The 288358-nt window shown below is 39.5% G+C and overlaps 3 protein-coding genes across 5 annotated transcripts; 2 read left to right on the top strand and 1 right to left on the bottom strand.

Annotated features, from left to right (window-relative positions):
* The first annotated feature begins 54364 nt into the window (after nt 1–54364).
* Nucleotides 54365–149593, top strand: MBOAT2 (membrane bound O-acyltransferase domain containing 2). Of its 2 annotated transcripts, XM_061990543.1 has the most exons (13): nt 54365–54574; nt 71573–71718; nt 75320–75397; nt 110521–110616; nt 113570–113625; nt 123683–123737; nt 124556–124739; nt 130929–131121; nt 133843–133946; nt 134290–134354; nt 139567–139699; nt 142233–142384; nt 142965–149593. In XM_061990543.1, exons 1-13 carry the CDS (start codon nt 54503–54505, stop codon nt 143185–143187), a joined length of 1557 nt encoding a protein of 518 aa, XP_061846527.1. In that variant the 5' UTR covers nt 54365–54502; the 3' UTR covers nt 143188–149593. The 2 variants fall into 2 exon arrangements, with proteins under 2 accessions (XP_061846527.1, XP_061846528.1); XM_061990544.1 differs by lacking the exon at nt 75320–75397.
* Nucleotides 149594–154669: 5076 nt separating this feature from the next.
* Nucleotides 154670–230184, top strand: KIDINS220 (kinase D interacting substrate 220). 2 transcript variants are annotated; one of them, XM_061989801.1, is made up of 29 exons: nt 154670–154824; nt 162620–162764; nt 171814–171912; nt 173294–173392; nt 174783–174881; nt 175841–175942; nt 176407–176505; nt 177392–177589; nt 179572–179670; nt 180719–180817; nt 181490–181588; nt 182931–183108; nt 183639–183803; nt 185144–185323; nt 185648–185813; nt 186780–186931; nt 189559–189848; nt 191225–191365; nt 191979–192222; nt 192382–192470; nt 193495–193639; nt 195091–195253; nt 207522–207700; nt 208997–209223; nt 213617–213727; nt 220883–221029; nt 223743–223841; nt 224798–225046; nt 227829–230184. In XM_061989801.1, exons 2-29 carry the CDS (start codon nt 162660–162662, stop codon nt 229095–229097), a joined length of 5292 nt encoding a protein of 1763 aa, XP_061845785.1. In that variant the 5' UTR covers nt 154670–154824; nt 162620–162659; the 3' UTR covers nt 229098–230184. The 2 variants fall into 2 exon arrangements, with proteins under 2 accessions (XP_061845785.1, XP_061845786.1); XM_061989802.1 differs by lacking the exon at nt 154670–154824 and adding an exon at nt 155020–155205.
* Nucleotides 230185–254784: 24600 nt separating this feature from the next.
* Nucleotides 254785–256797, bottom strand: ID2 (inhibitor of DNA binding 2). Its single transcript, XM_010199100.2, has 3 exons — nt 256368–256797; nt 256093–256157; nt 254785–255420 (listed from the first exon to the last, which is right to left on the bottom strand). Exons 1-2 carry the CDS (start codon nt 256713–256715, stop codon nt 256101–256103), a joined length of 405 nt encoding a protein of 134 aa, XP_010197402.2. The 5' UTR covers nt 256716–256797; the 3' UTR covers nt 254785–255420; nt 256093–256100.
* Between the last annotated feature and the right edge of the window lie 31561 nt (nt 256798–288358).

Here is a 288358-nt window from a genome sequence, read left to right as displayed (position 1 = left end):
CTTATGGATTCTGTGCAGGCAATCGTGTCTTCTGTGCTTTTTGTTGAAGTGAGAGCAGATGATGGAGAGCTACTGCCATTGGGCAAGTGACTGCTGCATTGCCTGACACATCCTGCATAATAGCAGCTTCCTCTGCCATGCCACGCTCAGCATTTGTGCCCGAAGTTCAGCAGTAGGTATGTTTCCCCAGAAGATCAAGATTCTTTCTAGGGCTGAAAAACATCTTCTGTTCAGGAACAGCAGACTGTAGGGTCACTAGATGAGATGGATGCAGCAGGACATATGATGCAACACACCAGATCTGGGATTTAAACCATTGCAGTTGATCACACACCTTCTGTCTTTCAGAATGGTAATTGTCTTTGGGTAGCTTAGCCCTTTGTTACATTTTAACAAAGTCTGTTACACTTTAACAGATTTGGATTGTACTTGCACTTTTCTTTCACCAAGCAGAACAGTTGCAATAATAATTTAGGGGACTATGAAGACAATGTTGGTCACTATATTGTCAAAGAAATAACGGCCTCTGGGATATAGGCTGTGTCTGGCCTGGTGTTAGGCTGAGGCTCCAGAATGCAAAGCAGGGCAAGTACCATTAAAAAAAACCTGTAAGCAAGACTTGCAGGAAGCAATTGTTTATTGCTTTCACTTTGGCATATGCATAATTTCACAGCACAGCAAGCAGCAGTCAGGGATTTTGCATAAAATTATCAGTCAGGGCATTCGGCACTATTTGCCCCTCCCAATTATCCCGGGTGAGTGAACAAGCTGTGGCAGGCACAGGTGGTGACCGTGGCTCCATTTGGGCTTCTCCCTCTCTGCCTTGTTCCATCTGCTCCTCTTTCCTCCTGCACATAACACACAGGAGACAGCAAAGGAGCAGAATCCCGTTAAGGTTAGCCTGGGATCTGACTCTCTTCCCTTTAAGGGCTGTTTCTCTGGCCTCCAGATGATTAAGCACATATTCTACATTCAATCCCGCCATATTTGGAGTTCATCTCACAGCTATGAGACATGTTGTTTCTCATGGAACAAAGTTTTGGTGAGAGAATCCCTGTATCTTCCTGGCTAGAATGAATTCTGCAGAGAAGTCTTAGTTGAGTCCCCTCTGTTTTTTTTACAATGCTATGGTACCTGAAGCTGATTGCATCTGGGCTGCTGTGGTCCTGCTGTCCCCCACAACCCCAGGTGCATGTTCCCATCCCTTGCATTGCACAAGCTCATATGAGCTGATGCAATGAGCTGGATGATGAGCTGGCTCTGGGAGCTGCTATGGCTGAGAAATAATCACTTTCTTGGTGGAACCAGTTGTCAGCCCCCAGAAATGTCTCAGTGTGTGATTGCATTACAAGCAGTCCTAACAAAAAGAAAAGGCTGGGAATGTAGTTGGGAAGCCCTGTGTATGGCAAGACTACAGCAGCCCAGATTTAGTGCCATTGATTCCTGTGCAATTGCACTGTTTCTGTCTGCATATACTCACCTCAGTGTGTGTGATGTACTTCAAATGGGTCCGTGCCTCTTCACCCAGCTCTCTCTCAATTGTCAAAACTTGGCCTAAGTGTACAGCTTTGCATCACTTCCTCTGAATTCCCTCTCATACCTTCTGAATATTCCTCCAGTATGTCAAAATCACTTTGAACTCTAATCCTGGCAGCCAATATCTTTTCAGTCCCCCACAATTTTGTGTTGTCTACAAATTTTATAGAAATGTTCTCTAGTCCATCATCCAGGTAGCAAGTGAAACTGAATGAAACTGAACCTGGGCCAGATTCCTATAGCCCTAAGCTTGATAGAAAAATGTCACTTGATCAGTCCCTCAATTTTTATAGTGGTCTATTAATAATTACTGGTAGCATATTAGTGTAAAATTAGATTTAGTACCCATGTTCCAGTAGTTTCAATTAAATATCTTCAAAAATTCCTCCCTCCCAACTGCAGTGGCTCTAGAAATGGGAAGAGTGACTGAATTAGAACAATAAAGCAAAAGACAGACACTGCTAATGCTATACTGGGCTGTGGTTAAAGACAGAGCTCATGGAAAAGCAAAGTACTCACACAAATACCATCATCATGTCATCAATTAATTATTATTCAGAATGTTTTCCACCAAACTCTTAATACTGACAAATGAAAACAAATACTGAAACCATCCCTGCTGACATACCTTTGCCCTTCTGAAGGGATATGCAGCTTTATTACAACTGCTGAAGACAGAAATGCAGAAAACTCTTACATTTGGTCTGTTTTGAGGGTGGCTTGATCATTTGCCACAGTGGCAAACAGTTATACAAGGATATAAGGCTGCCCAGAGGGGTTGTGGAGTCTCCTTCCTTGGAGGTCTTCAAGACCCGCCTGGACATGTTCCTATGCGACCTGATCTAGGTGAACCTGCTTCTGCAGGGGGGTTGGACTAGATGATCTCTAAAGATCCCTTCCAACCCCTACCATTCCATGATTCTATGATTCTATGACATCAGGAACTTTTAGCCACTTGAGGCCAAAAGAACAGCAGGACTTTAAAAGGAAGACAAACCCCAAGTCTCACAGGGATAATTGAAGCTTTCACAGGCACTGGATGTGGATACTAAAAGAATGTACATCACCCCTTCATGTCCTGAGCACCTGTGGAGCGTGCAACGTGCTGAAGTGCTTTTTGGCTCCTTGTTATCACGCACTGCTGTATTGTTACAGTCATAGCTTGTCTTTCTTGATCTCTGGTCGCAGTGCCCTTGAGCTCTTTCATTTCTCTTTTTGGAAAGCACAATTTGCTGGAGGACAGTGAGTCTCTCCTGAGGACCTGGGCATGACCTGTGGATCAGTCCCCTCTCCCTGCAGCCCTGTTTCCAGCTGTGGCATTGGGAGCTGGAACAGGCATCTTGTTGGCATGTCTTCGTAATCTGCTTTACAGGTCTGAAGAGCAGATAGAGTAATTCAGAAGTCCAAAGAGGTCCCTTGATCATTGGTGGGATGCTGATGTAGCAAAAGAATCTGGAATAGATATAAAATTCTCAGCGTCCTGTGGTTTTTCCTTTTTCTTAAAGTTAAAAGTATTCCACTTTCACTGTTTGAATGGGTTCTCATATACCAAGATGATGGGCACTTTCAGGACCAGTTTAATTGATCTCTGAAGGCAGCATATTTCTACATCTAAGGCCACCCGAATGTGTAGTATCTAATCCTTCCATAATGGTAGGAAATTTATATGATGATCTCACAACAGAATGACAATAAATAACGTACTTGTCACTGGACTACATTTTCTGTTAGCATTTGCAGAGTCTGAAAGTTGGCATCTTCCCCTACCCTTTCTTTTGTGCCTGTGCATTAAAAAGATCTGACTTTTTTCACAGAAAAGCAAAAGAAGCAAGGCCCCATTAGTGGTGACTGTTCTCCATAGTTTTGCAACCAGCAATGCTGTTTTTCCTTTTTTCATGGAAGTGGAACACGTTCATGGTGTCCCCATGGCATCAAAGCTCACACATTGTTTAAAACGATAGCTCTTTGCACACATCAGCAAGCAGTTGGTGATTCAAAGCCAGCTGCTCCCAAAGTAGGCCTTTATATCTGCATGCTATGTTGTAGCATCTTCAGCGTTGTTCTTTAAAATACTATTTTGTTCTTTTTTCTCACTGTTTTACAGTTTGCTAAAGTGAAGGAGATGACAAGTAATCCCTGCCTCATGGGTACTCTCTGTTTAGCCATTCCTCTCACTGGTAAACTCAAAGCAAAAGAAAAAGGTGCTTGGTAATGGAACTATAGAAATAATGTCAATTACTAATAGGTAAAGAAAGAAAAAAGGCCACTCAATGCTTCCTTCCACAATTTTCAGAGGAAAGCTTAATTGAAGGCTTAAGACAATAGAGTTGGCTTCAATACGCAAACCAGTTGCTGCCTCCATTTTTGCCTGAAGGCCAATGCTTGCAGTCGGGCAGCGGGAGGTTGTGCCTAGAGGCAGCTTTAGGGGTGCTTGGTGAGAAGGCATTATTTGAAGTGTGCACATGTATGCTGCTAACCTTGAAGACACAAAGACTCCTTTACACCTAAGCAGACAGTCATCTAACAGTATAAAACAATTAGCCTATTGCAATCACTTTAAGGTGAGTGAGGAAAGGTTTTCTGCCACTGGATAGTATTCATGTGGTGATACAAGTTCACTGCAGTGATGGTAGTCAGCTCAGAGATGTTGTTTTCTTTCTTCTTATACAAGAGATAAATTGTAGCAATCACCAGATTTTTTCCATTCTAATGGAATAATTTTGCTGGTTATGATAAAGAAGTCTCTGTAGTAAATTGGGTAGAATTAGGTCACAGCAACATGCAGTCAGTCTCTAAGTCTGCCAGATATTTGAGTTTTGACCTTTGCTGTCCACAGAACTGGAGTTAATTATGTCTAGGGAGTGCTTACTGGTTTTGGTCTTCACAGAAGTCTCTTAGCCAAATTGCTTACTAATGATAACGTAGTGTCTGTTGGTAGCTTCTTGTATTTTTTTTTTAAGACAGTATGGCATCTGCCACCATTGTAGCAGACCATGGTAATGACATTCAAAAGTGGATTACATTTAGGTGTTACATCTGGAAATCGTTTAGCACAATGATACTATGCCTCTATGGAATAGGGAACGTGAATTACTTTTGCCCTGCACTTTGCTAGGTAATACATATTGCTATAAATTCAAGGTAAATATGATACCTCTTTGATACTTGGTATTTTGTATTCACTTTCTGGGATACAAATTAGTACTTGGTTCAGGACAGTGATGAAAACACCTACAGGCAGAAAGACGTTAAGTCTGTATCTTCCCCTACTGCTGGCAGAAAATCTATGATGTGTGGTACTGCATGTCTAAGTGTGACTTAGCACTTGTGGAAACTGCTGGAGAACTTCCAGAAAGATGTTGATCCTGTCCTGCTACTTGTAAGTAGCAGGAGAAAAATAGCAGGAAGGGCAGGAAAGCCCCAGTCACCCACAGAAAACTGCAATCTTGAAATAGAGAAACTTCATCTTTCAGCACCGAAAAGGAACAGATCTTTCCGAAAAAGGTTGAGGGTCTCTCTCAAGGGTATATGTATTGGAAAAGCCTGGAGTTATTGTTCTCAGCAAGTAGCAAAAGGTCATGGTAACAGTAAGAGCTATGTGGGGGAACCTTCACAATGTGCCTTGATTAAAGAAAGATAAGTACATTTTTAATTTTAATTTGGCTGTCTGAAAAACAGATATTAAATGAGTAAGAAAAATGTATTCCTAAACTCAGTGAAATCCATTACAGCCTAGTAGATTTAGTGCCAAGATATCTGCCCACAGTCTAACAAGAGTGATGTTTTATGAAGTAGACAGCTTCTGACACTACTATGGCACCCGTCAGACAGCACTTGCTCCAATAAAGCAACACAGTATGTGAAAGAACCTGCCTGGACACATTCCCATGCAACCTGTTCTAGGTGAACCTGCTTCTGCAGGGGGCTTGGACTAGATGATCTCTAAAGGTGCCTTCCATTCTATGATTCTATGATTTAAGAATCTTCTAAGCTGCCACTTTCACAATTCTGGAGATATTGCTCCTTAAGGCAAAGCAAGTAGGAATATTAGTAAGCGCTATTGTAGGTTACCATCCTTCAGACTTTTTAAGACTGAAACCTAACATTTCAAGCTTTAAGAACTCATTTTAACTTTTTTTTTCAGCTATGAGGAACTACAGTACTCATTTCATTATAAAACTTTTGAAGCTACTCAGCAAATTTCCTCATAAAATCCAGCTAGTTAATTCTGGTACAATTAGATTTTTTCCCCTCTTCCTTAAGGATTTGCTATTCTTTATCAGTTCAGGTAAAAATCTAATTGACCTGAAGCATCACAATAATGCAATAGTGTATCCCAGATGAAACATTGAAGTGTAGAGAAGAACTATAAGGGAGAGAAGTAATTTCCACCATCATAGTTCCCTCCCCCAACCAATTCATATTCTATTTGTTTAAACATTGAAGGTATTCTTGCTTTTTAAAAGGCCACTTTTTTTTCCCCCCAAAGTTCAGGCCTTAAGAGGATAAATGTACGAATTATGTCAAGGTAGCAAATGTACTTCAGCTACAAGTTTCCAAGGAGATGTTATAAACAGTTGTCTGCAGAAATGTTGTTTTAACACCTCTTCCTCACAGACATCCTGGATACTCATGTCACATATTTATTGTCAGCAAATGTTTGCAACTACTTGCAAAAAGATTTGGGCATTTGCCCACAGCCTAAATTTAATGCATCTCAAGTTATAAATATCACAGGTTTGAGCCTTTTCAGTGTGTTAGAGACAGCAACTAGGTTTTCAGCGTTTATATATATTTATATATAGGATTCCCTACAGAGACTGAAGAGACTAATTTCTTTACCCAAACACAGGAATAACAGATGGTGCCAGTCAGGTAGACCTGCTAGAGTGTATGTGAACTGGTAATCAAGAGATAAGGAGATTTACTTTGGAAACACAATAGAGGACAACAGACAAAACACCCCTTTTCATAATTACTTGGTCAAGCAACTTCTTCTCCTGAGCATGGGACAGCAGTAGTGGAATCAATTCAGAGGTGTTTGGATACAGCTTGAAACATAATAAGGGAGGCTGAAGCAGGGACCAGACTGAAGGTCCTGCAGAAAGGGCTTGAATTCTGAATTGTTGAGCAGAAGGGACTCTCACAAGCTATGTAAACTTTGCTTTTCCGAAAGGCTGCTAATGGATGGGTAGTCAGAAGAGCAGACATAAGGCCTTTCTGTCTCTAAAATCTGAAAATATATTCCAGTGCTGGCTTGCAAAACCACTTTTCTGTGTTGCAGCAAGCTTCTATGTTTATGTAGTTTTATGTCCAAGTAGGATTTGTAGTCCACTAACAAGGTCTCTGTGGGAGCTTTGGCTCAGTGAGAAGCTGCCCATCAAGCCAGTCACCATTTTCCAGTACAGGAGGGTTACACTACAAAGTAGTGGCTCAGGCTCTTGTGCTGAGAAAGAATAATGCTGGAAAACAGGTTCAAAGGTGGAATAGTTGCCTGGAACTGAGGCAGCATCTTACAGTTCCTGACAGAAGAGGTTATGTGGAAAAAACATGTACTCCAAGGCATCAGTTCATAGAAAATAATAAAAGATTGCAATATGCAGATCATCCACATAGCTTTTCTCAATTAAATGTTTGTTGTATTTCTGTTCATAGAGCATTTTGAGCAAGAGAGGAAGGCAGCTTACCCTGATCTGGCAAAGCCCATTTCATATTGGTATGACACGTTCTTGATGCACAAAAAAGGATGTGATTTCTTGTCATGATAGCTCAAGCCATGGCATATGTATTTGTGCAGGTGTAGACAACAGCCATACAAAGTCCCTGATAAGAGCCCAGCATGGTGACTGCATGGTGATGGTGTTTGCAACAGGTTGCTTTGTTTCAATACTCTCCCTCTTAAATGGAGTAACGTCAGGTTAAAAAAAAGAAAAAGATACCAGTGAAAAGTTAAAAAAAAAAAAAAATCAAGCAAATATTGTTTTGTTCTGCATCCTTAAAAGGTTAATGCATTGAGGAAGGAAATGTTTCACTTCTATGTTACAATGACTTTTTATAACTTTTATATTTATAATTACAATTCAGATATTTTTGAATTTCTCATTTTAGAAAAAGCTGCTACTTTTTGTCCTGGTTTAGGGCAAAATATTTAAAAAGTCACACTGCTTTTGTTTTTGACCACCCCTAATTAATTATGACATTATCAACATCTACAGATGGGCAAAGCTTCTTTTTTTCAAGCAATTTTGTCAGCTCTCTGAGGAAACTGTGAAGTGTTGAGTGAGTGAGGAGGGTGTAAGAGGGATATATTTATAGAGCTCATTTCCCAGTCATCTTGAGCCTCTGACAGCAGAGCACAAGACAGCCTGGCCCTGAAATGCTTCCACAGGACAGCTGCTCTGTTGTCTGCCTGGAGCACTGTATTCTGACACTTGAGATCATGGGATATTGAAAACAAAACTTTCAGCTGGATATGGTTCCCAGTGACCCACATGACAGTGGTTCTCTTCACACAGCTATTAGCCTTGAGATTCCTGTCTCCTGCTCAGTTCCCTCTCCCCTGAGAGAAAGAGCAAAGGCACTAAGTGTCTATTTCATAGCCTGGGTAACTGCCAGGATATTGGGAAAAGAGAGTGCTTGAGGCAGAAAGTCAGGTAATAGCTAGCCTTTGTGGCAATCTTCACAGTTTTGCTGCAGGGATTCCAAGGAGACTTAGGTTGAGGTTAATTGAGACCGCTGGCTGTAGCTCAGCTTTACGCTAGGCTGGTTCCTCTTCTCCCTGGCTGCTGCAGGAAGAATATAGCTCTTTCCACGTTGCTGCTTTAAAGACCCCTGCAGCTCTTCCCAGAGGCCATAGTATCCTGTTTGTTATTGCAAGAAATTATATTCTAGAGTGCACAGGCACATGTATGGAAGTATAACTACTTTTCCAGCAAATGTGAGAAAGACAGCCCTTTCTGAGCAGGAACACATCTTCCATTCACAGCTGTTTCTTTTCCTCTTGGAGTTTACTCTGTTCCAGCTCACCCAGAAAATTTTCTCAAACTCCTGAGTCAGCAACACCCCCCCTTCAAACTGCTGAGGGAAGCAAACTTATTCATCTCATTCTGAAAATCACCTAATGTGTTGGTATTAAGCAGTGGCATGCGGGAAGTGGGAGCTGAGGACCTTTCAGGAAGCTGCACGTATACCTGGTCTCTGTTTCCATTGCTTTTTGAGAAGTCCAGCACTCATGGAGACACTATTAAAATTCTAGTTTCTTAGGGATAAAAAGGTAAATTTTTTTAGACCTTAGCTTTTGTTGTCATGATGATTTGTAGCTCAGTCTGTAGCATTAGTCACAATATTTGTAATTTATTTCTGTAACTGTTAAGAGTTCTGCTTTCAGGTCTGAAGTGCAGTTCTAAAACACCGCTGTAATGAATGGTTTTAGGGATAGGTAAGAACAGCAGAGATCACCCAGGCTACTGGAAAAACTTACTCCAGCCTGCAGTCAAGGAGTATAAATGAGCATGGCAACAATAACTTTAGTTATGATAAGTCCATTTCATCCTTTCTTTCTGAAAGTCAATTCAACTTTCTTTTGAGAGATGTGTATTAAAGATTTTAAAAACAATTCCACATCTCATTTCCTGTGTGGGACCTTAATCTTGTAAAAAATATTCATTGCACTCAAAGGTTATTTGTGTCTTGTTTTGATGCTACAGATTTAAAGAATGAGATAATTTCTGTGGGCTGCCCAGCTGTTTAAGAATGTGCATCTCTTTTTAAGAAGTGCAAGAGGAAAACACAGTGTCCTTGCCAGAAAAAAAAATCAGATAATAAGATTGCATTTTTTATAACTGGGGAAAAAAAGAGTCAGACATAATGTGTTGTGTGGATGAATCAGCACAGACCCAAAAAATGTTTAGTCTTGAAGTGGCTGCCATACTGCGTGTAGAATTACTTTAACCTCTTGCACTGTAGTTTTCCGTCTTTGCTGCATAATATTTCTAATATGCTACATATCTATGCTGTGCTAATTCTGATGGGTTTATTAGAAGGCTTAGGACCATTGTTTATCTTCTTAAGACCTAGTTCTACAAGTAACACAGGAGGAAATTTGGATATCATATTATTTAAAGGTTAGTTTCTAATCACTCTGGCTACAAAAAAAAATCATAACCATGGTGAAAATGAACCTGGAGTTTCTACAGTATTTCTCTGTTGCTCATGTCTTTATATTTTTTTAGCTGGTATCTAGTAGAAGAGCTTATATGTTTTAGATCCCTACACAATTTAAAACACCAGTGAAAGTTAAGTAGGAGTTGCAGCATGCAGCAAGAGCATTATTCCAAATTTTATACCAGGAGAAGGTGACAGAGAAATGCTATGTGGTTTGCTCAGTGGTTAATATATAGTCACTGTCTTGCTGTTGCTAGACATTTTGGATGGAATACAATATGGTCACTCCGTTTCTAGAGACATTGTCTTTTCTCCTCCTCTTTACCATTCCTTTTGATTAATTCTTATTTAAGCATTGTTTATGGATGTTGAATTTAAAGGACCATTATCAGAGTTTGTGATACAAGAATTATAGTAATTTAAACAATTTTTGGCATATTGATTGATTTATTATGATGTTTGCAGCACAGAGAGAGTGTTTAATTATAGCAGAAGGCACTTTTCCTTTACATGGAGTTGTTCAATTATGAATTCTGTGGTGGCTCTAGAAATGGGAAGAGTGACTGAATTAGAACAATAAAGCAAAAGACAGACACTGCTAATGCTATACTGGGCTGTGGTTAAAGACAGAGCTCATGGAAAAGCAAAGTACTCACACAAATACCATCATCATGTCATCAATTAATTATTATTCAGAATGTTTTCCACCAAACTCTTAATACTGACAAATGAAAACAAATACTGAAACCATCCCTGCTGATATACCTTTGCCCTTCTGAAGGGATATGCAGCTTTATTACAACTACTGAAGACAGAAATGCAGAAAACTCTTACATTTGGTCTGTTTTGAGGGTGGCTTGATCATTTGCCACAGTGGCAAACAGTTATACAAGGATATAAGGCTGCCCAGAGGGGTTGTGGAGTCTCCTTCCTTGGAGGTCTTCAAGACCTGCCTGGACATGTTCCTATGCAACCTGATCTAGGTGAACCTGCTTCTGCAGGGGGTTTGGACTAGATGATCTCTAAAGGTCCCTTCCAACCCCTACCGTTCCATGATTCTATGATTCTACGACATCAGGAACTTTTAGCCACTTGAGGCCAAAAGAACAGCAGGACTTTAAAAGGAAGACAAACCCCAAGTCTCACAGGGATAACTGAAGCTTTCACAGGCACTGGATGTGGATACTAAAAGAATATACATCACCCCTTCATGTCCTGAGCACCTGTGGAGCGTGCAACGTGCTGAAGTGCTTTTCGGCTCCTTGTTATCACGCACTGCTGTATTGTTACAGTCATAGCTTGTCTTTCTTGATCTCTGGTCGCAGTGCCCTTGAGCTCTTTCATTTCTCTTTTTGGCAAGCACAATTTGCTGGAGGACAGTGAGTCTCTCCTGAGGACCTGGGCATGACCTGTGGATCAGTCCCCTCTCCCTGCAGCCCTGTCTCCAGCTGTGGCATTGGGAGCTGGAACAGGCATCTTGTTGGCATGTCTTCGTAATCTGCTTTACAGGTCTGAAGAGCAAATAGAGTAATTCAGAAGTCAAAAGAGGTCCCTTGATCATTGGTGGGATGCTGATGTAGCAAAAGAATCTGGAATAGATATAAAATTCTCAGCGTCCTTTGATTGAAACTGTGGTTTTTCCTTTTTCTTAAAGTTAGCTAGCAAAAATTGCATTGGAAACAACACTAAATCTTCCAATTGAGGATAGCTAAGTATAGTCAGGTGGGATAATATTTTATGTCTGAAGACGAGCTTAATCACAGAGACAAAACTTAAAAGATTCTGCATCCACAAGAAAAAAAGCTTTACAAAAATCAGTCACAAATGGGAAATGGAAGACAGAAAGGCATAAGTTTCAATTTGATGATCTGCATAAGCTGAGGCAGCAGCTGCTGCTAAAATAGACATCCTTACTTGATCCCACCCCAAGGCTGCAGCTGGCTGTTCTCATGCCCTCCCTTGCACTGGTGCTTGCCTGACCGCACAGGACATGAGCTAAGGGATTTGAACTAGCAAAAACACATTGACTTGTATTTTTTTAACTGGCAGCGTGTTTTTTGTTAGTCTAGACTTTTTAAACTGGCCTGTGATAGCATCAGGGAGGCATCAGCACAAGGGCTAAGGCCAAGGGTGGGGAAAGGGGACTGCATTTTGGCAGCAGCTTGCTATTGACATGGCTTTGCTGTGTTTAAAACCATGCCCTTAATCTGACTTCTTTGGAAAGTGTTTTGCTTTATAGTTCCAACATCACTGACCACAAAAGAACACTTCTCTGACTTTATTGTTAAATAATCTGCAAGCAGTGGGAAGTGGTAAACATTGCTGTGCTTGTAGCTATTGCTTTCTCCTGTGTTAGTTTGCTTTATTTCTTCCTGAAGCAAACAACATGAAGAGTCTGTAGGTACAACAGCCTTTACAAATGTATTTTATCCCTTTTCTGTCTTACAGTTTGTGCTGGTTTTTGTATACAGTTTCAAAAGACACAGCTGTTAAGTTAGCTTTTAACAGGAGAATGTTAGATGGATAGTTTTCTGTTTAATTAGTACTTACAGCCATAAATTGTTCTCTGCAGTTTTTCAAGGAGAGAAGCAGTGTTTGTGTTTCCCTTCCTCCTTTAAAAAAACATTTTGGAAGAGCCCTAAAACCCCCTTATCCTCTTATAATCTAATATTTTTGTCTCTGGGATTGCCAATCTGTACACACCAAAGATGGAAAGAGAAAACGAAATCAAATATACTAAGCCCAACTTGTACTTCCCATGGCCAGCTGCACCCTGGAGCTGTGGTCATTTTAGTCTTGTAGTGATAATGAGTTTTATGGGTGCATTCATCCTCCTCACCTGCAAATCTTTCCTGAGATTCCTATCCTGTCCAATCCTCATCCACACCCATCTTGCTGTGAACTCTACAAAACTCCTTGCCAAATGAGAACAAATTGTACCAGCTGGTAAAAGTCACCTTACCTATATAAACAATTTTAACAATATTTGTGGTTTCTGGCTTAGCTATGGCCCTAGCTGAAAATCCCATCTCTACAAATGACAGAGTAAATTATTGTTTGACCTGGTATGTGTGTCATAGTGTAAAAGCAATGTGAGGCTGTCCTTAGGTCCTCTCATGAAAATGAGACTCCGCAGTTGTAAAATTCTTTTTTATGTAAATTGCCAGTTTAATGACTTTCATGGGTTCAGACACAAAGAATTTCTTGTCCATATCATCATTACTTTCAGAACGATTTCTGAGATTTCAAGTCCAGCACAAACCTTCCCATAACTGAATGAAAGCAAGGACATTTCCGAAGCAAGAAACAGCAACTGCTCAGAGAAAATGTATTTTTTAAGCTGATAGATTTTTGTTGTTGAAAGAAAAATAGTAATTCAGGCATATATCTATATATAGATAATACATACAGCTTCCAGCATTAAAAAAACCCCATTTCTGTATGGCTGGTATTTACTCTTGGCTGAACCTCACAGTGTGGTGAGCAGGTGCAGACCATGGATCTTATGCAGCAGCGCCTCTTAGTGATCGAAGGAAATTCTGCACTTAGTTAGTAGAGCAGAAATATTTTTGCTTGCCTTTCTTTTTGCTAGATTCCAGAGTCACTAACACAGCAGACAGACTTTTAAACTTTCAATAACTTACATCTGAGAGTTATTATTACTATTCAAGCTATAGTTCTTGTGACATTTATGGCTATGTATGGACTTGTACTGCAGTCTCCCCTTCAGATGGTGGGTTGACATTTATATTTTTTCTAGCTAAGATATAATTTTAACATCTGAGAAAATTTTATTATGTTATTTTTTAAAAATATCAGCTTAAATGTACTAAAGGTGCTTTTTGATTATGAGATATTCAATTTGCTAACTTAGAATTTCAAAAGAGATTGCAGTCTGAATTCTTCTTTAGTCAGGAATTTTATACCATCTAAGCTGGCTGAAATTCAATGGAAGCCTGTTATTCATACACAACTATTGATATCACAGTATAACTTCTCAAGCAACTTATGCAACCCACTGGGGTTCAATCTGATGACATCCTTGGAAGGTATGACAGAGTCCTGCTGCTCGGTGGGATACCTGATTGACATGTGTTTAAAAGGTTTGTGACAATTAAAACAAAAATGAGAGCAAGAACAATGGAAGGTGCTATGTGAAAGTCATTCAATCCAACAATAAAGGTTGATTCTATGTTCTTAATACAGATTACTCCAGTTAACAGAAGAAAAAGGGCATGTTTATTATTTGTAAACTCACAACTGTAAAAAATTTTTTAACATCCTGAACATTTTTGTTGGGAAAAAGTGGTACCTTAGGTATCTTTTTTCCTATGTCCAGAAATACTTCACTGTATGCCAAATATATTGGGGGGGTGGGGGAGAAGGCAATATTCAACAGGTCAAATGGCAGAGTGTGATAATGAAATCAGTATATAGTTCTGTATGCATGTGGCACTAATCCCTGACCATATCTAAAGGCCTAAATAGTTAATTCTGGCTTTCTTTTATGCTTTTCAAACAAGTGCATTAGAAGCTTCATAATGGGTAGCTTTAGAGTTTTCTGTGGTTCTTTCTCTTCTTTGTGAGACACATTTTCTATCCGTCTTTTTTCTTCCCACCCTAAAGTTGGTGCTGCTTCTCACATAAGCTGAGCCACGTCCTTCTCTGCAAAACTGAGGAGAAGCCCCTGCTGTTGCGGGGCACTGCTTGTCTGGCAGCCCCTGGGCCCACGTCCAGGGCATAGAAAGAGCTTCATTTTCTTCCTGCTTTTCCATTTGGAGTGTCTGTCCATGAACTTTTGGAGCTGCTGGCACATTGCCACCACATTTGGCAGAAGCGTTGGGGTTGTAAGGCAAATCAGAAAGCAAAGACATACAGTCTGGGATGATCCAGTGTGGTTCGCAGCAGCATTTTCTCTTTTTCAAGGCTCTTCCGCCGCAGGTCGATGTGAAACCAAGGCCAAGGGAGAGAGGCAGTTGCAGCTGAAGGCCTCCAGAGGGAGATCCTGCCCATCTAAACCCGAGTGCTGAGCTGCGGCCCCGTAATTCCACCCTGAATCCCTGAAAGTTTCATGAAACTAGACGGCCAGGGCGTGGAGAAGGAAGCTATAAATACCATGTCTGAAGGAGCAGCTGCAGCATGAGCTCACCTGTAATCAGTGGCTAGAGAGTCCCTCTTGGAAAACCCACCCTAATCCCTCCAGTTTGAGGAAGCACTCTAAGCTGAGTCCACAGACCTCATAACCCCAGTCATCTGGAGAACCCTTTGTTAAGTCCAGTAATCACTTTTTACATGAGAAAGCAATGTTGAATTATCAGGCTGGATACGTAGACCTTATTGAGTGTTAGCTTCACATAGCTCAAAGCCACATACAGAGACACAGCAGAACAGCTGTGGTCACTAAGGGCTGGTACAAACCAGAAGCAAATCTCTGGCAAAGCCAGAAATAGTGTGCTTTGAATTCAGGGAGTTAAATGCACCAGGGTGTGGTTAAACCTGTTTAAACTGAAATATGTTATCACACTGTTTTTGAGGTGCCATTCCCTTGAGGTGAGCACTGGTAAACAACTATTGTCTTTTCCAGATTGTTACTTGTGTTAATTGTACTGGACTGGCTTAGCAATGGTATAAATTGCAGCAGTTTGAAGATCACAAGTAGGAGGGGATGTTGAGGAGAGCAGGCTGCCCATGGCAGATGTGATAAAGCTCTGACTGGGCAGAACCATAGTTCTGTATAACGCTTGAGCATTTATGGCAAGCAGAAAACTTCAGAAAAGATGGTCACTCAAGAATGACAACAAACGTGATTCTTCTATATCATAGAGCAATACCAGAAGCAAAGAGCCTTAGTCTTCCTTAGAGATGAGTAAGAACTGATCAAATTTGCACTCAATAGTAGGTGTAGTAATCAAAGTGTTAATCTATCTGGTAGTTGTTGACTGTTGTCACTAGTAAGTTGTGTGTGTGTTGCTGTATTTGTGCTTTGGAGCTGAAACAGCTACTGGTTCTGACTGAGAGTCCCTTTCCCACCGTTACCATGAGGATTAGGTGGTGAGTGAACCAAGAAGTATTCCTGAATAGCCTTGCCCTGACTGTGTGGCAGCAGTCCTCAGCTGGTGCTCATTAAATGAGCACTCTTGAAAGTTTGTCAGCTAAAAATGTTGAAGAAAATGAACATGAGGAGAAGGTGCTAAACCCTGCTCTGTGTGCTCCAAAGGGCACCCTAATGCTCTGCTCCTGTCAAGGGCAAGGGTGATCTTAACCTGATGGATTTTCCTTAGAGCATTCTGGAGACACTTTACTTCTAAATGAAAATATCCAGGTCTTCAGCAAGTTTATATGCATGGCTTCATGCTCTCAGTTGCTATGCCCTGTCTCTCTCTTTCCTAAGTGTTGGTGAAACTCCATCTGAAATACAGTTTGCAGGAGGGGAGCATGCCAGGATTGCTAGGGGCTTGCAGCATATGGCCTGCAAAGAAGGGTTAAGGGAGCTGCACTGGTTTTACCTAATGAGAAGAGGCTGAGAAGAGACCTAGTGAACAGTGGGTAAAAGGGTATATTCAGGGAGAAAGAGAGAGAATTAGTATCACATGAAGTCCCAGGCATCTCCACAGAGTACATATACACAGCTATAAAGTACATGTGAAATAAATCCACCGTGGTCACTGACATGACACAGTAGGTACACAACTACAACAATACATCAGGCAAACTGTTAATATCATGCTCAACTGTAACACACTTCAACAGGAAGACCAGCACGTCCCAGAGATTACAGCATACACACAGACCAATTTTTGCCCAATTTCAAACCAACTTCTTGAGATTTCAGTAGAAAAATGTATGTCCAATATATGTATATAATCATGCAAGTACATCAAGAGCATACTGCTGAGTCATAAGGAGCTTGTGGCTTTGTATGTCTGTACTGATTCAATTAAAAATATTTTTCATTTTTCTAATACAACAACACATAAGGCAGCATATGGCACTTCAGAAAGAATAGAATTATCAATTATCAAATGAAAATAGTGTGGAAAACCTGCTACATTCACCCAAAAGCTAAAGCAGAATGCAAAGTCTGGTAAATAATGCTCAAATTCGGATTGGAAATAGAAAATGGCAAGTATTAATTATAACTTTAAAAAAAAAAAAAGCTCTGCTTTGTGGAAATATTTTTTTCAACAGTTTTATCATGAAAAATATTTGATATGGATTGCAGCTTCAGTCTTGTCCTAAACACAGCAAAACTCAAAGTGAGGCTATTCTGATCTTTGCAAAGGCTGAATGCATCAAATATGTTCTTCATGAGTTATTCTGATTTATCTCTGATCATCTGGTTTAAGGCAAAGTCAGGTTATATAAATTCCTTAACTAGTCTTCCATCTAAAATTCTTTGTTATCTTTATTTTTCCATAAACCACCATGTTTATGTCAGCCAGGTCACAGCTGGGTTTTACCTGTTAGCAGCTTCCTGTATCAGAGAATAGTTGTACTGCTTTGGCTTCTGGCTTTGATACTTCTTTCTTTTCTGAGCAGATGATCCCTTACTCATGCTGACAGTTAAAGCGGGTTTGAGTCATGCTCTTGAGAGAATCTTTCTTGAAGATTTGAATATTACTACAAGATCTGTCACAGTGTGAAACATGGTGTATCAAAATCACAGAATCTCAAGGGCTGCAAGGGACCTTGAAAGATCATCTAGTCCAACCCCCATGCAAGAGCAGGGCCACCTAGAGTAGGTCACATAGGAACTCATCCAAGTGGGTTTTGAATGTCTCCAGAGAAGGAGACTCCACAACTCTTCTGGGCAGTGTGTTCCAGTGCTCCATCACCCTCACAGTGAAGAAATTCTTCCTTGTATTTCTTTGGAACCTCTTATGTTCCAGCTTATACCCATTGCCCTTTGTCCTATCATTGGCCATCATTGGAAACAGCCTGGCTCCATCCTCCTGACGTCCATCCTTTACATATTTGTAACCATTAATGAGGTCACCCCTCAGTCTCCTCCAAGCTGAAGAGCCCCAGCTCCCTCAGCCTTTCATCATAAGGGAGATGCTCCACTCCCTTCATCATCTTAGTGGCCGTGCGCTGAACTGTCTTGAGCAGCTCCCTGTCCTTCTTGAACTGAGAGGCCCAGAACTGGACACAATATTCCAGATGCAGTCTCACAATGTTCCTGTCTAGAAATGACTTCCCAGAAAGCTGTGATCCTTATCCTGCATATACAAACACATATGAAGATACTGATACTTGAATAAACCCCAAAACCATTGTAAATATCTCAAACACAAAGCTATTTATATAAGCATATGCTTGTAAGTTGCTGACTACTACAGACATGTGTACTAAGATGATTATAATACAATTGAATATATAATTGAATACAATCTGGCTTTGGTTTAAGTAGTTGAATACAAATACATGAACAAGGTTATTTTATTCATGATCTCAGCACGTATGAGTTGGTTTAGAGTGGGGTACCTGGCCCAAGTGTTTTATAGCTTCAAAAGGGAAGTGAAGGACAGAAAACCAAGAGTGAAGTGCATCAGAGCACTGAAACTGATAGGAACAGAGGCAATATTTTTCTCTCTTCCTCGTGTACAAAAATAGCCTGAACTGAATGGGCAAATGCAGATGCTTGTCACCATCTTAGCCCAAGATAGGCAATACATTCAGTGATCAAGAAAAGAGTAAGATCAAGTAAAAGATCAAGTAAAAGTAAGTAAAAGATCTACTAATCTTACTTTTGTTGTGTTGGTAGACAGATAAAAATGATCTAAATGAATAAAAGTAATAAACTTCAAGACTTTAATATTATTTGATCTGCAATTTCTAGATCTGTTTTGGAAAAAAATTGTCAGACGCTACATCAGACTGGTAGAGACTGTGAACTGCAGTGTCTTGCTTGTGACAGAGGCCCATTTTGCCATGTGGTAATAAATCAAGCTGAGGGTTGACTGCTTTGGACAATTTTTCTCCTGGTAGCAAGTGGTATGTATGAAATACTTGAGCTTAATATTTCTAAGTAAAGTACCACATTTAAGTTCATAAGAACAATGAAATACTGTAAAGTGTTATTTAGTTTTGAAACTTTGGTAGTATGATTTTTTTAAAGTACTCGAGAAAAAAAATTAATTGCAATGTTGAATTTCACTTCCTTGGTCTAAATAAATGTACTTTTCTATGAAGTGATGAAAAAACCAGATATTTAAACCCACTCTGGTTTATGTCCATCAACTATTTCACCTTCTTCTGACCCAAGAACAGTCACTAAGCTCAGGGCACTTACCCTCAGTTACCTTGTGGCAAGAATGATACAGGCCAAGCATCACTGTTTGGTGAAATAGAAAAAGAAGAAGGTGAGGAAAGGGGAATCTCTGCATAGGAAAATAAAGTCCTGAGATTATACTGGTCTGAAAGTGCAAGTTTCAGTTACTGAAACTGCAGCCAATGGCCTGGAGCTCATCCTGACCAACTTCACGCAGGGAAAACACAACTCTTCTGAGAGTTAAAGCAGCGTTGCACTGCAGAGTCATAGAATAATAGAATCATAGAATGGTAGAGGTTGGAAGAGACCTTTAGAGATCATCTAGTCCAACCCCCCTGCAGAAGCAGGTTCACCTAGATCAGGTCACATAGGAACGTGTCCAGACGGGTCGTGAAGACCTCCAAGGAAGGAGACTCCACAACCCCTCTGGGCAGCCTGTGCCAGGGCTCCATCACTCTCACAGTGAAATAGTTTTTTCTTATATTTAAGTGGAACTTCTTGTGTCCAGCTTCATCCCATTACCCCTTGTCCTGTTGCTAGCTACTATAGAATAAAGGGATGTCCCAGCCTCCTGACACCCACCCTTTAGATATTTATACATGTTAATAAGATCTCCCCTCAGTCTCCTCCAGACTAAGCAGCCCCAGTTCCCACAGCCTTTCCTTCTATGAAAGATGTTCCATTCCCCTGATCATCTTGGTGGCAATCTGTTGTCTTGGCACAGTTTCTGTGTGATACAGCAGATCAATCAATCAAACAAGCAATCCACCCATCCTGAGTTAATAATAAAAAATCTCTAAGAACTGACCTATTGAATCAGGCCAGAAGTCTGCCTAGTTCATGAATCTTTCCTTGAAATTGGCTGATACAACATGTTTGGGAAGCAGTGGGTGAGGAAGGAAGGCATGTGATGACTCTGCCTTGGTTCACCACCCGTCCTTCAGTGATCTGCATCTAACTGACTTGCTGAGAAATGACATCTTTCTGTTTTGAAGCACTTGAGGCAGTTTTCTTTCATAAATGTAATTGCTTCCTGGACATGTATAGAATTTTACTATCTGTAACATCCTCTGGAATTGTTCCACAGCTTTGTGCTTTCAAGGCTTGCTTAATTTTGCTTATTTTTGTCTTAACCTTCCTAGCCTTATTTTCTTAATTGTAAACCTGTTTCAGAAAGTTATGGTGTGGAATTTAAGGAAGGTAAAGTGGATACTGAGGGATTTAACCAGCAAAGAAGTACTAGAAAGGGTGCTAACACCCATGACGCTGAAAAATATTGTGCAGTATTGAGAAAAGACATGAGGAGAGGAAACTGAGGAGAATCCTGCTTTGACTGTGATGGAATTTTTTTTCCAACAGTGTAATGCATTCTTATCTAAAATATCTAGTGAGAGATGGTGTCTAAAAATGAACTGGACAAAAATCCTTAGGAAAGAATGAGTAAGGGTACTTCTGCATTGGCATGAAATAGCTACTAGGTGCTTTCTTCATGTCTGCAGTGAGCTTTTTCACATTGTTCCTTATATGTGAACCAAACTGTGCTTGTGTCACTGCTCTTTGTGCTCTGGCGTCTGACCTAGTTTGGATTTTGCTCCATGAGTTTCTCATCAGGGTTATAATTAGATTTTATGATGGTTTCATCTAATCAACATTACACTTTGGAGGAGGAAGTTATAAATCCAGGTATTTCCTTGTCCATTTTATGTCCCGGTGTCTAATAAAGATACAACTCACTTGAGAAATAGTACAAGTACTCTGGGCAATAGGTGCAGAGTGTTAGCTCCATCTGCTCCAGGTACCTCTCGTCACAGGCAGATAATTGTCCTTCTTTGTGTCTCCTGGTTGTTCTAGGCCCTGGACAGACACACTATGAGGCTTTGCCTCTGGGTGGATTTACTGCTTGTTAAAACACCAACCAGCATTTCTGGAACTTGGGTGCCCAGACTGGAAATCTAAATAAGTTGGTAAAAATAAACCAGGCAGACAGACTCAGTGCATTAAGTCTAATCCTGATGATAGCATGGCGTGGCCTCATTTAGTACTGGGAACTGGCAGAGGTAGCAGATAAGGAGAGCGTGGTGACAGATGCCAGTTGGCACCAGATGAGGAAGCCTGGGTTTATAGCCCACGCTGCGAGTTCATAATGGCTACAAAAGAGGACACACAGACCAAATTGTATGCACTGGTGAAAAAGCTTCTTAAAAGTCAGTCTCAACAAATGAAAGCTGGGGCTTTGTGTGCTCCAGTGTAATGGCTGTGCTGAACAGAATACATGTACCACTGAGGAGGTCATTGTGGAAAACTTTTCTCAAGGTTCTTTTAAACTTTCTCTTCTTTAAAAAAAACCTCATAAAGTAGAGCTGAAAAAAATTAAACCCAAAAGAGAAAGGAACTTTTCTGAATGACTGTGGCTTATGAATGCAACTTTTCAGTCCTTCATTATAACAAAGAGCGGTGACTGGAGAGCAAACTGCCTTGAGATTCATCAGCCATAGACTTTTAAAAATTACTTAAGCTCTACATGCATCATTTTGTATTTACTCAGAGAAGGAGTGTGTTTACAAATAACTGCCTGGGAGAAATGAAATATCAACGTACATCTGTTTGGTTTGGGTTTTCTTCCTGGTTTATCAAAGTAAACAGAAAAAATGTCGAAGTTTTCATTACTTACTTTGAGAGGATGAGGTGCCCCATGGGGCACATTGCTTTGCTGCTGTTGCTGTGTGGCTGTGCCTTACCCTCTGCAGTGAGTTGTCTGGTGTAAAGGCCTAGCATGGAGTTTACTTGGAAAGAAATACTTGGAAGTAAGATGTGAGGCACAGTTAGCATGTGGAACTAACTGTGACAAGGTATTACTAAAAGAAATACATTAGTAGGATTTTTATAAATATAAAAGCACATATAAAAATGGTTTGGGGTGAGATGTTGAGCAAATCGTTTCATTGTCTTATGATGGTTCAAAATGAGGATAATTATACTTACCCTATTGAGTAAACTAATTAGAGATCTAAACATAGAAAGCACAGTATGCTCCTAATGTGATTATCCTCAGCTCAAGGAAGAGACCATAACAAAGAGATAACAGGAAGGGGAACAAAGGGAATGTCAGCTCTCACTCTGGTGCTGGAGGGGTGGAAATGCCTCCATGGCATTTAGCTGAGGATGGTGATGAGGAGTGCAGCTCTTCACAGCGCTCTTCATCAGCACGGATTCATATATTGGGAGTGGTTCAGGGGCCAGTGGACTAAGTAGAAATGGCATCTTCTTCATTTTGACTGCTTCCTAACTCCAGAATAAGTTGAACAACTTCATCTTTTGATCTGCTCTTCTTCAATGGGCAGCACATGCGAAGACACAGTTTATCACTAACATCGGATATCATATGGAAGGGGAATATTTGGTATATTTGATACCAGTGGTAAGTCCAAGGACAATACAGAGAGAAATCTGAAGATAATGTGCATGTTGGGTCTTTTATTTTCAATCGCCTTCAAAATACAGTGCAATATCGATACAGGGAGGGGTATGTGTTGTGTGAAGAAGTTGGTACCAAGCTACTGCCCACACTTGATGCTGATCAGATGTCCCATACGGACAATCAGTGCCCTTCAGATACCGGACTTCATAGTAGAGCTCAAACAGAAAAGCGGGGATCAAAAGAAAACCAACCGTTCTGCAAATGCAGGCTTAAACACTATACCCTCTGTAATACTCTTTGATTCATTTCTGCAGATTGAAACAGATTTAATCAAAATCTTTGGGTTTTCTCCATGTAGTGTGTAGCATACTAGTCTCAAAAACTCTAAAAAGGAGAGTAGCTTCACATCCTCCTGATTTGGCTCTGACTGGCCTAGTCTTTTAATTCCTTTTCAGACACATTACATTTAGGTGAGAAAGACTGATGGTAAGGTCTTGGAAGGCATTACAATGAAACCATGCTGGTAGCCCCTGTCAGTAGAGTGCTCATGATAAGTACCTGGCTCATGTGGATAAAATTATTTTTATTAACATGTCGGAATTTCATCTCTCCTCATAATTTCAGTGAAATAAGTGATTTGAGTGTTTCTGTTTTATATAACCACATCTATTTAGTCAGTATAAATTTAACTGCTTCATTTCGATTGTCACTTTGTTCTGGCAAACTTCTGGCAATAATATAGGTGTTGGCTCAGGTAAATTGGGCTCCATCCCACCAACTCCTAGCTGTTAATACTATTTCTTTGCACTATGTCTGCAGGTGTCTCCAGAAAAGAAGACAAACCTCTGTGAAAGGAGATTTTCTCCATCTCTGTTCCCTCCTCAAAAACAGGAGTGAACTTTGAGGTCAGTTCCCTAATGATTCATAGTCTTCGTCAGAATACATGGAGAAGGTCCTAACTTTAAACCATTTCTTGCATCATTTTTTAATTCCAGGGTAAAAATCACCATTCAATATGTTAAGAGAAACAAGTAACAGCATTCTGGGCAGAGTTTTCTGAGTGGTGATAAATATCCTCAGACTGCTAAATGCAAGACTGACCTATTTTCTTTACTGCTTTCTTAAAATTACATTAGTTTCATTTTTTTCAACAAGGTGGACAGGAGATTTGTTTTCAGAGGTTTCTTGGTAGCTGAAATGCCTTGCTTTTTATTTTATGTTTTATTAAAGGCATGCAGTAATCCCCCAACAATGCACGGCCTGTCATGTTTGATTGCCTAATCGAGTTACTGTGGTGAACTCATTAGGACTATAAGAGTTTAAATCTATTATGCGTAGCCAGCCCAACATTAGCAATAAAGTGTTAGTATCTTGTTTTGGAGTCTGGATGCTACCTTTCTGCTAGAAGGCAGAAATAGCAAACTGACCATATAATTGAAAATGTTGGCTTCTTTTTATAGAACAGAGTCACTCTCTTCTCTCAGTGAGTCCACATAGGAATGTCCCTGCTTAACTGTTTAACAGTGAATTGTTTAAACATAAACTAATAAATAGTAAAACTTGTCAGCAGTAAACTACATAATGTGGTGAATAACAGAAAGTTGGTGAATTACAAAGAGTAAACCCATATGATTGCCAAACAAAGCATGATCTGAACTGAATATGGAGATCTCCACAAATCCCAACATTTATTCAGAATCATTCCAAGTTTGCTTCTGGCAGAATGGATTTATTCAGGAGTGTAGCTAATTTTGAAATGAACAAAGAATGAACAAAAAAGGTTAATAGAAAAAAATCTTGGTAGGTGCATTGTTAATCAGATCATTAGTATTAGAACAAGAATGGTGTGTGTTAAGACTTTATAAAAGCTCAAGGAAATAAAACTTAAACATTGATACTAATAATTTAGTCCTAAATAATTGAGCTCTCTACCCACTGTAGCTGTAGCACAGAGAATTCTCTCAAACAAGCTGGAGCACTTCTTTGATAGTGAGATGAGCTTCAGGACCAGAAAGAGAATATTCAGCATTTGGATGACCTTTGCATGTATTTAATATCTTTATTAAAATTTAGACAAATAACAGTTTCCACGAAGCAGTGGCACAGGCTGCCCAGAGGGGTTGTGGAGTCTCCTTCCTTGGAGGTCTTCAAGACCCGCCTGGACATGTTCCTATGCAACCTTATCTAGGTGACCCTGCTTCTGCAGAGGGGTTGGACTAGATGATCTCTAAAGGTCCCTTCCAACTCTACCTTTCTATGATTCTATGAAACAGTTTGTATAGGTAGACACTCCCATTAATAGATCAGCTCTATCAAGTTAATTAGGTGATACATATAAAGTTCTGGACAGTGTTTTGCATTTCTCATTTTACTACCAAACTTACTGCACTTAATATAAGCACTCTCACTGCCACAGTGTTTATTTGATGAGATTAGATTCTCTTTGAATTAAGAGGATGTGGGTGCTGAATATAACAAAATATTTCCTGAGTGCTCTGAGAAAGCATAAAACAGACCTACAGCTTCCAGTATTGTTCAGTAATCTGCTGTCTTTGTGATGGCCGATATGCTACTTTTCTTGCTTCAGTTCATGAGTATAATCACTTGAAGGAAAAAAAATTAAGTTGCTGAATGACATATCCATCTAGTTTTTCAAGTATGAAATCAGCGACCTTGTTCTATGGGATGTGAAAGTTCCCAGTCAAGAGTTCTCTACTCCGTGACTCAGGCAGCTCAGCTAACCCAGAGAGTGGCGTTATTGTGGTGCTTCTGTGGTTATGAGTAGCAAATTGCAGACAAATTCTACTTTTCTGTGCGGATCTGGTCCTCACCAGCCGTTGAACTGGCTGAGAAATGATATGCACTGCAGTGCTGGTACATGGCTGGAGGGAACTGGTGGATCCTGGAGAGAGCTGGGAGCATGGGTTTGTTCGACAACATGAGCTTGTAGTGGGTTAATGGCTCATGACTTTGACACCTCTGCAACAGCACAAAGCTGATGGGATGGAAATTCAAAATGCAAATCCAACAAGTATAGGAAAACATCTGCGGATGCAAAGAAGCATCCCAGACTTTAATACTGACAGATAGTTTAAGAGAATGAAAGGTTGTACTTGTACATAAGTGAACAGCAGCCTTGAAAATGCTGACCTTGGAAGTGCCTGCAAAGCAGCAGTTATAGTGAATAATAGTTGAACATCCTCTTCTGCAGAGGTGCTGTGACTCAAAGTGTGCAGACACCAAATATATCAATAGATGCAGGAACAGGCATTGTATTTGCTAGGCCATGACTGGAATAATGGGCTAAATACTTCCTTACATCACACTACAAGCAGCTCATGTCATGTGTCTAAGCATGAAAAGCTCAGAATAGTTGCAAATATCTGCCCAAACTATCCATCTACCTCAGGTTGTCCCTCAATTAAAGACTAATATAACACCAGTCTATAACAATAATTGCTTTCTTCATCTACTTGACATGAAAAGAATGTGGGCATACAAGTGCTGAATATATGATTTGATAAGGTGTATTATGATTTTCCCTTCAAATACACAGTAAGTTTCCTTTGAACTCTCTGTGTTTATATTTTGTCATTGAACTGAAGTTCATTTTTACAAGACTGCTTTGCTCTTCAAGTGTATGATCCATGAATGAACTGCAACTTCCATTGATTATGATCTCAACCATGTAAACTGGTATCTGAAACGGTAGATACATGGCCACGTTAATAATTTATATCACATTATTTTGATTAAGGATAACTGAGTTGATTAATCCTTGCAGCACATGACAACAAAGTGCTTACAATACACGAAGGAGCTACTATAAAATATTAATTTTAGGCTCTGAGCCACAGAAATGCATAAAGGATGTTGACGAAGAATTGCAGGGGTGTAAAACGAATGGGGAATTTTACATCTTATTAGAGAACCTATCAAAAGATTTTTAATGCCAGATTTTATCTACAGTGGACAGGGATTTGTGCTTGCCACTCTCTTCCAGCAACTGCAATCAGTGGTGCAATGAGCCATGACTCCTGTGAAATCTGCCTCCTCCTCCCACCTCTGCCAGCCATCCTTCTCAGGTTAGCCTGCTGCATCCCCCTTTCGCTGGCTGTGCTGGCTGCCGCTATGCATCAGTTGGTGATTTCAAGGAGTGGCATTCATCCCAATGTCTTTCCAAGAATCTAACCTATTTTTCAAATCTCTGGCAGTAGTGGCTACAAGCTGATAGTCCACCAGCACTGCCCAAAGTGAATGTGAAGATTCAAGGACATGGAGCTGCTGGAAAAATGTTCAATGCAGGGCCACCAAGATGATTAGGGGAGTGGAACATCTCCCTTGCGGTGAAAGGCTGTGGGAGCTGGGGCTCTTTAGCTTGGAGAAGAGGAGACTGAGAGGTGACCTCATTAATGTTTACTAATATGTAAAGGGTGGGTGTCAGGAGGATGGAGCCAGGCTGTTCTCAGTGATGTCCAACGACAGGACAAGGGGCAATGGGTATAAACTAGAACGCAAGAGGTTCCAAAGAAATACAAGGAAGAATTTCTTCACTGTGAGGGTGATGGAGCACTGGGACAGGCTGCCCAGGTGGATTGTTGAGTCTCCTTCTCTGGGGACATTCAGAACCCACCTGTATGAGTTCCTGTGTGACCTACTCTAGGTGCCCCTGCTCTGGCAGGGGGATTGGACTAGATGACCTTTCAAAGTCCCTTCCAATCCTTAAGATTCTGTGATTCCTATTTGAAATTGTTAAGAAATGCACACAGAATTTGAAGCATCTGTTTAAGTTCTGTTATAAAGAAATCACTATCTTTTTTCTCATGGAATGTGCGAGTAAAACTACACCAAAGTATGAATGTAACCTATATAATTCCCCATTGTCAGTGGGCTTCACTGCATCACTGGGAGATAAATATAACTTTGACAATTAACTGGAAAAAGCTAACGTGAACAGATGAATGATCAGTATTAAATAGCATTTGCCTTCTGTATATATTGTTATATTGCTATCCCCTGGACATCTGTGATGATTGAAGCATAACTATGTTTTACAATTGTGCCAGAAGTAAAGAGTTTGTGTTAATACATACTTCTGAAAGAGTTTTCATACAACCAGAAAGACACAAACAAGAGTTTTCATTATTTAGGAGACTAAGATAGAAGGTTTATTTCTGTAGATGAATAGTTGCATTGAACTTGGAAAGATTATTTATCTGCACACAGATATCCTGCAAACACACAGGCAGCTTTAAGTATGCCCTCAGCTGCGGGCTGTGCGAGCTGAGTGCAGCGCTGTGCTGCTGATAGTGAAGTTCCAATATTAATCACATTTATGTAACATCTAAGTTGCCCAAGTACCTCCAAGCACTTTATGAACGTTAACTAACGAGAAGCCCGCCCATGCTCTTTCTGAAGTCAGTGGCAGCATTCCAGTTGTCCTCAAAGGGAGCAGGCACAGCCTCTGAGCCTCATAATAATGTAAAAGTAGGTTAGGGATCTCTGTGTTCACTGGAGAAGGGAGGGACAGCGGAGCTGAGGAACGGAACCCAAAAGGCTTTTCTCTAACTGTAGAGCTGCCTTTCCCTGGAAGAAAAAGTAATGTAATTTACTGGTGAGATCACAAAATGAGCTATAAAGAAGGAACTGCTCACAAAGGCTTAAACTATTGTTGCCTCAGACTGGGACCTTTTTCTTATTCTGAAAACAACAACCAGAGACAAAGCTGGGCTTCCCAGGATGTTCCTCTCCAGAGGCTGCAATGGCCTTACAAATAGCTGCTCCTTGGAAGGTTGTTTTTCTCTGAGGCTTTCTTTAGAAAGGCATATGAGGTTTCTAGGAGTCTATTTTGTATGCAAAGTTAATCCAAAGTTCTGCTTTGCTTTTAAGTTTTGACTCTAAGTTTTCTGTGTCCATGATTGATGTGTTTTCCAATCAATGCTCTTGACTTCTTGAGCCACGGTAAGCAGTCTTAGGAGGAACAGAAATCAATATATGTTTGCACTTTCACTCTGAAGTGCTTTCCTTGTAGCCAGCCTCAGCACTGATTCGCGTTTCAATCAAGTGCTCTTGCATCTCTTCTTCATTTGAATTCTCACAGGCAGCCAGCGGTGCCTCTTTTATATCACGTCCCTGCACACAGAGGTCCATGACTCTGTCAGAAGCTGTAGGCTTGATTGTCCCGTGTGCAAAGACAAATAGCGTTTAGTTAAGTATCATAATTTCAACAGTAACTGGAACAGTTGTTCAGAGGACATTATTGGAGACAATAAATGAAACGGGGGCTTTCACAGCCTATGTCAATGTTGTTCCAAAACAAACAAAGCCCCAACAATGTATCAAAAAAGGAAGAACCAGAAAATAGGCTGTAGTAATTTTCCTCTAGTCAGCTTATACTTTAGGAGACTGAATGTAGGCACTGAAAGTTCCTGTGATGCTAGTGATTCACATTGTTTGGTTCAGCAAGGAGAACTGCTGCAGCAGGTGGAACCAAGATAGATCGGATTCTCTGGATTTTAGAGAAGATATCCTCACAGAAACTTGCTCCTGCTCAGCAGGGCTGCAAAGGGAAGCAGTGTTCCTAAGGATTAAGCGTCATATTATGATTCATCTGCACAAGGAGGTTTAAATGGGCATTTTTTGTGGGCACAGACAGGACCACCTTCCTGCTTTGCCAGTCACTTCATCCCTTTTCTTTAAATGTATTCTAAATGGCCTCAGCTTTAGAGACATACAGGTGTTGTTTATCTCCACAGCATGATCCCACCTCAATTTATGGCCACGTTTTCTGCCTGCTTCCCAGTTTGTATTCTGCTCACCATCCATCTTTGTTGACTTTTCTCCTACACCAACGCGAGACTAGAACACCCTGGGAAATTAAACACAGTGTATATAAATCATGTTTATTGTTGCCTCGGATACAGGAAGATAACAAGAATCAATAAGGAAGGCACAATGACTCACAGTTTTATTAGTATTCTCAGTTTTTCATGAGCTGAGTCTTTAAAAGAAAACAGTTTAATTGGACTGCTGAGATCCTGAAAAATTCATCTATTCCTGACTATTTATCTTCTGAAACCTCAGTTTCTGATCTTACAATCATGAGGGAAGGAACACTTACAACCATGAGGGAAAGAACTTTGCTTCTCACACAGAACCTGAGACATTTCTAAAAGCTAGAGGGGTTTGTGAAGGCAGAGTCCATCTTAGTACCTGAAGCAGAAAGGTGGTGCTCAGGTCTCTGAGCAGCCTTGACTGGGGAGGAAGCTGACTGCCAAAACAACAGAACTGGAGGTTCAGATGACTGAAGCATTGTCCTTCCACCTACTACACTCACAAAGCATAAAAACCAGATTGTTAGCAGAACTGCAACTTCTCTCTGCTTAATTACACGATCAATGGACCAGGAGAACCTTGACTATTCCTCGTGATTGTTGGTGTTTTATCCCAGTGTTCAGTAACTTTATTTCTATGAAAGATTTGTTGTCTTATTTAAATTTGTTGCTACTATTTTTCTGGAAAATGTTATTAGAACACAGTTTAACCTATGCAGATCACAACATGGAATCTGTGTGATTATCCCTAATAAAATCTGATACACATGTTTCCTTGCTTACAGCATAGACTTTAACCATGCTTTACTTTTGGCAGCAAATGGAGGATTTGTTTCCTTGACTGCTTCATACATTTCATCTGCATCCTCTGAGTTGTTCAGATGGTCCCTGGCTTTTACCCTGCTCTCAGAAGTAATCTTTTGGACTCTCCAGTGTTATACAATGGCACATCGTGATGCAAAGGCCAAGGCCAATCTTTAGCCTTCTTGACATTGTTTCTCTTTCAGGTTTTCAAAAGACCACCCCATAGACATTCAACACTCCCCTAGGTTATGGCTAAGTACTTTTCTCATGAGCTGTCGCCACCTATGGAAGCAAAATATCCCCAAATAAGAGAATATTCCAGTAACATCCCCCATAGCCTAAGTTGTTGCTTCCACACAACTTGTTAGCAGTGATCTTTTGACATTGTTCCCGCCTGAGTATTGGGTCTGTCTTTCCACACAGCCAATCATGAGCAACATGCCTGGATTTTCCAGGCTGCTGACAGGAAAACTGTGCTGAAAACCTCTACCCTACTGCCATGGCAATGGGTTGACCGTGGCTGAACTTAAGTGCCAACAGAAGCAGTCATCAGTGGTGGGTGTGAGCACACAGGTCATGTTGTCAGGGTGCCTAGCCACTGGGTTGGTCTGTCACTGCCTTTCTCTACTTTTTTCTGGGAAGACAGCTTTTATTACCCAAGCTTCCTGGTTGTCTCTTTAGTGCCTCATTCCTTGCCTTCACCTGCTCAACACTGCAAGCTGACTAGCATTAAGGACTGATAATCCTTTATCTTGTTAAGATGCTCTAGGTATGCTCTCTCCAGAAGTGACTTCTTCATTACCTTCTCTATTCCTTGTAGAAGCTTCAGAGGTTAGTAGCCAGGGAACAAAATGAGGATTCTTAGTCCATAACTGACCTTGTCAAGAAAGGCTGATGACTTTAAAAGCTACTAAGTCAAACTCATTTTAAGAAGAATATGTACTGTCCTTTGTACAAAACCAGTAGTGATTTCCTAGCAACTGTGTGCCATGTAACTACTATTTTTCACTGAAATTTGTTATTTTCCAAATTTAGAGAACAATAATATGTTTGGAAATCATAATGGAAGTTCACGTTAGTTCTGCTGAAGAATCTAATTTTCATGACAACCAAGCTCATGAAGAATAGAAGGAGGTAAGATTCATACACAGGATAACTCAGTAGCTATAGTCTTTACTTACACCTGGAGGGTTCCTTATTCAGTCCACAGTTTGTTTTTTTATCTGACGTGAAGGGGAACTTATTACACTGATCAAGAAAAATACCTGCTAGATGCCTGTGGATATTCTGCTGATGTGGAGAAACAGTGCAACGGTAATTTACCAGCCGTGAGAGTCAGCTTTCTAGGTCAAACATCAGCACAGCTGCTCTCATTGGAACCCTTCTGGCAAATGTCAGAGCAGTGGCTAAACTGGCCAAAAATACATGTTTCTTTGGAAAGTCAGAATTTTCTCAGAACCTCACAGTGAAGCTTCAATTGCTATGATGGTACAACACTCTACTGACCATGGAAGAAAACGTGTTACCACTCTGAGGTTTTGCAGCTGAGGCTTTTGCCTGCCCGGCAGCATTCGCTGAAACAGAGCCCAGCTCTCTGGGTTGGAAGCTGGTGGTGACAAGTCTGCTGGCACCTAGGCAGCACTGCAGAGCAAGGATGAACAATGCTTTGCAAGGCAGCGAATGGACACTGCAGCTGGGGTGGCTCACAGTACTTATTCTGTACAATGCACACATCATTGGAAATGCAGAAGGCCCTAAAACAGACACAAAAACAGCCCACTGGCAGCTTCTATAAAGCCTGCTATCTGTGCTAAAACTGGTCCAAGCTATTCGGCAACTGAAGCTGCAACATCATTCAATGTCTGTCTCAACAGGGCTTCTCAGTAGGCATTTGATCACAAAAGATGATATCCCAGCAGTGTGTAAGGTTACAATTTATCTACAGAATGATTTTTTACTCAACATGAATGCTATGAACGGCCAACTTCATGCGTTCATTAAAACTATTATATTGGACACAGTCCACAAACATAACTTTGTTTTCTTGTAAGCTCAAGAAAAAAGGTTTTACAGCTTCATCCCCAATGCTTAAAAGATGAACTGGTCAGTTAGGAAAGAATATGTTGGAAAACAGTAGCCAGTGAAAGGATACAAACATAAGAATGTGGAGGCATTAACTTTTACCCTGTAGCAAAGAGCTTTGGAGATTTTGACCCATACTTTATGCAATAGATTAAAGTACACTGTAGTGATGGGCTGAAAACGAAGCAGCCAAATTGGACTTACCATTCTGGGAAGAAATGTTGCATAGGACAGTGTTTATCACTGCTATAACAAGCCTATACTAGATTATAAGCGATAACTATATTATAAACTAAACTATATTATTTGCTATACAAACCTCTTGTGCTTGAAACAACAGTTGACTTACATTTATTTATTTTCAGTGTTTTTCACATACAAATTCTTGGATATTTTGGCCATTTAATTCCAGCAACTTTTCTTATTTATCCACAACAAAGTTTAGTGACTGCACCTAAAAGCAATTTATTTCTAGATTCATTACTGAATTGCAGTGCATTTTATGCAGATCATAACTATATCAAGAGCCTAAGAAAGCGCCAACCAGCTGAATGGCAAAAACTGTCTGCCCCACAGCACAGACTCATGCTTAAATACTAGAGTAAAATCATTCTAGTATTGGAGTTATATTGGAAGAGGTTAATAGTGGAAGATGCTAAAAGCCATCTGAATTGCTTGAGACATGCATTGGAGTCTGTTAAGCTTAGGACTTACCTGCCTAGTGGGATGGAGGCAGGCACTGGCTGGTGATGGGTTGTGATTTATGTCAGGTAGCACTGGGAACTCCTGGCTTGTTTTTCAGTCACATTTTATATTTGATGTTTGGCTATATTTAGAAAGCAAAATCACTAAGCCAATCCAAAAGCAAGTGCAACGTTTTCCTCTTAAGAATAGCAAAGCTCAGCAGCTCTGTCTGCCTGATGGTGGCTTGAAAATGGCTTAAAATGGATTGAATGGCTGACATGACTCGAAATGTCCAGCATTTATTTAATGCCAGCAAAGGAAGTGTACAGCTTTGTTAATTTGATCTCTATTGCTTCTGCTGAGAATCCATGAACATTGCCAACGGAAAAGAAAAAAAATCCCATAATACAGGGCAAGAGAAGTGAACACTGAGTTCTGGGCTCTCAATCCAACCCGGCACGCTGAGCGGCCAATGCAAAATAAGCAGCAATGTATGAACCCAATAATTAAGGGAAACATCTTAAACACACAGCAAAATTGCAAATGCAATTCCCTGTGATAGAATTATTGCACTTTGAGCAAATTATATATACTGATGACACTGGCAGTCAGTGAAGAAAACTACACAGGGCTGACTGAAAAGTCTGGAAATGGCAGCAATGGCTGGTGCTCTGTAAGGGCAGCTCCCAGGGCAGGACCATTGGTGGGAGCGGGGCTTCTAAGTACAGCTCATGTTAAAGCAGCACTGGAAAGGAAGCGTGCTCTGCAAATGAGAGCACACAGTGGGTAGCAAGGTACTCAAGTCGATCTTTACTGACATTCAAACAAACTAACAAGTTTCTGAAAAAAACTATCCGATGGGAGTTATAAGGCAAAACAATGTGGCAGTGCTTATAAATCAATTTGATTAATTTTTAAGAGGAAGTATGTGAGGTGATTGTCAAATAAAGCTGGAGTCTGGCTATGCTGAGGCAATACTTACTGCTTCAGCATTCCTCATACGCTTTCCTCTTCAAATTTCCCATCTCAAAGCAGATGCAGTTCTAATTTGAACAGATGTTGAGCCCAACCTGCTCAATGTCACACGCAGTGTAACTCACCCCTTTCTGCAATTTGACAACCATAAAAACCGAAATAATGTGAGGAAATAAATACCAGTTCAAGCTTTCTGTGTTGTTTACTGTGTCTTGCCCAGGCAGAACCTTCTGGCTGTACAGTCCTTGCCCCTTGTCCTACAGAGCCACTCCCCAGTTTCTTTAACCTGGTTTTGGTTACATAGTGAGTCAATGGGCTTAGTAAATCAGCACAAACCTTTACACACTTTCATTACACACTCATGTTACCAGCTTTGTTTCAGGCTGAGTGCCCAAATTTGTGTTTACTTACATGACTACAAGAATGACTCCATCAATATTTGTAAAGTGCTCTGCACTCACTGGGTAAGAACTGTACACATGCAGTTAGTAGTAACTGCTATTGTTTATCTTGAAACAAAAATTAGCATTTAAGTATGAACATCAGGACAACAAAGAGAAAAAAATTATTCTGAAGACAAGGGTTTTATGGTAGTGTCAAAGGTACATTAGTAGAGTGTGTGTTAAATTAAGAAATCCCAAGCTTGAAATCCCTGGGAAACAAGGATGTAGTCACACAGTGAAAACATGTGGTGGATGGATGAAAATGCCACAGGTTCTTGATTCCCCTCTGCTTTGCATTTGCTAGTTGCCCTCTCAGCCATGCCTTGGGGAGTTACCTGGGCTGCTCCCCAAACAGCCCACTCAGGATAGAGCTATACAAACAAAGGAAATGTGTGTTCAGTTTTGTTATGTTTAAAATCTTGCTTATGGGTGAAAAAAGAAGCATTCCTTATGGGTATAGGTAACGGCAAGCATTTATTGTTAGTATAATGCAAATCTTCAGACTTTAATTCAGGATTCATCATTAGCCTAGATCCAATTCTTATGAAAAAACAAAGAATAATAATGCAGGAAGAATATTTATCTATGGAAAAAGTTACAGTAACAGTAATCTGCCTTCCACTTAGGGTAATATATGTATGCTTGCTAACACATATTGTCTTTCTCAGTTGCTCTGTAGGTCCAGCTAATGTCCAAACTTACTATAAATGGTCCCATTTATTTTCTTTGTTACTCCTAGAACCAGCTTTGTCCACCTTCAGTTCTGCAGATTCTTTTACTTGATGGCTATGGATGGCTACAGGGTCTCCAGTGGCAGCCTGCAAACCATCTCTTACTGCTCACTCCACCCATACACCTCTACACTGCTCCCTGTGACTCCACCACCACAGCAGCCCCAATTTGCTCCACAGGCATCGTGGTGACACAATTGTAAACATCTCTTTCCACTCTGAACAACTGATTGTTACTGTCATCTATGTAACACTGTTGGTCTACCACAGAAAGATGAAGTAAAACACATGCAATCCAGACTCCTGGTCAGTGCCAGAAATTGCTGCCACGGATAATCCAAGCAAAACAAAGCCTTGAGAAAAGATCAGGCAGAGCCTGCAGCCTTGCAGGCTTGGGGCAAAGCAGGTGGCCTGTGGCTGGCTGTGGTGAGGCCATGTCGTGGGGCTGTGCAGTCACAGAGCCACCTGAGAGCCCTCTGGCAGCTCTGCCATGGCCACGGAGGCCAGGCCACCACTGGCACATGTTGTACACCCTGCGTGCCAGCTGGGCTGCGGGGCAGCACCCGCGCCCCTTGCCCACACCGCCCCAGAAGCCGCCCACCCTGCTCCTATATTTGCTCTGTGGCGTAAGCGCTGCCTGACGCAGGGAGCTCAGATTTCACTCCTACACCTGCTGCAGCTGCTGGCCCCACTTCATCCCATTCATTTGCACCGTGGCTACAGTGGAACCACTAGCTGCTGGGATTTAAGCCAATCTATCCTCAACCAGTCCATTCTCCCCTGCTCAAGAGAGACAGACAATGTCTAGAGAGAGTCCAGTGGAGGGCTACCAAGATGATCAGGAGACTGGAACACCTCTCATAAGGAAACGCTGAGAGACCTGGGGTTGTTTCACCTAGAAAAAAGAAGACTGACGTGGACCTCATCAACACTTATAAGTACCTAAAGGGTAGATGTCAGAAGGAATGGGGTTACACTTTTTTCTGTAGTGTCCAGTGACAGGACAAGGGGTAATGGACACAAGCTGGAACACAAAAAGTTCCACTTAAACACAAGGAGAAGCTTCTTTCCTGTCAAGGTGAGGGAGCCCTGGGCACAGGCTGCCCAGGGAGGGTGTGGAGTCTCCTTCTCTGGAGGTTTTGCAAAACGGTCTGGATGTGTTCCTGTGTGACCTGATTGAGGTGAACCTGCTTTAACAGGGGGTTGGGCTGGATGATCTTTAGAGGTCCCTTCCATCCCTGGCCATTCCATGATTATATGATTCTATGAAAATTACAAAAGCTATAATACCGACATTTAAAAATGAATGTTAAGATTTTACTCACCTTTTTTACCCTTCCCTCACCACTCTCAAATCTCTTGCTCTTCTGCCTTTTGGACAAACTTTCCCATTCCACTCCTTTATTGAGGCAGTACTGGACGACTCTGCCTCTGGCATTCAGCCTCTCACTCTTGTGAGCTGCTCCAGCCTGCCAACCCGACATTCATGTTCCTGACATGCAGCCGATGGGCAGGAAGAGTGCAATCACATCCTGGTCAGATCCCAGCAGACATGCCATGGGCCTCATGACTTCAGTTGATATATTAAGCACATTGCAGCAATGCCATTTTGAGGGAGGGTGCACATAGCGATCCAAGGAGAGCATCAGACTGATGATGCTAACTTCCTGAATGAAAGGCAACAGGTCTGAACTGTGCCTGGACGTGCTCTGGTTTCAAGTCTCTGCCACATGGAGCCCAGTGAAGTGCTTATATTGCCTTCAGTATAGAAGTTTAAGCAATCCTACTTTTTTTTCACAAGTTATTTTCTCAGAGGAGAAAAAAAGAAGAGAGGAGAGTAGAAGGGCACACCGTGAAGTGTTTCCACAACACAGACCTGACCAGGTGTCCCAACACATGATCCAGAGCAACCTCCTTTACAAACGTTTCCCCCAAATGCTAGAAGAACCTAGTGAGGGACCTGGTGCACTCCAAAAAATTTTTCTGTGCTCTGAACAAGAGTCCCAGGCACAATTGTGTTACTGTTTGAAGAAAATTTCTGGATGAGAGGAGATTTCTGGATAGACAGCTATAGGGGGCTGTGCTGTTTGAATGGATCCTGTCCTTCTCACAGATTGACTGGGTTAGGTCTATGGAAGAAACCAAGTAAAGAGCTTAAGCCTGATGCTTCACAGATGACTGACAGCAGGAGCAGGTTTTCTATACATAAACTGAGCAATTGTATCACCTTGAATTGCTATGGTAGGTTTGGGTTTTTTAACATTACATAACAAAGCACAGCAATTGTCACACAAAGGTTACAATATTTTAAAATATGCAGTTATGTGTATAATTATTCAAATAGCAAAAAACCCTGGTTTTTTAGTAGTTGCAGCACTTGCAGACAAGTACGGTCAACTCACATGGAAAATACCTTTCAGAAGCAGCTGACAGCTTTTGCTGCATTCTGTTTTTTGCCTGCAGCCTCCAGTCAGGTGTGGTTCAGTGATCTGCGAAGGAAATAACCTAACCCAGTATTTTCCCCCTAAAAGAAACTGCTTTGGGTACTTCTTAGCCAATTTCTTCACAGTGAGACGTCTTTGATGGCTCTGCTGTTTCAGAACTCCTGAGAACAGCAGAGCAGCTTCTCAGTCCAACCTAAAGTCATCTAACAGCACCAATGCCACAGAACTGTGAAGCCAACCACCTCTTTAAACTTCTCTTTGGTTAATTTATACTAACAAGATCTGTTTTCACAGAGAGTTGTCTCTTAAGTGAAGACAGTTTGTGCTGTGTGGGAAATGCTGCAACCTGTACCTCACCAATAATAACAATCATCATCATCTGCATAAGCATAGTGCTTGTGAATTAGTCTAAGGAAATGTTTTAGCACAGTTAAGTTGTGGTTTAGCTTTCTAATAAAGAGGCTGCATTAGTGGGTGACATTTGTTAATATTTAAAGTCACCCAAGGTCTGTACAGCTGGTCTGGTTTAGGTGGAAGCCATCCCAGGCAGAGTGGCAGCCAGTGCTCTTTGGCAAGGGTTCCTTTGAGCATTCGCAGCTGTAGAGCTGTATGATGGAAGGTCCTGGTGATAAACTGCATACCACACACCTCTCCCTCTGCTGTGGCAGGTAAGCTGTCCTTGCAGGAATGTTGGTTAGCAGGTAGGATTCAAAAAGTAGTTACTTCAAATCCATGCTCTTTGAAGCCCAGAAATGAAGTAGTAATACACAATACTTGTTTATTATCATTATTATTGTGTTTTAATTTTAGAATATTTATCTTATGAGGAAAGGCTGTGAGACATGGGGCTGTTCCACCTGGAGAAGAGAATGCTGAGGGGGGACCTCATTAATGCATACAAGTATTTGAAAGGTGCATGTCAAGAGGATGAGGTAACACTTTTTTTCTGTAGTGTCCAGGGATAGGACCAGGGGTAATGGACGAAAGCTGGGACAAAAGAAGTTCCACTTAAACATAAATTACTTTCTTGTTCATGTGAGGGAGCCCTGGCACAGGCTGCCTGGGGAGGATGTGGAGGCTCCTTCTCTGGAGGTTTTCAAAACCCACCTGGATGCGTTGCTGTGGGACCTGATCTATGTGGACCTGTTTTTAGCAGGGGAGTTGGACCGGATGATCTTTAGATCACCTTCCATTGGAAGTCAGTGTCATGGGTTTGTGTGGAGACACTTTTTGCTTGGGAACAGAGAGGAGGGAGCTGTAGTGCTGGTCCCAGTAAGCAGTTCTCAAAACATCCCCCGGCTCTGAGGTTGACCCACCTCCGGCCTGGCTGGGGCAATTTGGCATGTCAGCCATCGCTATTTAAGGTGAGAAATCTGCAGTGGAAGAGCAAGTTTAGGGCTGGTACAACACAGAGATGACCATGTGGACCCCATAGTCAGAGAAGGAGAAAGGAAGCAGGAGTGGCAGACCAGAGACAGCCCTGCAGCCCATGGCAAGGGGAGGGAGGGCAATGGCAGGACTGAGCTATCAACAGCTCTGGATGAGTGGACCTCGACAGGCAAGAGACTGTGTGAGGAGGAGGCCATGGCGCAGGCTGTGCTGGAGTCCAGAGAGTAGCTGCAGCCCTCGGGATGAATGCACATCAGAGCAGCCTGTGCAGGGCTGCCTGACCTGTGAGGGACCCTATGCTGGAGTAGGGAGAACCAGCAAGGAGTCCATATGCCTTGATAGACAAACAGCAGGAGCTATTGGAAAAGGACTGACTGAAACCCCCGTTCCCTTCCCCTCTGAGCCTTTCATGGGGGGAGGCAGTAAAGACACTAGGATCAGGGCTCTACCTGTGAGGAGTGAAGGGGTGGGGAGAAGGTGGTCTGAAAAGGCTGGTTGTGCTCTTCATGATCACGCCACTCTGTGTTGTTTTCTGTTTGTTACGTTTCAGGGTTTTATGGGCTTGGTTGTTGCTGGATGAAATGAATTTCTGTTTTCTTCCCCAGGTTGAGTAGTCTTGTCTGTTTTGCCTGGCACCATAAGTGGCAACTGAGCCTTCTCTGTCCTTCGGGAGTCCCAAAGGCCCTCAGTACATATGACTGACCATGATCCTTTGTTCCTAGATGGTCCTTAACCATGGCAGTCTGTAAGCTTGTAGAAGTAATTAAAAAAAAGCCATAAATCAAAATCAGCTTCTCATAATATGGTCTGTTTCCACCTTGATAAGTTTTACCAGAAACCTCTGTGGACTGCGGAGCCCAAAGGTGAAGACACAAAATACAATTAAATCTGCAAACTGCAATCCTGTAATATATAAGTCAACTGGAAAGGCAGTTCCTGCTTGACAAACCTAATCTCCTTCTATGACAAGGTGACCTGCTTAGTGTATGAGGGAAAGGCTGTGGATATGGTATTCCTGGACTTTAGTAAAGCCTTCAACAGCCTCCCACAGCATCCTCCTGGAGAAACTGGCTACCTGTGGCTTGGATGGAACTACTGTGAGATGAATGGAAAACTAGCTGGATGGCCGGGCCCAGAGAGTGGTAGCAAATGGAGTTAACTTGAGTGGAGATAACTCCAGTTGGTGACTGATCATCAGTGGTGTTCCCTGGTGCTCAGTGTTGAGGCTTTTTTTGTTTAACATCTTTATCAATGATCTGGATGAGGGGGTCGAATGTACCCTCAGTAAGTTTGCAGGTGACACCAAACTCTGGGCTGGTGAGTAGATACGCTTGAAGGCAGAAAGGCTCTTCAGAGGGACCTGGACAGGCTAGAGTGATGGGCCAAGCCCAACTGTGTGAGGTTCAACAAGGCCAAGTGCTGGGTCCTGCACTTGGACCAAAACAACCCCAGGCAATACCACAGGCTTTTGACAGAGTAGCTGGAAAGCTGCCTGGAGGAGAAGGACTTGTGCCAAGAAGGCCAATGGCATCCTGGCTTGTATCAGAAATAGTGTGGCCAGCAAGACCAGAGAAGTGATTGTCTCCCTGTACTCGATGCTGGTGAGGCCACACCTTGAATACTGTGTCCAGGTCTTAGTTCCTTACTACAAGGACACTAAGGTGCTGGAACATGTCCAGAGACAGGCAATGAAGCTGGTGAAGGGTCTGGAGCACAAGTCTGATGAAGAGCAGATGAGGGAGCTGGGGATGTTTAGTCTGAAGAAGAGGAGGCTGAGGGGAGACGTCGTCACTCCCTACAACTACCTGAAAGGAGGTTGTAGCAAGATGGGGGCTGCTCACTTCTCCCAAGTAAGGAGTGATAAGACACGAGGAAATGGCCTCAAGTTGCACCAGGGAAGGTTTAGGTTGGAGATTAGGAAGAACTTTTTCACTGAGAGGGTTGTTAGACACTGGCACAGGCTGCTCATGGAAGCAGAGGATTCGCCATCCCTGGAGGTATTTAAAATCTGTGTAGATGAGGTGCTGAGGGATGTGGTTTAATGATGATTTAGAGTGAGGTGAGTGGTTGGACTTGATCGTAAAGGGTTTTTTCCAACCAAAATGATTCCACGATTCTAAGTAACTAATTCTTACATTGAAAATCTACATCTTGCCATTTGAAAAAGAGTACTGAAGGGACTGATTTTTCCCATTGTAGACCTTGTAAAAATCGAGGAGCATGAGCACACAGTCACCATAGTGTGAGGCCAGGAGAAAATGCACCTCTATATACAAAATAAGAGGCAAAAAAATTACAAAAGTTATTGCAGGCATTTAGGAATCACAAACACTGGCAGGGTTCTTGAAAGAGAAATCCTTTGGTGCAGGTAGGCCAGAAACACTTTGAGCATTCCGTCAGTGAGGAAAGTCCACCAACACTCACACAGGAACAAGAGTACATGCGCAGGCACATTTGTCAGGGCTCAGAAGAACTGTTGCTACAGGTGCAGGCACACATGATCTCTTACAAGCTTCCCTCTAAGTTCAGAGGCAGGCATCCCAAACTTCCCTGAGTCTTTGGTCTGTTGCTTCTTGGAGAATAACAAAGGCAAAGATGAGGCTTTTATGAGATGCTTGTGTGACCTCATGTAGTGGTCAGGCAATGTCTTTAGTCCATGCCAAATGAAGTTGTGTAAGGGAAAGCCCTGTCCTAGCATTTCAGGAGCTGAATTTTGAGTTGCTTACATACATTTAAAAAGTACATTTAGTTTTTCTTAGCAATCTGATGGAGCTTCCTAAATATTTTCTTTTACACTGTGTTAAACAGGCGAGAACAATGCAATTAAGCATCATAGACCTTGCAATCCCTTCAGCATAAGCACATCTGTGAAAAGGCTTTTTCATGTCAGCTATAAACACACACATATGCTTCTGTTCTATCCTGCTGTGAAACTGAATATATAAAATTTTGACATGTTTTTAGGATCCATGTGTGGTATTGTATATATGAGTTAAATAATGTGTTCATAGAATCACAGAATGGTAGGGTTGGAAGGGGCTTTTAGAGAACATCTAGTCCAACCCCCCTGCCAAAGCAGGTCCACTTAGATCAGGTCACGCAGAAACATGTCCAGGCGGGTTTTGAAAACCTCCAGAGAAGGAGCCTCCACACCCTCTCTGGGCAGCCTGTGCCAGGGCTCCCTCACCTGAAAAGGAAAATAGTTTTTCGTTACGTTTATGTGGAACTTTTTGTATTTCAGCTTTTGTCCATTACCTCTTGTCCAGTTGCTAGATAAAACAAACAAGTGATGCCCCAACCTCCTGACATCCACCATTTAGATATTTGTAAATATTAATAAGATCCCCCCTCAGTCTCCTCTTCTCCAGACTAAACAGCCCCAGTTCCCGCAGCCTTTCCTCATAAGGAAGATGCTCCAGTCCCTTGACCATCTTCATGGCCCTGCACTGGACTCTCTCCAGAAGTTCTCTGTCCCTCTTGAGCTGAGGAGCCCAGAACAGGACACAGGACTCCAGATGAGGCCTCACCAGGGCAGAAGAGAGGGGGAGCAGAACCTCCCTCGACCTGCTGGCCACACTCTTCTTGATGCATACCAGGATGCCATTGGCCGCCTTGGCCACGAGGGCACGTTGCTGGCTCATATTTAGCTTATTATCAACCAGGACTCCCAGGTCTCTCTCTGCAGAGCTGTTCTCCAGCAGGTCAATCCCCAGCCTGTACTGGTGCATGGGATTGTTCCTCCCCATCTGCAGGACTCTGCACTTGTCCTTGTTGAACCTCATGAGGTTCCTCTCTGCCCAACTCTGAAGCCGGTCGAGATCCCGCTGAATGGTAGCACAGCCTTCTGGGGAATCAGACAGTCCTCCCAGTTTGGTGTCATCAGCCAAATTGCTGAGGGTGCACTCTGTCCTCTCATCTAGTATTGCAAACATTAAATTGATTACTATTTCCTACCTTACATGATGCAGCTTTATCCTTGTTAAACTTACATACTCTGTCAAGCCCCATTGACCAAACTGATTTTCATGGCGTTTCTCTCTAAAATTTTAGAGCTGGAATAATGCCTTTTTGTTTGTTTATGTGGAACCATTATGCTGGAGACCCTACTAGCCCTCTTCCATAGCACAGTTTAAAGAAACAGGTTGTCAAGGAAGCAGATGGCTGAGAAATACAGGTCCAGCCTTTATCTTCTTTCCCAAACACACAAGCACCCATCTGTTTCTGAAGAGAAAAGGGAAAGCCTTTGCAGTTGATCTGGACAGACTAATTGGATATTGGTCAAAAAGAGACTACTGGAGCCTCTCATGGAAGAAAAGGGAAGTTGTTGAATCCCTGGTAAGGTTCACACAGCTGACGGTGTGGATCCTGGAGAAATGGCTGGATTGCTGAAGAACAGCTGTAGGATCTCACATCCAAGGGTGAACCTGAAACTTAAGTGGTGTGTCTCCAGGCACATGCACCACAAGGAGGTGGGAGAGGAAAAGGGAAAAGAACTTAATCCAGGGTAGGTATAACCATGGCTAGGAATAAACTGCAGGAAAAGGAGTGATTTACCCAAGTACCACATCTAGCATGAGCCCAGACAATTCCAGAAGCCAGCAAGTGTTCATGAGCTACTAAAGAAAGATTCAGCAGAAGTGTGCAGAGAAGCATCTTTATGCTATTTCTCTTTTATTTAGTGACATTGTGGCACATACACATAAAAGCCACAGCTTGAAGTTTCTTGGACTTGGCAAATTAATTGAATTCTTTAAACACACATTAAAAATACAAATCCCTGCAAGGTTGAATCATCAGGTTTCCCAGCAGGTTCCTCGAATTAGCAGATTTCAACAGAAACTGAAAAGGATTTTAAATGACTTCTTCATCCAAAGGTCTCTCTACAACTGGAAATTCCAATCTGGAAGAAGTCTTAGCACAGAGTGCCAAAAGGAACTGTCAAAGGCTGTTTTGCAAGCATTTGTGTTTATATGTATTTCTTTTTGATATGCACCAATTCTGTAGCCTTGAATAGAAATTCCTGTCCGGCAACATACCTCGAGGCTTTACCTGGACACTTATGCTCTTGTTGAGGGAAGAAAGGACCTCATTGGCCTGCTTAGTTCAGGCCTCATTCTGCTCAAAGACAGGTCAGCTACAGCGGGTTGCTCAGGACCTTGTCCAGTTGGGTTTCAAGGATTTCCAAGGCTGAAGACTCCACAAGCCCGCTGGGAAATCTGTTTCAGTGTTTGACCATCCTCACTGTAAAGAACTTATTCTTATATTTAAGTGGAATTTCCTGACTTTCCATTTCTGCCCACTGTTGCTGTCCTTTCTGTCGAGCAGTAAAAAGATGCTGTTTCTGTTGTCTTTTACTACCTCCCTTTTGGTATTTATACACATTGATACAATCTCCCTAGTCATCTTTCCTCATCAGCTCCAGCTCTGTTAGCTACTCCTTGTACGACATATGCTCCATTTTTTAATTATCGTTGTGACCCTTCACTGAACTTGCTCCACTATATGTATGTAGCTCTTGTGCTGAGAACTGAACGTGGCACTGAAGTTGCGGTCTCAGCAGTGCCTCACAGAGAGGAAGAATCACTTCTCTAGGCCTGCTGGCAATGCCCAGGATGATGTTCTTTTGTCTAAGTGGATATTGCTGGTTCATAGTCAACTTTCTGTCCAACAGGAGTGCTGGGTCCTTTTCTGCAAAGCTGCTTTCCAGGCTTCAGTGTGCACTAATGCAGCGGGTTAATCTTCACTGCTGCAGGATTTGGCATTTCCCTTTGTTGAACTTTATAAGGACCATAAAGTTGAACTTTATTGAACTTAAGGAGCAGTTGGCCCAGCCTGTCAAGGTCCATCTGGTACATCAACCACTCCTCTCAACTTTGTATTGTCTGCAAACTTGCTGAGTGTGCACTCTGTCCCTATTATCCAGGTCCTTAACAAAGACATTAAAAGTACTGGTCCTGGTATCAACCCAGAAGTGGGTCTGACTCAGAGCTGGGGAGAGTTTCGAGCAACTTCTTACAGGAGCCATCTTTACAGCCCCTTCCCCATTACCAGAAACAGTTCCACACAAAACCAGGAAAAATCCTCATGGTAACATACTAGTGACTGGCTTCTAGCTGGACTTTGTGTCCAGCCCAACCCTTTGAGCTCAACAGTTCAGCCAATTTTTAGTAAACCCCACTGTCCAATTATCTAGTTTGTAGCTCATTAGTTTGTGCATGTTTCAGGACACAACGTCAAAAGGCTTGCTAAAGTTAAGATAAACAACATACACCTCTCTCCCCTCATCTGCAAAGCTGGTTGTTTCACAACAGGCTACCAAATTGGTAACACATGATTGCTCCCAGCTATATCCATGTTGACAACTCCTAACTATATTTTCCACTGTCCGTTTCAAAACAGCTTGCATGAGGATTTACTCTATTACCCTTCCAGGGACTGAGGTGAGGCTGACAGCCTTGTAGTTCCTTTGATTCTCCTCCTCAACCTTTTGTCAGACAGATGAGACATTTGCTTCCTTAGAGTCCCATGGAACCTCTTCTGATTGCAATGAACTTCCAGATATAATTCATAGCAGCTCTGCATGCACTCATGAATCACAGAATTTCAAAGGCTGGAAGGGATCTTGAAAGATCATCTAGTCCAACCCCCCTGCCAGAGCAGGGCCATCTAGAGTAGGTCACATAGGAACTCATCCAGGTGGGTTTTGAATGTCTCCAGAGAAGGAGACTCCACAACCCATCTGGGCAGCCTGTTCCAGTGCTCTGTCACCCTCAGAGTGAAGAAATTCTTCCTTGTATTTCTTTGGAACTTATATTCCATCTTATACCCATTGCCCCTTGTCCTATCATTGGCCATCATGGAGAAGAGCCTGGCTCCATCCTCCTGACACCCACCCCTCATGTATTTGTAACTATTAATGAGAGCACCCCTCAGTCTTCTCCAAGCTCAAGAGCCCCAGCTCCCTCAGCCTTTCATCATAAGGGAGATGTTCCACTCCATCATCTTTATGGCCCTAAGGCCTTGTGTATGCCCTGCTTAAACGTTTCCTAACTCGATCCTCCTCTACGGAGGCTAAGTCTTCAGAGCTCCAGACTTTTTCATCAATCTCCACAGCCTGGAATCCCTGAAAGCAAATCTCACCAGTAAAAACCAAGGCAAATAATTTAGTTCTGAAGTATAAATCTTTCTATTCTATTTAGCTGTAATATTTCTTTTATCTGTATTAGAAGTAGGAAATTAATCCAGGCAGTGGCTGAGTGTTGCCTCTTACGCAACCTGCACCTGAAGGATATCTGTATAAAACTACTGTTCTTAGCGGCAAACCACATATGGATATAAAAAGATAAAAACCTGTTAGAAGTAGCTGGGAGCATTTTTCTGCAGAATCATATTGTGATATCAGCAACAAATCTGGTCTAGGGAAAGAAAGAATGACGACAGATCTCTCACAGAACTGGAACAGTATTTTAGCAATCGGAAAAAAGGCAGATTCTTCCTGTGAAAAGAATATGAGAAAAGCTTTTTCTTTTTCCAAACAAAAGCCATCGCTTTGACACTTAAGTACTGGAGATAGTGCAAGAATGAAAGCCATCATCCCCATGCCTTCGAGACCTGAATTTTGAAGTTTCTGGTCAAATTCCTGTTATTGTATTGCTAAGGAAGTGGCCTTGTTCGCTGAACTGAAGTGATACTGGAAGAGCTTCCTGTTTAAAACAGCAGGAGCGCAGTCCCAAGAACATCAATCACGCGGTTCATGATATTAACTCGATGGGAGCCTTGCAGGAACAGGGCTCCAGTCAGTTTCATGGGTCCCCTGCAATGTTATATACTGCGGCATCCACAGTTCGTGTTTCTTCATCATGACACAGTAACTCTCTAACAGAAACAGGTATAGACAGGAAGAGATGGAACAACTCTGCAGCGCCTGACATCCCCCCTGCCCCTCTCTCTCTGGCATCTTTCAAAAAGCTGAAAAAAAATCATACAAGTCAATTACATAATAACCTACACATAAATTTCTTCTACAGAGCAGATGACAACTACTTGGCTTAATAACTACAATTCCAAGGCTTAAAGATTTATGTCCCTTGTTATTATAGTACTTTTAAAAATAGCTTTACAATGGCTTTTGTTTTCTGGTAGTGATTTCCACAGAATAACTACATCTTTTTAAATCTGTTGTCTGTTCCACATTCTTTCATGGAATTTCATGTCCATGTGGTACTTTCAGAAAAAAAATATGAACAGTCAAGCTCTTAATTTTCTCTCAGTTTTGTAGTAATTGTACTTCACATTTAAACAAGGAAAAGGAGACGTTGACAGTGCTCCTGTGAAAACTTTAGCACTCACTGTTTCTCATTAAAAGTAGTTGTAATCATAATTTGTCAATAGCCATGTCAAAACTAGGAGCAAGACTAAACAGACCAAGCAGCAACAACATCCAGATTTGCTCTCTACAACAAAGGTATGTAGACAAAGCATTACGAAATGGACCCTTCTGACCTTCATAACAGAGTATGGCAAGTTGCTGTTACAAGCAGTTGCTGTTATGTGCAGATGCATATCCTCATCTTCACATGATGAAGATGCTACCGACTTCAAGCAGAGATGGCATACCGCCTGTTTATTTAGGCTGTTTATTCTCTTGTGGCCCTGAATACCCTCCCCACCCTCAATTAAAGTACAATTTAGAAACCTTTGAAAGTTACTATCATCACAAATATCAATTTCAAAAACATTAAGAGGACATAACAGACAAACTCTGCTCTTAGCTACAGTTAGGGGGTCAAAAGAATGAAGCACTGAATAAAACAGAGCAGGATAAATATATCTGAGGTGATAATCACTTAGGTGAACTGGCAATGAAAAAATTGGAATGTATGTGGATTGATTAGTACACTCAATTTATTAAAATGCTTCTTCAGTTCCCTAGATAGATAGGTTTTCTGAAAAAGAAATTTCTATCCTAAGGCCTTTCAGGTTCACCTAGTGCAATTTTAGAGTCTGCTGCTTGACTCATTGGTTTAGTAAGTTCATGGCTTTACTTAAGTAAATAACACCGCCTATATAAATGAAACATATATCTGAGCTTGTATATGTCTTGAAGTAACTTTGAGAAACATGAATATTGACATGTACCTTTAGATATTGTTCCCAGAACATTACTCAATCAAAGCTTTGAGTGTTGTGGGGATGATGACATTATTATTATTACCTCACAAATCTGTGACTGGGCAAAGCTCACTTGCTTGCACAGGCTCACTTAGCAGAGACGCAACCAACAAAGTTAAACCTCAGTTAACTATTTTAATGCTCAGCACCTGATCAGTGAGAGGCTCTGACTCCACTTTCTCTCTGGTCTCCAAATCTTCAAGTTGCATAGTTTCTTCTATCCTGCTGCTCTGGAAAGGAAACTTACAACAGACAGCAGCAGTTTCTTGGTTGTCATGCAAAGCAAGAGAAAAGCATTGGGCAAGCAGGTGGGTCCTGCAGAAACATTCAGGCATTGACCCAGTGACAAGTTCCGTGGCACTGGCCTGTTCCAGGCTGCAGCTGACAGCTCTGATGTCCATCCATCACCTGACACTCACCCTGACTCTGACACACCTCACCAGTTTTGGATGCTGAACAGTCAGTTGTGACCTACTGCCTGGCAAAGAGGAGGTACCTCAAGCTGTGCTGACTGACACTGATGGAGGCAAAAGTGGCAAGAGAGGATTTGTAACAACAGGAGCCTCAAAACTGTGCATTGATGGTGGGAACGATGAGGGGTGGGAATGGAGTATCATATGACCAATGCTATTCTTTCTAATGTTGACAGGTGCAATTTTTATAAAGAATTGAAAATGAATGGCAGATAATAAAGCTGTAAGATGCATTGACACTGGAGATGTCTTAATAACAAAAACTTACAAAAAGGTCCAAAAGTAGGAGGGTAATTTAAGCTTAAATGAACACACATGGACTAACCCAAGAAACCCTTCAAGGAAAAATTACTACTTCTTACTGGACAGAAATATGATCAGGATTCAACATGATAATTCAGAAGAGCAAGAAGAATCATCCTGAACGAAGTAGCAATGGCCATATGGACGAGCCAGTCCTGGGGAACAGAAAAAGAAGATTCTGTAGTCCTCCTCTCTCCCTTAATTGTAAATTTGAAGCAACTGAAAGAAAAACTTATTTGGTAAGCTTAATTTTAAACTGTTTTTTTGTTATTTACTTTGCACCCCCTCCTACACTCCAACCTTTGCTCCTAGAATAAACTCACTTCACTCCGGAAGCTTATCTTGGCATTAAAAGCAACCCTTAAGCAACTCTGGGATGAATAAGCCGTATTATTATTACAGAAACTATCCAAATAAAGAAGCGTCTTAGTCCTATCTTGTTGCAACTCACCTAGGGCAAGTGGGAAGAACCTTGGGAACTGAGCTCTTTAAGTGGCAAGGATCAGTTTGAGAACCTGTAACATCAGATATTGAGAAGGGTCAGGTCTCACCTTTCAGCCAAGGAGACACAATACAAAGACAGCTCTGAAACCTGAGAAACTTGTTAAAAGCAGTTATTTCCATGCCCTGCTGTTACAGGATCACAGGAAATGAAATTAAATGATGTATTCACTGTACTTTTATTCATATGCATTTAATATGAATGTGTCTTTTTTATAGTTAAATCAACACAAAAGCTAGACTTGTCAGTTCTTTACTACTGTTTTTATAGTAGTAGGTTCCTTGCAAGGTTATTGCCAGCCTCTCCCATCCATTGTATTTCTCATAGTGTGGTAGATACCTAAATAACCTCAACACTTCTTAAACTCATAACTTAGCTTTGAAGTTCATTGCTTTCAGTTCAGTTCTGAAAAAAAAAAAAAGGCACTTCTATTCCCTAAACTTTGCCATCATTGGAGTGACAATACCCCAATTGCATGTGGCACTAATTGTTACACTTTGAAATGCTGTACACTGTCAGTTTGTACTGTTTCTCCATAAATAATTTTAGAGTAGAATTTGCTTTGAAAAAGCAACTCACTCAGTTATCAGAGTAACTTATTGTTGAAGTCAGTTGGTTTTTCCTTGTCATGAAAGCAGGAAGTTCCTTTAGCAAGGAAATTACCACTTCCAAGATCTGTACCTGAGAGTTGATACTCACAGTTGATCGGTAAAGTGAGCTGTTACTCATCCTTCCTTAGAAGCTCTGCCTGATTTTGTTAACAGACTTTGTATTACAACTGAAAACTGAAATGGTCTGAGCTGACCACGAGTCTATGTGTCCAAGGGACAGTGATGCATTTCCCTATCATAGAATTTACAAAACTTAAGCACTCTGAAGAAAGTTGATTTAAATGAGTTTTACAATATAAACTGATTGCTGCCTTGAAAGCAGAGCAGCTTATTTGCTTTCAGAGCAACTCTAGGCCAAAAACAAAAGAACAAGTAAAAAATCTAAACCCAACGTTTTGCTAAGAGGGCTGAAGGGAGATCATAGCTGTCTTGTAGCTAGACTGCAGAAAGGCATTCGTGTTTTCCCCGATAAGGACAGGGCCAAACAAATGTTACTTGAGCTGGCAATCAACAGTATCATCATGAAGGATTCCTACTAACATTAACAGGAATCACACTGGGTGCTAAATTACTAATACAGTGGAACTGGCTAATTAAAGATTATATTTGTTCAGAAAATAGCTGATGCATGTGCAGCTTATTGTTCTGTACAGAATATTGTAAGGCATGGCAAAAGACTGCTTTAGGAGGAAGGGTGAGACAAAGATATAAACAAATGCCAAAATCTGAACAGTAGATTTTTTTTTTATGAACAGTAGTTGAGTTTGACTGGTATCGGCTTTTGCAGAAATATTCTCTTTGGAATTAAGTCTCAAGTATTTTAGGCTAAGCATAACCAGATAGGTAAGGCCAGAATAAGACTCCACTGGAAAAGTGATCACCTCTTTATGCCTAATACTGAAACCAATTTTTCTTTTCATCTATTCTGCTAAAAGGAGTTTCAAGAATTGTTCCCATTTTCCAACTATGAATCTGTTCCCAGATGACTTTATTGAATAAAAGGAGGAACAAGGACTGGACACAATGGTGCATCTAGTAACTTTGTCCCATCATCCCTTCCTGTCCTCTGCCACAGCTCTTCTTTCTTGGTTCTTTATTGCGTAATGTCATATGGGAAGACTGGTATTGTAAACATCTGAACATCTTACACTGTCATTCAAATAAACAAAGTTTACAGGAAACCTCTAGCATTTGTTACATTGCTTTGACAGATTAAGTATTCTCTGTAGGGCTGAGAGATGCCTTTGTGATTATTTTTATACCTAAGAACTATAAGCACTTATGGGACCATAAAAACTTAATTGCAGAACATCAGAAGTTCATGCTATGCCAAGCCACTCTCCAGGGATTATTTAAATCAACACATCTTCCTGCATTTTGACTGACAGCCTTTGGTGAAAAGAATTTCCTTGTGGAATTACCACTTCTTGCTCGCTTACAGGCAAATATTGAAAATAGTAGGAAAGTAAGCAATGTTTATTGAAAACTGTCTCACTTCGGTGAAATTTTATAGATTCATTATTCTAGGTACAGTAGCTTCTTTGTATCTTTCACCTGCCTTCTTTTCCACAGCATCGTTTAGCTTTCGGGACTAATTGTGCTGTCACCGTGTGCATGTGATGCAGAATGCTACCTGTCGCCAGGCAATGCCTCACCTTCCCCCACACAACACACTAGTCTCACATGGGCAGGAAGTTCTCTGGAAACATATGTAATGAAGTCTTCTTTCAAAAAAAAAAAGAAAAAAGGAAAAGCAGACCTAGTTTCACTGCAGTGCTGGTGAAAGCCCTTACCATACATTTTACAGCAGACATCAAAGACAATGTACTTCTCTGGCAGAAATTGCTGGTTTTCCTGATTCTTTCTTCTCATATTTCTATGCTTGACTGTTAATGGTGAACATAGATTTTAAGGTCTGTGGGGCAGGACTCCTTTTGTTCTTTCACAGAATCTTAAGGGTTGGAAGGGACCTTGAAAGATTATCCAGTCCAACTCCCTTGCCAGAGCAGAACCACTTTTATATAACTGATCTCTCCTGTCACTACAAAGGGACTATTCTTTTTTTACTATTTTAAAGAAATGTTTCTTCAACACATACCTTCCCAAATAAGAACAGATGAACATCTTTCCAAACCACCAAATTTCTCCAGTGGAAACTTGTGAAAGACATACTTATGTAACTTAATGCCATAGATGCAAACTACTTAAAATGGTACTGTGATTTACAGTACAGATAAATGTATCTTATGGGTATGAACTCCTAAGAGTCTAGGAGTCAGACTGAGAAGCATATTTTTGTATTTTCTAAGCATTGCAAGAACACACATATTGAAAAAAAAAAAGACTAAAAATGACCTGAAAATGAAGGTCTGTGTTTTAAAACCAACTGATATCTATGCTGTGATACTATGAGGTTGTTCTCATGCATTTTGTTAATTGAAAGTGAGGCGTTCATTCAGTAGGTTAATTATTTGCTGCAAATATTTCATGAAAGACTCCGTAACACCACCTCCATAGATGTACCAGAATCATTTCTTGTGACTAGACTATGATTCAGAATTAGCTCTCAGCCTTTTCTAAAGCAGCTCTTCCATGGCTTCATTTGAGAATGTTTAGGTTCCAAAGATGTGTGCATAGGTATATATCTCCTTATTAAAAAAATTAAATTAACCAGACAAAATTAACTTTGTCTTTATATACATATGCATAGAAGTAAGCAGATTGTACTGAGCCTAGTGGCATTGAAATCCTGTGGAGTAACTCACATGTATATGTAATTTGCAAGTTTAGATTCAAGGGACTGGTTCAGAATTAATCAGGAAAAGTTTTGAGTTTTCTTTTTTCCCCTTTCTGAAAGCAGTGCTCTCTACCACAAAAGCATCACACCATTGCTTCCGAAGCTGGAGATGCTGCCACAATTGTAATTGCCTGTCATGTAGCGAAGAAATCTAATTAAACACACTTATTTGTACCTATTAACCAGTCTCCTTAAATGCAGACAAAAGACTTTACCACAGAAGTAGAGTGTGGTCTGGAATTCAGTAAAAGAAACAACTACAGATGTTTTCAAGCAATTACACTTACCACCATTTTCCTGCTACTACCAATTAGCATTAACCCTGAACTTAAATGGCTATGTAAATCACTACATCTAGCCACTACTCCAGGCACTGTTAACATGATATTGGACAAGGCATTTAATCTTTCACCTACTTCTGTGTTGGGGGTAAATTACTTATCGAAGAAAGGTTTAACAAAGTGCAAGGAATGACTTAAGAGTTTTCTCTCACTAGACCCAGGATTCTTGAGCAGTTCTACAGAGCAGCATATTCCCTTGGAGCCTCCTTCACCACATCATTTAGAACAATTAAGGTTACAATTATTTCACAGGAAAAAAACTCTATAGAAAGCTCCAAGGTACAAGAGGCAGGCAGGGCACTAAACAAGGATGATTTCATAAGCAGCCTATGGCACAAGCTCATCTGGTAATGCTTGCTGCGCTTCCTAACACAATGCCTTCACTCAAGACTTCACTCTCTCTCTCACTGTGTAGTGTTGACTGAACAGGTGGAGAGCTGGACTGTGTACCAATTGATTGCTATTGACATCACCACATTGCTTCTTCCTTTCTTGAAGGGAACTGCACTGCTTGGGTGAACTGACTGACAAAGTAATGCTCGTACCACTTCAGGGTTCTGTATTTAAGAAAGAGACCATTAATAATGTGAAACAAAAATGTGTCTAATAGCTATGCTAGGCAGACTTCCTTAAGTCAGTCAGTGGCTGTAGGAATAGGGCTTTTTACCCACTTTTTGCAGCTTCCCCAGAGGGTGCCAGGCCACCCTCACACCTTGCGTGTATCCATCACTCATCCACCACTGTGTATGCAGCCTCGGTGAAGGAGAGATGGTTACCAGCACGCGGGGCTCTTGATCTCTTCATCACCTCAGCATACCCCTGTGCCCACACGGGTTTGCGCTACACCTCAGGCGCCGGCTGGGCCGACCGCTGCCGGGCACCGCCCGCAACTCGCTTCCTCGGGGAGCTCCGCTGGTAGTCTACCCCTGCTCCCGACCCCGCTATTTCCCCTCAGGTGCCCCCGCCCGCCCCTCGCTCCCTCAGCGAGGCCGCGGTCCCCTCGGCGCCAGGCAGATCTCTGCAAGCCGCGGAGAAGCGAGGCGCGGGCGAGACCCCGTTCCGCCCTGGGGAAGGGCGAGGCCGCGCGGGCCACTGCGCGGTACCTGCGCGCCGCGCGCATCTTCTGCCGCCCTCAGCGCGGAGCGGTCGCCGCAGGGCCGCCTCCTGCCCTCAGCCCCGTGGTAGCCCTCACCGACCCCCACCCGCCGAGGCACCATCTTCGCCTCCCCGCCCCCCGCGACGGGCCACGGCAACCGGAGGGGAGCCGCCTCGTCCCGCCCACCCCGCTGAGGGGCGGGGATTGGGCGAGCCCGCCTGTCACTCCGTGGCGGCGCCGAGCGCTGGTTGGCCGATGGCGCTGTCAGTCCGCGGCGGGGCCGCGCCGGCCCCTTGTTGTCACGGCGCCGTGCGGGGCTGGAGCTCTTCGCGCTGCCGCCGCCGCCGTTGTTGCCGCTGTCGCGGGAGCCCGGGAGGGGAGCGGTTCTTCGGCCTCATCGCCCGCTCTGCCGGCGCGGGAGGCGGTCCCCTCGCCATGGCCACCAGCACCACAGGCTCCACTCTGCTGCAGCCTCTCAGCAACGCCGTGCGGCTGCCCGTCGACCAGGTGAGGATGGGGAGGCGCCTGCAATGCCGCTGTCTCCCGGGGGCTCGCTGAGGAGGGAAGGGGAGGGGAGGGGCGGCGCCGCGCCGGCAGAGCGCCCCCGCTCAGCTGTCTCCTGTCCCGTCCCACCCCGCCCCATCCCCCCACGGCCCCTCCATCCTGCCCGGCGAGGAGGCGGCGGTTCCCCTCACGCAGCCTGGGCTGAGGCGGCGGGGGCGCGGACGCGGCCCGCGGGGGGGCGCCGGGGCGGGGAGCTGCGGTCGCGTTCCGCGTGCAGGTGCCCTCGCGCCGCCGCCTGGTCCAGCGCCCGGCCCGGCCCGGCCCGCCTCGCGCCGCCGGGGCGTCTGTCCGCTGGGCCGGGGTCGGGCCATGCTGCCGCCCCACCGCGCTCGCCAACTTGTTGGCATCGCGCTTGGGGCAGATGTGGCCTCCCAGCTGGGAACGGGGCCGGCGTCAGCGCGGCGATGCAAAGGTTGGGTGATGACTGCCGAGGCGAGGCGGCGTGCGATGCCCAGATGCGTCTGCCAGCGATTTGTAAATGCAGCGTTAAATAACGACGTGTGCTGCACACAGTGCTGTTGGGAATTCATCTGTACTTAGTAGGTAGAGTGCTTCTGTGTACCTTTGGTTTGGGTGCCATCGAAATTCCTGAAGACTGTCAGTCTTGGCGACTTCACGAGACGTGGGCAAAGTGAGACAGGGAAACTGAGGCTTGCGGTTGAACGACTGAAGTTGTACAAGAATGTTTATTTGTAGGGGAAATGATTTGAACCTCTGAAATCTACATAATATTTAGGTGTTTATGAGTATGTAAGTTACCTTGAGTAACTCCTGTAAATTTTGTAGTACAAGGAAATTTTACTTGAGGAATTCTTACAAAAAACCCTCAAATCTCTGTTAATGGATGAATGAAAGCCCATGAAGGAAAACTGTTTGTGGTTATGTAGAGAGGGGTTTTGCTTGCTTGATTTTACAAAACACAGCTCTTAAGTAAGAGAGCAGAAGTACAGAGGAGGGAGCATGTCTAGTGAAAGAGTTCTGGAAGTTGAACAAACTACAGACTCTTCTTTTTTTTCTTCCCATGCTTCCTGAGCCATTTGTTTGAATGGAACCTTGAGTTAAAGCTCCATGTGAAAAAGTATCTTCTAGAAAACTGACAAAAGTGGACAGGTTGAAATTGAGCTTGCTGTGATGGAATAGATAAGACACGCTACCGGCAATGATACGTGCAGCCAGGGTCAAAGGCAGCACATAGCTCAGTGCCTCGTACGTGAAGGCTGTATGCAGCTCTTGGCAGGTGCCATGTATTTATTTCCATTAAGCATGTAGCTTCTACAGAGTGCTCTTAAGACAAAATATGACCATCTTTTTATGGCATGATGCTGGCATCGTATAATTATCTATTCATAAAAGTAGGCATAAATGGAATTGCTTCATGACCTAATGCAGCTTCTACCAAGTTTAAGCTTATAGCATTTAAGTGGATATAGTATTTTGATGGTAATAAAGTTTCTTTTTGTCAAAGCCTGGAAGACTTCCCGGTATTGAACACTTCAACAATGTTTCAGCAGATGCTCCAGGAAAGATAAAGTGTTTTGATTAAACACTATTTGAGGTCTGAAGCTTTTTAGGGATAATCACAATGGAGGGTGACTAAACATGTGGTTTAAAAGATCTTTTATAAGCAGTTAAAATTCATACATACTTCGGATTTAGACATCAGTGGAGTGTATGTAGTGTAGGTCCAGTTGTATATGAAGAGTGCTGATTGTGCTTGGAGTATGAGTTGAAGAGCTACAAAATCATACCACACTGGGGAGAGTGCATCTATAACTAATTTAAAAAGTAGAAAGTTAGATTTTTGTAACCTCTCAGCCTGTCTTAAAAGTAAGCTTGTAATACAGGAAAGATGTGGAATGTGTTCAGCGTAATTAAAGGTGGTAGAGAATGAGGGTGGAGAAAAAGAAAGTGGCAATACGTTGTAGTGTGTGTCTGTGTGTACTCAGCATGAAAATATAGCAGTGCTTGGAAAAAAAAAACATAGTAAAAGAGTAACGGTTTTCTGATTAGTGAGTTATTTCTGCTACTTCATCCAAATCTGTACTGTGACTAGTCATATCAGTGAAACAGTTACTTGAAGTAGGCACTCCAGAACAATACCAGCTCTGAGACTGATGGATATTTTGTTTCTTCACTTCTATGTTTCAGTTTTGACCATGAGTAGGTGTTCACTTTTATACCCAAAAACATTGTGATTGCGAATTACTTTTAAACCATTACTGTCTGAAGTTTTAGTGAAGGTAAAGGCATGTAATTCTGGGAGGACAAACCCAGATAGGATGTGTTAATATGACTCTGCTGTGTGGATGTTCAAACAAATTATTGGAAGAGCCTTTCCTATTTGTCAGGGAATGGAAATAGAAATTTCAGTTAAAGGTGAGGCTCCTGTCACTTATGGTTGAACTAATTAATCAGTTCCTTATCTGTTCATAGACTGAATGGGAGAAATTGAGTACTTTTTAATTTAATTCTTGTTAGAACTAGAGGCACAGATTTGTTTGAGAACAATGTTGGTTATGTGCTTGCTGGAGATCAGTGTGAAAGGAGGATGACAGCTCCACCAGAGCCATTGGACACATTTGTAGGATGACCAGGCTCCTCTGCCCATCTTTGTTACAAGTGAAAGACTTGATTGCTTTAATAGATTGCTGTTCTTAGACCTTTCTTCTACTAGAGTACTAGTTAGCAATAAGAATGGAGAAGAGCTTGTTTTCCACCTCTCTGTATATCCTCCAACAAGATATTATGTGGTAACTTGTCTCTGTGTTAACCCCTTGTCTCTTACTCTGTCTTATACCAGGTTAACTTAAATGGCTATGTGGAAAGGTTAATGTGTTTCTGAGAGGCTGCTTGTTCCAGTTTTGCTATGGCTAGTTTCAGTCTGGGAGCACGCTTCATGTGAACAGGAACTTACTATTTTCTTTAAAGCTGTGGGAAGGCAAACTTGCACACCTTTCTTTTGTATCTGTTTATAGGACAGAAAAAAATTCACTCTGTGAGAAGAAAAGCCTTGTGAGAGCTGTATCTTTTCACTTTTTGGAGAACCTAAGTTTGTTCCTCAGCAAAGAAAGCATCCTGTTGAGAACTGCATCCCCCTGGGTCCTTAAAGTTAATGAACGAGTGAAAGAATGTTTATATGCTGCAGCATCCTTTTGTTAGGGAAGAGAAAGAATGAAAGTAGTTATGAAGGCAAGTATGGGGAGGATTATCATCAAAACTCAGCTTCTAGAGAGTCATGTATTGTGTAGTGCATTGAAATTGCAACTTGATAGTAACTGTGAAGTTAAGTCCCTCAGCTCATCTTCTGTTTTTCCTGTCTGTACTCATGTCATGTTCCATCTCTGCCACTTTATTCTTTCTCTGAGGTGAAACCTGACAGATACTGTGTTGGACCTTGGTCCATTTCTAGTTATGGCTCTGTCTTGTTGACTATCTGTTGACAAATGAGTTCCCTTGATGACATATCAGCTTCCCTGTTGTTATATTGGAGAGATTTGAATTTGCTGTGAGATGAGAACGATTCTAGGAGAGCAAATCTTTCTTCTTGGCTTTGGGTCTAAAAGGTAAGGTGAGTTAAAGGAATCATCTTTGCTTTCACTCTTTCCACCAGAGGGAGCAAAATTTTAATCTGAAAATTGGCGAAAATGATATGTGCTATTACTGCCTTTCACTTGCTGGACAGATATCTGTAGTAGAGGAACAGCTGAGCAGAGGAGATGGGAGGTAGACTACAATGATATGTCAGCGTCAACTTTTAGCTTGAGTTGTTGAAGAGGTTGATCTTGAAATCCTGAAATATTCTGAACAACTGGAGCAACTAAGCTAACTGCAGTGATTATCTTCTGGATAAGAAAAGAAAGGCTGTGGCTCCAACTATTAGAATGTGGGAAGTGAATAAAATGTTCATGCTTAAGATTATGCACTTCAGTTAAAATCCGGACTGTAAAGATGAGCAGTGTTTTTTTTTTTCAACCTGAGTAAAAAAAATCCTTGCTATTTCCATACTTTTCCATGCATTTGTTGCATCCTAATTTTAACTTTTATTTGAAAAAATTGCCTCATTTTTGTAGAATGAATGTAATTTTCTACGTGAGTGCCATCAACCTTCAGAGAATCTAACCCCACCTTTTTTTTTCAATAGCAATAGGCATAAAATTCTGAGTCTTCCTAAATGTGAAGTGTATAAACCATATGAACTTCCTTAATGTAGTGATTACAGGCCAGTTTGCTGCATCAACATTTTTGCATGATTTTCTGCGTGTGCTTCCTTGTTGCTTCCAATGTGTCCTGAATGTGCTCAGTTCCACATAAAAGCAAATATGTTTACGTATGTTGAGACTTTGTGTTTCACCTTGTTACCTTCAAAGAAAGTGGACAGGATTTTTTTTCTTGTGTATATGTATGAAATGTTTATTTCTTACATGTATGTGAGTGGCAAAATGTATCACACAATTTTTTGCTTTATTTTGGTACTTTGGAGATGAGCCACAGCTGGAGTTTAGGTAAAAGGCCAGGTTTGGAGGTGGTGTAGAGAATTGTTTTACTCAAAAGCAATATGTGCCTGATTTGCTTGTGGGAAACCTATAGATCCTGGTTTGATCTCTGGTGTTAGTGGTGGCTTAGCCTCTCTTCTCTTCTGCCAAGGCAACCTAATGTAGTCTCCTGAGGACTGAAATGTTTTAGTCTGATAAAAACCTTTTTGTATAAACATGGAATGGAAATAAAAAAAAATTGTCCTGTATAGCTGCCCAGAATTTAGATGGCCTAATATTTGTCTCCAGCATTATGAAACTAAAAAATGGATAAAAGAGTGAAGAATGTCCCAAGTTTTACCCTTTTTCACCACTGATTCTTAGATGCTCATGTGCAACAGTGAAATATGTAGCAGCATATGCCTGATTTTCCTGATGTAACCCAGGAAGCATAGGAGCAGTAGGAGTGAGTAAAAGTAGCATTCATGGGTGTGTAAAATCCAAACACTGAAGATAAAGGAGTGGCAGGATAAGAGAATTGGGCCCCTCCTTTGCCTTGTGCTTGCATTATCTGCTGCTGACAGTGACAAGAAGAATGAAGGATGGATAGTAAAGCATAATCTCCCACGATGAGAGATGGAGACAGCAGTGAATGAAGTTGGAAAATAGGTCCCATTCTCTATTCTGTATGTGCTGTTCTCAGTGGTTGGATGTTTTGAATTGTCTGGATTCGCTAGCAAAGTTTTTAGTGGTTTCCTAACTTCCTTTTGAACTGGTGGAGGGAATGTATCATCAGATTTTAGTCCTAGTGTTTAGTGTTGACTTAACTCTCCACATATTGTTGGTTGAAATTACTCTGCAATGAAAAATGTGTAGAGAAGGGTAAAACTGTTGGGATAAGAGAAAAGAAGTGGCAAGACAAAGTGACTATCTTGAAGGAAGGAGTGGAAGCTGTAATGAATAGAGTTTAAAAAGAAAAACAAGCAGACAGTGGCTGCAGTATTGGAAAAGATGAGCCATCTTTTAAGTGGTAGAGGTATTTCTTTCTTGCATTATATCTCTTTCACGTTCATGTTGTGTGGACATAAAGTGCAGAGCTACTTTTCATTTTTAGGGAGGCAGCAATGAGTTTTCGTTCTGATAGACTCTTGCATGCTTTCATAGTGGCTGTACTTTCTCCAGGTTTTTGTGAAGCAGTGGAAAAAGCTAAACAATATTGCAGCCCAAGGTTTCTACAGTAAACGTCAGCCTTTACTCAAGCAGCCTATAATCACCAGCTTTGTTTTGTCAAATTGTTTCTCCCATCCTTAGGCAATTAATTTAGGTGTTATAAGTGTGAACACTTACTGACCTATGTTCACCACAGTACAAGCCCTTTCGGAATTCAAGGTGCAGTTCAGAAATCGTTACAGATTTACTGCAGTCCTGGGATATTGAAAATAAATTCTGGAGTGCCCAAAGAACAAGCTAATGAAGAAAAAACAGTAACACATAAGGAAGATGACACAAGTAATGTATTTACCGAGTACAGGTTTACCACTGTGTTGCTGTTTGTTTTTTGAAGTGTTACTGCTGTAAATCTGTTGTACCACAGCTATGTAGGTCTTTTCCCAATGTGGGCTTTTTCTTGGGTACAGTGCTAGCTTAAAACCCAGTTCTGAGAGCTGATAAAACTGAAATGAATGAGTCATCTCTATTATTCTTTAGCCCTCATATTTGTTGACTTGAACTCCTGCTTACCTGTTCCTGTGTTGACCAAATGAAGCAGTGTGACACATCATTTGCAGCCTTGATTACAGCACGTCTTGTCTTCTTCACATTTATTATTTTGACTAACATGCACTTTTCTTAAGTAACACGTGCCCATTGTTTTTTTTTCTTCTTTTCTGAGCCTTTGAAAGAAGGAGTCTAGACTGTGGGGGTTTATTTTCTCCTGGAAGATGGGAAGAACAACATGTACCCAGGTGAAAACCCGTTTGCTTAATGTGGGCATCTTGACAGTATTGATTTCACAAAGAATGCTGATAGAGTTCTTTGGTTTGGATATTTCATTTTCCCTCTTTCTGTTGGAAAGTACTTTAAATTCAACATTAGTAATCACTATTAGTCTTTTAGTACTTGTTCAAGTGAACAAAGCTGTTTGGCAATTTGAGTTTGTCTGCAAATTTAGGTAAATGCTAGTTGTGCCTGCTTGTTTTAAGTAATATTTTTCAGCAGCTAAGGCATCTTTTGCAAAGGAAAACATCCATAGCTCTACCTTTAATTCTGGAATCATATATGCCAAGATGAAAAAGCTATTTTGGTTTGGCTGTAATGGTGTCTTTTGCTGTAGGTGGAACTTTGGTGTTTCCTTTTACTTCCAGTTAAAGTGGTCTGAGCTAAGAGGAAAATAGTACTCTTTTTCTGAAATGTGGTTGTGAACACACTCGTACAACCACAGTGGTATAACCTGTACTGGTGATGTCATCTGTATAGATCATTCTTAATCTCTCTGACTTGCTTTCTGACTGAGTAATGCTCTTGATTCTACTGCTTCCTGTCAATGAGCTGTTTACCTTGGAAAAGATTGTTAAAATCACCGAGCCCAACTGTTAACCCAGCACTGCCATGTGTACCTGTAAATCCTCTCCCTGAGCACCACATCTACAGGTCTTTAAAATATCTCCAGGAATGATGACTCAACCGCTTCCCTGGGCAGCCTTTTCCAAGGCTTGGCAACTCTTTTGGTGAAGAAATGGTTCTTAATATCCAATCTAAACCTCTCCTGGTGCAACTTGAGGCAGTTTCCTCACATTCTGTTTCTTACTTGGGAGGAAAGGCTGACCGCCACCTTGCCACAACCTCCCTTAAAGTAGCTGTGGAGAGGAATAAGGTCTCTCCCAAGCCTCTTTTTCTTTATTTATATATTAAAAAAAAAACAAACCAAAAACCAAAAAAACAAACAGGGAAGGTGAGAAGTGGACTGACAGTCCAGACTATAACGAATGGATTTTTAGTCTTCACAGTAGAGAAGCTAGGGAGTTAAGGCCACCATGAATCTGCAGGAATTTATTAGAACCCTGTGATGGTTATCAGATCTGTAGAAAGTCTTGCCTTAAAATATGTTAACAAATCGGTACCTGTAATGGGATTGAATATAAGAAGGTAGATAAAATAATTTAAAAGGGAATGTTACTAAAAGTTGTTACTAAAATATTGTAAAATAAAATATTTATTTTATTTAAATAAAATGTTACTTCTGTGGGTTGCTGTGTATTGCAGATGTTTGCAGGGCTGCTGTTGTGATGCTTGGAGACTTTGTAGGTGGCAGATCTCCTGCAGATGATTCCTGAACTGGAAAGAGCAGGAGAATAGTAGATATTGAGGAGTAGAGATGAAGTTGAACAGTAGCTTATTCAAGGTTTGCTTCCCCCTGACCTTCCCCCAAGAAGAACACTGAGAAGCAGACTGTTGAAGATGAGGAGTATTTGTTTTGTTTGCTAATTAAAATGACTGTTGCTGTTACTGGATTTCTGCAGGCCATATGGACAAAAATGTTATTTCTAATGTTTTGTGGCTTATTTTAAGGTGGATTTCAGTTTATTGCATATCAGTAGGATATAATTATACTAAGGCAGAGCTTAATGGAGAAAGTGCCTGTTTCTGGGTGCTTTTGAGAGGGATACCTCCATAGGTGTTATTTTGCTTTATTTTTAACTGGCTTGGCAAGTAACTGGTAAAGTTTTTACAAAATTTCAGCGACTGTAGTGGTTCTCTGAGAATTAAAATAAAACATATGTTATGTACTGGTGTGGTGCTCATGTGACAGAGTAGAGATTTTGAGGTTAATTGCTATGTATGTGTGTGTGCACTGTGTGGTTAAAATGCAGTAGCTGAGTTGGTCTTTATTTGGAAAAGTGTTTTTCCAACTTAGTGCCAGGCGGTTATGTTTTCATCTTGTAAACTCCTTTTCCGTGGTTATCCGAGTTCTGCAAGCATTAAACTGGCCAAACCAGTTTTTGTTCTACAGAAGTAACTGTTTTAGGTCTTTACTGTTTTTGAGGAGAGAGGAAAGCAAAACAAAACAAACAAAAACTCCAAGCCATCATTCATAGTCCAGTTTCACCTTTGAACCAAACTTGCTTCCCAGATTTTGGCCATTTCTGTGAATAAATTTCTCTGTGACTGCTCAGTCTCTATAATGCTGAATCCTTAAGAGCCCATCAGAACGAACACCCTTCAGCTGACATTTTTCTAGCCTTAATGAATTAGTTTTGGTTGTTTTCATTATAAAATGTGTATGCTGATGTTTTATTTTACATGTTTAGTCATACAGTTTTTTTTCGGAGCAATTCTTAGTAGTGATTTAGTAAGCCCTGTTTGAAGAAGCTTATTGGATTTGATGCTCATTTACTGCACAAACCTGATTACTAGTGCCAATATCATGTTCTTAATGATGTTTTTCACTCTCTCCAGCATACTTAAGAATTACAAGCTAATAATTGGAAGTTAATACTGGAAATAAAAATACTATTATTATGTTGTGACTGTATTTGATGTTATGGACTGAAATTGGTTTTAGAAAGAAAGCATTCATAATCTGATGAGTAAGTCCTTACAGCTGCCAATAAGTTTGTTTGAAGATGAAGTATACAACATTGAAAACTGTTGCCAGTTGTTAGTTGATTAAAACCAATGGTTAGAATGTGCACTTTGAGGAAGTGGCGGCTGTTAGGTGTGTGCTTGGAAGTCTCATCTGGAAATGAATGTCCCTTTGCATTGGGTAGTGTATAAACATGCAGAAACCTTCTTTACTGTAAAGAACATGCTGTCTTAATATAAACATCTCACATATTGATACTGCACCAAAATAACCACTTCTGCTCATCCTTTATTTCTTTATATTTCATCCATGAAGTGAGATTGAGGCATCAGGGCAGGAGTGTTAAGTATTTACATATTCAACAGGTAAGAAGTTTTGATTTTTTTTCATTTGATTCAAATGCATTTGAAATAATTTCCACAAGATTTGTGATCTTTCAGTTGAAAGAGGAATATCTGTTTGTTTTTGAGTTAGATAAGAAACATTTTCTGAAGTACTCCTTTGACTTTATCAGCTACCTGTGCCAGTGTCTCCAGACTCTTCTGGCTGATGTTTCCCAATAAACTGAAGAAAATTACCAAACAGTTTGATTTTGATTCTTGTCATGGAGTTACTTTTTTCAACTCTACTGTATAAATTTTCTTTATTTTTTTATTTTCAGTGTAGAGATTTTTTTCAGGAAATAGTGGGGAAAAAAGTGATCATTGATTTCAAATAATAGTTATTGTCACTCTTCAGTTCTTAGTGGTTTCACAGTAGGTAATTATTGGCTAATTGTACAAGCTGTTTGTTCTTTTTATACTCCATGAAGGTTAGAAATCGAACAGAACAGGATATGTCAGTACTGCTATCTGGTTGCTGTGGAGAAGCATCAGCTCTCCTATGTTATAAGTAGCTTTTTGTGAACATCTATAGATGTTTTTAATTCCTCAGCTGACTGTTTTGATGGGAAAAGGAAATGGATTTTGACCTAGCTAGCAGCATGAACAGGAGAACACTGATGCTTGCTTGAGAAATAAGGCACAACCAAGGCTTTATGAGTTGTGATAAGGTTTGGCAATTTTTGACAAGGATGTGTCAACAAATTGGAGGGATTTCTGTTTAAAATGTTGTTGCTAAAACAGACTTAAAGATAGATGAAAAAAAACCAAACCCCAAAGCCTTAGCTTGAAGATCCCTGCTTCTTGTTAAAGTATGTTATTCTGTTTTGATGTTGTACCTCTTGGGAAAGCTCTTTTCAAAGTGTTTTTGTGGTTCATATTCTAAAATGGTTTTTTTACTTCAATGTATTTTCTCTCTAATAATAACTGTAGTTGTTGAGAAGTGTGGCTAAAGGTGGGAGGAGCGCTGCTCAATGCACCTTGCTCACTAGTCCTGTCAGACAAAGCAGGAAGTATGTGATAACATTGTTTCTGTGTTAGACTGTGGGACAAAAAATGGCTACAGGCAGGGAAACAAGTATGCTGGTATCTTGCAGATCAGAAAAACTGGATTCTATGGAAGAAGCATACCACAGTGTGTCAGTGTCGGGGGAAAATACCCCAAATTTCTGGCTGCATAATTATCATCTCCACAGGTTCTTAATTGTTACCTATGAAGCACCTTGCATCTTGAAAGTGTTGGTGTAGGCTCTGTGCATGACCAGGGAGGTGCTTCTGTTTATAACTGAGTCATGTTTTTCCACAGCCTGTTTCATCAGTGATAAGAATTCAACTGTTGTCTTTTTTTTCTTGAAAGCCCACTAAAAACCAAACATACACACAGTCTTCCAAAGCCCTCTAAAACCAAGTCAACCAGCCAAAATACTCACATTGGCCTTTATTCACACAGAGCATGTTACTAAGGCCCTGGACATTCATTGGAGTTTATAGATTTGAATGCTGGTTTGCATTTGATTGGAGAAGATCTGTTAGAAATGAGAAAATAAAGAAACACAAAGACAGGGTAATTTCCAAAGAGTTTGTGTGGATCACTGGCAGAAGAGAGAGGGTGAAATACAATTTTCTTGAATTTTACTTGGTCGTCCACCAGCTAGGCCACTGTTTTTCTTGTGAGGTATTTCATAGCTCACCTTGTTCTGAGTGCCTATGAGGACTGTGCTAGAGCTAGTAAGCAAAACTGTATACAATTACATTACTATTTCCCAGTGGATTGTAGGCTGTGTGGGCCTGTATGATTGTGCCATCCAGTCAGGAATTATCTATATCTATTACATTTCCTCAATGCTTTGACTGCTTCTCTGAATGAGGCAAAAGCCTTCTGTGCTGTGAAGTAGCAGGATTCTGGAGGGCTTGGCTGCAACGATTGGCTTTTGATATTAAAATGTAGCTGATATGAAGAGGAAGCTTAGCATAAAATCTGAATTAATACATAAAAATTACAAATGTTGAAAATTACTTTCATTACAGAAAAATATTTTCTTCTATATTTCTTTTTAACATTGACTTCAGAAATATCTTTACTGGTTTATTAAAGATGCTGCCTGTGTCGGAAGGCTGGAAATTTCTAGCTACTCAAAATGTTTTGCCAAAACTTCTTCTTGATGGTAAAAATCCTTGTAGCAGTCAGTGACCTTTTTCTTTTTCCCTTTTCCTTTATGTAAAGAACCAATCCCTTAAACACTTTTTTCCAAAGAATTAACTTTGGTTTTATGAATGCATGACATACATTACATTTAATGATTTAAAAGACCAAAAAAAAAAGTCTTTAAAAGTTTTATTATAAACTTTCTGTTGACTTTTGTGCAGCTCATGCAAATGGCAAATTTGTTATGTAGATAGCTTAATGCAGTTAATGGTGGATTTGCATTTTATGTAGCTGCTCCAAATACTGAAACTGAATTTATGCTCATGATTTACTATTACATTTGGCACAAAGTGTGCCTGTAAACTGCACTGACTGAATGAGTGGTCTGGCACCAAAATAGTGGCTTGAATTTTTAAATTGGTTGAATACATACGTCAGGTTTTATAATAGCCTAGTATTTCTAAGTGGTATTTAACACACCTACATTAATCATTGCTGAATAACCAGTGCTGAGGCTTTGCATTATCTTTGTAAGTTTTTAATTCTTATATACACATAACTTTCCATTACACATTGCTCTCTGTATGGGACTTAGAGGTGTTGCTCTCATAAGCCAAGCTGTTGATATGAACCTTACGTGAGTAGGTAAAAATTTCTGGGTTTGTTTTCTTATGCTAAATTCTTGTGCTAAATTATAACTGTTCACAGTGAAACTTGCCATTCATGCATCTGCGTCTTTTTTTTTTTTTTTTCCCCCTGGGAAGTCTCAGCTTTAAGTGGATTGGTGTTCTGGTTCTTTACTTCTATGAAACTGGAACTGCTTATTGGAACAGGTTTTATGTCTTTGTGGAGGCATGTTACAATTTGGTTTGTGGAATGAATCATGCAGCTTTTGGGAATGTGTCGTCTTTGTTCTTTGTGTGTGTTCTGTTCACATCTGACCAAGTCATGAAGTGTTTGGAAGTTGTATTTTGCCCATACTCATAATGTCATAAGAGCTTGATGTAAGTTTTCAAAAGATATGCAAGTATACCATTTCCAGACGTTGAAGTTATTGTATATAACGTTTGCCAACAAAATAACGGCTTGGTTAAGTGCCTGTTTTTTGGAGGAAGCTTTGAAGATTGTAATGACTAACGCTGTTCTTGTTCTTGCTTGGTTGCTATCTCAATAGTTCCATTTGTCTTTTAGGAAGCCAAATAATTTTTGTGCTTGATTTCAAAGCAAATTGTGTATCTTCAGTGCTTGTATCTCTCGCACTGTATATACTATATCTCAGTGTGTGGATACTGTGGAGCTGTATGTCAGCTTCACACTGGTCAATGTGGATAAAGATGGGAGAAGTAACATTCATCCTTTTCCTAATTACATGTTGGACTTATTTACTTGGGCAAGTAGTGGAGCACAGGAGGAGTGTTTCTAAGGACTGAAGTGATGAACATTAGGATCTAACATTGATGCTATAGCAATTTTGGGAGATACTGCTTTTGCCTAACTCAGTCCATGGGCTGACGTAACCTTTGGACAATATCTTCTAGTTCAGTATAGCTTAAAAGAAGTGAGGTTTGTGTATTTGGACACCAGTGTACCATGCATGCCAAAGCATCTGAAGTGAGGACAATGGGGAGGCTTACTTTAGAAGCCCTCTCCTGATCTGAGCAAAAACATTGTGTAAAAATGCATGCATTGTCTTGCTGTTGGAGTTAGAAGTGCATGGAATGGAATTTGGGGCTCTACAGAGTCTGGTTCTTTCTACCACTTACAGTATTGGCAGGGGATGAGTTTTATTTTGATGTGGAAATGAGTATGTATTTCTGATCGCTGAACTGGCAGAAATATGTGCTTTCAACTGAAAGCTGCAGGTAATTGCAAACAGATAAGCTTTGACTTTGTAGTAGAAAAACTGTGTTTTCCATTTCTTTTTAAAATCTAAGAAATCAGATGTTCAAAATGTTTACCAAGTGAACACAAGCTGTGATGGCAGATGCTCAAGTCAGGAAAAGCATCAGATGATGATTACCTATAAGATTTTAACATGGCTCATGATTGATCACAAACTCTTCCATATGAGCTCCTTCCCTTTTGCAGAACACAAATCCTATGACTTGGAGAAACAATACAATGAAAAGATGTCATAGTCATGATTTCCGATTTTGCTTTCATTTTAATATACTTTGGGCTGCATTTGTAGGCATACTTGATACTTCAAGTAGCAGCTGAAGTTACATTTTCAAAGCCCCGGTTCAAGTTCTAACTGAAAAACTAGGCACTGTCTGTAACTGGACAGCTAAATTTAGTGAGCTTTTATTTTCACCCTTTGGGCTTTCTTCATTGCATGCCAGTCTCCCACCCTTATAACAGGAATAGAAATACTCATCTCACAAAGTTATTGCAAAGTTTGCATTTATTCCATGTAGTCTTCCCACGTTATGGACAGATCTGCATAAACATGTCTATGGGGAAATGTTGTGTTTTTGTATTCAGTGTAGGATGCAGATGGTAAGCGTTTAATGGGTCAGAGGCTGAGAGCAAAATCTGAGCAATTGTCCGTTGCTGAAATGAGTCAGAAATCCAGCTTGGGAAAATAGAATAAAGCAGCAGAATATTATCATAAGTAAGTATGTGTAAAGGCTAAACTGATGTTGCATGGCTTTCAAATCTTAACTACCATATAGCTTGGTTTTACAAATATATATTTCAGTCTTTGGGAGGATTTGATGTGATGCAAGTCTGCAAAACCATTGGTGCTCTGTAAAGTGCATTTCAGTGCATTGAGGGAAGTGTGTTGAATTGGTGAAAGCAGAGGAGTGCAGGGTGATGTGTGAGTATTGTGGTGATATCTTCTATGTACCTAAGTATGCATATTTTGTTGCACTTTTTGAGAAGAGCAGTTTAAAAGTACCTACTAGTAGTTCTGGAGTAGTTTGTGAGGTTGGATAGCTTTCAAAAGGAGATTGTGTTGCTTGAGTCATTTAATTGTGTGTTCAAAATACTGACATCATGAATTGATATACCTAGAAGTTTTGCTTGAGAGCAGGTCTAAAAGTATGATATCCTGCATTTTATTGCTGTTATCAAAATACTTGTAATTGGGAACAGTGCTTGAGTTTTAGAGTTTTTATTGTTTAATTTGATACCGGTTTTCAGATAAGGATTTGGTCATTTGAGTAAGTAGTTAATGCAAAAGCAAGTGCCAGTGAAAGGAGTGAGCAGGTAGGGAGTGAAGAGGGGACATCTTTCTTGGATTCTCTTTGCATGTTTTGTATGAGGATTCTCTGTATTCCTAAATGTGCAGGCTCATCCTGAATTGTGAAAGTCAAGTTTGTTGTTGCGTTTGGTTGCTCCTGTAGAGATGACAATACAGGTCAGAGATGCAAATTCTGTTTTGCTATGGTGGTAGAATGAGACAGGTGAGGACTTTTCTTTTTTTCCTGGTTTATGCTAGCTTGCTTTTGAAGGGTAATCTGAAAAAGAACAGCATCATGAGACATCAGTTGATAAATCATCTGTAATGCAGTGAAAGCAGTGGTGTCTGGACAAGGAGTAAACCAACAATGTTAGTTTGTCCACGTATGGACAGTTACTAATACACATTTCTGCCCTTTATCCCTTCACTTCAGCTTTGTTGCATATCTGTCCCCGTGTTCACTTCTGTCTCCTCTCTCTTCCTAGTCTGTCTAGGGTGATATGTTCCTTGGGTCAGAAACAAGCTCTGTGGTATGCATAGTGTAATTTCTGTATTCAATATCCAAAACAAATGTCGATATTGAATTTATAGGTAGTTACATTGTCTTTAGTTTTTCTTTCTTGCCTTCTATTTTAAAAAAACATCATTTTTTTTCCCATTCGGTGGTTCATTAAACTTGTACATATGTATGAAACTTTTCCAGTAAATTCATGGACTCATACAGAATTATAAGCCTTTCTCTGTTTCATTTGCATCATTGCTTATGAAGGAGAGAAAACAGGTCAAGTTATGCCCTGAAAGAATATCTCCTCATTTATTTAGGATTTTTCAAATACTGTTAAAAGCATAATGGAAATGTGGGAGTGAGAGAATGGACGGCAAAATGTTCATGATGGTTTAGTTTACTGAACTGCTTCTGTTAAAAAGGGAGCCCAGCCTCTTCTGAATGTCTTTCCCTGCTGGCACTTAGTGTTTGTGTAACTTGGCATTACAGGAAGTTTTAGAGCAATTCAGAAAAAGGGGAATTATCCTCACATTTGCAGATAGGGAATCTATGCAATTGTTACAAAGATGAGAGTTCTGTAGATATTTGGTGTTATTTAGTTTCTGCTTCAAATACGATGGTTGCATACTCACCCTTCGCTGTTATCGCCTGGAGTTTGCCTGAAAATTGATGAAGGAATGAACTAGATGAATTATAATGCTGGAGGTTGCTGCAAACATCAGTATTAGGTCTGTTGTCATGAACATAAGAATATTGTTGTCATTGTACCCAGTGTATTAAATGTATGTATTTCTGCTAAGTGACATCAAACAGGCTAAAACACTGTTGTGCTAAGGACTAGTCAGGCATGCAGTATGTGCAAATTTCTTGTGTTGAAGTGCTTATGACCTGAAGCAGTGGTACCCAAGCTGTTGCTTGTGATGACTTGAGATGCTGCTGTTAGGCACAGAACATTATTAGGTGGGGGTTTTTTTCCTCAAGCTTCAGTCAAATGATTCTTTTTACTCACTGGTTTGGATTTTTTTTTTAATCCACTTATGCTTTCAGTACCCTAATGTCCTTAAATATTTAATATACCGGAGATTTTCTGTCTAGATTCTAGAGTAAATGGCCTGAAGGAATCAGGAATTTCTCAAACTATCCTGCTTAAATGTAGAAGAAGAAAATCCAGTGTGCAACCAAACTGTTGATGTGATAACCTACCACTGAAGTGCACCTTGTTGAGCCTTCCTTCTGTGCAGGCCACTGAAGTGATCTGCCAGTGATTTTTGTAGCTCTTGTGTATTAAGTAGTAATACTCACATAAACAAAAACTCAACCCCGATCTTCATGTTACTGGGAGAGTAGAAATGGTTTTATGGTTGATAGAATGGTTTGGTATATAGAAATTTACAGGAAAATACATTCAATTGTTAGGTTTTTTTTTTCTTGATTGATGCACACATTGTCTCTACAGGTTTCATGTATTTTTCCTTTGCTGCTCAGGGGAGCACTCCTCTGTGCTTTGGGAGGGGAGGGACTCTTGGGAGAAGTGCTTTGAGGCTGACATGCTGTGGTAAGAGCTCCGACAAAGCAAAAGGTTCTGCAAATTGCTAGTAGTGTGTGGATGTTTCTGTTAATTTTTAATATACAAGCATGTAAGAACTTTTTTCTTTTCTTTTTTATGCAGGTCAACTTTGTAGTGTGCCAACTGTTTGCCTTGCTTGCAGCTATTTGGTTTCGAACCTACCTTCATTCAAGCAAAACTAGCCCATTTATAAGACACGTTGTTGCAACCCTCTTGGGCCTTTATCTTGCACTTTTTTGTTTTGGATGGTAAGTTGCTCCTAAATTGATTTTTCAGAGACTTGTGGATTTTAATTTATTGTTTGTGGGGAAACAAAGTTGTGTTATGAAGAGCCTTACTACCTAATTCTAGGGATTTTAGCTGCTGCAAATATACAGAAATTAGTTTAAATTTTCTGATGTGCTGCATAAATTTTGGAAGATTTTCCCCTTGCAAACCAACAACTAACATGCTGTCTGCCTGTGGTTTTGGAAGGACGGAGCAGGTGCAGTTTGCCTAACTTGCATCATTTTTTTAATGTAAACTTGCTTGAAAAGTTTTCTCTGGAGGCATAGCACAAGTGTGATGGTGAAGATAATTTCCCTTAAATATTCACTGCATGAGAACTTGCTGTATCTTTTTATGAGTAGTGAGTGTAATTTGGCTTCTTGTAGGAAGAGTGACTGGAGCTGCAGTAACCATAGAATCATAGAATGGTGGGGATTAGAAGGGACCTTGAGAGATTGTCCAGTCCAACCCCCCTGCTAAAGCCAATCCACCTAGATCAGGTCACACAGGAACACATACAGATGAGTCTTCCAGAGAAGATGACTCCACAACCTCCTTGGCAGCCTGTGCCAGGGCTCTGTCACCCTCACAGTAAAATGGTTTTTCCTTATGTTTAAATGGAGCTTTTTGTGTTCCAATGTTTTTCCTTTACCCCTGTCCTGTCAGTAGGCAAAACAGAAAAAAGTGATGCCCCAACCTCCCGATATCCACCATTTAGATGATGATGCTCCCAGTAGTATAGAACACCTGGAAAGGAGCTGGCCTTAATTTGAGAGTTTTTGGTTTGTTTGGTGGTGTGGTTTGGGGTGATGGTAGTAGGGGGTGTTCATTTATGTTTTGGAGGCTTGGTGTGGCTTATTTATTTTTTTGAAATCACCAATTTTCGTGACTGCTGTTTTCACACCCTGGAATGTAAATGCAAGCCAGAATGTTAGTAGGGGTAGCAAAGGGTATGCATTTAGTTATATGAATTTTGGTCTTTTTTTTTCTTCAAAACTAGCTTACTAAATACCTCTTGTCTCCTCATGATGGTTTAAAATAAATTAAGTGCCAGTTTGCACTGACTTCTGGACATTACTTCGTATTTCTTAAGAAACGAAAAAACCAGTAAGTTTTATTCTTTGGGTTTACACAGAATTGCGTAACTCCCATGCATTTCATAAACTTTTGGCCATGACGTTCTGCTTTGAGAGAATGAAGTCAAAGACTTACAGCCTAAAGGAGCAAAGAGAGATACAGGAGATAGTTGTGTGTTTTTCGTGATAGCTGTGTAAGCTTTAGAATCATGTTCTGTATCCATTGCTTTGGAAACAGAAATAATTAGTTGTAGCATGTAATTAGAAAGTGTTAACAGTATATTCATATATAAAGTTTGGAGATGGAAGACTTCAGAAAAAACAACCTCCACCTCCAATAAACATAAATAAAGTCTTGTGAAATCCTCCTATTGGCAGTGTGCCCTGCGAAGAAGTAAAAAATTGTATGCCATAGCAGAAATCCAGATTATTCTAGTTTGCTTTGGATCATACTTAAAACAATTGTTTTAGCAATGAATTTCTAGGAAAAAGGTGGTGGTGGTTTTTTTTACACCCATTGAACTAAAAGCTTTTTAAAAATGTTGAAAAAACATAATTTGAGATATTGAGAGTACCCATTTTTTAAAAAGTTGATACTTCTGTTGCACTTATGCCAAATCTTTTTCCTGATGCTTAACTATGTATTATAGAAATATATTTTTTTTGAGAGTTTGATTTTGTTCATTTCCTCTCACTCCTTCCTAAGGAATCAAATAAACATATAGGTTGCAATCCCATGGTACACCTTCAAGACTCTTCAATGGTGTTATAATTTGTGTGTACAAGAGGGAAACTTTTACTGGTTTTTTTTTTAATGTACTGTTTATAGTAAATGCAGATTTGCAGAGAATCTCATGAAAACTTAAGTGTGGCAAATACTTTGGAATATGCACTCTTTTAAGCGTCATTATGTTCTCCTCTTTAATTTCAGGTGTTAGTCTTCAGTGACCTCTGTAGTGCTTGTGATAGTGATGTAGGACAGACGGGGGTAATTCCCTTGACATAACAGCAAATAGCATAAATATCCTTTGCATTTACTAATTCATGTTGTATTTAAATGCATCCCTTTTATTTTTTGAATCAGGGATCAATCATTACTAGGTTCATGGTTCATCTTCAAAGTCTTTTCCAACCTAAACGATTCTGCGATTTTTAGATCGCTACTGTCAATGGCTCTGAAAGAGAAGTATTTTCAGAGACTGTATTCTTCATGTGGTACTCCACATCAACCCACACTTTTTCAAGCTTTTATATGTCCCTTTTTCTGCTTAACAAACAAGTTGCTTATGTTTTTACCATTTCACTAATGCCTGTCTTTGCTACACAGTATTGTTCATGCATAGCTGATTATGGAAAAAAAAGTACTTTTTTTTCCCTTGGAATTTATTGACAGCTGCTTGTGTAAAGTCTGCATTTAAATTTTAGGTAGTCGTATCTTAGATGAGGCTAGCTAGTAGTGAGGCATGTGAGTGTGTGCAGATTGGATCTTCAATACAAAGTCAAGATTTTCAAGGTCAGTTAATATCCAAGTAAATTGTTTTCTCTCAATTCATCATGTGTAGACTTTGTAGGGTTTTAGCTGGATGGAGCCAGGTCTCTTGTTGACAGTCTTTGAAGACATTTCCTTGTGAACAGGTGAGGAGTGAAATTAGGAAATTGCTGGTAGGCTGAAAGAAAGCAGTTTCAGTATAATAAAATAGTACCTTTGTTTTTATGGGAAAAATATCAAAACTAGATCAACTTGTCACTTGAGCACATTTAAGTGTGCTACTGAGACACTTAAAATACCAGAGTGAAAAAGAATCAACTCAGTGAAGGAAGGTCAGATACTTTTCCCCAGTCACTGGCAATGACTTGCCACCAGTGCTCTACTAGCTTACTGACATAAAACTCACACAAAAGAAAAGAAATGAGGAGAAAAGGTTAGAGCACCTTTGTAAAACAGAATTGTTGATTGTTGGTGTGTAAAAGTTTTTTGTTTGTGTTTTTGAGACTGTCACTACCACAATCCTTTTATCAGTTATTCATGACTTGAGGCGAAGAGACTGGTCAGAGTTACCATTTCTATTGACTGGGAAATCTTCCCGTATACCAACATTGTGGATACAAAGATATTGTTGGCCTTATCTCAGGTACCTATTGATCCAAGCAGGTAAAAAGATGAGGAGGGAAATTGAACAACAAAATGTTCATGTTATTTACACCTGAAATAATGCCGAGTGGAAGTATTATGAGACACACACTTTATATTTTAAGGATTATCAATATTTACTATATTCTTGTTTAAGGGCTGGAGAATTCTACCCTCTGTGCTATGCTAAATGGGGAAGCCCTCAATGAAAGAGCTTCTTCTGCAGCAAACCTAAATAGATCAAAAGCCCTTTCTGGATGCAGTGATGAAGTTTAAAATTTGAACCTCTTTAGTTTCACATTCAATAAATAAATGCATGCAGTTCATTGTCATCAATGAAAATACTGAGGGTTTACTGGTTGGTTTTTTTTGTAGGTATGCCTTACATTTTCTTATACAAAGTGGAATTTCCTACTATATCATGATCGTAATAGGAGTGGAAAATATGCACAAGTAAGTTTTCATTCAAAGCTTTTTTTCTTTTACAATAATGAGTCTGTTTAAGGATTTTTTTTTTGTAACTGTGCACATATGCTGTACTTGTGGCTGTATCATAATGTTTCAGTGTTTGAATTCTGCTAACCTTGATCTTATTTCCAGGAGGGAAAATGGCTTATTTGGATATTTTTACCAGCTTTTTGCAGTATCTAAAGCCTGTTACAATTGGTAATGTGTTCTTAGCATTCTGATTTATTTGTCATTACTTAATCATAAATAAGTCTAGGTGTCTCTCAGATGAGTTAACTATATAAATGTAATTTGATAAAGCCAATATTAGTAGGAAGAAAATATCTTAAGGGAACCTAATTTGCATGAAAAGTTTTTTTATGTACTAAGTGTCCTTTTTTTTTTTCTAGAATAATGCAGTGTGGCATTACTTTAGGTTTACTTGAATGCATTATTAGATTAGCAGTATCTGAATCTATAAAATGGCACTTCTTTCTCTTTCACAATCATTCTTAAAAGCAGGAAAGACATTTATTTTATTACTTGTATGCATATGTTTTACTATTCTGCTAGTCTGGAGATCAGAACCAAAGTAGTTCCCCACTGTGTTAATTCCTGTGTAAATGTTTAGTAAAATAGCAAATCCTTGCTTGAATAGGTTCCTGAAGAATGTGAAGCTGTTAGAGAAGGTGCTGTTAAAAGAACCAAAAAAGGAAAATTACACAGAAATTGCAGAGCCAGGGTGGCCTTAGTTCATGATTCTGGCTGTTAGAACACTCTGCTGCTTTATACTCTGTTACTGAATATAATTTTATTGTCTTTTGAAATATACCATATTAGGTCTTATTTTCTACAAAGCATGACGTATTTAAAGTATTGCAGATGTGGGAGAAATTCATCTGGTTGGATAGCTGGTTTATATTCTAATAGCTTACTTGATTAGAAGCTGTTTTAAAGCAGCTTGTTCATACCAGTTTATCTTTAGATGTGTAACTATGTAAGTTGTAACTTATGTAGCTTAATATTTTAGAGGAAATCGTTATATTAATGTGTTTAAATGCTGCTAAAGGAGATAATGTGCAGGAACACTTTGGACTTTATCATAACAAATTGCCTATGTTTTCTCATAAGAGGAAATGTAACAGTGGTTTACTTCCCTAATAGTGAGAGACAGGTAAGCATCTGTGCATTTAACATTGCTGCATTGAAGCAAGGGACCTCTCTAGTTCCTGATCCTCCCAGTTCATATACTAGGTAGTTCAACTGCATGACGTGATCTGCTGAAATGTTTGCTGTACTATACACAATTGCATGCAAGTTTTCTCTGTTACTCTTAGTTACTTTACTGTACAGTTAGGCAGGTAAAGCCTACCTTTGACTAAAAGGCTTATGTTGCTGTGTCATGGTGTCAACATATCATTGGATACAACTAGAAAGCTCTTTTCAGTGGAGAGAAAAAAAGCATAATAAACGAAGCAATTTGTTACTTCAAGTAAACCAGTGCTTGAATGTTGCATGGGAAGCTCTGGGAGCTATACCTGATAGGCAATACTGGCAAGACTGTACAAGGTGTGCTCTCTCCACTGCCACAGGATCTCAGCAGAGGGGATGCCTTTGGGCATCTCTCTATGCCTGTACCTTCTACTGAAGGAATGGACCATGTGCTTTTAATTTTCTGCTGTGAAAATGCCACTTGCAGCTTTCTGTTTGGTAGTCTGAACTGAAACTAATATGAAGGACTCCCTCCCCCCCTTAAATGTTTTCAGGCTACAGATGTGTCTCATGGAGCCTAGGGGAGAGTTAAGGTTAAGTGCTGTACAGTATGATGCAGCTGGTACCACTTAGCCTCAGGATTGGAAAAGGGCCCCATCCATGTTTTCCTGGGATGTATGTACATATATACAGCTAGTAAGAGTACAGATATGTATATGCATAGCCTACAAGTTTTGAGATCTACTTTGTTGTAGAAAAACCCACTGGCTGGCAGCCCTATTTAAGTTACCTTTGTTGTTTGTTAAGCTTCTTAAAATTCAAGATTGTAGAATGTCTAATACCTCTACATGATGTAAATATGGATTCAAATTATTTTTTTTAATTGGGAAAGCACTTGTACTGTACAAAATATTTTTGTTTGTTATCTCAATACTCTGAAGTAAGTTTCTTTCTTTTCCTGCCCTGCTTGTGTCCTGCATATTTCATGAGTATATGGATTGGGAAAACTATTATCCCTTCTTCCTGCATCTCCCACAACCTAATGAAGTTCCTCAATCTCTCTGGACAACTGAGGTTGTTAGACTGCTCATCAGTTCATCTGCTATGTGCTAGGTATACCAGCTTTCCGTGCAATCTGAAGCAATGAGAGGTTTTGATTAACTTTGATGTCCTTAAAAGTCTCTGCTCTGCAAGGTTCCTATAATTTTGATTTTACTGAGAGAACTAAGCCTTGTGCAGCTAAGGCTTCTAGCTTGCTTGTGACAACGCATTAGATATTGAAGATGACAGTCTTACCTTAACAACGGAAAAGAGAGAAGGAGGGGGAGGAAAGAAAGGAAAAGGTAAAACCCTGGGGAGGGAGGAGAACCCACCATGTTAAGAAGGAAGGAAACCTTACCTTTTATCAACTTTATTTTAAAATTAAATTATAATAAAATCAGTTACCTGAGACATGGATGTAATGAAAATGGATCAATTAATTCTATACTTAACTCTTATTTAAATGATGATACTTTAAATGAAGATGGAGTGATAACACTAGCTCTCTTGAGTGGTCCAAAACCCCTTAGCTTATTCACAAATCAAAAGATGTCTTCATATTTCTTTGGTGCTTTCATGGCTCAGTTAATTGTGAAGCTGAAAAATATGTTTAAATAAGTTCTCACTTAAAATGGATTTGGTAACTGATGTGGCACTAACATTTCTTTTCTTGGCAATTCTTCTGTTGCTTTTATTATTGTGAAACTGCTACTTCTCTTAAGACAAAATCCAAAATGCCACAAGGCTTCTTTTAAAAAAAGCATTTGGCTACTGTTAGGTAAGAGCTAGGTAACTCTTTCTCTTTTGATTTGATTGTTCATATTTTGATTGGTAAATACTGTCTCCTAGCTTGTGGGGAAAGTTAAATATAGGGCTCACAGGTACTTCACTGAAGACAATCGTTTTCTCATTGACTTCACTGATCAAATATAGAAGTCCTAGCTATGTCAGTGTAGAAAACAAATCTGTTAGTTTAAAACCACTCCTGTTAGTCTGTTCACTTAAATTTCTTAAATATGCTAATATAAAATCAGGTGATAGACGTGCTATTCATGTCTGATGTTTTCTGTGTTATGCTTATAGTTGCAAGATGATACTTTTCTTGTTCCACAAGTCTAGAACTGACCTGTTAAGATAAGGAGGCTATTTCTGTCTTTAGAACAGGAAAAAAAATATCATTGAACTGTTTTGTGGCATATTTAAGTAGTGGGAAATAAAGTAATGAAGGACCCAGAGACTTGAGATAGGAAACTAATAGCAATAAGTACATAATGAGCTGATGGCTGTGTGCTACAAGGGCCACAGACATGATAAAGGGACTAGAGCATCTCTCCTGTGAGGAAAGGCCAAGACAGCTGGGACTGTTCAGCCTGGTGAAAAGAAAGCTCATGGGATCTCATCAATGTCTATAAATGCCTGGAGAGAGGGAGCCAAGCTTTTTACAGTAGTGCCTAGTGACAGGACCAGAGGCAATGGGCACAAACTGCAACACAGAAGGTGCCTTCTCAAAAGCAGGGGAAACATTTTGTTACTATCAGAGAGATTGTAGAGTCTCCCTCCTCCAAGATATTCAGAAGCTGTCAAGACACAAACCTGGACACGTGGCTCTGGATGGCCCGGCTTGAGCAGAGACTTCTGTAGGTCCCTCCCAACTTCAACCCTTCTGTGGATCTGTTTTATTTTTTGAAGGCACCTTACAGAGAATTTTACATGAGCTGTTTGAATATGGTGATGTAAAGAGATACTGGAGTTTGAATAAACAAACTTTGGTTGTAACTGATCTGGTGCCAGTGGAGGTGCTTCCTTATCATCCTTTTCTTTGGGATCTGAGAAAGTTAGACCTCATTAAGTTCCCATCCTCCTCCTAACCAGAGCCAGGATGGAGTAAGGCCTAACTCCCCTTTTCCTTCACTCCTTGCTGTGGCTTTGACAAACAGTGAGAGATTTGGCAGAAGATAGATGGAGGAGACTTGATGGTTTTATCTTGGAAATCTCAGATTACAAGACACAAATAAGTCTTGTTCATCTGAGTGAACTAATTCAATCACCATGTTAATTGAGGCAGTTAATGTCAGTCAGGTGTTTAGTAATCTTGACTGCCATGATTTGTTGGTAGACAGGTTTGACTGCTCGCTAGCATACAACTTAGATTGCTGTGAAAATTGTTAGTTAAAAGTTACAATTTCAGTGAAATACAAAATGCATCAGGCAGGCTATTCTCATTTATTCTGTGAGCTATTGTTAAGGTTTTCCTAAACATCTTTGTATCTTCAGAAGTGAGAGCATTTGTAAGGTGAAACGATTTTTGAAAGTGAGAGAAGGCTGGATTTGGAATTTTTGCCTTTTCCAAAGGCTCTTGGGGAAGGTAAATGTAAATTTGTTAATTTGTGATTTGGGGTTGACTTGTTTTTTTTTTTTTTATTGCTGTCTGCTTTTGACTTGATCACAGATGTCATCGTCTGTGAAAAATACACATGATATAGATAAAGATTTTTATCTGCAAAAGAGAATCTGAAACAACATGTAAAATTAGTCATCAAATGAGCAGACTGGAGTAACGATAACACCCCTGTGAAAATTTTATCAAATTTGGATTTGATTTAAAAGGAATTTAAAAGTATTTTTTTATGTAGATGAGAATCAAATATATACTAAATTAATTTCTACAGTATGCAGAGAAATCTTATCCTCTCCTATTAGAAATGAACACCAAGGATAATGAATGGCTGCATTTAGGAGATATTTCAATAGTTATAAATTAAAAAGCATTTTTTCATTCTGAGATGGCATATCTTTTCTACAAGACAGTCAAGGATTTATAGTAGAAGATAGAAATGCAGAGAACTTCTACGTTAGCAGACAATGCATTATGAGAAGTTAACAGTATTGAACGCAAGATTGCTATTTTCCTTTAGATGGAAACTCTTTTCTGCTATCAGAAATATTAGTGTGGCTTTATGCACAAGGATACTTCAAGTCTCTGGTTGCATTGGTTAGTGTATTTTAAACTTTGTTTTGAATAACAAAGCATATGGTCTGGCTGCTGGTTTTCCTAGTTAGGTAAAATCTTTTGAGGTTTTGCTTCTGTAATAGCAAGACTTCCCTTGTTTGTTTTCAGAGGTAAACACTACTTTTTTTTTTTTTTCCTTCAAGATTGTAGCTTATCTTGTACATGATTATTAAAAATATAAAAGTAGAACTATCACAGGTGATAGTTTGCGATCTTGTGATCTGAAATAGGCTCTGCATTTTCATGAAAATTTCTCATGGCTGTTAGTTTTGTCCTTAATTAATGAATTTCTTCTTTATATGGTCAAATGATATGCTCGAATTGAGCATGTCTTGAAAAACAAAACAGTGTCAAATCCACCTGTATCCCTGTTTACTGTTTTGCAGCTTGGAAACTGAAAATAATAGTGATAGAGATTTTTTTCATTGTCTGCTTTATGGACTTGCTTATCTTCATAGTTTGTTATATGTTTGGTTTTTCTCATGCTTAGCTAGAGACCAGGCTTTTGTGTTCTTAGGAGTGTGAATGGAAACACTAACTGTATGCTGAAGACTTGACAGTTACAAGAATAGCCAAGTAAATAGATGGCTGTCTTCAATGGCTTGAAAAGTGAGCACATGTTGAAGTAAGCAGCTGTGAAGGAATTTCCTAGTAATCCTTAAGAGTTTCTTTTAAAAGTATTTGTTTTAAATAGCTATTGCAAGTCCATCCACTTTGATAACTTTCTGTAGCTCTTAATCTGTGCTTCTGTAGAGCTCAATGCATTACCGAAAACACTAGAAGTGTAAGTTGGAAAAGAACTTGCTATGTTATGCTTCTTAAAATTGGGATGTCCAAATGGAAAGACTTTTATTGATAGTATTTTTTGTAGTTACAGAAATGGAGTGAAAAGAGAACTAGAATTTTCTTATATTTAGTGCCTGTCAGTTTTACCTTGTTTTTAAATAAAGATTAAATACATTTATTTAATCTTTGGGGATATGAGCATCCTTCCATGTATTTATAGAGAGAAGGAAAAGACAGGAATTGTGTAGTGTCTGCAGCTTTGTGAAGGCTGACACTTAAGTAGAGAGGTTGATAAAGATAATAAACAATGGAAAATAAGACATTTTGAAGCATTTGTAGCCACTTCAGTTGCTTTGGTTCAAAAAAGACACATACTGCATTTAGAAAGAAAAATCTGATTGTGTACTTCATATTTCCAGAGAAGGGTGTAAGTTAGTCTGTTTTTAAATTCCCTTATCTAAAAAAAAAAAAAAAAGAAAAAAATTTCTTTACTTGACTGCTGATGTTTTTCAAAGAACAGAGTTCTCAGAAAGTTGGGCATTTTAATAATGTTGTTGACACCTAAAACCTCTATCATCATCCATGAGATCATAGTTTCTGGATTTTGTTTCATGAAGTCACTATATGTTATTAACTATTGATGTTTACCTGAAGGAGAGGTCTCTTACTTCCCTGAACTGGAAATTGGTAGGTGGATTTTTCATGCTGTGAACTTGCTTTATATAAGCATATAGAGGGCAACCTTTTCTAGGAAGAAAGCAGAAGTGTAAAATGTCTTAGTGTGTTTTTGGTGTGTTTTTTGTTGGGACTCAGTAACTGTTGCTTTTTGGCTTACATAGGTATCTTTTTGTTGTTGTTGTTAATCCTCGTATTCAAAGTGAAAACGAGCAAAATCAAGCAAGCCGAAGTAAATTGACAGCGAGAGTGGAGTCATGTTTTCTGGGCTCTGCATTTGGTATTCTCTGAAAGCTGTAGGATCTATGCAGATATTTCTTCAAGGCACGTTACTCTGCCTGTCATGCTGCCAAGCAACTTGACTGCTAGCAAATGAGCTCTGAGTCATGGTATCATTGCTGCATGGTTTATTACCTCAACAAAGTATTGATGTCAAATAAATCAGGCTCCTTACAAAATGAAGTGGCAGAATAAATCGTACCTAGAAGAGTTCAGTGAAAGCTGTGTTCTTCTTCAGCTCCTGGCAAAGCCTGCCATTAATAAGAGTGACTAAAATTTCTTGTTTCATGGCGTTGACTGAATTGAACCAGTGGATTTTGTGATAGGGAAATTAGATACAAGAATTTTGTGTATTACAGTCAACTTCCTTCTCTAAGTGCATGCTTCTGCGTGGATTTTTATTCTTTAGTAAAGTATTTTGTATTTGAGATGAATTTCACATGAGTAATTATGACAAGCTCAGCAAACAATAATTTCATTACCCATAATGGAACTGTTGACTATAAATTATGCAAGTCAGTTTTGCCTGCAGGAGTGTGGTGGTGTATGAAATGTTTGGACTGGATAAAAATGTGTGAAGTAGTATAAGATGACAACCTTTTTTTGTTTCAGATACACATAAAACACAAAGAAACCTGTTTGTGTTTTGTTTTCTTTAAGGGAAAGTGGATATAAATAAAGAACATTGATATTTCAAAAATGCAAACCTTTTCATTACAACAATCTGCTGTGTTAAATGTGTGAATAAGTTTCATATAGTTTTAGAGCTGATTTGTTTTGCAAATCAAGATGCCTTTATTGGAAGTCAAAGATAAAATCACAGAATCATAGAATAGCTGAGGAAGGAAGCATGTCTGAGTCCAACCCTCTGTATTCAAAGCAGGATCAACTAGAGCAGACTGCTCTCTGAAACCCAAGTCTTCCTTGATATGAATGTGATCCTGGATAGCTCCAGTTGTCAGAAACATGCTAACCATTTCCTTTTGGAGTGTTACTTTAGTGTCTATTGTAGCTTAAATGTCATTTGTGGTAACTTCATGGCAGTTTAGTTTGTTCTGAGCTGGACTTGCTACAAAAGCTTTTCTTATTTTTTAAGTTCTCCCAACCTACCAATTGCACAATACTTTCAAATTTCAAGAAAATTGCACAAAATTAGCACTGTTAACTTAAATCTATTAGGCTCATATACATTTGAAGTGAAATAAATGCAACTGAGACAACTATTTTAGTAGGAGGAGGAGATCCAATAAGCAACAAGTAGAGGTAATCTGTCTTCCTAGTTGTCGTTTTTTAAAGTTGTAATGTCAATAATGAGAAGGAGAGTAGGGGTTAAAAAAAAAACCCAAAAACCAGAAACCCCCCTCCTGAAACAACCAAAGACTATGCCAAGAGGAAGTACATAACTGGTGTTTCTTGAACTCAGTAGAAACAGATGAAATCAAAACTGGGTAAGAAATAAGTGTTTGAAGAGAAATGTGTTTCCAGTATTCAAACAAGAAATCCATTCTTTTCTTCTGTGCTTTGAGAAGATATTGAAGGGATTTACTAGTACTTTCTTCAGTATGGGTGAATTACCTGGAAGTTTTAAAAGGGCTATATGCCAGAAGTCCTATTTTCTTGTATATCAGTTGGCACAGGTTTTAGCCAGGAAGCTTATTTTTTTTATGACAGAAAACACCCAACTTTGCTGTTGAAAAGTTGCACTTGATTATGTTGAAAGAAAAGTGTATAAATAAAAAAAAATTGTAAATTACTGATTCCCATCTTAAATCTGACTTAAGTGAGAGTGGAGCTTTTGGTGTAGTGTGTTCTGGGAAATTTTGGCTATATGGTACTGAAGCACGTTCGCTGTGTGTCTATATCTGGTAGGAAGATGCAAATACCTTGAACAATGTAGTGTGGTGTTAATCTTCAAAACTGGGAATGAAATAAAAAGTACTTAGTGTAGCCAACTGCTAAGCGGTTTGCACAGCCATTGCTAATCACAGGCACAACAAGAACTGTGAAGTCAGTAGGCTTGCAAAAGGAGGCTCTGGATATTTCAGTGTATGATTACTTAAAGAGTGAATAATCTGCTTTATTAATAGATCATATCACATGGAAATGCACAATGCATACAAGTAATGTATAATTTTAAACAACAGTCATGTAACTGGCTTTCTTTATCTTGATGTTCTGCCCTTTTGAGGAGTATCTCTGATGTTTTAAATCCCATATCCTGGAAAACTCCTTAGTAAGTATCAGGATTTTTGGTTTACCTGTTGTTTCTCTTTTTCTTGTCTCTTCAGTGGTATCCATTTGTGATACCATGTATGTTATGTCGTCATTCTTGTGTTTAATTACTGTCTTCTGGCTTTGATTAGAGTGCTAATTTTTTTTGTGATTGCTATTATTGCTTCTCTAGAAAGCTCTTCGTCTTCCAAGCAGCTCACAAACTACTGAATGCTTTATGGACATGTTGTGAAGTATGAATGAAGTGATATGCATAAAGTGAGAACTAGTAAGATTCTGACATTTCCTTTTGTAAGATATACAGATACCTGCTGAAACTTGTTAAATGTATTTTCATACATAAAAAGAAAAACCTGTAGAGCCATCTTTTTCTTCTTTTTTTTTCTCTTCTACAAGGTGGAGGGAGGTCTCATTGGTCAGCAGTACTCACTTTTTGTTTCCAAGTCCGGGCTCCTCTGGCTTTCCTTCTCTGTGACCCTGGTGCTCTGGAAAGCTGAGCAGTAAATGCCATAAATACATTCCTCCTTCTGCAGGTAGAGGACATTCATGTAGAACTGTTTTTCATGAGTCTTGGCTGTGGTAGTTTCACTGGGAGGTTTGCTTCAGAAATTCATGTAAGCAGTGTGCTTGCAATTTCTTAGGAATTGTCTTTACCGTAACTGCTTACCACTGCTAACAAAATTGGAATTAGCCTATGAGGGCCTCACTGTCAAGATTCTGTCAAAGCTGTAGTCAGAAGCCAGTGGTTGCTTCATCATTCCTAGCTGCTGGTGTGCAGAATATAATAAATTTTGCTGTGTTTTACATAAATATCTGAAATAACAACATAGATGTTCAGACAGTATATGTCCAAACTGAGATAGCTAAGGTGTTCTAAAGTTTTCAAAAGGGTGTGAAAGCAAAACTTGGTTCATTGGAGGCTTCTGAAAAGTGGGTTGGAATAAAGCTTTTTTCTGATGCTGGTTTGATATGTGACTTTGGAGGCTGGTTAAGTTCTCTGGCATTTTTCCACATTTCATGTATGAGCAATTAGTGTATGTGACACAATCTGTGTAAACAGTAGAAGAGCCTAAATAAAGGAGCCCAAGATACCTAGAAGCAGATTGAGCTTGGTTTGTTGTGCCAACTATGCTAGCATATAACTCATATAACTACTCATGTAACTCATATAACTACTTAGTGCATTTTTCTAAGGTCCTACAAAGGTATTCACTTAGTGTAGAGGCACAAGTACCACAAGACTATGAAATTATTTCTGCTCTTCAACACAGAAATTAAGACTGAAATACAAACTACAACATTAATCATCTAAAACGCATACAAAAATCAGAAATTCTGAAGGGCTGGAAGGCATGTCCTATGAGGAGCAGCTAAAGACCTTGGGCTTGTCTAGTTTGGAGAAAAGGAGGCTGAGTGGCAACCTCATTGCTCTCTAAAATGTCCCAAGGAGGGGATACAAAGAGGGAAGTGCTGATCTCTTCCCCATGGTGTTCAGTGTCGGGACATATGGGAAAGATTCAAAGCTGTGTCAGAGGAGGCTTAGACTGGACACTGGGAAGCATTTATTTACTGACAGGGTGGTCAAACACTGGAACAAGCTTTCTAGGGTTATGATCGATGCCCCAAGCCTATCAGTGTTTAACAGGCATTTATTTGGTAAATGCTCTTAATTATATGCTTTAGCTTTTGGTCAGCCCTGAAGTAGTCAGGTGGTTGGACTAGATGGTCATTGTAGGTCTCTTCTAACTGAACTGTTGGGTTATGAGGCAAGTGATACCTTCTGAAAAATGGCAAACAAACTACCCAGGGAGGTGATGGTCACTATCTCAGAGATATTTAAAAGATATGTAGTTGAAGTGCTTAGAGACATGGTTTAGTGGTGAGCTTGGTAGTTTTAGTTAAACTCAATGATCCTAAAATTCCTTTCCAACCAAAATAATTCTATGATTCTGTAATATTGGTAACTGGGCAATGGTAGAAGTAACACTGGTGTTGGCTAATTATATCCATTCCTCAAAAGCATCATCATCTCATGCTTATAAGGCTAATCGATGAAGAAGTAATGTCTTTTTCATCTTCTGCTATAGGTGTTAACTACATGCAGGAACATACATTATTCAAGATGTTTCTTGGAAACTTATTCTTCAGATCAGCACTGGGAGCCAGTTGTTCCAAAGTATGTTTTATCAGAGTGGTGATGACCTGCTCTGTACTTGCGTTCGTTGTGAAATGGAACCATTATCTGATTATCTGTGGTGTATTTCTCCAGTGTTGCATAATCACATGTTTGATTTCTTTTTTCCTAATTTTCTCATAATAGGTGAAAATTTGTAAGCAATCAGCAGATAGTTTCTGTGTCTTAAATGTTGTTCTTCACTCTCTGCAAACACACATTGTGTCAGACTGGCTAGTTTGTTCTGGATACACTGACTCAGTTTCCATGTCACGGGACATTAACAGTGATGACATATGTTTGAAATGGCATTCGATCAAGTCACTGAGCAGATATCTGATCAACCTGTATAGGTCACTTTCCTTTGCTCTTGTGGGCAGTGAGAATTCCTACGGTGTTTCTGTGCCTGAGTGTAGGTGTGCTTAAGAATTGTTATAGGTAGTGATTCACAGGTAACTCTTGGAACTCGTGGTTCATTCTGCAGTTGAGTGAAGATGGGATGGGAAAGAGGTATTAACCCAAACAGAATAATTGGCACTTGAATTATGGACTTTATGTATTTATTATTGTTCTGACCTGACCTGTTGGTCACTTATCTTTGAGTAATCAGGCTTTGTTATTTGGTAACTTCAGCAGACAATCCTTGAACCGTCCATGTGGTCAGCTCTGTCAAAGGGAGTCTTTTGCAAATGGAATTATTGATAGTTTTGCCAGAGAAGTTCAGAGTACTCCATCTCTTAGAGCCTAAAGTATTCCAGAATGGGACTCCTGCCAGATGGATACTGGTTGCTGCGTGCCTTAGTTGCCAAGAGATCTGAGGAGGCAGGGGGGAAAATGGATGATAGACTTGACACAAGCCAGAGAGTTCTCCTAAAAGCCTCAGCAGAGATCCTTCTCCTGCAGGAACTGATTGCTTTGTCTATGCTGTCATAATCTTGTTTTCTAACAGCAAAATTTTGATATTGTGGTTCCAGGATTGACTCATATAAAAGCAAGTCTTATTTTTCTGTTGCTTATCTGAAGTAATCTGTTTTATTAATTGTAATAGGCTAAAAAGTCTTAGCAGAATCCAAGAATGGTTGAGCCTGGAAGGAACCTCTGAAGATCCTGCTCTTCAGACTGCCCTTGTATCTAGAGCATGTACCAGGACCATGTCCAGGTGGCTTTTGATTATCTCTATGGAGGGAGACTCCACAGCCTCCCTGGACAACCTGTGCCAGTGCTGTGTCACCCTCACAATAATGAAGTTGTTTCCTGCTATTCAGATGGTACCTCTGGTGTTCCAGTTTTTGCCCATCGTCTCTGGTCCTGTCCCTGGGCACCACTGAAAAGAACCTGGCACCGTCCTCTTTGCACTCTCCCTTTGAGTATTTCTATACATTGGTTAGATCACCTTGGGCTTTCTCTTCTCAAGTTCGAACAGTCTCTCTTGACTCACTGCCACATGTCCATGTCTCCCTTGTACTGGAAAACCCAGCAGTGCATCCAGGAGTCCAGATGTGGCCTGGCCAGTGCTGAGTTGAGGAGATGAGTCACCTCCCTTAACCTACAGACAACACGTGGCCTAATGTAGCCAGGGATAATATTGGCTTTCTTTGTGGTAAGGGTCTTAGGTCTTATGCTGTCTTATGTCTAAAGTGGACAGTTATCTAAGTAGAAAGAACTTTTCTATTTGAAAACAAACACCTAAGTATTTTCCCTTAAGTGGACTTAAGTCTAGCAGCTTCAAAACAATCCTAGCTTGCTTTTGTACAAATCTTTCTAGCCACAATATTTATTTTCCTGTTTACTTTCTCTGGGGCCATACAGATTTATTTTATTGCATGTTTAATTTTGCTTTTTAACTTAAGACAGTTACAGATTTTCAAAGATCAGGTCCTCATTTTGGTATTAGTGGGGTTAATTATTCTTCTGCAGTTTAATCCCTTTTTTGTTCTCTTTCTTTCTTAAAAATGGAGGTGCATGATGAGGTTTGTGTGGTTGGCTGCTTCCCCCCCTCCTTCAGTTTCTTTATGAAAGGAAGCTAATGCTATGCTTGTGTATTTGAAATTGGACAGCTAGTTTGATCAAGGTGGGCATAAATTCAGCATTCTTCAAGATAATTTCCTTTGCATGTCACAAAAATTGGATGTTAAGTGGAGAAGAAGGTATTGACTGTCCCAAGTCTGTAACACTTTCGAAACTTTCACTCATCTCTTGCAGACTTGATTTGTCCTGCAGGATGAATTTAGCTGTCCTCTTGTATACATGTGTTCCATTCACTAGGTAGGCTTTCTGTTTGCATTCTGAGAACCTGATAATAGTTGCATCACTGTGAACCTGTGTAACTCCTTGTTGTTTTCTTTCTACCTACTGCTTGCTTGTTCTGTAGAAAACTCTGTGGTGCTTCGACCTTTTGTTTGTTGAACTCCCGTGCCTTTCTGTGCTCTCCAGTTGATGAGTGGCATCATTTTATAATCTGAAATAGTTCAGCATAGCAAAAGCTAAGAAGAGGGAAGTACAATGTGAAAGGCAAATTGGAGAAGGTCTTCTAGCTTAATTAGTTTACATATGGACTTCAGTAGCTGATACTTCTTTCTACAAATACGATTTGTGGGTTTAAAAAAAAAAAAAATCTTTACATCATGCCTTCCAGATAAATTTTAGGGAGAGAGGGTGACTTAATTTCTAAAAGGAGACTTGCAGCTTTACCCTTTAAATGTCATCGGCTATTTCAGAGATTATTTGGCTGCAGTAATCAAAGATATATCATTCATGAAACTTCAGATCTCCCTGCTGCTTGAACTAGATAAATACAATGAAACAAAATTTCCAGAGGCTGAATAAATAGAGATCCAAATCCATAGGAAATGTTTCTAGATAGAGAGCATTTCTTGAATTCCTCGATTTCAGCCATCTGGTTGTCCTGTTCCCAGGTATTTCATTGTGACCCAAAGCAGTCTGCAAAAAGTCTACCAACAAACTAGTACTGTAAAGGTCACCATTATGTGAAGAAAGTATAAACCTTCCTTTTAGATGAGCTTAGACTTTTAGAAAGATTGATTATTGATGTTCTGACAGTGTTAAAATGTTAGTTGGAAAATGAATGCTCTTTCTGTGCTGAAGAATATAACAAGTACTTTCAACTTAGTGTTGGTTTGTTTTTTTTTCTTAAAAGCAAGTGCACTAAGTTGCTTTTGATTTCTGTAGCCTTTGGAAGACTAAATAGACTATGAAGAGATCAGCAGGAATAAGTAGGAGTAGACCAGAAACAACTTCAGATTTCCTCCTATGCTGTCCTCTCCCACTTGATGAAAAGCTGGAAACAAAAGACACGTCAACAGATTAACACTCCTGGAAGTGCCTCTTTGAAGGAAAAAGCCTTCATCTTTCTTCATGCTTCTCTGCCTGCTTCTTTCTTACTGTGCTGATCAGGGTATGTCTTGTGAGACTCAATGTGTGGGTGCAGTTTTACTGCAGAGTCCAAGATTGTTGCTCAAGGAGGAGGTGCAAAGCTTTTGATGCAAAGCAACTTTCAGTTTTTAATCCACTACTTCTTTACATCTTCTACTGAGGTAAATATCCTTATTTGGGTTAAATGAAAGTTTTAGGAATAACTTGCCTCTCTGAAGACAGCTGTCATCGTTGTTTTGGCCACAAACTTTGTATCCTCATTTAGGACAGTGCTGACTCAAATGCCATAGCTCTGTTTATAGATTTGCATCTTGCTTAATATTTTCTCTCCGTTTTATGAAAATTAAGGAATCCATTATTTTAAGCATAGTATTTGCATTTCTGAATTTCTTCAGAGATTATATCCTCTTTCCCACAGTCTCTACTTTCACAAAGGTATACATAAGAAATGATTACTCTGACTTTTCCAGGAGAAAAGCAACTAATACTAGAGGCAATATAGGCCCACTGTTGAATGAGGCAGGTACCCTGGTGAGGGAGGATACAGAAAAGGCAGTTACTGAATGCCTCCTTTGCCTCTGTCTATACTGCTAGAGACTGTCCTGAGGAGCACCAGACTCCAGAGGAAGTCAAGTTAAAGGAGTTTTGTTCGGTTCATGAGGACTGGGTTAAGAATCAGTTGAGCAATTTGGATATAAACAAATCCATGGGCCCCAATGGGATGCACCCATGGATGCTGAGGGAGCTGGTGGAAGTCATTGCTAGACCTTCAGTAAGTTGTGGAGAACAGGAGAGGTGCCTGGGGACTGGAGGAGAGCAAATGTCACTCCAGCCTTCAAAAAGGGTAAGAAGGAGGAGCTGGGTAACTACAGACCAGTCAGTCTCACCTCCATCCCTGGAAAGGTGATGGTACAACTTATCCTGAGAGCTGTCTGCAGCCATTTAAAGGTTCAACATAGTTTTACCAAGGGGAAATCATGTTTGACCAACCTGATAGCCTTTTATGAAGATGTGACCAGGTGGATAGATGGTGGTAGTGCAGTGGAAGTGGATAATCTTGATTTCAGTAAAGCATTTGACACTGTCTCCCACAGCACCCTGGCAGCAAAATTGAGAAAGTGTGGGCTGAATGATCGGGTAGTGAGGTGGATTGTTGAAGGGAAGAAGGCAGAGAGTTATGATCAATGGGGCAGAGTCTAGCTGGAGGCTTGTATCTAGTGGAGTCCCTCAGGGGTCAGTGCTGGGACTGGTACTGTTCAATATATTCATTAATGACCTTAATGAGGGAACAGAGGGCACTGTCAGCAAGTTTGCTGATGATACTAAACTCGGGGGAGTGGCTGACACAGCAGAAGGCTGTGCTGCCATTCCATGAGATCTGGACAGGCTGGAGGGTTGGGCAGGAATAAATCTAATAAAATTGAACAAGGGCAAGTGTAGAGTGTTGCATCTGGGAAAGAAGACCCCCTAGTACCAGTACAGGTTGGGGAATGTACTGTTAGAGGAGGTCATGATGGACAGCAGGATGACCATGATTCAGCAATGTGCCCTTGTGGCCAAGGAGGCCAATGACATCCTGGGCTGTATTAGAAGAGGGGTGATTAGTAGGTCAAGAGAGGTTCTCCTCCCCCTCTACTCTGCCCTTGTGAGACCTCATCTGGAATATTGTGTCCAGTTCTAGGCCCCTCAGTTCAAGAAGGACAGGGAGCTGCTGGAAAGAGTTCAGCACAGGGCCACCAAGATGATGAAGGGAGTGGAGCATCTCCCTTATGATGAAAGGCTGAGGGAGCTGGGGCTCTTCAGCTTGGAGGAGACTGAGGGGTGACCTCATTAATGGTTACAACTATTTAAAGGGTAGGTGTCAGGGGGATGGAGCCAGGCTCTTCTCAATGATGGGCAGGGGGCAATGGGTGTAAGCTGGAATGTAAGAGGTTCCAAAGAAATACAAGGAAGAAATTCTTCACTCTGAGGGTGACAGAGCCTCAGAGCCTGAACAGGCTGCTCAGATGGGTTGTGGAGTCTATCTCTCTGAGGACCTGGATGAGTTCCTGTGTGACTTGATCTAGGTGGCCTGCTCTGGTAGGGGGATTGGACTGGATGGTCATTTGAGATCCCTTCTAGCCCTTGAGATTCTGTGAAAGCATGTGGCATGTATGAGAAATGCATGTAGAAGGAAAAAAAAAAGTATGCGTGAGTACTTCCGCTCAGTTCAATTTTCTACATTACTTGTTTTCTTGTTTGATTTTTTTTTGTATTTTTTAATGTGTTCTGTGGCTTATTGCAAAGCAATTAGACACAAAAATATTTTAAAAATCTGTAAATTAGAAGATAGAAAAAGGAATGTGTGTTACCTCCCTGTTGCCAAACAAATGTTTCTGAAATTACTGGTGTTAAAGCCTCATTCTCACTCTGAAATATTTGTTTGCATTGATCAAGAGATAAGAGAGGTTTAGACTGTCCACTCTCACAGCATAGCTGAACTTAAACCATGTTTAGTGTATGGAATATATGTTTAAAACCAGGTACATGACTACATAATGTAGAATGTGATGTCTTTGCAGCACACAGTGCCTTGGTTTAGTGAGGTTGGAAACATTTAAAAGACAACTGAATAATACTAAAATGCTATGACACAAAAATGTCTCCTGTGAGAGTCTGTGTATGTGTGTGTGTGATCTCTCTTCTGGAGTTTGTCTTGCCAGATTGTCAGCATCTTGACTAGCTCTCACAGCTGTTTATCTTCTCTATTGCGTTTGAGCTATTAACAGACTGTAAAATATTTAAATGCTTTAAATACAGATATCTTTTTCATTTACATACTGGATAATTTCTTAGTCAGATTCCTTTTCTCTCATTTCTATAAATGTGTATTTGGGATACAAAAACCTGATAATAGAATTCTGGAAAAGGGATCTGGGAGAGATTTGAGAGTTTATATGGATGTCTATTCAAAGGCAGTTTGAGTTCTTTGAAAAATAATAATTATTAAAAAATCCATGAAGAGTTTCCAGTCTTGTTAGGCAAATGGTATGGGTACTTAACTATGCTTATAGTTAGGTTCTCCTACAAATTAGTCTTTTTAGCCTAAATTTTCTGTAGTTTGAGCCCCTTCATCTGTGTAGAGAAGTGCATTTCCTTGCCATTTGCAGCAGTCTTCTATTTATATTTTCCAGTAAAGCCTGAAGAACCCTATGTAAATCTCTCCTCAGGTTGTATTTTCAAGGCCTCTTTCCATTTTTGTGTAGCTGTTTTTGACTTTTTTCAGTTGTTCTGTCATTTGGAGATGTGCTTTTCAAAACACTTGAAGAATTTGTAATGTTAAACAGGGTAAAAAGCTTATTCTGTTTTGCAGTACAGTGATTTTCCACATGCTACCTAATAGTTGGTTTCCATTACAGGTTTGTATGGTTGATTATTTACAGCCAAAATTGTGTTTTTGAACACAATTTAATTCAACTTCATCTGATGCTTTTAAGTCTTTTTAATTTTTTTCAAGGTAATTTGGTTTTCTGATTGACTAAATGCTTGCAGTTTTTATAATTTAATGTTCACCTGTAGATTTAATTAGTGTACTACTGTTACCTAAATACTTAATAAATGTTTGCTGTTGTATGTTTGAGTTAGTAGAACTGTATTTGGTGTATCCTTAAGATTTCATGGTGTTTCATCGGTACTTTTTCTTTTGTGTAGAATTTGGTTATTGGCAGGTAATCTCTAGCAACATGAACAGTAGGATTAGGACAGAGTAACTGGCTGTACACATACCTGTACCTCACATAGGCTGTGCTAAGAGGGTAGGTCAGGGCTGTCATTTGCCTTTGGGAGTGCATGGTGTGGCTCACAGAGCAGACCATGTCTATTAGTTGCATTCGTCTAACAAAGAGATTAGAAATAGACTATTTTCATAGTACATGCTCTGGAGCAGAAGCCTTTGACTCAGTTATGTTGCACTATTTACCTTCTATGTGCTTATAATATGTACTGATTGGAAAAAAAAAAAAGAAGCCCCTAATTTTAGCAAGACCCTTTATAGTATTTGATATCAAGTTTAAGTGTCTATGATTTTCTAAGCTTCCCTTTCTACTTTTAAAGATAAAGTTCTCAAGAACCTTAGCTGTTTCTCCAGTTTGGACAAAATTTTACCCAAGTTAAATTTTTTTCAGTGCATAATTATTGAATGGCTAAACTGCATTTAACCTAATATCTTTAGATTTTACTCCTCTTTTGATTCATCAACTCTTGTCTCTCCACATTGTCTCTGAACCTTATCTTTGAGTTTGTTTTCTGAAATTGGTAATAATGCCTTTAGGATGTACAGGCTGTTTGATTTGAATGTTTTTTAATATACTGTAACTGTTAGAAGGAAAGCTGTATCAAAAGCAGCTTCTTGTGAGTTGCTAATATGCGTTGTGTGTTAGAGGCAAAGGGCTGCTGTCTATTAAGCATCCTGTACTAATAGGAAGCTAGTAGAAGATACTAAACTTTTACACACACACAAAAAAAGTTCTGACCCCACAACTCAATTATTAATGATCCGAAAAATACATTAAAAATCACAGAACTGCTGCATGGTTGAGGTTGGAAGGGACATATGGAGGTAATCTGGTCCAACTTCTTGCTCAAGCAAGACCAGTCAGAGCACATTACTCTGGCCCATGTACAGACAGCTTTGAGTATCTCGAAGGAGGGAGGTTCCACAACGTATCTGGGCCATGATTCCCAATGCTCATCTACTCTCAAAGTAATAAACAGCACCTTCTGTGTTCCATTTGTACCCATTTCCTCTGATCCTGTCCCTGGGCACCACTGAGGAGAGCCTGGTTACATTTTCTTTGTACCTTCCCTTCAGATATTTCCATACATTGCTGAAATCTGCCCAAGCCTCCTTCTCCAGTGCCAGCTCATAGCAGAGGTGCTTCAATTTTAATTATCCTTGTGGCTCTTCATTGGAATCAATCTATTATGTCAGGGTGGTGATCAGTGGAGCAGAGTAAAGTTGGAGGCCTCTGGTCAGTGGAGTTCCACGGGGCCAGTCTTGTTCAACATCTTCATCAACGACCTGATGAGGAGACAGTGTACCCTCAGCAAGTTGGCTGATGACACCAAACTGGGAGGACTGTCTGATTCCCCAGAAGGCTGTGCTACCATTCAGTGGGATCTCGACCAGTTTGAGAGTTGGGCAGAGAGGAACCTCATGAGGTTCAAGTGCAGAGTCATGTACCTGGGGAGGAACAACCCCATGCACCAGTACAGGCTGGGGATTGACCTACTGGAGAGCAGTTCTACAGAGAGAGACCTGGGAGTGTTGATTGATAATAAACTAACCATGAGCCAGCAATGTGCCCTTGTGGCCAAGAAGGCCGATGGCATCCTGGGAAGATGCATCAATAAGAGTGTGGCCAGCAGGTCGAGGGAGGTTCTGCTCCCCCTCTGCTCTGCCCTGGTGAGGCCTCATCTGGAGTCCTGTGTCCAGTTCTGGGCTCCTTAGCACAAGAGGGACAGGGAAGTGCTGGAGAGAGTCCAGCATAGGGCCACCAAGATGATCAGGGGACTGGAACATCTTCCTTATGAGGAAAGGCTGTGGAAACTCAGGCTGTTCAGCCTGGAGGAGACCGAGGGAGGACTTCATTAATGCTTATTAGTGTTTGAAAGGTGCATGCCAAGAGGATGGGGCATCACTTTTTTCTGTAGTGTCCAGTGACAGAACAAGGGTTAATGGACAAAAACTCGAACACAAGAAGTTCCACTTAAACGTAAGGAAAAACTTCTTTAATGTTCAGGTGAGGGAGCCCTGGCACAGGCTGCCCAGGGAGATTGTGGAGTCTCCTTCTCTAGAGGTCTTCAAGATCCACCTGAACACATTGCTCTGTGATCTGATCTAGGTGGACCTGCTTCAGCAGGGATGTTGGACTAGATGGTCTTTAGAGGTCCTTCCCAACCGCTACCATTCTATGATTGTTTGATTACCTCGCTTCTGATTTAGTAGAGACATGATTAAAGCAGTAACTTGTTCATTTAAATGTATTTCAAAGTCAAGATTGTGTGCCTTTCTAGAAGATTCTGGAAGTCAGAAAATGTTTTCTGTTAAAAGTTGATTCCCATAATCACTTTTACTGCTTCTAGTCTGAATGTTTTTGAGCTGTATTCCTGGCATGTCTGCCTATTTTTTTTTCTTTTTTGATAGGTTTCCTAGTGGACCTCCCGTTTGTCTTGTAACTAGGTATTTTCTGGTCTGAGCTACTGTGCCACCTGACTCTCACAACTACTTCTGATTTACCTCCTTTTGATGAGGATACTGAGTTAGGCGACCCATTGGTTTGATTCTTTATGTGAAACGGGAATTGTGTATGAAGTACCAGAATAAATAGGAGTGAACAAAATGCGTCGTAACTCTTTTCTTCCTTTAAAGACAAGGGATAGGTGGATCTCTTTTTATGGAGGGGGAACTTCCTTCTTCCTGTGAGTGCTTGACTGGGAATTAAAGGCGTGAGAAACTGGTGAGTGTGGCAAAAACAGAAGTGTGGAGGGAGGTACTGATTCCCATGGCTCACCTAGAGGCTGTGAGTCTTTGGTTAGGGACAAGGAGTGGACAGCCAGGGAACAGGGAGAGCTTCTGAAAGACTGGGGTAGTTGAGCAGAATCCACCACTGTTCAGAAAATAGTAGAATTGGCTGGAAGGGTGGGTCTGTTTGCCAAGGACACAATGAACAAAGAGAGAGATGTGCTTTTTGTTCTGTCTGCCCTACTTGCTCTCAGATTTTTCTGTTCAAAATCTGAGCATTTGAAGGTGTGCCTATGTTGATTTTGCTGTACGTTGTGCAGTACACCCTCCACTCCCCAAATTAAAAAATCTTTATGATGCTTCTGGAAAGCTTTCTATAAGAGGGGGAAGGTTGTTGCAGACCTGTAATTTTAAAACTGTATCTGACTCTGGATGTTCACATAACTCCTGTCCTTTGACTAAATGGTTTAGGGCATGCACATGCGGGGGTGTTTTTATGATGTTTTCCCATAGCAAACTGTAGTGACTGGTGGAGCAATGTTGTCAAAGTAAATAATCTTTTATTACTCCTTTCCTCTCAGATTTTTCCCTATAATATATATATCTATTTCTTTCTTTCAAAAGTGTCCTTACAAATGTTTGGCATCTTTAATAAAAATGTGCAGTTTTCTGTAATCTCTGCTGCCTGTAATAAAAGTTGAGACATTTTTGTTCATATAGCTATAGGCTTCTGCAGTTTAAAAATATGTGTTTGGGAATAAATGGTTTTGAAGTTAGAACAGGAGGAGAAATCTGAGATTTAACTGTGATGCTTACAGAGCAATAGAATCTTCTATTTAAATCACATTTAAGGAAGTTACAATTTGGTATAGGAGGTACCTGTTTCTATTATTACATGAAAACATTGGGATTTTAAAGCTCAGTGGTTTTTAGTACAATTCCATAAGTTATTGGAGGAAAATTAAGTTGTTTTGGGACGTAAATCTACTAGACATTACTATTTTATTCTTGGAATGCAGCTATGTTTTATTTGTTGATAAACTTCAGTAGAAAAGAGTTGCTTATTTTCTTTGCCACATTTTATCTTACAAAATTAGCGGTTAAACAAACTGTTAAATCAACAATAAAACTGAATAAATTCATGGAATGAGAGGTTTCAGTTGAAAGGGACCTTGAGGTCTGATCCCGCCTTCTGTTCAATGCAGGGTCAACAATGAGGTCAGATGAGGTTGCTCAGGACTTTATATTGTTGAGTCTGGATAACCATCACCATCCTATGCTGTTCACCTTCAAGCAGATAATCAGCTAGAGGTAGACTTAGAAAAGATCCAAGTGGACCTTGGAATGAAAACTTACCCTATGCCTCATTGTCTACATTGAATTGACCTTAGTTAATGTATAAAACATACCATAGGTTAACAAATTAAGTGCAAAGCTATGGGCTTCTTAACACTTCTAATAGTCTGAAGTTTCCCTCTCTTCTTTGCAAATGTGGTCCAATGGTTTTTGCAGTGATCTAGTATGATTTGTGCAGTGATTAATAACTGCACCTTTGGATTAAAATATTATTCTCTTTATTTTTGCAGTCAGATTTTGTAAGAGACATATATTTGTACTTCTTTTCTATGTCATTACATTCACGGGCTTTATTGCTTCATTATTGAAATAATTAGAGAAATAGTCATTGCAGAGGTATAGCACATCTGTATCTAGTGACAATAATTAGTTTAGGCTAGAGGTATGCCAGTATGTTTGTGATCTCCTAGAAGTGCCTTCTCTGGCAAAGGTATTAAGGGAACTCTGTTGATTTTCTTCATTAAGTCACTGATTTTACTAGTAGCTGAAGGCTACTCTACGTGCTGCTTTCAGTGATAAGTATCTGATCTGCATGGTGCAGCTTTCATGTAGAGTACAGAGACTGAGAATACTGCAATAAATCAACGACTAAAAAGTTTAAGACTGTTGAGTTTGGCTACTAAGTAATTCATTTGCTATGCAGTGGGATGAGACTGAAGCTCTCTTCTGTAGGTGTCATTTATAGTGGATCCTGATTGAAGTAGAATGCTTTTTCTCACAACAACTTCTGTTGATTCTTTTTTCCCTATCCTTTTTTTGTTCTATATTTTTCTTGTTGTCTTTGCATCTCCAGAGATGAAATATGACAAGGTTCTGGCATTCAGCTGAACACATCAAAGCAAACCTTACAATCTGTTTGCTTGTTTTCAGCTCTGTGCTCTTCTCACAAGACTGCCACTAACTACTTTTTTTTTTTCTGCCTCTTGCCTCTTTCCAGCTTGAGTGTGCGTGCTGGTGTTAAGACTATGTGAAATGGTATTACAGCAAACAGTATTTGTCATTAACACCTAGAAGAAGTTAGGAAAAGTGATCAATCCTAACATTTTTTCAAACTAATGTCATTTAAATTTTCTCAGTAACAGAAAGGCCTTAAACAGGGTATGTTCTCAGACTAATACTGTCTTGACAGAATGTGTTCTCAGCTATTCCAACAACTAAAGGTGGAGGGAGAGTGATTACTACTAGACCAAGACTGTCATAAATGTTTGCAGAAGTAGGACTCCTAGTATTGAATAGCGATTTAAAAGTAGCCCTGACTGCATGGATACCTGTTGGTCTTAAGATTGAACAATGAGATTTATCCACTTTTTGAAAATGTTAATGATTATCTAAGGCAAAAAAATAGGAATATCAACATAATGTGGGGTTTTTTGTGTATATGAATAGAATATAACTGATTTAAAAGTCTCCTGGAGCAGTTACCTCATACTGAAACAGGTGCACTTCAAAGTGATTGTGGATAAATCTGTGCCACAGCAGGTGTTACTCCTGTAGGTAAGGCTCTGCTTGCAGCAAGTACACCCTTAAGGGACTGCAGTCTGTGGATAAGCCCAAGCTGCAGCAGGAACAAGAGGAGGAGTTCATTGCAGTGTTAAAACCTATAGTCTGGTCCAGAGGCACAACAAGGGGAGATTACAATAATTTAAAGGTATTTCCATTACAATTTGGGACTTGAGTTGCATGTTATGAGAATAACTATAGCAGAACCACACAAACTAATGGAGAACGAGCCTTAACAAAACCATTGTGTTATGGTTTAGGCCCATCCAGGGACAAAAGACCATGATTAGGCTCAAGTACCACAGATTTAAGAATTCCCAAAGGACAGGGAGGACTTAATCACCGCTTAAGGTCCAGGACAAAACAGACCAGGCTACTCAGGTTGGGAAGAAAACAGAAGAGAGTTTAATCCACCACCAACTAAAGCATAACCATAAAACCCCAAAACATAACCAACACAAAACAACACAGAGTGGTACAATGATGAAGAGTACAACCAGACCTTTAAGACCACCTTCTCCTCACCCTTCCCCTCTTCCCGGGCTCAGATCTCTGATTCTGGTGTCTTTATCTCCTCCCCCCGTGAATGGCTTGGGGGGACAGGGAATTGGGATTTCAGTCAGTCTATTCCTGATAGCTTCTGCCGTTTGTCTCTCCCCAGGGCAGGTAGGCTCCTCTCCAGTCCTCCCTGCTCCTCCACAGGGTACCTCATACACCCGGCAGCTCTGCACAGGCTGCTCTGATGTGTGTTCATCCCAAAGGCTGCAGCTTCTCTCTGCCTCTCATGTGGGTTTGCTCTGCGGCCCCCAGGCTCTCCAGCACAGCCTGAGCCATGGCCACCTCCTCACACAGGCTCTTGCCCATCTTGAGACAGTCACACGGAGCTGCTGGTGGCTCTCAGTCTTACCATTGCCCTCCATGGGTTGCAGGGGTACAGCCTACGTTCTCACCACAGCTTGCAGAGGGGTCTGGTGCTCCTCTTTCCTTCCTCCTTCTCTGACTCTGGGGTCTGCATGGTTACCTCCATCTTGTACCACTCCTACACCTCCTCCCAAGCACTTCAAATTCCTGTCCTTAAATTGTGATAACAGAGGCACCAGATTGGCCTAGCTGGGTCAGAGGTGGTTCTGAACCCAAGAGCCAGGGGAAAATTCGAGAACTCTTTACTGGACCTGCACTGCAGCCCCCTCCCACTGTTACCAAGCAAAAGCAGCTCCTCACAAACCCATGACATAGTACAAGTGCAGCAGTGACCTGACCCGAGCTGGCTTTGGTGCCTGCACCACTTCCCCTGTTCTGAGTGATCACAATAACAGATGGAGCCCAGAATCATGGACTAAATAAACTCATTGGACATTTGTAGACATTTTACGGACACATTTTACTCCTGGCACAATAACTGTAGACTACAGGAATGATAGCTGTGTAGTTTATCAAAGAATGGTGGTGGTAGTTAATGAGGATACGTTGGAGAGTCCAGAACTTGAGCATGACGTAAATGGTATGGAATAAGGAGTGAAGAATGTTTTATTGGTTTTTTTTTCGATAGTAGCTAATATGGGGCTGTGATTTGGATTTCTGACAGAAACGGTGTTGATAACTCAAGGATGATTTTGTTATTGCTGGGCAGTGCTTGCACAGAGTCAAGGCCTTTTCTGCTCCTCACCCCCTCACCACCAGGAAGTGGGCTGAGGGTGCATGAAAAGTTGGGAGAGGACACAGTTGGAACAGGTGACCACAGCAAACTAAAGGGATATCCTACACCATATGACTCGTGCTCAGCATATAAAGCTGAGGGAAGAAAAAGGATTTTCAAGAGTAATGGCATTTGTTTTCCCAAGTCCTCATTATACATGATGGAGCCCTGCTGTCCTGGAGATGGCTGAACACCTGCCTGTTGATGGCAAGTGATGAATGGATTCCTTGTTTTACTTTGCTTGCGCGTGGAGCTTTTGATTTACCAATTGAATTGTCTTTATCTCAGTCCCTGAGTTTTCTGGCTTTTACCCTTTCAGTTCTCTCCTCTAACCTACTGGGGAATGTGAGTTGAGTGACCAATTGGGGCTGAGCTGCTGGCTGAAGTTAAACCGTGGGAATTCTGTTTGTTTAGAAGATACAGTCCACTTCCACTCACATTCTCAAGCCACTAATAAGTGTCATAAACAGCAAAACACATTAAAACGTGGTTATTTTTAAGGCATGTGGAACAGGGCGTGTACATTTACCTGAAACTTTTCTTCAAATTTGGTTTCTAATGAAAACACAGAAGCCAATTTAACAGCAGTGACACAGCCAGGCATCTCAGTAACAAATTAATAATTAGAGAATGTGCAGTGTTGTGTTACAGATTAGTTTGTCTTGACTGTTACAATATATGTGATTTTTCAAAGTCTTGACATTCCTGGCAAGTGCAGCGTAGGAGCTTCTGGATGCATGCTAAATTTCTGGCTGACTGGCAATCACACTATTTTTAGGCTTGGAAGGTTACAGTATGGAGTTTAATGTACTTAGAACAAAATTATAAGTTCTCTTCTATCTGAAAATTAGTGATTAACACAATTTATACACATGTGTAGATGCTTTGTAACAAAATTTGTTTTGAAGAGTAAGTAAATTCAGTGTTCTTGTAATACTGACCATAGAGCAGTTCAGTGAATTGTAATCTTTAGTGCACTTAGTTCTAGAATGCTTTTGTGAACTAGATGTTTCTCTGAATGTTTTTTATATGGAGCAGTCAGAGGAATTGGAATAGCTCTGTCAATTTAGCACTTAAGTACCAAAGTTCTGTGGGTTTATACAATGGGAATTTGAATGCCTAAAGAACAGCTATATAAATAGGAACCCTTGCATTTTTGGATCTTGGTTTAAGACGGATATGTGATGGATCTGCTGGGCTGCTGGAGTCCAGTTCTTTTCCTTGATCATTCTGTCCATCTGTGCTGGTTATTGAGTGGTGTTATGGTGAACTATCTAATGTGCACTGGGACCTTTGCCACCATAATAATAGGAATTTGCTTTTATTTCTGTGTAACATGTATTTCTTGCTATGAACAAATGAGTACAAACTAAATATAAAGTACTTTTTAAACTGTTGCTTTAACAAGCTTCTTGGTGATAATATTTGGCTTTTAATAGTCTATTAAAATATATGTAAGATTTTCACTTCATAATGGCTAGAATTGATTAGCAAGAAACTGGAATGAATTTCCTTATTTTGACTAGTACTGGTTGTGAGAAATATAAATCAAGAGAACCTCTCTTCGCAGTCTTTTTTGTAGTTCAGGTTTAAAATTCATACATTGCTTTTTAGAATTCTCTTCTTTTGTGTCACCTCTAGACAGAGGAATTTAAGTAATAATTTTCACAAAGGAAGCTTTGAGCTGGCAAAAGGATTGCAAATACTTAGTGCATAACTTACAGCCTCCGGGCACTCCTACTAGCAGGGAAAGATTTTGCTCATTGATAAGTCAGTGTTATGAAAGATTTGGGAGCAAGTAGTTCATTTGCTTGGACACCTTGTTTGTGACAAGAAGAATAACTGGTCCTAGCTTGCATAAAGAATGGCTCATTGTGTTTGGTCATATCTATACTGGTACAAAACAGAATAAGCCAGTTGTATGAGGAAATTTCCATATATTTACTGAGTATGATAAGTGTTTTAGTGCTGGGAGAAAAAAAAATGATGAAGAAAGATTGAGAAAATAACTTAAAATTGCCTCAAGGAAATACATAATAATCAATTAAGTAAATTCAATGAATTGAAAACTGAGGTCTGTGGTGAGTTTTAGGAAAAGTAAGGAAGAGAATAATTCAGGAAGGTAATAGAATACCTTGATGAGGAATAGTAGGCAAACAACACAAATGTGGTTGCACATATAGATGAATTATTAGAAGATCATGAACACAAGTATGTCTGGACCTAAGAGCAGGGAGATTAAGCATCTGAGCTACTAGCACTCTGCTTTGTGAAGTGACAGTCAAATCAGGCTTAAAGTGCAGTAAAGTTCAAATGCATATGGAGGCAGGATCAGGACAATATTGAAGTAAATAAAAACTTACCTTTTTAGATATATAAATGTGTAACTTATAAATACATATTCTGAGAATACAGTTACTTCCTAACTTAGAGATTATAAATGTAGATTTGAATTGTTATTGCTTGCCTGAGGTTAACATATGACACATCTATGAGTGATTGTGCCATGACTTGGACTGTCACTGAGCAGTTAATTTTCTTTTTTCAGTTTCCCATTGGTAACTGGAAGAAGGAAGAATGTTCAAAAAAATAAATGTAAGGCTTTTTTCATAATGATTTCCTTGTGTAGAGGCCTGCAACAATCTGTAGGTACTGATTCTTCCCAGCCATTGGTCTGTAGTCTTTCTTTATGAGTGTGCAGCAGGACTGCTCTATGCCACAAGTAACCATTATGTTCACTTTGAGGATGATTTTTCTGATATGCCTTTTATATTGCGTATCTCTCTTTGTGCAGTTATTTAAAATTCATCCCTGGAAACAGTCAATGGTGTTTCTGTTATGTGGAAGAAAAGACAGCTGCATGAAAAGAGAAGTTGCCATCCTGTATTTAGGAGTAACCTAGGCTTCACTGTGGAGCAAAGAAAATGAAGCTATTGCCAGGTTTTCTCCAGGCTCGGAGCAGAAGGCAGCTAACTTCAGTCTCTACATTTCATTCCGCAGGAACATATGACAAATACAGTGACAATGGTGAAGCTGATGCACCATGTGGATGTTGTATGTGTTGCCATGCATTGATTAAAGGCTGTAGAAGATATTAAGTTGTTGTGTGATTCTGGTGCATTAATTTTGCTTGGGAGAGGTAGGGAGAAAATTGGACCAAAGTTATGCAATATATAAGGGATAGGCTTTTCTAGGTTAAAGGAATGTTAAACGTTGGAGCAAAGCAGACATTCAATTTAAGATATATTTGAAGCAAATAATATTTTTAAGAAAAGCTCTTACCAGAAATCTTGTGCCACTTGAGATGCATTTGTGATAGCAAGACAATGTGAATAGCTTGGGAAGGAACAGGGCTGCAGCACTGGTGCAGGTCAGACCAGCTGTGAGGCTTAGAATTGACTGAGTGGAAATCCAAGAACTTTTTGATTACTTCCTGAAGGTGAAGCAAGAAGTAGGATGTGAAGTGGAGTCACATCATCACCTCTCATAAGTACTTCTGTAAAAGAAGGCATTTTGTTTTGAGATAGTTTAACAGGAAATGTCAGTTGTGTTAGGTTGTTAACACAAGTTCCTGTCTGTCCTTTGATATTGTAGTCATTCAAATATTTTGTTCTTCCAACTAAATTTGCTTCCTGTCTCCTTTCACTATGCATACTCCACCTTGCAGGGATTTGGATTGTTTATTAGTCTGTGAGCTGCCCTTCCTACTGATTCTGGCTGCACAACCACCTTCTTGGCAAATGACATCCTGTATGTTTCTCAGCTGCTGCCATCCTTAACACATGCAGAAAATGTCTCCTGGCTGAACACAGATTCCAGCTTGCATCACCTCATGACTGATCAAAACTACCCCCTCTCTTCTGGCAGTGTTACAGTCATGCTGTTTCTGTGTCTCAGGTGTTGTGTCTCTATGCAAGGATGTGGGGTTGCAGCAGAGCTTGGGGGGCTGCGACAGCTGGGAATCTGTTCTGCTCTGCAGCCAGGAAGAAACAACTGCTGTGGCATGTGGGGATGTGCATGTGGAATGAGGGGGGTGTATGGCTAGAGCAGGGTGATGAGTGGGTGTATGAAAATAACAGCTCGCTCTGATCTTTATCCAAAGTGATACTTGCCAAGTACCAAGTTTACAGCAGTAACAGGTTTAATGATTGACCTTACCGTGGTTTTGCCAACAGGAAGCTTGTTCTGTTTTATTGACTCTGAGTTCTTATATGAAGCTTTATGGTCCACTGAAACAAAATTATTTGGTCTTGCACCATATTTTTGATTTTAACTTTTCTAGTTTACAACTGCTAAAGCATTGTGAGACTAGCAGAGCTGTACTTCAAAAATACCACTTTCAGTGGTCCTATTATTGTCAATGTTCTCTAATAACATCTTTATTTCCTTAAAAACGTTCTACAGAAGCTGTGTTGCTGCCTAGCTCCTAAAAGCAGACTGTGTTCTGGTTATGTGCACTATATATTTCTGATGTTTGAAGAAAGGTTACTTATGTATCATGTGAGAGAGAGGAATCATAAAATCACTGCCATGCTGTGGTGCTGAAACATACAGCTAGGCAAATGCTGTAGAGAAATGGGTGAATAGATGAAAATTCACAGAATCAGCATAGAAGTATTTGTGGCACTTAGCAGCTATTTTATTTCAGAATTATGAGTATTGGTCTTTGACAGAAGATGTCAGGAATGTCCTTTCTTCATCTGGACTTTATAAGGCAATTTCCCCAGCATCAGGGAGTTCTGCCTTTACATATTTTGTGTTGTTAAGCTGTAAAGCTTTTATCTTCCTGCAAGTTTTTAAGTGCTGTGTGCTGCTGCCAACTTTTTTAAACATAAAAGTCAGATTTGGTGCTCTTACCTGCTTTATGACACACTTTTTTCAAGTGAAAGAACTTCGGTGACCTCTCATGTCTCATCTCAGTTTAGCATTAAGTTTTTTCAGAGTCTACTTCAGCTCTCAGCTTTGAGCCTGATAAAGAATAAAATCTGTTTTACTATTCCCACCCTTGCTGTTTCCATGTTCCTTTGGAGACTTAGAGCAATAATGAAGTTTACAACATGTTTCTTCTATCCCAGAGAAGAAATGAAAGCACCCACTCCCCGTCTCCTCTTTAGTTGTAGGTGGTGTTTCTCCCTTGTATGATAGCCTGAAGTTGATCTCCTTGTCCTTGAGACTTTCCAGATTTGGAGAGAGTGGGACAAGAGGTCAGAAAGAGAATGTAAACTTAAGGAGCATGTGGAAAACCCCAAGTTTTTTGTATGTGATTTTTGACAAGAATATCTGTGGTATATTTGTCATATATTAATGTTGCATTTGGAACATGGCCTGTAGCTGTAAATGGAATGATTGTTTAATTTAGCTTGGTTCAAGATTTACTTTACCAAGGCATTATGTTGCCACTTTGTAGCAAAACATCAAAATACATTAGTCAAGTTATAATGCCTACAGGCAATCTGTAGTAAACAAACCCAGCAAATGGTTCTGGGTGCAGTTGAGCTGACAAAGGCTTGTGTCCCATGGCTTTGTATGTCTGGTGGTATGTAACAAACTGATGGGCCTGGAAAGCCCATCAGTTTTTTTGCTGGCTGAGCAACACCCAATATAGTTACAAGATGGTCCAGAAGTGTGGACCTGATGAGGGGCCAGCAAGTTCTGAGCAGCTTAGCAAGCCACTGTGCCATGCTGACAGGCAGACTAAGCAAGTGTCATTGGAGGCTGCATGCAGCCGTTGTGCCATCTGTTGTGTAGGACTATTGTTGGATCTGAATGTTAGAGAACTCCATCCAGTTGTTCAGTTTGCTTTATAATGGCTATCAAATCCAAAAATCTTCAACTGAGAGTTGAGAAGGTTAGGATGGAATAACCAAATTGCTCATTACCAAACCATGATGATATGAACACTTCCTTGTTTGGAAATGGACTCATAGGCAGGCTGGTTTTGTCTTTTTTTGGTACGAATTTTTTTTCACTGCATTTTAGATCTCCTCTTGAAGTTGTCAGAAGGGACAGACTAGTGTATGGATCAGAAGGCTTCCAACTGACTCAAAAAGATGAATATTGCTCATGCTTTAGAGAGCAGTTTCTAGAAATACAAAGAGGATTTGGACTTGGTTAAGGCCACAAACTCTGAGTCTGTTACTGATTATGAGATCAGTTCTAAGTAATATCCATGATGTATGCCAATGGTACATCTGTAATTTAGACAGGAATTGAATAAAAAGGAGTCTTTTGGTGTAAAAACAGGTTGGGGCGGCCTAGCTTACCTTGTGACTTTTAGTCAAAACTAAGCTAATTCTCATCAGTACTTTTCCTGGCTTGTACCTGATGATTGCAGAGTTAGATATTTAGCTTTGGCACTTTGGACCTTTTTGTTGGACAGATGTTTTTCCCATAGAGGTTTCGTAAGCAAGTATATGTTTTAACTGCATAGAGTTGAAGTTTTCTGTGTGAACAATGTAAAATAAAGATGCTCATCAAAATGAAAACAGTGACTATAACTACATTTTTATTAAGAATTCAGTTGTCACTCTGAAGACAAGATTTTTTTTTAAATTTTTTTTTTTTACTGTTTGCACGAGCAACAGGACAAACAAATGAACCAGCCTAGGCAGCAGCTTTCAGCAGGGGAGAACTCTGAGGCTATTTTGTCACCTTTTCCAAAGATCAAAGCCATACAGTGTTACATAGCCTTCTGAAACTGGATAAGTACACTTTCTCTGTTTTTGTAAAAGTAAAGGTGTTATTTCGTAACATAATGGAAGGAGTGGATCTTTGCTGGAGATGAAACCTTTATTTCAAGGCTAAATCTGTAGGATTTGTCAGCTAGCTAGTGAAAAAGTGCCTTGTGTTATTGTTTGTTTAATTTTCTTCCAGCAAAATAACATACTGTGCTGTTGTCCTTCCACTGCATAGAAAGGGCCTAAAATAACAGAAGCTGTTATGACATCTCCCAAAGTATGCCTTTGTCAAGGTCACAGTTCTATTTTTTCTGCATTTTATGCAGAGATAGGTATGGTAGGTACTTGACCAAATATTTTATAACTAAGATGCTGAATCTCCCAAAGCTGTACAATCAAACAAAAATGAAACTCCCAGCCCCAGTTACGCAAATAAAATCAGATAATGTATATTACTGTTAGCTTAGGCCTGTGTGCAGTCTGGCTTGCCTATCAGCAAAGATGAAGCTTTGGAACTAACTTATAGATATTGTTCTTTTGTGATCAGCTACCTCAGGTTTCTGAGACACACAGGTAAAAGCTGGGGATTCTGCTGTTAAGCTACATAATATAAAGCAATGGGAGCTATATATAAGCAGGTTCTGCTGGCCCAGTCTGTGCTATCAAATTTGTATGTTGTTATGCTGAAAATCTAAAAATTAACATATCCTTCTCAAGTGTATGTGATGGGTTGTAAAGCTAAGGGTGGGCTTCAGAATAGGAAGTTGATGAGTAGTATGCTGAAGGTTGTTAAATCTGTGGGTGCCGGCTTGGGATTCTGGTCTTGAAGGCATTGACTGAATTTAGGAGAGTGTTGGGAAGTAGTTTCTGTGCCTGTTTGCTCACGTGCTTTGCTAGGTATCTGTGTTTTAGCTGTTGCTCTGGGGACAGTACAGTCCTGGATCCTGAGCTAGGTGGAAACTTCACCTGATATAGTGCTGCTGCTCATGTGAGGTCTTTATGACCCTCTGTTGCAGATGACATGGTGGGCAGGATAGTAGGTGTATCACATAGAATGAACTTATAAGGCAATAGTGTTAAAGGCTTTGCCTGCAGGGGGAAAAAAATCAGCTGTTCTGACAAAATCAGACGACTTTCTGGGGAAGTAGATGAGTATCACTGGTGTGATGTTCTGTCGGCTTTGCTGAGCTTGTGAGGATGATGAAGAGGGCTGCTGCAGGGATGAGATGGATGAGGTTTTCTGCATTAGCAGAAGTGGTGCTTCAGAAGTTTATTTAATGTAGCTACTCCAATTTAGCAGTAGAAAGTGTAATACAAAATGTATATCTAATTCCATCTAGATGCTTAAAAACTAAAAGAAAGGTCATGTAACCTGAAAGAACGGAAGCCTGCATATCTTTAAGTGTGTATATATGTATACATATAGGTCTAAGGAAGCTTTTTGGCTGTGTATATATTCAGATAAAAAATGCTAACATTTACATTTATTAATTACTTGAGAAAAACTGACTGGACAAGAAATAATACAAGGAATGTATTTTCTTTGCTAATAGAAGATTCTTGTGCATTTATTTTTTAAAAATAGAATTTAACAAACTCTCTTGATGAGTATCTTCTATAGAGTACTAGGAGAGGTTGCATACTTAGTATTTTCTGGATATTGTAATTCATATGTATAATATGTTGTAAATTACATTTTGTAGGTAATAGAATAGACTTTTAAAAATTTGATTAGTTTCCTTGATATCATATCATATTTTATGGACAAAACATATACTATTTTAAGTGTTCTGGGAAATTCAAAATAGTGAGGAATCTTTGTATCTTTTTATTATATATAGTACATTATTCATTATAGGTTGGTTTGTCTTGAAGTTATTTGGAATAATAACAGTATTGTGGCATGCTTCTGGTTGTTCATGTCCAGTGTGAATTACTTCTGTTGTTCTACTCACAAGAACATTATTCACTAAGTAACAGGTATAGAGTAACATTGGCATTTAAGACACATTATTTTTGAGAAACTTTGGAGAAAATTTTAGCCTTCGGTAAAACTGTGAATTCATGGATAAACATCTGTGATGTTTTAAGATGTGTACTTGGAAATAAATTGCCTTTTCCAGATCCTTTGAAAACAGCAGCAGCAGAATTTCTGGTGCTGAATTTTGAATATATAGAAAGATACTCAATGGAAATGATGTTGGAGGAATAATTTACCAAATTTCTATGCTCATATAGAGAAAAATTGCTTTTGAACCTTAACAAAACCACTTTTTTTTTTTTTCTTTGTAGGACTTACAGTTTTTAGGTGCTGTTTGAAATGATAAATCCTATGCTTTATTTATTTGAATCAATATTTTGGCTAACAACAACAGATTTTGTAAATCAGTACTGCACACTTTTTGAAAGAAGTCTACATGCTTGCAAGGAATAAATATTACCAAAAGCCCCAGTCAGAATGATGGTGTAATTACACACTCCAATTATGTAATATTCACTAGAAAGACTTGGAGGCTAAACTCTACTTGAATAATAATATATTAAATGCAGAAATGTTTCTGTTTTAATTAAAAATATTTTTTTCATTTTCCTTCTAGGTATTGCTTTGTTTTTGCTTTGGGATACCTCACAGTGTGCCAAATTACGAGAGTCTATATCTTTGATTATGGACAGTATTCTGCTGATTTTTCTGGGTAAGGGGAAATGTAATCTTTCCATCTTGTGATCTAAGTGATACTGTATCTATTACCATTTCTGTTTCCCACCTGATGTGTGTCAACCTTTCAAACTTTGGGAGAAAGCTGGGCAAGTCTATGCATATTGCCACACATACAGGTACATATGTCACTTTGCAGGAACAGTTGTGTCTCTTAGAACCATGTCTGAGTTATCTGCTGCCTCCTGTTCCTGTCTGAAGGATGTAAAGGATTTGATGGCTGCACATTTATTTTCTCCCCTTAAAATCTCTGTTTCCTCCCTTGACAACGTGATGAAAGTTGAATTGTGTCTGACGTATTTGCCTGCGTGGCACAATCTGATACCACTTTTGTGAGGAAAATCTGAAGGGTTTATGGAATTTAGCATTTAGCTACTTTCTTTTTTGGTTTTGTTATATGTTGCAGAAGGAGAAAGCTAAGGAGAGGCATCTGTATGGCAGAGTCCTTGGAAATAGAAAGTTTTGTCTCCTATTTTGTTTTGTCTATATATATTATATTTTGTCTCTATTGATGTTTATGTGCTAACTTAATGTAATGATCTTAAACTAGTATTTCATTTGAGCTGTATAGGAGAAAACCCTGACTCTGTTGACTGAATCTTCAGTGGTTATAGTTGAGAGCTTGCAGCATGGACTTGTGCACAAACGTACTTTAAAATTGGATTTGATGTTGAATTAAATTTCAGCATTATAAGTGGATCCAAATGCTGTCCCATCCAGTTTGCTGTAGGGCCAAAGTGTACAACCTTGGTAGTGATCAAGGCTCTGAGCTGACTGGAAACAGGGTGATTGCACTTGTTTGTTGCTACTCTCAAAACTATTAGTAGAGCTTGAGCACACTATTGCTCAAATGTGACTGTAGCGCTTTCAGATTGCAGCTGACTTTGTGGTTCAGCTGGTTTGATGTTAGCTCAGAGATTTCTGCTAGATCTGAACACTTCCAAAGATTGATGTGATCTGGGCTCTGGATGGAACTGTTTTTGAAGCCTAGATCCAACTCTCTGATGGTATGTTTGAACTGCCTGATTTAAACTATCCTTTCATGCACCAGTTTGGAAGCTTGATGTATGCATATCACATTAAATCTCTGGCATGCATTGCATCTGCTCCTTTGAGGCCTGAAACAAAGGTTACTTCCAAAACGGGAGGAGGAAGAGCCAAAAGAGCTTTGAAATCTTTTTACCTAGGTATTTCTCCTAGAATGCCGTGCCCATCTGAGATGTTTAAGCACAGAGAATCCGCAAAAAGTTTGAAGGAAGGAATTAGTGCACTGACAGTGGAGGAAGCTCAGGAGACTTCATGCTGGAGGTACAATTGCTTGTACAGAGCTGTGTGGTCCTGGCTTCAGTTCTAACACTATTTGCCAGTGAGCCTTTCACTGTCGTCTTCACCTTTCTGCTAGCACCTAAAAGGGATTGTTGACATCTCAGTTCACAGCCCCACTGTTCCAAAAAGGTCTCTTTTTCTTTTGATCTCTAGAGTTTAGTCTCTTTAGTCAGCCAAATGTCTGACCATACCGGAATTAGCCACTTGAGAAGCAATAAAATCTCAGAGATCAGTTAGAATTAATGCAAGGTCTGACTGAGCTCTTCCTGGACTCCATCCTTCTACCAGGCAGGATCCATGCTATCATGTGTCTACTTAGTGGAAGAAAGCCCATTATGTTCAGTATCAACTAGGGGTTCCTGCCAGTACCAGGCAGGCCTACAGCTTAAATACCACAAGTGGTATGAGGGATTTCCCAGACCGTCTGTTCTTGTTTAGTGTTCTTATTTGCTGACTCTTGCTTGTCACTCTAGTCTTCATATTAGGATTTTGGGACACGTATAATAAGATAGAAGAGAACATTTTCCCTCCTTTCATTCTGAGGACCAGAGATATTGAAATAACCATAACCTAAAAAAAAAAATGTCAGATAAAAGCAGAATACTGGTGTAGCTCTCTTAGTGAAGGATGACTTGATGGCTTTTGGATATGCTTTTCTCTGCCAACTGAAATACATTATAAAAAGACCAATTGCAGTCAAAAGACTTGGCCAAAAGTATATGCCCATCCTATACTATGATTGTTGTGAGTTGTTTTGGGGTTTTTACCTCCTGCTCAGGTACTACTAGGTAAATGCAGTCCCTGATATATTTTTAAGATAAGATTTTGAAGTTATATTTCTAAATTCTGGTAGCCTACTTCATGCTTCCCCCTATCCCCTCCCTCCCCCCGTTTAGGTGGTTAGCAATGCTGGGATTTACATCAGTCAAAAACTCTTAAAATACTACAAAGATGGCATAATTTGTAGTATAAAGCTGACTTGCTTAGACAGAAAAGGGTATCTCCCGGACAGTTTAATATCTACTGAAGTGTATCAAATTCAAAACAAACTGAACACAGTTGGAGACAGCATATATTATGCTGAGGTTTTGTTTTGACAGATATATTTACTTAAAGCAAATACTAATTTTGAGTGGGAAAATGAAGCATAGGACCAGGTGTGAGTACAAACAGTGCAAGTGGTCTGCATATCTAAATAATGAATAGTAGCATTCATCTTTGGTATATTTTTATTGTTCTTTGCTTACTGTTGTTGTAATTTACAATTATAATTGTTCTTACTGCCCTTTTTTCTTTATTCTTCCCCCTGTAAAAACAATAAACTATGTTAACAGAAAATAAATGTGAAATGCTTTGGCTGTGTTTGTGGAACCTAATGCAGCAATGAAAGGCATGGGCTATCAAATACTATATCAAAGGATTAAATTATTTTCATTGCTTTGAAAACTCTGTAATGGTTAGAACTCCAAAAGCTGATCACTTTGTCCTTGCATTGAAAATCTTCCAGTTGAGAGTAATTAACCTGGACTATTAGCATAAACCTTCCCTGATATTTATACATGAAAGCAAATCCTGAACTTAATCTTTCTTCCTTTTTTTAACAGCCCAATGATGATAATTACCCAGAAGATCACTAGTTTGGCATTTGAGATTCATGATGGTAAGATTTTTTTTTTAAACTGTTTTTGATTTTTCATACAAAATAGTTTCAAGGAAGGTTGGTCATGAGTCAATGAGTTACTTCAGAGTTTGTGTTTTAGGACAAAATAAGCTTCTGTCTCTCAATTGATTCTTTGGATGCTTACTAGTGAAGTACAAAGAAACGTTCCTCAGATACTACCAATGCTCTGAAAATGCTTACATTGTACAAACGATACTGCTTATCAGAAGATCAATAACACTTCTGAGGCCAATGACCAAAGAACACTGACATTTTTTTAGGCTGAGGTATTGATCCTGAGAGTTGTCTAAATAGTTTCCAAATTCAGAGATTACTGTTTCTGACAGTTGTAATTTCAGTTGTTGAACCCCCTGATGTTTTGAAATGCTGTTAATATCAGCCTAATTTGTGCCATGTATACTGATTTTTTTTTAGTAAAACTTTTGTATGTTTCATGTTTTGTTTATTATCATAATTAAACTCACTGTTAACATGTCAGTGTGAACTAGGAGATAAAATAATTGCATTTCTGTCTCTTCTCCTGTCAGATTTCTTTATCAAGTAAGTGGGCCCTAGCTGTGGCAGAAGTCAATCCTAATGTTGGCTTTTGTGCATATGGTAACTAGATTTTTAGTTAACTTCAAATTGAAAGGAGTAATTTTCATTGCTGAGTTTGAAAACATCATCTCACAAATCTAGCCAATTATCTTGATTTGCTTGGAGCTACAGATATCAGTTGAAGATTTGGGAATTTAGCCCCAGACACCTGGATCAAGCCCTGTACTTTTCTGAAATGTTTTTGGTAAAATAATGTATGGAGTTAAGTATGATTTTGTCTTATATGTGTCCTAGCTTTAGAGCTGCTGGTGTTTCATTGTTTTCCATTCTTATTGTTACACTGTCTGTAGAAGCCTGTAGGAAATGAAAAGTTGGTGTCATTGTTTAAACCCAGGCAGTAAGTAAACACCATGTGGCTGTTGGCTCACTCCCTCCTGCCTCCCAAGTGAAATGGGGAAGAGAATTGGGGAAAAAATGTAGTAAAACTTATGGGTTGAGATAAGAACAGTTTGGTAAGTAAAATGAAAAAAAAAATTATAATAACAATAATAAAAAAAAATAATTATATATATAAAAAGGAAATAAAAAGAGGAGAAAAACCCCAAACCCAAATGATGCCCGGTACATTTGCTCTCTACCTGCTGACTAATGCCCCTCCTTGCCAGATTCCCCTCAGGTTATACACTGGGCACAACATCCTGTGGTATGGAATAGCCCTGTGGCTAGTTGGGGTCAGCTTTCCTGGCCATGCTCCCTCCCAGATTCTTTTGCCCCTACACCACCCTCACTGGCAGGGCAGAGTCAGGAGCAGAAAAGCCCTTGCCACTGTGCAAGCATTGCTCAGCAATAACCGGAACATCCCTGTGTTACCATTGCTGTTTTCAGCGCAAATCCAAAACAGAGCCCTGTACTGGCTGGTAAGAAGAAAATTAACTCTATCCCAGAATAAGTCAGGACAGTCAGCCTTTGAATGGAAATAAAATAATGCTGGGTATTATCTAGCTGGTGAAAGAATTTGATGTTCCAGAGAAAATATATTCAGAACTATTAGTCTTGCAGGTTATAATCAATTAGAGTACACAAGTTGGAGGAAACAGCTTATTATAAGGGTGTAGTAATTCTGATATCAAAGATAAATGCTTCCTCTTACTGTTTTGCTAGGGGAGAGAGCTATTCTTGATTTGCTGAAACCATGCACAAATAGTAGAGTTGTTTTATGGGACAAGCATGTGAGTGTTTCTGGTAATCTTGAAACAAATGTTTCATTTTGTTACCTCTATTCTTAACTTTCATCCTACACTAAACTGGATTTTTTTCCTGCTTAAATTAATTCAGATGATTTGTATTATTCTCATAAGCCTGTCTTATAGTCTCTCAGAATTTTTTGTAGGTATCATAGAATTCTGAGTATCAATCTTAAAATTTTGTTTCTTGTTGACCCCATATCAGAGGTCTTCTAGAGTCTTTGTCAGACCACGGGGAGTAGCTGATAATATACTGGAAAACTTTCACTCTGGTTGCATTTGCAGTTCAGTGGAGTCCTTGACTTGACCTGAATGATCACTATTGCTTGGAGTGTGGCGTGAACATGATTTTCAGAAGTTGATATGACTAATGTGAATTAATGTAAGCAACTGCTAGTCTAGTGTCAGGAGATGTAAGAGAAGACGTACACAAGGAAATTGAGATTGTATTAAAGCAATGATTTGTAACCATGGCCAACTTTAAGTTGGTCTATCAAGAGAAATCAATGAAAGTAAGCCTGCTCACTGTGGACTTCTGTTCACTGTCCAAGCTTCCACTAAAAAATACTTTAGCAAATACACTGATGAGGGAGGAGGCAGGGTTCAAAGTCTTCATACTAAGTGGTTAATGGCTCTTGGAGCCTCTAGTCACAGCAGCTTGGCTATATTAATCACTAACTACTTTATTTTTCCTCCTCATTTTTTACCACTGTGTCCAAGGAGAGGTAAAGAAAATAAACACCTGAAAAGAAGGTGTTGATGTGTTGGAAGATCCTGGTAGGCTTCAAGACCCTAATTCTAGTTAGGTTAGTTTTGTGGTTACGGCAACTCTTCTGGACTTTATCTTTTCCTGTCAGCCTGTTTCTAGTGTTTGGCTGGTTTCAGTGTTACATTTGAATGTTGTGGTGAGAACTGCGTGAGAACTGCATGTAGTCATGAAGGCTACTCACTCATGCCATGTATTTAGAAAGTCTGTGTAGCTAAGTGGGTGTACTTGATTCCAGACTGAACACTAGCATGGAATTGCATTTAACAGCAAATCCTGTAACTGTTACAACCCTATGCACCTACTGTGGCCTTTTTTTTTAAGCAGGAAAATTCTATGCAAATTGGGTAGGATTAATTTAAGCTTACTGTATAAAAGTAACTTTTCAGAAGGTTGCGTGGGTCACCATGAGCAAATCTGGAGTATGCCTGTTAAACAATCCTAGAATTGTCTGGGTTAGAAGAGACCTTAAAGATCATATAGTTCCAACCCACCTGCCATGGGCAGGGACACCTTCCACTACACCAGGTTGCTCAAAGCCCCATGCAACCTGGCACTGAACACTTCCAGGGATGGGAAATCCATAACCTCTCTGAGCAACCTGTTCCAGTGCCTCACCACTCTCACGGTAAAGAACTTCTTCCTAACATTATGTTACCTAAATCTAGCCTTTATAATTTTGAAGCCATTATCTCTTGTCCTATCACTGCATGTCCTTGTAAAAAGCCCTTCTCCAGCTTTATTTTAGGCCCCTTTAGGTATGGGAAGGTCTGCTGTAAGGTCTTCCCAGAGCCTTCTCTTCTCCAGGCTGAAAACCCCCAACTCTCTCAGCCTGTCTTCATAGGAGAGGTGCACCAGTTCCCATATCATCTTTGTGGCCCTTCTCTGGACTGTCTTGTAACAGGTCCATGTCCTTTGGTGTACTCTGATTTATATTTTGAACTGAAACACCTGATAGTTTTTGCTTTATTCTAGTTTCTTGTTACTCAAATGAGCACTTCCAAAAATGACTAGTTAGTATGTCATGATTTGCTTTGTATTTCTTGGTGGCTATCTTTGGCATCACACGTGTATATTCTAAAGGCAGAAATATTTTTATTTGTTTTGGAGACTGATTGTGTTCATATTCATTCTCCATGGCACAATTTGAGTTTATTTATACACTACCTGAGGCTAATGACAGAGTTCGGGGAGAAAAATAATTTTGTACTTCACATCCTATATTCTGGAATGGCTTTATTCATCAAACCAGCATGTTGGAGAAGGAAAACAGGTATTGCAGTTATTCTAGAAACAGGGGGCTTGTCTGTAGGTGCAGTGCAGAAGGGCCATGACATGGACGATTGTACTTGCATTAGTTGCATTAGAAGTTTCTAGCCAAGAGATGGTGGCGTGTAGAGAAGCTTTTGCTTATAAGGTACTAAGAGTTAAGCAGTGGAGGGTCAGTGCTTAGCTCTGTATCTTGCAATGAGTTCACAGAGCATTCTCACTTTTTTGGTAACAACGGACTAGTCACGACAGAGCCTTGCTCATTTCACTGCAATTCTGTATTAAGTCAGAGATCTTTACAGGAAAGACTGGTGTCTAAATCTAACCTCACTAATCTGTACGCACTTTGGCAGCTTGTTTTTAATTCTAGTGCTTAATCAACCTTAAACAAAGAGTCTCTTCAGGTGTTTATGTTCATAACCCATTGAAGTTCTGGAGCTCACAATGTATTTATTTTCAAATCCGCCAGCAAAACTAGGGAATGTTAGACTTGATATTTGATATTTGTTATTTAAAAGGGAAAAAAAAAGTATCAGAGCTTCTTCCACCCTTGCTCTTATTTTGATTCTCTAATGTTAGCTAAATAATACATGAAACTTTAAAGAAAGAGACATTTTTAAAATAGAACATCTATGTGCTAAAGATGAAATATAATTTTTCTAAATGATTTCTTCCTATTACTGTGTTGCACTTGTCCATAAAAATGTGTGGCTAGATAAAAGGTAAGAAACCAGAACCATAACACTGTTCTGTCAGCTGCTTCTTGGTTCCCAGAGGCTTATCTCACATACTTTCTGACCACAAGAAAATAAACTCTTTGTTCCTATGCATACCCTTCTCCTATCTCTTGTGCTTTGGGTTTCAGCTCTGTAGTTGCTAATTTTTAAATGTCCTTTTCCTGGAATGCTTCTTCTTTGACTGTTTTTTAAAGTATTATTTTGTCCTATGTATCTGGGACTGCTCATTTTTAAAAGCAATTGAGTAGAAATTGATGCTGATCTAAGTAAGGTATTTACTGTGAGAACTAAAAAGAAATGAGTACAGTGGATATGCAACTCAAAGGACTTCTTTTAACCTCTGCCTTTTAGTTTGATATACTGGCAAAATATAGTTAAAGGCTAGTCCTATACCAGTGTTGTAGGTCTCACTTACTTTCCTGCAACAGCAGTTTATTAGGACAATGGCTTCATATTACCATCGTAATATTATAAAGTTTGAAGACTCCCAAATAGGCTATTAGAGCCTCTTTATACTTTCATTATTTTGTAGGGGTAATCTTTCATTATTGAAAGATTGTATCAGAAAGAACAGAATGTCCAGTATGGCCCCTGAGAAGACAGATATTTCAACAGATAGATGAAACACATGGAAAACGAGAAGGAGATGAAGGAAAAGAAGCAAATGTGATGTTGGAGAAATTTATGTGCAAACACTATGTTTAGTTGCTGTGGCTTTAATTATGTGTTGCTACCTGCTTCATCAAGTTATGATACTACACCATGCACTTGGGAGATTGTTCAGACAATACTTTAAAAAAAAAATAATTAGCAAATTTCTTGTTGGTTGGCAGCTAATGAGCAGTTCCATCAAAACTGCAGTACCTGCTGTTATGTTAGTAGCAATGGTTTTTAACTCTTCTTGAACAACATGATAGTGTCAGAAGTATTAGATAGCCTCAGTAGTATTATTTCTTGATTTAGTTGATAAAAAAATTTCTTTTTCAGTTAACTAGATTCTTTACCTTTTTCTCAAAGAGAAATAATTTCCATGTTCAACAGAAAGATATGTCTTTCTAAAGGCTTGCAGACAACTTTATTGGTCTGCTCTGGCTTAAGGAGTGGAAATGTAGAACGGTTTGTGTACTTTTGTACGTTAGATGTGATACTTCAAATTTATTTAAAATAAATACCTTCAAAACCAGGCCAGGATTACCAAGCTGAATTGGTATTTTTCCCAGCATGACCCTGGGGTACGGGGGAATACACTGTGTTTTGGCCAACTTATTTTTGTGATTAAGTGGATTTTTTTTTGTCATAGTGAGACATAGTTAAGAACATTGTTACACTCATGAAAATAAACATGGAAGTGTTCAAAGACAGGTTGAATGGAGCTTTGAGCAACCTGGTCTAGTGGAACGTGTCTCAGCCCATGGCAGGGGATTTGGAACTACATGACATTTAAAGTCCATTCCAACCCAAATCATTCTGTAATTCTATGATTCTATGAAAGTAAAGATGTCAAACTACTAATGCACTGCTCTGATTTAAAGTAGGTCTTGTATTATTATGATGATTATTATTATTATATCTTAAAGTGTGTCTTGAGAGTTCTTGTTGTGAAAGCAATAAGGAACAGAAAATTGACAGAGAAACTTATGTATGTAGAACTAAATACTCTAAGGATTTTTGATAGGTCGTCATGACCCAGTTCCACTTTATAAATGTTGTTAAAAAGTTGGAGCTGTTTAACTAAGAATGTAATTTTCTATGTTTTCTAATTTGTCTGTTAATTATGTCAATGAAACTGCTATGGTGTGGTGTTCTGTGAGGGTGTAATTTTTTTGCTTTCTTCTTATATCTGTTTCATTTAATGCTCTCTCTCCAATTAGCTCTTTTTATATGTATGTGTATATATATATATGTATGTATGTATTTTTAAGTTCTCCCTCTTGTGTTAGTGACAACAAGGTCATAATTGTTTCAGTATCAGTTACCAAATCACTTTGGTTATAGTACATTTCATTAGTGTTTAAAAGATTTGTTTGTATTGCTCCCCTCCTGAGTCTTCAAGTGTTGTTGTGTACATTTGCTTGCACAGCTCTCTGGATACCAACCCTTCTGTTTATTCACTTTTTGTAGTTTCTTTGCAATTTTACGCAGCTAGCATCTGTGTTTGTCTCCTTTTGTTGCTGCCAATGTGCTTAGTATCAACTAAACTGTTTTTGTCTATTTTCTTCAGATCTTAAAATATTTTAATAACAGCATACATTTGGACTCAGCTGGTGATCCATTTCAGAACCTCAAATGAAGCTTTTCTGTAATTACAACAGCATGTGATATGATCTCATGCCTAAGTATTTTTAATGTAATGTAATCTTCTGTCTAAGCATATTAAGAAGTTACTGATCAGCCAGATTTCATGGAAATACAAAGGTGGTGCTGGAATACAAGAGTAAACATGGTATTATTGTAGTGAGAGCATGGTAGTAGCTATTATATGCCTTAATAAAGCCTATATGGCAAGATACTGGTGTGTACTGAAGAATGATTTTTGTTACCATTGAGGATAAATTTTGTTAGTGACGTGTCACTAAATTCTTTTCCCAAGGAAGGAATGTAGGAGTATTTCCCAATGTAGGAATATTTCCTACTTTCAGATTAGAAAACTGAATTACAGTTGCTGAGTGACCAAATTATTTCACCTCTCTAACAGATGTTCCATTAAACCTATTTTCTCTAATCCCTATTGTGTGATTTGGTAGCAGCTAAAAGCTGCAGCCATTGCAATAGTTTCCTGCTTTAGGACAGGAGAAAACAATTTCCGTAATCCCAAGAGCAAGGTTACAAAACTTCATGAGTTCCCTAGCAGTGATGCGCTGCTGAACTGGCACCTCCAGTGTGTCTTAGGTAGAGAACAACTGTGATTTTTTGAGGCCTCTGTTCCCATGGGCAGATATGCTGGCTGAAAAATATTGAATATATATTTTAATTCATCTTATATTAGATAAGTATCAATGTAAGAGCATCTTTTCTATATATATTTTCTATTAATTAAGAAATGGTAATAGTAACTTCCTGATTGCTTTCAAGTGTGTGATGGAGGCGGGCATCAACATTTTCCTTGTTCTTGTGTGCTATGCAAAGGTGATAAATGAGACTTCAAGGCACTAAGAAGACATTAAAAGAAGAAAAAAAATTAGAGGGGAAGCCACTGAACTGAGCTTAAAGAAGCTGCTGCCTGGAGAGAAATCTTAGTGAGATAAGGAAATGAAAAATTAATGGAAACGTACTTCTATGTGGTGTGTTTGAGACAGCAAGTATATTGCTCACCAAGTTAGTTGGGCTTTAATTGACTTTTCATGTAAATATGTATGTAACTTGAACCCATTTTAAATATGCCAATTATTTGATCCTCACCCCTCCAAAAGGAGTCAGATTTCAGTGGGTACATTCTTCTCTTTCAGGTTAGAGATTTTTTTTCTCTTCTTTTTCATACCACATAAATCATGTGAAATCTTTCAGTTGACTTAGTACCTTTCTTTAGTGGTTAGTCTGGCTTTATACAAGTTCACATGGATAAGCTGAGTGACTGCTTCCTCCTTCTGACTTAAGGGTAAAATACTCACATGAAGTATAACAGTGAAAGAGACTCTTGCTCCGATCCATTCGCTCTTGTACAGGCTCCTTCCCTATACTGATCATGTTTGTGCGAGCTACTTTATCTCTAGGAGTCTTTGTGTTGTTTCTGCTTACGTTTGTTAAATTCAAAGATTCACTACTTGAGAACTATAATCTTATGGCATTAAAGGAGTTTTCAAAACTCTTCCCCTGCTTTTTTTTTAATCCAGTACCACTATCAGTGTAGAAATCTTTGCTGTAACACCTAGGACGTGATGTGAAAACATAATGATAGGGAAGACCAAGTGCCTACATAAAGTTGAAGCTTTTCCCTTCAATTTCTTGCCTTGAATGGGTATGAATGGAGGTGACTTTCCACTGTGAAGAATCAAGATTGAGGAAGGCATTTTTCCAGATCATACTGGAAGAAAGGAGATGGCAACTTGCTAACCCATCTGTATTCTTAGCTTTGCTGAAGACTAAAAGTGCAGTTCAAGTCAAAAGTGTGGATAGGTCACACAAAGACAATGGTATTATCTTCTATTTAGGTAAGTGTTTCCATGAGTCATAGAATTAAATGAGGTTTTAATTCTGCCCTGCCCCCTAGTCTTGTTTAGTCTTAACCCTGACTGGTTTTGATATCTAAAAAAACATTAGCTCCAGCTAAAACTTGCCTTACACTTGGATCAAATCTAACGGCTCTCTTCTGTGGATTTATTGGCCTCAAGGGGTGGCATTGAAGGCAACCTTTCTGTGACCAGAGGAGCATCTTCTGTAGGATCTCTTGTTTTTATGATGCACACAGGGATTTCAGATCTATCTAACATCTACTCTTTTGTCACACTTGGTAAGAAATTGGCCTGGGTTTAGGCACTGCTAAAGTGCAGGGAAGAGAAGATAAAAGGTAATTGAAATGAGATTCCATAGACTTTGTTTCTTTGAGGAAGCTATTCTTATAATTTTTTTTTCTTTCAGTTCTTGTGATGGAAAAGAAAAATTGTAAATGTGATTAGGAGGGAGTAAATGTATGTGCTAATGTCTGAACCAGCAGAGAGGCTGCAGAAAGAGCTGAAGCAGTCATTTTGGAAAGCAGTGCTGGCTGATGTAAACCAGGATTATAGCCCTGAATTATGTATTTTATAATATTTTGAAGTATTGAATGTCATTTTTTTTCATAGGTAGGACATTAACATTTCAGCAAGTGCCACCTATGGCAGGAAGGGAAATAAAGTCTTATTGCTGAACTTAGGCTTGGCCTGCCCCCTTCTGCTAGCAGGGGTTAAGGCTTCTCATCCGTGCTCAAAGACTTGTGCAGCCTTTGCTGTTGTACCTACTTCACAGGACCTTTTTAAACATATTTACTTGCAACAAGAAGGTGCTCTTGAGGTCTGCCTTAAGTTTTAAATTGCTTAAATCTATCTTGGGCTGTGTTCCTACTGTATATCAAGGGTGCAATGGCAAGTGTAATGTACCAGCATTACTGCTACGTTGAAAGTGGTTTGGGGCTTGTCCAGTTTCCAGGACTAGGAATAAAGAGATTTAAAACCTGTATACTTTGAAATCTAAACCAGTGTAGAGGAATTGTGTTTGTCAACACATAATACAAGCCTTCTTAATGTTTTCGTGAAGTTCATGTGATTTCAGGTTGAAGCACTGTTGAATACAACTGAAGACATGAGTTTGTAATTTTGTCAACAGTAGGAATTGTTTGATCCAACTCCAGCAAAAAATGTTACGTGACATAATACCTCTGAAACTAGTTAAAGACTTTACTACTTAAAGAAGCTACGTTGCAGTATGAGGCTTGCTCTACAGGAACTGCTTGTGAATGTGTAGGGATTCAGCTCGTCTTTATTTTCCCTTTTTCCTGTCTTCTTCCCTAGGAATGTTTCGGAAAAATGAAGATTTGACTCCGTCACAGAGGTGCTTGGCTGTAAGGTAGGCTTTCAGACTGAGAAGCTAGTTTTGGGGCTGGAGAGAAGCTGTTGTTTTATATACTTTATAGTGCTCTGTGGAATTGCTGCAGTTCACACTCAAGACAGAGTTTATGAACTCGTATAAAACATATCCGTGCTTTCTATATTTGTAGCCTAACTCCTACATCTATTCTCCTTGAAAATATTATTAGAAGTAGGTTTTATACTAATTTTGGAAAAACATTCTAAGTTCTAGGTAGTCTGTGGAAATTAATGCCATATTAGACAGGAGACTAATATTTACCACACATGTAAATTAGCTGGTGAAGGAACGTGCTTGTTAAATTCTGTTTTTCAGTATTTAACTTCCCTTTTCTTCTTTCTTTATTTTGTGACTTGAAAGCAGTATATTGTCCTGGGCAAAACAGTCTTGATTTGAGGTGTTTTCCTTAATGGAAATTATTGCCAGTTTATGATAAACCTTTATTTACAGATTCAGTTGTCTGGGGAGGTGGGGGGGAGAAGGAAACATAACCATTATGTTGGGAAATGCCATTCCTTCTCCTTCTTGAGACTCAGATTCAGTCAAACACTCCTGCTGGGCCAGGAGAGAGTCACCAGAAATCAGGAGATCTGTCTGAAAATGCTCAGCATGGAATGGAAAAAAATACTATAGGTAGAATGTTTTAAGCTGTGATAAGGCACACAAACTGCTTTTCTACATGTGGTTTTTACTTCAGTTAAAGTAAGCAATAGCATATAGAGTATGACTTTTCCTACTGTGGAAATTCTGTAGAACTACACATTCCATCTCACGAGTTGCTTGTCTTTGAATTACAGACGCATGCCAAGTCTACTGGAGTATTTAAGTTACAACTGTAATTTCATGGGTATCCTGGCAGGCCCGTTATGCTCTTACAAAGACTATATTACTTTCATTGAAGGCAGATCATACCAACTGCAACAGTCTGAAGCAAATGGGAAGGAAGATGCAAAATATGAACAAACGGATCCTTCTCCCAATGTAAGATGTACGACTCTTGCAGTGCTGATGCTTCCGTAATCATTGCATGAAAAGCTTGGTTTGCACTGTTCATTTACAGGCAAAACTTCAGAGCTGTATCTCAAGTTCATTCATCAACTGTATAGTTCCCTGTTCAAAAAGTTAAAACAGGTACTTTTTAAGACAGGTTTTTTCCATGTTTTCAGGCTGGATCTTGTGAATAAAAGCAGATTAAATTGAAGCTTCCTAACAAGCTTATATGGTAAAAAGCTGACTTTATACGGTTCATGCATGTTTCCTTCAAAGTATATACTGTGTGTAACAAAAAAAAAACCCAAAACACCAAACAAACAAAAAAACCCCAACCAAAATCACCAATTTAAAAATAATAAGAATAATAAAATGTTCTGATAAGAACCAAGTGCACATATTTTGTCATTTGAAAGCTAACGAGACTTAAAATTTCCAGCAAGGTTTCATGAATGTTCTCAAATTCGTCTGTTTTATGTCATCTTGCAGCAAGCAGAGAACAGTTCTATGTATTAAGTTGAAAAACACTCACAGAAATAGTTTTGGTTTCCTTGCTTTCATTCCTGCCTGGTCATGTTCCTATGCGACTTGGTCTAGGTTGACCTACTTCTGCAGGGGAATTTGACTTGATCTCTAAAGGTCCCTTCCAACCCCAACCATTCTATGATTCATGTAGAAAAGTATTTTAAGTTGGATTTTGATCTGAAGGCATAGTAAAAGATGTACCACCCATAAGGCTATGGCTAGTAGTTCACACAACATACTCCTTTTTACCTTGTTACATTGTTGGAAAAGAGACCAAATACATACAGAAGAAAGTCCAGTTATCATACTTTACAAGAAATATTGAATGGCTTGAATTAAAAGCAAAAAGTTCCCAAAGTATGATAGTTTAAAAAAAAAATCCAATTAATTTAATGCTTAGGGTACTGAATATTTTCACTGTTATATTTTTTTAAATAGGATTGTAGGAGACTTTTAAATTATTACCACACATAAAAGTGGAATTATCATGGAGCTGACTGGAAACTTCAGATAAATGGCTTTTGCTAATTCCAGCACCAGTTACCTGTTTTCTGCTTATCTTGTGGACCACCAACTGTTTCTGGAGCAGATGAAGGCATTCCCACATGTAGCTGCTTGTCTTATCCTACCATCTAGAGGATAGCATCTCCACAGCTGGGCTAACAGGTTGTGCTTCCTAGTCAGTTGTGTCATCTCTAACCACTTCCTCCCTTTGGATGTGGATGAGGACTCTGCACTTTCTATTCAACCCATCTATGTGGTTTTAGGAACTCACACCACAGGAATGGAAAATAAGGTGTTACCGTCACCAGTCACTAAGCTGCTCCACATGTTGACAAAGCACCTAAGGTCATAGAAGTGTGCTGTGGAGCAAGTAGTTAGGAAGGTCAAAAAACCCAGGAGAATCCTTTGCATAGGTTATCACTGGGTACTCTGTCGTCTGCAATGATGTATTGGCAAAGTTGCAGACACTTCTTATGTTTTTAAATGTTGTTTTGTCTCAGTAAAGGCATCACATCTTGTGTAATAAAATCCTATTTCTGCTGAAAATTGCCAATGAATCTGCCAGTATTGGTACTTCTGGACATGCATCTACTGATTGCCTGGCAAGACTTCTTAGCTTTTTACTGTATAATCTTGCTAGTAATCTGAACATAATCAATAGAAATAACTGTAAACCTACGATGGATTCTTCTTTCAGGTAAGCGGTTTTCCTTTAAATGAGTTGCTCTTACAATGCTTGGAACTGCAATTTATGCTGCTTTAGCTTTTGACATAGAACTGAAGAGAAGCTGTTGATGCTGTTGATACTTCATCTGCCAACTGGTGTTAGAGAAATCTGGCTGCATTTTGTAACACCAGCAAGTATCGTATGCTTTTGGAGAAATATGGATGATGTAACTTTACTGCATTTGCTGCATCAATTAAAATATTCATTGCTTTGTTCTACATGAATGTTTAAATACCATTAACTTAATTTTAATACTAAATTTGTTCCTTGATTCTCATGTTATTTCAAGAAGAATAAATTGTTAGGTAGCCCCAAAAAACTGTAATGGGGATCAGCAAGTGTCACTGTAGTAAATGAAAAAAAACAATCCTTCAGCTGAGTTACAGTAAGTTTCATTTCTTATTAAATATAATTACATAACCAAAGTACCTCATGGCCAGCCTCCTCCTCTATCCTTTGTGTTGACTGCATGATGTTTACTTGGTTTAGTATTTTTGTTGTGTTCATTGCATGTTAAATGAGTCAGGACAACATATTAAAACCTATTTCTTCTATTCATCCTATTGTGCCTTTTTTCAAGCTATCAATTGTTGGTGCTCAAAGTGGTGTCAACTCTCAGAAATTAATATCTGTCTTTGTAAGTTTCTTTTTATTATGGCTACCATTTACAATACAAGATTCCTGTCAGCAGATACCTGCTTTCTTGCTTGTTATGCAAAGTCTTCCTACAGGTTGTAAAGTTCTTGCTTAATTACCTAGAATTTTTACCTGAAGTGCTAGTCTTCTCAAACTGTAATATGCTTTAATATAGGTCATTAAAATCCTTGTTGATTCTTTATCAACCAAGAACAAGATCATTCTAATAAAAGTTTTAAAAATCATTTTTTTGTATATATTTTTATATGTTCTACATTTTTATACATCAATATATTTATAAATTTCCTGAGCTCACTGAGTTTTTTGCTTCATTTTTGCTTCAATTAAAAAGCTGCTCCTGAACTCCCTTCTATGGTTAGGTATCTAGCTTTCAACCTAATTATATACACACACCTAGTTTATGCATATTTGATATTGTTTTGGCGCCTAAAAGGTTAAGTACCATTTTCCCTTCCTAGCTTTGACTGTATTTGATATTTTTATACAGGTATGCCCAGTTTCTGCTCAAAACTAGATGAGCCAGGCCTTTTTACTTCCTTGTTGCAAATAAGTTGTGTATTCTACTTCATATGAGTTTAAAGTTATCCTGCAGCTCTGGTCTTTTAATTCTGTAATAGGGAAGTTATTTTGATATGATGAAAACTTTAAAGAGTGAATGAAATTAAACTTAAAATTTATAAATTATTTACTTCATCCTTGTAAAAAGTGACCAACCCTCCTATGAATGTGCAAGACAGTGATTATCCATGTATGCCTTGGCAAGGAAGCTTATATCGAATAACCTTGTTAAGCAACAGGAAGTGAATGAATGTTTTGCCAGAGTCATTTCTACATTATGGTAATTGAGCTATAGCTTATTTTGGTATGTCAGGTGAAGACTTTTTCTGTGTAAATGTTTTCAAAACTTGAACACTATAAATAAGCCTGAAGCTGTAGTTTAATAATCTATTTAGCCCTAACAAAGTATTAACTCTTGCTGAATATGGGAAGTCCTGGCTATGGGTTCAGGGTTCTTTGCTTATCTCTAGCAGTGCCAACATACATTGCACTGTGTTGTGGTCTGATTCAGATCATTTGATCCAGCCTAAAAGTAACTTACTAAGAAAACAAAAAAACCACCACAACACTCACTTGACCTATTCCTCCCCACCAAACCCCAAACTACCAGAAGTCTAGTTTTTCGCCTGATTTGTCTTTCTTATCTGACTCACTGGAAGGAGGAAAAGGAAAATCTTGCAGCCCAGGTGAGGAGACAGGGCAGGACTGCTGTTTTGCATTGCAGCCTGTATTTGGATTGTCCTTCAGAAGCTGCTTAAACCAGTCCTGAAACTGCAGCACCCTGTCTTTGTAGAAGCTGGAGATTATCAGTGTATGAGACCCTAATATCCCTGATCCTGATTCCTGTAAGTGGTATCAGCATGCTTGATTGAGGTTCTGACATTAATAATTACTGAGTGAAGTAGTACAATTAAAAAAACCTAAACAAACAAAACGCCAAACCAAAACCAAGCCATTTAGTAGTTATGCTTGTCCCTACACCTAAATGTTACTGCTAAAAAAACCTGTAGAAATACCTAATTTCGCTACTAAATAAACACCTTCTTCCTGCAGTAGTTTTTCTACAACTACAAATTGAAAACTACAGTGTTTATTTTTAGAAAGTACCATTTATGACAAAGCCCTTTATAAGTTCCTTATTTGTTTCTTAAGATAGATTTTCTTGAAACCGATGGTTTTCCTTAAAAGAAGGGCTTTCACCTTGACAATTCAGTGAAAAACCTTCAAATAAGTACTAAGCATATTTTGTGTTGATTTTCTACTTAGAAAAACTAGTAAATAGTGGCAGTGGCAAAAAGCAGGCTTTCAAACAGAAATAAAGTTACTTGTTGCCCAGACATATTTTGAGACTTGTAGATATTTTCAGATGGAAAATGTCTATTTTATTTGTTCATATTTTATGTTCCATGTTCATGTTGCCAGCCTATAAATAGTGTTTCTTGTGATAAATGGAACATGACTTCTAATATAGCTTAGGCTTTGAAGGTAAATCCTTGCAACTGTCTTCAGAACTTCGGGGCGTGCCTTTTGATATTTACAAGTATCTGTCATATGTTTCAGATATTGCATACCAAAATTGAAGATTCATTAGTGTTAATAACTCATTTTATGAATATACATTGCTATTTAAGTCCCTTAAGAAGGTATTCCTACTGAATTTTCCTTCTGCTCTGACAAAGAGAGAAATGGATTAATAGTTGTTAGAAAAACAAAGGAAGACTTTACAAAGTTAATGCCCTTTGCCTTGAACTCTTGTAACAGAGTAAAATATTATAATAAAATTTACTAGAAAGCAAGTAGAAACAAATAATTAACTATCAGCTTTAACTGTTAATAGTAAGTTGCCTCCTGAATTACCTGGGTTTTCTGATCCTCTGAGATGAGCCGTGTGAAATATATGCTATATCCAAAGTTATCCTCATCACTTTCCAAGTCCAATTTTTTTATCAGATTGTACCACCTCTTACATCTGTGTTGACTGGACGAGTCTTTGCTGCTGGGCATCTTTTAGAAATCTGTGTTTTCACTAGGGCTCTTAATGCTCCATTCTGTATCATGTAACTGAATTACTCTTCATTTTGGAACTAAATATGTGAAGTTGCATTTGAAGTAGGAAATTGTCTTCAAAATTGGGCAGGTATACTTAAAGCGCAATGGACAGAAAAGGGATTCTGGTTATCTTTTTGTTCTTATCCTTCAAAGAAAAGTTGCTAAATTGATTATTTGTTGCCAAGTTTAAAGACTGAAAAATGGTAATGTAAATTAAAACTAATAATGTTTAAATTTAAATATTGAGATTACTTAGGATCAAAACTTGAACATCTCACTTAAATGAACTAGCTTTTCCACATCTCTTTTTTAAGTTTTCGGTGTGTTACTTTAGGAGCTTTCACAGAATGTGGTATCTGCCCTTGGGACATGGATCAAACTAATAACTTAAAAAAGTCAATGTCATACATTATTGCTCCATGGGTTTTATAATAGAACCTTAGAAATGTTCTTCTAAAAACTGAATTTTGAGACAATCTGATTCCAAATCCTACCTAAATAATGTATTTTTATGTGTTTATGAGAGTGTTATTTGATTGATCAGTTGGGAAAAGAGGTGTATGTATAACTGAGGTATTTTGGTTGGAAATTCGTAAATTATTTCAGTATTTTAGTTGGTTTAGAATTTAGATGTTGTAAAAGAATTTAGAATTTAGATATAATAGTAAGATGGATACGATTAGTGTATTGACCTGGGCAGCAATAACCCTTGTGTTATGCGTTATTTCAGATTACTGAAAATGAGCTAGAGCTTTGCTGTTGTCTTTGGAATCTGCAGTGATTTTACTCATCTTCTGCTAAAAGTATATGTTTTGTGTTATAATGTCTTAACAACTTACTTGCTTCGGTAATTTGGCAGTGAAATAAGGAAAAAAACCCTGGAGTTGCCAAAGGTGTTCCTGTTATTGAAAGAGTTTTTAGAGGGTCATGGTCATCTAATTAGGTTTGCTGTTTTTGAGAGAAGCGGTGCTTGCAACTTAGTCAAAATAACAGTACCCCTTGAGCATCTATAATGTATTACTGTTTTAAAGTTGATTGTGGCTTCCTGAAAAAATGACATATACACATCTGGGGAAGGAAGATTAAAGCTTGCCTTTCTTTTCAGAAGATTAACAAAAAAATTAAGCTGCTTACCAATTCTCCCATGTTCAACTTTTCAGATAGCTGTGGCACAGAAACTCCTCATCTGTGGACTGTCCTTGCTCTTCCACATGACAATTACAAAAACTTTGCCTGTGGAATACAACATTGATGATAATTTCAGAGCTACAGCATCATGGCCTGTAAGATTTTTCTACCTATACGTGTCTCTTATGGCTGCCAGACCCAAATATTATTTTGCATGGACTTTAGGTAAGTGTATATAGCAAAAAAATAAAGTGTGTGTATTGTGTTTCATTTGAGCTGCTGTGTGCTAAGCATGTATTAAAAAAATGATAGTGCCCTCTTGAGGCCTTGGGAAAATATCATTATGGTTAAAGACTACAAAGTATTGTCCAAGTATATTGAGTGGTGTCTCTTGTTCTGAGAAACAAAATTTACCATAACTTGAAACACAGTATTGTAGCAGTATTGCAAATGAGATGATGGTTTCCTGAACAAATCCGAGTGAAACGTGGTTCTGTGGAGAGTGATAGTGTTTTAATGAGCAATGACTCCTATATTTTGGGTTTGTTTTTTTTTTAAATTATAGTAGTGTAGTCTGATGTAGAGTCCCTGAATTCTGTAATTTTTTTTTGATTTTGGGACATCTGAAAAGTTACCCTGTTTCTGTGCTTGGTTATCAGTAATGTTTAATTTTATTCAAGTATGAGGGAAAAATGAATACACTGAAATTCAGATATATCATAGCGTTGTAAACAGTAGATTGTATTTGCAGTAGCATTTTCAGAATTGGATGAGTGACACTTCAGTTTCAGTTATTGTTTACTAAAAGTTCTAATGACCAACAGGATAACACCCGTAGTCACTGATTTAAGTGATATAAGGAATGTTTTGCTTTTCACTCGTCTTTGAAAAAACTCAACATGTAGAACAGCAAAATGCTGTATTTATGTAAGCTGGCATCTTGGAAAGGGCTCACAAAACAGATTTCATCAGCTTCCTCCTCCTCTTCAATTTTACATTTGTTTCATAATTCTTTTGAGAAAGAATCTGTGGGAAACAATGCAACGAAGAAAGCTTTAGTGTAGCGGAGCAGTATGACTCATTTACAGCTGCTGGTTTCATTCCTGGTCAATGAATGAAGTGCTTTCAGCTTGTCTGGATAGAGTAATTCTGGGGCTTGTTGTGGAATGAAATAATTTTGAATATTGTTCTCTTACCGCAGCAGTATCATCATCTATAAAGAGTAGGAGTCGTCTGAAAAATGCATTATCTGTCTTGGTTTTTTTTCTCTATAATACTTCAAATGGAATTTCTCCTTATGTGTTTGTTAGCAGTGTAGAGCTAACATTCCTTTGGTAATATATTGAAGTAAATAAAATGTATCGTTTCTCCACTTACAGTTTGCTAAACAGCTTTTTTTAGCTTCTTCCTTCCACTTAACCTCATCTGAATTTCTAATGGTATGAGTATAATGTGAGGAGGACTTGACAGTTTTACTGGATGTTATCCTTTTGAGTTCTACATTAATTTTTTTACACCTAAGTAATTTTATTAACAGTTTTGTTTTCTTTACTTAATGCTTACTAAAATGCTAGTTAATGAGTATTTAAGAACATAGTCTTTGTGTTTCGATTAGTAAGAGATTACAGAGTTCGTGTCTTCAGCTGTTTGTAATCAAGCATAGATCATTGTCAAATGTTGGAAGTATCATCAGTGATGTCAGATCTATAGCAGCAAATGTTTGTTTTAAATTATTTTTCTTAAGGAAAATATTATAAACTACCCTGTATTAAATAAAATTAAATCAAGTGTCACAGTCTTCCAGACTGGTAGATAAGTGGAGAAACGACTTCAGCAATGGAAATGTTGGAGTGTTTGAGTCAATTGTTTCCTTTACTTTTCAAATACACTGAATTTAGACCTTAAAGAAGTTGTTGAGAAGAAAAGAAAATGCAAAAGATGATAATTTATCTTATATGTCACTATTGTATAAACTCTTTTTACTGTGGTCGTTCAAACTGAGCAATTTCTCTTGCCCTGATAGTTAGAATTTTAAAGGTGACAATCTAATTACAGTGCTTTAGATGAATTCTGAGCTAGCAGAGAGGGCTCGTGCCCTGTAACTAGAGGACTAGACTTGTATTTCTTATGCAGATTATTTTGCCCACCTCACTTCCAATTCCTCAGGATTACTCTGAACTGGGAGAGGAGCTGAAATTCTTCTCCCCACAGTCACTTATTTATTCACCTAAGTTGAATATATGGTTGGGTCCCTGCCTCATGGATGTGTGTCTGTATTTGAGTACATGCAACCAAGCGCCTGGCTCAACAGAGGTAATATTTGGAAAACAACTCATTTCCTTCTATGTGGACATGCAAATTTAAGTAGTACAGCTTAGGCAAATTGAATATCTCACAAGCAAGAATATCTGAATATCTGACAATATCTTAGTGCAAGTCTGACAAGCTCTGCATCACCTAGAAAATTACTGTTTTCTGTTAAGTTTGCACTGCTCTGTGTGTGGTGCCGTGAATGTGCACCTGCTTGAATTGGATCCTGCAATGCATAATGAAGACCAAAGACGTGTCTGAGTGTTGAGCAGCTACTTCAGATCATTAGAACCAGCCACTGCTTTGTACTCTTGATGCATCTCATTGAGTTGTTTTCTCTGTCAAATTGCTCAAGCAAGTCTAAGTAGGTGGTATGAGAGAGAGGACATCTGTGCTGTGAAGTAGATAGTGCTACCTTTCATTCTTTTTCTTTTGTGCAAGTCTTTTAATTGAAAGTTGATGTATTGCTTGGAGGATTTTCTTTGTTCAAGTGTCCAATGTAGTGATACTCAGTATTTAAAAAAAAAAATTTCAACCTTTAAACTGTGATAAATATTTTGAACAAACTATGTGTGCAATGCAGAATTTTTAGTACAGCAGTTGATAATTAATTTGTTTATTTTTGTTTCTTTGCAGCAGATGCAATCAATAATGCAGCAGGGTTTGGTTTTAGAGGCTATGATAAAAATGGAGTTACACGTTGGGATCTAATATCAAATCTAAGAATCCAGCAAATAGAGGTTTGTTTCTGACTCTTTCAAATAGAATATGTGCCTGTGTAGGCAGTTGTTTGTAATTGCAGTAACTTTTCCTACGCATTTTGTTCCTCAAGAGAGTGCATATGTTCTAAGTCAGAAATGGCGTGTTCACACCCTTAAGGAAAGATGGAAAGCAGATTCTGTTTTGAATATGTTCTACTTGTCAGTTGACTTCCAAAATATTTTGTGGTTATAAGTAGTTGAGTAAATACCTTATTCAGCTCATCACAAACTGAGGATTTCTTAATAATTGATATGTCAGAATTATGAAATATTTTGAACATTTTATAATTCCAGAAATAATTAGTTTGTTTTTACTTTGCAGTTTTCCACAAGTTTCAAGATGTTTCTTGATAACTGGAATATCCAAACAGCTCTTTGGCTTAAAAGGTATTTATTTCTTCAAGGAAAGCTATCTTTTACTTAGATAAATATTTCATTAAAGATATTTTAACAGTTGAAGCTAAACCCCACAAAACATCCATCGTTTAGCAGCTATACACAGGTTATTGTTTTTGTAATACTTGAATTAAGGCCTCAGTTTAGGAATTCTCTTTCATATAAACTATCAGGTTACGTTTTTCTTCACATGATCATAGGGAAACTAAAACTATTAATCTGTGACGGCATCTCTTCTCTCTTAGCATTCAAAGCAGTGCATATTGCTTAGAGCAGCAGGCAAGATGTATATCTTGGCCTGTGGAAGCTCTGCATTATTTTTAGCCAATTAGTGATACAGGAACTTCAATGTACTCTGACAGAGAACTTTCTGTGCTTCTTCCATAATGTGTGCAGGGCAAATATCAAACTTTGCGATGTGCCATCAACAAAAATTGCAAATGAATAGCCCGCAGATGCACTTTTTTTCCTTGTCTGGGAAATGGGCATAGTGCCGAATGCACTACATCTGCTTTGACTACTGCTTTGTGGTAACTAGAAAGTAAACAAATGTTATAAAGTAATGTGTGAATGTGGTTTCCTTTCTTCCACTCTCTATTTAGTTAGCCTTTTATCAATAGGTGCTAGTTTAACTGGGAGCCGTATCTTAAAATCATTCAGAAGACTTTATCTCTTATTCTAGGATGGCTAGCAACAGGATTTCATCCATCTGACTTCTTTACAGTATATTCTCTTACTTCCTTAATTTCTTCCCTAAATATTTTCTGACCCAAGTGAAAACAGAAATTGAATTTTATGTGATGCTTCTAGTTAGCTCAATGGTCAATAGAATCTGTTGCTAGGACAGTCAGCAAGGAAGAACTGCATGCTTGTAGTTTACTAATTTACTAAACAAAATAAGCTATTTAGCTATTTTAAAATGCATTTTACTATAGTTACTGAAGTTTATCAGTATTAAAACTTAATAGGAAAAACATGTGTTTCAACATACGTTCAAGTCTCCAAAATAGAATGATTATAAATGAAAATTTCTTTTAGTGGAGAGGAGTAACATTTCTGTCAAGAATTGAAAGTAAAAAATGCAAATCAGGGTGACATTAAAAGTTATTAATAAAAATTAAAGCATCTCCATTAAGAATAATTGTAGAAGCATCTGTAGTCTAAATAGAAATAGTCTAAATCTATATTGATTCTTCCACAGTGAAAGGGAGAAGGGTGAATGTTTTTCAAGTTTGTTGCAAGTAAAAGATTGGTTTAATGATTTTTGTATGAGGACCATAAATAGTGATACAGCATATATATTATATTACAAATCATTAATTGGTTACAATGCTACAGCATTTTAAGAGATGATAAGCTCATTTATTACTTTAAACTTCCACTTTTAATACCTTACTTGTTTACTTTTTGTATTGAGATTTTCCACAGCAGCCCTTGTAGTGCTGTGTCTTCTGTTGGTAGTTAAAAACATATATTGATAGCACATCAGTGTTTTCGCTACTGCTCATGCAGCATTAAGGCTGTCCCTCCAGCATTCCTTCTCCCACCTTAGCCAGTAGCTGTGGCTGGGCAGGATCCTGGAAGGGGCCATGGCCAGGACACCTGACTCAGGCTGACCAAGGAGATATTCCATACTATATGATGTCAGCTCAGCAACATAAACTCAGGGAGAGGAGCATGTAAGGGGAGACATTTGTGATTCACATTGGCCTTCCAAAGCAACCATTACACACACTGAAGCCTGGCTTCTCGGGAAGTGGCCGGACATCAGTGCTGGTGGGAAGTAGAGAGGAACCTCTTTATTTGCTTTGCTTCATTTCTCATATGCGTGACTTTGCTATTTCTTTATTAAAACTGCTTTTATCTCAACCCACGAAACTCCCATCTTATTTTCTCCCCTCCTTGGCTTGCTGAGGAGGGGAAGATAGAGTGGTGTGGTGGGCACCTGGCATCCAGAAAGGGTAAAACCAGCACACCATTTATAGAAGTGCCTAAAATCTTAGGTATTTGTCTCACGTGAAATACCAGACATCATAATCTCTTCTCTTTTCTGATACTCTAAAGAGAAAACAAACCATCAGAATTCCCGGATGTAAATCCTCATAGTTGACATGTCTATAGATCATAAAGAAGTTTAATAAACATCTAATGTAGATGACAAAATGAAGCAGCTCAAAGGTATTACTGTTAGAAGCCTGCAAGTTACAATAGATATTTACATAGTATGTATCAACAATATATATGATGATAATATTGCCTGATAAAAGTATTCTCCCTCAGCCTGTTCCTTTGTTTTTATTTCAAAGAAAATACCCAATTCCACTTGTCTTTGGTCACGATTACAAAATCTTGGTGGCTCTTTTTTTCTCTCTCCTGGCATCTTTCCAAACTTCCTGTTGTCTTATAGTGGATGCAGAGCCACTAAGACCTCCAAGGTCTTTCTCTGACTTTTTATAGGCAGAGCTGAATGATTTAAAAGTAATCAGTGGACTGATTACCTTTATTTTCTTTGTATGTAACATATATATATATATAAGACCTCATTCTTTCTGATACATCACAGTATTACATCTGTCTTCTTTGCAGCAGCCATTTACTGTTGATTCATGCTCAGCTGATACTGTTTCATACTGTTGATTCATATTCATACTCAGCTACATGTTTTCAGTAATGTTACAGGAATGTTCTTCAACCTTTCTTATTAGATGTACTATACTTTGGACTTCATCTTTGAACACGATTCAAATCTGTCAAAATGGTTTTGGAATCTAGTGCTATATCTGCTAAGAAAACAATGCCAGTGTCATCCATCCCAGCTCTCATCCCCAAAAAGGCTCAGTCTGCCACCCAAGCTTGTAAAGAAAGTATAGAACCAGAACAAAGGGAGTACCTTGTTGAACAGTTGATGCATCTTCCCATTTATCGAGCAAATAATGGATAAGATAGAACCACCTGTACTGGAACAGATTTTCTCAGCTTATTGTGATGACCGTATTTCTTTGGTTTGCTTTTAGGAATGTCAGGTGAAGCCTTTCAACACCATTTCCTATTGACAAATCCAGGGAGGAGTTTAAGCTTACATTTTACTCTTTCAAATAGAAGCTCGATATTTTTTTTTTCTAGTATATAAGTTATGTGACTTGCATTGATATAGCTGAAATTTGGTTAGTTAATTTAGTTAGTTTTGTTAGCTCCTGAACGTTTTGCAGGGGGAAAATTGTTTCAAGTAGTTTAAACCAAACAAAGTTTGAAGCTATTTATTGATTTATTAATGAGACATAATTAACTAACAGTCAGTGAACTATACATTCAGAATTACTGTCAGTGCTAGAACAGATAATGGTTTTTTACATGTTTGGTTTTCTGGTTTAATAAACATTTCTAAACAGTCTTCTGTAGCTAGTGGCAAGGAGTTTAAAAAGTGCACGTGTGCACATGGTTAGATACAAACTGCCCCTCTACTCCCAAGGACATGTGGTATATGAACCCCCATCTCCTGGAGGTGTGGGCTCCTTGCTGGGTGGCACCATCTGGGGACGTGTGGGTGCTGGAGCTTTGGCAGCCCATTGAGTCCCGTGCCAGCTTGCATGCAGCTGGAGGGGTGAGGTACTGCTCCTTGTGCCTTGCAATGCCCAAGCTGGGTACAGGCCACTCAGGGCCTGCCAGGGAGGGTGTTCTCTCTTGACTGAGACAGAGCTTGTGATGCTGGGGAAAGTGACTTCTGGCAGTGTCAAATCAGGTTTTGACAGCTAGTATTTTGCTCCAAGATGCCTCTCTAGCTTGTTACAAATTTTCATAATGCTTTTGTACTTTCTAGGATGATATTGTTTGTCTCAAAAATCTGTTTCAAATTCCCTGGCCAATGTGGCCAGTGTTGCTTTCCTGTCTGAGGTGGTCTGCTCTGGGCAAATGTCCTTAGAGGTTTTGTGTATTACACATGCATACACCCGCACCCTATTTTGGCCATTAGAAAGAGAACATGAAGCTTTGTTAGCAAAGGGATTGTGCTGGCATGCCACCCTGAAGACCTCATACAATGAAACTTATCACATGTATTTGACTGTAATAAATTAGCAAAGTACCCTTTTCATCTCTCCCTGACAGATATCCTGTCTTTTTGCCTTCTGCTCTTGGGCATTGGCTGTATCATTTCATCTTAGTAATCTTTCGTACTAATGGAAGTTGTAGTAGTTAGATTTGTAGTGAGTGTTTCTGCCCTCTGTCGTTAGCTTGTCATCTTCTTTGAATGATAATTGTGTCTTCTCTTCTTTTTCTTTGTTACTTGCTATATGTTTTTAAAACCTTTTTTAGTTAAAACTCATTTAACCTTAGATTTGTGTTCGTGCATGCTTGTGCTGTTTATTTTTGCTTCATGTTAGTGTGTATCTGTTTCCATATTTCCTATTGCTTTTTGGTTTTCAGATCATTAAAGAACTCTTGATGAAGCCATATCAGGACCTTACCATGTTTCCTATCATTCTTCCACATCATGATGGTTTGTCATTGTGTCATTTAATGTTGTCTTCTAGCAACCACCTTACTTGGATTCCTTTTTCCTTTCTTCCTTCTAGAATTCCATACTGTAGGACCTTGCCTAATAATTCAGTCACAATTTTTAAAGCAGATTTCAGCCTTCTCCTTTTTTGAGATTCTCACATCCCTAGAGTTATTAATTATAATTCCATTGTCATGCTCACCTAATTGTCCTAGACAGATATATTTTCAACTGTAATCTCTCTTACTCAAAATTGAAAGTAGTTGTAATTTTTCTCCTTCTCTTGTCAGTTGCTTTCATTTTTTTTTTTTCAAAAATATGTGTCAGTTTCAGCTCAAGAGTTGGCAGTGGTCTATGCCTTCCACTGTAGCTTTTCAAATGTGTCCTTGGATGGCTCAAGTTCCCTTATTAAGCCCCAACTCCTGTGTTTGGATTTTTGTGGATCATTTAATTGTAAACAAAAGTAACATATGTGATGGCACTGAGCATAGGTTAGCACTGAGGAGTTAAACTAGGAGCTGTGAATAGCTTTAAGTATTTTCTGTAAGTCTTAATATAGTGGCAACATTATCTAATAGTAGTGAACTGCATTTGCATTGCAAATGATGTGTAAAAGATACTAAACTGCTAAATGTATAAATGATAACTGGGAGGATTGTTGGTGATTTGTCTCATGTTGTTTATTTTGAATTGTCTTTGGCTTGCTAGAGTGTGCTATGAGCGTGCCACCTTCAGCCCAACGATCCAAACCTTCATCCTTTCTGCCATCTGGCATGGAGTTTACCCAGGATATTATTTAACATTTTTAACAGGAGTGCTAATGACACTAGCAGCACGAGCTGTAAGTAGCAACCAACTATATTCTTAAGTAACAAGTTTTGTAAAAGAAAATTGACCGTATTCCGAGGTCCAAAGATGTGCTGATGCTCTTTACAGTTGATATAGAGTGGTAGTGGTGTTTATTACTTCAGTTATGAGAGCAGTGGGAATCATTAATTATAAGGAGGGGTTGATCAGTGGAAACAAGACTGTATCCTGCCTGTAACATCTTTTTAGTGTGTCTTTTATGGAAACTCTCCCCTGTATTAGCCAAACATGTATTACTATGCCGTGCTGAACAGGATGATGCAATCTGAGACCATTTTGAAAGAAAACTTTCTGAAGATGAAAAAAATCACTTGATGATGAGTGGCTTAAAATCTATGGGTCAATGCCAAATGTTTCTAGAGTCTGCCCCTTCCCTAATCTCTGTCCAGTATTGTTGTGAAGATGGTAACTAAAGAATGTTCCCCCTCAACCAGCAGATTAAAAAACCTTTAGTGCAGTGGCTATTCAAAATTGGCCAGCAGAGGAGTCACATGAACAAGCTTCTGCACCTGTCATTCAGAACTGCATGGAACCAGAAAATCTCTGACAGTTCTGCTTGAGAATTCTGCATGAGAACAGAGACAGGTTTATCAGTTATTAAATGGGAAGGAGGAACAAGCAAACAAGATGTTAGCTCAGAGCAGCATAACAGACCACTTCTCTGTGGTAAGAACCATCAGAATGAGAAATTAAGCTGACTGCCCTTTGTTGCTATAATAGGTAGGGGAAGGTGGTACTTCAGATTTAGCTTTTTACTAACAGTAATAAAGCAAGTGGCCCTCCTCCTTATTCACAAAGATGTGGGTGTAGTCCTTGTTTGACAGAATTGACTCCTTTCTTTACAATAGGATGTAGCCCTTTTCTTTCCATACTCCATCACAGTGAACTTTTGATGTTGATCAGCCAGGGGCTGGTGCAAAAGCCAAGGTTCAGGGACAGACCGTAGGTAAAAGTTGTTGTGTTCCCTCAGTAAGGTGAGTCCAGTAAATGGGGGAGTGCTCAGTGCTATTTGGCCTGGCTTTCACTAGTAAGCTGTGTTGTATTCACATTTCGTATGTGTCAATCAATAGGCTAATCAATAAAAATATTTTGAGTTTCTATATTAATAGGTAGTTAATCTTAACAGATAAAATATGTTAGAGGTACTTCAGCATGTTCATTATTTAACTGTACTAGTCTGTGACTGCTACTGTATTAGTCTGTAACTGCTAAGTTTTGCAGCTCTGATCCACACTTCCTTCTACTGTCATGCCAAAACTTGTATTCAAGTCATTTTACTCCCTTTATTCATTACACATTTTGTAGTCAGATGTTTACTAGGGTCAACTATAGATTTATTTTGAAAGTTGTCCTTGAAGTGCTAAAGGACTAGATTCCTCTACAAGAAATTCTGTGAAACTTGCATCCAAGTTTTACAGAACTCAGGAACAAGTCATTTTACATGACCATAGGTGAAAACTGGGAGGACATGGCAGGGTATGTGGCTAGAGTTACTTGTTTTACTTGGCTTGACTAAACAAAGGCTGAGTGGGAATGCAATATCTACAGGGGAAATTGGGTAAGAAGGACAAAAAGTGTAAAAAAGGCTTTACTGTAAATAATGAAATAAGCAGGAGCTAGCCTTGGATATGTTCTTTAGAACCAGGAGTTCTAAAGAAACTTAGTTAAAGAAGCTGCTGAAATGTGTGCTTTGGTGTGCAGCTTCTCAGAGAAGATTACCTCATTACACATGACTGGAAGGTGGTAACTGTGATACAAAGCTACGCAAAGGCTGAATTGAGCCCATCTTGACTTGTCAGCAAATAGGAGTGTGAGTAAGGATGACAGTTCAGTCAGAGGAGGGATGAAAAACTACTGCTGTCTTTATAATTACAGACTTAAATAAAACTGAACCCAAATCAGTGTGGGTTCTGGATTTTTCAAAATACCTTTGGTATTCCATTGTTTGAACAGAATTTTCCAAATGAAAGAAGACTTGGCATAGAAAACTGAGTAATTTTGTAATAGTCCCATGTGATTTTACTTGTTACTAAGACTCCTGAAATTTGTCATTATAACTGATATTTTGTATATTCTGATTTTTACACTACTTGTCCTAAAATAGATCTAATTAACAAGCATATGAAAATGTTTTACCATATAAAAGCTTTCAACAGAAGCATTCTGGCTTTCATTCAATCCTACATTTACAGAATCGCTTGACAGAAGAGAATATCTGCCTCATTCAGACAAATAGTCTAAAGTTACATTGGATTTAGGGGGGTTCATTGACTTAAATTCTACTTAAACTCATAAATACTAAATTCTTGTGCTAGATAAAGTGCACTGTCCTAAAAGGCAGGGAATTTGAATGGACTCCTCTTGAAGCTGATGGGCATTTAGAGTAGTTGAAGATACTTGACTAACCTGTAGTATTTAAAATCATCCTATGAATTTTGTGGAAGTGTAACACACCCTGCACAATAAATCAGCTCTCTCTGATCTAATTTACTATTCTGTTTTTGCAGATAAGAAACAATATCAGACAGTATTTTGTTGAATCTCCTGCTGTTAAAGTATGTTATGATATTGTAACATGGATGGCAACTCAAGTAGCAATAAGTTACACAGTCGTGCCATTTGTACTGCTCTCTGTAAAACCTTCCTTCACCTTTTACAGGTAAGATCATTCTACCTGTCCAACTTGAAATAGAAGCATTTTATGTGTGTAAGTGAAGCTATGTGATAATTAGGACATTGATTTGTTAGCTGAGGAAACTGTATTTCTGTTCTAGTGCTTGAACATAATTTGTGTTATGTATGAGAAACTATAAAATGCTCTAGTTCTCATTTCATAATAAACTTATTTTTCCTGAGGCAGGGAAGAAGAGCAACCAAAACCAAGTAGTAACTTAGAGAATACTGCAGACACTTAAACTATTTTACAGCCAAGACTAGATAATAACTTCCCAAAAGTAACTTGTGAAAAAACACTGAAAGCAGGGGCTTGGACTTAGATGATCTTTCAAGGTCCCTTCCAGCCCTTGAGATTCTGTCATCTATTCACTTTACCTCTGTTAAAGCACTAAGTTCTGGTTTCCCTCTTACTATTGTTCTTAAAGGAAATATTAATGTCTTCCTGACTTATGTGCAAAGTACTGTATGCAAGCAGGTTTTGACAGTTTATTCCTTAAGCATCCTTTAAAAGTGGTCAGAGTTTTATTGAATTACCTCTTTTTTTGTTGTTGTTTGGTTTTTAGCTCCTGCTATTTCTGTCTTCATATTGCCAGCATCCTGGTGTTGTTGATATTTCCATTGAAAAGAACTCAAAAAGGAAGTAAAAAGCATGAAAGTGTCCAGCCTGTGTGGTCCAAAAAGCTAGAAGAAGAGAATATTTTGCAAAAGAACAGTTATTCCACAACAAATAATAGTTTCAATCAGAAGCAAGAAATAACCTGCAGATATCAAGCATTAAAACAGTGATCGACGAAATACGATGATGAATATATTTTGTATGTTTTCAGAAACCCATTTTTAGCACCTTTTACAGGGGTTTGTATTTGTTTGCAAAGATGTTTAGTAAGAAAAGAATGCATTACCTAGGAAAATCACATACAATAGCGAGACTGGAAACAAAACAAATTAACCCCTCCCATGCCATGTCCCTGTGGGTCACGCCTTATATGAAGATATTACCATTATTTCAATGGGCACTCAGGACTTGCAACGTATGTCCATAGGGTCATATGTGTGCCCTTTGCTGAATGTACGTTGTGTATCCCAAGGCACTGATGGGGTGGAAGCAAATTGTGTCAATCTAGGATTAACAAATGGAAATTGATTTTTCCAAATGGATGACTTGCCTTAAACCCTCTATTTACTGAAATATTGTTTGTAAGTGGGTATTTTCAAGTTTGATTTTACGTGGAAAGCATATTTCAAATGTACAATACTATATCCTATTAAGAAGACGAGAATAGGAAATGCAGAGTCGTTAGAAGGCTTTTGAATCTTCAAAAGGGAATTGCAATAAGCATCTCAGTATTTGGAGGGTTTTCTTAAAGTATCTCAAACTATTGCAGTACATTACAGAACTGTAACATTACTGATGCCAAATTATAGTTAGGTTTCTTTGATAGAGTATAATTACACATAGCCCTTCTGAATGGATTCAGAAAAAAAATTAACCACCTGAAGGTTCACCTTTTCCAGGGCTTGCTAGCTCTAATCTAGGTTTCTCTTACTTCACAGTATCTAAAACCAATAAAACACTGCCAAGCAGGCTTTGTAGCTAGGGAAGGGAAGGCAGCCACGGGACACAGAAGACAACGTGCAAGCACCAGGATTTCAATGGAAGTGTGTTTTTACCCTTAAATACCAGAAATACTTGTTCTGGAGTACAACTGTTTTACAAAAATATATTTTTTAATACTTAAAGTGGTTTTGAATTTTCAGGCATACGGTAGTTAGTCAATGATGTTTTCAGTGTACGATAGCGAATTACCTTGAGCATAGGTAGTCATACATGACATTGCTGTCATAACCAATTTCTGTATGCTTGATAATTGATGGCACTTTATCCAAAGAAGGATATGATTTTGTGGAAAAGCTTTTTCTTTGAATTAGAACTTTAGATGCAAAGTTCATGTCATGTTTGTAACATAATGAAAGAAAGAAATCCTTCAGAACATCTGACTTAATGAATTGTGGAAGTGTGTTGAGGGAATAACACAGTGGTTGTATCTGTTCCAGACCATTTATTGTGATGATGGTCCCTGCTAGAGTACTACTGTTCAAGGGCTACATTTTAATTTCTTATATTCTGTATTTTCATATAATTTTTTTAAGTAAACACAAACTTTTTATCCACATGGGGTTTTTTTTTTTTAGCTTTAAAACTGACACAAAATACTACCAGAGAAAAATAACACAGCTTGTTGATTAATAACCTACAAATGAATGAGAAGTTTTGTCATAATATTTTGGACCTTAAATTTTTTATCAAATGTATGGCAGTAGTAGAGTGAATATTTTTAGTACCAGAAGTGCAATGATGGCCCCCAGCTTTGGAGACACTACTCTACAAAAACAGTCACAATGCTTCTGGCTTACTCTTTGAAGAGCCAGATCTGAAGTCAGGTCAGAGCTGTTTCCATACTGTGACAGTTCTGTGCCTGGCCTTTGGTTCCTTGTCTAGAACTCCAGGAGCCTGATGTACCTTTCCCATATTAGATAGGTGAGGACTAATTAACCTACACAGTTAGAAATGGGGAACTAGAAATGAAATGAAAGTGGATGAGTCTATTCAGATGAGCAGAGATGTTCATCGTTTCATTGACTGCTGTGTTATCTTTAAGATAAAATAATCTGACTTCTAAATCCTTACTTTGGTTACCCAAGTAGACCTCCCCTTACCTGGGGTCATGGTTGTTATATGCCTCTTTGAAATGGCATTCTGTGTTTTTCTGCTGTTAGTAAGGGCACAGTATTTTCTTTGTGATATCCTTCCGTTATCTTTATTAGATACAGAATCAGGAAAGACATTTTTTCTGCTTTTGTTCTTGAAGGGACCTTTACATAAAATAACAAATTAGAATTTCACATTTCTGAGTGAGTGGAATTAGAGTTGATTCTTTCAGCATTTGTTGCTGCTGAACTTAAATTTATCTCATTGGTGCAGTCTAAACCTACCCAAACAAGCACTTTTGGATGCCAGTACAATACCTGATGTGCCATTTTTGCCATTAATGTTCTGGCACTCTTGTTCTCTTGTTTCAGCATGTGTGCCCCTGTGTGTGGTGGAGGCTTACAAATTCTTCATTATGAAAACAGGTGTAAGTACTCCCAGAAAACGAGCACGTTTAGGATAGTGAAGAGTGGTACTTGGATGTGAGTGAATTCACAGATAGTTTTGTTCAGAACTTCTGTAGGTGGGGAAGTTGAAAGAGCTAAGAAAATATGTACATGTTTTAGTCGGGCACAAGAGGCAACATATGGGTTTCAAAATGGGATGTGACTGGTGTCTGCGTGCAATACAATTATTTTCTTTATCTGTGATTTGAATCCCTTAAATAATTGAAACACAAGAAAATTGTTACAATTAATATTGTGCAGAATTTATTTCTAAGTGTACTGTTCTAGCATTTACACTTCAAATGTCATTGCTGAATATAAAAGAACTTTGAATCAAAATCTGCTCTTCATGCAAATGAATACTCTTGGCGACTATGGAAAGAGGAGTGGTAATTTTACTGGCAGCACTCTGATTTTAGTCAAACTGGGGTTTTGTTGTTGTTGCTGCTTTCCCTTTGCTTTACTAGTTTTCTGCCTTGCCATCACACTGGATCCTTTTTATCTGCTCAGTCGGAAAGTCAAGAGCAGCCAGCCCCAATGATTTAGATAATTTTTAGGTTTTACACACATCAGTTTATAATAGTGAATTTGAAAGGGTGGTGGTGACTTGCTGTTGCTCTTGCTGATAAAAACAGTAGAAAGTAAATTTCCTAGAAATGTTTTGAGCATGAAGGAAAAATGGTTTTAAGTATTCTTTCACTTATTAACTAATGTACATCCAATAGGTAAAAGTGACTTCTGTGTTACAGATCAGCACACTATGAGGAGTAAGTACAACACAGAGTTCATAATTTTATGGTGCTTTACAGATATTTGCCTCTTGTGAACAATTCTTTCTGGCACTTAATGAGTTCATGTTAGTACATGTGGTCACCCGGATAGTAACTATTCGCTTGCTTAACCTTTTTTAACCTTTATGATTCTGTATTAATGAAAAAGATCTATATTATATATTTAAATAATACTACTACTACTGTTGTTGATTGGGAAGGCTCTGTTAGCTTTACAGTTACAGGTACACCCTTCTTTGGGAAACTTACTCCTCCATGGCCATCCTTTAAGTTGACATGTAGGCAAGATTTCAGTAATAGGTGACATTTACAAATACATTACCATGTAAAAATATTGGTATGCATTTCAGTGTGCTCTTGATAACAAATCGTACTTTAAAAGAATTCACTTTGTATATTCTCTGCTCTACACTGACTTGTGGTATGAGTTTTACCAGTACAGTATATTATTTATTAGACAATTTTTACACCTAAATAACTCATTGTGGTCTCTCCATGTGGGAGTAAGTGACATGAATATAAATGCTATGCTTATATGACAGGATGCACACTAGGTAGTTGTGTCTCTTTTGATGGCATTGATTTGGTTAGTGGTAACATGCCCTCTGATGCAGAGAAAATCTTCCTTCTCATCTCTCAAAAAATTCCTATAAAAAATAAGTTTGAGAGCCTGATTTTTTTTCTTGGAAGCTTTGCAAACAAATTGTTGACAATTTGTTTAAATACATGGTCAAATATGTCCTCATGTTTGCCTGCAAATGTGTCACTGTTGCTCACATATAAACTTGCATATGTTCAACTTTATAAGTTGGCCTTGAATGATAAATTTAAAAGCACAAGTTACAGTAATATAGGCTTTCATTTCCCTTATCCTTAAGTCTTTCACTTCATAATTCTCACTGATTTCTGAAATCAAGTTGAGAATTGTTTTCAGTGAAAATCTGGAAACATTGCCGTTTCTCTTGAACTAGTCAGTGTTATAAAAACAGATGGAAGTAAGTTTAAGGATTTGAATATGATGCAGATTCCACATATTAAAAAAAACATATATTGGTTCTGTGCAGATGGCTCACAGCATTTTGCTACACCATTAGCCTTTAGGTTTTCTTTCGGTCCAGCAATATTCTTAACAGCACTTGGGAATGTTTTTAAATTTCCTGTTGAAAATACCAATTGGCTGTAAGTACAGAAAGTTAAGCGAGTATTTACATGCTATGCTGAATGAGTATTTAAGTGGATATTGTAGTGAATTGAGCACATGTTTGTTAGGCTGCCAGATCTGTCTGGATCTAAGCTAGTTTGCACTGTTAGTCTTGATCTTCTTCATAGTCATAGTGGAAAAGCTTTCTCTGAAGAAGCCTCTGGTAAGAGTATGTCCTGTCAGTGGCTGGGAAGGTTTGCCCCGGAGTTCCTAGGGGAGGGTTCCTGGGGTGGAGCTAAACTTGCAAACAGAGCTTGACAGAGGATTTAGTTTCTTGGTACCCAGGCTGCAGCTGCTTTATGCTATATCTAGCTGGATTTTTCATGTGTTTGCTTTCTTAACCTAGACGTCTTGCAAACACCATGAAGTCCAGACATCCACAAAGTCACCCTGCAAGGTCACAACTGCAAATATTATGGTCAAAATTAAATGGAAAAAGAAAAGCTTGAAAAGTTGTTTTTAGGTGAGCTTTTTGTATGTTTTTTACAGAACCTAACCATCATCTGTATCCATTTTAACCCTATGAAATATTTTAAACATACTTTTGCTCACTTTAGGTATACAAATGTGCAAAAGCAAATTCTGTCACATCATCATCTTCTGTGCGTTAGTTGTTTGTCCAGTGACTTAATGCTTGTTTTTTGTTATAGATGTTTGGAGATTTTCTAAATCCATGTGCATATCCATATAAACATTGTGTAAACTTTATGAATTGACAAACTGTAGTTACATAGAGTGTGCATAAATACACTTGAACTATGCCATATCAATATTTACGTGAGGCTAGTACTGAGCCCTCCAGTTGTACACCACATCTGCTGAAGCCTGTTGGGCCCTATTCTCAACTGGCTTCTTAAACTGAAAAAATTAATCTGTTGGCTACAATTTCAGTGGTAAGTAAAGGGCTGCTTTCACTCTATTGCAAAACAAACTTTTACAGGATATTCTGCTGCCAGGCTATGAATACAAAATTTGCCTTTAGATACATGACTGATGTCTGAGTTAGGGCCACTTTTGGAAATAACTTTTAATATTAATAGTCAGTCAGTCCCGCACCTTATTCCAAATGAGCCTCTTGGCAAAAGACACCTGTGCACAATCTTCTTCTTTGTTTTTGTTCTCTGAGGAAGAAATACTCTAAGCTGGAATTTCATTTAGGTTCCACTACAAGATGTGGTATGTATAGACAGCTGTGATCTGTGCTTTAGTGGGATTAGGCTTCCAAACTGTGTCTATGTAGCCTGAAATGGAAAAAAGAAACAGTGTTCCTAGAGACTGGTCATCAGGATAGTGCAACACTACATCTTAAAGGTGCAACAGTCTTTTGTCACAATAAGTTAAGGAGTATTTGCCTATACATATTTTGCCTTTCTATGTGTTTATCGGTTCTCTATACATCTTTTCTTTGTACCTTCTTTTGTCCAGTGGTGTTGACTATTTCTATGAAGAATCTTCTGATGTGTCTTACTGTGACAAAGGTGTCAAAATGCTACAGTAGTTATTAGGTAGTTATTCTGAAATCACAGATGTTGGATGTGTTCTAGATCAGTTAGAAGAGAACATTCAAAATTTATTGAATGAAAATAGTGTAAGATGGGTAAATATAGCATTATTCAAAGGTGTTGTAATAAGTTATTCAATTTAAGGATTTAAAATATGGAACTTTGTTCTTTCCTGCCTTGGTGACACAGTCAAGGGAATAGTTTTACCTCAATGCAGAATTAGTTATGCCTCCAACTACCCACATGTTAAGGTGAGAAAATGCCCCTAAAAGTGGATAGCTACAGTATTCCTAAATTTGCCTTTCCTGGTTCAGATGATAATGCATTGTCGGTGAATTTCGTTTTTATTATTCCAAAATATATATTTTTTAAAAAGTGTTATTTTTCAACAGATCCATAAACTAAGTGTTGATGTATGCTAAAATTAAACTACCACTGTTAGTTACACTGTGATTGTGATATTTTAATAATTCCTTATTTCTAATTTGTCTCAGCAGTGCTGCAGAAGCAGCACGCTGTTATGTTTTAAAGGTGTTTTTAACTTGCCTATAAATGTTTTTTTCTAATTTGTGTCTTTAAATCTGATTAAACTGTAGTTTAAAAACAGGGAACTTGTTTTCCTAAATTCTTTGGTGTCTGTCTGAATGTAACGAGTGCTGAATAACAAAGTTATTTTAATGCAGTTTCTCCTTTTAGATTACTAAGCATTGCAATGTGTGCATCTACCATTATTTGGAGTGTTCTACTTCAAAATGGCTTTTATTTTGGTTGTTTTCTAGAGCTTATATACAATTAAATGTATGTAATTCTTTTCCAGTAGGGCTGGTAAATAGAATTTCAAGCCTAGCCTCCTGTTACCTAGGAAAGGTGCTTCTGCAACTTTAAACCCTCCATCTCAAGGCAGCTCACTGCATTGCTTCTGAATATGGCGCCTTGTGTATTTTTTAGCTTGAGAGCTGGAAACTTCTTAAGTGACACATGAAAATCAATGTTTTGAACTAGTGGCTTCTTGATGATTCCAGAGAAGCTGGACTAAATGCACATGCATTTTTTTTGCTTTTTGAGACTTGACTGCTAGGACTCCACTAGGATAGTTTATGTTGGCTGGTGACAGTATGTTAAAGCAAGCTGAGACTCCTTGACCTACAGGTTCTTTACTATGTGTGTAGATTGTTACAGAAAAGGATATTACATGTCACTACTAAACAAGGGCTGTTTCTATCACTTCTCTCTTCACTTGCTCTAGCATTATTCTGCTTCAGTACAAAGCTTGTAAAGCCAAAGTAACTTTGTGAAGATTGGTTTCTTCAAGTGGCCCCACCCCAAAGGAAATACTGGAATGTGTGTGTGTTGGTCTCTTGAAAGGCCCTGCTGTACCAGTGATATTTTTAAGCCTTGTGTGTTTAGAATTCTCTTTTAGAAAGCTGTATCATGGGAGACAAAAATTACTCCTCATTTCAACACAAAGGACTAGAGATGCAATTTTAGGAGCTCTGGTGATTTTTAGCATTTCAGCCAGGAGTTGGAGGCTGGAATGGAAATTGCCTTCTCAAATATGCATTCACAATGGAGTCAGTCAGGAGCATGGAAAGTAGCAACTAATCATTTACTACTGCATTTAGTCAAAAACTTGTTTGAACAGATTAAGATACAACACAGCTTTCTACTACTATTTCAGGACGATAAAGCTCGCTGGTGAATCTGACTGTTCTGATGATGGAAATTTTTAACTCCATTCTTCTAAGGTACTGAACAGAAGGAGCCCTGATTAAGAACTTCCCGGAGCCAGTAGATATTTTCCTGTGCCTGTAATTAATTTAATTCCATCTGAGTAACATCCTGATGACATGCAGGATGTTTCTGTATAGAATACAGAAGTAGCTCTAAGGGAAGATGTCTTCAACCTACTGACTAAGTTAGAGTTGAAGTCCCATACCGTCAGCAAGGTTTGCCAGTACATCTTGCAGATCTTCAGAGTATGGTCATGTGTAGTAGCAAAAGAGTTATTTTGCTGTAGGGGTTACTCATTGTCTTTCCAAACTAAATAATCAATGACAGTAAAAGGATGCTTCCACACTGATTCTAGTTATTCTGCTCTCATAAGAAAAACATTTACTTTCAAATTGAGCATGACATTAAAAAACCCAAAGCCCTGATATATTACATGTGCTTAAAGCAATGCTTTCCCAGTGATTTCCTGGTGGGGATACCTAAGTGATCTGATTCACAATTAGTAACTTATTTCATGGGGGACAATTGCTTGCCAGCTTTCCTTTTGTTTGAAATAGCAGTCTTTGTGTCAAATCCACCTGCTTTGCCCTCTTGTTGCCTACTTCACCATTTGAGTTGTTACACAACGAGTAACACAGCTGCCCATATCCTCTACCCTGTAACAGCTTCTTCCCATAGTAATGCTCTTGGCAGGTGGCAAAAATACGCATGTTACATCGTCGTGATTTTGATCCATTAAAGTTGAGGTAATTGGAGGAAGGAAATAAAATTGTTTTAAGTATTATTGTAATTATCTTCAGAATAACAAGCTTATTAATAATTCAAGTGCAGCAATCATTTAAAATTTATATTTGTATTGGATAGCTGTTGAACTTTGAAATAGTGGGGCAATTTTGTGCCTGAGACAAGCTTGGTTACTGATAATTAAACTTTTCAGTTATTTAAACATGAAAAGAGTAAAAATTTTACCTCTCTCATGAGGGAGGCTAAACAAAAAGGTTGATAATTACTTTTAAAATACACTTAGTGATTTTTTTGAAGTGTTGTGCATTTTGTTGTTTTGGGAGGTTTTTTTGAGTCTTGCTATATTTTATGCATGATTTCAGAATATCAAAAATCAACTAAGCCTGGAAACAATTTTCTAGGTGCTTGAAAGACAAGAAGGTGATTGGAAATAGCACAGATTTGCCAATGGGAAGTCATACTTGACCAACTTGGTAAACTATGATCAAACAGTCTTGGTGGATGAGGGAAGTGCAGTGTATATTGTCTGCCTGGTTTTCTGTAAGGCTTTTAATACTGCTGCCTGCGAGATTCTCATAGAGAATCATAGAATGGTAAGGGTTGGATGGGACCTTTAGAGATCATCTAGTCCACCCCCCCTGCAGAAGCAGGTTCACCTAGATCAGGTTGCATAGGAACATATTGATGTATCGGCTGGATGAGCAGACTGTGAGGAGCACTGAAATTGGGCTGAGCAGCTGGGACCAGAGGCTGTGATCAGTGACATAAAGTCAAGTCGGAGGCCAGTAACTAGCAGCATACCTCAGGGGTCAGTAGTGGGTCTGATCCTCTATCCACCATCTTGAGGGCAGAGGGTACTCTCAAGAAGTTTGCTGATGACACCAAACTGGGCAGAGCAGCTGATATGCCGGAGAGTCATGAGGGTACTCTAAGGGACCTCAATGGCCTGAAGAAACTGGCTGAAAGGAACCTCAGGAGGTTCAACAAGGAGCAGTGCAAAGTCCTGCAACTGAGGAAGGGTAACCCCATGCACCACTCCATGCTGGTGACCACTCAGCTGGAAAGCAGCTTTACAGAGAAGTATGTGGGGGTCCTGGTGATCACTGAGTTGAATATAAGCCAGGTCTGTATGCCTTCAGTGTAAAGAATGGGCTTCTAGAGATCCCTTGCAACCTCAAAGATTGTGTGATTCTGTCAAGTCCTGTAGGAGATGGAAAGAAAAAATTGCCTGAAAGGAACTTTTTATTGGATTAAGGATGTTTCTAAGCTTCTCTACTACAGCAGCTTAGAAACATCAACGCTCATTACCTTGTTAAAAATCATCTTAAAAATCGAGAATTTCTATACTTAGACTCTGAAAAATGTCTATTCAGGGTGAAATGTCACTTAAGCTGTATTAATGATGTGGCAACATTGTTTGGGGGACAACTGTTAAAGAGGTTATTTTATATGCCTTACCACCACCAACAACTAAGTGGTGAGAAGTGGACTGCTTTGTGTGAAAGCCTCACTCTCTTATAGATCCCCCTTCAGTGGGACCACGCTATGTGAGTTAATCATGTTCCTGATGTAAATGTAGGGTACAGCAGAAGAGCAGAAGGATGTCAGGGGGTGGACTGATGTATAGCAAAAGGGGAAGAAAGTGAAGAACCATATAGAAAGCTGTGCCTTCGCTGCCTTCATCTTCCCTGTCTGCATACAGATCCTTTGTATTTGGGTGAAAAGAAGCTACTGCTTCTACCCTGGTGAATTTGTAGCTGTGGTGTAAGGACATAGCTAACACCTTATGGGTGGAAATGCTGTGGTGCAAGTGTCTGGGTGATGAAGAGATCATGAATTGAGAGATTGACACATTTTAGTATAAACTCTGAAAAGAGTAATATTTTCAGAATGTTTGGAAATCCATTGTCAGGCTGTAGTTTCTCTTGCATACATAAGATCATATGGATGCTTGAAATGTAAGGACTGCTCATCCTCAAGGAGTGGCCTTTGTATACTCAGATGTAGCACAAAGTGAGCACTGCTCAGCCCAGCACTAACTGCAAGGATTCATTAATTCTCCATCTGTTCATGTTGCACTTCTGTTATGTAAATATTACTTAAGTCCTTAATTTCTCCTAGGTTTTCACCTGAATCTGTTTCAGTGCAAGATCTAAGTGGATATAGCTTTTTTATTATCACAACTTGTACTTTTGTGACTGTAAGGAAGTTATTTTATTTGTGTGTGAATGAATTCTTAATAGAGAAATCATGCTTTAAAAAGTGAGCAAAAGCCCTTGCAGCACACTTTTTGTTTCTAAGTCTTTGGGATGTCCAGTTAAGACTGTAACACTGATGGCTCTTTAGGGAAATGGAATATCTCAGTATTACAGAGATTTTGAATCAATGCTTGGGCCCTCGGTAACTGGTAACCTTAAAAATAAGGAGGAGTGTGGGGACTACTCCTTTCCCTTGATCATTTGTGGCCATTGCAGGTTTAAGCTAGGTTCTACGGTCTCACCTATGTTATTGCCACACTAATTTAAGATCACCTCTCATCCAGTTGTCTAAATTAAATGATATTGTATCCGTTATCTATCATGCATTGGAAGTGCTGAAGATGGAGCCTTTTACAGTCGTCACACAGACTGAAGAACGATGAATCATGTTGGAAAGGGCATGAGAATGAGACGGCCGCAGCCACGCACATCGTGCCCTGGGCTGTGAGGTGAATGTTCCGAAGAGTTCGGGCCGCAAGGCTGCGGGGGGAGTTCCGGCAGGAGCTGGTGCACCCCAAGGTTTGGGGTGACGTGAGATTTGCTATTTCCCCTCCATGTTTACCCCTGGCAGCCCTACCTTCAGGTGGGAAACGAGGCTTTGCTGGGCTTGCCGATCAGATGGCCGTGGCTAACAAAACCTCTTCCCCCCCCGCTTTCAGCCAGGAGCCGGGGGTGGGTACCAGGCCCGTCCCTGCGCTCCAGCTGCTCTGGGGGTGGTGCTGCCTGCCGGCGGAGCCCGGCCGCAGTGAGGGCGGCGGCGCGGAACTCCGTAGCTCAGCCCCGGCCGTCGGCGGCTCCGAGCCCGCGGGGCTGCCGGGCCGCGCCGCTGCGGGTCCCGCTGAGCGGCTGCCGACCACCCTCGCGGGGCGGGGCCGCCCCGGCCCACGTGACCAGCCCGCTGCAGGGGGGCGGGCAGAGGGACGGAAGATGGCCGCTACCGCCGCCGGGAAGTGAGGAGGGCCCGAGGCCGTCGCCTCCCTGTCAGTCTCCGGCTGGGCCCGGGGAGCCGCCCGCGGGGGCCGAGTCCCTCCAGCTGTGGGGTGAGTGGCGAGAGGAAGGCGGGGAGCGGGGTCAGCTGGGGCCGGGCGCGGAAGGACGGGGGAAGGGCACGGGGGAGGGGGCTCTGGCGGCTGCCAAACAAAGGGCGCGGCGAGGCCCCTCCTCCCGGCCGCGCCCGGCGGCCCCTCGCAGCAGCGGGGCCCCAGCGGGAGGCCCTGGGCGAGGGGGAGTGGCGGTGGGCTCGCCGGCCTGGGCCCTCTTCTTCTGCACCCTGGGCCGGACGGCCGCGAAGCCGGGAGCGGCGGCGACCGGGCCGCTCCGCCCTGTCCTGGGCAGCCTCCGGGGCTCCGGCAGCGCTGTGTGCGGTGGGTGAGCAGACGGACCGACGGACGGGGTCGACTTTTGGGGACCCCCTACCGCAGGTAAAACGGTGTGTGGGATGCCGCAGGTACGGCCGGCTGTCACTGTCAGCTCCACACCCACGGGTGGGTGCTGTTTTTGTCTCTTCTTGTGATCTTGGAAAGACATATATATGTAAGCTCGACCTGTCAGCGAAGTCAGGAATTTCATTTCCCAGGTAAGGAGTCAGAATGATTGAGGTTGGGAGGGATCATCTGGTCCAGCCCTTGCTGCTCAAGCAGGACCACTGAGAGTAGGTTGCCCACGACCGTGTCAGGGTGGCTTTTGTCTGTCTCCGAGAACGGAGACTCTACAGCTTTCCTGGGCAGCTTGTGACCGTGCTGGGTCACCTGCACAGTAACAAAGTTAAGGCATCTTCAGTGTTTGAGTTGGTGCTCATTGCTGACAGTCCCGTCACTCAGCACCACAGAAGCAGTCGAGTTTGAATAGCAATAGCAATATTATGTAAGGACAGGGCTCTGCCACCTTTTATATATGGTTAAAAATTCGTTGGGAAAAGTGCTTTCTTATGCTTAACTTCTGATAAAGATTGATACCCAAGTAATACCCAATATGGTTTTTTAAGTGTAAAGATTAAAAGTAATTTTTTGTCAGGACATAAAAAACCCTATCAGTTTGCATATTGAATAGACGTTTGTTCTTTGTTCTGTAGTGGTGGATATTTAAAGTTAACTCAGTTACTAAGAAGTCAAAATGTGCTTAAAACCATTTGCGACTGTAGTTTCTGAAATGTGCTTATATTTATTTTAAATTTTTTTTTAAATAAAAACTTCGTAATGACTGCCTTCTTCCTGAAGTGAAAATACTCCAAAAATTAGATGTTGTCATAGACCTTGTGGCTGTGACTAACAAACCCTTGATTTTGTGATAGAGAAATGCATTGGTGCTGTGAGACAGCCATGTAAGGTAATATTATAGACTTTCTTGCTGAACTTGTGTGTGTTTTGTACTGGGTTTAAGAAATTTTGTATTGGTTACTTAATACTAAATATTGATACCTGTTTCTGTTTACTTTGTCTTATTTGAAGTATTTGAAACTCGAAAGAGTGTTTTGTAGGACTGTTTTGTATTTTGTGCAGGAGTTGAATTTTCTCTTGAAATTCAGATGTTCTTACCAATATTTTATTGTTCATTGACCGTACTTAAATTCAATCTTAAAGGCAGAGTAGTTTCTCCAATAAAGTTTAAATCCCATTACGAGATACTTCATAAAACCTTCTATCTTGTCTTTTTAAGCAGGGTAGAACATCAGACATTTGATAGTTGCTGATAGATGACAATAGGAACTCTGTGTAAAATATCTTTCCAGTATTTTGGGTGCAATTACTAGTCTCAATTTTTTTATTGAAACAAAAAAGAATCCCCTCACTGCAGTGTTTGGAAGTGGCTGTTGCCTTGAGTAACCTAGTGGCCAAGAAGGCCAGTGGTATCCTGGGATGAATGAGAAGGGCTGTGGGCAGTAGGTCAAGAGAGGTTCTCCTTCCCTTCTACTCTACCTCTGTGAGACTGCATCTGGACTATTGTCAGTTCAAGAAGGGCCCCTCAGTTCAAGGACAGAGAGCTACTGGAGAGAGTTTAGCACAGGACCACCAAGGTGATGAAGATAGTGGAGCATCTCCCTTATGATGAAAGGCTGAGGGAGCTGCGACTCTTCAGCTTGGAGAAGAGGACACTGAGGGGTGATCTCATTAATGTTGACAAATATGTAAAGGGGGGAGGTGTCAGGAGGATGGAGCCAGGCTGTTCTCAGTGATCTCCAATGATAGGACAAGGGGCAATGGGTACAAGCTGGGACATAAGAAATTCCAACAAAATACAAGGAAGAATTTCTTCACTGTGAGTGTGACAGAGCACTGGAACAGACTGCCCAGATGAATTGTTGAGTCTCCTTCTCTGGAGACATTCAAAACCCACCTGAACAAGTTCCTGTGTGACCTACTCTGGGTGACTTGCTCTGGCAGGATGGTTGGACTAGATGATCTCTTGAGATCCCTTCCAACCCTTAAGATTCTGTGATTGAGTGACCAAGATGGAAGAGAATGACTTGAGTGTCTCCAGGTCATTGTTTTGCTTTGCTGTGTACTGTTGAAACAGTTACAATCATAGGGACCTCCTTTAGTGCAAACTTCTTTTAGTTCTATTTGTTAAGGATTTTAAGACAAGAATATTTTTGTCTGTCTACAGATAGCTTTTTGTACCTTATAATATTTTCTAGGTCTACAATTTGTTCCTTGGCATAAAGTAAGGAAAAAAAAAAAGGTAATCTCTTAAAGTGCTTCTTGTCTGGACAACAGGAGTGTGGCTAAGAGAAGTAGAATAGACGTTCCCAGAAAAATAAGGAAAAGCTGAAGATCAGCATGAGATTATTAGTCATAGTGGAACATCAGGTGTTAGAGAAGAGGTGTGGGTGTACGTTTTTTCTTTCTATCTCAGAATAGTGAAAATTGGTATTTCAGAAACTGATTTCAACTGTTTGGAAAGCTTGTTTGTTAAACAGAATCTTGATTGACTCAGTCCCTGTGGAAAGAGTAGTAAAAAATCCACTATTTTGTTTGGTGCCTGACTTGTGATCTCTTTGTGTTTTATGAAGTATGTCCGTTAAGCAAGTCATTGCAATAAAATGTCCTAAAGGATGGGTAATGCTTGTATCAGCAAGATTCTCTGCAACGTGAGTAAAGGTGATGTTCCAACTTGTTTTTCACACCATCATAAAGTATAAAAGTGTGTAAGAAGGCGAAACTGATTTATGTTAGTCTTCTGTGATACATTTTATGTGTACAATTCTTCTTTATTCCAGCTTTCTTTAAATTCTAATTTGGAAGGATGATATTTCCAGTTGTTAAGGATACAATACAGCCTATTTCTGTATCTGAATTATACACACCCAGATTTCAGCAGCACTGTAATTATTTCCTTTTACAGCTAACTAAAAGACCTGCCATAGTATTGTATGATGGGAAGGTAGCTTTTGTATCTTCAAATATAGGAAAGCATGTTAGAAAGAAGACAGTTACTTTTGTCTCATGATGAAGAATATGAGTTTTATGTAAGTCACTAAGATATTTACCAATTGAGAAGAAAACAAGAAAGTCTTCTCAATGATACTAGTGTTTGACCAGTTTTGATATTTAATTTGTAAATGATCTCAGCTTGCTCACACAACTTAAAAAGTATGAGGAAGGACTGTGAAAAATGGTGATATTTGGAACATGTGGTGTCTAATAATGTTTTTAAATGTAGTTAATAAACTGTACAAGATTCTAAGAGTACATTAAGTATCTGCGGATTTGAGCTCTCAGGACCTGTGCAGTCAGTATTGGTGCAGTTTAAGAAAAACTAAATTTTTGTAAATCAGCAAATTTTTTGCAGTCTTTCCAAAACAGTGATAATGTCCCCTTTAGTTAGGATGTGAGAGCCTTACAAAAACAGGTTAATCCTTGTGCAAACGTTACCTTCACCTGAGCATTTCTGTCCTTAATATGTCTTTTCTTAGTTCTTGGTGCATTGTTAATCTTACAACACACCAGGATTTGCTGCCTGAGGGCACTGTGAGTTTTCCAAGCTTTTGGAAGCTTGGATTATGCATGACCAGCTGGTTCGTGGGCTGGGAGGTGACTTGGTTTAGGGGGAGGAAAAATAACATCATTAATCCTTGTTGGAAAGGAGATCAAATTCCAAAAGGGCGTCTGGTTCTGATATAGGGTATGAAAATACTTCTGCCGTGTCCAAGAACAAAGTGTATGCTGTTAATTGAGCAGTTAAGGACTGTATATGTGTTGGATGCTTTTGAATGGTACTGGTTTTATGCTACATTTATAACATTTGGCAGGGGTAAAGTTCCCATCCTTTACTTTGGTAAAGGCTGAGCTATTGTGTTGGGGTTTTTTTGTTCTAGAGTTGTTTCTTTTGAAAAGGGTATGAACTTATATTTCAGGAGCTTTTTCCATTGGAGAGGCCAGAGTGGAGTTAGTGACCTACAGACTGTACCTCAGACTCTTGGTTCAAAGCATTTATGATAATTTAAAATAAATCTTAAGCATTGGAAGAAATTACACCTTAGTGTAATTTACACCTTAATTTACACCTTGTAATTTAGTGTAAATTACACCTTAGTGTAATTTACATGGAATACAATGCTTAATTTTCATAACATAATGAGATGTTATTTAATAAAAAGATGCACTGTGGCTGTGCTCCATTCATATTGAGTTGCTGTTATGAGTGAAAATGCCGTGAATGAATTCAGTCTAATTTCAGGCATGTTTATTGCTTTTCGAGGCAGGGGGGAATAAAGTAAAACTTCCAAAAATCTAAACATCACCTTTTCTTGCATATGACCGTTGATTGGGTGGTGGTTTTGTGATGCTTTCTGGGGTTCTTATTTTGTTTCTTTATTTTGCTGGGTGGATTTAAGAATGAGAAGAATACTGACCCATAGTTTAACCTGATGGATTCAGGTTGTGTTTTAAACAGCCATTTCTGTTACTGACTCCCTAAACAGTGCTTTCCTAAAGCCCTGCAGTGATGTTAATCTTTTGGATGCTCTAAGACACTTGCCTGAAAAATGGCAAATGAAGCCATGGGAGTGTAAAATTCATAGAGTATTTGATTCTATCAGCTTTGTTTTTATAAAATAGACTTATTAATTCTAAGAAATGGATCTTATGTGACAGTGAAGGGTAGGTGACAAAGAACATTAATATACTTGGAGGTGCTTCACCCCTGCAAGCTTATTCTATCATTTTCAAGTTATATTAACCAGAGATTTGTAAATACAGCTCTAGGTGTGTCCTTTAGCATCAGATGTTTTGCTGTTAGAGGTTTAAGTTGCTTCTAAGGATTCAGATCTACATTAACCTGTCTTGATAACTGGAAGTTCAGGCGATGGCTTCTGAAGCAGATTATCTATAGTGCAGCAGGGCTGCCTTTGCCCTTTTGAAATATGACAGTAGGGGATATCAAAGGAAGAAACTTGCTTTGAGGAGGAAGCAATGCTGAATACTCTTTCCCTTTTCACACTAGCTGAGAATTAGTGAGGTTTAGATGGTAACTGCAGAGCATAACTCACTTGGTGGGACATTGTAGTCAGGTTCTGCTGATTATTTGGTTGAGGATTAAGTTTACTATTTGGCATAGAAAATAGCATGAGATTTAAGGTAGAAGCACAGGAGAGAAACTGGGGCATTGCACAAGAAAGTAAAATAATGTCTGGTAGCATTGAGGCAGGGGCAGGTCCATTTAATGATTTTCTGTCAAAATAGGTTAATAACTGAGGGAGGGATTCAGGTGGCTGCATATGAGTATCTGACATTGCTTCAGGTGCCTGAGAATATCGGGGGCTGCTGTATAGGGCTTTAACACAGCAGCTCAGACTGTTGGCGAGGCAGACTGTTCTGGACTGGCAACTGAATGCCAAGCAAGACATTGACTTCTCTGATATTTTTGTATCTGAAATGACAGTATGAGTCTGTGTGTGAGCACTGAGTCACTGCAATCATAGGTTTTTTTCAACCTTTCATTTTTGGTGTGGTTTAGTGTCCTGTTTTTTAAGTCTGCAACCTCTCAATTAGGTCTTCCTTCTACTGAAAAAAAAATAAAGACATCTCTGGTACCATTGTTGTACTGCACAGCTCCCATTGCAGGACAGTGCTTTAACTGAATGCTAAATGTGACAGACCTTTTGTGTCCTTAGTTTATGTATAACCTTCTTGCAGGAGAGACCAGCTATTTGTGCAATGCCTAATAAAACTGTTGCTGGTCTTTGTATGTCAAATCTAAATTTTTATTTTTAAATTGATTTTAGGCTTGAGTTTTAAGTAATGTCTGAATGATACAAGTTGATATGAGTATTTTTATATGGACATTTGGAGTATGGAGAGTTCAGATGGCTAAATCCTCTTTGGAATTGGTCCCTTAAATTGCAACCTGGATTTTAAGACCAAATTTAACAGTGGGTGTCACAGTCACTGCTCTTCCCCTTTTCTCTCTCCAGTGTTCTTCTGCTTCCATACCTAAAACATACATAGTTTATACTTCCTTTTGGCAGTAGATGTTTGTGTGTGCCTCAAGTTCTACATCTACTCAGAGCTGCTGTCAGCTTAACTGAACTAGACGTGTTGCCTTCTTTGCTGGCATTCTTATGAAAAGACATTTCTCTGTGTAGGTCATCTGATGGCTGTGGTGCTATAGGTGAGCTCAGGTTGTGTCTAACATATCCAGACAACAGTGTGTTTGTCTATAAATTCTTGCTAAAGGAGGAGGGGTGTGATACTGTTAACTGTCTGTGTAAATGATTTTAAATTGAGCTACATTGCTTGATTTAAACATCTAAATCTAAACTAGCTCCTCCTAGCTATGGTTAGTGACGTTCCTGTTGGTTTCCTCTCATCTCTTCTTGCCTGATATTCCACTTCAGTTGGAAGTGCAGAAAAGGTCACTGGGTGCTTTTATATGAGAAGTTAGAACGTTTGCCTGGGAAAGCTACTGTTCTTTGGCCTGTGCTTGGCAGATAATTGCCTAACCAATAGGCTTTAGGTAGCACCAAACTAGAGTTTTTCCTCTGTTGTTTAACTGCTGTCGACACAAAGAAAAGACAGAAAGCAATCGTGTTGTATGCTGGTGAGGAGGAAGGTGGTGGGAGGTGAGTGGTAGCCCCATGACTTCTGCATCCAGTGAGAGTTAATTTAGGTGTGATGAACAATTCTGATTCTGGGGCCATATGCATATAAATTTGGTGCAGTAATGCTACTGATTCTCTGAACTGAAGTAGCCCCAAAAGCTTTTTAGAAAGTCTTAAATGGTTCTTAATGGTCTGCCTTAACCGAGAAAAGTATTAGAGATTGAAGGCATAAAATGAGTCGACAGAAGCTATGTTAAGTTTGACTAGCACATTAACCATGTGCCATCGTATGCAGACATGTCTGGATAAAGTTGGTGATAATTGATTTAACAAATGGTGTTTCTCAGATTTCCATATGGCCACAGTTTAAATACTATCACTGTATTTCATAATGCTAAACAGTGTAAATATTCTGCTTAGTACAGAAAGGACAAGGGTTGTATTGTAAATTACTAATATATCTAAAGTATGTAACAAAAAGATAATGTTGTACATGCAGAAAAACTTATGCAGATGAAAGACTACCATATATTCCATTGAAAACACGTATTTAGACGACACCTAAATATTACAATGATTTCTGTAATTTTCTAAGAACTGGAAAGATTAAGCAGTATTGTTTTCATTGCCATGTAGTACATTTCACAGCACATGTTTCCACAGAGTTTTGTTAAGGAGGATAGTGGGTATTTGTAACCAACCAATAACCTGTTGGTAGATATAATTTATGCTTTCTAATGTCAAAGTTAACTGACATAGCTTTTACTTGTGCTTTACCTTTTTTTTTCCTGAAACAGATAAGCTTTGTTCTAGAAGCGTTTTAAATCCTGTGCAAAGATGGCAAGTCTGAATCAGAGTCTGTTGACCTACGTAGAAGAAGGAAATGTTCCTGCTTTGAAAGCACTTCTTGAGAAATGCAGGGATATAGATGAGAGAAATGAGGTAAGATGAATTTTTTTGAAAGGTCACTTTCATATTGCATCTTACTAAGTTACAGAATGAATAAGTAATAAGATCACACTGGTTATTTAAGACACAAATTTCATTTTTATTTTCAAATGATTGCTTACCTCTGCACAGACTGAACACACAGCGTTCACTCCCTGTCAACACCTTAGCATCTTTAATCGTATTTACTTTCTGAGTGTTTTTCTGAGCTGGGAAATGCAGCTCCGTCCTTACTTTGAGAATGAAGCTTATACCTGTATTTCTGCAGCTAGGGATTGTTTCTTAGTTCACAGATCCAGCTGCCTGTGCATTCTTGCCCTGTCTGTTTTAAGGTGAAACCTAGGACCGTAACAACTCTTCTCCCACATGCTGGTCTTGTTTTTTAAACAATTCAAATAGAGCAGATGCTCATCTGGGTGAAAATATGTGCATTAAAAAATAAATCTGGATGTAACCAAGAGAATTAAATTACCTTACCAGGATTACACAGGAAGTCTTGTTATACAGTGGAGAGTTTAAATGTAGATTATTCAGAATCCTGGGATGGTGCAATAATTGTTAGCGTCTTCTCTGTGACCTGATATAGTCTGATTTGAGCATATCACCACCAGCAATTTAAGCAAATGTGCTGCAATTTCATTATACTGCACTAAAGATTCCTGAGAGTTTCTTGGGAGGTTTGATTCATGCAAGTGTCTATTGCTAGTGATGGTTTATATTATTTTGCACAATGTTTAAAGTTGAGGTTTTCTTGATGCGTTGTTAAGTCTTCTGTGTTTTTACAAATAAGTTTACAAGATTCAACTAATTTTTTAATCTTTTGTAGCAGATTTTCTGGTTTATAAGCACCTGTACTTTTCAATCATCTGGATGTACAGCTTGTATCAAGAACTTTTTGTTTTGGTTCCGATTTCCTAAACAGTCATGTGGAACTGGAACCTTGCCAACTTATGTAGCATTCTCAGAGAACTGGATTAATAGGAAAATTGAGAATGGAGGAGACTTCTGCAGGTCATGGGATTAATTCAGTTTCCTCCTAACTGCAGGACTCACTTCATTGTTACATCAGGTTGGTCAGGGACTTAAGCAAAATTTGAACATCCTTAAGGGGCTGGAGGACCTTCAGCCTCTCTGGGCAATGCTCCAATGCTTAAACGCTCATTTTTAAATAATATTTTACTTACTTTTTATTGGAATATTTTTTGCTGCATCTAGTGTCTGTTGCTTCTTGTCATTTTTTTGTGTGTCTCTGAGAAGAAGCCACCTTTGTCTTGTAATATCCCCCTTCCATCTAGGTAGTGTAGGGACTGCTGTTGATGCCCCCTCAGTCTTTTCCAGACAGAACAAATCCAGCTCTCAGTTTCTGCTTGCATGTCATATGCTCCAGTCTCATAACTATCTGAGTGACCCCATGGCTGGACTTAGCAGTTTGCTGATCTCTTTGTTGCTGGGAGCCCAAAATGGGCGCTGTGTTCTGGATTCATCCTCACCAGTGCTGAGTAGAGGGTTAGCTGTGCTTTTACTAATGCAGACCAGTATTTGTTTTGCCTTAATTACTACAGGAGCACACTTATGACTCTCTCATCCATCAGGGTCCTGTGCCTGTCCCAGCAGTGTGGCTCCCCAGGCAGGTAGCCCCTGCCCAGTACTGTTGCATGGGACGGTCTGCTCCAGTCTTTGCACTTGCCTTTGTTGAATTGCAGGAGGGTTGTCAGCCCATTTCTCCAACTGTTTTATTTCCTCTGAACAGCATCCCCACCCTCTCCATATCACTTGCTCCCTGTAGCTTGGGACACTTGAAAACTTACTGAGAGCCCTTTCTGTTTCATGGTTCTGGATGTTGATGAAGATGCCAGAATGTTGGCCCCAAATCAAACCTTTGCAATTGGGCAGCAGTTACTGTAAACAGTTGACCATTACTCATTGACTCTGACAATCCAGACAGTGTTTTTTACTCACCTTGTAGCATATGGAAGACTGTCTTTCCATTGGAAAGAAGTTGAATGGTGCATGTTACTCGAAACCAGAAGCATCATGCAAATGTGAAAACGATGTACAGAATTTAGCCTTACTGTAGTTATTAGATCTGGTTTCAGTGAAGGCAGCTTTCTTTCCTTGGTGGCACATGCATTTCATGATGTGTATGCACATTTGAGATGGGAGAATTTTTAAGTTTCAGAGCATACAGATGAGCCTCACCACCTGGCATGCAGTGTCTGAGGAGTAGTCTGTCCCCTCTGCTGGTAATTCCTCTCAATAAAATGTCTGAAGTCAGATGGGTAGTCTGTCATGAGTACCAACAATGTCCCTTTCTTCACTTTCTTTATTAAATTTTTCATTTCTTGATGGGACTAAGTGCACTACTGGATTTCAATAAATGCCTTTTTTTGAGTTTTTTTTTTTGCCTGATACCTAATTTTTTTCAGTCTTCTGATATATTGCATTGGAGAAAATAATTTTTAGAGACATGTATGGTTTGCATGAGTTGTAAACTCACGGGGAAGGCACTGTTCTTACATAGCAATGGTGGGAGTTTTGTTTAAATGCTAACTTTTCACTGGAATTCAGTGGCGTTGAGTGCAATTCTGTTTCCTATTTTGAACCAGCTAAGATGTCTTTTCTTCTTGGGTAAAAGCAAAATACCAAAACAGCAGTGCCAGCAGAATAGGTCTAAAAAGATTGTTGGCAAGCGAAGCTTTGCCTGTGCCAGAACCTCCCAGGCTGCAGTGATTTGTCCAATGGTATGATCACATCCATTGTTACCAACCCTTTGTATCTTGACTCTGATCAGTTGCCAGAACTGGGATGTTCCAGTCAGTTTGTGTATGGATTTGTTGGATCAACACCAGCAGTTTCAGTTAAATGGAGCAAGTCTGTCTCTCTGCCTTCTCCCTGTGTGTCCTTCTCTCTGTGCACATTCTTTCTTACACCAGATATATTGTTTACTTAGCAGCTAATGATAGAAGCTTGCCTTGTGTGGTATACTTTGATCCTAATGGCCTCCAGTTTCCTTTGATGTGTGTCTAATTGTGCTGTTGATACTGAAGTACCTTCTGCCTTTTCAATGCAGAGAGAGCTAATCTGCAAGGTAACATCACTGAATGATTTCACTAAAGATCTAAGTGTGCCTCTTAGTACTTTGCATATTCCACTGTTTTCATTGAGCTGTGATGCACAAATATACAGTACTTGATGTACTTGTGCATATGAACATGTTGTTGTTGTGGAATGCCTAGACTCCTGGGCAGATTTTGAGAATTGAGCTGGATGTCACACATGTAGTAATTTATCTCTTGTTTCTGTGTTGGTGATATTCATTGTTTGCTAAAACATTGAACTTATGTTTGAGAATCTTCTAGCAAAAAAGGAATGATGTCTTCAGTACTTCTATAGAAAAGTTTTACATCTAAGAATACCAGAACCAGTTTACAACTCTATGATACTTTTTACATGAGGAGATAATTTTCACATCCACAGCCTTCTCTTTCCTGGAAATGCTGCTCTTTTGGTTTGTGTTAGCTGTCTGTGGTAGATGATCACAGTGATAAAAATAGTAATTGTTCAGAAGGAGTCAAGAATGCTTATGATAAAGTAGGGATTTTTTTTTTTTTTGTGTTGCTAAAGCACTGCTTGGAAGGGACCTCTGGAGATTAACTGCTCCTGTGTCCTGGGGTGGGTTGGTTTGAGCCAGCTGGAACTACTTTCTGCATCCAGCACAGAGCAGTCGCAGCCTCTCTTCACAGAGGACCTGTGCAGCTCCCTCAGTACCACAACCTGGACAGCAACATTCAGTATAATGAAGTTCTTGTCTGCCTATTTCTCCAGGCTGGCAAGATCCTTCTGGACAATAGCACAAGCATCAGGTACATCAGCCACTCCTCCCAACTTTGTATCAACTGCGAAGGTGCTGAAGCTGCACACTGTCCCGTTGCCCAGGCCCTTACTGAAGAAGTTGAATGTAACCCCAGTACCAACCATGGTGGTCCTGCACTAGTGCCTGGCCTCCAGTTGGACATCATGCTTGTCATGGTTTAGACCCATCAGGGTCCTTCCTCAGGGCAGGTAGGCTCTGCACTCTGTCCTCCCTGCAAGTCTGTGGGGTACCTCACACACACACAGCAACCCTGCACGGGCTGCTCCGATGTGCATTTATTCCAAAGGCTGCAGCTCCTCTCTGCCTCTCGTGTGGGGCTGCTCTGCAGTATGCAGGCTCTCCAGCACGGCCTGGGCCATGGCCGTCTCCCCACACAGTCCTTCACCCATCCGGATGCACTCACACGGAGCTGCTGGTGGCTTTCAGTCCTGCCATGGCCCTACATGGGTTGCAGGGGTACAGCCTGCATTCTTGCCACAGCTTGCAGAGGGGTTTCTGGTCTAGTGCTCCTTCTTCCTTCTCTGACTGTAGGGTCCACGTGGTTGCCTCCATCTTGTATCACCCATACACCTCCTACCAGCACTTCAAATTCCCGTCCCTAAATAGTGATCGCAGAGGCGCCAGATTGGCCCAGCTGGGCCGGAGATGGTTGTGAACCCAGGAGCTGGGGGAAGAGTCCAAAAACTCTTTACCGGGTCTTCACTGCAACCCCCTCCCCCTGTTACCAAGCCAAAGCTGCTCCTTGCTAAACCATGACAATGCTGCTGACCACAACCCACTGAGCCTAGTAGTTCAGCCAGTTTCAGGCCATCTCACTGTGCATTTATGTAGTCTATACTTAACTAGTTAGTCTGCATGGATGCTGAGAGACTGTGGCTAAGACCTTGCTAGAGGTGATAAAAAGTGTCTCAGTCCTTCATCCACTGAGCCTATGTGTCATCACAGAAGGTGGTCAGATTGGTCAAGTATAATTTCCCAAATGAGTTGGTGTGTGTATTCTCCAAATATAAACTTACATATAAAGAACTCATGATAAAGAGCAAAAGTTGTGACTGTTCTCACCTTCAAAGAGAGCTGTTCTCTTCTACAAAGTAGTATATTCCTTCCTCATGATTTTTTCAGCATTTAAATTTTTTGTGAGCAGACCTAAATACTACTGCTTGTTGATACAGGATATACTTCAGGATCTAAAAGCAAAGGTATAATTTTGAATATATACAATGTATAGTTACAGTAATATAAACTTATACAAGAACATAACATGAGGATGAGATGTTCTTTAGGCAGCTGGGAAAACTCTCAGGATCACTGACCCTCATTCTCATTGGAGACTTCAACCTACTGGGAATACAACACAGCAGAGAGGAGACAGTCCAGGAGGCTGCTGGAGTGTATGGAAGATAACTTCCTCATGCAGCTGATGAGAGAGCCAATGATGGAAGGCACCTTGCTCAACCTGGTGTTTGTGAACAAAGAAAGTCTGGTGTAGGATGTGATGGTTGGAGGTCATCTATGACATAATGATCGGGAAATGATGGAGATCTCAGTCTTCAGAGAAACAAGGACTGGGACCAACAGAATGGCTACCTTAGATCTCTGGAGGGCAGACTTTTACCTGTTCAGGAGGTTGGTTGCCAGAGTCCTTTGTGAGACATCCTGAAGGGGAAAGGAGAGCAGGAAGGTTGCACCTTCTTCAAGATGAAAATTCCAAAGGTGCAGGATTGAGCTGTTCCTATGTGCAAGAATATGAGCAAGCGGGGCAGGAGATCATCCTGGCTGAATAGAGAATTTCTGCTGGAGCTCACGAGGAAACAGAGAATTTTATTATCTATGCAAGAAAGGTCATGCAGCCCTAAAAGACTACAAGGATGTTGAAAGGTCATGCAGGGGGAAAATTAGAAAGGCCAAGGTGTATCTAGAACTTCAAATTGGCCACTGCTGTAAAAGAAGTAAAAGTAAGAAAAGTTTCTATAAATATATCCACAACAAAAGGAGGGTGTAGTGGCTTTGCCTGGGCCAGTTTTTTTGTAGCAGGGGGGCTACAGGGGTGGCTTCTTTAAATAAAAAGAGTTGCCAGAAGCTTCCCATGTAGCTCACAGGAGTAGGGCCAGTCAGTTCTAAGCTGGACCCTGCACCTGACCCAGGCCTGGCCAATTAGTGATGGAGGTAACGCCTCTGTGAATAATGTATTTGAGAAGGAGAAGAAGTTGTTGCGCAGTTGCAAAGCTGCAGCAGCAACAGGGAGGGAGAATATGAAAACACCTCTGCAGACACCAAGGTCTGTGGAGAAGGAGGGAGAGGAGGGTTTTTAGGCACTGAGAAGGCTCCCCTGTGATATGTGTTGAGGACCATGGTGAAGCAGGTTGTCCCCCTGAAGTCCATGGAGGCCACTGGGAAGCAGAGACCCACTCCCAGCCTATGGAGGAGCCCACACCACAGTGGGTGGATGCCTGGAAGAGGCTGTGACTCTGTAAGAAGTTCATCCTGGAGTAAGTTCCTGGCAAGACCTGGGAGTCCGTGGGAGAGGTGCCCACACTGGAGCAGATTTGTTGTCAGGACTTGTGATCCTGTGAGGGACTCAGGCTGGAGCAGTCTGTCCCTGAAGGAGTGTTTTCCCAGTGGATGACTCACGCTCTGGGGTAGTGTGTGAGGAGCTGCAGCCCATGGGAAGGACCCACGCTGGAGAAGTTTGTGAGGGACTGTCTCCCATGGGACGGAACCCACAGTGTAGCAGTGGGAAGTATGAGGAGGCCTCCCCCTGAGAAGAAGCAGCGGCAAAGTCCATCTGGAATGAACTGACCCCAACCCCCATCCCCTGCGCCACTGGAGGGGGAGGAAAGGGAGTCTCAGGAAGTGGAGGGGTTGGGGGAGGTGTTTTTAAGATGACTTTATTTCTCATGTCCCTGCTTTTATTGTTTCTTTAATAAATCAAACCTTTTTCTCCCTAAGTTGAGTCTGTTTTGCCGGTGACACTAATTGCTGAGTGATCTCTCCATCCTTATGTCAACTCACAAGCTGTTTGTTATATTTCTCTGTCTCCTGTCCATTTTAGGAGGGGAGGTGATTTTGTAACTGGGTGGACATAGGGCTAAACCATCACAGAGGCCTAAAGGGAATCTTCATCTTTTAATGGATGAAGGGGGAAGCTTAGTGATCAAGGTTGTGGAAGGGGCTGAGGTACTTAATGACTTCTTTGCCTCAGTCTTCAATAGCAAAACCAGCTCTTCTCTGGACACTCAGCCCCCTGAGCTAGAAGACAGGGGCATGAGACAGGATGAAGTTGTCTTAGTCCAAGGGGAAGTGGTGTGTGACCTGCTGCTCCATCTTGACTCACAAGTTCATGGGGCTGGATGGGACCCACCGGAGGGTGTGGAGAGAGCTGGTGAAGTGCTTGCCAAGCCACTCCATCATCTACCAGCAGTACTAGCCAACTGGGGAAGTCCGAGTGGGCTGGAGATTGGCAAATGCAATACCCATCTACAAGAAAGGCCAGAAGGAGGATCCTGGTAACCACAGGCCTGTCAACCTGAACTTGGTGCAGGGAAGGTTATGGAGCAGATCATCCTGAAAACCATCCTGAGGCACATACAGGATAACCAAGGGTTCAGGCTTAGTCAAACATGGCTTTCTGAAGGGCAGGTCCTGCTTGACCAATCTGATCTCTTTCTATGACAAGATTATCCACTTAATGGATGAGGGAAAGGCTGTGGACGTGGTCTTCCTGGACTTTAGTAAGGCCTTTGACCCAGTGTCCCACAGCATCCTCCTGGAGAAACTGGCTGCCCATGGCTTGGATGGACCTGCTTAGATGGAAAACTGACTGATGGCCAGGCCCAGAGAGTGGTGATCAATGGAGTTAAATCCGGTTGGTGGCTGGTCACCAGTGGTATTCCCTGGGGTTCAGTGTTGGGTTCTGTTCTGTTTAACTTATTTAATAATGATCTGGATGAGGAGATTGAGTGCACCCTCAGTAAATTTGCTGATGACACCAAGCTGGGCAGATGTGTAGATCTGCTTGAGGACAGGAAGGCTCTACAGAGGGACCTGGACAGGCTGGAGTGATGAACCAAGGCAGATTGTAAGAGGTTCAACAAGGCCAAGTGCCAGGTCCTGCATTTGGGCCACAACACCACCAGGTAATGCCACAGGCTTGGGGATGTGACTGGGAAAGCTGCCTGGAGGAGAAGGACCTGGGAATGCTGGTTGACAACTGGCTGAACATGAGCCAGCGGTGTGCCCAGGCAGTCAAGAAGGCCAATGGCATCCTGGTCTGTATCAGAAATAATGTGACCAGCAGGACCAGAGAAGTGATTGTCCCCCTGTACTTGGTGTTGATGAGGCTGTACCTTGAATACTGTGTCAAATTCTGGGCCCCTCAATGCAGGAAGGACATTGAAGTGCTGGAGTGTGTCCAGGGATGGGCAACAAAGCTGGTGAAGGGTCTGGAGCACAAGTCTGATGAGGAGCGGCTGAGGGAGCTGAGGAAGTTTAATCTGGAGAATAGACGGTTTGCTGACACAGAAATAGACTGATGGAAGGGTAACAGGTTGTAACTGACTTTTAAAACATCCTTGAAGGCAAATAAACTAGCTTTTCTGTCTTCCATCTTCGCTGAGATGACTGTCTGTTAACCTGTGTTGCACAGGACAGGAATGATGTCTGTATTTGGTATACTGTCAAATGAAAGTGTGGTATGTAACTTGGCTATTCTTTTAAAGATTTTAGCAAGAAATCTTACTGTTATCCTGAATTGGTGTGTGTGTTTTAATGGCCATTGCTCTTCCTAGGATAGATTGATTTACTTCTTCATTTCTAAATAGTGTGATTGAATTACTTCAAGATATACAATGTTACAGGCTGTATTTGAGATGTCTTTAGTAGGCAAATGATACAGAAAGCAAGATGTTTAATGATGTATATTTTTTTTCATTAGCCATTTTTAGTGTCTGAAATGTTTGGGATTTTGGTTGGATTTGTTTTGATCTCTCATGGGACAAGATCTCCATTTCTATGACAAGTTCACTGTGTGATTTGAAAACAAGTCCTTTTCATTGCTTCTCGCTGGCAATTAAAACTGGAAACAATATCCTTCTCTGGTTTTTGGCCTTTTATTGTTGATGTGTTGATGTTGGTGTGTCATTTGTGTCACTTGTCCTGTTTTGATTTCAGAATGGTCAGACTCCACTCATGTTGGCTGCTGAGCAAGGCAATTTAGAAATTGTCCAGGAGCTACTCAAGAAGGGAGCTAATTGCAACTTGGAAGATGCAGTAAGTATTAGTGCTTTGTTTGATGTTACCTAGCAGTAAAAGAAAATGAAATTTTATGAAGCAGGCAAAGAAAAGGAATGTAGGGATAAGGGGGGAAAAAAAAGAAGGTAGAAAATGATGACATAAAAGAGAAACTTTATTCAAGTGTATTTGGCACTAATTCCTCTGAAGTGACTCCTCATGAGAATTGGGATATTTAAGATGTTTTAAATATTGGAAGGTCCCTGTTGACTGCTACTACTGTTTCTTCTGGGAAATTACTGCTAGGAAGCTACAGTAATAGGATTGACAGAAGTTGATATGGAAAGATAAGTAGAATATAGAAATGTATCATCAATCCAAGTGATTTTAGTCATCTCAGTGTTGTAGTAGTGTGTTGCATTTGTAATTCTTTTTTTCTTGGTTTTGATATTTTTCAGTAAATAGCAAGAAAGAATTTAATCTAAAAGATTGTTGCAGGTGAAAGCCAGAACAGTGGCAGGGAAAGGTTTCAAATCTGTGACTTGTTTTCCTGCCTTTGTGGAAGAAGTTGATTCTAGGATGAGAAATGCCCAGAAAGGGTGAATAGGACAGAGGTGATGTTAAAGTTTTGAAAGGTCTGTGTATTCCAATGAAGAGTTTTAACTAGGAAAAGAATCTTGTGTTTTTTTTCTTTCCATGCTTATTTTAATTGTAGCAGTGAATCCAGGAAAGGTTTGGTATCAAAACCTATCATTTAAAAAAAAAACAAACGCAAACCAAACAAAGTATTTTTTTGAGACACCTTAATACATTTACTGTTAACATTACAGTTCCTGTACTTCTAGGAAGAACAGTTACCATATAAACTGTTACTGTATTTCTGTGTGTGTAGCATATAATTCAGTAGTCCACGCCTGGACATGATTTGAGCAGTGAATAACAGATCTCCTGAAGTGGTCATAAATCTTGTCCAAATCCCCTTGCATATTAGCTCCTTGGGTTCTGTTACCTGCTGGATGTGGAGACAGACAACCACCATTTTCTATGGTCTTGGTTGCCATCTTGTCCCCACCCAGCAGTTCTCAATGTCTTGGCTTCAGTCTCTGATCCTCTGTAGGTCTTGCTTCCTCCATAAAATCCAGAAGTTAATCTACAGTGAACTGGGGAATGGAGAGTGATGACTATTGATAGGAGAGCAGATAATTGGAGGAGAGATTTGGAGTGGTTGTTGGTCTGTGTTTTCATGAGTTTAACTGGCAGGTAGTCCATGAGTTTATTGCCATTTGGTTGGGGTTATTTTTTTTAGGACAGCTTTTTTTTTAAGGGCTTATGGATGTCCAGTTGAGTTAAGCACTTGAAAAACAATGTAATTGTATTGGAAAATTGAAAATCACTTCACGTTCTGATCCTTTTTTTCTAGGACAATTGGACAGCTCTTATTTCAGCAGCTAAGGAAGGACATGCAACTATTGTACAAGAGCTACTCAATCATAATGTCAGTTTGGAGCATCGGGATTTGGTATGTGTTGTCCTAGTGTAAAAATAAGATTGTTTTTAGTGAGAATAACAATTTGGATAATTGGAAATTTTGAATTCTGTGAAACAAATAAAAAATCTTTTATTCTTAAATTATGTACACAGGACTGTTAAAATCAAAAGGAAGATATATTTAAATATTTTTTACAGCCTTAGTGTTATTAAGGGCAGCTGTTTTCTTGGGCTGTTTTCCTCTTAATTTCCTAGGGAAAAAAGCTAAATTGAAGAAAACTGTGATTTTTGTGGGTATTTTTTTCACATGTGGGAAAATTTTATCTTTGCTTGTTGTGTTTTGATGGTGGACTTTTTTAGTGTCCTAGTAAAATAGACGTTACCTTTTTCCAGAAGATACCTGTCTGTCTTCACGTTTTCTCTGGCCATCTGTGATTATTCACATATCAGTCCTCCTTCTCAATTGATGGGAATTTGTTTTCATTTATCTAGCCAGATGTTTTGTATGAGAAAGTGGGCTCTGTAGTCTGGTCCACTTCATTACAGAAGTTACTTACATGATTAGAAGGTCAGAGGCCTCTAAAGAGCTATAGACTTGTCTCCGTAGACTGAAAAGGGAATTTGTTACCTACAAGGATGATTTTTTTTTTTTTTGTGCTTAATTTAGAGTATGGAAAACCACTAAGGAAGAGTTCAAGTGCTTGCTTTAATTGAAGGTCCACTCTGTTGAGGCATCTTGCCGTGTCCTACTAAAGTAGCTTTTTCATAAGTGTAATATTAAGAACATCCTCATGATTCCTAGGCCTGTGTCAATCTGAAAAGGATCTTTTACCTTCCCAAAAGTGTATAATAAAGAAATAAATAAAAATTATACTGTTCTCAGAGACATACTGTGATTTTTGGTTATGTCATCTGTCAAAAGCCTTAGGTAGTTAAACCTCATTGTCTCCTAGTTTACAAACTTAAGATACCAGTGCAGCTTGAAATTAGTTGTTCCCTTAAGGAGGACATGATTTGCAGGTTTTCACAAAGTAAATTGTTACATAGTTACTTCATGAAGGCCAGCTCTCTGTTAAGTCAAAAGTAAACCCTCCCTGTTAGTTGATTCGGATTCTAGTCTTTCTTTTTTGGCTTGTTTGTCCAGTAACCAGATTTGAATGAATTTGAAATCTGAGTTGAATGTTTACAGCAAGTTCAGGAACATTTACAACACCACTGTTCTCCCAAGTTTTGCATACAGCAGGAAATTAGTACTTCAGTAGATGTACTGACCATTTATCCTACATAAGTAGGATTATAAGATGGTGTGATCAGTCCTTACTGTGTTTTGTACTTAGGACAAGTAAAAAATGAAACATAAGTCACTAAGTTTTTAAAGAGTATTTTTCAGTTTGTACATTTCTTTGACTTGTGCTTGCTAGGGAGGATGGACTGCACTGATGTGGGCATCATATAAAGGCCGTACCGAAGTAGCTAAGCTGCTGCTTGAGAAGGGAGCAAATCCAAACATCACAGGAATGGTAAGTTTTATTCTTAATGCCTCCCTCTTCCCAAATGTTTGAACTCCAGAATGATACACTCATCTAATGATCTTGATTAAATATTTTGCGTTTTTTTGCAATATAACATGGATTACTATTCTTTATAAATAAAGGGATTCCTTTAGTAACCTGTATGACAACTACTGATTTATTTAATTATTTTTGTATGTTTTAATTAAAACCAAATTAGTATGTAGCTCTTACAATTCAAATTAGCGGGAGAGGAAATATTAGAAAAGGTAATTATCTAGTAGATACGGTAAGTAGTGTATCTAATGCTCCTTATATTACAGTTGTAACTTTTCTGTGTCTCTGGAAATTAATGGAGCAACTAATATGTGCAATTGAGAAACGGTAGTTTGTTTTAATGGTTTCATAATAGTTATCAAATGAGCTGGAGTGTATAAATACATACTGTACCTGTGAGAGAGAATTAAAAACCTAATATTTTGAGATTTGATTTCATTTTATAAGCATTTTCTTTAGAACTATAGGCATGTTAGAACTTTTTTTGTTAATACTGTCAGATCTGTGGTGTTTGAGTTAAATCATTAGTGGCTTATCTTTCTGACTGTCCATTTCATCTGGTTTGCACATGCAGCTTTTTCCTACGTAGCATGACTGAAGTCCCATTCACTTAAGGATATTACATATCTGTCTGTTTCTCTCTTACATTACAAATGTTTATTTTAAAATGAGGGTGTGAAGTTTTACACCTTATTTAAGGAGTGACAAAATGGATCTAAAGCAGTAAACAACAAGCTAGATACCATCTAGATAAGGTACTAAGCAACAGTTACTTACGTGTAGTTAGATTGATTTCTGTATATTCCTTTGTCTATAAGTTTATCATATATTGGAGTATTATGATCAATATTGTTCATGAAAAATAATTAAGGCTATTGTTTCTTTTTTCTTTCATTTTTTTTTATTCTAAGCAATACAGTGTTTATCCAATTATTTGGGCAGCAGGACGGGGCCACTCAGATATAGTACACCTCTTACTGCAACATGGTGCTAAAGTGAACTGCTCTGACAAAGTAAGTTGTATAATATTTAATTTCTGAAATGCTTGATACAGTTGTTGTTCAAGTAAGTTTTATTGTAACAAACCACAAACTGAATTTTTGATTGGCAAAATACCTGCTGTGTTATATTTTGCCTGTGAAATTAGAATTAGTGTGCTTGAGTAAGTCATTACTCTTACAAGAGCTTTTTCCATAGTATTCTATAGATCATTGTGAACACTGATCGCAGTGGAGCATATTTCTGTTTTCTAAGCTACTTGAAATCTTTTGATCTTAAGTAGTATTGGATGATACTTCTTATAGTTACCATCTACAAAGAAAAAGTTAAAATGGCTTTTAAAATGCTTGTATTAATTCACAGCAGCAAACAATGCCTTTGTAAAAACTAAAGTGATGGTGCATAGGATGAATACTAGATTGTAGGGGATTCTAAATATATAGAGCAATATGATAAAATGCTCTAACCATCTTTTCAGTATGGAACCACCCCACTGGTTTGGGCAGCGAGGAAAGGTCATTTGGAGTGTGTGAAATACTTGCTGCAGATGGGAGCTGATGTTGATCAAGAAGGAGCTGTAAGTAACTTTGGTGATACGTACAGCTGTGTGTCCTGCTTTATTTTGTAATACAAATACCAAGAAATACATGAAACAAGATGAAATGTTGAGGTTGGATTATGTTACTTTCCAAAGTGCATGTGAGGTTTATTTGAGATTCTTGTCTTTTGATAAAAATATCATGTAACTAAGGAGTCATATTGACAGTTAACTTGCTGTTATGTCAACTGTAAATGTAAAAGAACATAAATGAATTTAGGTGACTACTATCAAAATTCGTTCTGTATCCAGTTATGATATATTAAACAACTTATTCCTTGGTACTAGCAGGAAGTAAATAAAGCACAAAACATCTTTTCAAAATAATAATAATGGATGTTGTGCCTCTCCAGAAGTTGGAAGCATTTTAGAAGTTTTCAGCTGCATATTATCTTTAGCTAAATTGGACTTCAAATTTTATTGTGTAAGACACTTAAAATGTTTGTCAAAATGAAAAAAAAACCAGTAAAAGTTAAGTGGAAAATTAAGGCAACTTTCGATGTTCATCTCATTATTTTTGAAGTTTGTCAAAACACACCTCCTTGTGACCAGTTTTGGCAGACCGTGGTGCTCTGGTAATACCGTGTTCCCATATGACAAGAAAATTGTTTGAACATGCATGTGATGTTTAGGAATTAGAGTAAACTGATTTGAGTTTTACTGTTTGCATTTGTTCTCTGCTCTAGTGCTTAGTTTACTTCTTTTTTAAAAAAAGCATGGCAAGTACACTTTAAAACATAAAACTGAAGGACCATTTGGATGGTTAAGAAAGTGATGTTTACGCGTGTTCTTTTGTTATTTAAACTACTGATATGACAACTTCTGTATACACTGTGCAATAAAATAAGTTGTTTTTTGTTTAAAGAATTCTATGACTGCACTTATTGTAGCAGTGAAGGGTGGATATACTGACTCAGTAAAAGAAATACTGAAAAGGAACCCAAATGTGAACTTAACAGATAAAGATGGAAACACAGCTTTGATGATTGCATCAAAGGAGGGACACACTGAAATTGTGCAAGATCTTCTTGATGCTGGAACTTACGTGAACATTCCTGATAGAGTGAGTAAATTTTCATCGTAATTGTGGTTTTTTTCAATATATGTAATAATAATACGTATTGAAATACCCATGTACTTAGATTTGTAGTTACTTGATTTTTCTGGCTTTCTAATTTTTCTGCCACCTAGGGGGATTTGTATATATTGCAATTTTACAACTGTATTAAGTGACACATGTTGCTGTGTGAAGGTAAGCTACAGGAACTACTCTTTTTCTTTGAAGTTCTTGAACCACAGTTTCTGTAGGGCGTGGAAGTGGTTTATGATTGTGCATTTTTTGTATCTGTAACAGACTAATAGTGAAATAACTTCCAGTGAGGTATTTGTGTATTTTGTGTGATGCACATGGTAGTGTTGTTAAAACTGTGAAACTACAGATATTATTAAAATTTCATTCAGCATCCTTTTTTTTTTACAAAACTTGAATATATTAGAGGAAGATTTCACATCTAGGTTAAGACATCTAAATGTGACTGTCCTAAGGTGTGTTGTGTGCCTGAGCCCTGGTTGCTTTCTTCATTAGGGGCACATGGTACGGACAGTGCCCAGCATGTGAATCTGCTTGCCAGCTGCTCAAGGGTCTATTTGGTTCTTTATATAGGTGCCTTGGACTGTCTGCAGTGTCTCTTCAATAGATTTTTTTCAAGTTTGAGGGCCAGGCTAAACTCTGCACCCTGTGGGCTATAGGTGATTAGATTTCTAAACTTCAGTGTCTCTTACCAAGATCAGTGTTTTAGTTCAGACCATTAATATGTTTTTGAGGCTGGATTCCCCATCTCTAAATGGAGTTGCTTGGGACAACAGTGAGGAGAGGAAAACCTCTTAATATTTACCTTATAATTTTAAAGGATTTTTGGATGCATTTTCCCGTATTTCAAGTGTGAGCCTAGTGCATTTCTTAAATGGTTATGTACTGAGCTGCAGTGTTGCATGTGACAAATTGAAAGCAGATCAAAGCAAAACTTAAAATATTTAAGAAAATATTTAAGAAAATACATTGCTGTCTCCCTTCCCACCTCCTCTGTGAGAAAATTCTATAACTGTCAGCATTCCTGTGCTTGTAGAAAGGATAAATGACAACTTTCAGTACAGCTGACTGTGTGCTGTATAATTCCATATAATACATCAAAGAGTGGGTAGTCTTTGTTTCAGGTGCTAGGATAGATCTTGGTTGGCAGCCAGGAATGTAATGACCACGTTCAATGAAGGATCTGTTACTCTTAAGCTTTCTAACTGAATTGCACTCCTGTGATTGAACTGTATTTTTATTTATTTTTCTTGTTTCATCATAGGAAAAAGTGTTAGGTAAATTTAGGATTTCATTTTCTTGAATTCTGATCTAGCCTTAAGTGTGTTAAAATCAGAAACCTTAAGCAGAATTGTGACTTTATGTATGTTCAACTCCATTTAATACGGCAAAATAGGGATTTTTTGATCAATCTGAGATAAAGTCAGCTTTTTTCTTCTTTTCTTTATAATGGCGTAGTGTGGGTAAACAGGGTAGCAGTCAAATCTGCTAAAAAAAAATGTTTAAAGAATTTTAAGTTCTTGAAAATGTTTTGTTAGCTCTGAAATGTCGAAATAGGCAGCATTCTTAACTGACTATAGAGGTGTTATTACTGATAGTCGTTGATCTTCCTATAAACATACAGAACAGCTGGGGTTTTCCATTTTCGTAGTTAATTTGTACTGGACCTATATTTAGAGTGTTTGATTTGTCATAAATGTTATATTTAATCTCTTTGCAAAAAAAACCAAAACCCCAAACCTCCCAAAAGATGGAGTCTAGATTTTTTCGTCTATATACCCTTTTTTTCAGAGATAGAATTAATTTTTGTATCTTTCTTTAAAGTGAGTGCAGATTTCTTAATGTAAATGGACAGAATTTATATTTTGAGGCTATAATTTATTCTGTACCGTTTTTCTTTATTTTTTTTCTAAGTAGTATTAAGTATTAATAGTATTCTCTCACAATTTTTCTAGAGTGGAGATACTGTGCTGATTGGGGCTGTTAGAGGAGGTCATGTGGAAATTGTGAGGGCCCTTCTCCATAAATACGCTGATATAGATATCAGAGGTCAGGTAAGTACAGCAAGGTAAATGTTAGAGTGCTTCTTTAAATACAATATGAATTTGAATACCAAACAATATACCAATTTTCTAAAAAATGAGCTTTAAAATCTTGCTCAGTCTGCTCTGTAGGAAGCTCAGACTCTTGTCAAGCATAATGCTGCTGTGCCAGTTTTAAAATGTAATGATTTGTTAAGCAGCATTTCTTTTTTCAGTTAATGTCTATAATGGTTTAAAAACAAAAGATATAAATTGAACTTAATTGCATCTGCACTACTGAACAGATTTTAAGTAATGAAAAACTTGAAAATCTCTTAATATTATTATTTCAATATTAAATATTTTAAATTTAGTAAGAGGATGTTAAAATATGATGCACCTCAGGTTGTGTCTGTTGTCAGTGCAGTTCTGCCACTATACTTTGTTGATCTTGTCTCCAATAACTTCCTTTCTCATGTTAAACAGCATTGTCAGTGAATTCAGTGTTTTCTACCTACACCTTTTTTCTACCTTCTACTTTTTTTGTCCTTTGATAAAGGTATTGTTTTTATTCTTCTGTTGAAAGCTCTTTTTCTCAGCATGGTACTTGTTTTTATTTTTACCTTCAACTTGCTTTCTTTTGTTTGAAGCCATTTGAATTACTGTGCTCACAGGCAACATAGTTTTCCAAGTTTGAGCACAAAACTAGTCACTTCAAAAGCTGTAAGGATTCACTTCCTGCTGTTGATGCAGACCCTCATTGAGAAGCCAAGAAGCTTTTAGTTTAGAGAAAAAGTGGTGTTTGGATCTCTAACCTGCTGTGGGAAACCTGGAATTGTGTGTGTCAGCTTCTGACTGACATAGCTCTGAAAATTTGGAGCTTTTCAATGTCTTAATATGACATGCCAAAGTTGTGTTGGTGGGACAATTTGATTTGGTGACATTTCCCTTTACTCTGAGCTCTGCTATAATTTGTGGTATTATGTGTTGTTTTACAGTGTAGTGGTTGTACTTTATATACAGTTTTTGAAGTTAATCTAACTGAATGAAAGTACTGTTAACATTTACTGCTCTTTTTCAGGACAATAAAACTGCTTTATATTGGGCAGTTGAGAAAGGAAACGCTACAATGGTGAGGGATATCTTGCAATGCAACCCTGATACTGAAACATGTACGAAGGTAATGATTAGAATTTGAATTGAGTTGCTTTGTTTAAGAGTTGTTCATTTCTCAACTCCTGTGTGATGTTAAGATCATAATACCCAATTCAGTTTTTGTGAAGAGTTAGTACCTTGCATGCTGAAAAAGAAGAAAAAATTCTTCCAAAATATGGAATGTATTTTCAGCAGTGGTAATTTATCTCCTTTGGTAATTAAACATCACCTACTGCTAAAATCCAGTAGCAGGGAAGCTTTACATCAGCATCGTTGACATGACCAGAAATCAGGAGTAGAGAGCAAGTGCTATGGGAAACTGATGAAAGAAGTGTCAGATATTACTTAGTAACCAGGAAAGTTCAAAATGCCATGTATTGCATGTGCAGGAAGGGAAAATTAGAGTAAGTAGTATGTACAGCAGTCAAGTACGTCTTCCATGAGTCTCTCTTCTAATATCTTATAACTGAAACTTGTCTTTCTGTTTGACACTTATTAACAGAAATGTATTTTATTATGTGATTTCAATCCACCTAGAATACCGGATCAGTGAATACTTCTTCAATATGCGTGAGGTGTTGGTACTTGCACAGTAATATATTTGATGAAAAATTCTCTTCGTTCCACTATCACTGGCCTTTGCTTGGTCTTCAGAATATGGAAAAGATCTTTTAATTAGGCCTGCTTTTTCCTTTAGGATGGAGAAACACCGCTTATAAAGGCAACCAAGATGAGAAACATTGAAATAGTAGAGCTTCTTCTGGATAAAGGAGCTAAGGTATCTGCTGTAGACAAGGTAAAGAATATTTATTTGTTTACCTTAGTGTATATTAATCATTTTGTGGGAGCTTTCAAGGCCAATACAGAAAGAGAGCTTCCCATATCCTTAATCCTTAAATAGACCATAATACTTCTATGCTTAGTCTCTCATATACTTAATAATTAAACAGATCAGAATACATAAATATAAATTAATTCCTACCATTGATATATTGATTTTTTTTTTGTTTATTTGTTAGGAGTCTTTTAGCAATGAAAATAAAAAAATCCAGGTCAGGAATAAAAATTTCACAAACATGAATACTAATTTGTGATACACTTCAAAAAGAGCATTGAGTGGTGGTTACTTGTTATTGCTACTTGATTTTGATTAATAGGCATGGCAATGTCAAGGACAAATACAATGGTTTGTTGCAGTCCTCTTATGTGTAACCTACTTTGGCTGTAAACCTTTTAAATATGGGTACACTTATTTGATACTTTTTTAACATCTTAGTATTACATTTTGGGGAAATAAGTAATACTGTTGATTAATAAGGAAATTTCTACTGGAAAGCTTTTTGAAGAACTCTGAGCAGAGATGGATATAATTCTGTCAAGCAGTATATTTTATGATGGAGCGCAGCATCTCCCTTATGATGAAAGGCTGAGGGAGCTGAGGCTCTTCAGTTTGGAAAAGAGGAGACTGAGGGGTGATGTCATTAATCATTACAAATACATAAAGGGCAGATGTCAGGATGGAGCCAAGCTCTTCTCAGTAATGGCCAATGACAGGACAAGGGGCAATGGGTATGGGCTGAAACATAAGAAATTCCGAGGAGACACTAGGTAGAATTTTTTCACTGTGAGGATGACAGAGCACTGGAACAGGCTGCCCAGATGGGTTGTGGAGTCTCCTTCTCTAGGGACACTCAAAACCCACTTGGACAAGTTCCTGTGTGACCTACTCTAGGTCGCCCTGCTCTGGCAGAGGGGTTGGACTAGAAGATCTTTCAAGGTCCCTTCCAACCCTTCAGATGCTGTGATTCTGTGATTTTGTTCTAAACAAGTCTCTGAATTTGCAAGTATATACTTGTTCCTAAATAGACACTACAGTTTTCACAAACCTCAAGATACTGCTATTTTTATAAATGCTTAACAAAGAAGATAGAGCCTTTGATGTAGCATTCTTAGGACTGCCTTTTCTTAAATGATTAAAATGTTTTTTTCAAAAGGAAGAAATGCTTGCTGTAAGGTGTTAATCCTGCTGAAAGTATCTTTAGATGTATTTCAGGTAAAATAATACATTTGAAGCTATGTGGAACATATTGTCTATTGATAGTCTTAGGGATTCATGTCGGTTTTTCACTTAACTGCAGAAAGGAGATACTCCACTTCATATTGCCATTCGTGGAAGAAGCCGTAAGCTTGCTGAATTACTCTTAAGAAATCCGAAAGATGGTCGGCTGCTTTATAGACCCAACAAAACTGGAGAAACACCTTACAATATTGACTGTAGCCACCAGAAGAGTATTTTAACACAGATATTTGGAGCCAGTAAGTATAAGTATTTAATTTTACTTTTTTTTGGACCACTTATGTATTGACAATCCAGGTTATTCAAGTCTGTATTGGAAAGTGGCCACTGTTGAGTTTTTTTAACATTGCAACTAATAGGAGAGCTTTAAAAAAAAAAACAGCAAGAAAGTTCATCTTTCTAAAATCCCAACAAAGGTTGAATGTACCTTTTGTTTTTGACTTCTGACATCAGGTACTGTGTAACTTCTGTTGATCCTTTTGTTTTACTTAGATCTTGCTTGTGTAGGAATTAATTTTTTTGGCTTTGCTGTGGTTTGAGATTTTGTTTGAATCTTTTGTGTAAGTGCCAGTAGCTTTGATAATTATATAATATTTATGTGGATGATTTAAAATTCCTTTGAACAAGTATGTACCAATAGGAACAGCTAGTATATGAGAGAAATATACATACAAATATAGCCAAACCTGTTGTGATCTCACACATGAAAACTGTCATATTGAAGAGTTTTCTTAAAGTAAAGTTCTGTAACTTAGTATTCGTATTACAGGACACTTGTCTCCCACGGAATCTGATGGTGACATGCTGGGTTATGATCTGTATAGCAGTGCTCTGGCAGACATTCTGAGTGAACCAACCATGCAGCCACCTATCTGTGTAGGCTTATATGCACAGTGGGGAAGTGGAAAATCTTTCCTACTCAAGAAACTGGAAGGTAAAATTTGATTTAACATTTTCTGTAGATTCAAATCTGTCCATGAAAAGCATCACGTGGCAGCCATTCATCTATATAATGTTGCATCCAGTCTCTGTTTCTGTAATGAAAGGATTTAAATGTTAGTGTGGTCAGTTCATCCATAGGTTGCTTTGTTAATTTATATGGTGTTAAAACAATCTTTTGCTGTCTACTTCTCAGTGGGTTTCCTGCAGCAGTGAATTTGCCTTTTAGGTGCTGTTGAAATGTGGCTTACTGAGGGAGATGTTTGTGTGTTGAATCGGGTTCAGATGTCTTCTGCTGCAGTATTTATTGTGCTTTTTTTCTTGAAGTTTAAGAACAAATTTCAGGCTATCAATATTTTTCCCTCTCTCTTGTATTTTCTTGGCTTCTAGTTTTCTTCCCCATTTCCCTTGCTTACTTTGCACTTTTTGAGCTTTCTGAAATGCCAGAAGAGGTCAAGTGCAGTATATGAAGAGAGTTATATTTTCACAGTGAAGCAGGCATCATATTTACACTTTCAGCTTTTTCTAACAAAGGATGTTTTCCTGAGATGTTCCAGTATAATTTTAAATACTTTACCAGTCTTGGTGTTTCTTACTTTCCATGATTTCTGTGTTTAAAAACATCTATATTAGTCAAAATGGGATCTCTGTGTTTACTTTGTTCACCTTATGTCCCATGTCATAACAAAAAGCAGTGTACATTTTAGACTGTGGTGTTTATTGTTAATGAGCCTTTATGTTTTCTAAACCGTGTTTTTTCAATATTTTCTTCCCGTTCCTCATTGATCTTTTTATTCTATATATGATATTTAAAGTTTCTAATTCAATAAATCCTAGGTAAGTTTCTTCAGGAATTCCTGTTACACTAAATATGAATCAACAAACAGAAACAGATACTGAAGCCTTTACACTGTACTGTTATGCCTGACTAAGGAAGATGTCTAGATTTCGTTGGTGGAGGTTTTGGATTTTTGTTGGGGTTGGTTTCTTAAAACTATGTGATGATTCTATTTTTCTTGGTGTTATATGTTTTAAACTTTTGAAGGAAGATATGAAATGGCATGGCTTGTAATATGCCTTTGAAAGTAGAAAATCTGCAGCAAGCAGCGCAAGTATTACGTATCTAAATTTCATTCATGGTATGGATGAAAAATAAGGGTTTTACATTAATGTGTGAAGAACTCAAGCATCATTGTCTCTTTTTTGAGTCAATAGGGAAAAGTTATGCAATCTAGTGAACAAGTGTTTCTTTTCAAAGGTGATCATTGTGATACTTTTTTACTTTCAATTCTAGAATGATTTAACATGTTAACGATCTTTCTTTTTCTGCTTTAGATGAAATGAAGACTTTTGCAGGACAGCAGATTGAACCTCTGTTTCAATTCTCATGGCTTGTTGTATTCCTCACACTTTTGCTGTGTGGAGGTTTGGGTTTATTGCTTGCTTTCACGGTGGATGCAAAGCTTGGAATAGCTGTGTCACTCAGCTTATTAGCTGTTCTCTACATTTTCTTCAGTAAGTTTTCTGTTACATGAAGTTGATGAAGGCTTTGTGATTCACAAAAAGTTGTACATGTTTTTGTAGAAAGTAGATCCCTTTCAGACTGTTTCCTTGTGTTTTGCATGTAGGTAGTGAGAGGGGATTCTTGAAAACAAAGAAGAATTTTATGTAACTGCATGATAATTGCTCTTAACCATTCTCATTTTTAGCCATAACTGTTAAGTTCTTTCAACTCCTTTTATGCAACTTTATGCCTTACCTGTGCAAACTTTATGTTCTTTCAGCTGTGAACAGACAAAAATGTAGCCATAACATCTTTTTTTATTTATACAATTTCAGCTGTAGTTTACTTTGGTGGCCGAAGAGAAGGTGAGAGCTGGAACTGGGCGTGGGTGCTGAGTACAAGACTGGCGAGACATATTGGTTACTTAGAGTTGCTTCTAAAACTCATGTTTGTGAACCCACCAGAATTACCAGAGCAAACCACTAAAGCTTTACCTGTCAGGTTAGTTATTTCATTTATTTACTCTCTAATGAATAATTTGGATTCACTCTAATACTTTTCAAACTGTACATATTAATGTGCATGTTTACTTTCCTGTGAAAAGCTGTCGAGAATCCTATTTGAAAGACAGTAGCCCTAGAAGATCATGTAGTTAAATTTTACCATGTGAAGAAGATGTAGTAGTGTTTTCAAGAAAAACTGTGACTAAGTGAGCGAAAGTTCCTGCTTTTAAGTATTTTGGCAATCATACTAATAAAAATTTGTAACACAAAATAACAATTCAGCTTTCTGCTGTAGCTTACTGTGTATTATGTTTAAATGCTTGTTTCACTGATTACTTCTGTTAAGGTCTTTTCCTTTCCATCTTGACTTTTTTCCTTTTCCTCTTCACTTTCTTTTTCCTCTTTCCTTTCGTCTCATCTTCCTTTTCCTTTCCTTCCTGTAAGTAAAGCTCAAATCTTCTAGTTTACCTGAAAGCAGGAAAATTTAGGCCACGAGTTTTAGATTTTTGTTTACTCATGTTGTTTAGGGACCTGTATTTTTTAGCCTCGTGGTGCTTTTAGGAGGTCTTGTTCTTCTGTATGGTTTTTTCAGTCCTCTGTAAATATTTGAAATAGCTCAGAATGCAATTTGAAAATACTTGTCAATATTGTATTTTGGCACCATAAAACATTTTAATGCTTTTACTGCTACCTGAGGTGCCACTAGTGATGTGATCTCTTTTATCTTTTTAAGAAATCAAATTTTAGACTAGAAAGTGAGGCAGAGGAGACTGGTACCAGAGAGGAAATAGCAATACTTCAGTGCCATGTAGAATTTCAAATTAATTATTTAATTATTTTACATTTTGTGCCACTTGCAGAAACTTCTAGCTCAGAGATGCTGGAAGACTCTTTTTTAAATTGTTTGCCAGAAAATACTTAAAGCTTTCCAAAGTACATAAAATATGGTTTTTGTCTCTTTCAGATTCTTGTTTACAGACTACAACAGACTGTCCAGTGTAGGTGGAGAAACTTCGTTGGCTGAGATGATTGCTACCCTCTCTGATGCATGTGAAAGGGAATTTGGTTTCTTAGCAACAAGGCTATTTCGAGTTTTCAAGACAGAAGATACACAAGGTTTTTATTACCTGAATGACATTTCCGATTATTCCGTTTCAATGCACTGTTATCAGGGGCTCTGTTTTTCACGGAACTCCTTTAGAAAATGTTGTAGCCATGCAGAAGTTCATACAGAAGGGGAAACTTTATGTATCATTTTGGAGACAAAAATGCTATTTGCTTTCTTCATCTTGATTTTATTAATATCCTAAATAGTATCTTCCTCAGAAATGTCAATGGAAATGTATATTTATATGACACTTTTTTAGATGTAGCATGGTATTTTTCCATATTAATAATGTCCCTGTGTCTGAGATGGGTAAAGGGAGAAGTGTACTTTTGTGTATTCCTAAGACAAATTTCTGTTTAGTTTATTAGTTTTTTATTCACAGCTTTCATGACTGTCCACTACTTACTCTTGGAAATAATAAATGTATAAAGTGTGTTGGTCTAAAGCCATAAATTGCTGATAAGACAAGATAACATATTGCTACTTGATTCAGATAGAACACACCTTTTTCTTGTGTCTCATCTGTGGATTTCTGAAAAAAAAAAAATAGGCAGCACAAAATATGATATTGTGAAGAAAAGGAACTCTTGAGGGTAACTTTAAATTCACAGAGGACATCTTTCTATTTTGAGTTCAATTTCAGTGAGTTACTTCTCATTTCGTTTTGACCTTGACCAGAACTTGAGGAATAAGTTAGATGCTGTCTTCTCTCACCAAGTGAAATATTTGGACTCTCCTATCTTTGCAGAGGGTGGAAAAAAACATACTGTGTGCTGAACACAACTTACTCTTAATTGTTTTTTTCTCAAATTCACTGAATGTTCTTTATGAAAGTGATTTGTGGAGTTTTTCATACTTAGTTCCATATTAGAAATTCTGCAGTTCTTAACCTCAGTGAAACAGATTTCATAAGGCTGTAACTTCTCCCAAAATTGATTTGACAATGGCAATGTAGTGCTGACTTCTTTGATTCTTTGCAGTAATTGTCTTTTTTGTTTTATTTGTAGTCTTATATTTCTCTTGTATTCCTTGGCTTCATCACCCTTCTGTGCCCTTCCTAATTATCTAATTGGTTCCATGCCCACTCCTCATTTTATCTATTTGATGATCTATTTGGCTATCTTGGGCATCTTCTTTCTCCGGTTGTTTGTAATTCAGGGTCATACATTTCTTGTCTGTAAATGTTTGTAGAAATCAATTACAGATTTCTTTTTAGTTGCCTATATCTCTAATTTTTGGTAGGTCTGCAAACTTACAGACAAGCCTATTCAATTGCCATTTCATTGTTGATGACTCCTGAGTCTCTCTAACCCAGGTCTATCTTTTTCTAGCTAGAGGAGGATCACATCCCTGCTTCAAAATGTCTAGAACTGAATGTAATTATAACTGAGCTGTTACTTTTCTCTTCTTGCCCCTCATTTCTGTCATGATGCGTTTCTCTTGCGTTGTCCTGCATCACAATCCAATCTGTTGGTACATACGTATGTTGGTAATGTGAAAGACCTTTCCAACTCAAAACCCAGCCTAGCATATTGTAAATGGGCCGTGTGAAAGCCCTGGCTATTCTTTCTATGTAGCATATTTAAAACTTCATTTTTCCATTCAGGTTCACACATGGACTTTTAATGTCGTTATTTTGCACCAGATAATTTCTGTGTTCTGTTCATTGTTATCAAGAAATGTGTACAGAAGTTGTGAATCTTCTAGATCCTAAAGGCAAAGGCTGCTACCTACTATGGAAGAAAGCTGTTCCTTTAATCACTGCTTTAGCTGTGCTAACCTCCAACTGCAGTATTCATATGTCACTTTCTTATCAATCCAACTGGAGCTGAGGTCTATATTCTCTTCCAAGGCTCTTGTGATCTCTCCAAACCTTACATACTGCGGTTCTTCCTCCTTTGTGTATGTTTTCGCATTCATAGAATCACAGAACGTTTGGGGTTTGAAGGGACCTCTAGAAACCATCCAGTGTAGCACCCTAATAAAGCAGATTCATCTCCATCTGGTCACATAGGAACACATCCAGATGGGTTTGGAAACTTCCAGAGGAGATTCCACAACCTCCCTTGGCAGCCTGTGCCAAGGCTCCCTCACCCTCAAAGGATAGAAGCTTTTCCTTATGTTTAAGTGGAACTTAACTGGAGCGTTCCAGCTCATGTCCATTACTTCTTGTTCCAGAAAGGATAGTCTCAAGTTGTAGCTTACAATATTGAGTTAGTTCTCCAATGGTACTGTAACTGTTAGGTGGTGTAAATATCATATTTTGTTTCAAACCAAGTGGTTACCAATTTATTTTCCTGGAATTGACTTGCATAAACACACTTTACTGAGAGATGTCACAAAAGAGGTGGCACCACTGATAGAAAATGTATTTGGTAAGCATCATTTCTATCCAGTGTGGATTTTGTAAAATAATGGAAATAAAATGTAGAGTAAAGGACAATTATCTACTTGATAATTTCTAAGAACTTTGGCAAATGGAGACAATTTTTTTTCGTATTTGGGTCTGAATGCTAACACTGCAGTACCCATTGTGCAAGTCAGTGTTTTATGAGAAGTAGGCAAGTTAATAAATTTTATAATCACCCGTAGTGTAATTTTACCTTCATTCTAATATCCAATACTTGTTTCCTAGGTAAAAAGAAATGGAAGAAAACTTGCTGTCTCCCTTCCTTTGTGATTTTTCTCTTCATATTGTCTTGTGTTGTTTCTGCGATTGCCCTGCTGGCAATTTTTAATGTAGAACCAGCCAACATGACAGTGAACGTTATTCTTATATCAGTGACCTGTGTTGTTGGTTTGGCCTTTATCTTGAATTGTCGCACCTGGTGGCAAGTGATGGATTCAGTTCTGAATTCTCAAAGAAAACGTCTTCACAGCGCTGCCTCCAAGCTTCACAAGTTGAAAAGTGAGGGTTTCATGAAGGTAAGCATTTATATCGGTTGGCCCTTAAAAGAACTGAAACAAAACCTCAAATGTGTTGCTTTTGAAGGTGTTGTGCTATTTATTTTATCAGGCCAAGTCTTGCAACATTAGGATGAACCTTGGTGAGGTTTTATTGAAGGAAATACTTAAGTTTCACTGGCAATTATGCTTAGTCTACAAGATCTGTCTGCTCAACTAGGAATGTTAAATTGGAATTGAGTTTTTCAATTTCTAAATCTTTTTGTTGGGAGGAAGGTACTAGGAAAACAGTTTTTCTAAATGATTAATATTTAGTAAAAACTTACTTTAGATCATAAGCTTAAAAAGAAAAACTTTTAAAATGCTCTAAAGGTGAAAAAAAAGCCTGACTTCAATTGCCTGCAGGACCTCTTTACTACAAAAGGAGTGATAGTACTGAAAGAACATTCCAAAGGGTTCACGTATTTCATAAAAAATGATAGAAAATACTGTTGTTTTGCTATGTTGTTCATCTAAACTACTAAAAAATGGTCCTATCAGGCAGTCATTGAGTATCCTGTATGCTCCTGAGTGAAAGTAATCTTAAGCATCTTGATACTTACCCCTTTAGATTCCAGCTAATACATTGTAAAACAATGTTGTGTAAGTATTTTGTAGTACAGAAGACCCTGTTTGTGTCTTGCTACTGTGCTTCTTCACAATTGTTTTTTAAGTGGTGTTTATCTGGCATAACTTCAGGCATTTGGGAATTAGGCTCAGCCTTTGCAATCAAAGGAGAGAACTGAATGTTTCCAGAGAGTTACTCATCAAGGTGAACCTAGTGATGAATAGATCAGATTTTAATGTCTGCCTATTAGCTGATGAATTAAAACAGGTGAATTCCACTTTTGTTTCTTTATTAAGGGTAATTGTCAAATGTGTAACCATATGTTAAAACAACTCATCAGACAGCCCATCCTGAATAGGAGTGACTGAGTGGTAGAGTAATAACATTATTTGCTTGGCTGGAAGGCAGAAAATTTTAGTGCATATTTTATGCAAAGCAATTTTTGAAGATTAGCTGAAGCTACAAATATTCTTGTTTACTCTTGACATTCGCATTTACAGTGTGTAAACATTCCTTTCTTTTTAAATAACGTAATGGAATTTAAATAAGGATAATTTGTTACAGTGAAGTGGAATATGTGATTATGCTGTGCACTTTTGTGCAAACAGGAAATTAAAACTTTAGAACTGACATTTTAGGACTTTCTCTTTCGGTATTTATGTTTATTTTCATAATCTTACTGAAATATTTTGGGACAAGTGGTAGCCTGCAAAAGGAATTACATGCATTTTTGAGAGTTCTAAGTACAACAGAATCTCTTTTTTTCCTTCTTTACTTTTCATTTTTACAGGTTTTGAAATGTGAAGTGGAACTGATGGCCAGAATGGCAAAAACTATTGACAGTTTCACTCAGAACCAGACAAGACTTGTTGTAATCATTGATGGATTGGATGCTTGTGAACAGGACAAAGTTTTACAGATGCTTGATACTGTGAGTTGCATCATTTTATACAGATGATCTCTGGATCATCTTTATGATCTCTTCCATAGATGAGCTCAGATACGTGCAGTTATGGTGTATTTTCTGTAGAAATAAGGCATATATACAGAGTCTAAATGTTGTAGTCTTTTAACCTCTGTATATGTTGATACAACTGCAATACTGAGAGCAATGGGCTTTTCAAGTTGAAAATTAAATCCCGGTAGGGCTGTGTGTGTTAATACTTGTGAAAAGTTTTTCTGTAATTGGATGTGAGTTATTGACAAGTACTATCCTGTTGAAACAAACTTAAATTTTCAGAGAGTTTTTGTACTTAAGTGCTGAATATTTTTTGGGACTAAGACATTGCTGCATGATACCGTCTTGGTGCTGACTTCCGCTATAACTACTACTGCTGATTTGTCAGGTGTGCTTATTTGTAATTGTGGGTGAGTTCCTAGTATTAGAGAGCTCACATTGAAGAAACTGACATCTCTATACATCTCTTCTCCTCTCAAGTTTATAATCAAACAGAATTAACATAAAATGTTAAGTCTGACCTTTACAGGCTTCCCAGTTACTATTAATTATTACCAGTGAGGTGTACTGTCTACTTTTTTTACAGGTACGAGTCTTGTTTTCAAAAGGCCCATTTATTGCGATTTTTGCCAGTGACCCACACATTATTATAAAGGCTATTAACCAGAATCTCAACAGTGTTCTACGTGATTCAAACATAAATGGACATGATTACATGCGAAACATCGTCCATTTGCCAGTTTTTCTGAACAGCCGAGGGCTTAGTAATGCAAAGAGACTGATGGTGGCTTCGACAACCAATGGGGATATTCCTTATACAGATAATGCAGGTAAAGTTATGCAATAGGATGATACAGGTTACAGACCCAGTACTCCAAAAGTATTTGGAATAAATTTTAAGCAATTGGCATATCATCAGTGTTTTTTATAGCTCAGTCAAATGTTTTATGAGTGGAGACAATGCCTGCCTTCTGTTTTTCTTTCCACAGGATTCCATGAAGAGATTGACAGGAGAGTTTCTCAGAACAGTCTTGGAGATGTGGCTAAGCTTGGTAGCAAAACTGCTCTCAATAGGCGGGTGAGAAAGATTTTTAGACTAAATGGAGATACTGGTAATACCTTTTTTCTTTTCTATTCTCTTATTTTTTTTCTTCAGTGTTTTTAAAGATGTCAGCCTGGAAGACTTACAAAACTGTTCTCACAAACTTAATATGAATGATCCATGTAGGAAAAATACGTGCTAAACCGATGCTCTGTCAAAGAGGACAAGTTTTCTTGCTCACTGAAGTTTTCTTTTCCCCAAATACTTAAATTATTTATTATTATAGTTATTGTTCATGGTTTTCTACATATATTTAAATATAGCTCTTTGAGAATGCTGAGGTGATACAGCATACTGGTAGTAGCTATGATCAATCTATGTATGTGTGTTTTGGAGTTCTGTGCGTAAGCACAGTATCACTTCATCACAGGGTATTCCAAGAAGGATCAGTTATTGAGCGAATGAAGGAATTTAGAATATTATAATAGTGACCTTTTACTGCAACATGTCCACCACACTTTCTTTCCTGCTTTCTGTTCTGCCTTCCCATTTTTATGTAGAATTACGATGAGGTGGAATAAAAAGTGTCTAGGAAGCAGTGAAAAGCAATGCAGTGTGTGAGGATTCTGAGGTTCTTGAGGTGGCATCATAGGTAGAGACTGGGGAACACTTCTCATAGAGGTACCTAATGTTTACTTTAAAATGCAATTAGTAAATGCATGGCATTAACTTTTTGTAGAGGCTGTGATTATGGCAATGCTGAAATTAGTAACCTTTTACAAAAATCTTACCAGGTCACTCTATCTTCCCCTCTTAGAATTAACATGAAATAAAATGTGTAACTCCTAGCAGTTCTTGGCTCATACGGAAATCATGTTCAACTATTACACAGCTGAATCAGAATTATATTCTGGTAAATTTTTATGGTAGTTTATATCAGCCTCACCGATGAGTATTCAAAAAGGTTCTATCTTTATAATCCATCAAAATTGAAGTATTTAAAATAGATACAAGTTTTTAATACTAGTCAGTATTTGTTACTTTTTTGTACCTTTGTCAGGATACTTACCGAAGACGCCAGATGCAACGTACCATTACCCGCCAAATGTCTTTTGATTTGACCAAGTTGTTGGTTACAGAGGATTGGTTCAGTGACATCAGTCCTCAGACCATGAGAAGATTGCTAAATATTGTTTCAGTGACGGGTAAGTGTGGCACGTTTGTGTACAGTAAGTGGTATCATGTTTTGGTTGCTTGTAGTTACACTCAGACTTTTTAATGTGTGGCTGAATTTTACAAGTCAGACCACGTGTTTATTTTTTTAAAAAAAATCCTTCTGAAGCAAATCCTTCTGACTATTCTATGTAGAACTAAAAAAAAAAAACCAAACCTGATATTTGTTTCACTTCAGTTGGGAGTCAAATGATTCTGGCCTACATTTTCTGAAAGTTTTATGTTTTTAATTTTTGATGTGAGACACTTTTTGGTTTTTTTAATGTGAACAAATGTGGTAGTACTTACATACTAATATAAGGTAAACTGTGAGGTAAAACCAGATATGCATCCATTACATTTTCACTGTGGATATTTGGAGTCCTTTTTCCCTGAATGTTTGTTTGGTACCGATGAAAGCATGTTATGACCTATTTCCCTTCAGCTAAATGCAATAAGACATTGTTATCATTTGCGGTTAAAAATGGGAAACAAGTTAATGAGGACTTACAGAAGTCTAATAAAGTCATGTTTCAATAAATGAATGGGAATTATTATTTACAGTCTTTTCTATTACAGACATTAAAAGGCACTAAATAGTCTTACAGCTAACTGGTAGTCTCTTAGCATTGTCATTGAAATTTGTAATATTGGCAAGTTACAGTGCAGATTTGAAAACATTAAAAAAATCACAATCAGTTATAAAAACAAATTAAAAAACCCTGAAAAAGTACTTTAGTGTACTATCATCTGTGGTTATATATGGTGATTTCATCAACTACTTCATGAGCAGAGCCTTCAGGCTACAAGTTATACATTTTCTCCAATATTAATAATGCAATTTTAGTAAACTTGGTACAATGCATAAACTGTAGCATTAACTTTTCTGCCTTTTTAAAAATTAACTTTATTTGTAATTTATACCCTGCCTTATCAGCTTAAAACAGTCTTTTGTATATAGTTTTTATTTTACTTTATTAGCTATTGAAGATGACAATTGTGTGTTTAACTTGTTTTTACTATATTTCATATGACAGTGCACAGAAGTTCTTTCACAATACTAGCATAATTTTTGTGTTTAGAGTGAGAAATTAATGCTGTGTGAAGTTTTTATGAGATTGAGTTTTGTTAAAGTAGCTTCAGATTCACCTGTAACAGGATGATAATAACTAGTGTATAACCCAGAGGTAAAGTTGACAATTTTGGAGATCATCACTTTCTGATTAATATTTGCAATGATTTTTTATTAATGTTGTCAAATTATTTTTTTAGATGAAACTTGAGATCTCAATTTTTAACCTATGGAGTTAAAAATATAGTACCAGAAAGTTCAGAGGTCAGGTTAAAGGACTTGGGTAGTTATTACTTTGAGAGGGGAAAAAGAGATATCTTTCAAAACGGAAAAAAATCCAGATTTTTCTTCCCTTTTTCCCTGTTATATTAGGTCGTTTGTTGAGAGCTAATCAGATCACATTCAATTGGGATAGACTGGCTAGTTGGATCAATCTCACAGAGCAGTGGCCATATAGGACATCGTGGCTCATCCTGCATCTTGAAGAGACTGAAGGTGTTCCAGATCAGCTGACGTTAAAAACCATCTATGAGAGGTAGGTGCTATTCTGGTATTCACCCTCCATTTTGGCTTCACATGGCTAGCGTCACAAATGTTTATGTGATGAGGTAAGTACATAACTCAGAATCATCAGGAGTTCTCGCTCCTGCTTTCCAGTAACCTTGCCGTAGGTATTCCTGATTTAATTTAGATTTGCCATATAGCATGTTTAATAATTATATATTTTCATTGTTATTGAAGAAGCTCATTACAGTCTTTTGATTGTAAGCATTGACAGCAATTGCTTCAGAGTGATTGAAGTCCAAAGCTATCATCAAGACCTAACAATCTTTGTGTTTTTTGATAAACCAAAGGAGGTATTAGACACCTGAATTTTTCTCATAAATGAGCACTCATAACTCCAATATAATTTACTGTTAACTCTGTAGTAAACCAACATGAGGAGAAGACAGGCAGAATTGAATATGAATGACTTACTTGGGTTCTGGATTATTTGTAGTTAGTACAGATACTTGAACTGTTGATACTCTGTGCCAGCTGGAGTGTGTCAGGGTTTAATAGTTCAGGTGTGGAGGAGATTCATGACTCCTGCTGCATTGTTTTGCTTCTTGCTATACAGGTTTGTGTTTGGAAGAAACAGAGGCATTTGAGTAGAGTGCCAATTCATAATGGATGGTTGTAAATGTATAAATTTGTAGTATATAAAACTAAGGTCAGTAATGTGCAGAAAATTTTTTTTCTTGGGAAGTGTGTTCAAGCATTGGCACAGGCTGCTCAGTGAAGTGGTAGAATCACCATCCCTGGAGATAATCAATGGATGTGTAGATGAGGCTCTTATGGACACGGTTTCGTAGGTGTTTGGGATGGCACTGCCTTTATGGTTGGACTTGATCTTAAAGGCCCTTTCCAACCGAAACAATTCTGTGAAACCTGTACTGTGTATTGGAAAAGAGAAGACGATGATCTTTTAAGCAAAACTGTTTGTGTTCTACCTGCAAGACCAGGAAAACAAGGAAAATGAAAAGAGGAAAAACATTCAGGATTTTCTCTTTAGCAAAGAATACCACAGATTATTTGCTGCAAAAATGATAAAGCTACAAGACTGAATTTCTTTTCTCTACTTAACTATAAAAAATAGTTTCATAATAACATTGCTGCGTGCTTGAGGAAAGAGTTAGTGTCACACTTAGCCACTTCTGTTGAACCTCTGTAAGGAGCTAAATACTTAATTACTGATATACTGACAAAGATGAGATCTCATCTGTCTGGTGATTTGGGTGATCATCTTTACCGTGTGCTGAATATGAAAAGGTCTGTGAATTCTTCTCTGGCATTATCTAATGCTCTAAAAATCCAGAATAATCCTTTCAGTGTCATTGTTATTCTTTTTATCTACAGCTGTTTGAAGTAACTTGGCCTAAGTATCTGTTTCTGTATCAGTTCAAAGTAGAGTGTTTGCTTTAGTTCTTCTTTTAAAACTTCAGTTTTTTGTTTATAAAGCAGTTTTCCCATTTGGAGTCTTTATGAATAGATACCAGAGTTGCTGTTCCTGTGCTGAGTTGGTGCTGTGTTTTCCCTGCCTTTTAATTCTGCAAGGATTTCTTTTTTAAAACTGTCAGTACTTCAGAACAAGACAAGGTTATATTTTCCCTAGGATTGAAAAGTTTATGTTGAACTACTTTTTATTGTGACAGTGCAAATTATTTTTAGGTTTTGCTGCATTTCTGAACTTGAAGTATGTGAGGAGAGGGCTGTGCTTTCTACATCTCACTTGGATGAAGGGAGTCTAAGTTCTGCGTTAGTGTAGAGTTCCACATGCAGTCATGTTCTCCATATAAGGAGAATGTTTTGATACTATAGATACTTTTCCGGTTTCTACAATATCATTTGTTTAAAAACTTGTGAATCACCAAGCTTCTGTTGTAGTGAGAACTCTCCATTGCCTTCCTTTCAGCTGCTGACTGTGTGGGCCGGAGGGTTAAAGCAACAGATCGATATGTTACAGGTACTTACCCCCTGAAGGGTTACAGTAGATAATTCTTGTGTGCCCTGAGGGCAAGACAAGTAACAAGAACTTTGTTGTTCTATGTGCTGTGTCTTTGGAGGTACCTTATAACCAGCCCTTACTCAGCACCGCTAGCAGCGAGCTGCTCTGCAGACGCAGGGGGTACACGGCAGTGTGATGCCGGCAGGTGGCACTAGCAGAACGACTGTCTGGCCAGCAGAGCTCTGACAGCTTCTCCTCACTTGTTTGTTTTAGCAAATCCTACAGCCGTATTTAATGTCAGTGTTTTCTTTCACTGGATGCTTTGTTTTTCAGTATTCCAGAGAATAATAAATACCTTCAAAAGATACTAAAAAGTGTAGTAAAACGAAACAAGTCAAGTTGTGGAGCATTAAGAAATGAAAGAATAAAAATATTCTGAAGTTAATTCCCTTCTGTGTATGTACTATATGATTTATTCAGTTCCGTGCTATTTTGCCTCTGTAAAATTCTTGTCTTGTAGTGTCCAGAATTTTATTTTGTGAACTGTGTAGTGCAGGGGAGGGCCCTTTCTCATCACTGCTGTTGGTTGTAGTTGAAAAGAATGCAGTAGGGAAACTTAATACAATTGAAAGCTGCTCTAGAACTGTTTGTCACAGTTTGTGTGATGCTGGACTACTTGCCTCTATTGTGCCTTTCAGCTGGAGATTATTTGTGCCTCTGGGTGGTGGTATACAGCTTACAGTTCTGTAGGCTTTTAGTCAGAGCTCAGTGTAGAGAGCCAAATCTGAAGCTAGTGGGAGCTTTTTTTTCAGTAGGTGGAGTACTCTGAATAAAAGTGTGTATCTCTATTTGGAGATTTTCAAAAAGGTTGTAGCAAAGTAGGAAAGATATTAAAGAAGATGAGGAAGGCCGTAGTCTCACACTGAGTTTTGTTGTGACTGTCATTGCTGTCTGATTTGCCAGTGAGGAGTCAGTTTTACATAAGTACCTTCTCTTTTTCTGCTCTTCCCCAGTGTAAGGCATTTGATTATTTCTTTTCCCCCAAGGCCTTAATTTTTCATTTCAGCTTGAGGCTCTGAGTTTTAACTTTGTTTCTTGATATTTTCTACTGCTTAAGGCTGTAGGTGGCAGTGATTTGATATTGCTACCTTGTTGATTAAAAATTATACTATTAAAGCTGATTGTATGGGAGGCAATGTCTTCTCGGTCCCTTTCCTCATTAAATTTACTCACTAAATGAGAGTATCTGCGGAACATCTTTTATCTATTTATATCCTCTTATCACAGCAAAACTCAAAGTCTACAGTACTTTATCTACTGGAAGATGTTCGAAGAAGTCACTGAAGTAATTTTGTGATTGTTTTGCCTGTAGGCCTTTGTTCTTCTGAAATCTGAAGGTGTTAGGGAGAGTTTCTATTTCTATGAGCTAACCAGTTCTCTTCTAGAGATGGCGGATTTGCCAGTCACATCTTAAAGGTGTTTTCTGGTCTATCTTTGCTGATTCTATGATTAAGGCTTGTACTATGCATTAAGATTTATGTAGTTCAAAGTGAAATTTTAGGCATGTATATGCCCCTTGAGTTAAAAAATGCAATCCAGAAAATAACCGACTATATTTGTAAACAGTTGAAAAACTTGGTGGTCTAAGTTTTTACCCCAAAGTTCCTGCAGCATTTGCAGTTCTGCTAGTGTGATTGCCCAGAATCTCTAACGTAAGGCCTAAATTGAGCCGTATGGTGCCTGCCTTGCATCTAGAGCCTGTTTGGGATCCTGGAGCGTCAGTGGATGAAGCCCTAAAATGGCTGGACAAATAGATGGGGTTTGAGCATATTTGCAGCCCAGGGGAAAGATTAAGTTCAGCACAAAACAGGGCAGCAAAGTCTACTTTTAATTCAAAGATAAATGTTTCTAAATTAGTTGTACCAAGTTCTTGGGCAGGCTGTTTGAGAAGCTGCAGGAACCTTCTGGTCCTGGTGAGCATGATGAGTTGTCCAGGCAAGCATGGGCACTGTAGTAAAGTTCTGTCTGCCCTTTGAAAATAAAATGTCAGGGAACACACTTTGGCATGCCAGAACAATTTAATGATCTACCTGTTACAGAGGGCTCATTGGGGAAAAAATCCTCAACAAACCAGTTAGTATAAAGTTGACAGTAATCCATAATCCTTATGTTTATGTGTGGATAGTGTTGGGGCAGAACATTCAACCAGGAATTAGGTAGATCATAGCCTTGTCCTCTGGGGTTAGAGACTGGATTCTGTATCTTTTTTAATATAATTCTAGCCATTACCTAGTGAAACTGTGGGAAATGTAAGGCTGGTGTATCTAGGGAGATAGTCCTAAGAGAGACCGTGGCTTGCCCTCTCAGTGCTTGAAGAGAGGAGAGTGCTTAGCCACAGAACTGAATTGACAGTTTGTTTAGTGATACAGAAATCGGGTATTCTCACAGCCTTCCATTCAAGCACTTCCTAATGACTAATTTTGATGTTACTCTGCTTGTCCTGCTTGTTGTCATGGGAGACCTACCATTCTTTGCCCAGGCTTTGCTTAAGCTGGAGTACTAAGACAGGACTTACCAATTCTTTGTGAAGACGTCAGCAACTAGTTGCCGGTCCCTGAATTGTTGACATGACTATTCCTATATATTAGTTCAAAATGCTGAAACATGAGAACTTGGCTCAGGATAGAAGAAACTCTCATGAGCCATCTGTTCAGATTAGGATCTCCACCCTTACTTAATCTCCTTGAAAAACATGCTTTTTGGGAGGCTGAATACAGAAAACAAGCATCTTAAATCTTTTCCAGGATGAGAAAACAGTTGTGCTTGCCTCAGAGTTAGAACTAACCATTCTTTAAAACTTAGCAACATACAGTTATTCCATCACTTGGGCTTAATTTAACCTCTGCAATCAAGTACTTGTGCACGTATGTGTGCATGCCTGCTTATGATGGATGTCAAATCCATTGTCAAAGCAATGTGTCAAGGCAGAACACACGAACTTTAGGAAAGTAACATTGGTCCTCTCTAGTAGTGGTAACCAGAGAAATACTTAATTTCAGCTTCCTAGACAACTGATCCTCTGTTTCTCTTTTTTTCTTTTTTTTCTTCAGAACCAACTGGTAAAAACTAATTCATTTACGGGTGGAACAGCACATGATTACTGTAGATTTGAAGTTTTATAACGTGGTTTCATTAGTGCTCTGTTTTATTGATAAGTTCAGATTTTTTCTATGATACAGACATGTGAATCCACATAAAACATTTCTGTTTCACATACAGTTGAATATTTCTACTTCATTGTTTACAACTTCAACTTAAAATGTATTTATAACATACTGAAAATAGCAGAAAGATGCAAATGATTTGAAATTATTAAAGAAATTGATTTCATAAAAAAATCAGAAAAATAGTATTCTGTAGCACTAGTAGTAAAATTTATTTTTCCCCATATAAAGGCTCATTTATTTTTATAGCAGTTTGATGACACATCTGCTTGCTTTATTCAGCTGAAAAGAAAATGTTGGTTCTTGGTGTTTTGTAAAATTGCTTTGTTAAATTATTTTCGAAATCGTTCAACTTTTAACAAATGACATTTGATACTAACATTGGAAAGCAATTTCAGCTAATTAAGTAGATCCTTCTATAAACCATTGGAACATTAAGATGACAAACTGTTCATTCAGGATTATTTTAATTGGTACAATTATTGTAATTTCGTTGCAATTATGTGTTGAGCTAAAAGCTTTTGTTTAAATCATTTGAGGGTTTTTTGTTAATATATATACATAAGTAAGAAGAAAAGAAGTAAAATAAAAACTGAAAAGCATTATCTGTCTACTTTTTCATTACACTGCTTTAGACAAATATTTATTAAATTACTCTTTTAAAGAAGTATGTTACATGTTTTCAGCAAATCTGTAGCAGTGTTAAAATTGAGCAAGATCATTTTAATTCTAACTTTTCTGGGAGGTTATTAAGTTAATTCCAGTTTTGACACTGTTTAAATATCTTTCAGGAAAAAAGGATGAAATTAACTTTTGAGGGATTTGCAAGTTGTATAAAATCTATTGATGTATTAATTTAAGCAGGGCAGCTCCTCCGTGATTATAGAAATTAAAAATGAAAAGGCTATGAAAGGTGCCACCTTCACCACTCTGGTTACAATGTTCTCTGCAATCATCTTTTGCCGAGACCAGGTTTAAACAAATCACTTCCTTTAAGTAGACAATTTAATATTCTCGTAGACCTCACAGTGAGGCATTACTTCTAAATATTTAACCTACTTTTTGTTTTTCAGTTTCCTTTTATTGCCTCTTACTTAAAATGAAGAGTGCATACAATTACTATGTTTCTTGCTGTGCTGATAGTGTGATCCCAATGTTAAAAGGCAACATACCAGTTGAGTAGTAAGTGGCCATTGTCCAAACTGTCTGCTAAATAGACCTACATATGAAGCAAGGCATAAAGGAGATGGTAAAAAGAGTACCAGAGGACATGACAAGTAAGAAGGAGATTATAATAGGAAATGGATTGAAGCAAAAGCCAATCCGAACAGGACAAGGATATTTTTACCTTCTTTTACTTAACTTCATTGTATAGAATAAGTCTTCAGAATTCTGAAATATTTCCCAGATAAGTATCAATGCTTACAATGTGCACTAATGACATCCCTCAAAAGCGCTCTTGTGTATGTTTCAAATTCCTCCAAGCACCACTGGTTGATGTGTGTTTAGGGGGGAACACAGCAACTGTGTGCAATAGCAGTTGCACCTTTTTGCCTTCCATTTCTTTATAGCATTTGCAACAGATGGCTAGATTAGTCTTTTACTTACTCTGAGAAGGGGAACTCATGCTTTTTTGTGTAAGTGTTTGCTTTTGGAGAAGTGTCCTTTTGCCTGATCCTGAGGTTGACTGTGTGCCATAATGTAGCTCCAGGAAAGAACCTTGTGCTGGAGACTAGGATGAACTGTGGCCATTTCTAATGGTAGAGGACCTGCAAATATTTGCTGAATTTCTAAGTCCTACAGGTGGAGATATTCAATAAAAGAATCCCCACATAAAGCAGCTTTGTAACTGATGGACAGTGATGAAACCAGAAACCAGATTAATACCGTATTCTTGTATTTCACTTGTGTGAGTGATCTTGTTGGACTTGTCCGTTAGGGAGACATAATTACTTTTTTGTTTACAGAGCAGCTTTGAACAGTCTTTTAGATTCTTCTCTGTAACTGTTTTCACTGCTTTTCCATCTGGGTAATAAATATAATGATTTTAAAAATTATTTTGCCTTCTGTAGCTCAAATAGCAAAGCTGTGGATGAGTCCAGGCAGTTCAATAACTGTATAAACACTTTTTCTCATTCCAAAGAATGCTAGTGTAGGGTGTGCTCTGGAAAGTTAAATCAAAAATAGACCCTTTTAATATGACTCAGTGACAGTGCCTGATATTGGAGGTGGGAAATTAGTTTAATAAATAGCAATCTTTTAAGAGAAAAAAAGGTGTTTTCTTTTTCTGAAATGATCAAAACCAGGAACACTCAGAAGAGGTGCTTTATCTACTGTTGCTTCAATGGTGTTGTTAATTTTGCAAAACAAGCTTTCCTGAGTACCTATGGTAATAGGAGTTTTTAAATAGCTATTGCACCTGTTCAGTGAAGTCTCTGCTGCTTAATATGCACTGAGGGGTTTAAAATTGTTGTCCAGATAAATATGTCAGACTATAGCTTTCTCTTTTTTTTTTTGTCTTTATAAAGAGAAAACATTCATTTCCTTATGTTTTATTAGTATTTAGTGTGGGATGGCTTTTTATTCCTGCCTTTATACAAGTGTGTGTATGAGCAAATTCTCTTTGTCAACGTGCAAATGACCTGTTGAACATTTCAGGTTAAAAGAATATTTGCAGCACTATTTTTGATCCATTGATAGTACTTAAAATTTTCTGGACTGTTTTGTGTGAGAGCTTTCAATCCAGAAACAGATGCACCCTTAGGCATGAAAATACAGTGTCACTATACTGACCAGACATGAGAAGAACAGGATAAACAACTTCAGAGCAAAGTGCTCTATCTGATGTGTGTATTAGGTATTAGAGATCAGATGCAGCATTCTGTTAAACATCAGAATTTCGTATTACATTCCAAGTGGCCCAGATTTTCTAGTTCTGTTTCTCAGTATCAAACACTTAGAATAAATGTTTGTATGTCATTTTTACTGAAAAGTTACCACAAAAATGTTGTTTAAAATAATTAAATTAAATATATTGAGAGAAAAATTTTAAAGTCACGTGATAGAAAAGACATGACATGCCTTTGTGTTTATACCTTCTGGTTCTGTTTATTCTTTAAGAACAAATTGATTATGTCTGTTGCTTTTTATGGAGTGTAAAAGTTAAGTGACTTGTCCACATAGTTACCTGCTCTTGTAAAACACATGAGGAAAAAAGGAAATTTAGACGTGTGAAGAGTAACTTGCAGAATTTTTTTGTTTTCATCTTCAGGGAGAGAGGTTTGGAAAGAGCAGGAAGAATGGCCCTTCAGGGTATGAGAACTTGCAGAGAAGTCAACCTTCTGCCTGTTCAGGAGCAACAAAGCAGGCTGCTCCATGAAAAAAGGCAAGCTGAGAGATGAGGACAGCAAGACAGGCAGGGCATTGTCCTCATGAGTAAGAGGTACAGTCCCACAGTAGCCAAGCAGGAAAATCAGAGCACGTTCAGTGACAGTAACCAGGGACAGCCAACAGCCCATTTGTCTGCAGTCACAAAGCATGTTTTTGGTCAAGCCAGAAAGTCGAGCCAGTGAGTCAAGATCAAGACCAGTAAGGTTTTTAGATGTACCTCAGATAAGGACCAATAGCAAAGACCTGAGCTTAAACATAGCTCTTGAATCTCTACTCTTATCACACTGATGGGATCACAGGTGACTCAGCTGCCCTGTGTCAGAGCTGACCTCAGGCACACGAAGCCAGATGCCTGCCTACACTGGGGAGAGGAGGTGCTAGAGCCTGTTGGCATATTTGAGGGCCTAACTGAACCAACTGAACAGGGAATGTCGGCTCAGCACAGCCTTCGGTGTGGATGACGTTACCTTGAGGAAAAAGCGAGAAATAACCCATCGTTGTTGGAATATAACTTACTAAAAACCACTTTCAGTGTGGATTTTTTGCTGCTCATGGAAAGGCTATGTAGAATAGTGGGGTGAAGTTTTAAGATTCTCTTCTTTTAATGTAATATTCTGTTTTGGGCTTATTCCTTTTAAATTCAAGTAGTTTCTTGTGGAAACAGGCACTCTTAACTCTGACAGGTTTTGATGTTTCTGATTTAAAGAATAAGTCTGCCTAAGGAAAATCTGGCCCCAGAAGGAAAATAGGATGTTCATAGTGCTTTATTTTTAGATCTGCGTGCTTGTATTTTAGAAAAAAGTAACTTCTAAAGTGCTTTATATGCTAACCTTGTATTTTTATCTGAGAAGTACAGGCACATACGATTTTTGTGGCTTTTTGCCAAAAGATTATCATTTGCATAAATATTTCTTTCAAAGGCGTAGTTTAAGACATTGAGCTCAGGAGGTTAGAATAGAGACTTCAATCTGCACACCAGCAGTGGGCTATTGGCTTCTGAACAGTAGCTTTGTTCATCGTATTCAGAACACTGTTCGCATTGAGACTTAAGTAGAGCTGGCATTAAAATTCAGCTAATTTGTTTCATGTGATTCATCAGCTGTGTGCTTTATTTAAATCTATGTCACATTCTCTTTTGGGTTTTTATTTGTAGATTTAAGTGTTGAAGTAGGCCACTCTTTAACTCTTCAGTCCCTGACTTAACAACTGATTTGATTTTGATTTTTGACAGCGTTGAACTCTTGTCTAGAATACAGTAAATGAACTGAACGTAACTGAAGTGTGCATTAGTGGTCTTGGCCTTTTTACATGCATACTTACAGTCAGTTTCATCATAGTTTTATATAAGGCAGAGTGGAAGAAAATAAGATAGTAGATAGATGTTAGTGTAAAATACACAGTTCTCAGATCCTGTTGAGTATACAAGTTTTACTTCATGTTGCCAATTCGTTTTTCATTGTTTCGTTTTGGGGTTTTTGACCTTTTGGCCCTTGAGCTGGGAACAACTTTTTGCTCTTATTAGATGGTTTTAAACACTGTTGGATAATGAACTGTTTCCATTCTGTGTAACTGTAACCTACTTTAGGGTGTCAAAATTCTCTTCTTACCTTTTATTCTGTTATGGTTTGAGCCTGTGTGAAACCCTACACGCACTGAACTTCCCTAAAGTGAATATTCCAACTGCCATGCAGACCATGTCTTCACAGGATAAGAACTTCTGTTAGAATACGCTACACTTGGCACTTGCTTTTGTGCTTTATGTTCATTACATTTTCTTATGCTGTACAAGTAACATCTCACAGTGAATAAAGTTATTCATAGCTACTGCTTATGGTGGCAGCATGGTATGGCAGTATCCTCCATCTGTTGGTTACATGGTCAGATAATTTCTGGTAACGTTTATAAGAATTCCTTAATTCTACTTTTACTACAGGACAACACCATCCTAAAAGATCAGGCTTGAAGTTTAACCACAGCTAAAATACATTTTTTTAATGTAAAAGAATTGCAATTCAAGCATCTAGCCTAGCATTGATCCTCAATTTTTTAATTTCTCTTAACATTAAATGCTAAATATTCTGCATAAATCTGCCACTGCTGTTTCTGGAATAATCCCATGGTACATAAAATTCTGCTTTTTATGGAGGATCTAAAAATAAAGATAAAGGAAGGTTGCTGCTTTTAAAAAGCGAGGGAATTGTGGAATAAGATCAAATCATTCAGCTAATGATAGACGTAGTTCATTAACTGTATTAAAAATACAATTCAATTACAACCCAATTTTTTTAAAGTGTTTTTTCTTTTCCCTTCATAGACACATGAGTGTATTGATTCAATGCAAGAGATTCTTGGTTGCACTTGGTAGATTACTGAGCGTATGTGAGGGCTTCTTCCTGCCTTTCTGTCAGTGCAGTCCTTTCCTCCACAACAGCCCTGGCAGTTGCCTTATTGCCTCAGCTGCTTTAATTGCCCGGTAATCAGAGAAAACTCTTACAACTTTCTTGGTTCTATCCTAACTTTATAGCAAGTTACAGCAGCTTACAGAGCAGTCAACATGTCTATGCTAAGTCACCCCTTTTCAGGGAACTGTGATCATGATACAACTTTGGGAAAAGTCATTAACTAGTGAGATGCCTCATTCATTTTATATTTATATAAAGTTTTGGTGTTGGAGTTTTTTTTCCTCAGAACTTTTTTCTATTTTTACTCCAAATATAGCATGGTTATCACTGGTAGCCACATAGAGGGGCCTCATACTTACTGCTATGGCCATGTCAGGCATTCTCAGTGCATTCTTTCACAGTTACACTGGGTGTGAGGAATGTTTTTTCATTTTAGTAATCTTTAATTTAGATTATAATTTCTTACTTGGTATCAGATGAGGTATCAGTCATGATACTGTGACATGTCAGAAAGATAGATCCATTTGACCCATCATCTCAGCCTTCATCACTTGCTTGCATTTGGTATGAGCTTTTCATAAACTTCTACAAGGCAAATATTTAATCTTTCTCCTCATTCCTTCCTAGAACTGTCCATTACACTAGTGCTTACCAAAAAAACCCACCATTTCTTTACAGTAGACATAATGCATCAACAGCCTCTAACATTGATTGTGTCTCATTGTACTGTTGCTCTCTTCTGTTTGTGACTTTTTGCCCTAGAAGATTAATTACTTGAAAAGAGGTAGTTGTTTTTCCACCTCCTACCTTGAAATCATGCACAGTTGAGTTTTGATCAATGTCTAAGATGCCTGAGTGTTCCTGTTACAAGAAACATTAGTTTACAAATAAGATCTTTTAACAATGTGATTTCTGACTGGTATATGAGAATTTGAATGGATGCTTGAGGTTAATGTGGACAAATGTCAGCTTCTCCTCACTTCTGAATTGATGTTACTGATCTATAAGTTCCTGATCTGACTTTAGTCTTGTATGAGATTCTTTAGTCTTCTGTCTCTTTGAGATTTCTCTGAAGCATACAATTAGATCAGATTACTTATCAGTTTGAGTTTTTTTGCATGTTAGAAAATGTTAAATAGGTCTTTCTGCAGACAATGCAACTCGTGGGTTGTCTACATTTTCTGGAAAACAGGGAGAGTGGATGCAAGTGGACAAGTATTTCACCCTGGAATATCACTATGCCAATGGAATTCATACTCTAATAAATATCATTTATCATTTATCTAATATTCTCCCCAGAATTTCAAAGAATATTCCTACAACTAAAGATGTTGAACCTCTACTTGAAATTGATGCAGATATACGGAACTTTGAAGTATTTTTATCTTCACGAACACCTGTTCTTGTTGCACGTGATGTGAGAACCTTTTTGCCATGTACTGTAAACTTAGATCCCAAGCTACGAGAAATCATTGCAGGTTAGTAAGCTTTCAAATAAGTTGAAATTGACTATTGTATTGTTTTCATTTTATCTAGAACTGCTTGACACGTTACGCAGAGTTCTGATTTATTCATCAAATCAGACCTTCAGATTGTCTGATTTCATTTCAGTAACAGACCATTCAGTTTCATTTAGTAGCATCACTGTAAAGGCCAGATCATACTAGGCTTCTTGATTTTAAGACTGCTTTACAGGTGGTGGAAAACAATACATACAATGATATTTTGGTAATTGAGATGCAAGTTGAGTTCCAGGTCTTTGTTGACAGTTTTGAGTAGCATCGCTAAGGTCTGATAGAACTGAAACAAAGTATATCTCTATTTGATGTACATCTCACTAGATAACTGTGCAGCTGATACCCTTGGGTTACTTTTTAGTCTACTGTAGTATATTTAAATTCATCCTAGGGCAAATGTTTTTTGTTGTGCAGTGGTTGTTAATGTAGTTATCTTTACTCGCTTGTAGTCTCAAAAAACTACAGTCAAGTTCATCTGTGTTCTGTTTTGCAAAAACACTCAACATTGAATGTTTAGAACGCTCACTGTTGCTGTGGATTGGTATGATTGTTGATAGTATGATACTTTTGTCCAGTCTTAAGGACTGCTGATGGCTCTGGAGTAAGGCTGGAGCATCCTAACATTTTCACCTGTCAGGAGATGCCAAAGCTATGATGAAAGCCAGAACTTTAAATTCAAATTAGAATCCTTAAGATCTTTGGAATGACAATCAATATTCTAGGTGGGAAGTGAATTCAGGTATTAATAATTCTCTTTGCCTATCTTGTCTGTCATGATGCCTCAATTCTCCATTTGAATCTGTTTTGTTCTTTTTTCCAGCTTCTCTGTACTTGGTAACTGCAGTGTGATGGCCTAACTTAGTTCACAAGCTCTGTCTCATTAACCTTTTCAGAAACAGTACAGGTCTGACTCACATCAGACATACTTACCATCAGAGACATACTTGACGTGATGTATTCCCGCCTTGCTTCCCACTTGGGTTGAGATTTCTAAATTGTTTAGAGAGGATTTAGAGTGTTTTATTATGATATGTAAATTTGTGCAATAAACCGTCCTAACTCTCCTGAAGACTCCCGCATAGATTTGATCCTCAAAAGGAATCAACTGAATGAAGCTGAAAGTGATATTTGACGTTCTACTTGATAAGTTCTGTTTGGGGTTAAATACACGAAAATGTAATGAGTCGGCAAACAAATCAAAACTTTTTCAAATACTTCAAACAAAATCTGGGGGTTTTTTTCCTTTTTATTTTTTAGATGTTCGTGCTGCAAGAGATCAAATGAATATTGGAGGACTTCCTTATCCCACTTTGCCTTTACATGAGGCACCTGCTAGAGCGACATCTCTGTTCAGTCAGCCTTCCTCAGCTTGCTCTTCTACAACCTCTTTCAATGGACCTTTCAACAGTGGAGTTTTATCACCACAACCTCATAGCAGTTACTATAGTGGTATGACAGGACCTCAGCATCCATTTTACAATCGGGTAAATAATTGAGAACCAATTAACATTTTTCTGATTTAATCCGGTAATATTGCAGATTTCATCTATAAAATATTAAAAGACCCATGCAAGTTTTATTTAGGAATGGAGAAAACTCCAAAAGTTGGTAGATTTCATGGTAATGTTGAGTTGCTGTAGTCTGAGGGAGAAATGTTATAAATTATTATACAAGAGGTAAAAAAGGTTAAATCGAGAATCCGTGATTTGATGGTTCTGTGATCTTGAGACACTACTCAGCTGCAGGATGCTGCAGGTGTGGGGTTTTTCATTTTGTGAGGTAATCTGTGCTCAATTATTCATATACTAGCTCACAGACATTGGAAGGGATCCTGGTTGTTTTTTGGTGACAGAAACATAAGTGGGGAGCTACCGCACAGGAATATATGTCTGACTTACATTTGCCTCTTTTTAAAGCTTTTCTGGGATCTTTTCCCTAAACTGATATTATATTAATTTAAAGAAATTAACATAAATTGCTTTAAACATAGATTTTTGAGCTGTTTGTGGGCCTCAGAAAATCTAGTCCTGAGCAGCAGTATCTAGTCCTCTGCAATATTATCAGGAAAAAAAAAGATAGAAAGCTGATATAAGTCGTAGTTCATTTCTATATGCAGGAAATGGCCTCAGCTAGATTTAGCTGCAGGTAAATGTTTAAGTTAATAAGCTGGAACTACAATTGAGTTATTCCTAAAGCAGTGTTTGTCAACCAAGGCAGAAAAGAGTACACGTAGCATAGTGTCAATATGTCATTTTATTGAATACACTTTGAAGTAGTCCAGAACTGATAAATACTTGTATCAGCATGAAGATTCACATGACTATCTGAGCATTGTTAAAGTAAGCATTTAATGGAAAGGACTGTTTTTGTGTCTGTGTTACTGTACATGACAAGGTTTAAAGCATGAGGTGATATGTAGCCAAAACTTTATGGGTTTTTTTGTCTCTAATAGGCATTCCAAAAGTAATTATTGGTGAATCATAAGCTATTCTTGCAGTCAGTTTATTTGTTCATTTGCATTAAGTGCATACACAGACTTATGCTTACTTTTTTTGCTTGCTGCAGAGTAAAGTATTTCCATTTTGTCCTTTCTCTCTAGAATTGTATACTGCCCTCCTAGCATATAATTGGTTTTAGTGTATCGCACTTTGAAATACTGACTCCAAAGTAACAAATACAACCCTTTGTCATAAAGGTGCTGTCATGAACACTACATGCTGAGATAAGTGATGAGAACCCTATAATAGGAGAAAATTTAGATTGAAAGACTGTTTTTTTCAGTGTTTTCAATCATATTTCCCTCCTCAGGTTTTTCAAAGAATGATGTTTAAAAAAAGAATAGCAAGAAGAATAGGCTCTTCCCAGTAGAATTTTGAGAGAGATCTTGGATTCTTGTATGACACAACACAATGGGTTAACATGTTTCTGTGGAAATGCCTGAATTTTATTCAAAAAGGTCCTAAGTTCTGGGGATAGATGCCTTATTTTGACCAGGAAATGGCTCCTCTTGTGTTGTCTTTAAGCATTTATTTTTGTTTAAAGCCTTTGAGCTGCTGGGGGAAAAACTGTTTATTTGTAGGAAATAGGATTTTTTTAATTACGTATGTTTCTGTTTTGTTCTATAAATGCTCCTGTGTTATGGACCTTGAACTTGCAGTGACGTAATCTGTTTGGTTTTGGTTTAAAAACCCATTCTCTCTCTGTATAGCTGTAAAGCAAATACTATAATGCCATTCAGCAGCTTTGCTTTGGTTTTCAGTATAAGACTAAGTTGAACATGTAAGTTTTATCACTGTCTAATGACCTGGCTACAAGTTGGATTCAACTTTGGCTTCTCAAAATCATTGCTATCAATCATCATGAAGATAATGTTTCTTATAGAGGAGGACTGAGCAGTAAGCAAGTCTAATTGAGTTTTCCTGGGTTAGAACTAGAAATGATGGTATATGAAAAGTTTTCTTGAAAAAGAGGAGCAAATTCTTAGATATCTTGGGAAAATAATAAACCCCACATTTATATTTTCTAGGCTTTCTGCACTATTGGAGAACGCTCTACACAGATTTATGCCCAACATGTATTTAAATTGATGTCATACTTTCGTGATATCTATTATCATACTTCAAGTGAAGATTGAATCTGTAGAGTTCAAGCCTATAGTGAAGAATTAATCCCAAAGTTGGGAAGCAGTGGACTAGCTGAAGGGGGCTCAAGGCATAATTAGAAATTATGAAAGAAATGTGGGGTAATTGCCTTATTGAACAACTTTTTTTCATAGCTTTGTAGTTTGACGATTCATAACCAACAAAGAGGTGTTCACTATGTGTTTTGGAGGATAGTCTTAGCAGTGAGAGCTAGACAGTTAAATGTGGGGTCATCATTAAGCATTTCAGACTTGAGGGTTTTCCGTGTGGTTTAAGCTGTTAGGTGAAAACTGGGGCATTTAATAATTATTCTGCAAAAAATGTAAACTTTTTTTGAAGAGAGTTGAATTTCCAGAAAATAGCATAGAATCTGTGCCTTATGACAGTGAAATAATTTTTTGTCACTGACTTTTCTGAATCATGCTCTACTAACCAGTAAAGGTAAGGCAAAGGTGAGGTGTTGGTCCTTCTGCTTATTTAAAACAAAACAAACCAAATTCCCTGTTTAGACTAATGGTTACAATACATATCATGTAGCTTCATATGTTGGAAGAGCATTTTTGTGCTAGTTATAAGAAAGAGTGTGCACAGACTACTTCTAGCAGCTAAGTATGAAAATATCCATAAATCACTCAAAATTATAGCATGTGTCACCTAAGTAATTGGTGTATGCAAGGATTAGACTTGAATTTTTCAGTTCATTTACAACTGAATGCACAGGTATTTTAGTCCTTACTGACAAATCCAAAGTGGAATATTTCAATAAATTTTACTCCTCCATCATAGATCGACCTTTGAGTCAGAATGATTTACACTGAGTTTGGTTGGTACTCTAGTCAGAATCTTGTCATGTGCAGAAACACAAACCAAATCATGCATTCCGTTTTGTTAAGTAGCTGCGTAATAGAAAATGCTACATATAGAAACATCAGAAATCTGCAGTGCATTCATTGTTTTGAGATTTGTAGGTTTGGATTTTTTTTAAGAACTGGGTAATGACTTAAAAGCAATGGGCACTATAATTTTACTTCTCCTGAGATGCTGTTGCTTTCCAGTACATTGCCTTAAAAGAGAATTGATAAGAAAGCTAAAACCCCGGTTTTAAAACCTTACTCAAATTCAGAGATAGCTCAAAATTAAGTTTCCTAATATTGCAAAAGCAGTTTATACCTCTTAACTGTGTTACCATTTTGAAGATTCACGACTCTCAAACACACGTTTCGTTGCATGTGAGCGGGTAGCATGTGAATTTCAGGAAACATGTTTACTACACTTGATTTTAGCACTTGAAAGATAGAAACATATGGAGTCATCTGTTCAAATGGAAATGTATTTGTAATTTTGAGATCTCTATAACTTCTAGAAGTGACTTTATTAAAAGACTAAGTTCTCATTTGGGCGCTTAACACTCATCTATGATTCTATGATTCTATGCGCTCATAAGACTTTCAGGAACTTTGATAGTGTTTGTTTTCTTGAAATTTATTAGTAAAAAAAAGATAGAAAAATAACCTGATCATAAAAATCATGATTAAAGTTAACTGATATTTGTCAAAAACAAACTCATTTCTGTTTTATAAAATGTTTTTTAGATTTGTTTTACAATAAATAACCTTGTCTTTTAAAATGGTATTTGTATTGAGCAACATTGCATTAACATATTTCCAACAAAACAAAGCTCAAATACTGTCTGTTATAAAAGTCTATTTATAACTTTATAAAATCTAGCATTTGTGGAAATCTTCAGATTGGTTTCCACAAATGTGGGAAGTTCTAGTGATGCTGTTACGTAGCACATTATTTCTTCGGTACAATAGTCTTGGGTATTACAAATCCTCAGTTTTACTGAGCATCTGGGTTTTAATTTAGCAGATCAAGGACAGTGAAATTGTGAGAATTATCTTTAAATTATCCTTTTCCCCATATTAAAAAAAAAAAAAAGTTAGCATGTTGCTACCCAAACCACTTTGACTCTGTTCCTTCATCAAACCATGCCAGAGAACCCGTTGGCTCTGATGAGACTAGGAGGTCAGCTGCTGAGAGATTTTGAAGAACTTGATCCAGAGCTTTTAGTTGAATTCTGTTCAATGCAAAAGGAAAACTGTTAGTAATTGATGTTTTCATTTTATTAAACTCGGCTAGAGGATGTGTTTTGTTGAAATAATTTTTATTTTATTATTACATTTTGATTTGTGTAATTGTTTGTCCCTTTTTTGTTACATTTTTTTTCCCATAGCCATTCTTTGCCCCATATCTTTACATGCCAAGGTATTACCCTGGCAGTTCTCATCTCATCTCACGTCCACCACTAAAAACGAGTTTGTCCAGAGATCAGAACAATGGCCTAGTAAGTATTTTGAAGGATAATTCAAATACTAACCTAGACAATAAATATGAGTAGTGAAAATGAAGCTTATTAACCATGATTCATTATTAGACAAGCACAAACTATACTATAAATATTTTAAGCAAAGGTGTTATTAACATGTAATGTAAAATGTATTTTGTTTTAACTTAGAGATTCCTTACAGAGAAAACCAATTCTAACATCCAGTATCAAGATTAGAGGAGTATGACCCGTAATGCTGACGGGAAAATATTTTAATGAAAATGCCAGCTGTACTATTTTAAAGAAATTAATATAATGTGATACTGAAGAAAAAGAGTGCTACTTTCTAAGTTTTTTAAAAATAATACAAATTTTGTGGTATATCCGGAGAAGAAAAAAATGACATCCTTTAATGTAGTAAAGAACACTAGAAATTGGAGGATTGAAGTAAAAAGATAAAAGAAATCTTTTAATTATTTAAGTAAAACAAGATACATTTTATCTCAAGTATGCGTAAATTGTAGCTTGGTTTTGCAAGTATCTGTAATTCACCTTTATTTACCTGTTGAAAAATGAACAGATTTTCTAGCTTCCTATAGAATAATAAAATTCCTATTTAACAATATTTGTTTTACTGACAGATGACTGTTGAAACAGTTAAGAACTAAGAAAAGCCAAAAAAGTAAAAGCCTCACGTGTCAGTCACTTTAGTTCTAGGATATTGATACAATGAACAAAGCTATTAAAAGGTGGTAAAATCTTTAATCACTTCAAGAATAAATGTGTTTCTGTTGAATTATGTATTAATTATGAGATCATTCTCATTCACTGTTTAATCATACTTTTTGTTGAGCCCTTGATTATTTTACCCAAACCATAATATTTTGTTGTTGTTAGGATGTTATCAAGGAGGATGCTGATGAGGGGCTTCCTTCACCCACAGACCCCTCAATGGTAAACGAGTAGTCATGTGGTGTGGATATTTTAGCATCTCATTGCTTTTTCAGCAGTAATGAGTCTGCATTAATCATAACTGCAGTTCACTAACACTGCATCAGTGTCTTTGATGGGCAAATAGAGTAGTTGAAAACTAATGTAGTTCATGAATGAATTTAAGAGCTAATATTTCACTTATAAGATGTATATTATTTTACCCGTAGTTTTCCCTTTACCTTTCTCAGTAGCTGTGGTGAGCTTTCAGTAAAGTGTGTTGTGGTAGCTAAAGAGTGAAGAGTGACAAACTGATTTTTCAGCACTTAGATTTGAGAATGAAGTAACTGTGTTTTTTCCGCTTTAGTCAACCTGCTCACCTGATCCCCGCTTCTTTTGTGACGTAAAGCTTTTGCAGTTAATGCACTGTAAAGCAACTTTCAATAGAAGTTGAAAAAAAAAAGTAAGAGGAAAGAATTGCTGGTTATAAGCTTAATCTTGAGGCAGAACACTAACTTCTACCTTTTCTGTGACTTGTTTTTGTTTTATCCTAAGTATTCACACAAAAATGTCATCTTTATGGGTACATGTTTTAACTCTAATTGTGGGAATTGATGGAAAATCATGATTTATTACCAAAACAGAGGTCAATATGATTATCATCGTCTTAATATGTGCTGCCAATAGTTGTCAGCAGTTACAATTTGACCTCAGTTATTTTTTCTTCTAGTAAGTCATTGCAAAAATACCTTTCTATTTTGCAGTGAAAAAACCCCCACACAAATCCTAGAGCTGTGTTTAACTGCCCATGACCTTCAGTGAGCACTCACATATGGGCAGTGCAGTGGAAAATGGACCCTAAAGTTCTCCCAGGTTGTTAGCTACCTTGTATGAAGGGGTAATTTTGGAATAAGTTTTTCTTCTTGTTTGTTTTTGAGATGCTGATGCCTTCCCTCTATTTGATTCCTTATCTCACCATCTCATTCTCTTCCCAGTCTTTTGCAGCTTGTTAATGCAAAAGAGAAAAAGTAAAGACTTTTTCAGAAGTAGTAGACTGAGGAATGAAGTACATGCTTATCTGTGAGTGTGAGAAGGGACACAGGCCTGAAAAAGTAGGATTTGTTTTTAGGGAAATGTAGTGAATAGGTTTTGGCAGCAGACCTGGACCTGGTTGCTCTTCTGGATGCTGCTATGAGTGTGTCTGCAGTTTCAAACAGCAATGTAAGGGACCTAAGTAAGTTGTGTAGCCTGTTGACTATAGGTAAGAAAGTACAGGAGATAGAACATGAAAAAGAAACTGCTTGAAATAATGGAAGATTTCATTGGATCTATTTTGGAGTTGAATTTATACTAGTAGTACTAGTGTAGTACAGTATGTAAGGTCATATTTTTCTAAGACCTAGCAATATATAACCTTACCTTAAGTGTAAATCTAAAATTTGGAACTTTTTAACATCTCTTGCGTAGTTGCCAAGGGTGTTATTAGAGTATGATATTTTATGTGCCTGATGAGGTGCCTCATCAGGTTTCCATTTATTCTAAAAACACGTTTTGTAGACTTTAGTGACATTTCTGTGAAAGGAAATAGTCTACTTGTTTTTAGGTACTGCAATTATCCGTAGGTGATGGAGACAATAATTTCATCCAGCTGTTTAGGTAGTTCTTAATTGATGGGTCATTGCGACTATATAAATTATACAGCTTCTAATTATTGAATGGATTGGTGCATGCAAAATAAAAAGCTGTACAAAGTAGTTAATGAACACCAAGATGTGTAATTGGTTTGGTGATTGAAAACAAGAAGAGTGTGTGTTGGACTAGATCATCTCTAGAAGGGTCCTTTCCAACCCCTACCATTCTGTTATGTTGTATAAAACCAAAATTGTCTTTCATGCAAAACTGGCAAAGAGCCAGAAATGTTGCAATTTGACTTTTGTATAAAATGGAGAATAATTGTTATTTTGAATGTTTAAGTCATACAAGGCAAAAAACTCAATTTCGTCACGAATATAAGTGTTTTCTGTAGTACAGATCATTGTTGCTACTCATTGCATGAGTTCCTAGAGGTTTGTTGAGCATGTTATGTGTTATAGTTAAGGCCTTGCCATTGGTGTCACTGACATTGGAGTTCACCAAGTCGGATATCTCAGATCCTAATCATTAGTCTTGTAAATTCAATGTAAGTCTAGGTTAGCCTAGTGGATATCAGAAATATCTTGAGAGCAGTCATCCTGTATCAGACACTTGACTTCTGCCACCTTCTATATTTGGATTCTATTGCTGATGATAAAAATTGTCTGTCTCGGACTATAGTTTACTGTCCTTTAGTGAACAAATCAAAACACAGACCTCAAGCCAGTAAGTTTAGAAATGCCATATATGTAGTTGTTTCAACATGAAAGTGCATTGCAAATCTTAGAATATCTGCTTAAATGTCTAATGAAAATAGATTTGACTTAAGATGCCAGCTGTTACACATCTGTGATGGAAGCAAACATACATTTCTGCTGACTTTACTATACAAATGGTTATTTCTCACAGGAGCTGCAAAAGCTTCTGGAGTGCTCTTCTGAAGAGTTTGTCGTTGGATTGTAGTGTTACTTATATCTCTTCATAGTATCCCCTGTTATGTTAGAAAGCAAACTAGCATTGGCAGTGGTTATCTGTCACAAACTTAATCGTGTGCTTTAGTTCGCATTATTAATGATAACTGGTTGGGATGCAGCTTGTTGCAGTATAATTACTTTGTTTAAATATGTTTTTCACACTGCATTGAATATATAATGCCTTAAGCTGTGTGCTCTGAATGAGAACTAATATGGTCCAGAGCATGGATTGTAGATAAACATACAATACTCCCAAAGAAACTGCAAGTGCGTTTTGAAAGTTTGAGCATGAATGGAAACGTGTGGAGTTTTCTTGTATGGATGTTCCAGGTGCTTTTATGTAGCATTTTTGTGCCTTGAATATTTGTTCTTAAAAGAAGTACCTTTTCAGTTCTGTTCTGTGAGTGCTGTTGGTTTGCCTATTTTGGAGGTGAGGGTGCTTAGACAGAAATTTTCAAAGTTACTTGAGATGTACTGGTGGTAAAACGTGGTCTTGAAATGGCAGGAGAATGTTTGGCTAAAAGCAAAGCTTCCCATCAGTAATGTAACGTAAAACAAAATCAGCAAGTGGTGTTTTCTTACAAGTGTAAAATGGAGTAGTCTGCTCATGGGAAAACTGTGTTTGTATAGCATATACTAAATGTTTCTTATGAAGGTCTGCTTAAAAATTTGATTGCATTATGAAGATATCCCATTTCTGTCCTATCACTGATTTCCTCTGTTCAAAGCGTGTCATTTGTATGTTCAACATTACTGATGTTGCTTTAAGCTGTTGTCTCTTTTCACTCTGTTTTGTCCTTTTCTCAAAGCCGTTTAAGTCTGGGTTAAGCAAAAACAGACAGGTACAGCCAGTTCCTCTGAATTATCCATTCACTTATTTCAGAGTCATTTCAGAAGCTATCATACTGGTGCTTCATGCTGGGCTGTCTGTAAACTAATACTCATTACTAGCCTTGAGGTTTGTTTTGACAAGCTGCTTTTAGCTTATGCATGGCAAATACTTTTCAGACTAATGTTCTCTAAGCATCTCTAACAAAACCACTAAGGCTGAAAAATGTGTCAGTTTAAGTACAGTTTTAATTCACTTACATGATGACAATATCCCTAAAGCTATTACATTACTTATTCTTTGGAGAGTGCTTTTTATAAAGAATGATTTGGATTAATGTGCATCTGTTTCAAACGCTTCACACTTTAACAAAAATAGTCTAAATATTTTAGTGCTTTTCTGTGTATTTTTTTTATACATAGGAGAGTTTCTAAATTAATTGTTAATGCATGCAGAAAGTATGACTTGTTCCTGATTGTTAAAAAATATTTTGATCTGAAGAAAAACTGTTTAATTAGTATTTAAAACTTTTCCCCTTTATTTGTAGATACATGATAATGTATTTAATAGACTCAGAGAACAAAGGCAACTGCTTACACACATTGCTTAGGGATCATTTATTTCAGTAGTGCTACAATGTGATTTTTGGTGTAATGGTTTCTTTTCTATTAATTGGCAAGCTTTCTTTCAAAAAGTAATTAAGATTTGAAATAATAGCTAATCTTTTCTGATGTGTTATTTGACTCATACCTATATTAAATAGTGTGTTTATTGGGAAATAATAGATGAAAGTGATATTCTGAAGAAAAACTCAAAGTGATTTTTTTGAAGAGAAAGAAGAGATGTACATAAAAGAAGTATATGATAAATAGTTTATGGATGAAGCTTCTTCCTTGTCATCTTCATCACTTTGGTGGTTGACTTATATCCTTAATATGATAAAGATTTTGACTGTGCTAAAAATCAGTCTTTAGATCAAGACTAAATAACTGTCTTGTCCTCAGAAGGACTACCAAACCCCTAAATTAGATGCTTAGACTGTAGTGGAATTGTGATGCTTAATTTATGTGCAGTAATTTAGGTAGACTACCTACTCAGAAAATGAATTATGTTTTGTTAGTTCAGAGTCCAGTTGTCATCACGGTAAAAAAATCATAAATGGTCAGAAGAACAAAGATGAGTGCCCCAGCTCTGTGCTCAGGCAAAGTGTGCAAACTGCTTGGCTTAGATTCCCCACAACCTCCTGTAGTGCTCGTGAGTGAAGTTGATAATTTGAAGCTTTTAAGTTTCAAGCACATCTAGCAGAGAACTTTGAGGGAATTACATGTAATAGCATGTAAACTTTGAAATTTAGAATAGCTTAGGTGAGCAGTGTACCTGTCTCCCTGGATCAGAATGTCTCCAATAACAGGAAGTTCGAAATAACTCTGAGGTCCAGTTGGAGTAAATAATGGAATTTTGAGTTGCTGTCTTGGAATTAATAGTGGAATAAATTATTCTTAAATGTTCTGCTTTAGATAATTTGGATATGATTATTGCCATTCTGTGTGATAATCCTTGATTTTCATAAGCAGTATATTTAGATTCACTAATTTATATTCTGAAATATTAATTAACTTTGCAGTAATAATACTTTTTTTCAATTTTGACTTACTATAAAACAGTCTTCATTGATGATTTGAAGAATATAATCAACTTGATTGACTGAGCTCTGGATAGTCAAAGTGCACTTTTGTATCCCAGGGTTTATACGTGTGAGGATGAGCTCTAAGGCTTTTTGCATCCTCCCCAAATGAGCTGTGTTTGGTTTCCAGTGCTGAAACCATAGCTTGATGTTCAAAAAAAAGGGAAGGGTGCAACCTCCCTCTTAGGAGGAGAGTATACAAGTATTTCATAGCTGATATAGGTGGTTCTGATTTGGATTGTAGGAATTTGGAATTGCTAGTGTAACTGTTTAGAGCGTTGCACTTTGCTCCAGCTTAATGCACAGGACCCACCCAGGGAGGATGTAGAGGTTTTTTGAGAATGTACTGACTACCTGCAGATGCATTTGTTTTGTTTTTCCACGCTTTCTTTAAAATGCCCAGAACCTGGCAACATCAACAACACAATTTCTGTGTAACTGGTCAGAGTTGTCAATAGTTTCTACCTAAGTCTTGCTAAAGTTCAAGATACATGGAGCATCTTCATAGTATCTTGGAGGGCAGTGGCAGTGCTGCTCTGTGTTTCTGTACTGTGGTACACAGCCCCTTGGCTGAACTGGCATAAATGGAGCTGAAGGAACCCCTGGAAAATGGACAGATGTTGCTAAAATTACCCAATGAATCCAAGTAATTGAAGAGTTATGTTTTAGATCATCTTTGATACTAAACCAGGAGTTTTTAAGGTGGGAAAATCTAAGTCATATCTGCATTATTAAAAAAAAAACAAAAACAAGACAAGCCCAAACCAAAACTAACTACTGAAATAGGGAGAAACTCTTGAGTAAAGGTTCATCTGAAATTGAATAACCCCTACTTAACACTTCTGATGTTTATGTTGCTTCTCTTAAATTATGTAATTAAAGAGAGCTATTTTCTCACATAGGCAGGCATCAAGATGCTGTGTTTTTTCACATATAAATACCTGTAATAAATGTTTCCCATTATATATTCTGATAGTACTTGAAAATGCCTGTGCATTCCTATTCCCATCTCTTTAATTTTGGTGGTTGAACGAAGCTTGATTTGTGTTGGTGTCACTGTTGAAGTTCCCGGTGTACTGAGCATTTGAACAAATCTTATGTGCACGTTTTCTCACTTACTACAGGGAGCAGGAGCAGGCACAGGATCGACCACGGGAACATCACATGTGTCTCTGAGCACAATGAGTGTGGAAGCTGTGTGTGAGAAGCTAAAGCAGATAGATGGTCTGGATCAGAGCATGCTACCTCAGTACTCTGCAACTATAAGAAAGGTATCAGCTAAATTTCAATAATGTATTTAGTACCTAAACATGGAGCTACTGAAGAAAAAAGGAAATTTTAATTGCTTCTTTTCTTGAAAATGTCCATTGAAACACATATCAAAACAACATCCTAACTTCTATGTGTGCTAAGTTTGGAAAACGTTCCAATACAAGCATATGTATTTTTCAGAGAAGGTGCTCTTTTGCAAAAAGGAAAAAGAGAGTCAAATATAAATGCCGATGAGACTGGTTATTTTGTCAAAAGAAGCAAGAAAATTATTTTAAAAATTACCGTATGTACATAAATAGGTTACAAACATGTTCTATATCCACATAGCAACATCCTTTTTCCATGAGGAATTGGCACATCTCTTCTGTTTTAAATGAGCGGTGAAAATGGTTCATTTTCTCTTTTCTAACATTCCACATCTAATTGCTTCAGAAAAAGGACACTATATTTTTCTGTTCCTGGTTTTCTCTCTGAGATATTAGCACAGAATGATTTTTTTGTCTGAATTACTTTTTCTTCACTGCTCTGTGTGTTTCTTTTACAAAGAAAGAAGGGAAAAACATGGTGATTGTCATTAATGAATGTTTTTGCTGAGCTCACTTTGGCCCAGTACCTATCATACCTTAAAAAAATACAGGGAAGATAACGATTCAAGGATTGACAAGGTTGATCATAGGAAGCTTCAGTGATGTTGCTTAAATTGAGAAGTAGGATGTCAGATTGCAACTCATTAAGTGTTGCAGCAAAAAAATCCAGTTGCTTCAGTGGCTTCAGAGTACTAAAAGAATGTGCTCACCTATAAAGAGATTCCTCATATTTATATTCTTGTATTTCTTACTACAAGTGACACCATGTAAAAAGTGTCGTGGTTTAGGCCCATCAGGGAACAAAGACCACGATTAGCCTCAAGTACCGAAGAGGCTGAGAATTGCTCGAGGGCAGGGAGGGCTTAATTGCCGCTTAAGGTCCAGGACAAAACAGACCAGGCCACTCGGTTTGGGGAAGAAAACCAGAAAATAATTTAATGCAACATCAACTAAAACATACCCACAAAAAAAACCCCAAAACATAACCAAAACGAAACAACACAGAGTAATACATCAATGGAAAGTCCAACCAGCCTTTTTAAGAACACCTTCCCGCCACACCTCCCCTCTTCCCGGGCTCAGAGCCCTGATCCCGAGGTTTTTACCTTGCCCCCCCCCGAACGGTTCGGGGGGGCAGGCAGTGGAGGTCTCAGTCAGTCTGCTCCCAATAGCTTCTGCCGTCTGTCCCTCCTCAGGACGGGTGAACTCCACACCAGTCCTCCCTGCAAGTCCGTGGGGTAACTCACACACACAGCAGCCCTGCACGGGCTGCTCTGACGTGCACCCATTCCAAAGGCTGCAGCTCCTCTGTGCCTCTCGTGTGGGGCTGCTCTGCGACGTGCAGGCTCTCCAACACGGCCTGGGCCAGGTCCGTCTCCCCACACAGTCCCTCGCCCGTCTGGACTCACTCACATGGAGCTGCTGGTGGCTCTCAGTCCTGCCACGGATCTCCACAGGTTTCAGGGGCACAGCTTGCATTCTTGCCACGGCTTGCAGAAGGGTCTCTGGTCTACTGCTCCTCCTTCCTTCCTCCTCTGGCTGAAGGGTCCGCGTGGTCGCCTCCATCTTGTATCACCCATACACCTCCTGCCTCGCATTTCAAATTCCCGTCCCCTAAATAGTGATGGCAGAGGCGCCAGATTGGCCCAGCCAGGCTGGAGGTGGGTGTGAACCCAGGAGCCGGGGGAGAGTCCGCAAACTCTTTACCGGGTCTTCACTGCAACCCGCTCCCCCTGTTACTAAGCCAAAAGCTGCTCCTTGCTAAACCAGAACAAAAAGAAAGAATAAAAATGGTTCAGCCTGTTCATTTTCCTGGTTTGATTAAGACCATCTACTGGGATACAGGAACAAAACCACTGAGATCCCTCAGACAGAGCAGAGCTCTCAACTTGAGTCTTCCATTTTGTGGCTGCTCTCGTAAGACATGGTTCCACTTCTACATTCTGTCCATCCACCAATACATGGTATAAAGAGAAATATCGCCCTCATTCTTATGTAATGAAGATGGAAGTTAAGCAGTATATAAACATACCTAACATCAGCAGTCACCTTCCTGGAACACTGATGATGTTAGGCACTCTTCTGTTGATCTCTGAATGATGAAGTCTAGTCTTCTATCCGCTGATGTTTCCGAGTATGGGAGGAATGTAAGCCTGTATTTATGCAAGGAGGGAACTTGATGGAGGCAGTACTTGATCTTTCGTGCCTCAAGCCAGGGGTCAGATGATGTCTGGGACTTAATTGTCTGATTATCTTCAGATACGTGTGCATCTGCAGTCCTTGTTTGTTTGAGTCTGAGAAATCTAGGCAGATGAATGTGTTTTATTGTGTGTGAATTTTCCTACCACTGATTTGTTGTTTCATTATGTTTGTTTAGAGAACATACACACTTTTTTGATGGGTTTAATATTTTGTTTTTTTCATGACACAAGTTATTCTTGTCTATCAGCAATCATCAGTCTTTTATAAAAATGCATGTTTTGTGTAGGATTGGACTTAAGAGTGGTGTTGATTTTCACCAGTAGTCCTCACCAATAAATCCAATTTTAATTACCTTTTTAGTCTGTTTCTGCCATGCCATAAGTCTTGTATCAGTGATCTATGCTACTTGGTTTCTTTGTTTTAGGCAAACATAAATGGCCGTGTCCTGGCTCAATGCAACATTGATGAACTGAAAAAAGAAATGAATATGAATTTTGGTGACTGGCACCTGTTCAGGAGCATGGTAAGACTTTCTCTTCAGCAGTCAGGTCGTGATAAATGAGTCTTTTTCATTATGAAGCTTATCTTTCTTTCCTGTTGCTTTCTTGTTGTCGTCATCTTTAAGATGATAAGTATCATCTTAAAACATGCATGCATTTATTATTTGGTTATTGTTTTGAGTGCTTTAATGAAGGACTAGTTGCCTTTGGATTTATGTCTTTGGTTCCCAACTCTCAAGTTGTGTAAGACCTGGCTTTCCTCTTAAGGATTCCCTTTTTAAATTTGAGGGGTTTAATGTCTCTGTCTTTTCATTAAATGTGAGGAGTTGAAAATATATTAGTGGACAGACAGGCTGTTAAAGATGCATGCCATACAATTACCTAAGTATAATTTTTAAAGAAACTTAAGTAAAATATCAAGCCAGTGAGATAAACATACAATATTCAGTTGAAACATACTCGTATATTGCAGGAAATGCTGCATTGTGTACTATTATTGAAGCATATATATACACATATCTAATTTCCCCCATTTCCTTCTTTCTGGTTTGAGCGTAAATGGCAGTTTTACAGTGAGGGTTATGCATCACAGAGAACTGTGGTTTCTCTTAAGTATTTTTAGTATGTTGCCAGTTTGACTGCTACATCAGTCTTAAACACTGAGACTTACAAGATGAAATTCATTGTTGGATTCAGATTGATTAAGATATGAACTACAAGTATTTGGTTTTGGTTTAAATTTGTAATTTATCACTTACCTAGTTTTATAAGAATTTGAATGTTTAGTGGCATTTTAGATCTTTTAAAGGTTTGAACAGTAATAATAATTTGTAAATGCAAAGAAATCTTAAATATGAAAAAGTTATTTACAGTAAAGACGATGAATGTACTAGATCTGGCAACAGATTTTTTTGTTTTAACAGTTTTGAGAACTCCCTCTATCTATTTGCACTTACACTGTCTCTTTTTGTGTGTTAAGATACTTGAAATGAGAAATTCAGAAAATCAAGCTGTTCAGGAAGATTCTCGTGGAACAACTGAGCATGTTACCACTACCATTCCTCATAGTGAACTTGCTCGTCGTCCTGGGCATAACACTGAGTTGCCTCATACTGAGCTTACTGGTCTTTCTGGTCAAGCTCCCTACACACTTAACTTCAGCTTTGAAGAACTCAACACAATTGGTCTTGATGAAGCTCCCCCACGCCACAGTAACTTAAGTTGGCAGGTATTTAATAAAGAAATGAGTTCTGCTTGCTTATCTGTATGGAAAGGGTTTTCTGCATTCTTGGATACAGTAAGGTCAACAAATATGTCTACTGTGACCATTTTTGGATACTTAGATGAAGGCTCTAACCACGCTTTTGGAGTCTTATGTCTTTAGTCTATGGTACTTCAATACTATTCTCGTATTGCAGATGACTCTTCAAGAGAAAACAATCAAAGCTATTATGCTTTTCTGATCTAGATTAGGGCGGTGTCCTGTAAGATTTCGGTTTATTGTAGCATTCAGACTTTGTGTATGAAGTATTTTAGCTATATGATAGCCAGATGTTATGCTAGTCAAAGGATTACAGATACATTTATTAGGTTTTTTAAAAAAGATAACTACAGCACTTTGTGACATCAAAGACTTGTCCTGAGAGTGCATAATCTATTCATAGACTCCATGGCTGACCTCCTTCTCTAACTATGGTTTCTGCCACAGGTCCACAGGTTGCAGTCAGTTTTCCTTCTATATCTTAAGAGATCATGAAAGTGTGTGATTTTCTTTTGTTCTTTTTTAAGAAATAAGACAAATCAGTTGGTATCTAAATAGTGATTAGAATTAATAAAACAAAACCCCAAAGCAAATATTTCGCAGCTTTTTCATCCCTGGAAATCTAAATTAGAAAATCATGAAGGTGCATCAAGATAACAAGACACCCCAAATTTATTATTATCATTTCTATTAATAAATAATAAGTCATAAGTTAGTATTACAATTTAGTATTATAGGTGCATATAAGTAATCGAGGTGCAACTTTACCAGTGCTGAGCAGAGGGAGACAATTGCTTCCCTGATCCTTCTGGCCACGCTATTTCTGATAAAAGCCAGGATGAAGTTGGCCTTCTTAGCCTTGGGCACTGCTGGTTCATGTTCAGCCATGAACAGGCCCCAGCACAGAGCCCTGGGGAACACCACTGGTTACCAGTCGCCAGCTGGATTTAACTCCATTCACCACCTCTCTGTGGGCCCAGCCATACAGACAGTTTTTAGTCAGGAAATAGTATGCCTGTTTAGCTGTTCCCCAATATTCTAGTGTGTATACAACATTATATATCTAATGAAAAGCTGTCAGTAGTTGCTTAGAAATGTAGAGGGCATAATGGAATGGTAACCTGTAGATCTTGTGTATGCTGCTTGCTGGGAGAATTATGGGCATCTTCTGAGGAGGAGAAGAAACATGTTGGTTTGCACTGCATTCAAGTGCAGAACAAGAAAAGGGAAAAGGTTGAACAGAACCGAGAAAGATACAAAGGATACATGTAAGAGCATGATAAAGGTGGGAGGAAGGAGAAAACGGACAAGAGAGAATGAGACAGAGAAGGATGGATGAAGAAGGCATATCTAGAGAACTTCTGGAGAGAGTCCAGCGCAGGACCACCAAGATTATCAGGGGACTGGAACATCTTTCATATAAGGACAGGCTGCGGGAACTGGGGCTGTTTAGTCTAGACAAGAGGAGACTGAGGGGGGATCTTACTAACATTTACAAATATCTAAATGGTGAATGTCAGGAGGTTGGGACATCCCTTTTTTCTATTGTAGCTAGCAACAGGACAAGGGATAATGGGATGAAGCTGGAACACAAACAGTTCCACTTAAATATGAGACAGACCTGTTTCACTGTTCAGGTGAGGGAGCAGTGGAACAGGCTGCCCAGAGGGGTTGTGGAGTCTCCTTCCTTGAAGGTCTTCAAGACCCGCCAGGACATGTTCCTATGTGACCTGATCTAGGTGAACCTACTTCTGCAGGGGGGTTGGACTAGATGGAAGTGTTTGAATCCACCCTTCAATTTTCCTGCTTACATTTAGCTTGTTAAAACTACCCAAGCCCCTTTAGCTGGTTTTTTCTTTAATAGTGTTTTCTAGTACTAGGTTTTTTAAACACGGTTCATTTCCAGTATTGCCCCAAACAAGACATAATGCCTCAACAGTCTTTCAAAATCTCACCTCTTGTGCACTGAGAAGTTGAGTAGGTTTCCTATAGTACTTTCTGCTTAAGTCAGTTCGTCAAGCTCCAATTCATTGGGCACCTGCATCTTTTACTTGGTGGCAGTGAGCAGCCTGTTATATGCATGATATGAAGCCATATGTTCACAGTCCACTCCTTTCCTTTACTCAGATATGTGCTAGACCTTAGTTTGAGTATTTAACAGATGGTCTAGCATAGCATCAAAGAATCATTTAAGTCAAAAAAGACCTTGAAGAGCATCCTATGCCTATGGAGTTCTCTGTGTGCACACCAAAAGAGCAAAGAGGAATATGTTTGTCCAAAAATGGATTTTTCTACCATCAGCTATATGCAATGGTATTTTGATGGGATATATTGAAGTATTTAGGATGAGGTTCACCATTTAGATGACCTCTATGTTTTTCTAATAAAAAAGTTCTAATTTTGTAAATGTACAAAAATGCATTAGAAAAGCTATTGACATACAAATTCAATTGTTACATACTCAGAAACCTCAAATGCACTAAATAAAATGCTTGTTTGGTGGAAATCTTCTGTTGTGGGGACCAAGAATTGTTAGTTGACTGAATGTGTGTGTGATGGCATATATATGATTATAGTAAGCATGTTTGAATTGTAGAATTGGCAATTTCACATACATAATCTATTCACAGGAACAAAAAAAATTAGTCATATACTTGATGCTTTGATTTATTTAAAATGCGATAAAAGTGAAAAAATAGTTTATTTAACTGTTATCTCTCTCTTTTCTTTCTCTTTTTTTCTTTTCCAGTCACAAACTCGTAGAACTCCAAGTCTTTCAAGTCTTAATTCTCAAGATTCTAGTATTGAAATATCAAAGCTTACTGACAAGGTACAGGCAGAATACAGAGATGCATATAGAGAGTATATCGCTCAAATGTCACAGTTAGAAGGAGGCGCCAGTTCTACTACAGTAAGTGGTAGGTCCTCCCCTCATAGCTCAAGTGCATTCTACATGGGGCAGAGTACATCAGGGGGTTCCTTGCATTCCAGTGCAGAACAGGATAAAGGAAAAGAGGCTGAACAGAAACAGGATGATGGAAGAAAGTCCTTCTTGCTGAAGAGAAATGATGTTGATTACAGTACTTCAGGTGTTTCTACTAATGATGCGTCTCCTTTGGATCCTATAACTGAAGAAGATGAAAAATCTGATCAGTCTGGTTCCAAGCTTCTCCCAGGAAAGAAGTCTTCAGAGAGAACAAGTATTTTCCAGGCTGCAGATTTAAAGCTTAAGGGAGTTACTCTCCGGTATCAGAAGCTTCCAAGTGATGAAGATGAGTCGGGAACTGAGGAATCAGATAATACTCCACTTCTGAAGGAAGGTAAAGATAAGAAAATGGATGGCAAAATAGAGAAGCAGCCTAAATCTCCAGAACATGGATCTGAACCAATTAGAACCTTCATCAAAGCAAAGGAGTATTTGACAGATGCCCTTTTGGATAAAAAAGATTCGTCTGACTCTGGTGTAAGATCCAACGAAAGTTCTCCAAATCATTCCCTGCATAATGAAGGAGCAGATGATTCACAGCTTGAAAAGGCAAATCTCATTGAGCTTGAGGATGACAGTCACAGTGGAAAGAGAGGAATTCCACACAGCCTTAGTGGCCTTCAAGATCCAGCTGTGGTTCGCATGTCTATTTGCTCAGAAGATAAGAAAAGCCCTTCTGAAAGCAGTTTGATAGCAAGTAGCCCAGAGGAGAACTGGCCGGCATGCCAGAAAGTCTATAATTTAAATAGAACCCCTAGTACAGTAACCTTAAATAATAACAGTGCTCCAACCAATCGAGCTAATCAAAATTTTGAAGAAATACAAGGTATCAGAGATTCACCTCAAATTATCCTGCACCCAGGCTCGGGCTCCAATTCAGCTGCGGTTCAGAACGAGAACCTGAAGAGCGTCACTCACAAGCGGAGCCAGCGATCAAGTTATGCCAGGCTGTCAAAAGATTCATCAGAGCTCCACACTGTCGCAGCCTCAGAAGGGGCTGGTTTCGGAGAAGAAAGAGAGAGTATCCTGTAAAAGAGCAGCTGAGTTAAAACAAGAGTACTCCCGTGAATTGTCCCTTGCTTGGAATTCTTTGTCAGTGTGTGGTTACGTAAAGCTCTGTAGTTTAAGCTTTCAATATTGTAATAGAAGGTCTAGATTATTTTCAGTCATTGTCTTGGAGAGTAGAAATAATTTTTACAAGCAGCAAGTTACTTCAGACCTTCCCCATATATAAAAGCAGAACTTGTCAGCATGGAAAATCAGTTCTTTGTTAAGACACTGTGCAAAGGTTTAGGCAGGGGGTAAATGTTACAGAAGTAAGTATGATTTAATTATTCAAATTATGATGTGATTTTGCCTGACTGTTGGGATGTGTATTACATATCCCTTCTAAACATTCCAATCAAGTCTGCATACTTGCAAGTAAGGCTGACTGTGCATCCTGAGAGATGCCAGATGATGAAATATCACAACGTGTGACACCCTTATCAAACATCGCATTAATTAGTGGATCGATGTGTGCAACATATACTACATATGTTGAAATTTGAGCGTTAAGATAGCTGTTTGGCTATATGTACACTTCTACTCTCTCTATATTCAGTAATTGCTGTTGAATTTGTGAACTTTGGGTAGAGTGGTGATAAAGCTTGTAAGGAACGTTGTCTTGATGTGTCACTGGAATGGACAGTTATTTATAAGGTAATACCTTATTGATTTAGTGACTCTGTTATTTATTATAGGTACATAATTTTACAGTCACTGATCTAAAAAGATGGAGCCACCTGAACTGCATTAAAATAGTGTAAGGATAAAGTACGGATGTGATGTCTGAGCTTAGGAAGTATCTGTTGCTGTGCATGATGTTTCCTTGGTGCAGTGTTTATCATTTGGTTATGGAAAGGAAAATAGGCAGTGTTTGCCATCTCATCAGAGCTGAATGCCAGTGTTCTGAAGTACACTGTTGGAAGATGTTTTTATGTCATCTTAAGTAATGTACCTGAATGTTTTGTAGCAAATGCTTGTACTGTCCAGTGAAATCTGCATGTTTTTGAGGAAGAATAATTGTTCAAACTAGACTGGTAGTACAAAGAGAATAAAAAGTAAATGGGTGTGTTGAGTTTGTGTCCAAATTTCTATTTATTGCGGTATTTTGTTTCTTCACTTGATAAAAATGTTACATCCGTGATTTTGGTTGGAGTACTGCATGTATTTCATTAAAAACAATACATTAAAACAATATTGTTATTAATACAATATGAAATAAGCATCAAGTACAAAAAAAAAAAGAATTGATAAATGGAATTGCCAAAGCAGATGCTTCTAAAGGAAGAGCAGTGAGCTGCAGAGATGGGGCCACCTCCTGCTATTCCAAAGCAGTAATCCTGCTGTTTGTGGCAGTTAACATGTGCTGGTAGTTCTGTGTGGCTTTGTTTCTGTCCTAGTGCATCTCCAAGCAGATGCCTCCAGCGGGCCCATGTGGTTGTGGCCTTTGTTATCCAAACCAAGAGGATGCTTTTCTATGCCAGAGTCAACAGAGAAAAACTGACTTTGTCCAGGCTCACTGTTCTGTTCATTCCATTCATGTCTCGCACTCACAGGGCTGGAGACGTGATCTTTACATTTTTGGATTTTGTTAAATTAGGATTCAATTGATTTGAATTAAAATTTACTCATCAGAGTGTTAGAGAAGTATGGGAAACTTGTGTGCACATATCTTTATTAGGTTGTTAGTTTAACCAAAAGACATCCCAAAAGAAAATCAGAAGGCCCCGAAGCCTGTGTAGCTTCATGGTGTTTTTATGAGTCTTTGGGAACGTTTTTTTGCTTTAGGCTCTTCCTACTTTTTTTTTTTTTTTTAATTATATCACTCTGCTCACTGAAATCTTTGTGTGTAAAAGCACTTTAGAGAAAGATACTTAAAAGCATTGTTTTGTATTAAAGGATAAGAAGTGTAGCCTTTTTCATTTAGACATATTGACAGTATTGATGAAAGATGCCAATTGTTTTAAATCATTTTGTCTGTTAAAATCCTCAAATAATCCAAAGGAATGATTTTAAATTTTTATGTGGTTTTGAGAGCTTTTTCTTTCTAAAAGTTTTATCTCTCGGGTATGGAAAAACACTCAAAATCGGGATGAAATAGGTAGTTAAGTAGAAAACTTTTCAGCGTCTCTATCTTGTATTCATGAATACCAACGTAATTGCTTATCACCGCTAAGAAACAATAGTTATGAACAAAATGCCTCTCTAAGATTGTAAATGGCTTAAAAGGGCTTAATACTGTCTTGGAGTATGTAGATCCATGCCCTGCATAAGATGTGGGGACCTAAAGTCATTTCAGTTCCAAACAGTGGTTCAGTCCTGCTTCCTTTAATTGCATTTTGTAGTAATGCATGCTGTAGTTTATATAACCAGATGCATTTGTGGGCTTGCTACTTAATCCCTTCATAGCAAAAGTCTTAGAATCAGCAAAATATGAGTTTTTCGTAGCCAATTGAAGAGCTACAAGAGCTATTTGTTAATAGGACAGTAAATATAAAAAACACTTAGGATCTACTTGCAGAAAAATAACTAGACAGTGCATTTTGTTTCTCTATTGACACATCTTAATATTTTTATACAGGTGTTCATAAGCAAACAAGAAAGTGTAGTACTCTGATAAAGGAGAAGAGAGAAATGGAGTATTGTAATACAGCACAGTAGTAAGAAGTGTCTTTTAGTACATAATAGATATATATGTTAGTTACTGTACATGTCTAGTGATTTTTTTTCACTTGTAGAATATGAAGGAATTGCATTTGCAAGAATTAAAAATACCCTGCAGTTTCATAGCTGAAACTTGTATTTTCTCTGCCACAGTTGCTATAGTTACCAGCTTGCTTAGTTTGTTGCACAGTTCTTGGAGCTAAGAAGCCATAAACAATTTCCAGTGTTGAAATATTAAATGTTAGCTCTGTGACTTGTGGGAATCATGGAACCCAAGAGTTCCACGAAGAATGGAAATGAATGAAGGGTATAAAACAGTAAGACAGCTGCAAACATATTTCTGGTACTTGCCACTTTCCAGAACTCTGTAATGATAGTTTGCATTTCTACTCTAATTTTGGATGACTGAACACTACGGGAACTTGAAACCATGACTTATTTGGCTAACTGGATCTGAAGAGCAGTTTAACTTGTCCTCTTGTTCTGATGCCTGGGTATGTTTTCATGGTAGGGCGAAAATAAATCTGTTTTGAAAGGAGAAATTGGATGCAAGTAGCATTCCAGGATTTATGTGAGAGACTTAGGGCTATTTGCCAGCTTTTTTCAGGGTTCCAGTTTATGAGGGAGGAGGAGAGGGAAATTCTTACATCCCACTTGTAAAACTTGCAATGAACATGATCTAATGAAATTCTTGGAGATTCTGGGAAAAGATTTGAATTTTCTGCCTATCCTGGTCGATTGGGAATATCTTATCACCCTGTATGACGTTCCTCATGCAGCAGAATATGTGTGTCTTGTTGGTAAGTTTTCAACCCTTTGCTTTCTTAAGTTTTCTTTTAAAATGCTGTTAATTTTTTTGTTTCTTCTCTTATTTTTTCTTTGTATAATCTCTGGGAAACTTTCCTGGGACACGCTTGGCATGGGTTTTTACAGTATGCTGAAAATAGGTAGTTTCTGCTGTGGTCTGAGGTTCAGCTCTTCACTTCTGACAGCAGAGTCCTCAAAAGCTAGATTTTTTTTTACCTTTGCAGCTCTTGTGGGAAGCATTCTGGACCTCCTGGGAACTTCTTTGGATGGCCATGAGACACATGGCCAGAGGATCCCAATAGCATCTGTTGCCAGTAGTCCAGCATGTTGCACCCTGTGTCCTTTATGCTAGGTAGCTTCATCATCTGTGCCAGGTTTATTTAAATATCTGAATACATTACTAAGATATTGCCAAAGAAAATAATACCTGGATATTAGAGATCTCTTCACTGAAAGCCACAGTTGTGGTAAAACAGAAGTGTTAATACCTAGTAGTGAATTTTCAGAAACATAAGAGAAATAAAACATACTAATTGGTCTAACAAAGTCTGCTATTAGGATTTTGGTCTTTTCTCTACCAAGTAATAGCTGTAGTTGGGAGAACTTAGAGCAAAATTTATATTCCAGTTAAGCAGAGAAGACTGGAAAGACTGCTAATGCACCGTTTACTGTTAGTCTTGTGTATTATATTTTCTAAATTTTGGTTATCTTTATTAAGGCCCATTTCATTGGTATAAGAGCAGAGAGGGATAATTTTACTTAGAATCCTTCTCCATGGGAATACAGAACAGTTTCATGTGTTTGACATGTTCTCACAGGTTTCAGAATTTCAACAAACTGGGAGAAAAAAATAGGGGAAAAAAACGCTGTGCTGCTATTCAGCAAGAGATTGACTGGCTTGAAAGTTGGGCAGAGAGTAATCTCATTAAGTTCAACAAGGACAAGTGCAGAGTCCTGCACCTCAGGGGGAACAACACCATGCACCAGTACAGGCTGGAGATTGACCTACTGGAGAGCAGCTCTGCAGAGAGACACCTGGGAGTCCTGGTTGATAATAAACTAGCCATGAGCCAGCAATGTGCCCTCGTGGCCAAGAAGACCAATGGCATCCTGGGATGCATTGAGAAGAGTGTGGCCAGCAAGTAAAGGGAGATGCTGCTCCCCTTCTCCTCTGCCCTGGTGAGGCCTCAAGATGGACAGAGAACTTCTGGAGAGAGTCCAGCGCAGGGCCACCAGGGGACTGGAGCATCTTCCTTATGAGGCTGAAGGGGGAACCTCGTTAATACTTAGAGTATTTAAAAGATATATGTCCAGAGAATGGGGTGGCAGTTTTTTTTTTTTTCTTTTGTCTCCAGTGACAATACAAGGGGTTATAGACAAAAGCTGGAACACAAAAAGTTCCACTTAAGCATAAGGAAGAACTTCTTTAATGTTCAGGTAAGGGAGCACTGGCACAGGCTGCCCAGGGAGGGTGTGGAGTCTCCTCTGGGGGTTTCCAAACCTGCCTGGATAGGTACCTGTGCAACCTGACGGAGGTGAACTTGCTTTAGCAGAGGGGTTGAACTGGACGACCTCTAGAGGTCTCTCAACCCCTACATTCTATGATTCTGTGAAAAAATTTAGTAATATAATATATAAATAATGAACCATGTTTCCAACAGAACTAGAATTTTAAAGACTATTTGGCACATGGAGACCTATCAAACTGTTAAAAAGATTATTTTAGCTATTTAACAGCCAGGTGGCTTTTTCATTGAAGATGTCTGTCATGCATGCAGAATGTGCAGTATGTTCTGCCTTTTAACAAATGGAAGGAGGTTATATAAGTGACAATGCAAGTTAAAGCTGATGGATAAATGTTTCAGCTTTTTTTGTCTATTTTATGTTTCTTGTTTTGTTCATCTTCTGCATAGATTTCTTACAATTACTTTGTTCAGGTCTTCAGATGGAAGTCTCTAATAGAGGCATATATTTATTACAGCTTAGCACAGCTTCTAGCACTGTAATGTTTCAGTTCTTTTGCGTAAAATGGAGGACTAATTATAGAGAAGGTTTTCTTCTTTTATTGAGCTTTGAGTCTAACATTTGTATTTTCACTTGTAGATCTGACTTCTGTGATGCACTTTAGTTAGGTTTTGTTCTAGAAATGTATGCCCCCTCAGCCAGAGACTCAGAGCTACAGGCTTTTTAGCAATATTTTCTCAGTGATAAGTGATTGTAGTTCTTCATTAAGACTGATACAATAACAACTGTTTCAGCCTTGAAATCATTAAAAGCTGTTATTTTTTTTCCTCCAAAGTATGTTTTGTTATGGTAGTGAAGGTAGATAAACTTCTAAAGAATTACTTTGGCCAGTTTCTTTCTCTTAGTTGATCATATTTTCTTCTGAAATGGATGGAGAAACAAGCCCTTGGGATACTGTAGAGGAACATGTTCAGTCTTCTGGAGGAAAAAACCAAAACAGGTGAGAAGTTGTGTGAGGTTTCATGTAACAAAAGGTTATATTTCAGAGTTAGTGTTTACTTCTTTTGAAGGTGGGATTTTAATAACAGAACATAATTTTTGTTATATGAATTCTTAGTGGTGCCACTACATGGCACATGTACAGATTTTTTTCATGTTCTGGGTCTCCTTTCTGAGTACTGATGTCATGTATCCTCATTGCTTCATACAGAAGTAACCTCGACTGCAGAACGGTCCTTGTAAGTAAACCAGAGTGTCTGTATATCATTACATGAGTACAATGTGCTCATTGTTTATCAAAAAGGAGGGAAGGAGAGGAATAATAGTGATCCGTTATAAGATTTTACTTGTGTCTAGGATTTCTCATGATAGAAAACAAAAGAACAAAGTTTGAATGGTTTGTATGTGTCCCCGGAATCTGGAAATAAGAACGTGAGCATTAAATATTGACTGTGGGGAACAGTAAAACTAAAATGGAAATTCTGTGGCGCCTTACTGCCTTTCCTAATTAAACTACAGGGAAGCAATCAACAGAGATTTAATATTTTTCATTTTTTAATATTTCTTCTAAAATAGTGTGATGGTTTGTGTGTGGTTAAAGGCAGTACGTATTTTTTAAGCCGTTTACATGTCACAACACCTTCAAATCTTTCTGAATTTGTCAATAATATTTCAAAAGGCAGCAAAATTTTACTAGCCTCGCTTTGGACATCAAGGCAATGGTATCCATTTTTGGCAGTGATAGAATACAGAACTATAGGTATTTTCTAGAAGAGTCAAGAATTTAATCTACTGGTCAAATTGGACTTTCACTGATAACAGAGTGCTCCTTTATTTTATGTTCATTTAAACCATGGGAAGTCTTGAAGTTTACTAGTAAGTTAGCTTTCTGACATCACTCAGCATTTTTGTTTTCCATTGTCTTTGTTTCCTATTTGACTGTAAGCCTTGCAGCTCGTTTGTGGCACTTTCCTTTTGGCAAAAGGTTGAGATTACAACTTTGAATGTCTTTTGGCATTGCAGTTGTTTGGGATTAAATATATTTGCTTTCCCTTGTTCTTACCAGACAGGCTTATGTCCTGTCTTGCTCTCACCATGTTCAGTGCATGAACATATTGTGTAGAATAGCTGGAGCTCTTTTAGTTCTGCCTCACCATCTGACTGGTATTTGCGGCTTGTTTTGGTGACAGTGTAACTTCTCATCAGTTTTTACATGTTAAGCTCAGAACTGCTGTATGTGGCGTTTTTCCCACTTCAGCAATGGCAGAAAATGCTGTTCAGCTGTGGTGGTGCTGGTGTTTTCTGCTTGGATGGAGAATTATTGTTTAGTGATGTAGTGGTTTAGACCTGTCTGGGTGCCAGGTGCCAACCAAGTCACTATATCACTCCCCCTCCTGAACTGGACAGGGAAGAGAGAAATATAATGAGATGTTTGTGAGTCAAGATAAGGACAGGGAGATTGCTCATCAAATACTGTCAAGGGCAAAACAGACTCAACCTGGGGAGAAATGGTTTGGTTTATTAGTGAACAATCAGAACAGGGTAGGGAAGATGAGAAATAAACCTAAATCTTAAAACACCTACCCCTACTCCTTTCTCTTCCTGGGACTCTCCCTCCTTCCCCCACAGCGATGCAGGGGATGGGGGTTTTGGCCAGTTCATTACAGATGGATTTTACCACTGCTTCTTCTCAGAGGGAGGCTTCCTCACACTTCCCACTGCTTCACTGTGAGGTCCCTCCCCACAGACAGTCCCTCATGAACTGCTCTGGCATGGGGCATCCCGTGGGGGCAGCTCCTCACACTCTGCCCCAACATGAGTCAACCACCGGGATAACAGTCCTTCAGGTACTGACTGCTCCAGCCTGTGTCCCTCACAGGATCACAAGTCCTGACAGCAAACCTGCTCTGGCGTGGGCTCCTCTCTCCCCATGGGCTCCCAGGTCCTGCCAGGAACTTGATATAGGATGAGCTTCCCACGGAGTCACAGCCTCCTTCAGGTATCCACCTGCTTCAGTGTGGGGTCCTCCATGGGCTGTGAGTGGGTCTCTGCTCCCCAGTGGCCTCCGTGGACTGCAGGAGGACAGCTGCCTCACCATGGGCTGCACCACAGGTCACGGGAGAATCTTTCTTCCAGTGCCTGAGCACCTTTCCCCATTCCTTCTCCACTGACCTTGGTGTCTGTGGAGATGTTTTCACATTCTCACTCCCTGTTGCTGCTGCAGATTAGCAACTGCCCAGCAACTTCTTCCCCATCTCAAATACGTTATTCACAGAGGCGTTAACCTCAGTCACTAATTGGCCAGGCCTGGGTCAGCTGCAGGGCTCATCTTAGAATTGACTGGCATTACTCATATCAGCTACAGGGCAAGCTTCTGGCAGCTCTTTCTTTAGAGAGTCATTCCTGTAGCCCCTTTCACTACCAAAACCTGGCCCAGGCAAAACCAATGCGGGTATCTGGTTTTTTTTTTAATTTTAGGAAAGTTTTACAGCCTAGGTAGGGCCTAGGTTCTACAATCGACTTTTTCTTCACTTCTCTCCATCCTCTTCCTCATGTCCTGGAAAATTCACAGGATATACATATCCACAGTCAACAAAACTGGTTTTAAGATACATTTTCTCTGATATCTTTGTTGTGGATAGTAATGGACACATTGAAGAAGAAGTGCTATAGTTTGTATCTGCCAATAGAAAGAACCTTCAGACTTTATTTAATGTGGGGAAAAATTGACTTCTTGGTTTCCTTACAGCTATTGCTGATAAATAATCCGACAATGCTTTCTCATAAGATAAACACAGTTGTCAGCTCACCTGCTTTGTAAGTAATCTGTTAAGATTCTAGAAGAACTTTAGGGATGCTGTCAGGAAAGACAAATTTTCCTCGTGGACCTCTGTAAGTTAGGCTTGATGCTGCAGGTCTGAATGGCACCACAAATAATGTAACATACAGGATATTTTGGTTCTTGCTTTGCAGTAATCTGAAGAAATACAAAACTTGATGACTTCTGTTTGAGGATATTGGCCAGGATTTGTGAGGTTCCACTTTTGTTTAAAGACTGAAGAGACAACTTTTGGCATTCAGGTGTTTTTATTCTGATGGATAAAAAGAAATCTTGATTTTTAATTTTTCTGTAAGAAACAAATCTTCAAATCATAAGCCTGTTTAACCTCAGGACATATTTCTACCTTTGGAATATAAAGGAGGGTTTAGAGGTTTTGTTTTTCCCGGGTACCTTCTGGTCTTAATTTTCAACATCATCTATTCAGTAGCTCCTCTCAAGGTGTGATGAGGAACCATGAATAATTTCCTCTGTTTTCACCATCTGTGCTACCTTCTGCCTCTCTTCCATCTGATAACAGACTAGCTTAGATTCATCAGATCTTTTTATATGCTAATATGAACTGGAGTATATAATTTAGTAGTGCATGGCTACAGTGTTCAATAATTATCTCTTTTTTTGTGTCCTATAGTCTTCACGTTGACTTTCAGGCCTCTCTGTACAGCAATTTCTTAAAGTGCTTTGCAATACTGGGACTCATAGGACTCATTTTTCTGCCTTCACAGTACACACACATTACTAAGATGTGAAAGAGAAGGCATTTATGCTTAAAATTCAAATTCAGAAAAGTAATCCCACTTCTGTGAATTTCCAGTATGGGAAGGGGGCTGATAGTTAATTCACATCTTTGAAAATATTTAGACTTTCAGAAAAAAAAATTCAATTAGTTTTGTTTGGACTTTGTTTTTAGCAGGGACCCAACAGTGATGCTAGCTCGTCAGAGGTGGACTGAATTCCTTTGCCTAAATTAATAGCTTCTAAAAACATACTATAAGACTAGTCTGCTCAGGTTCTATATATACTTTATGGTTCTTCAATTTTAAGTTAAATGTCAGTGGGAAAAAAAATCAAAAACAAACAAGAAACCCCCACCTGTGTGTTTAAATAGCCCCTGGAGCTCAAGGGAGAGTGAGAAGGGAAGAAACTCATCAGAGTTTTTTTCTACAGACTTTTTTCAAACTATGAGAAGTTGGGTAAAATGGTTGTACATCATACTCTTATGGTGATGAACTCCCTTCTAGTCTCTCTGTGGTACCTGGAAAAACAGCTTTGGGGCTTGTTTATTTGATTTACTTTTCTGTATCAGCACTCATTTTGAAGTCTAGCCATGGACTGTGGAATCCCGTGGCATACTTCTAGAAGTTGAGAAATCCCTGACTATGATAGTGAAACTCAGCAACTTTAGACAAAAAGATATCTCTTTCTACATCATTTCATTACAAAACCATAACATATCACTTCTTGAAGACATGCTCAAACTGAAGAAAGGAAATTCTGCTTATCAGTATCTCAAAACTTCTGTCTGAAACACATGCTGGACATTTCCACATTTGGAAATGGCATGTTCAAGTGACAACTGACAACATCAGAGTTATGTATTGTACCGAGGTGTAGTTTGGTACAAGATCTGCTCTTCACAGTCCAGAAGTCATTGGTTTTTGTGTTTTAAGCACCATATTTATCTGCTCATTTCTCTCTTGAATGCATTACTGTGGTGGATGACTTGAGTCATGATTAGGAACAAAATCTTATTTTTACTGCCTTGATTTTGTGTGTGTATGTGTATGTCTCCTGAATTATTTCAATACATATTTTTTCTCTTTCATGTAAGAAGCAGAGTTTTGTGTTTCTAAGGTGATTGTAACCTTAGTCCCTGTTCAGGATCTTCCCAGATTATGATCAAAAGTTCAGGTTGCACATTTATGGGCTTTCTTACACGTTGTTGGATTTTTTTGCAGTGTGGGTAACAAACCTCAAACAAATATATTTTTTTGATCTGATGAAAAATTCTTTACCTATCCTAGCTCGTTCAGTCTTCATATTACAATGTGATAAGTGGATGTCCATCTGTTTTAGAGTACTAATGTTCCTGTGCTACAGAAGAGATCCATATCAAGAGCATTACCTACAAAGCCTTCTGCCAGTTCTCTCTTGGCAGAAGGTCCAGTCTTTGGAATCTTAGAGTTGTAGAATTGTTTTGATTGGAAAAGATCTTTATGATCATCAAGTTTTACTACTAACCTCTCATCACCAAGCCCATCACTAAACCATGTCCCTCAGCACCTCATCTACATGGCTTTTAAATATCTCTGGGAGTGGTGACTCCACCACCTCCCTGAGCAGCCTGTGCCAGCATCTAACAACCCTCTCAGGGTAAAAATTCTTCCTAATCTCCAATCTAAACCTCCCCTGGTGCAACCTGAGGCCATTTCTTCTTGTCCTGTCATTTATAACTTGGGAGAAGAGACCAAGCCTCACCTCACTGCAGCCTCCTTTCAGGTAGTTGTAGAGAGGGATCATGTGTCCCCTCAGCCTCCTCCAGACTAAACATGTCCAGTTCCCTCGGCTGTTCCTCATCACACTTGTGCTCCAGACCCTTCACCAGCTTCGCTGCTCATCTCTGGACATACTCCAGCACCTCAATATCCCTCTTGTAGTGAGGGGCCCAGAAATGGACACAGCATTTGAGGTGTGGCCTCACCAACGCTGAGTACAGGGGGCAATCACTTCCCTGGTCCTGCTGGCCACGCTATTTCTAATACAGGCCAAGATGCCATTGAGCTGAAGAAGCTTGGTCGTCCCGTAGTTTGCTCTACATTCACTTGGCAAAGGCACCTTGTTGCTCTAGCCTCACATGTTCATTCAGTATTCTCAAAGGGTTCTACAGGTTTAATTTAGTTGTCTGGAGTGTGAAAGACCAAACAAAACAGGTAATGGTAGGACTAGGACTACAGGGAAGAACCTCGGTGGAGTTTACAATATTGCTATTCATGGTCATGTTTCTTTTCAGGTTGTAACATTGTTCAGGAGAGCAGATGAGAACCACACTTAAGACTCTCTCTTGCCACTTACCCTATTTTTGGTTAAAGCATTTGTGAAGTCCTATAGTTTCCCCTCTTGCCAAGTGATTCTGTTTTATCTGGGGAATATAATTTTCATGTAACCTCCGAGACCTAGGGCATCCTTCTATGACCAGGGTGTTTAAAGGGAATAGTTTTGTCTTCGCAGGATCAAGTTATGGTCATGTTAATAGCTGAGCAAAGTTATCTGACAAGACTATTGAACAGGATAATGATGTAGGACATGTTTATGGTGGAACCTGCATAGTCTGAGTGGCATACTTCATCAGAATTCTGGCAGCCCTTGAGGAGAGTCTCCGCCGTTCATAGTTGTCAGACTCTTTACTTAGCGCAGAGCCCACAGACTTTGAGATGACATTCAGCAAGAGTTAGGCCATTAAACAGGTACCTAGGAGTTAATACTAAGCTTGTAATATGGATCTGTCAGTCCTGTGACCTACTCTAGGTGGTCCTGCTCTGGTAGGGGAGTTGGACTAGATGTTCTTTCTAGGTTGCTTCCAGCCCTTGAGATTCTGTGATTCTGTGACTTGAACCCCCCTTTCCAAGCTGCTAAGAGCAATGCATACAGGTGTTTTAAGTACACATTTAAAACTGGAGGGAAAAAAAGCCTATTTATAGGTTACCCTGAAAACTCTGGAATTCTGTGATGAAGCTGAGACTGAGATGACACAGCATCTCTGTCTCAAGTGTAAGCTGAGGATGTGGTGTGAACATGTGCCATGGATAGTGCAAAGTCTGAAAAACCTTAACTGACTGGGAACATGTGCAATTGTAATATAAGTACTTAAATGACCAACATTTCTAAGTAAGTAAATCCCTGGTAAGGAAAAGAGATTTCAGAAAAAAAGTTACTGAAGGTAGTAATTAAAATCTTCCAAATTGATGCAACATAGCACTGAAATTTATTCAGTACAGATAGCTTAGAATTATTTGGGTTTGGAAATACTCTTAAGAAGACATCATCAGGATGCAGTCACATTTAGCTGTTGTAAAGTTTTCTGTTTAATACTGTCTGAAGGAAACCAGACAGAAAAATAATTCAAGATAAATTGACTCCACATACTGTTTGGCTCGTTTAAGGGCAGTGCCAGGGAGTTACCTTTGAATATATTTTTCTTCTCTCCAGTTCTCTTGCAGAGCTGAATTATGCAGGGGAACTGTGTAATCTGAAGAAATGAATAATTGTTTTTAAAAATTGAGGTCAGAAAGAGGAGATTCTGAACACTTAGACCTGTGCAGCTTGCCAACAAGTTTTTCCTTTGTCCAGATAGTAATTTAAGCATATTTTGTTTTCTTTCAATGACTGACTCGAGTCAGTATGTCCTGACTCTGCTTCCTGTTGAAGCTAGGGATGCAGTCAAAACAATCTATAAACCAAGGTCAGTTTTCTTGCAGAAAGGACAGGACAGCAGTGTCATGGAGATATCAGAAGATAGAAGGGGACTACCTGGAACGATATTTAAGGGGAAAAGGGACAGCCAGGGTACTTACAAGTGATCTTTATTTTGTTATCTGCAAGAAATCAAATTCATCAAGCTTTTATTCATGAAGTGTTTAAACTTCAAGTATGAAAGTCACTATGGAGTTTTCATCAGTGACTTCTATCAAATTGCTCTAATTTCTTCCTTTGGCTGAGTAAGTGCCCTGCAGAAGATGACTACAGCAGATACATTTGACTTCACCTTTATCATTGAAGCTTAAGCAAATCATGCAGATTACTTGAAAAGATAGACTTGGAGTGATTATCTATTATCTCAAGTCAAAATAGGATCACATGAGGGACTGTTCGGTCTGGTTTTATTCAGTATTTTCATTACCCATTGTATTGGTGTGATTTCAAAGTTTACTCTTGTCTGAAGCTCTTATCCTGAAGAACAGAATTATCTGTCACATAGAGGACTGTAAATTAACATGGTATCATTCAGTAAAGGCAAAGATAAAGTATTGCACTTAAGAAAAGTGAAATCAAATGCACAACTACAAAATGGAGTGTAGCCCACTGAAATATTGCAGAAGGCAGTTTTAGTTTGACTAGTAAACTAAGCCAAAAAGATAAGTGACATTGTTGAAGGTAGTTGGAAGATAAGGAAACCTCTAAGGGGTTAATCTCTTTTATAGGAGTATCATATGATCCAGGAGAGGTATGTCCTACTGCTGAAGGTGTAATCTGTCCAGACCTGAGCACCTTTAATAAGCAACTGGAGGAGAATGGCAAAACCATTTAGAAAACGTGACTTACAGATATGTAATATCGAAAGAGCCGCATTTGTTGAATTTAAAAGAAGGAAGGCTGAATGGATGAAACTAAAACAATGGAATCATAGAATCATGTGATTGTTTCAGCTGAAAGAGACCTTTAAGAATGAGTCCCAGCCCTATCAACCACTAGACCATTTCCCTAAGTGCAACATCCACCCGTCTCTTAAACACCTCCAGGGACAGTGACTCTTCCACCATCCTGGGCAGCCTGTTCCAATGCCTGACAACCCTTTCAGCAAAGAAATTCCTCCTAATATCCAGCCTGAACCTCCCCTGGAGCAGCTTGAGGCCATTTCCTCTTGTTCTACTGCTTTTTCACAGACTGACCCCTGTCTCACCACAAATTTCCTTTCAGGTAGTTGTAAACAGAAATAAGGTCTGCCCTGAGCCTTCTTTTCTCCAGGCTGAACAGCCCCAGATTCCTCATAGGAGACATGCTCCAAATCTTTCCTAGCTTGGTAGTCTACCTCTGCATCCTCTACAGCACCCCCAAGTCCTTCTTGTAGAGAGAGGCCCAAAACTGGACACAGTATTCGAGATGTGGCCTCACCAAAGCCAAGTACAGGGGAATGATCACCTCCCCACTCCTGCTGACAACACTGTTCCTGATGCAGGTCAGGATGCCATTGGCCTTCCTGGCCACCTGGGCACACTGCTGGCTCGTGTTCAGCCACTGTCAGCCAACACGGCCAGGTCTCTCTGTGCCTGGCAGTTTTCCAGCCACTCCTCTCCAAGCCTTTAGCACTGCTGGGGGTTGTTGTGGCCCAAGGGCAGGACCCAGAACTTGACCTTATTGAAATTCATGGAATTTTGTTTCTTTCTGTGTAAAATATAGTGACAGATTACAAGAAGCTCGGTCACTAGCACACAAAGTAATCTGCTTGTAATTTGTGATAGAAAAAACCCAATATTTTGAAAATAAAAGCTGTGTAATAAAGTAATGCCAGTGCTACCTAAGGAAGATGTGGAATTTCATTCACTGGAAGTGCTTGAGAGTAATGGAAGTGAATGAGTAGGATTGTAAGATGAACTCCTGCCACTCTGTTTGCACATTTTTGTTTTACATAGCAAAATACATAGAAATTTGTTTCAAGCAGAAGCTGTCACTGAATTCACCACTGATGGGACTCCCAAAGGAAAATGGCATTTGCCAAACCATTTATTTTTCTGGGAAATTCACTGATGGAGTAGACCTGGGTTTAAATACCCAGGAAAGAGCAAGACTTGCAAAAAGCTGAGTTGCAAAAACAGAAAATCACATGCAAAAGGTTACACTTTATGTTGTGAAATAGAAAGTGCCACAGGACACAAAGCTGGTTGGAGGCAAAGAGGCAGTGTCAACAATAGAGAGGGAAACTACAGAGCACTCCAGTTGTTTGGGATAGAATGGCTGGCAGCTCAAACAGAGGAGCAAACCAGTATATTTTGGATACCGGGCTAATAGCTCCTTGTTCATACTGGGTTTTTGCTTCCATGTTGAAAATGTTATTAACATTGATAATTGAATGTTTGCATCTTGGAAGAATCCAAGTGAAATGGTGCCCTGTCTCTCCTTTGTCACGGTATCATTCAGGCCCTTGTTTTAATTTTCTCTTCACTGTTTGCATTATGTTGTTCAATTCCTCGAGAGTCTGCCAAATTTAATTCATCTTTATACTATTATAGGATGGCAATAAAGGAGAAAGAATGTGTATTTAACATGCTTGCTCAAGTAAAATGCAATCTACATAAAATCACCTTACCTGATCTATGTTCAGGCCTGACAAAATGGCTTTTCCTTACACAGAGATGTGTGGGTTGCCCAGTGCTTATGCTTTCTCCCTAGCTCTTTTTTACTTAGTGACATGAACAAAGGTAGGGCTTGAATCTACAGTAACATTTCTAACAGGATAAGGATCATTTTTTAGCCTGTTGCCATACACACTCGTTCTTTAAAACATAATACTGAAAGCAGTGGCTACTCCAGGAGGTCTTCTGGGCCATGGAACTCCCAAGTCATGACTGCTAATTGTTGAGTGTATGGCAGCTATGATTTCACATGATAAATGGCCAATTTTAATGTCCAAGAAGGTTGCTGATGTTATTTAGTATTACAAAGGTAGCCCAGTATCATACCATTTTGGACGTGCTGGTTTATAATCATTCCTGAAGAGAGAGAGAACTGAATTTCCCCTTTTTACAGATGCATAGGAACATGAAGGAGTGGAATGACTTGCAGAGGTCACATATGAAGTCTGAAGGAATTTGGCCCTAAAAGCTATGTCTCATAACACCCAGTTCAAAGTCTTAACCATGAGATCGTTATTTTTCCCCCACATCAGTGAAGCCCTGTTTCATCACCTTCAACAGCTGATAAATTACCTGTTTGAGCTGCTTAAGCACCAGAACTTTGAAGGGAAAGGTAAGAGTGTTTGTAGCTTTTAAGTGTTTTCATGGATGCCTTAAATCATTCACCAACTTTATAGGCATGAAACGAAATGGACTTTCTTTCCTGGCTTGTAATTAAGTGCTTAAGAAATGTGTGGGAGCCATCAGTTGATCAAAAAAAATTCGATTTCAGCAATAGTTCAGAGACAGTAAAATAGTACTTTTAAAACTTTAAATTGATTGCACTTATAAAGCTTGTCATTTTTTTCTTTGTAGGAAACTGAAGAATGACTACAAATGTCTGCTTGGTGAAATAATACTCAGAGGCATCTCTATCCAAAGGTCTCTTTGCACGTGTTCTTTTTTGAGGCCTTTTTCTGTTATGACTCTCATCAAATTGCCACACAGTTACATTACATTCACCTTTAGGTCCTACATTTCAATGTAATAGCATCTCAGAGATAAGGACAGATATCCAGTAATTGATTATGTGAAGTGATGGTTTCAAGGATACCTCCACTGAAGCCCTCTGGCATTTGCTTTTGTGTAAGCCTATACTGATGGTGTTGGGTCAGCTCACAGATGAATGTGGCTGAACCAGCTGTCTGAAGCATCAAGAGCAGTCAGGTTGCAAAGATGTAGATGCCAGTACAGCCTTATATATTTTCTGTGGCTCTTGTCTGCATTGAAGTCTGTGCTGGACAATCTTCTCTGGTGCTGGTACCCAACCTAACAAGATGGAAACTTGCTTGGGCTCATCTTCACAAACTGCAGTCATGCTCTCCAGTTGTACTACAGATGGATCCTTTTTCAGATTTGGAAAAGTGCTGCATCTTCACAGCCACTCCCCCTCTAACCTTTGGGTTGCTGCATGAATTAATGCCCACCAAAATAGCATTTACACAGTTGAGTTCCCTTTGGAAACATGAAAATTGTACGGCAAAAGAACCTGCTGTTATTGTTTCTTAGTGACTGACTTTCATTGGCAAATCTCATTGATAGAGAAATTTAGATCATAGAACTCTTGGTCAGTAAACTCTGTCATTTACTGAACTCTGCTCACAGAATGCTCTCTGCTCATCATGTCTATTCTCTTTTTATATTATAATAAACTTTTTTATCCTTTGGTGCATAGGGATCAGAAGGGAAAAAACCCACTTCCTATTAAAAAGAATTTTGAATGATTCCTTTAAAATGACTTTGAAATATTTTTTTTTTTAAAAAGAGTCTCCTGATCACTTGTTTATTTATACACTTAGTAGTAAATGCCTGAAATCATGTGATGCTGTAGATGTTATAAATACATAGGATTTCATCACAAATAACCCTATTAATTGAACCAGAGTATTGAACCTAAAAAAATAAGTTGTCAGAGTTGACCTATTTTTTCTTCTCCCTGTTTTAAGTGAATTCTGTGGTTCCTATGCTAATATTTTGTTGTTACAGTATGCTTGGCAGGAACTGAGTTGCTGAAGAGAATGAATTCATAATTTTCCTACCAAATGAACCTGTGAAAGGAAGTTTTAAAGGAATACTTTGACAGATAATGATCTTATTTTTTCTTCAGAAAAAAGTTGAATTGGGTTAATTGATCAAAGGTTAAAATCCTATTTTTTCTTCTGTAGGTTATGCAGTATGAATAATTTACAAAATGGAGGAAAAGAAGTAATTTACATTCTGATTGAGGTTCAAGACCAGCCGGAACAAATTTGGTACTTGTAAATACTGTGGAATTACAATAGGGGTTTTTAGCTGTTTGTTAAAGCTCTTCAGTGAGGCTAGAGGATAAATCCCCTTCTTTAGTTCATGGGACAACTGTTTTCCATGTCTTTGTTTTAATATATCAGATTTTTTTTTTCTAGAATTTGTGACTGCACTCACTTTCTACATTGTAAAAATACTCCTGCCTCTTTCTTAACTGAACAGTTCTTTATCTCATAATTGTATTTTCTACTTTTCCATTACCTGTGATTCTTCACATAAAACCTGTTTTTCTTCCCTTTCCTTGGCAGAATCATGGTGGTTTTCTTTAGGGGAGAGGGGTAAAGAATACTATGTTCTGTGTATCATAGAATCATAGAATGGTAGGGGTTGGAAGGGACCTTTAGAGATCGTCTAGTCCAACCCCCCTGCAGAAGCAGGGTCACCTAGATCAGGTCACATAGGAACGCGTCCAGGTGGGTCTTGAAGACCTCCAAGGAAGGAGCCTCCACAACTCCTCTGGGCAGCCTGTGCCAGGGCTCCCACACCCAAACAGTGAAATAGTTTTTTCTTATGTTTAAGTGGAACTTTTTGTGTATCCCTCTTGTCTAAGTCTTACACTTTTATTCACATTTCCAATTGTTTTGTGACAGCTTGTTGCCCCTTAACATGTTTCATTGGAACTCCAATAAAATACCTGATTCCTTTTCTCACTCTGATGCCTGGCTTTTGAGTTTCTTTTTCCATATGAAGGACTTCAGTTATTTTTAGGCTCATAACTCACAAATTTACTTTCTTCCAGGTCTGACATAGTCCAGGTGTATGTTTCTGCCCTTGGATATCTCTCCATAAGTGCTTCCTTTCCTTTGGTAAGTTCTGTTTGTTCACCTTTATCATTTTGGACAATATTACCAACCTCAGAGCCCACTAAAATAGTAATAATAATAATAGTAAATATTCAAAACTGCCACAAATAACTTACCATTCAATATTAGTGGCAATCTCTTTCAGATTTTCAGATTGTGAGAATTTTCATCGTGCTGTCAATAAAGTGCTAATTGGATGTTGGATGTGGTGTGTACATAACATACGCAATTTTTATGTATGAGTTTATTACCGGTGTCCAGCCATATAAGCAATTACAGTTTTTCCCTTCCTCTAAACATGGCTATTTTTCTAAATTAGACTTGTATTGGAAGGAATCTAAGGTAGGTTCTTGAAGCAAATGAATTAAACCTAAAAGTTAAATCTTCAAGGAACTCTTTCTATTTTTGAGTGACTGAAGAAGCAGAGTTACATTGGAATTTAGAAATTTAATTGTATAGGCACTGTGAAGCTTTAGTACTTCCAGGATGAGGTCCAACCAATACTTGCAGCTTTTTCTGTATAAGTGGTAAGAGCAATGATGGGATAACCTGAGCAAAATGGGCCTGGGTAAGGATTAGTAAACAGCATGTGTCCACTTGCGCAGCACCTAACTTTGTATCTGTTGTGTGGAATCATCTATGTGCAGTAAAACAGCTTTTTAATGAGAGCTAGTCTGAGTTTATAGATTTGGCATGTAATTTACTCAGCCTTCTAACTGTTACATCTTTTGAAAAGTACTAATGGGAGGTTTAGTTAATGTGTTTTACACAAACTTTTTAATTAAAACAAGCAAACCCCTAACGGTGGCACAGTTTGTTCACATACTTAGGAGCAGAAATACAAAAGCACAAGTGAGATACTTTGTGGAAAAGTTGTGGGAAGTAGATTAACCAGTTCTTCTGAAATAGCTTTCCCATCACTTTATTCCTGTATATTAATGCATATTGTCACTGAATGTGAATTTAAAAGAAAATATTTGCATGTTCATATTCTTCATCTTTTTTTTTTTTGCATATTTCTGCTCTGGGAGCAGATCTCTCTTATCCTTAACAAATGCAAGATAGGTATCTTCTGTCATCTTCCACATCTCTTGTAGGTTAGTAACCTCCTGCATAATGATGTCCATGAGTAACGTTCTCTCCCATTTCCAATGAAGTAACTCATGCTGTGTGCAAGTTCATCTTTTCTACAGTGCATTGGTATGTTACGGCTGGGTACGAAGCTACTGGTCTGAACCTTAGCACCTTCATCTCTTCTGAGCACAAGCTCTCCTGTATTCTCTACTCTCTACATTGATTTTCAGTAGACTATAATCACATTCCTTCTCTTCAAGTTCTGCACAAATTTCTAAAAAATCACATACCTCTTGTGGATGAGCATGAGGTTTACAGAAAATATGGCTGAAGGACACCGAAGGACACTTGTCTTAGTACGTTGCACTTCCCTGGGGTGCTGATAACAGCCGTAGCTAAACCAGCTCAGCTCTGTGGGCTGTAAGAAGCTTTCTACTTGAGTGAGATGGCCAGTTTGGGAAGAAGACTGGGCTCTCTACTCCAGGTGAAAGACATTTGCACAAGACTGAAAATTTAAGTCAAACTTCAATTTCATTGCTTTTTTTTAAAGGCAAGATATGATGATTTGATCTTGCCCAGTCTCATACATGTGAGATTCTCTATCTTCCTTTTTTTTCTTCCTGTCTTCTCTCCCCCTTCAGAGCACTGCACCTCTTTGCATGATGAGAAAAAAAGATATGAGTGGTATAACTCAGGTAAGATATTCAATTTCTGTATTGACAGAGTACAACAAAGTTAATCTATATGCCAAAAATATCAGCAAGGCTATTATTGAAGAACACAAGATGCTGGGAGTACACAGAGGAAGTATCACCTAACACTTGTCTTCTGCTCTTCCCTGGGCATCGGCTGCTGCTGCAGCTGTCAGTGAGAGGGCTGCCTGAGGGGGCTTCACTTGAGGAAATACTGCTGGTCCCGTGTCTGCTCAAATGCAAGATGGTAAGTATCAAAAGAATTTATTCTCTTCCAAATGACAGATGAATTCAGCAGTTATACAGTCCAGTCCTTTAAAAAAAACCCAAAACAACAAAAAAACCCCCAAAGCTTTGTGTGACCTTCTAAAGTTCGGCCATCAGTAGTAAAACTATGTAAAGTAGTAAAGGAAAGCTTCCTCAAGCTCTTAGTTTTTATGCAGAAATACCTGATCTATTCATAAACCTGTTCACCACAGACATGGTGTCATTTGTGGGGATATTTACTGGAAATTATAATGACATCCTCTTTTTGGCAAGTAACATAGTTTAATTGTTTCAAATCTGGATAGGTGATATAACTTCATATGATATTGTATTATCTATTCATTTGTCACATCCAAGTAAAGGGCTGTCCTCTACAGCGGCCAGCAGCACCAAGTCCACTGCAGCACTGTCTGTGCAATTCATTTTTCTCACTTTGCCCCGATGTACAGTCTTTGCCTCATGTCCCCTCATTTTTAATATTTTTTCAAGGCAAGCAACCAACTGGAATATGAATTACTCTCAGTTACTACAACTGACCCCAAAAGTAATTGCATTTGTTTGTTTCCTTTTTTGTTTCCTCCTTCAATTTACTTTAGCAAGTGGCTCACACAATCAGTGACTCACTGTGCAATATAAGCTTTGTTTTATTGAAACAATGTTTGCATTTGGCTCCCGCACTTTAGAATCCCGATAACTTAGACGGCTGTTCCAGAGGGGAAAATGGTAATGTGGGTAAAACAAATGGCATTTCAAAGATCAAACGTTTTCATTTACCTGTAGAATCAGAAAATACGGATCCTTTTGCAAAACAGTACTTTTAAAGAGTCCATTTGTGAAAACCATTTTCTGAACAATATTCAATACCAGTGTTTGCCATGCGACAGTTGCATTCTGGTATCCTTCTTTACAGCTTCCAGTAGAAGCTCTGTCAATCATTCATTTTTGCATTTAAGCAAGCAAGGACAGTGGTAAACAGGAAAGAGATGCTTACTCACAAATATGATAATGCTCGTTAGTAAATTATTTTCTATCTTTTCCACGCTGCATGAATTGATCCAGACTGCAAACTGTTGTATAGGGGAGCCCTTAACACATACAGGATTGTCTAGAGAACGTGTTTTACTTTCCAGAGTCAAATACAAAGCAGTGCTAAGCAAACAGTGCTTTTCCCATAACAGCCCGAGCAAAGTATTTATTATTTTAAATGCAGCTTTTTCTTCAGCGTTTTACAAACCACTTTCCTCCTCAGGAGTGACAGTTCCAGCCAGCAGAGCTGAATTGGCTGCAACATCCTTTCCTAGATGCGGCTATGAAATATGAGTGTAAATAACCCACGGAAGACCTCTGCTCTGCTCGTTATTCACACAAGGTAAAGAATCGTAGCCGCTGTCCCTTCCGAAGGGCCGTGTCCGGAGGCGGCGGGCGGCGGCTGCGTTCCCGGCGCGGGCCGGCGGGTGGCAGTGGGCCTCCACGGACCCGCCGCCGAGCCGGGGTACCGCACCGGCTCACCGCAGCGCGTACCGCACCGGCTCACCGCACCGCGTACCGCGCCGGCTCACCGCACCGCGTACCGCGCCGGCTCACCGCACCGCGTACCGCACCGGCTCCGCGCCGAGTCGGCGCGCTCGGGAGTGCTTTTGTCAAAACGTTGGCGCGGGCTCTTTAGTGGCTCGGGAGCAATTTTAGTGCAATGGACACTATCCTGCTTTCCCGGAGAAGAGTAAAAACAAGGCAGCCGGCTCTCTGCTGGCTGCGGGTCCCTTACCTGCTGCGAGGCTGGAGAGGCTCCTACCACCCGCCCCTGTGCACCGGCCGGGTGATTTCTGAGCTGCTCTAACACCCATCGCCGGCAGCGCATTATAGATATACTTTATAACACAAAGGTGTTCCTTGAAAATCCAGATGAGGCACTTCAGTGCACGTTCGTGGCTTGGGCTGGTCCATGTGTTGGTGAGGCCAATACACAGGCAAATCCAGGTTTGGAAACCTCTCTTCTAGAGAGGAGACACCTCTCTAGTCTCTGATGGATCGGGATGTTTGTGTGCATGTGTGTACATCTGTGTTTCCCCGTGGGGAAGTGTGCATTTGCAACTTTCATGAGTAGCCTACTTGAAAAGATTTGACATTGTTTAAACATGATTGTTGACAAAATTATTTTGCTATCGTATTTGAGAGGACCTATGTTCGACTGTGTCCAGCAAATCAGTTAACAGGACTGTTGGCAACAATTGTTTTCAGAGATGGAGTAAATGGGCCAGGGAAAGTGCTGAAAAATCTCACAGATTTTTCTAACGTGTTCTGCAGGGACAATGATGTAGAAAAAGAAATCCCCTATCTTCGGGAAACTTCAAGAATTAATGTTAAGGCTTTGGGGAGTCAGTCTTGACCTTGCTGTTTATCTCTGAGCGACAAAAATCTTGAGAACAAAACCAGAGTGGATCTCTAAGTAGAGCTCCCAGCTTAAGCCCCTAGCTCTGATCAGAGGAAGACATTGTCGAGACGATGAATTAGTTAATCCTGAAAAAGGAATTTTTTCCCCCCCTTTCTTAATTTACATTTTTAAAAACATGTTTGTTTGTTTTCCTGCTCAGCTCCCCACGCCTTGTAAATTGTGAATTTCTCTTTTGGCTATGCATGATAAGGAAATCGGTTTCATTCTACAAGTGTGTTAATCATCCCATAGCTTAAAAATATCAAAGTGCAAATGCCTTCATTTCTAAAGGGATTGATCTTAAAATAATTACTATGATCTGACTGTTGCAGCTCTTTCATTTTCTGAACTGAATGGTGGGTTTAAAAGTGATGCTTACTGTGGTCTCAGCCTAAAATGAACAATGGGGTGAAAAAATAGTTTTCAAGGAGAATATGGGTGGTGATTGGTTTAGATTGTTATTGGTTTGGAAGGTCAAAAATCTCAATAACTGTGATTAAAACCCCAAACCTGCTACTGTTCAGAGTGAGGTAAAATAGACGTGGCAAAGAATGTTTTAGGGACTGAGGAGTGCTGATTTGCAGCAGTAAAATATTTTACTAAGTGGGCTGTCAGGGTTAAACGCTCATTCATTGCACAAAGTCGGGAGCTAAACCCTGCCTGTGGATGTTGAGACAGTAGCGAGGTTTGGCCAGAGGAGGCACCGCCGGCGTGTGCTGCACGGAGAGATCTCCTCCAGCGCTGCGGGGGGGGGGGGCACGCGAGGAGCAGTAGCCCAGCTCTGTCCCCTGTGTCTCGCTCCGCCCCAGCTTTCCCTAACCTTTCTTGTCTTCTGCTTGCATTGATTCGGCGAGAGGGTGCGCTTCTGCATAGGCAGGGCCCGCTTCTGCATTAAGAGATCAGAGCTGGCTTTCTCCCAGCCTACGTGAATGGATTTGGTGTCAAGGGCAAGGCAAGGCAAAGCAGCTGCTGCTGCTCCAGAGCACCACCCACCCACCTGTTTGCTGGTGAAAGTGTTACTGGCCCCAGGTGAATCTCCTGCCTGTCACTCTAAGAGTCCCCAGAAACCTTCAACATGCTCCCTCAGGCCCAAAGCTCGGTGACTGCCAGAGAGCCTGCTGTGCTTACCCCAAAGCAGCAGTGAAGTTTCCTTCACTCCTGTGTTAAGTTATTCCCTTGAATACATATACAGGACTTCAAACTCAACGTTCTCTTTCAGACCAGTTTATAGGAGCTTAAATTACAATGTCATCTGATAAGGCACAGTTCCTGCATCCCCTGTCTTATGACAACTCCATCAATCTAATGAAAAAGTTAGTGTCTGCAGAGGGTACAGTAAATGCCCCTTGAGTAAGGGATATGTAGGATGCAAGGGCAAGAGAAAGAAGAAATAAGCTGTTCCCGGCTTTTAGGAATTTAGACGTGAGTTTCAAACTTAATTTAATTCTTATGGAGAAGCAGTCCCTTTAGGAGCAGCCAAAGTTTAATCAGTAACACAACAGCAATTCATTTCAGTTCTCAGTATCTTAGTCATACAGAGGGAAGCTGCTGCAACTGATTAGAAACCCCATTTCATTGAAATATTGCATGGAAGCATGAACATTCCAGTGTGGAAAGGCAACAGTCACTCCATCACTCTGAATCCCATGTTAACGCATCACCAACTCTCTCATTCAATGCCTTTTTAGAGAATTGTAACAGTTGGGGGAACTAATAACCACCCACAACCTTTAGAGCAATCACTTGAAATTAAAACAAATTAACAGATCTGGACCATTACAACTAAACTGAATCATCCATGGGGGGGGAAGAAGGGAGGGAAAAAAAAAAAAGAGGCAAGACTCCAGGGGAAGGGTTCAGGATTAGCTGCTTTGGTATGTTTCCAAACACTTTGTCGATAGCAGCCCCTCTGCAATAAATTCCTTTTCTGTTTCCTTTCACACTGTTTACAGGCAGATCACTTAGAAGCTTAGAATATACACTCAAATAAGATTTTGCAAGTTACAAGAATTATTCACTTCAGGTAATTTTATTCTTTATATTCGCTACATGTTTGAATTTTTACTTGGTAAAGTCATAACAAAGTATTTACCCCCCATCCCCAACTACAACACAAATCCAAGCCTGCAAACAGCTAGTCCCCAAAGAATAAAGCAAGCAATGAGTTCAATAAACACACTTGATTTATTTTGTATAAAAAGGGTTAAGTTTACAACCAAACTTTTATAAAAAGTTTAGCATGATTAAGTACATCATTACACTTTTTGCAGAAATGTAAATTTCTGCCACTATACAAGAAAACTCTAATTAAAGAGTTCACAAGGTTTCACTCATATATATTTATATATAAATATATACACAGCATTCAGTCCTAGGTTTGTGTCAAAAAGGTAATTTCTGACCACAGACTTTCCTAAAAAACTGAACACTGGATCCTTCTGGTACTCACGCTCCACCTTTGGAAAAAAAAGGCAAAGTCTGCTTTAAAATGGGCAACTCCTTGTGAGATTCTTGTTTCGCTCCCCATGTTGGGAATAGTATATAAAGGAAGCCTTCCAACTAGGGAAAGGGTATTTAAGAGTCTCTTCATAAATAACTAGGTTCAGTCCAAGTTGAAGAATGGGATGGGGATAAAGATCAATCTTGATTTTTTTTTTCTTCTTTATTAATTCTTAAAAGTCCTTTTAGTTAGATGTGGATTTTCCCCTCCAGATACAGCTGAAAAATAAATTCAGCACGTAAAAAAAAAATCCTGTAGACATTTCCTTGTGCAAAAAAAAAAAATCTCATCGGTGGAACACCTGCAAGAGATTGAAAAGAGGCATATTTAAGAGAATGCTAACAGGGCAGAGATCCGGACAGACTGGCGCCAGAGAGGAAGCCACAGTTTGAACATTTAACCAAACACTCAGAGATTGGGCAAACCCTGGCGTCCAGATGCAACACATACACGCTCACACACTCGCTCTCCAGAGCGTGAATTGAACATTAAAATAACATACACTCGAGGGAAAGGGTAGGACAAGGATTCTCCGTTCAATCTCTATTTACATCTCTGCAAATGCAACGCTCAGAGGCGCCAGTCTGCCTCTTACAGCAATTACTTGATTAAAAGCAGTCACTTATTTAACTGATAGTGCAGACAATCCCACACTGCAGATTTTTAAGGAATTGAGCCAAGATTCCCAACTTAATCAGTCACTTTGGCCCAGGAAGTTAAGACTCCAAGAACAGATAACGAGTGCATTTGCATTAAGCAGCGAGTAGTATCAAAGCAGTCCGTGCTGCCTAATGAACCTTAGCAACAACTTTGGACGGCAAAGCTCAGATCTTAAGTCTGACTTCTTACTGGTTACAAAGACATCCCCCGCTCAACTTTTAGGACCCGATTTTTAGAAATAACCATCACGCCTCCCACTCCCCGGGGAGGCACTTTTCGCTTTAAGTTTAGACAGAAGAGGTACTGCACTCACCGTTTGATTCAGCCACAAAGTGCTTTGCTGTCGCTTGACATGAGCTCTGAGGGGAACTCGGACGCCTGCGAGGAGAAAAACAACATACGGGAAGAGGTAAGGAGCAGGAGAAAACTGTCCCGAGCCGCCAAGCGCTTCGCCTGCGGCACGTCTGGCGGCGGGCGCATCCCCTCCCTCACCATCCCGCTCTGTCTTACAGAGCCTTCCAACACCGACTTAAGACCCCCCCTATTTAGCTCCGCGGAGGGCCGGGAGCTGACAGGGAAGGCACTTACCTGTAGCGAGAGAATGCTGATGTCTGTGTTGAGAGTGGTCAGAGGAGTTCTGGAGGAAGGATTTTGCCCGGGTCTCTGGTGGTGGAGGCTGACGATGGTGGGGTGCGAGTCTAAGGCGATCTGCAGGTCGAGGATGTAGTCGATAACGTGCTGCAGGATTTCCATCTTGCTCACTTTCTTGTTCTGCGGGATGCTGGGCACCAGCTCCTTCAGCTTTGAGTAGCAGTCGTTCATATTATACAGCAGGCTCATGGGGTCATCCACGGGGGTTTTGCTCCGCGAGATGCCCAGGCTGTGCTCGGGAAGAGCGTTTTTCCTGACGGACCGCACGGGGCTGAAAGCTTTCATAGCGGCGGCGTAGCGCGGAGCGCGGTTCCGGCGGACGGGGAGCGTGCGGAGCGCTGTCGCTGCTCCCGCTCTGCGCGCTGCCTGAGCTCGCACTGAGGCGCGAGCCTGCGCGGCGCCCCCTTATAGCGCCGCGGCCGCCGCGCCCGGCCCGCGCTCGCTGCCATTGGCGGCCGCCGGCACGTCCCTCCCCCCGGGGCGCCCCCACCGGCGGGGCGGGTGGCGCGGGGGTTGCGCGGGCCTTCCGCCCCCACGGCCAATCCCGCGAGGGGGCGTGGCCGCGCCGCACAGCTGAGGGAGTAAATACTGCGCGGCCGGCGGGGGGGAGCCCGCTGGCGCCCGGTACCAGGGGGCCCGCCGACCCCTGGGCCGCGCTGACACCGGCCCGTGCCAGTCAGGTCCCCGGTGCCGCGGGCGGCACCCCGTTGCTTCCCCTGTCAGTCAGGACGCGGAGCGCGGTGCGCTGAAGGAGCGGGGGCGAGCGCGCAGCAGCCGTGAGGGCTGGCGGCGCCGGGAGGGAGCGAGGGGCGCAGCGCGTGGGGCAGGCGGGAGCCCTGGCGAAAGTGACCGTGAATGGCAGCACCAGGCGGCTGCTGAAAGCGCCCGTTAAAAACACGGCAGCGTAAAGCGGTGGCCGGGTGGGCCGGCGGCAGAGCGCTGCGGGCTGCAGACGGAAGCGTCAAGAATAAAGCGAGATAAACCTACAGAACCGGCTGCAACTTTGTGCCCCGGTGAGAACGGGCCAGCGAGAGCCCCGGCGGGGTCAGGGTCAGGCGGGCAGTGCTCGCTCCCTGCTCCGTGAGTACAGGGCTGTTGCAGACGATGCCATTAATTGGCGATCATTAGGGAAGCGTGCATACAGGCATCTCCATGCGTTACCCTTGACAGGCAGCACGCCTGCACCCTCTCGGTGCGTGTGACACAGCGCTGTCATTAATTATGCATAGATTGTTGCTGGTGACAAATGCAAATACTTATTACACGCTGTACTCTTCGCAGCTTTTGGTTGCAGCCAATGAAACATCTTCCAGAAACGTTCCAGAGGAAAAAGTTAGGGTGGGTTTTTGTTGTTGTTCAGCTGGAGAAGGGACATTTCTTTTTCAAGTTTAGCTCCATTGTCTTTTTCTGTATTTTGTTTCTACTAACGGCTGCGTAACAACACACCGACATAGCTCCGACCCGGCTTTTCGCATACTACCTGAGCGAAGTTAAACTTAGAGCTGGCCGTAGATGCACGGGTCATATAAATGAAATGCTACAGCGATCTTGTAATAGCGTGGTTAGGGCGCTTTAGTGTCCGTTGCAAAGAGCCGCGTACTGACAGCCGCCATCCGTACCGCGCGTGAGGGCTGCGCTGTCACTCGCGGCTCTTTTCATACCGGGCGTATCGGCGTTGTTGCGCATAGCTACGCGGCAGGGGCTTGGGCCGGGACCTGGCGGACACTTGGGGACAAAGCTGCGGAGAGCTGGACCGATAGTTTTTCGGATGAAGGCGGCATTCCTGCGGCGGTGGTGGGGTCGGGTGGCGGTGCCGGCAGGGGTTCGCCCCGGGGCTTTTCTCGGGGGTGGGCTGGAGGCGGTGCCGGGGCTGACAGGGACACAGTGCAACGCGGTTTAAGCGCGAGGGGTGAAAGTGCACCTCTCAACGTTCAGTCTGATAGGCAGGGGAACGCGTTGATCAAGAGCAGTTAAAGACAGTAAATAATCATCTTCCCCCACCCCTCCCGTTTAAAATCACCACTTAGAGCGACTTTAGCCCTTTCCATCAAGAGTATCTGGTGCTTCATCTGCAGCCGCACGTCTTAGTCCTCAGCACGTTTGTGTTTCTGCCTCACGAATGTATCAGTGGAAGAAATTCTGACACTATTTTTGGTATAATAGCCAACATGGACAAGTACGTTCACCTATCTCCCACCATCACTTGTGCTGGGACAGCGTGGGGCTGTTGCAGTGAGGTCCGGCCTGACTTTGCAGAGGTGCCCTTCGCGATCGGTACAGGTCTTGGTACCCAGGGCTTGGCATACTTTTCACTGCACCACGGAGTTGTGAGGCGAGCGGCCGACCTGGGCATTTCCCCTGTCACCGAGTGGTTGCCATGTGCGCTTTCCGCACGACAAGCTGTTCCTGCGGGCAGGCAAGCCCCGCTTCCCCGGGCGAGCGACTGAGGGGCCTTTTCGTAACGCTTCTCTCCCTAAGTCCTGCTCTTTTTACCCCTAACGCTTGCTTTTGCAGGAGCTCGTCGACCCCTAAACTCTCCTCTCTCCAGCACGGTCACACCAGCAGCCTCCGTGCTGCCGCTGTCCGCGCCCCTGCCGGGGAACGCGCGGGGATGGCGGCGGGGGGAGGGGGCGCTACGTGGGGGACTCCGAAATCACGGGGGCTGCGAGCAGCTCCCCGGGGGCTCTTCCCCGGGGACACGGACGGGCCCCCCGTGTGGCGGCGTGTGCCTCGGCGACAGCGTCCGCCTCTTGTTTTCGACCGAGCTTTTTACAGCCGGTCCTCAACGCCGAGCCGCCACTGCAAACATCTGGTAGGAAACCGTCGCCGCTCGCCGTGCACAAAGCGCCGCTTTCTCCTCCGCGCACCCCCCCGCCCCCACCCCCACCCCCGCCGCCTTCGGAAGGCACAAACTCGGGGCTCAGCTCCGGGTGCTGGGGGTGCGAGGTACGGGGCGCCCCGCCGTGGGGGGCCCGGGCCGCCCGGCGCCAGCCTGCGGCCGCGATGGGGTGCGCGGCGGCGGCGGCGGCGGGAGCGCGGCGGCCCCCGGGGGCGCCCCCCCGGGCGCCCCGCCCCGCCCCGCGCCCGGGGCCGGCCCGGACTGCGCGGCGCCAGCCCCGTGACATCAGCCCCTCGCCGCCGCCCCCCCCGCCCGCACCGCCCGGGCCCGGCGGCGCCGCTCAGGCGGCTGCCATGGCGACCGGGGCTGCGCCCGCGGCGGCGGCGGGCGGCGGCCCGGCCCCGCTTCCCCCTCCCGGGCGCACCTGCAGCGGGGGCCGCCGCCGGACGCCCCGCCATGCCGGAGGGGGGTGGGGGCGCCCGCAGAGAGGGGAGAGAAAAGAGGGAAAGGGGCAAAATCACGCACGAACGTGGGGCTGCTGCCGCTGGAGAAATCCTGGCGCCGCTGGCCGGGCCGCTGCGACCCGGGTGGGAAGGAGCGCGCCGGGCTGCCAGGGCTGCGGTACGGGACAGAGAGGGGACCGCTTCTGTCCCGTCCCTCCATCCAAAAACTAAGAATTAAAAAGAGTCTGTTCTATGATAAAAGAAAAATACTCTTTTTATAAAAGTTGCCTGTCCTCTTGCTTTTCAAGGTCTTCTAAGAGCAACCCGGGGTCCCACAGTGACCCTCATGGAGGGGGATCGCCGCCCCCCAAGGACTGGCAAGTTCCTGACCATGCCTTATCGCATGCCTCGAATTAAATTTATCTAAAACATCGAGTAATAACGTAAATGGTTTTAATTGCTGCGTATTTAAGCCATCAAAACAGAGTAAAAAAAAAAATCTGTTAAATTTGGCCCGTTTCCAAGTCATTGACACCGTGCAACCTCTCCAGGCAGGGTGTCCAGATATGTTTTGATACCGGAGTTTTCAAGGTACCAGGTGAAATATCTCGCTAAACCCGGATGCTTTTTAACTACCCGATCTCTTTTGTTCGCCTCACATTTCCAGTTCATTCAAAGAAAGAAGTTTTAGAAGTTTGGGGTTTGGCTTTTTTTTCTTTCTTCTTTCTTTCTTTTTGTTGAGCGGGAGGGGGAGAGTAATGCATGCAAAATATTTAGTTACAACTTCTGCGAAAGGCACCGATCTGTAACAGCATTTTCTACTTTCACAAAGGATTTTCCTGTTACTTTTGTTCCGGTCACAAAATTAAAAAAGAAAAAAAAAAGGCGAAAGAAAAAAAAAAACTCAACCAAAAAACTTGGGGGAGAGATAAGGTCTGGAAAACAATCTGGAATTGCCAGGCTGTTGGTGGGAGCTCTGCGGGGCTGGCGTCAGGAAGTCTGCGCCGCCTTCTATTACTGTTGATCCAGCTTTGTGCAGCTGCACTCAGTACAATTAGCTTGTAGAAACAATCCTGCTGTAGGCAGGCTCTTCCCTTCAAAGTGCTTTTCTATACTGATCCCCTCACATCATGATGCTGGAAATCAAGTCACAAGCCGACCACTGTTTGGCCAACATCATCTGTGGGAATTCATTAACCTCCATCCCAGAGATGCAACAAGAGATTGTTTGTCCAGAACTAAACTTACAGTTCAATATGATGTAGCCCATACAGGAAAAAACCTGTGTCCCCATTTTTTTCTTTTCTTTCTTTTTCTTTTTTTTCTTTTTTTTTTTCTGTCCATAACAAGAAACACATTGTGCAGCTTTTGCCTTTTTTTCCCCTTTTTTCTTCAGGGGGTGGGGAATGTAGCTGAAACCAGGCATGAGCCGGCTCCTGCTAAAACTTTGCCATCAAATTGTTTTTTTGGTTCATCGGGCTGTAGTTTCCATACAAGCAACTTATCCCCTCGATCATCTTGTTGGGTGCACTTTGCAAGCTCATTTCCCGTCTGAGTTTGCTCTGCTGCTCTCAGATGCTGCAGCTGACACATTTCCTCCCCGTGCACTCTGCACCCACCTCATCCTTGCCCAGATGCTCAGGGCTGATTGTGCCTAAAAGGGGGTTTCATCGCACTCTGCAGCTGCTTTGGGGGAAGGGATTTTTTTTCTTTACTTTTAAATTTTATTTCTTCTTTCCCCTGCTTCAGTACTCAGCACTGTGCTATGCAAGCAGTGGGCCCTCCTCGTTCCCCTTGTCTGCAGCGCTGCAGGGCCAGCTCGCAGGACACGGCTGCGGCCCAAGCCCTCTGCCACGTGCTCCTTGCATGCTGCTGTCCTGAACGCTGCAGGAGGCTAACCTGGCTTCACTGAAGTGGGAGTGCCTGTGGGACACCTCAACTCTGCACCACCGCTGGGCAGCGGGATCTGGCGCGTGCCATCTGCATGGGCAGCCCTGCAGCAGCACCAGGGTGACATCTCCCTGCTCTTGGGTGCTACTGGAGACGTGAGTCCTGCTGCCCAGCACCCTGGTACTGGCTGTGGCAGGGCTCTTTGTGTCCAGCTGACAGGACCCCTCAGGGATGTGGGGCTGGCAGCACCCTCAGGACTGTGGGACAGTCAGCAACCCCCAGGGCTATCGGGCTGGCATTCAGGGCCATGGGGCAGACAACACCCCTCAGGGGTGTAGGGCTGGTAGTCAGGGGTGTGGGGCAGGCAGCACCCCTCAGGGCGATGGGTCTAGTAGCACCCCTCAGGGCTGTGGGGCTGGCATTGCTGCTCCCCCTCACTTCCAGGTACCTCACTTGGCCATGAGGATGTATGCTGCATGGCTTCCACCCACCCGTTACCCCTCCGCATTCTTCTTCAGGAAATGTATGGATGTTCCTTTTCTGAGTCTCGTCTCCAAATTCCATTATTTTCCAGGCTGTGTTTGCAAACGACGTGGCTCTGCTAACTGTAAGATCTCTTCTCCTCTTCTTCCATTATGCTTTGCAATAATGTTGCTTTTGTACAGTATCATTCCCTGCATCCCTACCTTTATACACGCTTCATCTGCTACTGTTGTATTCCCAAGCTGCATGTTGCTGGAGGCTTGGGAGGCATTGTGATAAAACTTATATATTTCCTCATTTTTCCTAGACATCTGCTTTTTGACCAGAAGCACTGGACTGTAGGATCCACAGGCCTTTGTTCTGATGCAGTTTTGACATGCATGTCATTTTATGATCACACTCCCAAACTACTGTTTCGCAGGAATACCTTTTACTCCAACTGTATTTTCTAGCACCTCCCTGCCAAAAGAGGTGTTTCTTTGTGAATTTGCCAGGACGTCTATCTCAAGTCCAAATTCGGACACTTTCGTTCTAATGTTTTCTCCTGTTTCGTAGGATTTCTCATTTTTGTAAGTAGGATCAGTGCCCTGAAGGCATTTCCACATAAACTGCCACCTGCAAAGGGCTGTGCTTACCTGATGCTGCTTGAATACTGCCATGACATCTTTCTGAAAGCAGCATCTCTGGCATAGTAAGTGTTACTGGTGTGAGGTGTGTTAAATTCATGTGTTAATGTTTTTACTCAAAAGCAAATACATGTCTCTTGTTTTTTTTAAAAAAACCCTTAAACTTTTATTAATACAGTGTTTTTGTTTTGATTTACGTAGCATTTCTTGTAGAAGTGCTTATAGTGAACCAGTTCGGTGGCCGTCTAGCTTAACATGGCTGTGCAAAAATCTGGGATCAAACAAGTTCACTTCTTAGTGCATGGCTTACATAGCAGATGGTTTTCATCTACTGTAGCTTTCCTAGTGATACCTTTAAATTAGTGTAGGGCTAAATGTTGCAAATTTTTCACTCCCCAGCAACTCTCTGGAAAATCCATTTAGAATAGCAAAGGGAGAGGGGCCAGGCACGAGGTTACTGGCACCGCTTCGCATGCAGTAAGGAATAAACCAAGGAATAAAAAATAGACTTATTCTTTCTTTTGTTAATTATCTGACTGGCTGGTCCAGCTTCCTTCGGCCTCTCACTTTAGCCTGATTTTTAGGTACAGGCCTGTGGGAGTAAGGTCACAAAATGCTTAGCTTAATTTCACTGGAAAAAGAAGGCCTGGGAGTTGGATTGGTGGGGAGAAGATTTCAGAAATCTCTTCCAGGTATAAACATCCCGTGCCCTCCTCCCTCCACCCCCCTCTTGAAATTGTGCAGTTATGATAATTTCTAGTCTAGATGTGTTACCGTTATTGGTTATATTAGGACAGGACTCACAGCATTCTCACTCCTGTTCAACTGACGTAGAGGGTAAAAATGTTCAGTGGTTGGAAGAAGCTAATTCCACTCAGGGTTTGGATACTGGAAGTGCAGCTTCGCAGAATGTGTGTAACCATGTGCCAAATTCAAGTGCACCCTCACGAGTCCTGCGGAGCCGCCTGAGTTTCACTCAAGTTTCCTACCTAGGCTGTTAAAACTTTGCTTCTTTATAGGGCCAGAATGTTATCTAGGTTAAGCTGACTTTCCTGGTGACTGTCTCCTGCGTAAACTCACCTGGGAATCACAAAATTGGTATGTGGCTAAATCTCTCGGGAGGCCTGGTCCAGGAGGCGTGCTCGGATCATGCTTAAATGCACAGTGACAGCAAGGAGCTTAGCGCAAAGCGCAGTGGCTGTACCTGCTGGAAAGTTCATGGGGAGAGGAGGAAAAGAATCGCTGCTTTTTTATAAGCAGTTTTTGTCATGAGAGCACTTGCCCTGGAAGTGAGAAACTCAGATTCAATGTTCTTCTCATCAGAGTGATATCAACTCTCTCCTGCTTGCAAAACACCCCTAACGACCAGAGTGGAGATAAGGCTAAGGTGGAGGACACCCACCCATCCTGTTCAAGCTTGCCACAGTAAAGAAACAGATGCAATTTTCAAAGGGCAAGAGGGATTATAAACAAGAGAGAGCCTGACACTGTAGCTCAGGGGTAAAGGCATCTCCTGGATGGCAAGAAGCCTGAATGCAGGGCCTGGCCTGGCAGACTCACCCGTTCTTGAGGGCGAGGTTCATCTCACCTTATCTTAGCTATTTAGAGGCTTGGTGTCTCATCTTTCTATAAGTCAGTGAGAAGAGAGAACAGGAGACACCTGCAGAGAGTGATTCATTCTGTGCCTGTTCAACACCTCTCTCTGGATGGAATGAATCTTCTCGCTGGGGGCTGTCACTCCCCATCAGTTCTCAGCAGAAGCTAGACAACCCATTTTAACCAGATGCCTTACTTACAGGTGCCAAGTGAGGTGAATTCCACTGTAGATGACTAATTTTTCTCGTTCATCATATCTGATTTTTTGCCTTTAAAAATTGGGTATGTAATCAAAGTTAGTCATTTGAGTTCTGTCTGTACAATGTTCATTCCTTCCATCGGCATGGATAGCTGGAGTAAAATGTCCTGGGATGATGTGTATCTCTGTCTGAGCCTGTAGGGCCTAAAGATCATGTATGTCCCTAGTTTGCATTCCTGAATCTTGGTGCTGGATGTCCGAAAGTTAAGTGTGGAACTATTAAATATCATCTTGCAAACTTCTTTTGTGGATGCTTTGTCTAGAGGTACTACATACTGTTTTCAGGAGAGGAGACAGTTGCATAAAAATAAGCGTTCAAAATATCTAAAGATACAAAGAGGATACAACTGAGATTTTCAGAAAGCTGAGAGGCTTCTGGTTTAAATCAAAGAATTAAGTATTATGGAAGATACCACCAAGTGTATGTTGCGTTGTATGCACTTGCATACTGTCCTGGTTTAGGCCCATCCAGGAACAAAGGACCACAATCAGCCTTAAGTACCAAGGGCCCTTGGAATGCCCTAAAGGCGGGGAGGGCTCACTTGCCGTTTATGCTCCTGGGCAAAACAGACAAGACTACTCAACTTGGGGAAGAAAATGAAACTTAATTTAATACTCCATCAACCAAAGCCATAACAAACAGAAATACCCAAGTGAAAACCATACAGAGTAGGACAAGATTCCTTTCGTCCCACCTCTCCCCTCTTCCTGGGCTCAGAGCCCTAATCCTAGTGTCTTTACCGCTTCCCCTGGATGGCTTAGGAGGGCAGGAAATGGGAGTTTCAATCAGTCCTTTCCTGATGGCTCCTGCCATTTGTCTCTTCTCAAGGCAGACGGACTCCTCACCAGTCCTCCCTGCTCCAGCATGGGGTCCCTCACACACCAGGCAGCCCTGCACAGGCTGCTCTGATAGGTGTTCATCCTGAGGGCTTCAGCTCCTCTCTACTTCCTGTGGGTCAGAGTCTAAAGCACTTGCCCCTTCTGGAACAGGGTCTCCAAAACAGCCCCTCTGGCATGGTCCTGTCGTTGCCCTCCATGGGTTGCAGGGGCACAGTCTGCGTTCTCGCCACGGGTTGCAGAGGCATCTCTGGTCCGACGCTTCTGCTTCCTTCCTCCTCCTCTGACTGTGGGGTCTGCATGGTCACCTCCGTCTTACCCTACTCTTCCATGTACTCCTAAGCACTATGAATTTCACTTTTTAAACAGTGATAGCAGAGGTGCCAGATTGGCTCACCTGGGCTCAAGAGTCCAAACTCTGAGCCGGGGAAAGTTTCAGGAAGTGCTTACTGGGACCAGCACTGCAGCCCCCTGCCCCGTTACCAAGCGCAAGCAGCTCCAGACAAACCCATCACATTACCCAGAAAAATCTGTCTCTCAACTTCTGAAACATTTGGAAGAGCTGTAGTTTTTTATTTTTGGTCATGTGGAGTAATGCTGAGGTGTACTACAGGATAAATCCCAATTATGTTCCCCAGTGTTTCATCAGAGATCAGTAAAAGGTCACCCAGCCTCCTTATCAGATTATAGGAGTGCCAGTGGGGTTTTTTGTGCTAGTCTTAAATTCACTGCACATATAGAATCATAGAATAGTAGGGGTTGGAAGGGACCTTTAGAGATCATCTAGTCCAACCCCCAAATATATTCTTTGCAAATAAGACAAGCTACATGTTTTTATAATTTAATATTTGTCACCGGTCATCAAAGGGTTACATCCACTCATTTTGTGAAATTTAGATTCTAGAGGCAGTGGTGGACAGTAAACGTCCAGCTTGGTGAAATTAAAGCCTTATGTTCTCCTGATGGGTTTTTAGCTACAAATACAGTTGGAGATTATTCCACCACATTGCTCACATCAATTGCTCTATAAGGCTGAATGCCTTCAACTATTACAAAAGACCTACTTGAGAAACCTTCCTGCTTCTTTTATCAACGATATGTGCACCCAAGATGTTTAAATTGGGCAACGTAAAAATAATTAGGAATGAACTAAAAGTTAAATTACTTAAGGCCTCAGACTATTGTTTGCAGCAGAGACAAGGGGTCTGGAAGCATTAAAAGGACATACAAACTTCATAAAATATTTTTGGGCCAGAACAAAAGTGCTGGCTTATGCGTAGCTGAGGATCTCTGTTTTTCTCCATAGAACAGTCAGAATTTGGACTTTTTGCAGTTTCTTAATTTCCTGACTCACTCTGCTTTGTTTTCACTTCAGTAGCAATAGTTTTGTGCTCCTTGTTCTCTCTCACAGCTCTATAGATCTCTCAGCTCTGGAGACGAGATTCACCTCACTTGACTTAAGGCATGTGTCTGGTTGATGGCTACATCTAAGTCTATCTTTCAAGACTCAGTTTATAGAGAATTAAGAAAGGCATTGCTTCTGTGGTGACCTATTTCTTCCTGGTATAGAAGTCTAAAAGACTGTAACTCAACCCTAATGGCCCCTTGACTTCTGAGTCCAGCTGTCCTTAGCCCAGACAGCCTATGGTTTAACTAGACACCCTGGTCTTTATGTGGATGGTCGACACCAGGGTTGGTTCTCAGACTTTCCTGGCAATTCTGCAATTACTTTTGTGTGTGTGTGTGACTTGAAACATTTTCATTAAAACATTTGACAGCAGTGAGAAAATGAGCAGTGACTAATATACTTTCACCAAGAAGTTGTCTGGCTTCAACCTTGTGGGGTACTGGGGATTTGTAAGGCACAGTATGTTGCCTCTAGGTTCAGTGCTCGTAGTTGTGAGCTTCGTGCATTTCTGCGGCATAGTTGAGCCTGTTGTTAGCTGTGGTAACCTTCAGTTGCAGGATTGTTGTCTTGTTTGTGGCATAGGTACAACTTGGGTAGTGAGGGAGTTTGCTATCTTTGGGAGCCTTGCCTCAGTTGTTGTAGAAAGTATGCAAAGGATTGTGAAAGAGGCTGAATTCTGCTGTGAAGGATTTGATTCAATCCATGCCTCTGCCACAGAGTGTGTTGTGAGATGATGGACAAGTCGTTTAAAGCAGACTTTTGTCAGCAGACTGTTTACCACATGGGAAGTCAATGGCAGTTGTTGTTAAATATCTGAAGTGCAATGAAAATGCCACGCACTCTGAAGTAACAGATCCCATCTATCACAAGCTTGGCAACCAGAACTAGTGTTATTAACCAGTACATTTTCTGGTCAGCTGCTTCACAAATGACCATTGATTTAAAGTTAACTGCTTATAATTTATTTATTTCTTCTTCCTTGAAAAGGGAAGATACCATTTGAGGGTAGGACAGAGTATATTCTAGCAAGTGTGGGAAATGATACTGGGGTGGCAGAAGTTCACTGTAATAAGAGACATTCCAGTCTCTTTCCATTTAGCTTTTCAGGGCCCGTAGATAGCCTCCTGCTCTCCAGCAGGGAACACGCAAGATGATACAGAGCCAGTAAGGTGACCTTCAGGGACCGGGTGACAGTGGGAGAGAAGAAAGACAATGATGGGTTGATTGGCTTGGGATGATGGGGTTCGAGGACCAGAGAAACTTGCAGTCACAGCTGCTTGAGGACATGGAGTGGGAACAAGGAAGTCCAAGGATTAAAGGGGAAGAGGGGAGAGGAATAATTCAAGTTTCAGGTTTCTAATTATTCTTTCAGTTTCTTTCATTTGAAATGACAAGCTAAGATGAGCAACCCTATCTAGAAAGTGAATGCTTCTGAAGAAGTTTCCTCTATTTCTGTCTCCTGTTAGGACAACTTGTGAAATAAACCACAGTGATTTTAGCCCTAGCTAGATAAATTTCCCCGTGTATGCGAGATACAGGCTCAAGACTGATCCAATGAGGTCCTTATAACCCTCACATAAGAAATACTCCAGAAGTGGTCATTTGGGACATTCACTTGGTGCATGGGAAATTCTGAGTTGCAGTCTGCAACTGGGAAGAATGGGATATGAAGCCTTGGTTTTTAACGGAGCTTTTAAACATCAGACTACTTCTTTGAGAATTTCTTGAGAAAATATTCAGGAGAATAGTCTTGTTTTTCTTCTGAAGCATGATAGTAAGACTGCTAAAATTCTGAAAAGCTTCACAAGATGGGAAAAATATTCTTCCTTTATCTGTTTAGGGTCATTTGGGGTACAGGACCTTTCTGTGGGATCTGGCATTGCTTTAGAGACATATCTGATGTTAAAATTCTGATGAATGCTGAAAGACAGCTCTGCAGAGAGACACCTGAGAGCCCTGATAGATAATAAACTAACCATGAGCTAGCAATGTGGCCTCGTGGCCAAGAAGGCCAATGGCATCCTGGGTTGCATCAAGAAGAGTGTGGCCAGCAGGTCAAAGGAGGTTCTGCTCCCCCTCTACTTTGGCCTGGTGAGGCCTCGTCTGGAGTCCTGTGTCCAGTTCTGGGCTCCTCAGCTCAAGAGGGACAGGGAAGTGCTGGAGAGAGTCCAGCGCAGGGCCACCAAGATGATCAGGGAACTGGAACATCTTTCATAGGAGGAAAGGCTGCGGGAACTGAGCTGTCTTCAAGACCCGCCTGGACATGTTCCTATGTGACTTGATCTAGATGAACCTGCTTCTGCAGGGTGGTTGGACTAGATGATCTCTAAAGGTCCCTTCCAACCCCTACCATTCCATGATTCTATGATTCTGATGAATATTTGGGGATATTTGTCTATGTTTGCAGAATTCATTTAGTACAGAGTGGCCGTGTTCAGCTTCAATAGTTTTGTCTTTTTTTTAATGCAAGCTTCTGCTCGGTTTTCAATAATGTTTGTATAGATTCTATCAAGGGAAAACAAATGTCATGGGAAAGTTTTAGGTAATTTTTTTGTTGTCAGGGTGTTTTTGACTGTAATGCAGATGTTCCTTTTTTAAACCTGGTAAAGGCATTGCTATTTGAGGAGATGATACTCTCGGCTCTGTACTGAGAGCAGCAACACACCTTCCAGAATTGTTTTAGGGAGCAATGTGCAGTGTGCCAATTGCTCTCTTTTCTGCTATTTTGGTACTGTTTTGTGGAGTTAAGCGCATGTGTATGAGCTGCAAATGTACATTCCTGTATAGAATAAGCAGGCTGTCTGCGTGGATCAGCTGTTATGGGGGTGGCTGTGGGTAAGACATGAAACAGGCTGTGGAAGCTCCTTTAATGGAGACTCAATAGTCTTGATGTTTTTTACACACATGGGGCTTCATGCAAATCCAGTGGGACCCAGGAAGACTCTCCCTGTCAGTTCACAGCTTTGGATCCAGTTTCAGGTGTGGTTTTGAAAGTGTATGAGGGATGTAGCTGGTATGTGGCTAGTGTAGCAGTTGCCCACAAGAGCGGAGAGGGTATTTGTTTCACCGCTGTGGGTTGGCAAGTGAATTTTATCTAAAGCTTTCCACTTGCACATAGCCAGCCTGCTCAGGTTCTAAATAGATTCAGCCCTCAGACTGTAAAGAACAAGATAATCACTTTATGTTATGTACTTGAGAGCTAAATTATTTTAAAAGTCTGAAATTAGCAGATGAGGAGGAATTTATTTGCCAAATACATTCAGAAGCAGCTTGGGAAACCTGTCAGAGCCCAGCTTTAACTGCTTAACTAGAGGCTGTTCGACTTAATAGCTCTCAAGCATGCGTGCAGTGTGAGGAAGACCAAGACAAAATCCCAGGACAACAAAAAACGCCATCAATTCACAAACCAGATAGTTAAAAGAGAAAACCTGCACCTACTGCCACTAACCTCACATTACATCCTCTGTCCTCCAGGCGAAAAAGAACCTTGCTCTTTTTTTTCAGCCTCTCTTTAGCCATTCTTTCCAGCTCTATTAACTTAGCGCATTGCTGAACATGACCTTTGCTCTGCTAGCCATGCCGGACTTTCCCATGCCTTAGTCCTTTTCCCAGCCGGTTATCTTCATGCTTTCCTGCTTCCCATCCTCCCTGTGTGGAAGAAAGGTCTGGAAAATTCTCTCCAGCAATTCTCCTTCAAATCACTCCTGAAGATGCACTTTGACCCCAATGCCCACGGGGCATTGCTGAGAGTGGAAGTTAAATTGTTTTCTAGGCAGCCTGTGTGAAAACATGCTTACATTATTTCTACTGTGGTTTTACTATCAACCCCTTTCCTGCTGGGGAGGACAAGGCCATAATGCCATTTTAGTTATCTGCAGCTGGTGTAGGAGCTGACATAGATAAGGGCAGCTCTCTGCTCTGCTGGTTGTTACCTTCCCTCTCTTTCAGTCACAACTGTTGCACCCTGCTTTTAGCCACCGTGCTTCTTTCATTCTTCGTGACTCTTGTACGTCCCTTGTCCCACTGAGGCACTGGTGCAGAGTCCACCCTTTCAGAACATGTTAACACATCTTGGCTTCAAGCATCAAAGGTCCGTTTTGGCGGGGTGGCTTTCTTGTGTATGGAGCCCCGGATGTTAACCTTTCAGAGTGGCAGGAAGTCTTCCTTCCTACTCGCAATTACCTGCCTAACTGTGTATGGAAGGGGCAGGCAGCCTAGCTAATCAGAGCTTCAGACAGGCAATTCTTCAAATTGTTTTAGAGTTTTTAATTAAAACTGTAGGCTCCAGCATCATGTGGCAGAGAGCCAGTATCAGTCATCTGACAATAGCCTTCACCATCTACCAACAATAAGGGAATTCCTCAGCGTATGCTCCGGAGGCTTCTGAAATGCTGTGAACGGGTGAGATTGCTGTTTGCAAAGCACCCTGCAACATTCAGCCTTGCAGGTCTGCTGGTTTTTAAATTATATAAACAAAACCCTATAAGCCTCACATAGCACAAAGATACTGACTTGTGTTTATACTGTCCGGATCACAGATGCTGAGCATGAATGCATGAGCAGTCCTTTTGTATGGTGTTTGACACTTTCTGCGGCTGTCTGCTCTGCTTTTTTAATATACAGAATCCCTGATTCTCCACTGCCTTGCACCCTGTCTATTCATTCTCACCCCTGTGAAGTGAGGGTAAAACACTATCAAAACAAAATGGTACCATTTTGCATGTTTTCCACTCAGTTTGTACAGGTGTAAATAACTACAGAAAGAACGGGGCAGAGCAGAACCTGACCCACAGTCTGTCTCTCAGTGCGTCAGGGGTCTTGAAGTGGGGGGATGGCAGAACAAACACAAGCTGTTACCTTGCCATTTTTGCTAATGTTTTAAAATCAGGCAGCTTGCGAGAATGACGGATGCAAAAGTCAGGCTGTACTTAGTTGCTGTAGTCCTCACGTGATGTCTTCTCCTCGGGCAATGAAAGGGTTACCTGTGTCACGGATAGGTGCTTATGGTAGCTACTGTGGGAGCAGATTTGTCAGTGAGAGTCATCATTCTGAGTTGTTTAGATGTTGCTCTTAGTAGCAGAGTGCAAAAAATCCTTTGTTCTGTCTGCTGTTACATTACCTGAGCTTATATAAACCGTTGTAATGGAGAGTGAGCTCTTCAAGCTGAGGTAGGCCTGCTGCCTTGTCTCCTGGGTCCTGGATGTGAACAGCACTCCAGTTTTATTTAATATATTTTAAATTTGGTTTTGTCATTATCACTACAGAATACTCATCCCAACTAACTTTCAGTCATCCTTTAATGCTGTCTAATGCAGCTCTGCAAGTGAGCACCCCAGCCACCCTACAAAAAAATGACAGCTCTTCCCTTCTTTCTGTTTGCACAAAGCCCATCTCTCTGACACCTTCCTTACTTTTACTGAACAGCACATTAAACTGTCCTAGCCCAAGTGCCTGCAAATACCAGGACACAGAATTTAACTCTATCTATGACTCATTGATAAGATACCACTGTTGCCCCTTTGCCGGGTGGCCTTCACAAATATGTGTGTTGTCTACTCCGGGCCCCAGACTGCCCCAGCTTTCTCTTTGCTCATCTGACTTTTTTTTTTTTACTTTCAGAAATCCCATCCAGTAACTCCTTCAGCTGACACTGCGACTCACTCTGAATGCCGGTTTCAGGCTGCCTATGTGCTTGTAATGGAGAGGTTTATCACCTTAGAGGTTCCTGCAGGTAGGAGGTAAAGCTTCAAGAAAAGGGCCTTGTCTCTGCAGTGCCTTCTGTGGTCAGTGGGTTAGCACTGCTCTGTGCCCTACTTCTGATAACCTTCAAGATGTTGCATCGTGCTGTTTTAAAGCACGGGCTCTATGAGGGAGGATAAGAAAGTCAGTAGAGATCCTGGCCACAAAACAGTGATGTAGATATAATGCACTTCACCGTTAATGCCAGAAAAATAATGTTGCGTTGCACCACAAAAATCCATCCTCTTTTCAAACCAATGAAATAAAATTCAAAGCTCCATATAGATAAGTATTGGCAAGATCTGGATTAAATGTATGTTACACAGGCTATTGTAATAGGTAGGAATGATGGGCAGAAATTAAGATCTCTTGTAATCAGAACAGTAAATATTTTTGCTTATCTTCAATTGAAATCTCTACCTTACCATTGCATTAACATATCCACTCATTTTTTTGAAAGTAGCTGAATTTTCGTGACTCATTTGAGTGCTCAGTAACTATTTGTATGCAAATGTAACTCAAACATTCTCACAGCCACACACTTTACCCTCCCATTGGAGTTCATGCACAAACAGGAGTGGAGGTTTTCCTTCTTACAGACCTTTCCTTTCCTAAATAATCTCCTGCCTTTTGCACAGGGATGGTAACATTTGAAGAAATACTCATGCCTGTGATTTCAGAGTTGCTTCAAAATAGAAGGACTCAAAACCAAATAGAAAAGCAATTCCTATAAAAAAATGTTTTGTTAAAATGCCGCTTTCTCACACCTGTGTTTGAAAGGTTTGAAAAGGATAACACTTTTTCTTCCAACTTTCACACAAAAAAAAGCAAGTTCTGGTCTGAGAACAGGCATGAAGACAATCAGCTGAAAGGTAATGTATCCATCAATGCATGCAGAGACTTCGAATGACATTGCCACCTCAACCATAGCTAGAACAAACATAGCTGATGATTGAATGTATATTGGCTAGAATAAATACAGAGTGTAACACCAGATGTGGACAGTGCAGAATGCAGAAAGGCAGTAAACTGAGTAAACACCAAATGAAGGATTAGCCCTAATTGTGTGAAATCAGTTCCAATGAGAAACAGAACTGGGGACTTCTTTTGCCCTGAAGCAGTTGAGGTACCTTTCTAGGTAAAAGAGAAGCTGCCTGATGTGTCACTGCTTTCCCATTTGAGGCTCGTCAGCAACAACCTGCTGCATGCACAGTTCAAAGGCTGCCTTTACTTCTGGATATCTCTGGCGGGGTTGTAAGCTTTACAGCCCAGCAAATTTGCCTTGATACTTTTGTCTGATTTTTCCAGAATGCAGCTTTCTGTTCTCCATAAAAGTCCCAAAGACCTTCTGCAGCAACATCCCCTGCAATGTGATCACACAGGTTGTCTCTTTGTCAGTGGTAGGAAGTGTGTTTTTGTATTTCAGTCTCTCACAAAGTCTGAATGACTGTAATGGAGTCTTCCAGAGTTATCTGTTTAGAAGCAGTGTTTTTGGAGTTCAGATGAGACACTTCACACAGATGTGTGGACTCCCTGTGTGCTTTGTGTGCTTTTCAAAGTGTTCAGACTTTCCAGATCATTTAAAAAAAGATATTTCCAGTCCTTTTCCTACTAAAGTAACTCTTGAAAATATGAAACAATTATAAGGGTGCATTGGACATTCACCCCCTTCAAACTGACCAAAACTATGGTGACTCTTCTGCTGTCTTTCATAAGTCTGCTTTGTCCCGTGAAACTTATGTAGAGAGAGATGCACCCTAAAATCTTCTTGTATAATTTTGTGCAGCTTTATTGTACGTAAGTGTGGGATTCACCTCATAGATGAAGACAGCAGCATTCAGAGGCTTGATTTAGTTGCTCATATGTAGAAGTCCAGCACTATTTGAAGTGCTCAGGTCTCCCATCCGGACTGTAGCTGCTGCTCCTCATTGGTAAAGAAGTGTTCCATGTGTGGTGTGCCATCCTTGCCACCCTCACATGTATTTATTTGACACTCAATTACACCTCAAATTACACCAACTGAAATGAGTGAACACCTAATGAGTACATTCAGAGGAGCCTTTAGGGAGTATCTAACCAGCTGCCCGAAAGTATGTCTACTTTTGAGTCAGCTGAATGGCTCCATAGCCTTTGACCATTAAAACTCACTGACACCTATGGATAGAAGCTAAAATAATTTATTTTATTCCAAGAGCTAGTTTCCACCCTGTGTTATTTGTTTGCTATGCCATACCTTTCTGGCATGGCCTGTGCACCCAGCTCAGAGAGAGAATGCCAAACTGATCTGTTAATGTTGGTCTACAGACAGGCCAATGTCTACCCAGCTGTGCACCCACTCCTGTGCCCTCTGGCACCCTTTAGATTCTCAGAAGTTTTGCTTATTGGGAACTTTTTGTCTATTACCTGTGAGTTCCAGACTGATGCATAACCTGCCAACATGAAGATCACTGCAGAATCAGGTCTTATGAAGGAAGCACTACTTCTTCTCATAGTGCCAGCATCATTAGTAGTGCAGATATATAGATCTCTTAAATTAATAGTGCAACAGATTGTTCCTGCTGCACTTAACAAGCAGTTCAATGTAATAGCCACAAGCTAACATACTGGCAAGTTTATGAACTTCAAAGCAAACTTTGCTTCTTTAAAAAAGTCTTGCAAACAACTGAGCATATTTTCTCCCACCTCATCTTTAAAGAAATTACAAAAGAATATGTACAGCAGGCCTGAAATTCCTGCCAGTCCTTCATCTCGATTTTCTTGGCATATTGGTGAGGAATCTGGATGCTGGTATTTCTTGTTAATGAGTACCTTATTTTATGGATGTGCTGTTGTTCTGTGCACTAATGCTTGTCTGATCTGTTTGTGCTCTTATGAAGGGCCAAAAAAGACACCTAGATGATAAACACTGTAGTAACTAGTGAGATATTTTACTACTTGCTTTGTGGTTGGTTTGTTTGTTTGTTTTTTAGTTTGGAAAGTATGGGTGGTCATTAGTGGAGATAAATGTCTTTACTGATTTATGTGTCAGTTGATTATAATTCCAGAAATTATCTGTAGTCTTCATTTCAAGGGCTAGACAACTGTAGGAAAAATAGGTCTCCTGTGGCTTGTGATGGATTAAATATAGAGGCAGCAAATATTAGGGAGGTGGTGGTCAATGCAAACAAAAGCTGCAGGTAGCAGTTTGTGAAGAATGATGTGGGTGATGTGTACCTAAACACAAATGTTAAGTGGAAAGCAAGAGTGTAAAGAAGTGGCAAGAAGAGGAACTCCAGAAAGGAACAGATGAGGGGAAGCTGAAAATACTTTCCTACAAATGAAAAAAAACCCCAAACCCCACCAGCAGTAGGCAGGAAGGATTAAAAGAGGTGAGAGAAAAAATAGAAATGCTGTACAATTACCACTGAATTCCAAGAATCACTGACTGTTGTTGAAAGCTGGTCTAAAAGCAAGAGAGGTGAAAAACTGGAGGACTCTTTGAGGGGAGAGTAAAAGAGTGTATCTGCCCTTTGAAAGATAAAGGCAAAGATTTCTGCAGGTTTGAGCCTTCTGTGAACTGTGAAGAGAAACATATAATTGTTGTGGTCCTAAATTTACACATATGATTCATATGGTGTTTTAATTCTGTAAATGGAGCGTTGGTACTTAGGAAAGTTGTCAGGACTGACAACCCTGCAGTGTCTTTCCTTGTTCCTTCACTGATAACAGCAGCATAGTCTCTTCCATATTTTGTGCTTTTGTGCCTCAAACTCCAGGTACTTCTAGCCAGGAAAATGTTCTAGTCCTTATGTCTGTTGGCTTGTGTCTGCTTCTGAGAGGCTGGAAAAGCTGTTCTTCATGTTGGAGGTTCATTTTTTTCCCCAGCTCATTAGTAAAAATGGAATTAACTGATTAACTTGCTGCAGCAAATCCCTGAGTAGATGTAAAGTAGATGCCTTTTCGCCCAGAGTGGGATTCACTGAGCCAGACTGTGAAGGATTCTGTCTTTTAGAAACTCTTGTGGGTCTGATTCCAACCAGAATTATGTTTTCATTTGTTTTCATTCATTACAACTCCAATAGCCGTAATGGAGGAGCAAAGTGTCTCTAACTCCTGGGACAAGGGGAAGGGATCTTTTTTCCTGTCTCACGTAGTATCACTAAATCAGTCAGCCCATACCCCAAGTATAGAAGTTACAGTGAAAGCACTGTCACTTACAGGAATTCAAGAAGGAGCTGGAATATGGGTTTCCACCTGCAAGCATAGGTTTAGTTGGCTGAAGAGACAGATTTGCCTCTTTAGTTCTTCCTCACCCTCTTGTGACCTGAGCAGTGCTATGTGTAAGCAGGACTGAGCATCTCTGACTAAGGAATAAACTCTGTGCTGACAAGGTGCCAGCATCCCATTTCAAACAAGCAGTCTTTTCCCTCCATCAGCATTACCTTTGGCATACATCTCCAAGGGTTTATAGCTACCTGGCAGACAGGGAGATACTGCATCACAGTCTCCAAATATTAGATGTAATGATTTTGTAAATATTTTGTGTGATCTGTTCCTGGAGGTGAATGTTTGTGTACTGGGTTAGAAAACTTTCAAGCATGACTACGTTGTTCTTCATTGTAGCCTATAGGAAGAAGCAAGCAGGGGAGATGCATAATACTTATATAATAAGCAATCCTTTTGCAAATATTGGGGAAGCAGTGGCAACACAATGCCATACATCCATGACCCAGGCAGCATTTAAACAGCTATTCTGCCTGACTTGGGAATAAAGAGGTCTAAAGTGCATTGAGTAGTTAAAAAGCTCTTTCCAGAAAAGGGCAAGAACAGTTGTCAGTAGATGTTCCAGAGAAAGGCAATGCCCAACTTCTTTAGCATTGTTCCTCAGAGACTCAGCATAAGTGCATCTTCCTTACTGGAACTGAAGATTTGTCCCCCCTTCCCCCTGCCCTGCTCTTCTTTTGAAAGGGTGAGTTAACATGTCAGCTCTTTGCTGTACAGAAGAGCTTGGTTTTAACCAACTTGGAAGCTCTGCTGCCTGGAGAGGAGGAGACATACTGTTCTGCAGAGATGGCCTGTGTGATTTCTTGAGGAAGCTGATCACATTTCCTCTTCATAACTGCCTGATGTCAAGGGACATGAAGAAAACCTTGGTAGAAACCATCCATTTGGTGTGCGAGGCTACCACAGTGGCCTGCCACAGCAGGACTTACTAACCAGGACTTGAAACTCGCCTGGCCTTTGCTCTCAGTTCCATATTTTTGCTGCGGCAGTTGTTGCATCAAGGCCTGGTATCACTTCACAGGATGGGGTCCTGACTGAATTCAGAGGGACCAGAGAGTTGTAGTTAGCGTGATATTTGTCTTTGCTGCTCAGTTAACATTATGTTAGGTGGTAGAAACTTTGTTAACTTGAAAGCTAAAGCGTGGACAAATGGAGGGGGTTGACTCTGACTCAGCAGCTGTTTTTCATGGATAGGTAAAACAAAATCTTTACAGGAAGAGTATTTGTTTGCACAATCTACTATGTGTTTCTTTGCAGATGTTATTTTTTCTTGCATTTCTTTCTATTTCTATACAAACAGATTATTTTATTTTCTATTTTCTATATTTTATTTTCCTAATTTGCCCTAAACATCTTCGGGATGTACATACTCATCAAATGCTTCTTTATTCTTCATGTGATTCTTGTCATGAATCCCAAGACAGATTTGGATGCTCCTAGGGTAACATTTTTGAGTGACTGTGCCAGTGGAGCTGTCATTGTGCCTTACAACTGTCTAACCCTCTGGAATTAAAAGTATAGGAGGAATATCCTCAGACTTGGACCTTTGTATCCTTAGATATGATAGACTTACAGATGTCAGGATTAAAGGTTGGTTTGTTTGGCCTGTCTCACTATTAGTGGATACTTCTGAGTTAATTCACCCAAGAGAAGCATATGGATCCTAGCAGCACTATTTGTTGTTCCATTTCCATCTTGAGAATCGTGATGGTGCATCTTTCTGCACTAGGCACAGACAAGAATACTTTTTTTCCCAGGAACTACTCCTGCACAGATGCTGTCACCTAATGATAATGCAGCATCATGTTGAGATATCAGTGACTATATGTGGTCTCACATCTCCCAGGAGATTGTCACATACCCAGTTGAAGCTCCACCATAAGACAACCAGTAGTTGTCTCTCTCTAATAAAGTTTGTCTTCTGTTACTGGATGCACTATGAAATATATGTGTCAGCTGAGAATAGGAAATCACAGTTTTTGCTCCAAAGCTGTTCCTGATTCTCTGTGACTTGGTCTTCTGTCTGCCTTTAGACCAATTTACTTTGAATAGCAGGTTCGTGTTTGATGCTGGTTTTGGCAAAGCAGTCCTGCAGACATTTTCAATTTGAAAGAATGCTGAGCTCTAGGATCTGATGACTGAATGACATTCCCAGGATGTAATAAAGAACTTGGGAATGGTGCTGACTCGATCAGGCCAATGTCCATCTGCCCAGGTGTTCTGTCTCCCCAAGCAGAAACAGGAGATGTTGTTTAAGGAGACTATACTAGCCTATCTGCTTTCCACAGTCATTCCCCTTGACTTCCCTAGTAGCCAGAGCAGTTGTATTAGCAATGTTAGTCTGTAGCCTTGCTTAGCCCATTCAGTATTTTCTGTATAGACTCATGGCCCATCAAATGATCTCATTATTTTTTAGTACCCAAAAAAAGCAGTCTCCCTCCACAGTCTTCTACATCACAGAAGTTCAACAGGTGCTGCTTTTAAATCAACCTCCCACTGGTTTCCTCGAGTGACCACTAGTGCTAGTGTTGCAGAAATTGTTCAAGAGTTCTACTTTCAGCTTTTCTACTACCTGCATGATTTTATAAACCTAACTTACATTCCCTCTCTCAGCTACCTCCTCTTCAAATTGGACTCCTAATCTTTTTCTAGTCACTCATTCCTTCTTAGAGCAACTGCTCTGTCCCTTTAATTGTTTTGTTTGCCCTTCTCTATATATGCAATAACTCTTACTACATCTGTTGTGAGATGCCAGGACCAGCACTGTGAGGAGTATTCAAGATTTGAGAGGGATACCACAGAGAGTTTCTCAAAGAACAGTCTTTAGTCGCTTGCCTGGTACACCCGCTGTAACTCTGATCCTGGGCCATGGTCCATTTGTAAGCCACACTGCTTCCCTCTGAGTTATGGCTGTTCTGCGTGGGTGCAGGACGGGGATCCAGTGCTCTGTCTTTCTGCTTTCCAATCCAAAATGCCGGAATCTACCAGGACACGGCGTTGACTCATACAAAAAAAGTATTGAGGTACATGCAGACCGGAAGTGGAACGTGTACTGACAATCAATCTCCAAGGCCTACACTAACTGCAAGTAACTAAACTGTTCTCTCTAGTCAGTGTATGACTACACTTCGGTGTACACATCTATAAGTGATACCTGTTTTTATAGATCATGTTTGTTCGAGTGCGTTGTTACCATGAGAAAGGTGTAGTTTTCCAATGCAGATACCTCGTGTTGTCATATCAAGGCAGTATCTACATATTAATTTCAGATGGAGCATTGCAGAAATAAACTGTCTCAGATTTTGTCTTTAACAAATATTGAGCCATTGCTGTTAAAGCAATGTTCAGAGTCATACTACTGGTGAAGGAAACAATTAGAATGTAGTTGCCATTAACACAGTTTTTTGTATTGATGGATTTACCATTTTGTGATGAAACATTTTTTCTTCCTGGAATCTTTCTAAACCCACTTTCTGCCAGAGATCAGAAATGTTGGAGATCATCTTGTACTCTGGACAGCTCTATCTGGAGAAAAATAGATATAGCAGATATAAATTAAAATAAAAAGGGGACAAAACAATCTGAGCTGGAAAGAGTGCAAGTTTATTTTATTTCCTTGGTTGTGTAGGAGTCTTGTTAACCAGTATGTAATGCATAGTCATGTAATAAAACATACTAGACATTAAAAGGCAAAAACCCAGTTCACAGATGTTGCAACGTTATTAGATAATTTTAGGGAGTGAATGGGGTGAAAAGGCTGGATTTGTTAGAGAGGAAAATACCTATGGAGGCCTTTTCTGTGAGCAATACCATGACTTCATTACCATGTCAATTCTGGGAAAAGGCTCTGATTTAACACAGCAGTTGGCTGGATCCATATGGAGCTGATGAACCTCTGAATGAATAGTGAATGGAAAAACTGCTGGAATCTGCCTTCAGCTTTGTTCCCAGGATGACCAATGTAAAAGGCCTAAGAGCAATACTGCACAGATGGTGTAAAGAGGTAAGAAATCTGCAGGGTTTAGTTTACTTTTTCTTATCCTAGGCTGTTCAGGGTTTTATTTTTTTAATGATATTTCAGCTTCTCCAACTCTATTTGCTTAAATGTCTTTACTTACAAAAATTGTAAAAAAAAAAGTGAAAGCTTTTGGGAAATGAAATTAATTCAAAAAACATATGTAGCAGTAACATAAAAATACAATCTAAAATGTTGAATTTTGTATCGTATAGAAGTAATTGAAAGCATAATTATGAAATCCTGAAAAGAAAAAAAAAAAGCTAGTTAAAAGTTTCACAAAGAACTTTGGAATTACTTCTTCAATTCACCCTATGTTGTGGGAATATGCAGATGTTCACATTTACACAGTCATGTATGTCCACTAGGGTTACATGCTTTTATAGTCTGAAGCATCATCACAAGTGCCAATACAGTAAATCAAAAGACTCTCTGGCATTATCTAGTTTCCTTTCTGGCTTTAAAAGTTAGAACAGATGTCACAAGAGAGGACAAAATGGATTTTACCCACCGAGAGGAGCTTTTCTTGCCATCATTAATAGGAGGCTCCTTGAAATGCTAATGTACACAGTTTGTGTTGCCGGGTTTGCATAGAGATGGTGGGAAACAGCTCTGATCCCAACAAAACCTTTTGTTATTAATCAAGAAAATCTGCTCTTCTGAAACAGCAAAGCACTGAAATGGTGTAGCTACTTGCAATGCAGAGATCTCTATAGCAATCTCTAATGAACAAAAATGTAATAAAAACTGTAGAGCAGTTCTAGGAGATACAGAACATGTAGCAATTTATTTGCAGTGATTTTGCATACACCTACTTTCCTTTGTCGTTTCAACGTGGATATTTACAGTGGGAAGATTACACCATTTATGTATTTTTTATGACTTTTCAGTCTTTAAAATCTTGTTTCATTTCATAGGAAATCTAAGAAGCAAGCTCGGGGAAGAAAGAACTTTTAAAAGCAAGCTTTTCCTCTTGACAAAAAAAAAAAAGATCTATCACAGAGCACGAGTTTCTGTTTGATTTGATGTTAATACCATGTAAGATATTTTTGCTTCGTTAGAATATAGGATTATGAGGTCTTGTGAGCCCTTTGTGAGTACAAACAAAATCTGCAATATTAGGCCTAATATGCCTCTCCTGTTGTAAATGGGACAATAATTTTTAGTAGTCTTTAAGAGAAGAGATTCAGACCCTGATGTTGACTGGTGACATATGACCTCTTATTTTTAAGAAATACCAATGCAATTAAATCACAGAGTATAACTACTGTCGGACATTCATTGCCTTGTATAGGATGCCTCAGCAGAAGCCTTCTTTTCTAAAAGTATTTGGAGCATGAATTAAAGCAAAACACTCAAGGAAGGCCCGAATTGAAATGTAAATTCTTTGCTTGGTATTACTTATCACTGAAATCTCTGGCCCAGTCTGATCAGAGTTATATTAAATTCCCTATCAATTGATTGCACACCAGGTCCACGATGCATTAACGTGTCTTTTCACATATTCATTGTGCCCAGACCTCAGTATATAGGCACAAGAAAATGAATTAAGGATGAAGCATTAGCTCAGAGTTTAAGCCTCCTTTAATTTCCTTGCCTCTGTGGATCTAAAGCAGATACTTAACATTTTCCATTGCCATAGATTATTGCACTTTAATTTCCATTGTGCCTTTTGTTTGTGTGTTTTGTGTTGTTGGATTTTTTTAAATGATGGTAATAAGCAGATAGTAAAAAATAAATAAAAATAACTTGTTGTAATTCATACAAGATGTTTGAGATGACTGTCCTATAATTACGAGACGATGCGAGTATATGTAGTAAATTTTAAAAGGGGAATGTTTAATTGTTCTTAGCTTTGTCTGAAACAAATTTGGTAAAGCCAGCAGGAAAGAACAGAGTGGACTAAGAGGGTATAGGAAGCTTGTGTGCCAGAAAAAAAATTCCATCACTGAGGAGGTGTTTCAGTATTAGGAAGTACTGTAATGGGCAAGCAGGGAAAAACAAAGCTATAAGAACAACTTTGAAGTCAGAAGTGACTTTGTCATTATAAGAGGTCTATAGATGAAATGGCCACAGCTATCTCTAGCTACTTTCTACAAAAGGATATCTGTTCTCTAAGTTTCGATGTGTAGAATTTTTCCCAGTTTCTATTTTCCTTTCAACTTTACAGTTAAATTTCTGATTTCAGTAATGCTGCATTTCAAAGGGGTCCAAAGTGCCTGTGCCCCTGCACCAAAGGGTCTCCGCTAGCTCTGCTGCTGAGCACAAGACCTTGCTGGCTCTGTGAGTGTGGCCGGGGGTATGAGACTGCCCTGAAATTCCCAGTTTGCAAGGAGGGGGTACTGTTCATCCAAAATAACAAGCAACAACAAAAAATCCTACGGAGCGTGCTTACTGGGACCTGTTAAGGCTTTTGTCAGGGACTAATGACTTTGACCTCACTGTCCAATCCCTCAGCATAGAGGTAAGGATGAAGACTGTTCTTGGGAAAAAAAAAAATCTTGATTAGGAGTGCTGAACTATCTTGTGTCAACAAAATACCCCACAAACTGCTTGTCTTACTAGCACTGACAAAGTAAAACCATTGAGCAGAAACATATTTAAGGCATATTGTCCTGTGTAAGACTTGTATCTACCTGTAAAGTTTTGATGATTTAACCGAAGGATTCTTTTCTTTCAAAGGTACTATGCTTAAAATGGCTTCAAAACTTTGCAGAAGCTGAAATGTATAGATTTCAACCAGTCTGGAAATCTACAGTTTAGCTTGCATTGCTAAATCATGAGTTAAACTGTTATATGACAGTCTGAAATACAACCATGAAGGGATTTTCAGATAAACTGTTTTTTAAACCAATGTAAATTCTCTGTACAGAGACTCGGCCTGAAGATTTTGATCAAGGATTGAATGCTGACTACTTCCCTGTACAGTCCTTGCCAAATTTTGTTCTCACTTCCTCTGGTCCCAAGTAACTGCATTTGAAGTGGTTATTCTAAATTTGTCCCAGTGTAACAGACCAAAATTTTGCTTTGAGCCTGTCTTGGAGGAGCACTGTCTTCTCTCTGTGTGCTTATAGATTTTTGGCTGATAATGTGGAATAGGTGAGCAGTTCAATTCAGGTGTGAACCCTTTCCCTACAGTGTCTTGTAGGGAAATCACCTTGTCTTGGTTTTTATATACCTGAAAAATAGGTGTAAATTGATATAAAATCAGATCTTTTCACTTATTCCTTTGGTAACATTTTATGGCCAGTTTAAATGGTCAAGGTGCAGAAAATCAAGTCCCATTTCCCGCATGGGAATTGCTGTTCTAGGTAGTAAAGTGTTTATAAGTTCAAATTCCTTTTTGTGGAGTAAAAATAATAGTTTTACAAGTCAGGCTGTTTATGTAAATTATTTAGGGACAGATCTTCAGTGACGTTTCTAAAACAAAGCAAGTATTTATGATATGAGGGCCTTTGGGCTTTAGAGAACCGTATATGGGCAAGTGGCAAAAAAGGTCAATCTTTTTGTGTATTTAAATTAGTCTCCAAATTACTTTGAGTCTTGTATAATTTCTGGTTTCTCTGAGTCTTTTTCTTTAAACTTCCATAGTCAGGTAGCACTCTGCAAGCTGCGTTTAATCCGACACCTAAGATAGCCTTATAAACCCTGCGGACATTAAACTACTGGAAAACAGATTGGGTTGGTAAAAATAAGCATGCATGTTCTCACAGAACCTGAGAAAATCACACCTTCACTTTGTTAAAAAAAATCTGTTTGTGCCACTCCAGTAATCACTTCATAACTGGTGGGAGAGCAGAACATATGTCTCAGAAGTGGTGGAATATAAAACCTCTACCTCTTATCCCATTTTCTTTAAGAGGAAAAAAAAAAAGGCAACAAAAACCCCCAACCTTTTCTGTATGTCATCTGCAAAACTGGTGCCAAGGGTTTTCTGCTTAAAAAATCACAAATGAAATGGAAATTGCTCATGAAAGCAAAATGAAGCAGAGAGGGGTTTTTTTTTTTTAATGAGGTGTGTAATGTAGTAGGATCATGCACTAAAACGTTTGATTGAAGCAGGAACAGAGGATATAAACAGGAGCCCAATCCCGGCCTCCTCACTCAGGCAAACTTCAAGTGTAGACAACTTTTACAGAATGCCTCAGCGTTGACGCAACGAGGTACTGAGTAACCTCTAGTCTGAACAGAGGGACCCTCTGAAAGGTGGGGGCTAAGGCTCATGCCTGGCACTTGCAGTTTAGAGGGCACATCCACCTATTGCGAACGTTCTTCTCTGCTCAGATCTGGCAAGGCGTGCTCGTTAGAGCCGTTTCCCCTGCATCTGCCTTCTTTTGGAAGAAACGTAGTTTAATAACATTACCATGGAAGGATAAATACAAACTGTATTTTAGTAGAAGTGGTTTTACTCTGCTGCTTGAATCCAGAAGGCTGTGGCAGCTGTCATGATACCAAAACTGCTGTTGCAGAAGCATTACTTGCCAATTGGTAGCTATGCCATCCTGCTGCCTGATTAGAAGGGCAAGATAGAATCAGGAATTTGTGACCTGGGCAGGATGATGTGTTTATGTGGATGGTAATTTCCATTATTCCTTTGTAATTTTTCTTTGAAAGTTTTTAATTGACTTCTTTGTTATCAGCTTGTTGCCAGAAATTTGTTCTGCCTTTTGCCCTTCTTCTTTTAGGAAGAACCTTGATGTGCTCCAAATAGCTGATGATTTGAACAGGAATTTGTGTCAGGGCTGCAAGAGCAGGATTCTGAATGCTAAGGCATTTTGTGGCGATTTCTGTGAAACTTCTTGGTTAATCCCTTTGCAGTTTTATTAGCAAGAGTAGTCCTGAAAAAGTACAGCAGTGTCAACAAGGGTGTTGTGAATGGCTTTTGTAGCCCTCCTAACAGCTAATGAAGCCTATGTGCCTGCTGTTCCCAAAGCATTTCTTGGTCAGTTGTTTATGAGGACTCCAATCCCCGCTTTTCAAATTTACCTTTCGGACTCTGCACCAGTGTAGTAAATATTAGGTAATGGGATGTTTGCAGAGGGGTCATTTCCATAGGGAATGGATGGGACCTGAATGTTGATCTGCTAGAGAGGGGAGGGAAAAAGAAAAAGGGTTCTTTTCTTTCAAGGGGTTAGGTGGTTAAATGGTCAGTAGCGTGAATGTTCTGGTGTGTGGCAAGGCTCCTGCTTGAAATAAATGCTGAGAAAAAATCTCAGTCTAATGCTACAAGCATAAAGAGTAGATGACGGCAATTTAAAATGTAATCAACGGGACAAATGTATCCCACTTTAACACTATTGAAATGAGCGTGGTGACAGGTTGTGCCTGGGAGACTTTGGTCCGCCAGCATCCAAATTAAATGTGAAAATACAAACTAACTGCTGACATTAGACGCAAGGGTCTTGGGAAGGTTGTTTCTGTCAGAGTTCAGTTGATCTTTCATCCTCCTTACAAATCCCTTCCATCTCCTCCCTTCTCCCATCTTGCTAATCAGGAAGGTCAGATGATTGTGATCCTGCCAAGCCTGAGCTAAGCCCCAGGGCTGTTTGGTGATCAGTGGGTTCCCTGAATTGCCGTCTTTTATTCCCAGCCCTGACTTTATCTTTCTGCTGGTTTTGCGTAGGTTAACGCCAGGCTGTACGCTGCCTCTGAAAGGCAGCACCTCCAGCTGTTTCTTGTGCTTAGTACTGTGTGACTTCACATGTGACTCAGATGGATAAGTGCCATTGAAGGAGCAACTGGAGCTGTAAACCACACCACCCGCTTTTTATCCTCTTAGCACCAGGCCTTGCTTCTCTGGTACAGACCCAAAGACTGTCCAAGGATGCAAAAAGTACTTACCTTTAAAAACACACTCTGCAAAATACATCTTTCAATTGGTGAATTTGGATGCACAGTGAGTGTTAATGGATGGACATTGTGTGGAAATGAAAGCATACACATTACTGTGAATGTGTATTTGTCATTTCTAAGTAATTAGTTATTCAGGTAGATAAGATTTTGCTAAGTGGTACTTAGCTATGCTTGACCTTTATTAGTAAAAGTAATGCTTGTTTTGGTACGATTTCTTAGAATCAAGCCAAAATAGCAGCAAAAAGAGTAGGTAGAATAGATGTCACAAGGATTATAGCATTCACATTATGGTAATGATTATATATTCTGGATGCCAAATCAAATTGTATTATAAAACTCTAAATTAAGAAAGTAGCGTACCTAGTTCTATGTGCCATTATTTTAAAGCAGATCTGCATGAAAAATGCTGGCTTTTAAAAATCATTTTTCCTTCAGAACAGCTATTATATAGCCTTGTTCTCTAGTCTTTTCTGTTTCTTTCAATTCACTTTGCCTTTGCTCTACTCAAAACACAAGAAAATAAGCAAAGTCAACGATTTCTGCACACCTTGCTTACAGACAGGACAGATTCTATGTTTATGAGTGCCATACAGTCCTTCTTCCACCTCTCTCTCCTTTTCAGGCAGATTGTACTTAGCCATTCATTTCTGTTTAACCTAGATGGTTTAGAGTAGGCTGGAAATCCTCATCAAATGCTAATGAATAACTTCTTTAAAAAAAAAAAGGTAAAGCAGAGCTGATTGTCTTTCCATGTCTTTAAATCTGACCTTTATTGTTTAAGTTGCATTTGAAAAAACCCAAAAGTGTCGAGTTGTTGAAAGATGAGCGAGCTCAGTTATGTTCACATGGCACTGGGAAAATCCCGCTGAGGCAGTACCACCAGCCAGTGTTTACAATGCTGCGTTTTAAATGCATATTGGAAAAACAATGATAACAACACGAATTTCCTGCATTTAACACCACTATAGTTAAGAAAGCATAATTACACCAAATTCAAGGATTTCTTTTCAACAGCAACCTAGCTGGCCAACGGTTGTGATGAATCATGTTGTGGCTACAGAATAGAAACTCACCCTGGCTGTGCACTAGGACTCCTGGGTCCTTTCAGGCACACAGGCCTGAGCACGGAGCTGGGGCTGTGGAGGAACGTGGCTACCTGCTCTTGTCTCACCTCTTCTGCGTTTCCTCTGACTCATGCTGTTGTTTTGAGGTGGATTTCCTCTCTGCTCCCCACCTAGTATATATTCGGAAACTCAAACGTCTGTATGCTTTGCTTCAGGCTTCTTGGCGAAGGGAGAGATTGTTTCAAGCCCAGTACCACAGTTGCATACCAGGCTTGCAGTCAAAGCAAGTCAGGCCTGCAACAGTGGTGGTGGTGGTATGGGAAAAAGAGGTTATTTTGCTGGGGTAAAGGGAAAAATAGAAACAAGAGGATGTCAAATAATGAAAGAAAGCTTAGTGTGCATGAAAACCTGGCACCTTTCTAAAAGACATACTGAGTCAACTGGAAACCAAGTTGCTATAGTCTAGGGCTGTTTGAATGACATTTGTGAATAGGTTTTTTTTCCATTAATTGTTGAGTAAGTGACTCAGAAACACATTTGCCCCTCTTTGACGAGCTTTACGTATGGTTGAATACTCTTCTCCAAATAAATTATTCATAAATTTTGAGCAATC

This window comes from Colius striatus, chromosome 2 (genome assembly GCF_028858725.1).
Source record: "Colius striatus isolate bColStr4 chromosome 2, bColStr4.1.hap1, whole genome shotgun sequence".
Classification (NCBI taxonomy): domain Eukaryota; kingdom Metazoa; phylum Chordata; class Aves; order Coliiformes; family Coliidae; genus Colius; species Colius striatus.
The sequence above is the reverse complement of the archived record's forward strand: the minus strand, read 5'-3'. Positions and strand labels throughout refer to the sequence as shown.

What these genes read in the sequence shown, in the direction of transcription:
- MBOAT2 (XM_061990543.1), top strand. Translation starts at nt 54,503, where the DNA reads ATGGCCACCAGCACCACAGGCTCCACTCTGCTGCAGCCTCTCAGCAAC. An exon ending in GGCATTTGAGATTCATGATG is followed by an intron (nt 113,626 to 123,682) that starts GTAAGATTTTTT and finishes CTTCTTCCCTAG; the next exon opens with GAATGTTTCGGAAAAATGAA. An exon ending in CAGAGGTGCTTGGCTGTAAG is followed by an intron (nt 123,738 to 124,555) that starts GTAGGCTTTCAG and finishes TTTGAATTACAG; the next exon opens with ACGCATGCCAAGTCTACTGG.
- KIDINS220 (XM_061989801.1), top strand. Translation starts at nt 162,660, where the DNA reads ATGGCAAGTCTGAATCAGAGTCTGTTGACCTACGTAGAAGAAGGAAAT. An exon ending in ATGTTGATCAAGAAGGAGCT is followed by an intron (nt 176,506 to 177,391) that starts GTAAGTAACTTT and finishes TTTTGTTTAAAG; the next exon opens with AATTCTATGACTGCACTTAT. An exon ending in ATATAGATATCAGAGGTCAG is followed by an intron (nt 179,671 to 180,718) that starts GTAAGTACAGCA and finishes GCTCTTTTTCAG; the next exon opens with GACAATAAAACTGCTTTATA.
- ID2 (XM_010199100.2), bottom strand. Translation starts at nt 256,715, where the DNA reads ATGAAAGCTTTCAGCCCCGTGCGGTCCGTCAGGAAAAACGCTCTTCCC. An exon ending in TCAGCATTCTCTCGCTACAG is followed by an intron (nt 256,158 to 256,367) that starts GTAAGTGCCTTC and finishes TTCTCCTCGCAG; the next exon opens with GCGTCCGAGTTCCCCTCAGA.